The 288358-nt window shown below is 41.6% G+C and overlaps 5 protein-coding genes across 21 annotated transcripts; 1 reads left to right on the top strand and 4 right to left on the bottom strand.

Annotated features, from left to right (window-relative positions):
* Positions 1–14110: 14110 nt before the first annotated feature.
* MEP1B (meprin A subunit beta) lies at positions 14111–68869 on the bottom strand. Of its 3 annotated transcripts, none has more exons than XM_039525703.1 (15): positions 68772–68869; positions 47230–47248; positions 47001–47051; positions 46860–46903; positions 45376–45448; positions 44553–44670; positions 34546–34724; positions 31187–31405; positions 28223–28375; positions 26118–26333; positions 21335–21796; positions 19322–19501; positions 18536–18686; positions 15965–16169; positions 14111–14377 (listed from the first exon to the last, which is right to left on the bottom strand). In XM_039525703.1, the coding sequence occupies exons 1-15, from the start codon at positions 68772–68774 to the stop codon at positions 14363–14365; spliced, it is 2088 nt and encodes a 695-aa protein (XP_039381637.1). In that variant the 5' UTR covers positions 68775–68869; the 3' UTR covers positions 14111–14362. The 3 variants fall into 3 exon arrangements, with proteins under 3 accessions (XP_039381637.1, XP_039381635.1, XP_039381636.1); XM_039525701.1 differs by lacking the exon at positions 68772–68869 and adding an exon at positions 49886–49942; XM_039525702.1 differs by lacking the exon at positions 68772–68869 and adding an exon at positions 48337–48475 and having other exon boundaries at positions 14112–14377.
* A 6151-nt stretch (positions 68870–75020) lies between these two features.
* On the bottom strand, positions 75021–85728 carry RNF138 (ring finger protein 138). Of its 8 annotated transcripts, none has more exons than XM_039525912.1 (8): positions 85605–85728; positions 83307–83433; positions 82058–82223; positions 80562–80677; positions 78958–79029; positions 78375–78480; positions 77389–77496; positions 75021–75646 (listed from the first exon to the last, which is right to left on the bottom strand). In XM_039525912.1, exons 1-8 carry the CDS (start codon positions 85681–85683, stop codon positions 75578–75580), a joined length of 843 nt encoding a protein of 280 aa, XP_039381846.1. In that variant the 5' UTR covers positions 85684–85728; the 3' UTR covers positions 75021–75577. The 8 variants fall into 8 exon arrangements, with proteins under 8 accessions (XP_039381846.1, XP_039381851.1, XP_039381853.1 ...); XM_039525917.1 differs by having other exon boundaries at positions 85622–85705; XM_039525919.1 differs by lacking the exon at positions 85605–85728 and adding an exon at positions 84872–85012.
* A 17010-nt stretch (positions 85729–102738) lies between these two features.
* RNF125 (ring finger protein 125) lies at positions 102739–123054 on the bottom strand. The gene is given in 7 exon segments (XM_039523016.1): positions 102739–103248; positions 104561–104666; positions 107481–107571; positions 108106–108200; positions 110467–110620; positions 115904–115949; positions 122973–123054. Coding segments are annotated over 7 exon segments (606 nt in total). The 3' UTR covers positions 102739–103216.
* An 11058-nt stretch (positions 123055–134112) lies between these two features.
* TRAPPC8 (trafficking protein particle complex subunit 8) lies at positions 134113–240916 on the top strand. Of its 8 annotated transcripts, none has more exons than XM_039524642.1 (31): positions 134113–134548; positions 141494–141688; positions 144389–144472; positions 154078–154167; positions 156844–157018; positions 158725–158878; positions 160082–160169; positions 170110–170366; positions 173559–173674; positions 175816–175966; positions 177600–177700; positions 178339–178444; positions 182080–182211; positions 187250–187474; positions 193827–193935; positions 198577–198771; positions 198993–199123; positions 200697–200768; positions 201311–201437; positions 203443–203600; positions 204233–204675; positions 208372–208516; positions 211384–211480; positions 213244–213312; positions 213451–213491; positions 221761–221940; positions 224437–224538; positions 234030–234077; positions 235588–235733; positions 238175–238264; positions 239801–240916. In XM_039524642.1, exons 1-31 carry the CDS (start codon positions 134392–134394, stop codon positions 240033–240035), a joined length of 4419 nt encoding a protein of 1472 aa, XP_039380576.1. In that variant the 5' UTR covers positions 134113–134391; the 3' UTR covers positions 240036–240916. The 8 variants fall into 8 exon arrangements, with proteins under 8 accessions (XP_039380576.1, XP_039380575.1, XP_039380580.1 ...); XM_039524641.1 differs by having other exon boundaries at positions 170107–170366; XM_039524646.1 differs by lacking the exon at positions 144389–144472.
* Positions 240917–257110: 16194 nt separating this feature from the next.
* On the bottom strand, positions 257111–261603 carry CATSPERD (cation channel sperm associated auxiliary subunit delta). Its single transcript, XM_039523015.1, has 2 exons — positions 261594–261603; positions 257111–261005 (listed from the first exon to the last, which is right to left on the bottom strand). The coding sequence occupies exons 1-2, from the start codon at positions 261601–261603 to the stop codon at positions 258562–258564; spliced, it is 2454 nt and encodes an 817-aa protein (XP_039378949.1). The 3' UTR covers positions 257111–258561.
* Between the last annotated feature and the right edge of the window lie 26755 nt (positions 261604–288358).

The raw sequence follows: 288358 nt of genomic DNA, 5'->3' as shown, positions 1-288358 counted from the left end.
TATTGGCCTCCAGGGTATTAGGAGATATCCCAGAATGCTTTTAACTAAATTACTCTTTGTTTTGTTATGCAGCCTCTCTTTGTTTTGTTGTGAACTCGGGGCTCCGGGGCTCCCGGAGCTGCTTATCTAAAAAACAAACACAGCTCCTGTTTGCTGTGATCAATCTGTAACTGACTGTGAACAATCAAATGAGATAAACCCCTGCCTGCCTCATTCACAGGGGTTGAGTGTTTGCTTGACGAGAGAAACTGGGGGGGGGGAGGAGAAAGAGAGTCCGTGCAGCTTATCTGGTCTGCAGGCTGTTTGCAGTTAAGACTAAGGGGTCGGGAAAATTTTCTGATTTTGCAAGGCAGGGAGCTAGTGTCGGCTCCAAAAATCCACTCTCTCTCTCTCTCCCCCACTCCCTGTCACACTATACCCCACCCCCCTCTTTTGAAAAGCACGTTGCTGCCACTTGAACACTGGGATAGCTGCCCATAATGCATCACTCCCAATGGCGCTGCAAATGCTGCAAATGTGGCCACACTGCAGGGCTGGTAGCTGTGAGTGTGGCCACACACCAGCGCTTTCCCTACACATCTGTACAACCAGCGCTGTAACTCCCAGCGCTGCAACTCTCAAGTGTAGCCAAGCCCCCAGACTAACACGGCTACCCCTCTGATACTCTCTAGGAACAGTTTTCCAGCCAGTTATGCACCCATACTAAAGTAGCTCATCTGGGTTGTATTTCCCTAGTTTATTTAGGAGAAGGTCATGCAAAACACTATCAAAAGCCTTACTAAAGTCAAGATATACCACATCTACCACTTATCCCTATCCAAAAGGCCTGTTACGCTGTCAAAGAAAGCTATCAGGTTGGTTTGACGCAATTTGATCTTGACAAATCCTTGCTGACTGTCTTTTAGAAGCTTGCAAACTGATTGCTTAATTATGTGCTCCATTATCTTTCTGGGTACTGAAGTTAAGCTGACTGGTCTGTAATTCCCTGGGTTGTCCTTAGTCCCCTTTTTATAGATGGGCATTATATTTGCCCTTTTCCAGTCCTCTGGAATGCCTGAAAAAGCGCCAGCTGGTCAGCTTCCTTGCTCTGTGGCTATTATTACTTATGATGATCTGGTGAATATATGTAAACCTGAAGACAGAGTTCAGGTAGTGTGAATATATTACTGCCTCCCATCCAAGAAAGGAAACTTCACCTCTGGCACATTTAGGTAGGAGCTAATTTGTGCTCAGCTTAAGTTGTCTTAACTATGAAACAGAAAACATTTTTTTTCCATTCCAACAATTCTAAAGAAATATTCCAACCCTTTGCAGTCACGTTAAGGACTGTGCTCTGCATGAACAATAACTTTATTTATATTTCATTTGGATAACTTGGGGGGGAGGCATTTTCTCATTACACCTTTTTAAAAGTAACTTTCTTACATACTCTTTTCTCAAAAGTATTTTATAGAATAAAGAAAACCAATAAAAGAGGGATAATCTTAGAGGCCGCAAATCAAAGTGTATTCCATTGCTTTTTTGGTCCAGAAATGCAGCTTATTTTCAAAATATTTCTTCTGATTTGCAGCATAGCTTAAAACAGTTGTCTGGTCAACTGTACGTGACTAAGTGCAAGCCTCTTTGAAAACAAAAAACTGTTTGTCATTCTCTTTCATTTCCCTTAAGTAGAAATCCCCTCTCAAAACTCAAAATCCATTCTGTAGTTGGGTTCCTCCTACAGCATGGAAAGCATGGCTTAATCGGGTTATTTTTGGGGTGGGGAGAGTGGGAGGATGGCAGAGGGGAGAGAAAAATCCTAAATGCTGGAAAATTATGCTATTCTGATGTTGAGACTTCATTAAATCCTCTTTTTAGGGGAGGATTTCCTTCATTAAGACATAGTAAAAAGGATAAATCTAATAACCATTTTAAAACCAAGAATCTGATTCTTTGCCCTCTTTTTTCCTAAGCAGCTCTTGTGTCATGAAGACAATTGTCTTCATTCCAGTATTTGTTTAATAGTTAATTTATGTAATTTTCTTTGCATCTGGGTAAAAAATATCTAGGATAATAATTGTGGCTAATAATATCAGAACTGATGAGCAAAGAAATAGCACCATATTCTCAGCTGATGGTGTGGCAAAGATCAAGCAATTCTGCAAAGCTAAACTAAAGTATATTACAAATTGCACTAACAGAGGCTAATGGATAATGAGATTCCATTCTAATGTTGATAATGTGCAACGTAAGTGTTTCCTGTTTCTTAAAGGATATTTTTGACCATTTAAGCAAATCTTTAGCACCAAGCATTTGTGGCCATGAGTATATTAAAAAAGTCATTTTACGTATGCTACTTGGAAGTAATGAGAAAGTTCTCAACAATGGGATATGCATTAGAGGAGACATCAATATCTTATTAATAGGTAAGAGCATGTAGAGTTAATAGTGCATTGATGAGTTCTTTTTATTATCCCCCTCCTCCTCATCATGCTAGTGTTGTTCTGTTATGCAATTTTAGTAAGAAAATAAAAGCCAAACCAGTACAATGACTCGCATCATTTTGTCTTTTACAAAAATGTTTGTTACTATCTTAGGATCAATGTACTTTATTTTGGGGCACATTTTTACAGTCTCTATTTTGTCCCACACTTTCCTGCTTGCTTGACATCTGTTCTATGTTCATAATTTGTGGAGTCATTATGGGCAATAAATGTACAGCCTAATCCTGCACTCCTTTTTCTGGCAAAACACTAGTTGATTTCAAGAATGGTCCATCAAGTTTGTGAAACTAGACTTCTTCTGTTACGCATAGGCATAGTAAAAGTTCAGTTACTGCTTCATTTGCAATTACCAGTTCTTTTAGGTGTTCATAATTAAACTACATTAACTTAGTGATACCAACATGGTACTTGGCAGCTCTTGGTAGAGATAACAACTTTCTTATACATATCAAACTGATCACGTTATTTTGGTAACTTGTCTTTAAAAATGGATTAACATGAAATGATGAGTGTTAAATCCTCCCAGAATCTCTTTAGCAAATGCTTCCTTTTTCTTTAAAAATGGATAACTTACATAGGCAGTTACTGGTGTCATCGAAACGATACTTTGTGTACAGTTTACTGCCAACATTTTAACTAACTCAATGGAAAATAGTAGTCCCATCTTTTCTTGTCTAAAGGGGCCTGTACAGGAGCGGGAAGGAAATACCTTGCAATGTATGAAAGCACATTGTGTGTGCAGCCACTAATGTTCAGACTAGTCATTTAATGGCTCTACTGGGCCTTTTGACCCAATACAATAGCCATCAAACGTCTGTCGTTAGTAAAACAAAATGCTGGGATGGACATTGAATTAATTCTTTGGAACAGTTGTAATGGCAATATGACTTTAAAAAACTCTTAGTTGAATGTTCAGGGAACAGGAAATTCAGGTACATTTCTCTGAAGAATATATAATCGATGACAATTATTCCATGAGGATTCTGAAGCTAGGGAATCTAGTAATCATAAGGGAAAGTCTCTAATCTGGGAGGTTCTATCATAGTATGAAATAGTATGACCATTCCTTCAACATTCTAGCCTTATTGCAATGGACAAAGTTTGTTTTCGTTTTTTCCAGTTCTTCATAAATATTGTACTAAAATAGCTTGATTTTGTAAAATATAAAATAAAAAGCATTTTTACGAAGTCCAAGGTATGTCCTTTACACTCTAACACTTCTGCTTCTAACATCAATATTCTCTTTCTTGTTTCTAATTTGAGTTTGAAATCAACATGACTTTCTTTGCTTGCAATATTTTTTGTACTCTAGCACCATACATGTTAGCCTAGGTCCAGGGAGAGCATTTTGGTAGTTAATTGTTGAGGCATGATTTTGAAACTAGGTGGGACAAAAGGAAGTGCTGATATAAAATATCTGAATTCTAGAATGCAGAGGAGACTTCTCACCCAGATTCTTAAAATGTTAAGGCTTAAATTACTAGTATCTCATTGTAAAGGTCTATTTAAGTGCTTCAACATTCGTTTTTGTGCTGCTTGCAACACGTGGGGTCCAATACAGAAGATCACCATTCCTCGAATAATTAAAAATGCTAGGTCAATGCTCTTGCTTTTATCTAGCCTAAATCATAACTTTTTAACAGCTTTCAAGGTTTAAATTATATTCAAAGTTTAATTTTTCATGGTCTTCATATGAAAACTTTTATTTTGGGGTGGGGGGAGTATAAAATACAAGTCATGGAAGCTGGAAGTAACATATTACTGATATTTGAAGTTGCTTACAGGACTGAGGCTTTGGCTATACTTGCACTTCAAAGTGCTGCCGCGGCAGCGCTTTGAAGCGCTAAGTGTAGTCAAAGCGCCAGCGCTGGGAGAGAGCTCTCCCAGCGCTGTCCGTACTCCACCTCCCTGTGGGGAATAACGTACAGCACTGGGAGCCACGCCCCCAGCGCTGGGGCTTTGACCACACTGGCGCTTTGCAGCGCCGCAATTTGCAGCGCTGGAGAGGGTGTGTTTTCACACCCTGCTGCAGCACTGCAAATTTGCAGGTGTAGCCAAGGCCTTACTGAAGCTTTGGAAGTCCCTCTCTCCCTCCCTCCCCCCCCACCTCTTCTTCTTCCAGGGTTAAATTAAACTTTGCCAGATCTATGTGTCAGATATATCATCTTTTCAACCTGGAAATAAGGTGTACATTTTTAACAGTGAAGGCAATGGAACAATTTATCAGGGATTTGATGGATTCAAGATTGGGAGGTTTTTTCCTAAAAGATCTGCTCTGTGAGTTATTTCGGGGACGTTTCATGGCTTAAGAAGTTATACAGGAAGTCCGACTAGATGTCACAGTGGTCCTTTCTGGCCTTGGAAATTATGTATCTGCATATGATTCTATAGCAGTCATTTAAATATTCTCTTTCTAGAGGTTTCTTAGCTTCACCCATTTTTTGCACAGGAATAGCAGTCCAAAAGAGTCCAACATATGAAGCATTTGTCACCGCAATTAAAATATATGTTACAAACTTTAGCTACAACTGACTTTTAGCTGGCTGCCAAAGCCGGGCCCTTGAAGTCCATGGTTGCAGGCTCGTCTGAAGTGAGAAATGTCAGAGCTAACAAAAGAGGTATTTTAAACAAGTAAATTCCTAGCCCGCTGCCAAATACTCAAAAGTGTAAGCCAATTGCTAGTTTTAAAATCCTGTCATTTGAGTCAACCTAAAAGGTCACATGTCATTCTCTATCCTATTCCCACTACCTCTGTCCAGTTAAACAGATTTGATTTCTGGTGTCTATGAAAGCTGTGACCAGAGGTCCCCCTCCCCCATCGGTGTATTTGCTGTGTGTGTGATTTTTGGGGGGTGGAGCTGGGATGGAGGTTAAGAAGGGAAAGGACCTCAACCCAGTTCATGGCTGTGGGAGGGTAATGTTTCCCAGTCTGCTTCTAATGGCCCTAGGGCTGCTCCAAGCTATCTTGCAGGTGGATGTCTGCAGTTGAGCTGACTCTGTCTGAACAAGTAGCAACTCTCCTGCTCATGAGGAAGAACTGACAGCTCCATAACATGAGGCCAGGGCTGGCTCCAGGGGTTTGGCCGCCCCAAGCAGCCAAAAAATAAAAAAAAAAATTTAAAAAGCCGCGATCGCGATCTGCGGCAATTCAGCGGGAGGTCCTTCGCTCCGAGCGGGAGTGAGGGACTCTCTGCCGAATTGCCGCCGAATAAGTGAAAGTGCCGCCCCTCTCCGGAGTTGCCGCCCCAAGCACCTGCTTGATAAGCTGGTGCCTGGAGCCGGCCCTGCATGAGGCGCTGTGTTTAGTGACCTAATCTCAGATTTGACAGTGATTTATTGTGACCTTACTACTCAATTTCCTCTCTTGTAAAATGGCGAAATGAGCTACCTTACTATCTGCCATAACTACATGTTATGCTGAAAAGTACTGGAGACTGCATGGGTTACAAACCTTGTTGAGATTGATGGGTGTGAATATACACTTCAATTAACATAACTGTAAGAATAAGTTAATCACAAGTCCTTCCCTAAGACAAGACAAAAGGGGAATGTGAGCCCACCCAGCAGCTTTGGACTGACTGGCTGGAGGGGCTTTGTTCAATATTGTTTGGGTAAGGATTGTGGGGGGATGTGAGTGGGCAACCCACAAAGAATCAGAGAGCAAGACAGGAGCAGCTGAAAGCAAGGTGTGTGTTTGGTTTTGTTCAGGAAGAAAGTAAAAGAAGAAAACTACAACAAAGACTGGGAAGAATAACTAACTATAGAAATGTTAATGAAAATAATGGTCACAAATGAACTGCTAATAGCTCCGTCTACAGCCAAGGGCGGTTGAGAAGGAACTGAGGGGGGTTAGTCTGTGCATGCTGGCTAGCCTTGTGGCAGGGCACGAGGAGAGACAGCTCACGTATGGGCCTGATGGATGCTGTTACTGAAGTTGTCCAATCAGCAGCGCAGGAACACAAGCACACCTACAGTGGCGCACCCATAGGGACACTACTCAAAGAAGAATTATTCCTTACATCAGGGATCGGCAACCTTTGGCACGCGGCTCGCCAGGGTAAGCACCCTGGTGGGCCGGGTGGGTTTGTTTACCTGCCGTGTTCGCAGGTTCGGCAGATCGTGGCTCCCACTGGCTGCCATAGGCGGCAGGTTTGTATAATTTTTGGTGAGGCCCAAAATGGTGGTGCCCCCCCCTGCTCCCGCCCTGTAAGCCGATATAAAATGAAGCTACAACGTGTCAGTGCCACAAGATTACAAGGGTCAATTAAAAGTGGAAAGTCAGTAGCAGCACTTGCCTACTTCAGTATACAGTATTATATTTTGTTGCACCTGTTGTGATGAAGTGGGAATGTTCTTAATATTTTCTCTGAATACTGTGTGGGTGCCTCAGTTTCCCCTGCAAGATGCCAACTGAAGGTGTTGGGGACAAAGAGATCAGGTGGCCTCCTTGTCCGGAAAAGACACAGAGGCCAGAGGAGGGAGTGTCAGTTTGGAGCTGGCTGGGGAAATGGGGAGAGACCCAGAACTTGGTTCTGGGCTCCCCACCCCCCAAGATGGACCTGACAGAGGGGTTCTGTTTTCTGTACCAACAGGCTCTGTTTAAACTGTGTTCCCGTCATCTAATAAACCTTCTGTTTTACTGTCTGGCTGAGAGTCACATCTGACTGGAGTTGGGGTGCAGGGACCTCTGGTTGCCCCAGGACCCGCCTGGGCAGACTCACTGTGGAAAGTGCATGATGTGGAAGGGCATGCTGAATGCTCCGAGGTCAGACCCAGGAAGGTGTAAGCTTCTTGCCCTGGAGACAGTATGCTCCGAGAGAGGAGGCTCCCCCAGAGTCCTGACTGGCTTTGTATGGAGTTGTTCCAAAGCATCACAGCATCTCCTTCCACACCGTGCACTTCCCAGAAGTCCGCACAGGCACTGACACTCCCTCCTCTGGCCTTTGTCTCTTTTCCAGGCATTAGGAGGCCAGCCGATCTCTCTGTTCTCCAACACCTTCAGTTGGCACCTTGCAGGAGAGTGGCCCAGGCCATCAGTTACCAGGAGACAGGGTTTCAGCCATTCTCTGTGCAGACAGCTCTCACTGTCCCTCTAGGGCTCTACAACAATCACACCCCCTTATCCCACCATCTAGATCCTTGAGAAATGCAGAGAGGAAACTGAGGCACCCACACAGTATTCAGAGAAAACATTAAGAACATTCCCACTTTGTAACACCTGTATACGACTAGTTATATACTTTAAAGGGGTGTAAAATAGTCAAGTATCATGCTAAACAAAATGATACTCCAAACTGACCACCAAATTTAAGTTGCACGTTTTTCCCCTCAGGTGAGGGCTCTGGGGTTGGGCTGGGGATGAGGGGTTCACAGTGCAGGAGGGTGCTCAGGGCTGGGGTGCTGGCGGCGCAGGGACTGGGGTGGGGCAGGACTGGGGATAAGGAACTTGGGATGCAGACAGGCTGCCCCAGGGCTATGGCCAGAGAGGACTTCCCCCCCCCCCCAGTTACCAGCAGCCGCAAGCTCCAGGGGAGGGACCCCTCCTCCCCCCCGCCCCCGCAGCACACTCACTTTGCACCACAGTCACTGCACATGCTCCTAGGGACTCTCTCAGGTCCAGAAAGTCCACTCGCCTCCCCTGTGGTGGGTACCGGGTGTCACGGAGTCCCTGGGCGATGCTCTGGAACTGCTCCTCACAAAGCCAGTCAGGACTTTGGGGAGCCTCCTCTCCCTTGGAGCAGACTTTTTCAGGGCAAGAAGCTCACACGGCTTCACCTCCTGGGTCTCTCCTTGGAGCATTCAGCATCCTCTGCCCCTCCATGCCCTTCCCACAGTGAGCCCGCCCCAGCGGGGTCCTGTGGAAGCCACAGGGTCCTGCCCCCCCACTTTGCAGTCAGATGTGACTCTCAGCCAGCCAGTAACACAGAGGTTTATTCGATGACAGGAACAGGGTCTAAAACAGAGCTTGTAGGTACAGTGAACTGTACTCTTCGGCCGGGTCCATTCTGGGGGCAGTGAGCCAGACCCCCCCTTGTCTGCACTTCACGCCTGGTCCCCAGCCAGCTCCAGACTCCCAAACCCCCTCCAGCCCCCACTCCTCTCTGCTCAGTTCCTTTCCCGAGCCAGGAGGTCACCTGATCTCTTTGTCTCCAACACCTTCAGCTGGCACCTTTGCAGGGGAGGGGCCCAGGCCATCAGTTGCCCGGAGACACGGTGTCGGCCATTCTCTGTGCAGACAGCATCACACTGGCCCTCTAGGGCTTTACAACAATCACACCCTCTTATCCCACCATCTAGAGCCTTAAGAAATGCATTGGGGAAACTGAGGCACACAGACAGTATTCAGGGAAAACATTAAGCACATTCCCACTTCATAACACCTGTATATGACCAGTTACATACTTTGAAGGGTGTAAAATAATCAAATATTGTGCTAAATACAATGATACTCCAAACTGACCACCAAATTTAAGTTGCATGTTTTTCCCCTCAGGTGAGGGTTCTGGGGTGCTGGGGGTGCAGGCTTTGGGGTGGGGCAGGGCTGAGGATGAGGAACTTGGGGTGCAGACAGGCTGCCACAGGGTTAGGGCCAGAGAGGACTCCCCATCACCACCACTACTGGCAGCAGCAAGCTCCAGGGGAGGGACCCCTCCTCTCCCCCTTACCCCCCACAGCACACTCACTCTGCACCACAGTCACTGCACATGCTCCTAGGGCCCCTCTCAGGTCCAGAAAGCTCACTCACCTCCCCTATGATGGGTACTGGGGTGGGGGGTTGCCATCACAGGTGGCCTTCCATGTTGCTGCCCCTCACCATAACTTCACTGTGGATGGGGGATGGGGCTGCCCCTTGCCCAGCATGGGGCAGGAGTGGGGGCTGGGGCTGGGGCAGGGCGGGAATCATAGGGTCAAACATTCACGGAAGCCCCAGCAGCTGCTAAGGTGAGTGATGTCTGTCTCCTGGCCGGAAGTCCCCTTCGCGTCTCCTCCAGGTAGGGGGAGGGGAGGGCTGCCAAGCACGGCACTGCCCCCTCCACTCCCCTCCCCTTCCTGAGGTGCTACAGCACCAGCAGCTTGCACTGCTGTTATGCTGTAGCCCTTAGGTGGCGGCAGCAGCAGCAGCAGCAAGGGAGAGAGACGCATGCTGCGCGCTCTTTATGCTCAGGCAGGGAAGCTCCGGGGCGGGGAGGGGGGGAAGCTCCAGCCCTGGCGGCGGCAGCGGCGGGGGGGGTGAGAGGCGGGGGGGGGCGCTCCAAGCAGGGGAGAAACCTAGCTCCAAATATTGGTGGAGCAGAGCCCCTGACTGTGAATATTCCTGGGGCTTTAGCCCCAGGAGCCCATATAAGTTGGTGCCCATGCTGGCTGCGGTTCGCTGTTCCAGGCCAATGGGGGCGGCAGGAAGCAGCGCAGGCCGAGGGATGTGTGTAGGATGTTCAAAGAATTGGGTCACTTACACCCCTGTTTATGTAACTGCTGAATTTGGTCCAGAGACTTCTAGAGTAAGCAGGTAAAATTTCTATGGACCTGAATTTGGCTCCAAGGGTATATCTACACTGGAAGCTGGGCGTGTCAGGCTCCTGAAGACACACTCGTGCTAGCTCTCATCAAGCTAGCATGCTAACAAAATATTGTAGCTGCAGTAGTATGGGCAACGGCGGGAGAGGCTAGCAGCCCAGAGTACAAACCTGTCCAGACTAGACCCCATGCATATGTTCTTTGTGTGGCTAGCCCAAGCCTCTGCCTGCACCACTGTGGGTGCCTGGATATGTTTAGTACACTAGCTGGATGTGAGCTGGCATTAGTATGTCTCCTCAAGCTGGGAATCACACCTCCAACTCCAAGTGTAGACATATCCCGAATGTTAATCTCTTGCTTTGCACACACAAGAATGAAATCTGCTTCAGCACATTGTCCACTTGGAATGAGGGTACAAGTCTCGTAAACTGTACACCCTGAAAGGGCTTGGTTGAAACATAGTGCTGGATAATAGCTATCTGAATTGTACATGTTTATTTACATTTAAACAATGCCAGTTAACCAAATCAGTGCTCTGGCTGTATCAGCTGCTCACACAAAAGCCACAATGAGCAGGACAATAGACCTTCAAGATGCTGAAATGGCATTGGAGTTGGTCCAGATTGCTTCCTTCAAGAAGGTGAAGTGGTAGTATTCTAATACAATTAACTTTTATTTTAGAAATTAGATGGAATGACTAGAAAATTTTAAATGGTCTTAAAGGTCTTGGAGAACCAGAAAAAAAAAAAAAAGTAAATAAAGAGAACGTGGATGAGGGGTCAAGCCAAGAAGTGCTTAGTCAATATGGCATCAGATAAAACCAAAACAAACAACAAAAAGCCCTAGCTTCTGTGGAGCAGGTTAATTTTTTTTAATGTTCTCTTGAAGGACGAGCTCCAGACATAAGAAAAGTCATGAACTGAAAGCACTTCAGGACTCCTACTTTTCACCAGTAAAGATTGTACCCAGCCAGGGGAGCTGAAACAATTTGTACAGGGGGGGGGGGAGGGGCTGAGAGCCATCGAACCAAACTGCAAACCCCTGTATATAATGGAAACCATTCCAAGCCAGGGGATTCTGCAGCACTCCAGCACCCCTAGTTCCAGCACCTATGTACTGAGCCAAGTAAGTAATAATCTTAATAAAATATACCCAGTTGTTTTCTTCCTTTTTTAAAGTCATGAGCCAGTGTGGGATGTCTAGTTTACTCATATAGGCCCTGATCTGTACATTAACTGTAACACCTTGATGTGTGTTTACTGACAAAGTATTAATTAACAGCTTGAAATGTGGTCACTTCCTTCCGTCCAAGATTTGTTTTAGCTCATTTAAAAAAGTTAAAGTGTTTCACTAAACGCAATGGACCCAGTGCTAGAACCTCTGTAGGGAAATTTTCATTCTGAGACAACGTGAGTTAGGTCTTTGAGAAGACTATATAAGGCCAGATCTTGATACATCTTCAGTGCTGGTTTTACTAGAAATGGTCATATTGCAATTCAGCTTCATCCCGTCAAATTAGAACTCCAGGGCAAATTCCTGTTGACAGTGAAGACATTCCCAAAATGCAGCACTTTAATCACCCAACCCAGGTATGTGTTTTTAATTCCCCACCCTATTTGTATAGACCAATAGTATCGCAACAGTTGGTTGAGCTCTGAATGGTGTGTTCTGATCATTATCCCTCCCGGTAAAAAAGCAGCTTTAGTCTCCTAATTTTATGCAGTCTCCATTGATTGCTATTTGAAGTCAGCAGAATTTAGTGTATGATTAAGTGTTTGAATTGGGGCCTTGGTCGGCGGAGTACTATATACCTTAAGCTTTCTCGCTCTAATGATAGAGCTAGTCATGTTAGAGTTCGGGTGGCACTTTTATTTACAGGCCTCTTAAGAATAAATTGGATAAGCTTCTGGCTTAAAAAAATATTATATCTGAAGTCCCACGTCTTGTAGTTTGTTTAAAATTATGGAAGGCTGATTGTTTACAACATTCCATTCTTAAATATTTTTAGCCAGAGCTAGATAAAACATATAAAATCATAAGACTTTTTTGTGTGTCTGCTGTTACATAAATCCATGCAACTCTACTCTAAATATTTTAACAGTTGGGGTGTTTTTGACTATTTACATGCAAATTGATCAGTGAGGTGCCTCGGACAAGGGAAGTTTATTTCAAGTCAGATACAGTACGATACAGATATATATTTTTAATCCACCCTGCATATTGCCTCTAATCACCCTTATTAGTTTTGCCTGACTGGTCTCTGTAGTCTTCAGCTCCAACAAAGGCTAACAGAAAATGGCTAAAAATGCTTTAAAAATATTAGCTGTGTTTTCAGACAATGTTGTTGAAATGCCTTGATCACAGAGCCGATGGGGAAATGGTAACTCTTTTACACACAAAAAAATCTAAAGAAATGAAAATTTTTGGATTATGATTTTTGGGTAGAATTTTTCATTTTTCAATTGTTCAGGGCAGTAAGTTCTGTTTTTTAGGAATTTTTTTCAGTTTTCAACATTTTCCATCTTTTTTTGACAAGTTGTATTTGCTATTATGTTAATACTTTTTTTCAAGTACTTGGTATCTAAAATTAATGTGAAATGTGTATTGGTGAATTGCCTACAGATCTGCAAAATCTCTTGGCACATTCTTTGTAGAAAGTTACACCTCTGGGCACTGTACATCCAAATCTACATAATCCAGTAGATCACTAATTTCTAGTGCTCAATCTGATTAGGCCCAGAGATGAAGGATGTCCTAATAGCTGGAGTGCTAGCCTGGAACTGGAGAGACCAAGGTCCAGACCCTCTTCTATCAAAGTCTTCCTGTGTGACTTGGTTTAGTCTATTCATCTCTCTTTGCCTCAGTTTCACATCTATAACATGGGGATAATAATGCTTTCCTACCTCAAGGGGTTGTGAGGATACACTGAGATTGTGAGGTGCCCAGATACTGCCATGGTGGGAGTCATATAAATACCGTAGACACAAGACCTAGTACTGCTGATGTGCTGTGTTGCACTATTACCAATATTGTTTTATTGAACTTCCCTGGATCTCTGTATCCATCTGTCTCTTGCCTTATATTGAGACTGTCTCTACCCCAAGGAGTTTAATCATGTTCTGTGTTTGTACGCCGCGTAGCACATTGGGGTCCTGATCCATGGCTATGGCTTCTAGGTGCTATGGTAATATAAATAAATATAAGAAATTTCAAATGATGTGGAATTTAGCAAAAACATGTTTCTAGAACATCCTGTTTCCTGATGTAGGATATATATTTGATATAATAAAAATAAATAACAGCCTTGTGTAGGATGCAGGTAACTGGCAGAGTAAAATGAAGAATATCTGTCGCTGAAGGACATATGAAAGACAATTTTGATCTAAAAAAAAATTAAACATATTCCAAGAGCTATAGTGAATATGCTGAATAATAGTAATTGTCTGAGCATGTCAGTGTTTAAAATTGATTTAATGAATTACAGGTGATACTATCACCATCATTAACACTCTTTTTGGAAATATAGTTAGAGATGTGTTTTCTGTGAAGCAAGTACTCTGGAACTTGAGTGTTCTAAAAAGTCTGTCCTTTTCCCTTAAAACTGTTCTCACTTTTGACAGATGTGAAGAGGTTAAAGCAGCTCTTCTGAAAGCATTGAGAGCAACTTGCTCACAATATATCCCTGTTCCTCAGCTTGTTCATTCTATAAAGAGTGGAAATAATAAACCTTTTGAATCTAAGGAAGTGTGGCATCTCTTGGACAAGATGCAAAAAGACAGTCAAGTCATGGTGTCAGATAATGTTGTATTTATCATTTAGTGCTTAGCTACTGTTATGTACTCAGGTCTTTGATGCTAGTCTTGTTTTGAATGTTTTGTATAATAAAAATATGCAGCTGCCAGCAACATCTCATGAATCAGTTCATGAAAAGGCATCAGGAGCACTTAGTAAGTGTATATATTTACTTGGATTTGTATGCCGAGTTGAGGTGCCAGCAGCACAATGAGATAGTGTCTCATTGTTGTCTTGGTAAAATGGATAATCTAGTCTGTCTTTGTTCTGTATATCTTCTTCATGTTCAGGGAGACTTAAAGCGAATGTCAGACATCTCACACAATGACATATTTCCATGTACAATGAGTAGAAGCCTTAGGCCTACCAATTTCAGACACTTTATTGGTCTTGTCATAGTATACAGGCTTTATCTAAGAAGATGCTTAATTTTTCATTCTTAACAGATTTTAGCAGGATGGCTAAGATGAACGGTAACTGTAAAATAATTGTGTGGTTGAGGCATCCAGGTGACTTCAAACACTGATCTCTTGGTCATTGGTTTTTATGTCTCAGATTTCATTCATTTTATGTCACAGATGTCTATTCTGTTAAATGAAGAAAATGCATCTTATAACTAAGGGAAATGCCAAAACTTGAATGACTCTAGAAACACAAACAACATTAAACAGTGTAATTTGAGTGCAGATCAAGAGAAGGTAAGAGACAGAAATTTTAGGGGGAAGCAAATCTTTGTTAGTATGCTGTTGGAAGACTTGTACTGCATTATTGCTGGTCTCTACATTTACAGGGTACTCCCGTGCCTTGCTATGGATGCTGGGATTAGCCAGTTCTTCATCCTCGCTGTATTTTGAGGTTTCATCTTGATCAGATTGGAATAAAGAGTTTTCTCAGTTTAAGACTTCATATGTAGAACTCCCTGCCTCAAGAAGACTGCCAGAGACCCTGTTTTATTCAAGATTCAGTGAAGGCCACCTGATTTGGCGATTCTGGTTTTTAAAACTGTTTTAACCTGCTCTCTTCTTTATTGTTAATTATTATTTTTATTATTTTAACACATTATATCAAAAAACATTTATTTGCAAAAGGAACAGCCATTTTGCAGAGATGCTTGTCATCCTGTGCAGTAACCCAGATGTTTTAAGATGATCATTTAATAAAAATAGTAGAAAATGCAGTAGGAGATCAGATGTTTTAAGTTTGGCAATGACTGAGGACAGAGGAGATGAGGACAGTTACCAGTTGGAAATCAGGTTTACACACAGTGAGAGACAGTGAGGGGTGTGTGTGGGTGTGTGTGTGTGTAATATATAATCCTGGCTTCAATGGAGTCAGTGGCAAAACCTCCATTAACTTCAATGAGGTGAGGATTTCACCCATCACGACTCAATGCGTTTTCCTTCACTTTTTAGGTTAACTTTAATTGCTACTTTACACAGGGAGGAGTTGGAATCAAATAACTTTAACGGTGGATATCTGAAAAACATTCTCTTATAATAGAATGGTGTATACTTTCTGGGGAAGCCGTATACACATTTTTTGGATGTGTAATACAGAAAGTCGGCATGTGTGCATGCACACGTGTACATACACAGCCTGTGGCAGCGAGCTGCCCAGCCTGGGTTGACAGACCCAGGCTTGCACTAGCACACTAAAATAGCTGCACAGACAGCGCTTTGAAATTGCAGCTTGGACTCTGGAGCCCACCCCACTCCCTCAGCTAGAGCTTGGGCAGGGAAGTCTGAGCCACAACTTCAAAATGCTGTCTATACCGCTCTTTTCAGCATGCTAGCGTGAGTCTGTCTACACAGGGTGGGACGCTTACCATTGTGGGTGTGTAGGCATACTGATACAGGTTATATAAGCTCCTGGCATTAGCTGCAGGTATCGGATTTAGATAACAATACTATTTAGAGTGGAGGAAAGGAAGTACTTCAGATAAAGGGATTGAAACCTTGCCACCTTGTTTAGTAAGTTCCAGGCTTTTTATTTTATCTTTTTTAAGTATCAAGCCAGAGTGTCCTGGACATCATCTTTTTTCCCTGACATTTGTTCAGCTCCTGTTCATTAAGTTCACTTTTCTTAACTTATCACCTATTCAGCACACAATTCTTTTGCAAAAAGGCCTTGTTTAGAAAATACCCGAGTCTTTTAACTAAAAAGACAATACTTACGTTTTCTAAAATCCAAGCTTCTTTGTTTTTTATAATTTTTTGCTGGTATTTCTTCCTCATGCAACATATGCTTATAATAGTGACAAGCAGCATAATGACAAACATAGCAATCGTCGCAGAAACAGCTATTATCATATTTTCTTTAGTTGAGCCTCTCTTCTCACACTTTTTTCCCATATACCACCAGTCATCACCTGCGGGACATCTATAAAATAAGAGCAACACCTATTCAACAGCTAACAAAAATTAAAGAAAGATACAGTTCTGTAAACTGTAGGTTCGTTATTAGCATACATGAAACCTTCCTGATGCAATCTAACTCTGAATTAAAGTTGCTCTGTGGGGTATTCCCCTCTGTATATACACACTATTTGAGCTGCCACCTTGCTGCTGTTGCCCTTTGCTCTCCTGTTCCAGATGGAGCCACTCTAGTTGACAGCCTTCTAGGGAAAGTCTAAAGGCCAGACTGGTTGATCATTCTGATTACTTTAGCCGTTGTCTTGGTTGTATGTGGCCCTATTTTTAAAAAAAAAAACACCACTGAAAGGGCACCACCTATGAGGAGAATTCAGTGTCCTTGGACCTCTCCACCCTCTGGCTGCTTTTTAGCTCTTCTTTTCCCCCTTGAACTGACGGCATTCCTGGTAATACAAAATTAATTTTCTACTCCTGGAAACTGGTGCTACTACCAGCAGAGCTGTTATTCAGTTTGCCTGCGTTACTGTTAATTCATCATACTGACCTGCTTCAGTTCTGCCCCCCTGCCATGCTCATCTCCTCTCTGTTGCACTTCTGTTTCCTTCAGCCAATCACTTCAAAAGAGTGTGTGGATGGGAGCAGAGGGTTATCCAGGGCCGGCTCCAGACCCTACCGCGCCAAGCGCATGCTTGGGGTGGCGTGCCGCGGCTCCAGTGGATCTCCCGCAGGCACGTCTGCAGGAGGTCCACCGGAGCTGCAGGACCAGCGACCGCCAGAGCGCCCCCCTGCGGTGTGCTGCCATGCTTGGGGCGGCGCAATTCCTAGAGCCGCCCCTGGGGTTATCAACAAAAGCAGCTCAACCAACCCACCTGGTGGAACCATCCAGATGCCTTACTCTGTCCTTACAATTCAAAAGAACTCAATTATCATGTTCGAGCAACCCTCTTCTTCTGCACCCTCACCTCTCCCTCATTATCAATTAATCTCATCTATCAATTTTTAAACTGGAAGACAATCAGGACAGGAACTATGGTCCAGATTCTCAGGTCTGACCAAGTAGTGTTTGGCACAAGAGCTGGGGCCAAGGAAGCAAAGTACCCCAATTCTTTGGCTGGCCCAACTGAAAATGCTTCAGTCATGTCCCCTTTCCTTGTCCAGGCCTCCTCACTCAGTAGCTGGGTGGGATGTTGGTGTAGGGCTGCCACCTGGGGATTTTCCTTATGCTCAGGCAATGACAAAAGAAATTGGTAAGACTCAAACAGAGCTGGACAAATCCCACCAAAAAGTAGAAATTGCTTTCTGTTCTAAAGAACTACTTCCTTCTCCTTAGCCAGGGCTGCTATTGTCCCCAGGAGATATAAGTTCCGGCACATGGAGCAGGTGCTCCTGAGGTCGTTATTGAAAAATATTACTGTAAATTTATAATACTACTGAGTTTACAACTGCCACTTTCCTTCTAATCCATAAGCCTGGCAGCCCTGTAGACTGCAGTTTGTGGCTGTCTGGCCCCTTTAAACTCCCTGTCTATTAAATTATAGCCACAGTTCTAGAAAAGGATCCACTTGCATAGAAACTATGCGCTTACATGAAGTGCATTGACTTCAGTGAGATTTTGCATGATCAGGGCTTAAATTAAAAGCTTGATGCATTTGGCCTTCAGAATTCTGCCTCACAGAAGTCCCAAGGTGTGCATGCTCAGGCATGACATTGCTGTACTACTAACCAACCGAAAGGATGATGATACTGAGCTCTGGAACAATGTTAACCAATGAGATTGAATATGTAAATGAATCCATCTTGCTTAGCTGTAATAAATTCCACAAATGCTGCTATTCACTTCCTTGAAGGCAAAAACCTAGTTTAGTCAGCAAACTTCATGTCCTCTTTAGTTTCAAAGGCAAACTGTTACACTTTTGAAATTCAGAGCCATAATCAGGACCACCTAATATTTCTGAAGAAACTGTTCAGAATGTAACAATACATGTGTTGACTTCTTGTTTCAAAAATATCAGTTCCCTTGAGATTACATTTAACTTCTCTTTCATCTCCATTAATATTTAACTCTCAGATTAGGATGAGATAATACTTAATTATGACAACACATTAACAAATATTAAAAATAAATATTAATTAAAATAAATTAAAAACAGAATACTTTAAAATAGGAAAAGGCTGAGACTGGGAAAAGCTGTGTTGCCCAAACTGGTCACAAACCTAGTCACCTGGATTTGTGATGTTGGAAATTCACCGTATTAAAACCTGCCAGTCTTCTCCAAGGATACCAAGTTTAGTTTATTTTCTTGAATGATAAACTCTACTACATTTTTTTTTCTGATCACAAAATTAATCTTGGAATTGAATTAAGTCAGTTACCTGCACACTGGTTTTTCATCTACGACAATGGAGATACCACCATTTACACAGAAATTTGGAGTTGCTGTCACTGGTACTGTTGTGGGACTGGTGGTGGTATTGGAGATGGCGATTGCAAAGTTTTGTTGAGTTGATATCAGATGTGAGATATCTAAAGAAAAAAAAGAGCACGAGGTTTTCATGCCATACTATTTTTTAATAGACCAGCTATAAGACTTTTCCATTACCCTGTTTTTTTAAACTCTCTGATTTTCTGCAAATGGACACATTTCCCTACATTAAAATGAGAATACATAACAAACACAAGTTTGCACTACTGATGAATTCTAAAAGTGAATAGCAATAATACACTGGCTGTGACACAACCTAAGCAATTTTCAGCTGTTATAAATAAATAACTGGTATTTTCACCTTTCAGCAGCATGAAATGCCTCTGCCATGTTTTGCAGTTTACATTCAGAAACAGACAAGAGACCAGAAGTGGTCTAGCTAAGAAATTTTGCATAGGAATAGCATCACATATTGTATAATTAGATTTTTAACCTAGTAATGAGCTAGGTAGAAGATTATACAGTAAATATAGCTATCCATACATTTAGTCAAGCACATGATTAACTTTAAACACATGAGTAGGCCCACTGATTCCCAGGCTACTCACGCATAAAATTAATCATGTGCATATATGTTTGTAGGAGTGGAGCCTTATGTAGTACTAAAAACATCATACTGCATGCTTACTGCATTATAAAGAGTAACTTTATATAGCTACCATCAATGCTTACATACCTTCCATTGTTAAAAGAATGTAAACACCATCTTCTTTGATGAAGTTGAGGCTTCTAAGCCTTTCATGAGTTAGAAATCCACTAGTTCCACGTCCTGGCCCTCTCATGAATTGAGTCCCATTAGCGAAATTAGCAGGCGATCCCACTTTGTCTGGCCTGTCCCAAAAATAAGATGACGAATCTGCAAGGGGGGAAAAAAAGTGTGTGTGTCCTGAATATTTAAACAAGAAGTTACTCAAAACTCAGATAAGGAGTTATATTGGTTGTAGGCTTATGTACATTACTGTCTCTCTCCCCTCCACACTTCCCGGGCCTGAGAATCAACTCAAGTGTGATGTGTCCCTCAGGAGGCTATATCAAGAAAGTCTTCCAGTGGTTTGTTAAATAGATTTTTATCTTGCGATGGGAGCAGAGGAACATGCGGCCTATTCTGCGTGTCATCCAAAAAAAAACCTGTTGTGAAATCTTTTTTGGAATAAAGTTGGAATAAAAATTGGTAACACAGGATTAGTTTTTAAAATGCACTAGTTTGGTGGTTCTCAAAGTATTTGTTGGTAGTCTGTGGAGAACTAGCTGGTCACAAGTTGCTCCTCCAGATATGCCAGCTTGACATCACAAGGCAGAGATCAAACACCTGTGAAAGTAGCTGGCAACGTAAAGGAGCCAGCCTAGCTGCCTCTGTTTGGGGCTTCCACTACCTAGAAGGCGAAGAATCAAGAGCTGCCCTCAGGGATTGGAGATGTAAGCAGGATACGAATGACCAAGAGAAAAAAGAAGGAAAGTGAGTTGCATGTGCCTGGGTGCAAAGAACCAAGAGAGCTGAACAGTATGCCCAGCTGTGTAGGGTAGAAGGGAATGAAGTGGCAAGGACCAGAATGTATAGGGCAAGAAGATGATTATCAGCAGGAAATCTTGTGTAGTATTTTAATTTATTAAAAGGGGATCCCATCCTGTCACATACTTTCCCCATTAGGAAGTTTAATGTGTGTGTGCGCATCACAGAACATTTGTACTTAAAAAAATATATATTGTGACTTTTAGACAATTTTTAATGCCTTTCAGACCCTAGCATTGCTAAAATCTGGGAATCCACACAGCTAGATGTGTTTCCATGCAAAGCAAGAACTTAAAGACTGTGATACTAGTAGCTGTCTTTTATAGCAAAATCCTTACTACACTAATATATAGAAAGTGTCTTAGGCCTATATCCAATGTACATTATTATAAAATCCTATAATTTACCTCCCCATAGAAATTCTTACTCTCTTCTGTTTTCAGTTTTTACCTTTTCATTGAATTTTCTCTTTTTAAAATGACTCTGAGCTGTCACCATTTCTTCTCTTCTCTTCCCTCTCCCCCCCTCTAGCTGCAGGTTATTGAATCTGAATTATTAGTCCTTTGTCCACTTGAAGATTAGGTTTGACACCAATGCTCCCTTCATCATGGATTCTGGTTAATGATGGCACTTTTGTCTTGTATTAAATCATGCCTAAGAGCTGGTCACCTCTGCATTTCTATTTTCAAGAGGGCTGGAAGGCCACGTTCTCAAAGGCAGATGTAAAGGCTATTGCATTGATCATATGAAAGGAATCTTCAGAGTGGATGCCATTCCTGCTGCTCAAGCATGCTGTCTTTAAAAAAAACACACACACACACACACACACACACACACACACACACACACACACACACACACACACACACACACACACACACACACACACACACACACACAAAATGTATATGTAATATAATATATAAAGGATGCCACCCAAGGCCCCTGCTCAACCCTATTATCCTGCTCTGGGACACACAATTCCCCTATGTCACTGCTTCCTTCCATTGCATCAAATTCCCTACTAATGTAAATAGGTGAAACTCCGTTGAAGACAATGGAGCTGTACCCACTTGTACCAAGAGAGAATTTGACCCATTGTCTTTTTGTTCTGTTCTTACAAAAGCAAGACAATGTGTTGGGTAAACAGGACAGTGTAGTCATCAGTTTTTAACTAACCTGTTAATACAGATAGATCTGTTGTTACACTTCTTTGATTTGACATGCTTTGACGAATATCAGGATTTTGATCCAACAGCATCATAGTAGCTTGTTGCCATTCACAAGGCCACTGCAGATGATCATCATTTACTCCAGAGATTAAGTGCAAATATATCGCTAAGTTAAATGGGTTGCTACTGGTACCATTCACATACAAGCCAACCTGAAAAGCATATCCTTTACTAGAGTAAAAAGGTGGACTATATATTTTTCTCCCTGCAGGACTTGTATTGAGGAGATGTGTGAAATTTCTTATATGCCAGACATGATGGGGACACTGTGTTTCTGAAAGGTTAATGTCATCAATTGAGAGGCCTCCATTTGATGAACCATTTCCTTTTACACCTTCAAATACAATCCTGAATTTCCTTGTGGCCTTCAAAGGAACATGGTAAAGCTGCCAATAATCCAGAGGTGAACCTGAAAGAGAGAGCAAAGAGAGCAGTCAAATACTGTACAGTATTCAGGACCTGTTACAACATTACACAAAAAATTATTAATTCCACTAGAGTTGAGGTTGTGTCAATATCTCTCTTCTAAATGCTGCTTTTCATGAAATTTAAATATGCATGCAGGAGCACATTCTTTTCCCTTCTAATTTTCTAACGTATGTTTAGTTCTTTACTGAATTTAATAATGGAAAAAAGTTATTGTTCTAAGAGATTTCTTGATTATATATTTTCCAAAGAATTTGGCAGTGAGTTAATCCAAATGTTGTGATAACTGGACATGCACAAAATACTACCTAGTATCTCTGTAACAAACCCCTCCTAAACAAAACAATCCACCTCTCACCTCTACCACCACCAAAACACAGCCCATGCACATGAACAGTTACATATCTCAAGAACAGAAAAGGATGGATTGATTTTAAATAGATCTATTTAAATTACCGATTTTAGTCATGATGTAAACCAGCAAGCAAGAAACCTTGATTTAAATACATTTTATTTGTGTTTTGCCTTTGTACCATTTAGTTATTTTCTTAAAGAAAGACTGATTCTCGTTAGTTGGTAACCATTAAAACATGTTGATTTGCAACTAAATATAACTTTTGCACTAAATTTGGTCTTCTTTTTGCTAACCAGGAGACTACGCTGTCTGAACATATTTATTTAAGTAGTTATATCGCTTAATGTATACGTAGTCAGATTCTTAATTTTTACATTTCTATATTAGAAAATGGTGAATGATGCATTTCTTGTTTACTAGATTAATTTTTACTTGTGATTTGTGTCAAGCTCTATTTGTATGGAAATTCAAATCAATTAAAATGCACAAGACCAGCATTTTAATTTTTTTAATTAAATAAAAAATAGCTGTGTGTACCTTAAATATTCTAGATGCATAAGGAAAAAAAGTTTATCAAACATTTTGTATTGAAAACTACCTGATTTATTAAGCAAAGGAAATATTATTTGTATTTAGTGAATTGAATGGATTATTTCCTATCACCATGTTCTCCAGGATTTTGGAACTAGCAGATCTCATCCTCTCACACCTATTTTCTTGGTTGCCAACTGCTTTCTTAACTTTGAATTAATTAATCATTGAACTGAACTAGTTGAATAAACTGAAATGCAGAAAATATTCTCTGCAGCTGCAGAAGAGACAACTGCTTACAAAATCTGGTTTAACATGTCAACAAACTCTGGTTCCAGGTGCTTAGCCAGTGACTTCCACCAGTTCAGTGGTTTGACTTCCTTTAAAACTTGGCAGCAAATGTGTACTGCTTAAGGGTTTTTTGTTGTTGTTGTTGTTTGTTGGTTTTGTATTTAGTTTAAATGATTAATAGATAATAAATTTAGGCCTTAACATAGGTTTTCAATTTCAAATTTAATTTTAAACAGCTTTATTTTAAAAAAAACCCTATACTTAATTTACATTTTTTAAAAAATCTGATTTAAATATATATATTTTTTAATTTATTGACTTATCCACCCTGTACTGCAACCAAATATCCATGAGATAGATTTCAAGAAGTAGGCTGAAGTATAGAGAGAGTAAACTTTCTGTCAGGATAGGTTTAGTGAGAGTTAGGGATTCCCTTTAAATTAACCTGAGGTCTAAACAGGCCCTGAGAAGCCCTAATACCAGTTTGTATGAGAGGAATCTGATAGTGTATAGGGATGCCAAAAGCACCAGAGCAACCAGCAGGTGAGGTTCATGGGGCAGTCAAGCATGCAGGAAAGAAAGGTGTAGAGGACTTGATATTTGCTACAGGGAAGACCTTGCAAGCAAACAGGTCTAATTAGACATAGGCTATGTGTACACTATGCAGACTATACCCACAAAACCATGTCAGCATAACTATGCTGGCATAACCCTTTAGTCACAGCCTCCCTAAATGATTGATAGCTACTATTCTTTCCTCAACATGGCTGCATCTACATGCGGGGAGAGGGGTGTTAGATCAGCATAGCTATGTCCATGGTGTTTTTCACACCCTTGGTCAACATAGCTATATTGACTAACTTTTAAGTGTAGAACAAACCTTAGTTGCAAAGGGGAACAAGTCTATTTATTATTATTTAGTATTTATTATTCTTCAGTCTAAAAGAGTGAGTATAGAGATAACTGGGTACTCTATGTATAATTATTATGCATTTACCTTTTCTAATGGGATCTGCTCTGACTTATTAACAATGACAAAAGATCTTGTGCCTGATCCAAAACCTGATGAATCATTGAAAAAACTTCTGTAGATTTCAATGCATTTTAATTAGTCCTTATATGGGGAATACACTATTGTAGACTGGTCCTGTAAACCTGGAGATTGGTGGGATTTTTATCAGTTTTAAAGTTTATTATATGTTCAAAAAAAAGGGAGGAAAGAAACTTGCATATAGAGTAAATTTTTCAAAGTACCCAAATGACTAAGCCCTGTTGATTTCCAATAGGAGTTAGGTGTCTAAGTCACTTAAACCTATTTACAGTTGAAAGCTCACAGAATATATCATGCTACGTGTCAAATGCAAATTGTGATATGTTATTCACATACTTCTGTGACGTGAGTCCAAACACTGTTAAATAAATGTATGGAAATATTTTTTTCCAACTTGATAAGATCCCTCAGACCCAGGGCACTCGGCTAATCTTTTAAATTCACTCCAACTTTTCCACTTTTGTAATATTAATATCTTAACTATTAACATTAATTTGCTCTGCGACTTTTTATGTTGTCTAAGACACATCTACCTGCTGTGACATTGCACCTCATAAGACTTTATGGAAATATGCTTATGAATGTATATGTGACATAACTGGAATATGTTTTATGCTACATATGCCATGTAACATATCTATGTAAAGGTTATGATCTCCTGAATCTATTCATCCTATTTGTATGCATGTGTCATTGTAGTATTCGAAATTATGAATATTGGCTGTGTACTTGCTTGATTTCTAAGTAGCCTTAGTAAAGCATTTCGGCAGCTTCTTGAGAAAGGAATGTGCAAGTTAAGTGCCCAATCAAGAAGCACTTAATGGACAATGGATCTTGGAAGGCTCCAATCCACATAAGAAGTCTACTTGCGGATGTTCAAGGCAGCAGGTGAACTGTGACTTGCCCATGTGACTCCAAAACTCCATCTTGGAGCTGGACTTTGCATAGGAGAGAGGAGGGAGTCTCCACCCACAAGAGAGAGTCTATTTAAACCCCTGGGAGACCCTCCATTTTGTCTTTAGCTGCTCAAGAGATAGCCTCTCCACCCTCAAGGATACCTGAGAGAAACTGGAACAAAGGACAGTAACTACAGGGGGTGTGAGTGATTGCTGGACCCAGACTAGAAGGAGGCTAGTCTGTAAAAGGAAGCTTACTGGAACACCTCTGAGGGTAAGTTTTATCTGTATTCAGTTTGCTTACTGTATTAGACATAGAGTTGCATATTCTACTTTATTTTTCTTGGTAATTCACTTTGTTCTGTCTGTTACTACTTGGAACCACTTAAATCCTACTTTCTGTATTTAATAAAATCACTTTTTAGTTATTAATTAACCCAGGGTATGTATTCATATCTAGGGTGGGGAGGGGGCAATCAGCTGTGCATATCTCTCTATCAGTGTTATAGAGGGTGAACAATTTATGAGTTTACCCTGTATAAGCTTTGTACAGGGTAACATGGATTTATTTAGAGTTTAGACCCTATTGGGAGCTGAGCATCTGAGTGTTAAAGACAGGAACACTTCTTAACCTGCTTTCAATTAAGCCTACAGCTGTTAGGGGACATGCTTCAGACTTGGGTCTGGGTTTGCAGCAGGCTAGCGGGTCTGGCTCAAACCAGGCAGGGCACTGACGTCCCAAGCTGCCAGGGCAGGAAAGCAGGGGCAGAAGTAGTCTTGGCACATCAGTTGGCAGTTCCCAAGGGGTTTCTGTGATCCAGCCCGTCACACCTGCAATTTTAGATCAGCTACCATGAATGCTTGTGGATCTTTAGCTATGTTAGGTGAGAGAACCTTATTGATAAGTGCAAGTCAGTTGTCGTAACTGACTATATTACTGGAAAATGACGGACTGAGGTTGCATCACATATTATATCCTCAGCTAATAGAATCACTGCAATAACAAGAGAGAAGAAAGCCAATAATGAAACTACAGAGGACAGGAGTTAAAAGAAGAACAATGATAAAGGAAAAATGCCACTTCACTATACTATGCTTTTCCCTCCCAGCAGTCTGTTAAGCATATTGAATGTATATCCAACCAGAAGGCACACATTTAAAAAGCAACTTTATTTCATACCTTGTATCCTTTCAACGAGCCTTAAAGCACCAGTGGAGCTGGCTGAATCATACTCCCTGACTAAGATATTCAGCGAATCACTTGCATGACCACTGTTGTAATAATAGAATTGTAAGCACTGAAATCCTCTTTTGGGATATAGAATTCGGCTCTCCAGAGTAGCTGTGTTTCCCATGCTGCCAGCACTGGTATTAAAATGCATGAAGTACCCAGTATCTGTCAAAAGTGCACGAGAAATGCAAAAGAAAAAGAAAGTACAGTTTTCTGGTTACATTTTTATTAATATTATTTACCATTACATTGTGATAATGCCTAGGGCACTCAGCGTGTTAGGCCCGGTATAAATGTAGTAAATGATGGTCCCTACCTCAAAGGCCTTAGAGTCTCTGGGGATACAGTATCGGAGTAAAGAGAATTTTTCTCTTTTGCTGGCTATTTTCCCCATTTGCCTGACTCTTAGTATCCATGTTCCAAAGCATAGGTGTTTCTGGTCTAGCCATTTAGGGACATAGGACTCAGGAGTAGATTTACCATGAAACAAACCGTTCAGTAGCATGGGGCCCCTGATGACAGGGGGCCCCCAAAATGCAGGACAAATCTCATCTGACAATCTTCCCCCGTGTCCTGGCAGGTGGTGCAGCAGGGCTCAGGCAGGCAGGCCGCCTGCATGCTGTGGCCCATGGCCCCATGCTGCTCCCAGAAGCAGCTGGCTGCTGGCATGTCTCTATGCACCCCTGGTGGGGCGGGGGGAGGCAGCTCCACGTGCTGCCTCTGCCCTGGGCAGCACACGGAAACCTGCTGCCCTCCTCCCCCCAAGGGGCACACAGAGATGTGCCAGCAGCAGGGCTAAGGCGGCTCCCTGCCTGCTCTGCCTCCCTCCATCCACGCCGTGCTGCTCCCAGAAGTGGACAGCCTGTCCCTGTGGCGCCCCAAGTGCCAACTCTGTAGCTCCCATTGGCCGGGAACTGCACCTGCGGGTAGCGACGCGTGGAGACCCCCTGTCACCCCTGCCTAGGAGCCACTGCCAGAGAAGTGTGTGTGCCAGTCACTTTGGGAGCCGCGCCACCCAAGGTAAGCACTGCCCCCTCCTGTACCCCAGCCCTCTGCCCCAGCCCAGAGCTCACACCCAAACTTCCTCCCAGAGCCTGCACCCCTCTCCCCCTCCCACACCACAATCCTCTGCCCCAGCCCAACCCCAGCACCCAAACTCCCTCCCAGAGCCCAACTCCCACACCTCCTCCTTCACCCTAACCCCCTGCCCCAATCAAGATGCCTCACTTTATTTTCATTTACTTCCCATTACTCATAGGAGGAGGATGAAGAAAAAAGAATGAAAAGGCGGGGGAGGGGAGATAAGAAAGAATGTTCTTTTTCTTGGCTGGGTCCTGAGGGGGGCGGGGGGGAGGCCTGAAAGTGAAACTGTGCATAGGGCCCCACTAATTCTAAATCCGTCACTGATAGGACTGCAAGGGGGCCTCCTGATCTCTGAGTCTAATCCCCTGCTATCTCAGGCAACCCCGTCATAGAATCCCATTAATAAACTATCAAGCTCTATCTTAAAATTAGTCAAGTTGTTTGCCCCAATGACTCCTTTCCAGATGGCCCATTATTTGCTTGCATACACTACCTGGTGTGTTGGCTGATGCTGTTGAACCAAAACTCATGATGATTGTTTTGGCAGGCTCAAAACAATCAGTTTTTATTTCCAATGAACTGTTTACCCAGCACAAATAATATATATTTTCAAATCCCAACCCTTTCCAAAATTTCTACTGAGCAGTTAAACACAAACAAGAATTTATGGTAATAGCAGAAATATTTTTCATATATCTGAACTACCATGGTTTGCAAATCTTTTTTTAAGCCAATTAATGCATCTTGTATAGTTCTCTTGTTTTATTACTATACCAAAGGCCAGAAAGCAGAGGAAAGATATTATAACTTTCAACCTTCATTAATATCTACAGCAAAAATAACACGTGTTCCTGATAATTTTATGCTGCTTGGTTAAAAATTCATCCTCAGGTCCACTCTGGAGAAGATCAAAGTCACAATTCTGCCCTAGCAGAAAACATTTTCAAAAGATAAGAATTCCTTGACATTACCTTTGCAGTGTCCCATATTGGTATGATCAGTGTGTGGGCCAGCAGATACCTGAGACACACGTTGCCAGTCACTGTTATCTTCTGAACTTTGAATCATGCCACACACATTTTCAAGTTCAAAACTGCATGTGTCCATAAAACTTAGTGAGGAGGCTGCAAGATACAAAAGGAAGTGGTACATCTGAATTCTAGTCTTCCGAAGCTGGTGTCAGAGAGAATACTAAGACATTAGGCTCCTATGGAATCCTATGCATCCACCAATCTCATCAAAGTCAATATGAGTTGCATGTTTAGCACTTCACATGAGTGGGCCTGTAATTAGCTGTGACATACTGGAGTGGGACTGACTAATGCAAAGTTTGGGTTCTTTTTCAGCAATCGTGAACATCAAGTGACTCCATCATACTTGAGAGATCCATTAATCATCTTCTGCATCTCTTAAGTGTTGTGTTGATATTGTGCAATAGACAGTTGTTTATAAAAATGATAGCCCAGATCCTCCAGTCCTTACTCAATCAAAATGACAATGGACTCTCCTTCCCCTTCAGACCTCCATCTCCTCCAGTTATCCCAGGCATGGCCACTGGCTTTACCAAAATTTCCCTGATGACTTTGTTAGACTACAAATTTTGGAATATCAGTTGAATGTAACACTAAAGAGCAGTCAGGAGGACATGATTTAGCTGGAATTTTAAAAAAATGTAACACACAAACCTGTTTGCATTTGAAACCTATGATTGCATCAGCCCATGGAAATTTTGAAAGTTTTGTCTGTCTCATATAAAAATAAACTAAAAGCATACTGAGTGAATGCACAACATGTAGTTTAATACAGGGAAAGTACAGGCCAGATTTAGGTCTCTGTCTAAGCTAAGAGGCAGCAAAGAATCCTGTGGCACCTTATAGACTAACAGATGTTTTGTAGCATGAGCTTTCGTGGGTGAACACCCACTTCTTCGGATGCAAGCAGTGGAAATTTCCAGGGGCAGGTGTGTATATATAAGCAAGCAAGAAGCAAGCTAGAGATAACGAGGTTAGATCAATCAGGGAGGATGGGGCCCTGTTCCAGCAGCTGAGGTGTGAAAACCAAGGGAGGAGAAACTGGTTCTGTAATTGGCAAGCCATTCACAGTCTTTGTTTAGTCCTAAACTGATGGTGTTAAATTTGCAGATGAACTGGAGCTCAGCAGTTTCTCTCTGGAGTCTGGTCCTAAAGTTTTTTTGCTGGAGGATGGCCACCTTAAAATCTGCTATTGTGTGGCCAGGGAGGTTGAAGTGTTCTCCTACAGGTTTTTGTATATTGCCATTCCTAATGTCTGATTTGTGTCCATTTATCCTTTTCCTTAGAGACTGTCCAGTTTGGCCGATGTACACAGCAGAGGGGCATTGCTGGCATATGATGGCATATATTACATTGGTGGACGTGCAGGTGAATGAACCGGTGATGGTGTGGCTGATCTGGTTAGGTCCTGTGATGGTGTTGCTGGTGTAGATATGTGGGCAGAGTTGGCATCGAGGTTTGTTGCATGGGTTGGTTCCTGAGCTAGAGTTACTATGGTGCGGTGTGCAGTTGCTGGTGAGAATTTCCACTGCTTGCATCCGAAGAAGTGGGTGTTCACCCACAAAAGCTCATGCTACAAAACATCTGTTAGTCTATAAGGTGCCACAGGATTCTTTGCTGCTTCTACAGAACCAGACTAACACGGCTACCCCTCTGATACTTAAGCTAAGAGGGAGACTGGTTGAAATCCTGGCCCTGATTAAATCAATAGCAAAACACACATTGACTTCAATAGGCCTGTGATTTCTCCCACTGTGTGGATGTGAATGGAGATAAGCATAAGAATATAGAATGGCACATATGTAGTGAGGAAATAATAAAATGTGGGGGAAAGACAAAGAAAGTGGTTGTATACAATTTACAAAAGGGGAAACAGTCAGAGTTGCAAGAGATAAGGGGAGGACGCAGCTATGACCCCAATTCAACAAAGCATTTAAGGACACCCTTAAATTTTAAGCACATATGTAAGTCCCACGGACCTCAAGTGCTTTATGTGCCTAAAGTGTGTTGCTGAACTGGGACCTAAGCAAGCAAAGGGATTTTTACTAGGAGCTTGTAGAATTTTAATACTCATACTTATTGTAAAATGTTTTTTGAAACAATAATAGATTTTTAAAAAACATAATGTCTAATGATGCTTGATTTGCTTATTGTTGAAGTGAGATTACCAAAAAAGTTATGATCTGCATGCCAGTGTATACTTATCTGAACTGGTTTAGCCAATCACAATTACAGATTTTTAATCCCCTTTGATAATGGAACCATATACTATAATTCTCCCTCCCTTGTTTTCATTCCTCTTCTTGAATTACCTGGCCTACGTGAAGAGGTACTGGTCTCACACTGTCACCATACTGTATCTAGACTGGATTTGGAAGGACTTTAAAAAAACAACATATTTTCTTCAGAGAACCCCCCCCACCGTGTAATTTGATGACACACACCCTGTGTCTCCCAAATTGTGATAGGTAAGGGTACAGCCAGTGCAGATATAATAGAGACAGCAGAGATGTGAATTTTTCTACAGTGTCTACCACAACTGCAGGGGAATCAGAAAACTTTGTACAGTAAAGCATGTCTTAAAGCAACCACCCAAGGGATGAACACAAATCAGCTGCCTAATAAAAGTGTTCTTTAACTACCTAGTAAAAGTGTTCTTTAACTAAAGATCAAATAAAATTTCATTGGAAGCTTTGCATTGCCTTCTACACTGCAGGACTCCTGAAGGCATGGTCTGTTATTTCTAACTGTCTTAATTGTACTGATATTTCTGGTGCTCTTAACACACCCACTTTTCTAAACCGTTAGCTTCTCTTTTACCTGTGCTGGGTAAATTTTTCTTGATTTCTTCCATATAATGGACAGAAAAAGCAACAATGATTCAAGAGAACTTGAAAAACTTACTGCAATTGTATAGGCGATTTAGCTTCTGGAGATCATAATCACTGAAATCCATTCGTTGCCCAATCACATCCATGAATTCTGGTATGTTAGTTACTATGGTTGGTTCAGTTCCATTCATGAATGCCGTTTTACTATAGTGCATCACAGAAGTGTAATCATAAGGAACGTTCAGGGCGCTTGATGTTTTATCATCGTATGTATTGAAATTGTGTTCTTTACCTAATGAAGAAAATGAAGGGAGAGAGAACTGATCAATCAGGATATAAAAGTTACCTAAAATACATATATGTACAATCTGCTTTTATATTAAGAAAACTGTGTAATTTAAGAGTTCAAGGACTGAGTTATAGATTTTTAAGGGCAAAAGGGAGAACTATGATTTTTCAGTCTGCCCTGCTGCATAACACTGACCATAGAATTTTACTGCATGATTCCTGCATCAAACCCACAACTTCTCATTAAACTATAGCATATCTTTTGGACCGCCAGTCTTGATTTCAAGACTTCAGGTGACGAAGACTCCACCACAATCCTAAGTTGTTTCAATGATTATTTTCCATCACTGTAAAAAAAAACACCCACCTTATTTCTGGTCTGAAATGTTTGTAGCTTCAGCTTCTGACCATTGAAACTTTTGACTTTAGATGGTTTAATATAAAACATCTGGTAACTCCTAGTTCGCAAGTTGCACCAATAGCATACGCACAGGATGTCTGTTCTGTTTTCAGTTTGCAATGTGTGAACACATGATGGTAGTTTGCTGTGAACTGATGGAATAGCATTCTTGGGGCAGAGATACATGGTCCTTTGCTTCAGAGCAGGGGAGGAATTGGGATACATTATTGCAGGCATAACTGGGGCTGGCTCTTCAACTGGCTGGCATCAAGGTCCTGGATCCCCAATAGATCCTGCCTCTTAGGGGACAGCTCCTCTCTAACATAGGCACTGACTGCATGGGTGCTCTGGGGCTGAAGCACCCATGGGAAAAAAATAGTGGATGCTCAGTACCCACAGATGGTCCTGCTGATGTGCTCCTCCCCTTCTCCCTCCCCTCCCATGGCTCCCGCGATCAGCAGTAGCATGCAGGAGGCGCTGGTGGGAGATGGGAAGAGTGTGGCCTTGGGGGAAGGGGTGGAGTGGGGGAGGGGTCTGGGGCCGAGCAGGGGTCAAGCACCCCCTGGGGAACTCAGAAAGTCAGCGCCTTTGTTCTCTAGTATCCTCCCACTCATCCTCTAGTGGACCTTGCTGATTGTCCTCAGTGTGAGGGGAGAGTGCAGCCAGCAGGCTCCATGTGGTGTCTTGGATGGGTAGTGCTATAATTATGTAGGACCTGTGGCTCCGGAACCACAAGCGGCTCTTCAGAAGTTAATATGCAGCTCCTTGTATAGGCACCAACTCTTAAGCTGGAGCTACAGGCACCAACTTTCCAATGTGCCAGGGGGGTGCTCTCTGCTCAACCCCTGCCCCCACTCCACCCCTTCCCACCCCCTCCCCTGAGCTGTCCGTGCCCTCGCTACTCCCCTCCTGCATACCACAAAACAGCTGATTGGGAGGGACTGCTGGTGGGAGGGAGGGGCTGGGAATGGGGGGAGCAAATGGGGAGCTTCTGACATATTACTGTGGCTCTTTGGCAATGTATACTGGTAAATTCTGGCTCCTTTTCAGGCTCAGGATGGCCACCCAAATGTAGGATCTTGTTCAATTCACCATAAAATGGACAGGTTGCATTGTTTCCTTTTGTCCCTCATTTCTGGCACTGGTTGGCATCCTGGTTGTGGCTCCTCTCAGACATCTGCTTAGCAATGTACACAAAAAGGTCTTTCTTCCAGTGGCTGGCCACAAGAGCTTCCTGCACTGACACTTCTCCCCAGATGGCAATGAGATCCAGTGTTTCAGCATAGTTGCAAGCAGCTGTGTGAGACATGTTGTGGGACAGCTGGAGTGCTATCATGGTTGCATTGCAAGAATGCTGATACACTCAGATCAAGGAGTAAACGGGCAAATTCCGACTCCACACCAGCTATCAAAGGAGATGTCCTGGGAACTGAACACCAGAGCAGGGGCAGGCACACAGGTGAATGGACAAGTCCATAATGGTAAACCTGTAAAGTCACTGTGATATAGCTGTTGGAAGCATGGAAAAAGCGGTGCACAGCAATTACATCCACAAAAATAGTAGACTGCACTAATTCAATTTGCAGCAAACCTAGTCTAGTTGGCAAGAGTACTCCAGAGTTCACAGCAAATGTGGAGTTAGTGCACAATGATTGAGTGCATCATGTATGCAACTGTTTTCAAACCAGTCTAACTCAGTTTGATCCACTTTAAACACCACCCCTGCTATAAGCCCTTTGTGTGATAAATTCGAGTCCTCCTCTATCAGAAATCTTCTCCCCATGTAGGTACTTAGATTGTCATCAGCTTACCTCTTAACTTTCCTTTTTGTTAACCTAAATAGGCTGAGCTTCTTTTCTTTTCTCTCTCATTGTAAGGCAAAAAATAATTAAATACAGATCCAAAAAACAGATATAAATTAAGTCATTCTCTACAATATATTCTTACATCTGCAGCTCCTGGCTGATCATCCATAAATAAGATGTATTTGATCTAATAATTATGTCTTTTAGTGTTGAATTTTGTAGGTGTTCTTGAGTTAGGAAGGAACGAGTTCATATCTAGTACCATGACCTTCATGTTGCCTGACAAACAGATCATAATGAGCCAAAGAAATAGAGACCAATAAGATTCCTGAGAGGGCCTCAGTTGTGGAAGAAGCTTCTAACCTTGCCTGTAATAGTCCAAGATTGTTGAACTCACATGCTACATGACTCATATTTTTACCGAGGTGACTGTTTAAGGGGGTTAGAACCCTTAGTGGGGAAAAAGTCCCACAGGTTGGGGGGTATCAGCGAGTTGTAGTTTTGCTGGGATTTTCTGTGGTTTGCTCCTGGTTTTGATTTGGTTGCAGTGGGTTTTTGTTTGTTTTTTAAATAATGTCAAAAGCTTCTAGCGAAGTAGGTGGATTCATTTATTGTAATTTACAGTGGTGCCAATTCTTTTACTGTGCTCCTAAGTGCTCTCTTACTCTGGGTATTGCACCTGGCACAATGAGGCCCCAATCCTGCATTGAGGCCTCCAGGAAATGCCTTGATACAGATGATGATAATAATAATTGAGGTCTATTGGCCTCATTATATGTCCCTTAACATTTATCTCTTTGGTGTGGGTAGTTGTTAAAATAAATAAATTGAGGTGAAGGAATTATATTTTTAAAATCCTAGTGTAGCTATATGAGATGTTACACAGATTAGTCTTCTCCATTGACTTAAGTGAAAAGAACGCCAATGAAAATGATTTACCAGACTGAATTCTGTTCCGCATTATGGAGACATAATCATCCCGGTCAGATCGTGATTGCTCATGCCAGAATCCAAGTGCATGAAGGAACTCGTGTTGAATAGTCCCAATCCTGTCGCAGTTGGCTCCAATTGAGAGTTGCTGCTTCCCTTGTTGGCGGTTCCCTACAGAGGACCAGCAACTAATAATAAAATAAAATGAAGGACAGGTCTGAGAAATACATAACTGATGTCCTCCAGTAATCTTTTTAATCAGTCTGTTCTGACAGATACAGTTAAAATGTAAGAGTTACAAAGTTTTATGAAATAATGTGTTTGATACACAGAGAATGCATTTCTTTTTTTCTATAACTTATTCTGGTTTAATATATCTGGAGTTAGTTCTTCAGACTTGTCCCTTCCTCTAATATTCAGTTTAGTGGTTTTCACTATGTTTGTCTGTCTGGAACTTGTTTTATTTCTATTGGCTTATTTCTTTAACAGGAAAATGTCACAATACTAATGACAAAGGATTGATGAGATTTTCATTGATACTGCAAAAAACCCAGAAATGAGGAGCCACATAAAATTTTGCCAGAAAGGTGATTCCCCTGGAAAATTTTAAGCGACAACATTCAGGCCATCTAATTAATTTTTTAATTAAGGATTCCCCCCCCCCTTAGTGAAATTAGTTGCTTTGGGAAGATGCTGGCATTGGCAGCCCTGAAGAATGAAGCCATCTGTATAGCCTTAAAAATAGGGAGACAAGTTGAGTCAGGTAATATCTTTTATTAGACCAACTTCTGTTGGTGAGAGAGACAGACTTTTTGGTTCTGAAGGAACTCAAATATGAAATTGTAGAACTAATTGTGGTATGTAACCTAGCACTTAAATCAGCTTCTGTACCAGGTGACTGGAGGATAGCTAATGCAATACCAATTTTTTTTAAAAGGCTCCAGAGGCACTCCTGGCAATTACAGGCTGGTAAGCCTAACTTCAGTGCCAGGCAAATTGGTTGAAACTGTAGTAAAGAACAGAATTGTGTTCAACATATTGTGTTCCACACAGCTTTTATAAAGGGGAATCATGCCTCACCAATTTATTAGAATTCTTTGAAGGAGTCAACAAACATGTGGACAAGGGCGATCCAGTGGATATAGTATACTTGGACTTTCAGAAAGCCTTTGACAAGGTCCCTCACAGAAGGGAAACTAAACAGTTTTATGCAAACTAAACAGTCTGGGATAAGAGGGTAGGTCCTTTCATGGATCAGTAATGGATTAAAACATAGGAAACAAAAGGTAGGAATAAATGGTCAAATGGATGTAGCATGCTACCTACCTCTCTTAGAATGGAGAGAGGTAGGTAGAATGTTTGCTAGGGTTCTGTACTGGAACCAGTGCTGGTCGATGTATTCATAAATGATCTGGAAAAAAGGGGGAAATAGCAATGTAGCAAAGTCTGCAGATGATACAAAATTACTGAAGATAGTCCAAAGCTGACAATGAAGAATTGCAAAGGAATCTCACAAAACTGTGTAACTGAGCAACAAAATGCCAGATGAAATTCAATGTTGATAAATGCAATGTGATGCATACTGGAAAACAATAATCCCAACTTCACATGCAAAATGATGGGGTCTACATTAGCTGTTACTACTCAAGAAAGAGATCTTGGAGTCATTGTGGATAGTTTGTGCAGCATCTGTCAAAAAAAGCTAACAATGTTGGGAGCCATTAGGAAAGGAATAGCTAATAAGACAGAAAATATCATAGTGCCACAATATACATTCACGGTATGCCCACACCTTGAATACTACATGAAGTTCCGGTCTCTGCATCTAAAAAATGTTGTGAGAAATGGAAAAGGTACAGAGAAGGCCAACAAAAATGATCAGGTGTCTGTAACAGCTTCCATAGGAGGAGAGATTAAAAAGACTGGGACTGTTCATCTTAGAAAAGAGAAGACAAAGGGGGGATATGACAGAGGTCTATAAAATAATGGATGGGGTGGAAAAAGTGAATAAGGAAGTGTTATTTACCCCTTCACATTACTCAAGAACCCAATAAAATTAATAGGCAGCAGGCTTAAAACAAGCAAAAGGAAGTACTTCTTCATACAGCACACAGTCTACCCAGGGCCCACAACATTTTAGTACCTGAGGCGGGGAGCTCAAATGATGCCCCCAAACCCTCTCACTTGGGCCAAAACTTTGAAAGGTCTCAATTCTGCCTTCTTCCTGTTCTACTCCTCTCATGGTACTGCTCTGCTACCTACTCCAATAAAGGAGAATAACAACTTAAAATGCCTTGTTCAAAATTTTTAAGTAACACTTAACTTTCAAATGCCTGAACAGTAAATGTAACTTTTTTTGTCTGCATAGTAAACACTGGCATTTTTATCTGTTTGAATAATCAAAGTGGTGCTCTCTGTGCCTTATTGGTTGCAAAGATTTGAACTGCTTCCTGAAGGTCCACAGCCTGAGCCAGCTCATGCTCTATTGAGATGGTTGCAAGGCCGAACAGCCTCTCCTGTGTCATTGTAGAGCGTAGATGTTTTTATTAACTTCAGCTTGGAGAAGCTGCATTCTCCACTGGCAACTGTTACAGGAAGTGTTAGAAGTATGCACAGAGCAACAAAAGCATTTGGAAAGAGGGTGGTCACCTTATTTGTGCACATATATTCCAGAACAGCCTTTGGAGTTGATCCTGCTGAAATGTATCTTGAAAGGGCTTTCAGTTCATCACTTAAATCACTCGCATCAATATCGCGCATGTCATCATGTGTCAACACTGTCTCTATGCCTTGCATTGCTGGTGTAGGTCTTCTTCAGGTATAGTCAGGAGTTTTGGAATATCATACAGCATCTCAAATATACTGCTGTGTTCCTGGAGCTGCATGAAACATTCATTAACTGACTGTATTGCACAATCTAGCACCTGGTTAAAGAATTCAACTTTGAATTGTTGTTTGCGGTCTCGTATGGGATTATTCCGTGCCTCATAATCAAAATGTCGTCTTCTTCAGTAACTCTTGTATTCTTGAATGGGTGGGGAAATAGCTTCAGTGTGAAGTTCCTCTGCCAACTTCTCTGCACTCTTTAGAATGTTTTGAAATCCCTCATCTGACCAGTAAGACTGTAGGTATGACTTTGCTTTGTCCAGTTGTTCCATTGCTCCAGATATATCAAGGTCCACACCCTGGAGTCTCTTGCTTACAACATTTATTTCAAACAGTATGTCATGCCACAACACTAAGCCACACAGAAATTTGAATTTATGTATGTTTCTGGTGATTCCATTTCCCTCTGCCACTGTTCTCCCATGAACAGTTCCTGTCATAGCATTATCCTCCATAATGGAAACTATGGCATCATCTATCATCCCAATTTGGTGTTTGATGGGCTTTATCGCCTCCATTCGACTTTCCCATCGTGTGGCACTCAGTGGTTTCAGTGTCAGAGAGGATGTTCCCAGATGTTGCTTCAAAATTTGCCGTCGATGAGTTGATGCAGAGAAAAACATAGATGCTTTGAATTACATTAAAAAATTCAGCACCCTCACTAGAAGCTGATGCTGCATCACTGACCACCAAGTTCAATAAATGAGAACTGCATGGGACAAAAAAAGCTCAAGGGTTGAACTCTCAGATCCATGTCTGCACTCCTCTGTTCTTTCCTCTCATGTTGGCACCATTATTGTAGCCCTGACCTCTCATGTTAGCTATCACAATTCCCATATCTTCCAGCTTTTTAAGAAGCACATCTGTCATAGCAGCTCCTGTAGTATCATCAATGTCAATAAATTCTAGAAAATGCTCTCTGACAGTCACCACTGAAGGGACATTTCCACTAGGTTCTGTTGTTGTTACAAAACGCACCATTTAAGTCATTTGTTCCATATGGCTGATGTCAGGTGTGCAGTCCAGAATAACAGAGTAATATCTTGCTGACTTCAGATCTGCCACAATCTTCGGTTTGACTTTTGTTGCCAGTAACTGTATGATCTCATTTTGAATTGTTTTTCCAAGGTAGTGGTGTGTGTACATTTCTTGGGTGGTGACTCTTCTTTGATGCTCCTGGAGTACAGCATCAAACTCAGCCATCAGCTCCACAATTTTAAGGAAGTTTCCATTGTTTGGCACATACAACTGATCTGAAGTGCCACGCAGTGCTAGGTTTTGGGTAGCAAGCATTCTCACAATGGCAATGAGCCTTTGCAGAACATTTTGCCAGTAAAGAGACTCTGTTGCAATCTTCTCTTGATGCTGATCATCTATGGTGGCCTTTAACCTTAGTCTCATCTCAAGCTCTTTCCACCTATGGAATGCTCTCTGGTGATTTGTTGCCTTCTCATGGCATGCCAGATGTCTAGCCAGATTTTTCCAGTCCTTTGTTCCTGTAGAACCCAATGAAGCTGGAACATTAGACTGGAAGAGTTTGCAACAAAAACAGTATACAGCATTCTGGGTTTTTTAGTACATAAGCCACGGCCTCTCCACTTTGTCACTATTGGGAATTTCACACCAGTAAAATGTTGGATGGAAACTTCTATTTTCATTGTCTTTGGGGAACATGAAGTTTTTCACTTGCTGTGGCCCTTGCAGTACAAGGAAGTCCCTCAGGTTACTGCTCAAGTGGGTCCACAGTCCTGGATCATCTAGACGTAAGGAACTAAACTCAGCAGCAGCTGTTTCTTGCGCCTCCACCACACTCTTCTCTGATCTACACTTTTCTTCAGGAATGTGCATGATTACATCCATTTGAGATAGAGATATGAATGCTGCAGTAGCTGCCAGGTCACCTGCACTCTGACGAACTGGAAGATCAGGCATCTTCTCACCACTCACCTCCTCACTGGGGCTGGAAGGCTCAATGTGAACATTTGTGTCTATGTATCTCAGGAGAGCTCCTTCCTGCTTAGATAGAAAAGCTTCCCTTGCTTTCTTTTTTCTTCTGAATGCTGCCCCAGAGGGGTGTTTTCTTCTTTCACTCATGACTGCTGTTCTATGCCAGCTATAGTGGCTCTCAACACTCAGTTGAAGGGGACAAATAAGCAGGCTGGTAGCAGGGCCTGAGTGAGGGACGATATCATCATCTTAAGGGCCTAACTGGCTCCTACTTCTTCAATTGACTGCCTGTTCTCCTCAGGTGGGTTCAGGGAAGCAGCAGGAAACAGGAAGCTCCCTGAGAAGCTGGTGTTAATCAATTTAGGCTCCTGGGGGTGCTAGAGAGGTACATAAGAGGCTCCTCCTCCTCTCTCTCTCTCTCTCTCCGCAGCTCCTGCTGCTTTCTGTTATTTCCTCCCACCTTTTCTCCTGCCTGCCCGTTATGTCTCTTGTGCCTGTCTTCCTCCAGCACAGCACTCCACCATCTCTGTGCATCTAGAGCAGAGAGACTACATATGCACCAGCAACAGCCACAATTTTCTACACTCTGGGTCCTAGTGGCACCCCCTGCACACAGTCTGGCACCTGAGGCAGGCACCACAGTTCGCCTCATGGTAAGGCCAGCCCTGAGTCTACCTGTGGAACTTGGCACCATTAGGTTAAAAAAATAATTAGATAAGTTCCTGGAGGAAAAGTCCATCTTGACTAAATGACCCCTATGCTCTGGGTGTCCTTAAGCCTCCAATTGCCAGATGCTGTGACTGGATGACAGGGGCTCACTTGATAACTGGCCTGTTCCTTCCATTCCCTCTGGGGCACCTGGCATTGGCCACTGTTGGAAGACAGGATGCTGGGGTAGATGGACCATTGGTCTGAGCCAGTATGGCCAGTCTTATGAGCTTACGCAGAGCTGTTCTTCAGGTCAGCAGTAGTCCAGCTTCCTGGCAATGTGCCGCAACCTTTACCTAAAGAGAGCAGGTAGTTCCTCAGTCATCGAGTTCTTGATTTCTGTTGTGACGTTGCTAACAGGAGTGTGAAGTGTAACGATCCTTTGTGATGTGGAGACATTTCCATTAAGAACTGACTGAGACCATAAACTCATTTCACACACCACAGCAATCAGATGGTAACAATTTTATTTTGTTACTGATGTCATTTGAATTTAAAAAGACAACCTAGACATTAAAATACTCCATATCCCATTATTAATCTTCTAAAACACCTACTTCCCCACCTCTCAATGCATCTTTTATAGCGGCAAGCAAATCAGATACATGTATGTAAAGGAGAAGGTGATTTATCAAATCTTTTCTGGGGTGATAAAGTTTTATGGATCTGTCTGTCATCCCCATGAATTTTACGCTGCTGCCCAAACTACACCCTTTAGACTAGGGTTATTTAATCTACAGACATAGGAGAATTGACTGTAACAATCAAAGTTATGTAAGACAGAGTGAAAAGTGATCAGTTCTTGCCTTTTTTACCCCGTCCTATAACAACAAAACATGGGCACACAGGGAAACAAAAGGGTAGTAAGGATGGAACCAATTTGAAAAAGTACTTGTTGAAACTTGCTAGCCAAGAGGCTATACAGTCATATACTTTAGCTGCATTTTTTAAAGTTTATGACTATTAATAACTTTTACTGATAAGCTAGTCAAGATGATAAGGGTAATGAAACTAACTGTGTAAGCATATAGGGAAGGGATTTCTCCTTAAGCACGGCATTGTATAACTAGCAGTGAAGGCTAGATACATTACCAGACTAGATGGGCCAATGCTTTTGTCTGCTATGGCAAATTCACCTCTAACAGAGGTACAAAAAGGAACATAATGATGATTGGACGTCTAACATAGTGAATGCCAGTGAAAATGAGGTAGGATCTGAGTCTAAAATAGGGAAAGAACAACTCAAAAATTACTTAGACAAGTTAGATGTCTTCAAATCACCAGGGCCTGATGAAATACATCCTAGAATACTCAAGGAGCTGACTGAGGAGATATCTGAGCCATTAGCAATTATCTTTGAAAAGTCATGGAAGACAGGAGACATTCCAGAAGACTGGAAAAGGGCAAATATAGTGCTCATCTATAAAAAGGGAAATAAGGACAACACTGGGAATTATAGACCAGTCAGCTTAACTTCTGTACCCAGAAAGATAATGGAGCAAATAATTAAACAATCAATTTGCAAACACCTAGAAGATAATAACAGGATAAATAACAGTCAGAATGGATTTCTCAAGAACAAATTTTGTCAAACCAACCTGATCGCTTTCTTTGACAGAGTAACAAGCCTTGTGGATGGGGGGAAGCAGTAGATGTGGTATATCTTAACTTTAGTAAAGCTTTTGATACTGTCTTGCATGACTATCTCATAAACAAACTAGAGAAATACAACCTAGATGGAGCTACTATAAGGTGGGTGCATAACTGGTTGGAAAATCATTCCCAGAGAGTAGTTATTAGTGGTTCACAGTTATGCTGGAAGGGCATAATGAGTGAGGTACTGCAGGGATCGGTTCTGGATCCTGTTCTGTTCAATATCTTCATCAATGATTTAAATAATGGCATAGAGAGCACACTTATAAAGTTTGAGGATGATACCAAGCTAGGAGGGGTTGCAAGTGCTTTGGAGAATAGGACTAAAATTCAAAATGATCTGGACAAACTGGAGAAATGGTCTGAAGGAAATAGGATGAAATTCAATAAGAACAAATGTAAAGTACTCCATTTAGGAAGGAACAATTAGTTGCACACATACAAAATGGGAAATGACTGCCTAGGAAGGAGTACTGTGGAAAGAGATCTGGGGGTCATAGTGGATCACAAGCTAAAGAGGAGTCAACAGTGTAACGCTGTTGCAAAAAAAGAAACCATCATTCTGGGATGTATTAGCAGGAGTATTGTAAGCAAGACATGAGAAATAATACTCTGCGCTGATTAGGCCTCAATTGGAGTATTGTGTCCAGTTCTGGGCACCACGTTTCAGGAAAGATGTGGACAAATTGGAGAAAGTCCAGAAAAGAGCAACAAAAATGACTAAAAGTCTAGAAAACATGACCTATGAAGGAAGATTGAAAAAATTGGGTTTGTTTAGTCTGGAGAAGAGAGGACTGAGAGGGGACATGATAACAGTTTTCAAGTACATAAAAGGTTGTTACAAGGAGGAGGGAGAAAAATTGTTCTTAACCTCTGAGGATAGGACAAGAAGCAATGGGCTTAAATTGCAGCAAGGGCAGTTTAGGTTGGACATTAGGAAAAACTTCCTAACTGTCAGAGTAGTTAAGAACTGGAATAAATGGCCAAGGGAGGTTGTGGAATCTCCATCATTGGAGATTTTTAAGAGCAGGTTGAACAAACACCTGTCAGGGTGGTCTAGATAATACTTAGTTCTGCCTTGAGTGCAAGGGACTAGATTAGATGACCTCTTGAGGTCCCTTCCAATTCTATGATTCTATGATAATAATGAGATTTATTAAACACCATTGGCTAAATCTTACAATTCTTACTGTTGAAGTCAGTGGGAGTTCAGAAGTCTAGGATTTAGCCCTATATGGTCTTTTTGATCTGGCTGCTAAAACACCTGGATTTATTAGCATGGAAAATTCATAGGTCTAGGACCATAGATTCATAGGTTAGGTTCAGCCTTTCAATGCCTAATGTTTAGATGTTCTGCCAGCTAGTGGAGTCCAAAACCCTGAGTTAGGTGTCCAGGCTCCCAGTCCCTATATAATGCATGAGGAGAGTCAGGTGCCAAGAATAGGATCCACCAAAGCCCAGTATTGTACTGAGTGGGGAGCCGCCTAAGCTAACAAGTAGAAAATGAAGAGGAGAGGAGTAGATGGCCTAAGCCCCACTCCTCAAAAGGAAGTAGACATCTAAAATAATGCCTGTTCCACTTTGTATCAGTAGTCATTAGAACAGGGCCTGGAACTTGGATCTCATACATCCCAGGTGGGATGAGTAGTTCCAAGAGTCATTATTGTCTCTCTGGCCCAATGCCTTAAGTATTTCATACAAGGTGGAAGAGATTCAACAGGAGAAACTGAGAGACAGGCATCCCTGAATACTTTTTAGTGCAGTGGTTAGGGCAGTCACCTGTCAGGTGGGAGACCTGACTTCAGATTCCTGCTCCACATCAGACAGAGGTGGGATTTGAACCTGACTCTCCCCTCTCCTGGGTGCATGTGCTAACCATTGGGCTAAAAGTTACAAGGAGATGGCACTACCACCACTAATAGCATTTCATGTGAAGCCCGATCTACTAGTCATGCTCTCAATATGCCTGCTGGAATGGGCCCCACAAGCAAGATAGATGGGGCAATGCCTAGTTTGAAGATCTTACTGGGGCATGGATGTGAGCTGGGTATGAGGACTGAGGTGGCTGTGGGCTTGTCCAGTGGCTGAAATTTAGGTAACTACAGGGTTAGGTGGCAGCTGAGTGGAGGTTTTGAGGCTCTATATTTTGGAGTTACATGCCTAAATCCCTTTGTGGTTCTAGCCCATAGCATTCAGATCACACTTGCACCTTGGTGGTTTACAATTAGTACACAGGTCTATAAAGTAAAATATTTATAGTGACAAATAGCCTGGGGCTGACTTTGTATCATTTTCCAGGCTCAGGTGGGAGTCAAAACAACCCTGCTATGTCACTATCCATATGTAATTCCCTTTATTATGGTTGGAAAAATTGCAGTCCTGCAGTCTAGGCTATGGCATTTCCACTGTGGGGATTTTTTTTTATAAGGCAAATTTAGTATGAGAATATGAGAATAGAACGTCATATGCCCAAAGGCCAAACAAGAAAAAATGATTTGATCAAATAGCTTGATTTACCATGAAAGGTAAGGTATCATGTCTGTTAAGGATTCAGTTCTGTACTCAGTTGCATCGGTACAACTTCCATTGGGTCCTAGAGTGTTTGTTTGCAAACAAGTATAATAAGGGAAAACTTAATCTTTACCAAGTTCATACCAGGTTTTGGACTATTATAGTTTCCAATGTGTAAAATCTGAGAATGACTAGGTTGAGATAAGGAATTATATTCAGTTCCCAGTTTTTGGAGAACATACTAATTAGTGCACATAAAAACTGGCCATATAGCCAAATGGAATGAGAATTTGTCACATTTTTGCTCTTACCCACTGCCCTTGAATACTGATATATAATTTTTTTCTCCTTCCCAAGGTTTGAAGTCAATACAGGTTTTTAGGCGATACCGTTCAAATGCTTTGAGGATAAGTCCTTTAGCATTAATTTCTGTAAGGGAAACAAATAGCATTGTTATAAATATAAAGCCAAATCCTGAGGTCCTTGCTGAGCTTTTATAGACCTCACTCTGACAATCTGCTATTAAAATCTTGGAGTTTTGACAGATTAAGGATTGAGCAAAAATTCAGTAAAGGCCTAAGAATATAGACTGCTGGAAAATTGGATTCTACCTTTGTTTTGTTTAAACATAATACAATATGTTTCATGGGTGATTTTCATGTATACGATATAAGATGATGAGTACATAATGCTTGATCCTGACAGTTGCTGAGTGCTCTCAACTGCTACTGACTTCAGTGGAGTTTATAGGACCAAGGATTGACTAAAAACCTCAGATTCACCCAGAGCAAGTAAAGGGTTATAAACACCTCAGTGGCATTGTTCAGATCCTTGAATGCTAGCAATACATCTGGGTCATCTCCTATAGGAAACTTACTTGGCTTAAATTGGTTAATCTTTCCCTTCATCTATTCATATCCAAACTTTTGGTCACTCTGAACCGTGCAAATGGAAAGGTGAAATTCCCTAAATTAAAAAGATCCCCAGTAACTTTTTCTTTCTTTTTACTTAATGCAGTGTCATACCTTAGGCAGATCACTTTAAAAACAAACTTGTATTTAAAACTAGTTCAACTTTTCAACCAAAGCAGACACTATTATATTTATTTATTTATTTCAAAGGCAAATACAGTACCCAGGCTATCCTCAAGGACATATGGGATGGTGAGGGGCCACCGATAGTTGTCACCAATAATGGAGTTTCGTTCCTGTATTTGAGAAGAAAAATAAATGTAAAGAGTTCAGTAAGGGATGACATAGGAGTAGGTAGTAAAAAGAAAATTTAGTAGCTCTAACCTGCAAATAAGAAATATGTCACTTATGAATCTGTGTGAGTAGTTGAGAAATAAGCCTAGGAGCACAAATGCTGAGGAAGCTGGCTCAGTGGTGTAGGCTTCAGGTTTGAAATACTAGAGACCATAGGTACCGACTCTGAGTGCTCGCACCCATGGAAAAAAATGGTGGGTACTGAGCACCCACTGGCAGCCCCCTTATCAGTGCCTCCTACTCCCCCCAGCACCTCCTGTTCATCGTCATCAGCTGTTCCACGGTGTACAAGTGGCACTGTGAGGATGGAGGAGTGAGGTCGGGGTGTGCTCGGGGGATGGAGCAGAATGGGGCAAGGCAGGGGCGAGAAGATGCAGGGTGGGGATGAGATCTTGGGGGAAGGGGTGGAGTGGGGGTGAGGCCTATTAGAACATTAGAAAGTCGGCAGCTATTCTAGAGACTTCCCAGGACCAGAGTTTCAAATCCCAGCAGGGTCAGCTAAATCCTAAATTCCTTGCTGTTTATGAGGGTCTATCTTTCAGTACATCATTATAATATAAAGTCCTATCTACTCTGCCTGAACATTAACAATCCCATGACTCTTTTCATAAGTGTAGGAATTTGTTCCAGTGGCCTTGACTAAAACTTTCCTTACTGTCACTGATGTACCATGTGCAGATTGATTTCCATCCTCCATCCCAGAAATAATTCAGTAGTGGCTAATAATCATCTGCTCCCATTGAATTAGATGGCAAAATTGCTATTGACTTCAAAGGAATTAGGCTAAAGTAGATTGTCAGGCATTCCCACTGGGATTCTTTGAGATATAATGCATTATATAATGCAGTGATTTTTTTGAGGTGAATAGGGATACTAGAGGGATGTTCTAAGATGAGATGCTAATCAAGGATCTAAACTTGAATGAGGAGCCAACTCACATGAGGAGGAAAGGTATGCAGGGAAGAGTCTGAGGTTTCATATGCTGACAAATATTGTGCAGAATTGCAGATAAACTAAGGATATCTCAAGCACACCTGTCTGCATGTGATTAATGCCAATACTCTTAAAACTACAAGTCTAAATCACAGTAAGGGAAATAAGAAGTTTATTACATTGATCTAATGGCTGAACTGATTTTTATTCTAGTTAATGCTTCTGTAAATGTACATGACTTGTTCATTATCTGTGACATTTTGTACAAATACATTCCCAAATTATTTCAATTTATTGTTACATAAACAACATTTATGGCTAGTTCAAGCTGGATGGGCTGAGCATGTTCAGATCAGCCGTGCTTTATATTACATAAGTCAATGACACATTTCTGGTTTTATATTTTATGTTTGAACTCACCCCATCAAGTTTGATGTCTCCCTCAAAAAGGTTCAGTCCTAAAGCTAAAAAGTAACAGTTGATTAACATTCAGACATTGTACTGATCTCTCACTGTTACAATGAAACTTTCAAAATATGAAAAAGAAAATTAAAAAATAACCTTCATTGATGTCCAAGATATCTTGATCACTTCCACCATCTACATCTACTTCTGAAAAACAAGAGACAAGTGAGATAGGACATTAGTCTTTGCTATTATCTTTACGAAGTGTGAAAATTAATGTAATAACAATAATAGTAATTATAAATCTGTCCCTGCTGTGTATATGAGCAGCTGTTTTTGTTGGCTGCCTTCAGTGCACTCATATAGAACTCTAAACAGAACTCACCAAATGACTCTGGAGTAGGCTAGCGAGGGAGAAAAAAAGAGAAATATTATCAGGATACACAAAATGAAATCCTATGAACATTATTCTTTTAATAATATTGCAGATCCAGCTTGAGCTCAACTAACAGCATTTATTCCTGGCACTTTGAGTATGCTTTAATAGGCTACAGTCAAGTTGCACTGGGAACCATTTGGCTGTTTGTGTGTGTGCATGCACTCAGATGTTCCAGTACAGAGTATAGACTAGATAAGCCAAGAGATCCTTTCCAGCCCAATCTTCCCTGATTCTATAATGTCAATAGCCTTCCATTAAGTACTAAAGTTTTATGGCATTTATGTGATACCATCTCATAAATCTACCTTTTAAAAAAATTTTATTCCATAGTACAATGTCTAACAGATACACGTATACCATGGGAATGATACCAAAGAATTTTTACAGACTCCATGTACTTTTGAAAAATCCGATCTTGTAAACTCTTACACATGTAGCCCTCACTTATATGGGTAAAGACTACCCACACACAAGTAAGGGTTGGCAGGCTCCAACCCAGCTTGCATAGAATACATAGTTGTCATCCTGTTCATTTTCCTAGGCTTATTTAATTTTCTTTTACATGGAGGCTGAGCCAACGTCTATTGAAGTCAGTAGGAGACTTTCTAGTGTCTTCAATGGGCTTTAGATCAGGCTCTTAAGTGGCCAAATCAGAGCAGTTTCACTGAGAGGAGTAAAGGAGTGCAAGGTGAGGATGAATGTAAGGAAATTTAAAAAAACAAAACAAAAAAACCCCCTACTAATAAGAAATGTTCCATGTATTGGTTTAGAGGCCAGAGACTGGTAATGAAAGAATATACCGTAATTTGCAGCTGGACTGAATACACAGCGGAGCCAATTTATTTCCAAACAGCAAAAAAGTCTCATAATTCAATTAATGGTGATCTGGTTTGGAAGTAATTAATAATTACCTTGATAGTTAATCTGACTAAAATTAATCCCCCAAGAATGATTTAATTAATATTGTCAATTTCATGATGGTTTATCCAAAAATTTAAATGTTTCTATAAACATAAATTTAAAAAAAAAAGCTTTATCCAAAGTGCTGAATACCTTTAGTGCCATTAATGAAAGGTAAAGCATTTCTGTGGTCGCTATGATTACAATCACAATGCCTCCAGGCTTCAAAATCCATCATGCAAACAACACATACATCACAAAGCTAATTTTTTTCCAGTCCCTGGACAAGATTTTCCAGCGGCATCAAAACTTTCATAAGTAGAAACATAAAACAATTTAATTGATTCCAACCTATACGCTCCTGGGGAGTAAGAAAAAGCATGAGTGTGAGATTATTCAAATACCAAATTATTTCTAATTCCTCATGTAATTAAATTCAGCCCAGGTCAGTAGTGTCTGAAAACTGTCACCAACTGATGGCTTCAATGTTGAAGGAGTTGGTGATTTCCTGCTAGATAGGGTTTAATCCTTACTCGTGGCTATGGAATCCAACAAGTCCCAGTGAGATTACTTATTTTAGTGGGAATACTTGTGCGTGTCAAGATTACTCAGGGGAGCACCAGCTGCAGGATCCAGCTGCAGGTGTCCATAGCCTCAAAGCCAACACGATTTACCAGAATGCCAGCACCTACTATTTTAGGAATAGCTACAATTTTGTACATTTATAACAAATTCACAATTAAGAATAACAGTGCCAGCTAACACTAATTAAGGGTGTGTCAAGGAGAAATCCGATTAGTCCACTGAATTACTATTTTAAAATCTAAACGGAAGAAATTTCCTCTTTTCTGAATAATTTACCCCGTTTGTGGTTTATTCAGCCTAACTATGAGAAACACTTTGAGGCATGTGAATGATGTTATCTACATTAAAATGTAAGGTGGCCATATTCTGCCACCTTAACTCATATTAAGTGATACATTGCTCCATGAGGTGTCCCAGAGATACCGATATGAGAAAAGGTACCAGATCCTGGCAAAGTAATAACAGTGTAATCAAACTCCACTTCCATTCACACAGTGTTTGTCTGACCCACAGATTCAGACTATTGTGTGCTCCAAATTCTTGCAAATCACACTGGGTCTTATTCACAGAAGTGGGAAAATACTGCATTTCTCTGTAAAAACATAAGACAGTATACAATTTCAAAGTTGCTATTGTTGTACGTTGTCATAAAATAGCTCACCACAGGTTGGGGAAGCTGCTAGTACAGCCAAAGAAAAACGTGTCCAGCTTGACTAAGAGGGCATTCACTTCATTGACATATTTATTATATTAAACAAAATACTTGATATGACTATCTGTATTCCAAATAGTAGAATAGATGTTAGCACTTACCCTTGTCCCAGTGCTAGACTATGTATGCAGCCAAAATTGCTATAGAAAAATCAGTGGTAGTTCTGCCTGAGTAAGGAGTGTAGGATCAGGCCCTCTAGATATAGAGCTGGACTGATTATAAGTAGCAGCAATAAGAAATCTACTCAGAAAACAAAATGTTCTGTGTTCCTCCTTGATGTTCTTAACAATTGGAGAGAAACTGTCATTTGCAGGAACTATATGCATCAGTTTTTCTTTTTTTTCCACAAGCTTGTCATGACATATATTACACTTCAAAATGTAAAGATTGTCTTTGTTTTCTTACCAGACCACAGCCAACCTGAAGAAGACACCAAGTCAGGAGCAAAGGCATAGACAACATACCCATCTTGCTTTACTCTGCGAAAGGTTATGGACTCAATTTCAGAGCAACTTTCTAATTAACAACGTAAATGTAATACTTCAGAACCTTTGCCCTGGTATCTGTAGCTAGTTGCTTTGTATCTTTATCTTAAATTGTCCAATGAGTAAAGTCTATTTTTTTATCAGATTTATTACCACCATACAGATAATTAATGCGTATTTTACAAGTAACTTTTCCTTATGAAAAATAAGAGTAATAATACTTAGCATTTCATTTTGGAAACTAATCGCAAGACTCTTGTGAGGCAGAGAAATTATTATTAATATACCTATTTTACAGAAAGGGAAACTGAGAGAGAAAGTTTGTGACTTTCCTAAGGCCATATAGGAGGACTTGTCAGAGCCAATACTCGAATTTGAGACCATGCTTCTCTATATAATGCCTTTCTCTAACTTGAAGTACTGCATTTGTCAGTAAGTTGGATCATGGTATCCTGCTGGATCATTTACAAGTTTCCTCAGATTGAATTTATTCATTTTGTCATTACCATTTTGTTATCCTTGGTCACAGTTCTACTTCTGTCTAGATTTTGTTTAGTATCTTGCAAGCCTCAGTTAAGCCTTCTACTATTTCGCATATAAAGAGGTCACCATTTACCAACACAAATGATTACCACAAATGTTCCTTATACTTAGAATAAAAGGTACCTACATTTGGTAAAATTAGGTAACCATGAGTTTAATGTGCTGCATCTGATCAAGATTCCTCAACAATGTAATGATTACAATTTTTCTGTATTAGACATTAGCTTTATATATCTACTGTCCCAATTTTGGATAGTGGGATCTCAAAGCTGAACAAACTTGAATTAATAAAATGTCCCATAAATTTGAGTATCAGCACTGCTGAAGAAGAACTGGCTGACGGTAGATAATGGGGACAATGGAATATTTTCTAGCTGTTCAGGTACATGATGCTTTTCTCGTATCTTTGGGAATAATTATGGAGTTAGTCTCTATTGTTTCATATGTGGGTACCAAATTGACAGTCCTGAGGATTGTCATTCTCTCTCTACAAATAGTGATCTTGTCAGGTGTCACCTAGTCAATGCTCTTTGGAAGCTGTGAGGTTACTATGTTGTCTCTCTCTGGAATCTTCTGAGGGTTTTTTTATGTGGATTTAGTACATTGCAATCCTTTTTGTGGGTTGTCTGGTTGGAATTATACTCTGATTATAATAAAATCTAAGTGCTTTGTTGAGATATGTGACGGGGCAAGGCCAGAAGGCTATAGGAAAATAGTGAGGAACAGGTATGTTAGCCCCAGGCTAAACAAATCCCTGGTACCATGGTAACCAAATGGCAGTTACTCCAGGTTAATCAAGACACCTGAGGCCAATCAAGATCCTTCTAGAAAGCAGTGGAGATAGCTAGGTTGATTGGCTTCAGGTGTCCCAATCAAGGGCAGGGCCGGATTAACCTTTTGTGGGCCTGGTGCCAAACATATTTGTGGGCCCCCATGGAGACAATGGAGCATGGCGCAGGGAGGTCAGTCCCCAGAGTGAGGGGCCAGCCAGAGGAAATGGGGCATGGCAGGGCAGGGGCAGCCCTGCCCCATTCAACGTGAGGGCACTATTTACAAACCAGCAGGTGCCAAATGCACAGTGGCCTGGCCAGCCCTGTGCTGCCAGCATGCCCCTTCCCCTCTGGGGCAGGCCCATGCCACACCACACAGCCCCCCCTGCCTGACACCCCCCGACTGCCTATGGCCAGAGGCCCCCTGGACCCACTATTCCCAGCACCCCCCCCAGAGCCACCCACAAATGCACAGCGCCCTGCACCACACCGCCCCTGCCCACAGCCGCACCACAACTGCCCAGCACCCCGCACTCCTTAGTGCCCCAAAACACACAGATCTTCCCTGCCCCTTCACAGCCCAGCACCCCCCACGCTTCCCACAGACCCACTCCCCCACACCCTGCCTGCCAGCCACTCTCACCAGCCTTTCTGGGAGGCGACTGTGTCTGCCAGGCTGAGCCGGCAGCGCAGCCAGGGCTGGTCCCAGGGCCGGGAATCACTCGGCCCCTTGGGAGTGGTGCAATCAGCCAGGCCAAGGACTGCCCCAGAGTGGCTCCCTCAAGACGCACTTGCCTGGAGGGACCCAGCCAAGCCCTCCGCACTGTCTCCGCCCCATACCTAGCTGAGACTGGCCAGGCTTCTGCACCAGTCCAAGACGGCTCAGCTCCGGGGAGACAGGTGGGGCCCCACACGTGGTGGGAAGCAGAGACTGCCCAGAGCCAGAGGTGGGTGGTGCCAGGGGGTGGAGAGGAGCCCTTGGCCAGCCAGGAGGCAGGCCAAAAGGAGCAAGTGGGGGGGGGGGAGCCAGCAGGGTCTCGGGGCACAGTGCAAGCGGAGCAGGCTGGGGCCCCTTCTCAGCATGGGCCCAGCTCCATGGAGCCACTGGAGCCATTGTAAACCTGGCACTGGGAACTAGTTAAAAGCCTCCCAGTTAGTCAGTGAGGCGCACATTTCAGGAGCTGTAGGAGAAACTGGGCAGTATAAACCCTATCAGGCACAAGGAAGGAGGGCCTGAGGGAAGGGTGAAGTAGATATTGAGGAAGTGGGGGCTGCTGTGGGGAAGTGGCCCAGGGAATTGTACTCATCCTGTTTCAAAAGGTCAGCTACCAATAGCTGCTACTATTAGGGTCCCAGGACTCAGGGCTAGCTTTAGGCCAATTCCCCACGATTCCCTGGAATTGGGCACCATGCCCGCACCTAAGAGGACCCCGCGCCTTAGGCGCCTTTTTAATTTTTAATTTTTTTTTACATACCCAGGGGCAGTCCGGGTCTTCGGTGGCACTTCGGCAGCAGGGGGTCCTTCACTCACTCCAGGTCTTCGGCGGCATTTTGGCGGTGTGGGGTCCAGAACGAGTGAAGGACCCCTCGCCGCCAAAGTGCCGCTGAAGACCTGGACCGCCGCCAGGTATTCGAATTGGACCCCGCAGTTCCTAAAGCTGGCCATGCCTGGACTGGAGCCTGGAGTGGAGGGCGGGCCTGGGCTCCACCCTCACCCCTTCTCCCCCACTCTCCCTGATTAATCACAGAGACTGTGAGACAACCAGGACCGGCTCCAGGCACCAGCTCAGCAAGCAGGTGCTTGGGATGGCCAAGGGGAAGGGGCAGCATGTCGGGTTCTTCGGCAGCAATTTGGCGGTCCCTGTCAGAGGGAAGGACCTGCCGCTGAATTGCCGCAGAAGAAGAAAGTGGCGAATTGCCGCCGATCGTGACTGCAGCTTTTTTTTCCCCGCTGCTTGTGGTGGCAAAAACCCTGGAGCCGGCCCTGGAGACAACAGAGACTGTGTGAGGGAGGGTTGCCTCTTCCCACCTCCCTTGCTGGCTTATGATGAAAATGGCTCAGTAGGCTGTGACCCTTGCCTCTAGAGAGAGAAGGGCCTATGTGGAGGGCCACAGTGAGCCTCTGAGGCTAGCGAAAATCTGCCTGGAAGAGCGGGACCCACTGAGACAAGGTCAGGGGTTTGTCACAGATAGTAATGTTGATAATCTTGCATGAGCCCTTGGCTAAGGCCTTGTCTACACTACAAAATTGTTGACTTTTTAAAGTCAACTTTTTAAAGTTGGCGCTTTTTAAAGACACCATAATAGAGGCCCAACTTCAATGTATACCCCAAATTAAGAAACACAGTAAAAGAACTAAAAAAGAGCCACCGTGGCTTAACAACCATGTAAAAGAAGCAGTGAGAGATAAAAATACTTCCTTTAAAAAGTGGAAGTCAAATCCTAGTGAGGCAAATAGAAAGGAGCATAAACACTGCCAAATTAAGTGCAAGAGTGTAATAAGAAAAGCCAAAGAGGAGTTTGAAGAATAGCTAGCCAAAAACTCCAAAATGTTTTTTAAGTACATCAGAAGCAGGAAGCCTGCTAAACAACCAGCAAGGCCCCTTGATGATCGAGATACAAAAGGAGCGCTTAAAGATGATAAAGTCATTGCGGAGAAACTAAATGGATTCTTTGCTTCAGTCTTCACGGCTGAGGATATTAGGGAGATTCCCAAACCTGAGCTGGCTTTTGTAGGTGACAAATCTGAGGAACTGTCACAGATTGAAGTGTCACTAGAGAAGGTTTTGGAATTAATTGATAAACTCAACATTAACAAGTCACTGGGACCAGATGGCATTCACCCAAGAGTTCTGAAAGAACTCAAATGTGAAGTTGCAGAACTATTAACTAAGGTTTGTAACCTGTCCTTTAAATCGGCTTCGGTACCCAATTACTGGAAGTTAGCTAATGTAACGCCAATATTTAAAAAGGGCTCTAGAGGTGATCCCGGCAATTACAGACCGGTAAGTCTAACGTCAGTACCGGGCAAATTAGTTGAAACAGAAATATTGTCAGACACATAGAAAAACATAAACTGTTGAGCAATAGTCAACATGGTTTCTGTAAAGGGAAATCGTGTCTTACTCATCTATTAGAGTTCTTTGAAGGGGTCAACAAACATGTGGACAAGGGAGATCCAGTGGACATAGTGTACTTAGATTTCCAGAAAGCCTTTGACAAGGTCCCTCACCAAAGGCTGTTATGTAAATTAAGCTGTCATGGGATAAAAGGGAAGGTCCTTTCATGGATTGAGAACTGGTTAAAAGACAGGGAACAAAGGGTAGGAATTAATGGTATATTCTCCGAATGGAGAGGGGTAACTAGTGGTGTTCCCCAAGGGTCAGTCCTAGGACCAATCCTATTCAATTTATTAATAAATGATCTGGAGAAAGGGGTAAACAGTGAGGTGGCAAAGTTTGCAGATGATACTAAACTGCTCAAGATAATTAAGATCAAAGCAGACTGTGAAAAACTTCAAAAAGATCTCACAAAACTAAGTGATTGGGCAACAAAATGGCAAATGAAATTTAATGTGGATAAATATAAAGTAATGCACATTGGAAAAAATAACCCCAACTATACATACAATATGATGGGGGCTAATTTAGCTACAATGAGTCAGGAAAAAGATCTTGGAGTCATTGTGGCTAGTTCTCTGAAGATGTCCATGCAGTGTGCAGAGGCGGTCAAAAAAGCAAACAGGATGTTAGGAATCATTAAAAAGGGGATAGAGAATAAGACTGAGAATATATTATTGCCCTTATATAAATCCATGGTACGCCCACATCTCGAATACTGTGTACAGATGTGGTCTCCTCACCTCAAAAAAGATATTCTAGCACTAGAAAAGGTTCAGAAAAGGGCAACTAAAATGATCAGGGGTTTGGAGAGGGTCCCATATGAGGAAAGATTAAAGAGGCTAGGACTCTTCAGCTTGGAAAAGAGGAGACTAAGGGGGGATGTGATAGAGATATATAAAATCGTGAGTGATGTGGAGAAAGTAAATAAGGAAAAGTTATTTATTTGTTCCCATAATACAAGAACTAGGGGCTACCAAATGAAATTAATGGGCAGCAGGTTTAAAACAAATAAAAGGAAGCTCTTCTTCACACAGCGCACAGTCAACTTGTGGAACTCCTTGCCTGAGGAGGTTGTGAAGGCTAGGACTATAACAGCATTTAAAAGAGAACTGGATAAATTCATGGAGGTTAAGGCCATTAATGGCAATTAGCCAGGATGGGTAAGGAATGGTGTCCCTAGCCTCTGTTTGTCAGAGGGTGTAGATGGATGGCAGGAGAGAGATCACTTGATCATTACCTGTTAGGTTCACTCCAGTGGCATTGGCCACTGTCGGAAGACAGGATACTGGGCTAAATGGACCTTTGGTCTGACCCAGTACGGCCATTCTTATGTATGTTCTTATGTCCCGAGTCCCATCTTCAGCCGAGGACGGTTGAGAAGAATTGAGGGGGGTGTGGGATGCGCGCTCTCAGGCAGACCTTAATGATGCTGCGAGACAGCCGCTGAGCTCATGCGTTCTGACCAGGCACTTCTACCAAAGATCTCCGATCAACGGCGCCGGGATGCACAGTCACCTGGAGTGGAACACCCACAGGGACAGCACTCGAAAAAGGATAGTATACATACAGACATGAGTCAATCTTGAGATTCAGATTCATAGCAGAGATGGAGAGCTTTGTAGATGAAAAGAGATCTTTCAGAAATAGTCCATAGGCTATAGTCCAATGTTTGTATTCAGGGTGGTCCAGCCAGAACTGAGATCTCAGTCCTTATGGCTTAGGCTTCCCCTACATGAAACCTCAAGAAAATCTAAAATGACAGGATCAGGATCCAAGGGTCTTTTATATAGTGTTCTAGCAGCCACTTGACCATAAAGTCCTGGGTGAACTTTTGATGTAACCTTCTGTTTCCTAAGCACCACCAGTAATTAGTTACACAAATTAACATAGGGCAATTTATCCTTTCGGCAGCCTATCACAAACATCAATAGCTATAGTGACAGGCAGGAACTGTCTGTTTACATGGCTATCATTTAAGATACACACAATTAGTATCACTTCTAACAACATAGGTTTGCATTTCAAAGTTCTAGTCTATCTAGCATTGAATGGCCCTAATTACCATTCACATACTTTCTAACATGCTTTAAAGGTTGGCTCTGGGTTATTTAGCCTGCAAGCTGCTTAACACTTTCTGGTCATGCGTCACAACTACAGTTAAGAAAATATCCCCATGGTCACAGCTGCCTGCTTTGAACTTCATAATATCTGTGAAGCAAAGGGGGAAAAGTTTCTGCAGGACTGGAGCGTGGAGGTGGATCGGCTGTCCAATGATTTTGAGCAGCCAGATACCAGGGCTATAAGAAGAGCTCAAAGGGGAACTATTTGGGTCAGGGAGGCTTTGAAGGAACATTTTAACAATGAACCACAGTAATGTGTGTATGCTGTACCTGGCACTCTTTTTTTGCACCGTGCTATGAACCTTGTAATGAGTGCTGTATGTGTGCTAATATAACAGTGCAAATGCAACTATTGCTGTTATCTTTGGGTGTTATCCACAGCCACCATATGTTGGGGACTAATAAAGATGTATTAAGTTTCCATAAATAGACTTTTATTCCACACTCATGCAAACATACCTACTTAAAGCTTAAATAAGTATCATGCATACAGGAAAGGTAACTTTAAAAAGAGAGGAACATGGAATTCACAAACACATACACCAAGCTAGTCTCTCACAGCTGGGTGTAGGTGCGGCTGTAATAGTGTATACTCTCCTGCAGGGTGGAGTGGCTGGTGTACTGCTGTGGCCTCGGAAGACACGTGGAATGTGGGGTGGGGGAAAGTGTAGGAAGGTCCTGGAATGCAGTTATCTATGGGTTGCAGGGGGAGGTGAGAACGGATGTGTTCAGCATGAAGTTCCATCAGGGACTGCAGAATGTCTGTTTGCTCCATGAGCAGTATTATCATCTCTTGCCACCCATGTCTCCTGTCCTCGTTATCCCTCTGCATTTTGCCATTGATTGTCACCAGGGGTGGCTCTAGACATTTTGCCGCCCCAAGCAGGGCGGCATGCCGTGGGAGGCGCTCTGCCGGTCGCCGGTCCCGCGGCTCTGGTGGACCTCCCGCAGGCGTGCCTGCGGAGGGTCTGCTGGTCCCGCGGCTCCACCGAAGCCGTGCAGGACCAGCGGACCCTCCGCAGGCACGCCTGTGAGAGGTCCACCGGAGCCGCGGGACTGGCGACCGGCAGAGCACCCTCCCCCCCAGCATGCTGCCCCAAGCACGTGCTTGGCGTGCCGGGGTCTGGAGCCGCCCCTGATTGTCACCCTCCAAGCTCTCTGCTTGCAAGCCAATGCACCAGAGGCTTGCATGACATCCTGGAACATGTCTTCCCTTATCCTCTTCTTTCTCCTCCTTATCTGGCCAAGCCACTCTGCCAGTGTGGATGGAGAGACCCTCAAGGCCACATTTGCAGTAGCTAAAGAAACAATGGATAGAGGTACTATTGTGAGTGCATTCACTCCCCATGATCCACATAAGTTACAAGCACAACATTCTCATTCCCCTTGGGATGCATAGAGCAGGGGCTCTCAACCTTTTTCTTTCAGAGGCCCCCCAACATGCTATAAAAATTCCACAGCCCACCTGTGCCACAACAACTGTTTTTCTGTATATAAAAGGCAGGGCCAGTGTTAGGGGATATCAAGCAGGGCAATTGTCCATGGCCCCATGCCACAGGAGGCCCCATGCCAAAGGAGGCCCCATAATGCTAAATTGCTTTGACTTGGGCTTGGGCTTGAGCCCCACTGCGGTGAGGCTCCAGCTTCAGCTTTCTACCCTGGGTTCCAGTGAGTCTAATGCTGACCCTACTTGGTGGACCCCCTGAAACCTGGTTGCGGCCCATATTGGGCCCTGGATCCCCAGTTGAGACCTGCTGGCATAGAGCATGGTGGCAGTCCCAGCCATGAAGCATACAGCTGGAGGGGAGAGAGGGAGTTGGGACAATAAGATGGGGGGTAGCACTTGGGCATCAGTACAAGAGGCTGGGGCAATTAAACACGACTGCTCAGAAATAAAAAACAGGTCCTGGCTCACCATGCCCCTGGTCGCCTGTCCCCCATACTCCTCCTCCTCTTCCTTGTCCAGTGGCCTCATCCTCAGGTGGTGGCCTGTGACTCCAGCTCCCCCAAAGTATCCCTGGGGCACTTGGCAGTAGAGGTGAGGTCACTGCCAAGGATGGCATGCAGCTCCTTGTAGAAGTGGCATATCTGCAAACTGACTGTTTGCATCCCTTGCCTTCTGGTATGCCTGCTGCAGCTCCTTGATTTCCATGTGGCGCGGCTGCGTATCCCTGTCATAGCTAGGGTTATCACCCAGCCAGTATTTGACTGGCCTGGCTGGGATTTTTAAGGATTTGCCAGTTGCCAGAAAAATAATTTAATCCAGGGTTTTTTTTTCCATGGGTCTAAAGACTTGCATTATTATCACAATACACTGGGATATGTAATGTTAAAAGTTTTTGTGTCCAGCTAAAGATGCTGCAGTGTTCCTACTTCCACCACTGAAGGGATACTGGATCAAAACTGTTGAAAATACAGCAGCTGTCTGCCCACAAAATGCAAGGGAATCACATATGTGCGAGAGAGGGTTTGAGTTAAGAGTGAGGGGACATGCAATGTTATCTTATCTATATGTGTTATTTCTCTAGATACTATAAGAGGCTGTTGAAGCGGTGCGGGAGGGGGGCTGGAGATTTGCAAAGTTGCCCTGTGTATGGATTGCTGTGGGCTTGCCTTGTGGGGAGGGGGTGCCGGGTTTTTGCATTTCAAAGGTGGTAACCCTAGTTGTAGCCCTTCTCCCCCATGCCCAGAACAATCTGGCTATTGATCTTGAAGTTCCTACAGTTGGATTGGAGCTGTGACTGCATGGTCTCCTCTCCCCACAGACCCAGGAGATCCACTACCTCCAGTGTACTCCAGGCAGGAGCACTTTTGCTGCATGGGGAAAGTATGGTCAACTGGGCAGTTGTTATGTTAGCTCTTCATTCCAAGCTCTTCATTCCAGGAAATGGAATTTCAAAAATTCCCAGGGCTTTAAAAAGGGAGAGGCGAGTACCTGTGTACCTGGCTGCTGGGCAGCAGAGTTCAAAAGGGTGACGAGGGCAGTCACTGTAGGCCATTGTGGGATGCTGTAAGTAATGCAGCATCCATACTGACACCACATCGCCCTAACTATGTTAACCTAACACTATGCCTCTTGCCAAGATGGATTTATTAGGTCAGCATAACGGGTGAGTTACAGCAGCGGGCGGAACATTGTAGGGTAGATGCTTACACAATTAGGTCACTGTAAGCTGCCTTCCGTTGACTAACTCTGTAATGGTGACTAGGCCTTTGTAATGTCAGCTCCTGAGTTTAAACAGCTGATATTGGGTGTGACTCTGGAGACATATTTCCCTTCCCACTCAAACTTCCCATACATACACCTGTATGAGACAACCCCTTTCTATACACTCTCTCTCTCTCTCTCTCTGGCTGGCTACCAGAGACATCTAGCAGTCAGGGAAGACCAACTTCCCTCAAGAAACAAAGGGGATCCATTCCCCAACAGCCTTACCAGCAAAGAGAACCCATCCCCAACCATTCTACAGCTAGAGACAGTAGGATGTCTTGTTTATCACCACTACTGCAAGCAGATACTGCATGACAGCCCACCTGTCATGTCTGCAGCTACTGTAAGGAGCAGCCCCCAGGTAGGTGAGCAACCTTAAAAAGAGTCCATAATGTGGTGGGAAGGGAGAAGAAGAGATACTGAGCCATATGGAAGGAAGGAATCATATTTAGTAGAGTATGTAGCATTTCCATGTATTCCATATAGTTGGTTTTCCCCAATTATTTATCCCAAATCAAGTTAATCAATGCTGGGTTTGACATTGCACCCAGCCAGTCTGCATATGTAGGACATGCTTCAGACTTCCATCTTCTCAGCAGGACGTATTTTGCCGCTATCAACACAATAGCAAACACCATCCCCATAATACAGGCAGCTTCTTGGTGTGCCACTTGGGCAGACTGCCAAGCTAGGCCCTCAACAGAGACAAAACTAAACACGACTAAAGCTATAAGCCAGCTAATTAAACAAATCCCTCACTAAGAAACAGCTGAGTAGTTATACACAATTACCTACCAGATGTCGAGTGCTATTATTGCTTATAATAATTTACTACATTTATACCTCTTCTTTTCTCCAAAAAAGTGCTCTCCTTTTTTATTGCCCTCTCTCAGCAGCCCTGAGGTCTATCAAGCACAGATCTTAGAGGAAAAGAAAACAACCAATTTTCCCTTTTCCAGTACTCCTCCTTGATAGAATAGGCTGGATAGTTTGGCAGAGAAATAACCAGGGCAGCCAATAACTCTCATCAATCAGTTACTTCCACTTTAACTCAATTAAACCGTTGTATTCAAGGAACTAGTAAATGTGACCATGAAAGAGAAAATGAAAATAGAGGCACATGTGAACACTTATGTGCATACCTAAATTATCATAACAAAACCAGTCACATCATAGGGAACTAAATAAAAAAACAATATATTAATTACAAAATTTCAGGACACTGAGTGAAAGATCTTAGAGCACCACTAACTCTGGCCCCCATGAAGAGTGTACATGAATTAATTAATGTTTAGATTCAGGTCTGGCAGGTGGCCCATTCAGGAGAAGGAAAACTGATTTCAAAAATAACAAGAATGTGAGGCCTGGCCAGCTGGTTCATAAAAGTTGTGCCAATCACACATGCTCTATGAGTCTGCACCACCGACCCCAGCAAACAGGACAAAATGAAGCAAGCATTAAGGTGATGAGTAAATACTTAATGTTCCTACTGGACTTTGAAGACAAAAATGATGATATTTAAATTCTAAGTGTTATAATGGGTTCTATTATATGATCACACATCTGGGCAATGAGCTCTGAAACTAACTTGCTTCGTGACTTCAGGCACGTCACTTAACCCTTATCTCCTTTAAAATGTGAATAGAATAATAGTCACCTAATTCATAGGATATACAGCACTATGTGCCAAACTATGTTTTTAAGGCAATGGTCCACATTGGGATAATCCTTCCCTGAATTCCATGGTTGACATCACCTGAAATCTAACCTTAGATTTAAAAAAAAATAACTTTAAGGTAGAAGTAATACCATATACACTTTAAAAGTATCTCTGTTGGAAGGATGGAAACAAGTTCTGCCTCTGAAATGTGAGTATGAGGAACTGGATGAGTGCACTGTGAGTGGAACTGAAAGTGAATTTGTTATAGTGGTGATTACACTGAGTGGTAAAGCATGTGCACTGTCATCATTGTGGTGGTTGATGTTGATTTAATCAGTGACTTCCTTGAATTTTAGTGATTGCATTGGTAAGAAATATATTTGAGCAAACTTAATTGTAAACTAAAAAAGAGGTGTGTGTGTGTGTGTGTGTGTGTGTGTGTGTGTGTGCACGCGCACGCACGCATGCACTCGCACGCTACTGGTTTGTGGCTAATGTAGCAGGATAAGATATAGTTTTAAACATAAATCACAAGCACATAAACTGAGGATTCTTAAAGTAATATTGAAGAGGCATTAACAAAAGACATCTTGGTATTCCCATATATATCTAATGTATTTTAGACTGTACAAAACAGTGCTATTCAATCTGCAATTCAATTTTTCCCCCTATGATGAGAGAGGTGTTAACAGACCACTTCACCTTAAGTAATCCTTTGAAATTTGTGTAAACTACTTTTGCTAAACAATCTTTTCCACCTTGTATGTAACTGTGACACTCAGTACACTTCCCAGACCTAAAGAAGATCTCTGTATAAACTCAAAAGTTTGTCTCTCTTACCAACAGAAGTTGGTCCTATATAAGATATTACCTCACCCGCCTTGTCTCTCATTTAATCTGACAGTCTGAGACTTCCTCAATCATAAGACAGCCAAAAGTAGCCTGGACCCTTTCTTTGCTCATGCCAGGAACTCAGTGGAATGTAATAGTACAACTTAACACAATGGAAAATACACTATCCCCCCACTGATCTGCAGGTGGTGTCCATAAATAGGGTTCAGAGTCATTGGCTTGAGGAGGAGATTCTTGTTGGGGTCTGTCGAGGCCATGAACATCTTCAGTTTTCCCAGTCTGTAGTACTTGTACATTTGAAAAAATAATTACATTAACTAAAAGCTTAGGACATTTATCTTAGTTCTTCTCCTTGCAATTTGTTCTCTTGGATAGGAGTGACAACTTGAATGAGGGCAAAACTGCTTAATGAGTCCTGGGCAGCTATGAGAGATGCTGCAAACTCTGATCCTTTGCCAGCCAATTAGATGCCTCTTTTTTTTTTTCATAAGCCCAAATGCTCTCCCCCCTTTACCAAGACAAGAAGAGAGGAGTAAAACCCAGCAGAAAGTGGAGAGTGATATAGGCCTATTCTAGTAACCCTTCAATCTCACTCTGCACATTCACATCCCCACAGTTGCAGAGGGAGGGGGGGGCCATGTTGGGAGAGCAACGTAAGCTCTTCTCGGTAGGGACCATCACTTTGATGTATGTTTGTACAGCACCAAACACTCTCGGGCCCGGACCTCTAGGTGATATGGTAGCACGAACAATTATTAATAATGTTGAGGCTATTATCCTTTCAACAAACTGAGGATTTCCCTACAGCAGGTGATGTTGACTCTGTCAGGGTTCCTGCTCCATCATATACCCACATCATCTTGGAAGATTTTCTGAATCAGCTGCTATACAAGACATAAAAATGTCTATATCCACAATACAAGACATAAATATGGGTGGGGAAGAGTGGACAAAGTCAGGGGGAGGAAGGAAAAACAGAAAACCTCAAAGGACAAAGATGGAAATATAATCAGAGACGGAAGGGCAAAAAATATTTAAAGAACTTGAAGCTATTTGGGGAGATAAAGAACAAGAAAGGGGCTGGACTTATGGATGAGGAATAATACTCTACAGATGGGGAAAGAGACAGTAACAGGGGAATACAGGATAAATGTGGGAGGGGAACAGATAAGCAGGAGGAAATGGCAAAATGTTGCTCGCATTGTTTGCAAATACTGTCACCATAAACTACAGAAATTTAATCCCCAAATGTAACTTGAGCTAACTACTGAGAGCTGTGAAATGACTGAAAGTGAAAGAGCCAGCTTTGCCTTGATTTTGACCTATCTTTTTTTGTTTGTAGCTATTCTGGATATAAGGACAGATGCACGGGTAGTTTTGTGAGAGGAATGTTGCTTAAAGGACAAGGGTGATGGCTGATTGTGCATTGACTGTTGGATGGGGCCAAGTGATTAGGATGCCAGCTTGAAATGTGCGAGGCCAGGGTTCATGTTCTGCTCTACCACAGGCTTCCGGAAAGGAAAAACGTAGTCACTTAGGCCCAGATCTTCAAAGGTTTTAAGCACCGCTGTGAGCCACAAAACCCCCGCTTGACTGCCACCCCTTTTGGCACCTAAAGTCACTCTGTGACTTCAGTTTTTCAGGGTAAAAGTTCCCTAGGTCTCTACTTTTCTGCCTCTGAGCAAGCACACCACTGTTGGCCTCTAGGCATCCTGATGCCTATCTCATACCTAAGCCCCAGCACAGTCCATGAATTGGGGGAAGATAAGCATTCCTCTGCCTAACTCACCTGCAGATTGTGATTTGATAGGTGTGGTCAGAGCAAACATGGTAACACGTTATGAGTCAGGGTTATCAAGAACTAATGCAATCAGCCTTCAGTTTTCTCCCACTGCTCAGCCATAGTTAAATGGGCACAGAGCACAAGCTTGGGCCTGCGGCATTTCATTCCCCATCATCCTCCCCGCCCCAAATTCTCTTTCTCTTTCAATCACACATACATACATGTTACCTTTAGGAATGACTGTAAAAAATGCTTTTTCATATGTTTTGATAATTATTTCAAATGATTTTTTTTCAACTGGAATTGGGCCCATTTCTGACATACTTTTATACTAATATATTTTTTTTTTAAGTAAAGCTCATCTGTTGGGCAGATTTTGCACTGTGGTGTAGTACAGCTGCTTTAGGCTCCTCTGCTGGCACAAAGTGGATGCTGGCCACCAAGGTTATTCCAATAAAGGGCATCTCTCAAAGGTACAGATCCAACGTAACAGCTGTTCTGCCACTGCTGGCCCAGCTGCCAGAGTAGGAGCCATGGCTTGAGAAAAGGGGAAAAGGCTTGTGCCCCAGAAATCCCTGGCTGCTATATCAGTCCCTTGGCACTATTGGCAGGCAGTGCACAGCCAGTCCCGCTTCAAAAGAGTGCCAATGTGAGCAGGTGCTATAGCTTTGGGCTCCCCAAGGGAAGGATTCTCCTTCTGATCTCAGATTTTCTCCCTGCACCACGTATGTACTCAGGCTGTGAACTATCCAGAGGATTTCTCCTTAACAAATAAGCTATGTGTGGCTGAGGTGTTTGCAGTTTATAAGGAAAGAAATCTAAATTCAACACAATTCAGCTATGCCCACTTCTCTTCACTACTGTATAATGTAATTATCCTCACATGCTCCCTTGTGGTTCTTATTTGTACATCATCATTTTAATTTTAAAGGTGACCTCCAAAGGGTGGGGAAAAGTTGGATTTGTACCTCTTTTTTCCCCCCCCCTTAATGTTTAAATTTGGCCTGACATGGTTTTTTAATTTCTTTATTTTCTGTTTCAGTTAATGGGAGTTGAGCAGTCTGCCTCTTCCATGTTGGAGCCTTTAGTGAACACACAGCTATTAATCTCTTTGCCAAACATAATAAAGTAAATAGAGAAATCTGGATGTGTCAGCCTTTAACTAATAGCAAATCAGTAACACAATTAATGTAGACTTGGAACAGTTACAATAAATCTATTACTGCAGATCCCTTTTAGAGGTGAAATATTTCAGTAGAGATGTCCCACCCAGGAATAGGATAACTGCTCAATGAATTATAATCTCTAAATGGAACAAATATAAAAACATTTAATTCAAAGGTGAAACTTTTCCATGCACTTTGTTTTTGGATTTAGACAACTAAAAATACTTAGTGCCTTGTTGTGGTTTAATGATAGACAAGGAAAGTTTTTTCAGAGGGGAAAAAAGGCCTGGATAAAAAGACTTTACAAAAGATTTTCTAAGACTTACACAAAAAAAAAATGCAGTTACCCTCTTGGATGCCAGAACAGAAGTAAAGTTTGTGTTGAAAAGACCCATCTAATTGACCTTCTTGCTAATTTACATTTTTTATCGACACCTACAGAAATAAAAAGCCTAGTGTCAGACTCCCGGCCTTCCTTGATGTATTTGTGTGGCCTGTATGGCACATTCAAATTCTGCTGAAATTAAGCTGTCATTTAAAAAAAATTCTAGCTATCATTGCAAAGAAAACTTTGCTAATGTAAACCAAGTGTTACTGATGCAGTGCTCACTTCATGAATCTGCAATCAGTCTCAAGCAAGAACTGAGAGGTGTAAACTCTCCTGTCCATAACACTATAGTAGTGGTGTTGACTCTTAAGGCTAGTGATGATATTTTTAATGTAAATGTAGCTATTTAACTGCTGATCACTTTAGCAGTAGAGAAGTGAGAGTGAAGTCTATGGGTGTGGGGAATGGGGATTTGCTGTGGGGAAGGAAATGTGGAGGCCGGGGGGGAAGGAAGACACATGAAAACAAACATGAGAAACAGAAGATAGGAAACAAAGGACATAAATAAGGATCCTAATGGGGAGTATGCCCATTTAGTGATGTTGAATGTGACTAACAAATAACCAAAGATTAATAGATACATAAAGGCAATATTCCATTCTTGATCTTTGTGCAAACCTCCCATTAATATTCATGGAACATAAGAATGGCCATACTGGGTCAGACCAAAGGTCTAGCTAGCCCAGTAGCCTGTCTTCTGACAGTGGCCAATGCCAGGTGCCCCAGAGGGAATGAACAGAACAGGTAATCATCAAGTGATCCATACCGTCGTCCATTCTCAGCTTCTGGCAAATAGAGGCTAGGGACACCATCCCTGCCCATTCTGGGTAATAACGACTGATGGACCCACCCTCCATTAATTTATCTAGTTCTTTTTTGACCCCTGCTATAGTCTTGGCCTTCACAACATCCTCTGGCAAGAAGTTCCACAAGTTGACTGTGCACTGTGTAAAAAAATACTTACTTTTGTTGTTTTAAACCTGCTGCCTATTAATTTCATTTGGTGGTCCCTAGTTCTTGTGTTATGAGGAGTAAATAACACTTCCTTATTTTCTTTCTCCACACCAGTCATGATTTTATACACCGCTATAATATCCCCCCTTAGTCGTCTCTTTTCCAAGATGAAAAGTCCCAGATTTATTAAGCTCACCTCATACGCAGCCATTCCATACCTCTAATAATTTTTGTTGCCCTTTTCTGAACCTTTTCCAAGTCCAATGTATCTTTTTTGAGATGGGGTGACCACATCTGCAGTATTCAAGATGTGGGCGTACCGTGGATTTATATAGAGGCAATATATTTTCTGTTTTATTATCTAACCCAGGGGTCAGCAACCTTTCAGAAGTGGTGTGCTGAGTCTTCATTTATTCACTTTAATTTAAGGTTTTGCGTGCTGATAATACATTTTAATGTTTTTTAGAAGATCTCTCTCTATAAGTCTATATATTATATAACTAAATTAGTGTTGTATTGTAAAATAAACAAGGTTTTCAAAATGCTTCATTTAAAATTAAAAATGTTGATCTTACACCGCTGGCCTGCTCAGCTCGCTGCTGGTCTGGTGTTCTGTTCATCTAGGCCGGCAGCGGGCTGAGTGGGGCCCCCAGGGGTTCCATCCGCTGGCTCCTGCCAGCCAGGATCCCGGCTGCCAGACCTGCTCAGTCTGCTGCCAGTCTGGGGTCCCAGCCCTGCCCACATACAGTGGGTACCTACCTTCTCCCTGGTTCTGGCCCATTCTCTTCCTCTCTCTGCACTGAGCTGAGGGTGGGAGTGCACTGAGCACAGGGCTGGGGGTGAAGGGTCTGGCCAAGAGCTAGAATGAGGGAGGGGGCTCAGGGTTGGGGCAGGAGGTTTGGGTGTGGGGCACTTACCTGGGCAGCTCCCATTTGATGCGAGGGGTGCAGGGTGGGAATGTGGGGTGTATGTGTGTAGGCGCTCCCGTTTGGTGCTCGGGGAACGTGGGGGCTGCAAGAGTCAGGATGTGGGAGGTGCATGGGATGGGGAGCTGGGTATATGAGGGGGTGCAACAGTCAGAGCAGAGGGCTGGGGGCATGTGAGGGGGTGCATGTGTCAGGGTGGTGAAGGGCTGGGTAAGTGTGGGGTGCAAGAGTCAGGGCTGGGGTCGTGTGTGTGTGTGTGTGTGTGTGTGTGTGTGTGTGTGTGTGAAGGAGTCAAGCAGAGGGCTGGGTGTGTATGGGGGGGGGTCAAGGCTCAGGGCAGGGGTCGGGGGGGGCTCAGGACATGGGCCAGGGGGGGCAGTGAAGGGCTGTGGGACTCATGGCAGGGGGCTGGGTGTGTGTGACGGGGGTCAGGGCAGAGGGCTGGGCGGTGTAGGGGGTGATCAGGGCAGGGGGCTGAAGGGGATATACCCCTATTCCACCCACCCACCCCTTCCCCAAGGCCCTGCCCCCGCTTCTTCTCTGCCTCTGCCAGGAGCAGCAAGCGCGCTGACTCTGCTCCTTCCTGACCCCCTCCCTCATAAGGGCCATCAGATGATCCACCGGCAGGGAGGGAGGGACAAAGAGGCAGAGGAGGGGCAGGAACCCAGCATACTACGGGAAGAGGCAGGGAAGCTGGCAGGACCAAGCTTCTGGCCATAGGCATGCGCAGCACATTTCATTAGGGTGTTCACCCAGGGAGCCCTGCCCCCATCCACTCCCTCCTACTTCCTGCCCCCGACTGCCCCCCCTCAGAACCCCCAACCCCCCCTACTCCTTGTCCCCTCACTACCCTCTCCTGGGACCCCACCCCCCTATCTAAGCCTCCCTGCTCCTTGTCCCCTGACTGCCCCCCTAGGACACTACCCCCTACCTGTCCCCTGACTGCCCTGACCCTTATCCACACCCCCGCCCCCAGACAGACCCCCAGGACTCCCATGCCTATCCAACCACTCCCTGCCCTCTGACAGAACCCCCCAGAACGCCTGACTCATCCAACCCCCAGCTCCTTGTCCCCTGACTATCTCCTCCAGAGACACCCCACCCTAACTGCCCCCAGGACCCTCCTTGCTCCCTGCCCCGACAGACCCCGGGACTCCCATGCCCCATCCAACCTCCCCGCTCCGACTGCTTCCTCCAGAGACCCCCACCCCTAACCACCACCACCACCCCGGGATCCCACCCCCATCCAACCCACCCTGCTCCCTGTCTGCCCCCACCCTTATCCAGCCCCCCCAGCCCCAGACCCCTTACCATGAGGCTCCTAGCAGCACGTTCTGCTCCGCGCAGAGCCAGACATGCTGCCCCGCAGGAGCGGGCAGCACTGCCCCTCAGAGGGCTGCGTGCGCAGTGACATGGCTTCAAGAGAGGGGGGAAGGTGGGAGAAGGACCAGCAGCTTGCTGCGCTCGGTCGGGTGCTCCGGCCTGGGAGCGTGGACCCCCGGCTTGCCGCACCGGGAAAGTAGGGCCATTTGCCCACCCCTGCATCAGGGTGTGCCTGAGCACACCCCGTGCGCACACCTATGCTTTTGCCCCCTGCCCCCCACAGGCGGGGGAGCGGAGGGCAGAGAAGAGTGGGCCGGACTGGGCAGGATTTTTAATGGCACACTGCTGCCTGCTGGAGTCCCGGGACTCTGGCAGGTAGCAGTGTGCCATTAAAAATTGGCTTGCGTGCCATAGGTTGCCGACCCCTGCTCTAACCCTTTCTTAATGATGCCTAACAGTCTGTTTGCTTTTTTGACTGCCACTGCACATTGAGTGGATGTTTTCAGAAAACTATTCACAATGACTCCAAGATTTCTTTCTTGAGTAGTAACCGCTAATTTAAACCCCATCATTTTATATGTATAGTTGTGATTATGCTTTCCAATGTGCATTACTTTGCATTTATCCACATTTAATTTCCTCTGCCATTTTGTTGCCGTCACCCAGTTTTGAGAGATCCTTTTGCAGCTCTTCGCAGTCTGCCTGGGATTTAACTATCTTGAGTAGTTTTGTATCATCTGCAAATTTTGCCACTTCACTGTTTACCCCTTTCTCTATATCACTTATGAATATGTTGAATAGGACTGGTCCCAGTACAGACCTCTGGGGGACACCACTATTTACCTCTCTCCATTCTGAAAACTGGTTATTTATTCCTACCTTTATCCCTTTGTTTCCTATCTTTTAACCAGTTACCAATCCATGAGAGAACCTTCCCTCTTATACCATGACAGCTTACTTTGCTTAAGAGCCTTTGCTGAGGGGCCTTGTCAAAGGCTTTCTGAAAATCTACACTATATCCACTGGATCACCCTTGTCCACATGCTTGTTGACTCCCTCAAAGAATTCTAGTAGAGTGATAAGGCATGATTTCCCTTTACAAAAACCATGTTGACTATTTCCCAACAAATTATGTTCATCTATGGGTCTTTAAAAAGGTTTCCATGCAGCTGGCAAGGATTTCACTTTTTATGCTGTACCTTTTAATTTCTGTTTAACTAATCTCATTTTTGTGTAGTTCCCCTTTCTGAAATTAAATGGTAGTGTTGGGCCGCTGTGGTGTTTTCCCCACCACAGGGATATTAAATTTAATTATATCATGGTCACTATTACCAAGCAGTCCAGCTATATTCACCTCTTGGACCCAATCCTGTGCTCCACTTAGGACTAGGAATTGCCTCTCCTCTTGTGGGTTCCAGGTCTAGCCACTCCAAGAAGCAGTCATTTAAGATGTCAAGAAACTTTATCTCTGCATCCCTTCCTGAGGTGATATGTACCCAGTCAATATGGGGATAGTTGAAACCCCCCATTATTATTAAGTTTTTTAAGTCTCTCTAATCTCCCTGAGCATTTCACAGTCACTATCACCATCCTGGTCAGGTGGTCTGTAATATATCTCTACTGCTATAAAGATGATGTGCCATGGATTGAGGTGAGTATGGTATCCAAAATTTATATTCTTGACAATTAAAAATAGAATTAGACCCGCTCCTGAAAATGGGTTAGACACCCCCAAGTCTAGCAGGATAGAGAAAAATTAATATTTATCCAGATTAAACTTTTTTACTAGTCCTTACTGATGAATGTGTCCACAAAAATGTGAAAGTGGCCATCTAAAGGAGAACTGGTGATGGTAAATGTTCTGAGTTGCTTAAGGCTTTAATTTTGAAAAATAAAAGGTGAGAGTTGGCCTTTCCCACTATAAGGATGTATTTTTGAGGTAGCTCAAGAAAGGGTATAGCCCTGCTTTCTCTAATGAACTTCAGAAGATAAAGAAATCCTAATATCCATGATTTAAATGTCAATCACACATTTGTAGTAGGCAGCTGCACATTTTAACAATATTTAAGGCCTGTCTTCACAAGCAGTCTCACAACAAAGGGGGCGCTCGGGGTTGTCGCGTATATATGTTTTCAAATGAACGTACATCATCAGGGCCCTCCTGAGGACTGACACAAATATCAAGAATGCACTTGAACAAATTCTGAATGGGCAGAGGGATAGACTAGTGTAAAAGGTCTTTTCCAGTTGTAAGATCCTGTGAAAAGGTGTACGGGCTTTGATTAGATATGTATATAGCTGTACTTACCTGTTATACAAATCTGGCATATGTAGAACCTAAAAAACATCCAGAAGGTAAACTCCAGCAGGTCCAGAAAATTGCATGATGGCTGCAATACTCCTCCAAATCCTCCTGACCATTGGTAAAACATTCCAGGAGAGAGTGTATTTAGCAATCTGATAGTACCCGTGGCACAGGAAAGGAGAGTTTAGCTATGTAACAATAAAGGAATTATTCTCTATCACTGCTTTTTAATTCTAGAAAAGTTTAAATATATTTATTTTGTATGTTCTATGATTAACAGATTTTTTTTTTTAAACCTGTAATGTTGCGTAAAGAAACCTTTGGCAAAACAGACAAGTTACTTGCAGGTATCCTGGGACTGTCCATAAATTAATTTTGGTTGTTAGGACTTCTACTAGTTAAAATATAGTAAAAAGACTGAAGTTAATTATTCATTTCTGGCCCAGTTCAACAAAACACTGATGCATATGTTTAAGTCCCATGGTCTTCAGTAAGAATTAAGCATGTATGCTTTCCGTGTTTTGTGGCAAAAAGGAAGTTGATGGAATTTCTAGTATCAGAGTTTTATAACCAGGTTTGGGCCATGCCATGTCAACCTACTTGAAAAAAGCAGAAAGAGCTGTAGGTTGGATGACTGGCTTAAAATGGAAACTGTATAGTAACAAAACCCACACCAGTAGACTTGGCTGTATTAGTATTAAATAAAATATGCAATCTATTATCCTTGATTTCTTAGTTCCATTTTGGTGAGCCAAATTTTTGCTTGAGCAAAAAACAGCACAAAATAAGGGAATTTACAATAGAAAATACTTATGATGATGGATTATTTCTGTAGAGTTTCATTGGGCATGTGTATTTAGGAGAAGTGATGTACAACACGAGGAGGAGGAGGAGGAGGAAGTAGTATTTTCCAACTCAAAGATATTGGTGAGAGTTACCTGGGTGAGAAGGGCATGGTCCAGCAATGCAAATCAACCACAACTTCTTCACATATCTTCCCTTATAAAATGTTGCCTTGTTTAAGTAGATATATGGCTTGTCAACACACACCCAGTTACTCCTGATCAACTCCATCTGTAAACAAGCCCTTAAGCTATCTCTTCAGCAACCAGATTTGCCATCTTCGCTAATGACTGCAAGGCCATTCATACCCCTCCCTTCAATACATTCTGCTTTTCCCAGTGATGACTCGAGGGACAGCTGTAGTTGAATCTGCAATTAGACTTGGAAGCATGTACCTCTTTGCACTGCCCAAACCAGTCTTGTGCTTCTAGCCCCAAAGTTGAATGAAGAACATAAGGCCTCGGTCACTATATTGATAGTGACCAGCTCAGAACGGCTCATACGGTCAAACCACTATTAATTAGCTCACAGGACAGGTTACTAGTAATGTGCATGCTTAAATATTTATCATCATTTAAACTGTGATGCCATCAGAAGTAGGTATAGAATTCCTGAATTAGAATCTCAAAGGATGAATAATTCCCAACCTTATGACAAGATCCTCCTTGTTAGAGAGTGAAGACACAGAGAAAATAAAGTGTTTTAATAGAAAACGAAGAAAGTACAATTCAAGCATCAGACACCTGTCAACATCAGTACATTAGAATGTGTTAATAAAACAGTTTCTGAACAGCACACTTCCAATAAAATGTGTACATTTTTAGTGCAATCATCACCCATATACAGCCTCCTCATGGGTACATTTGAGATGAAGAGTAGGAAAGAGAATGACAACAGCAGAATAATATCTGACCAAACAGCTTATTTTCTTGTCATTCATCTGTTATCTAAAAAAATGTAGTTGGAGGCTGTCTCACCATAGTAAAAATATAAAACTTATACAAGGAAGATTTGCCAATATAAAGTTTACCATATGCAAAATAGGGAAAACATCCCAGGCATTAAGGATTTTTATACTGCCTTTAAATACACAAAAAATAGAATGCAGTAAATGAAAATTACTGTTCAAAAGATTAAATTCCTTGTAACATACTGCAAAAGGATGTTATTTTTAAAATATGAATTCAAGTCTCAAAACATTTAAACTCTACTAAAATTTTATTTCAACAATGTGAATTATTAATTATTGCTGTAACAGTAGAAGTATGTGTGTCTTTGAGTTATGTTTTAAAAAACTAAGTAATTTAAACTAGAGTTCTCAAGACATGTTCAGGTAGCTGAAATGACTTGTTCAGAGTCAATCAGGTGTTGATCTCAGAATATTCTGTATTGGCTCTAGGCATTTATTGCCATCTCCACCATATCAGAATTTTGTTGACTCCAAGAACAAATGTATTCATAATTGAACTTTGAATAAACAAATTCTATAAGTGTTCACAGTAGAAAAGTTGCATGTTCTGAGCTTTTATTTTTTTAAAACATTACAAACTTCTTAGCAGCAGAATACCTTGAAATTTAATCCCCCTCCCTCACATTAAGATATTGTAAACAGGCTAGAACTTTAGGGGATCTGTGAAATAGCCCATTCGGCTACATTTTTTGGCCATTTAAACCAGCAGGAGAGATACTATACTATCTGTTTACACTTTCAAATAAAGAATAAACATTTCAAATATTTTGTATATATCCAGCATTATAGCTCTATATACCGCCCTCTTCCCCTGCCTCCACACTGTAGATTCTGGTCTTTACATACATTCCAATCTGGATAGATCTGGAATATGAAGCACTTAAGGAAAATGCACTGCATTCTCCAGATTAACTTTGTTTGGAAATAACCTCCCCCTAAAAGGTATGTGATGCTTTCCAAAGGCACAAATGAGTTAGGCACCTGAATGCCATTTGTACTGTTGCTTGTGCTTAGATAATACCATTATTCAGATCACTAGCTGCACAGCAAAATTATTGGATATTCTCTTTTTTAGATACACAACACTCATGTACAATAATGACAGTTAGGGATATGGGTTAAGGGAAAAATATTGTGTCCCAACTGACTACACCTCAACCCCGATATAAACACAACCCAATATAACACGAATTCAGATATAATGCAGTAAAGCAGTGCTCCGGGGGGAGATGAGGCTGTGCACTCTGGCGGATCAAAGCAAGTTTGATATAACGTGGTTTCAACTATAATGCTGTAAGACTTTTTGGCTCCCGAGAACAGCATTATATTGGAGTAGAGGTGTATTTGGAAACATCCTATTTCTCCCAGCCTTGGGAATTCTCCATACACCTGATAAAGCCATTTCTTAAGGGACATGCAAGGGAACAAAACAGGGCTTTTTGGTTCTTATATATAAAGGTCCAAACTTAAAAATAAAAGTTTGTGTTTTTAAAATTGTGGGAATATCAAGTCTTGCCTTCCCTGTTTTTGTTGGAGGTCATCTTGGAGGGAGAACTAGAATAGGAGCTTTTGCAGCCCTTAGTGTAAGGTATGGAGGTAGTGAATCTTCTCAGCAAGATTTTTTTTCTTCTCAACTGCTTATTCAGATTTACAACACGTATTAAAGTTTTAAACAACGACTGACAAAACATATCAATGCCTTGATACCAATTATGTCCTAATCCTACCAGTTTTCAAGTTTAATGTCGTCCCTATTTTTCATGGTAGACACAACCTGGATTTCTAATGTAACTAACCAGAAAAATTATGTATAAAGGCAAAACACTTTGGCCTTTTTATCAAAAAGACTTTTTTTCTTTGCATGTTATCTTTATATCATTCACAAGGCACTCTGTCAAGTGACACAAAGAACTTCCTCTCCCCACCAGTTTGCAGGGTGCGTGGGAAGAGCTCAGTCTCTCTCCCCAGGAAGCAAGATGTCCTATTTTAGTGATACATCAGAGAAATAACATAGAAATAATTTCCCTCAGGCCATGATATAGCATTCCTTCTTAGTGATGTAAGTGAAGCCAATCTGCTCTAAAATGCTGCACTATTGAAAACAACTATTTCAACTTTACAAATTGGCCAGTCTCACTTTTATTATTAGAAATTATGGTAGTAAAAATATCACTTCAGCTTTAAACAAAAGTTACACACAAATATTCTCCCGAGGATATAATTTTGCAAATGAAACCCTGACTATAAAAAGCAAAGTGCAAAACAACATCTTTGCATCTGATTCCCACCCCCCTCCCCAAATTTGGCATTAACAAAAATATAACTGCAAGATCAACAAAACCATGAAAATATACACAGAAATCAAAAGACACCAGTGAATAGCTCCAGCAAGGTCCCTACTTAAAGGGAAAGAACTCTACTCAGTAAAATGACTTAACACCTTTCCAATAGCTGTACAATCAATTATGTAGAATTAAGAAATCTAGTAATAAAATTTAACTCCATTTTTTTCTAATCAAAAAGCATTTTAAAAACTCTTGTTCTTGGAAAAAAGATATTTAACCTGAAGAAAGAAAAAACATACTGAATTCCATTTATTAATATACATTTCAGATTACTGATTGGATTCATGTAGCTTTTCCCTCAGAGTGCAGTAAGATGCAGAGGACCTACACTTTAAATATTCACATGACAAGATTCTTCAACAGCATTTTGGTACTGGGTTTCTTCATCAAGCTGAAGATTCTAAACACAATAAGACATTTGATCAAAAACTGAGAAATGCTGTACAGGCTTATCAAACTATTCAACTCCATCCTGTTCTTTGTATTATTTGTTGCCCACATATGGTACTGTAAATGGCACCTAGATAGCGAATCTATTGTGTTACAATATATGCATCAAGAACAGGATGAATAAAAATCAGTGAATTTAAAAAGAAAATTTATTTAAATTGGATTTTTGAGGGGTTTTTTTGAGGAAAAAAACATTTTATGTAAACAGTTTTAATTAAGATACATTATAGCTCAAAGATCTCATCATGGAATAGGGATTATAAATTCTATAGTATGAGACAATAAATTCATGTAATGTTAAAGAAAAAAAGTTTTGTAAATGAGTTCCAATAGTTCATGGATTAGGGACCCAATCTTATGGTGTTCCAGGGGCTTCTGTATAGATTATTTAGCTTAATCTTTCTATCTACCCAATGGGACTCAGTGCTCAGTATAGAAGAAACCATCAGAGATGCTTAGTTTTGCAGTTCTCAAACTGTGGACTGTGTCTCCAGAGATAACATGCTGCTTAACAGCAAAAATGTTTTTAAATAAATAAATACATCGAGGTGAGAACTAACAGACCTCAACCCTATTGTCCCTCTGTAAATTTGTGTACACAGAGTCAGTCCCTTACCTCTCTCTAAAAGTGCAAAGTTTCAAAAAGTTCAATGAATAGAAGATTGTTGGGGGCAGAATAGATCTGGACAAGGAGAAGAAGTCTGGAGATAAATGTGAGAAGGGAGGGACAAGCAACAGAAACAAAAGTGAAACTATTTGAGCAGCGTATTCCTGGAGTCTTGAGGTCTTTCTGAGTGTAGCCTTCATTGATTTGAGATCTACCATACCATTCTCTCACTAGAAGGGAAAAACCTATAATAGCAGCAGGCCATTTAAAAAAAAAAAAAAATAAAAAAAAAAAAAGAGACCCAGTTTGGGTCTCATCTGAGTTGTGAAGAATATGTATTAAGGTTATAACAACCAACAAGAATGCACTTGTATGTAGAAATCCATGATTAAATTGAGTCTTCCTGATTTAAATCAATTTGATTTAAATCAATCCACCCTGATCAAGAAGGTTGGCTAAAACACTCAGTACTATATCTTACACAGATACCAAAGAGAGATGAAAGCAGGAGGAGTAGAACTCCTCAGCTGAATGAACCCAATCCATCTCCTCTCCCTGATTTTATTGTGGACTAGTTAGCTAGGGAGAGGGATTCTCTAGCATATAATTCCTATGAGAGGGTTTTCAGTCAGCCAATATACCTCTAGGACATCAAAGGTGCACCCTAAAACCGTATTTCCAAGGCCTGATTGTTCTCTTTTGGTTGGCAAAGCAACAGACACCATAAAGGTGGCAGTCTGGAGTCTGTCACACTTCCCTAGGGAATACGGGTAGTCTTGGGCAGCTGTGCAAGGCTGAAATTAGCTTTATGCAACAACCTTGTCTACACTAGATGGGTGTTCAGCATGATTTAACAGCATCTGTTGCCAATACCCACTGTCAATGGCGGTTACTGTTTATAGTGTAGACAACAGTTTAGAAGTGGCAGAACTACTGCTAAGTAGCAGGTTCCACAGCAGCTAAGCATGTAAAAGTTGCAAATCTTCTGTGGGCTCTGCAGCCACAGAGGCTAATTTAGTACTTTCCTTCAGAGAAAAAAAGTTTCCCATTTCTTTGAAGAGCAAGAAAAAAGAAAAAATGCTTACCACAAATTCTCCATAGTCAAACTGGTGTCTTAGATTTAGATGGCTAACAAGATTTCTAGTAACCTGACTGGGATCTGCCCATGGAAGAGACACACAAATTGGACAAATCTAAATTTGAAAAATTATTTAAAAAAAGTATTAGTCAATAAGACGACATTATATTGTTTGTGTATTCTATGTAAAATCTTAATCTGATACTTATCCACTTCAAAAGTGTATGTAAAACTCTTGTGTAACATTCAAAATGTTAATGTACTACTTACAATTTTCCAGAACAATATGACTAACATTTGAGACTGTCAACTTGAAGTTTAGTCTGATTTTAAAAGAAGTTGTAGTAACAAATTACTTTTATCTGCCTGTAAGTCCTTCTGCCAATTTGCCTTTTAAATAAAAATTTCCTGTATTTAAAAAAAAAAAAAAAAAGTTATTCTCCCTTCTGCTCCACTGATAGTTGTGTGCAAGACCCACACAAACAGGGTGCAAGAGGAAACTATACAGAGGAAACAGTGAAACTGACTACACACAGAGTAAAATAAAAATATCTTTCCCTCTTTATCTTTTGGTTTTACAAATGTTAGGTTTCATATGTAATAAATAGTAAGTTACAAGACAAATAAGATTTTTAAATTGACAATGTTTCTATAAGTAACAGCAGTTCTAGTTAAGGGACCAGAAAATAAAAGCATCCAGCTCAAAAAACAAAACAGTTTACATTTCAACTCAACACAGCAACTGAAACTAATATGACAAAGAAAACACAAATACCTTATGACTGAAGTGAAGTAAGAAAAGTTATAGTTAATAGGGAAATGTTTTTGAATGAAAACCCCTTCAACTTAACTACAGTGTCATCAATGCAATTCTTTTCTTAGAGCATAATGCTTGTTTGGAACTGTAAGAGCCCATAGAATTTAACTATTACTCTAAATAACTAAAATAAGGGAAGTTTAAGGTGCTTACATTGAAAAAATATATATACTTACTACAGGAACTATCTGATAAAGGTGTCTATTGTTACAATGATCCAGTAGGTGTTGCCGGGTAAAGTTGGTTTCCTGACACAGGGGGCATTTGAATGTGGGATGTGCACTGGAAATGGAAGTTATACAGTATTATATGGATCTATTAAAACAGAATTTAAGAGATATCAGAGAGATATAACAGAACATCTGTGGACGTTGTCATAGCCTTTTTTGTTAGTAGTCAAAATAAAGGAATTCTGATGCCATTTTGCTAAATTGTAAATTTCAAGCAAAACTGTGTATTTGTGTGTCAATATGTATTCTATTACGTTAGGGAGTTTAGACAATTCTTTTATCTTTTTTATTGAGGCTATACAATGCATCCTGGAGATTCTTCAAGTAAGAAGAAGCAACAAGAACACCAGATTCTAACTGATAAACTTGCACGTACATGAATCCAAGGATTTTTTTTTTTTTTTTTTTTAAAGAAGTTTGTCAGACTCTCGTAAGAAGTTTGAATTGTCGTCTCCCTACTGGAAATATATCTAGAACTAAATATGGACAACTTAAATCACTTTTACAATATTGAAGTGAAGAAGCCTACCTTGCATCTCCCTGAAGTGTCTGAAGATTAGCCATCTCTCCATTATCAAATGCAGATGTATCACTCCTATTACTTTATATGAAGTGTTAAATAAAGTATACAAGTTTAATTTGTGTTTTAAAAAACAAACAAACTATATTTTTGGTGTCTAGTTATTCAAAGAAAAAAATCCATTGAATCCCATTAATTGTAAACTGATCATATAGGTAGAACATATAGTGAGCATATATAACATAACAAATAATTAAATATCACCCCTGCTCAGAACTTTTCTTTTGCACCAAGATGTTATTTTTCACTTGGTTAGCATGATGAACTTTAATAGAATGCAAAGTAATTTAGTATGAAAATAGGGTTTAGTATATGCTTATCCATTCAACAGCAAGACTGAATTTTTGGGGCAGGGAGAGGAATGGGAAGTGGACAAATAGCTCCAATGGCAGTATGGACTGTGTAAACAGAAGATAGGGGCTGTTTTCTAAAAGGAATTAGACAGCTGTTTGCTCAGGATGATACTTTACAAACAGTAGTTAAAAGCATTAATCCTCCATAATTTGAAACTGTAGAAAGGAGTTTCTGCAGTTTGGGCATACTAGGTACTTCATACAGTGTGTTATAAGCAAGAATGCTACTTTCTTTAAATGCAGGTTTTGACCATGTATCTTTAACTAAGCAAGGCCAAATTGCTCGACTGTGCATGTCTTATAGTGTTAGACATGGGAATTCTGAATGTGTAATTTGGTGTGCAGTAACATGACAACTTCCAGAATATTTTTCCAGCTCAACCACTTCAGAGCAGTATGGCGTGATAGTTATGTGGAAGTGGACTCAAATATGGGCATTTTCCATATTCCTCGTTCTTTACCACAGATTCATTTGAAACTCAAATGGATTTCCCCCCCCCCTCCCCCCACTGGTCGAACTACTGAAAATAGATGTGATAAAAGGTATGCAGTATGTGTAAGTATCTATTAAACTAAATGTGAATTCTGAATGCCTGGCTTTGTTTTTACTCCGGTATTGGCAAAACAGGTTCTTTAGCCTTATGGCTTGCAACTGAGAGAGGGTAAATGGCATCTGGTTATATAATTTACAAACCAACATGTAAAGATGCCAGAGGGCTATTATTCACTTTCAAGATTAACTCAAGATGAGTCAAATCTGAAGACAAAATCCTAAACAGAAGACAGCAACATTTTGAAACAAAAGGAGGTTAGTGACCATCTAGCCATTTAAATAGTAATAAGAATAAGGGAAAAATAAAACTTCTCTAAACGCAAGAGCAATCAGACCTCCTATAAAGCAACTTACTCAATTGCTGTTAAAAGCAAAAACCACACAACACACAGCACAACAGTTGGAGGTACAACCTTTAGGGAAGGCTTCTGGAAGTTATTCCAAAACATGCTGTAGAGCACTTTTCTAAATGCCACAGATTGAAGAATAAAAGAACAGGATCTAAAGGGTGTTTCTAGAGAAATATTCATTTTTGAAGCACAAGAACTTAGACAATACTGTTTACAAAAAGAAGAATGTGCCCTAGAAAAACTATTTCCCTTTCACAAAAAAAGGGATCTGAGTCATACATGAAATACACTAATTACCTGTTCCCTGTTGAATCTTGGGAAATCTGAAAGTTTGGAACAATAGAAGGAACACCATATTCATCCTGATACTTCTTACATGTTTTATAATGGTGTCTCATGCGAGAAAACCTAACCTGTAAATGAAATTTCAAGCCATTTAGATATTACAGTGTAACTAGAACATCTGGGAAAAGAATTACGGTACTTCTGCCAACAGATAAAATAATGCATGTAAGAAAGGAGAACAGAACCCTGTATAACAATATATTAAATTCCTCTTCTAATGCAACAACTACATTCTGTATCCACTCCATCTATGCATTGAACACTTAATGTATTAGGCATTATATTCAATTCTTGATACAAAAGGAAAAGGCACTATGGGGTACTCATTTGTTTTAAATACACCCTTCCCCTTCAGGAATAATGTATTACTTTGTGATCCTAGCCCTCTTGCCATTTATGCAGTCAGTTATACCTCAAACTAAGATTTTCAGGGATTCCTATTGTCAAGCAGGAGTATTGGTTCCCTTGAGCACAATGAAGAGGTTCACAGAAGGAGTGAGAGCAGGACAGCTACAGATAGAAACACGTCCAAAGGTTCTAAGAATACATCTTTCACAGCTAGTATGCTCAAATTACGTATGTAAGCCACTTTGTTATTTCCAGTCTACCAGTTTGCAACTGAGTGTAAATGGCATTTGGTTTTACAGTTTATAAGCCTGAATGTTTAAATGATTCTCTCACCTTATTTCATTTTAAGCAGAGATCATGAGTAACGAAGCACCAAACTCTGTACTAATGGAGGATCTCACACAAGCCTCTGAGACCCAAGAGTGAGGAAGGGTAATATTAAGACTTCTTGGATTCAAATGCTTCATAAACAAAATCTATTGGGTGAAATCCTGACTCCATTTAAGGTAAGACTCCTATTGACCTCAATGGGGGCCAGGATTCCACCCATAGTGTTCTGAACATTAGTGATCTCTTTACCAAAGGGAAAGCAGAGAGATTAAATAATATGGTAGTGTTTACTGGCATTTGTATTGCTGTTTGCATTTTTTATTTTTGTGCTCTTCTGCTGTAAATTTGAGCACTTTAAAAAAAATATATATAGCACATTATGAGCTCTTTATTTTCTAGTTGTTCCCCATTTCTCATTGTCATCGTTATTCATGGTCTCTTGGCCTGTTTTAGAGTTTTCATTCATTCCTCTCAGTTATTCTAACTTATGGAACACTATCAGTTTGGCATTTTAAAAAAAAGAAAGTTAAATCTTTCTTGAAAAGCAACTTTATTTCAGCAGCCACTTTGCTCTGATTTCAAACTTTGTTTCATAGCTAAGGACCAACTTCTACTTCAGATGCATGTGTATGCACACCTGCCTCACTTGGTGCTCGATGCTGCAAATCTTTAACTACTGGGTATTAATGACACATAGCAGCATGAAGGATCAGGTCCCAAGGAAGGAAAGTTTATTTACTTGTAATAAATAACTTTTATGTTTACTCCACCTGTTTTTCACAGCATCTACAACACCCAGAAAGCTTCTTCATGTTGTTTTCAACATCTAGAGCCCTTTTGGGACATGATCTTTCTTTTTTAGTCACAGTTCCACGGCATAGAGGACAATGTGTTCCACTTTCTCTGATTGCTGTCAGGAAACATTTCCTGCAGAAGCTAATTCAAAGTTAACACAAACACAAATTAGTAAAAAAGAAAAAAAAGTTGGATAGGTCAATATTTTCTGCTTTAGCACCAAGGATAGTTGAGTAGCTATATTCTTATTTATTATAAAAATAGTAGAGTCAGGCCTTGAACCAGCAATAAGTTCTGCAGGATAAGGATCACTGGCTGAAGTCTGTATCTACAAGTCTTCATAAAAACAATATAGATCAAAAGAGGTAAAGTTATTATAGAAGCATACTACTGATCTCAAGTTATGGGATGTTTGGCAATTCATTTTATACAGAAATTGTACTTTCTAATTCCAGTAAACCTGAGTTGTATAACTTGAATGATTAATGAGATACTGAACATATGACATTGATCAGATGCTCATGTTTATTTCTAGACCAATAGTAATATAGCCCAATACTGCAGCCATTCACTCACCAACTGCTCCCATAAATTCCAATGTGTTGGTTTTTGCAGTCCCCCTTACCTTCCATATATAAACAGCATTCTTTTAAGTGTCTGTGTTGATTTTAAAAGGAACACTTTTGGGGTGGTTTTGGCAAATTTCTGGTTTGTAATTAAACATTTATCAGAAGTAACATACACTTTTTGCAGCATTGTGAATGACAGCTAGAAAATGAAACTGATTACACTCTTTCCATTTTCCAGTCTGAGAGAATAGCCAATGGATAAGAAGTTAAGTAACCATTCAATAAGATTTGTAAAATTATTTCACTTCTAAATATGTAAGATAACATTAGTAATACAGGCAAGGGATTTTTAAAAAAAAAAATATTTTTCACCTGATGCTTCTTTCATTACAAATGAAATGAGGATGATAAAAACTCTGAAACACCTCCATACACAAGCTAAATTCAGCATTGGATAGAGGTTTATTATCAGCACAGTGGACTGGAAAAGCTTTAAAAGGTCTGTAAAGTTTTACTGTATGTATCATACTGCACTAGAGGCTGCTCCCAGGGCAAGTGTTGGAAAGCTGGGGAAAGAAACAAGAGGAATAACAGCTTCTCAGGAGGCTAGAGGACAAGCACTCAGAGGGGAAGGTCAGGGGCAACAGATACCTACACGTGTTGGCAGGTTACTGTCCTCACAGGCGTTTTGAACACCTCCTGGCATACGGGACAGTAAAAATCCTCTTCATTTAAACAAATAGTGGCAGGTTCCTCGGCCATGGCAGTGAGTCTTGACCGCTCTGTGGGAGGAAGAGAGGAAATCACTCAGGTAAGGAGACTTAGGTCTTAACCGATTTCCCCCTTGTGGGGATAAAGGGCTGGTGGGGGAACAGGCCCGTGCCCTCTGGTTGGCAGCGTCCCTCGCCAGCTTACTTGGAGGGGGCGCTGATGCGGGCGGCTGGGGCAGAGCGTGCTCCGACTAACCAGGGCCAGCGCGGCAGGAAGGCGGCGGTGGCCAATGGGGAAGGGGGCTGGCAGGGCGGTCCCTGTCGCAGCGAGGGCCCTGGCACCGAGAGGGGATCGGTCTCTCCCCTCCCCGGTCTGTTTCCGTCTCTCTACCGGGCACGAATGGCAGCAGGAAGCGCCCTCCCCCCTCCGGGGCCGAGAGCGCGGCCCGCGGTACCTGGCGGGGGCCCCCTGGGCGGGGCCGCCGCTCCAGCGTCTCAGGGTCGCTCAGCCGCAGCCCCCGCCGGACTCCATGCTGCAGCCGCAGCCGCTGTCCCGGGGCGGGTTTCCATGGCGATTACCTGCGGCTGGGCCCGGCGGGATTGTTATGAAACAAGCGCCCCCTCCCCCCGCCGTGGCCTGCTGGGTGGCCCTTGCGGGACGGGCCCCTTCCCGCCGCCACCCCGCTAGTGCAGAGCCCCCGGGAGCCCGCCACGCGCCCTGCCGCGCCCGCCTTCCCACCCCTGTGCTCGAGCCCCTTCGCCGGTGTCAGGCCCTGAGCTTCCCCTTTGCGTCGGCCAAGGAGCGGCCCAGCCTGTGACAGCAGTTCCGGGGCCCTGGGCGCCCGTCCCGTTCAGGCCCCAGCCAGCCCCGCCGCTCGCACCGAACGCCTCTCCCGCTCGGGGCGAGCAGCCCCCGCGTCCCGTGGGAGTGACCTGCGTTGGTTCGCACGGGGGCCAGCCCAGCCTGGCAGCAGAGGTGCCCGCAGCTCCCTCCCTCTTTTGTTTTCTGCTGCGTGGCTTTTCGAGCATTGTCCTTCCTGAGGGATTTGTCCATTGCCCCGGGTCAAGCAAAGTGGGCGGAGTGGGCAGCAACTGTACTTCTTCAATGGGGAATTAGCTCTGATTTCAGCTTCTATTGTAGCTGCATTGGTGCAAACCCCTAGGGGTATGGCGGTGCTCAGGTGTTGGGTGCGAAATTGACTTGAGCTCTTTTGTAATGGTTAATCGGGACACTCTCCAAATATTTGCCCCAGCAACCAGATATTTGTCCTAAGTTAACTCAAGAAAAAAAAAAAACTAGCAGAGACAACCCCCAGAATTGGTACCTTCTGTGCACTGGGGGTTGGCACTGGGGCAGCTACACTGAGGTGGCTGAAATTGAAACTTAATTCCTAGCATAGACTGGACATTGATGCTGAGATCTCAGAACTCTCAATTCTGATGAGAGGGAACAAGCGATGTTCGCTGTACAGCAATAATATGCAAGATAATGTGGCAGTTGTAGGAGTACCTAATAGGGGAATTACAGCTGCTGGCCTGTGCTGAGCAGATTGCTTCAGGGCCGCCCAGAGGATTCCGGGGACCTGGGGTCTTGGGCGGCAGGGGGCCCCCGCTTCGGCGGTAATTCGGGGGCGGGGGGCCCTTCCACTCCGGGACCCACCGCCGAAATGCCCCGGAGACCCGCGGCGGGGACCCCCTGCCGCCGAATTACCGCTGAAGACCGGGCTGCACGTCGGCGGCGGGTCCCGCTTCGGCAGTAATTCGCCAGCAGGGGGGGGTCCTTCCGCCCCGGAGCGGAAGGACCCCCCGCCGCCGAAGACCGGGAGAGGACGCTGCTCCAGGGGCCCCCAAAAAAACTCTCGTAGGGGCCGGGGCAAATTGCCCCTCTTGCCCCCCCCCGGCGGCCCTGCACACGCACACACACACTCTGACAATACAAATAAATTACACACGTATACAAGGGAGAGAGCGTTTTTTTTCTTCCAGCGGGCAGCAACAGTGGGATTTAGGGAGATCGTCATAGACATCAGAGTCCACCAAACCTCATTTCTTCCCCCAAACCTAACAGCCAGGGAGATCATGAATGAAAAGTCCTCGCTGCCCAGAGTGCGGGGGCAGGACAGGGGACATTCCTTTATTTTCTAGCCAGGGGCCCGCCCGCCAGACACCCCCACCTTCCCCTCCCTCGGACCCACAGATGGTGAGCAATGATTTCTATCCCACACGGTCTCCCTGCCCCTTACCTAATTCCTTCACGTACTCGTCAAAGCCGTCGCCGGAGATGAGGCTCCTCCACCAGCCTACAAAACCGTCTATGCTCATGGTGCCGGCTCGCTAGGTGGTGTCCGCGTCCCGCAGGAGGTGGAGGCTGGAGGACGGTGGGTGGGGGGCAGACGCGTTTTTATCCAGATGCCCCTGAACATGCGCTGCGGCAGAGAACCAATGGGGACCGACAACGTCAGGGGTTCCTACTCCCGGCCCTCACCCCCTTCGCTCGTCAGCCCCCGGCCGGGAGAACAGCGCGGGGTGAGGTTCACGCCGCCGCCGCCCGCCAGGACAGTGCCTGCCCGGGGGCGCCAGGCGAGGTGTTGCCCAGTCAGCGCCTGCAAGCAGACACTTGCTGCTGTTCCGCTGTGAGTGCAGCGAGCGGGAGAGACGAGGTTGCATTTCTGCCGCCTGGCCAAAGGCAAGTGCTCTGGGTACTGGAGCCCGAAAGAAAAGTGCACGTGCTCCGCGTTTTGCAGCGCAGCTCCCCAACCCCAGGGCCGCCCAGAGGATTCCTGGGGTCTTCGGCAGCGTGGGGGCCCTTCCGTTCCAGGACCCGCCGCCGAATTACCGCCGAAGACCGGGCTGCACTTCGGCGGGTCCCACTTCGGCGGTAATTCGCCAGTGGGGGGGTCCTTCCGCCCCAGAGGGGAAGGACCCCCTGCTGGCGAAGACCGGGAGTGGAAGAAGCTCCTGGGCTTGGCCCAGCAAGAGTTTTCCGGGACCCCCGGAGCGAGTGAAGGACCCCACTCCAGGGGCCCCAAAAAACTCTCATGGGGGGGCCCCAGAGCAAATTGCCCCTCTTGCCCCCCGCCCCCGGGTGGCCCTGAATTGCTTAGCAGGAAACTGGCTGTGTCTGCAGGAAGAAAATGATGGGATTGTTGACCAGCATGGTTTGGGACATAAGAATGGCCCTACTGGGTCAGACCAAAGGTCCATCTGGGCCAGTATCCTGTCTTCCAACAGTGGCGAGTGCCAGGTCCTCCAGAGGGAATGACCAGAACAGGTAATCATCAAGTGATCTTATCTGCTGTCGCTGATTCCCAGTTTCTGGTAAACAGAGGCTAGGCACATGTTTTCTGACCATCCTGGCTAATAGCCACTGATGGACCTATCCTCCATAAATTTATCAAGTTCTTTTTTTTTAATCTAGTTATGGTCTTGGCCTTCAAAACATCCTCTGGCAAGGAGTTCCACAGATTGACTGTGCATTGTGTGAAGAAATACTTAAATATAAGAATGGCCATACTGGGGCAAACAAATGGTCCGTCTAGCCCAGTATCTGGCCAATGCCAGGTGTTTCAGAGGGAATGAACTGAACAGGCAATCATCAAGTGATCCATCCCGTGTCCTCCACTTCCAGCTTCTGGCAGAAATGTCCACAGAGCTGCCTTTTTCAAAGTGTCCAACCATCATTCCCAGTTGCTGTGCTTTCCAGTTACATTTGCAGCAGTGTGTTCTGGGGAAATCAGGCTAGTTACCTTAGAGTGTGACAGTGTCTGTTGCCAGACAGAGGGGCTGTGTATTCACTTGATGAGTACACTGTGCAGGGTTAGGCTAATCATCAGTAGGAGAATTCTCCTGATGTGGAGGAGTCTTTTTGCAGTAAGAATCATGGGTCCAGGCAGTCAGTCTTTGGCACTTCACAGCGGTGTTGGTAGTCAGCAGGACTTAATAAGGGCCTTTCCAGCATGAAGCCAAAGCAGTCTTTTGTTGGTGGACCTTTACATTGATCCAGTCTCCTGGTTCCAAGGAGTGGCAGGGCTGCTAGGGTCTTTGGGTAGCGCTTCTTTACCTGTGAGAAAAGAAACCTAACACATTTCATTAGTGCTTGGCAGTGTTTTGCAGATCTCATAGCTGCTTGGGCACATTCAAGCCCCCCCTCCCCCTTTTTCTTGGTTGTTAGCCAAGTCTTAGCTGTGAGCAGTGTCCTTGAACGGAGTCAGTGTCTCATCTTTGGATTGAGCTTGCTAGCTAAAGTTTTTTTCAGTTAACTCGTTCTTTTTCCTTTTCTCCTTTTTGGCTTTTTTTAACCTACAAAGGAAACTTTCACTTTTTACTTATACACCTTTTTTTAACAATGAACACATACACATTGCCGTTATACAGTACATTAGTCTTATTATTTAATGTATGCCACATATACCCTTCCACTAAAATAACCTTATTACAGAGCTTTGGAACAACAAACCAGGACAAGCACGCCCACTTTGATGAGTTCATTCAATACAACCTCTAGTCCAATAGCTTCCCACCATCCCCAGCCCTCTGGCTAGAAATCTGAGGTAGCCAGAAGGATCCCATGTACAATATGGGGAGTGGGTTAACTTTTCATGTCCTTGCTTCCAAAGACTGTTGGTATGCAAATTTTAATAACAATTTTCAATTAAAAGTTCTGGCCAATGAAGTTTCTTTTTCTTACTTAAGGAAATGTATTAGAATTTTTTTTCTGATGTATCCAAACACTTTGTATTCTAAGTTGAACAAAACAAGTATATGCATTCCAATCCAACCCTTCCGCTTGATTCCAAACCAGACCATCCCATGAAAATATTAAACACAACAATTCTGGCCACGAGACAAACACTGCAAGACAGAACATAGAACACAAAACATAATTTCTACTGTGCCAGCAAATGCATGGTACGTTGAATGCTGTTCAGCTGGCATCAGTTTTCTTTGATTATCTGAAAGACAAAAACAGAGGTCTACCCTTTCTGGGCAGTCAATCATTACTTAAAATATACAAATACCCTTGTTGATTTTAGGCAAAACAGGGGAATTACCCCATATTTTCTTGTATGTGTTTCATAGGCAGCCCAGGTTTCAGTGGCTTCTACCTTATCAGTTAGATAATTTGCATTAATACAGATGCTTTCTGGCTTGCTTTTTTTTTAACTCCTGCTTTTAAACACTGAAAGAAAACATCACCACTTATAGTGCCCTTAGAGCCTAATAAAATTTCAATTACATAGCACTGTATACATTCTTCAGCTAATTCAACAAAATTGTTTATAGCCAAATGATTGCAATCTGTAAATAAATTCAGGCAAAGAAATTATTAAACATTTTAAAGACACCAAGAACTTTTCTTTTTAGCATGTTTACAAGGTTCAACTGCTGTTCCCTCCAGCAACTACAGAGTTAACTTCTCACTCTCCCTTAAATCACTTGCTTCTCTCCCTTAAATCACTTGCTTCTCTCCCTTAAATCACTTGCTTGTCTCCCAACAGCCACTTATCAATTCAAATCACCATTCCAAATATCCTCCTGAGTATTTGAAATCCCCATGCTTATACTTACTTACTCCTTCCTTCCACTGCACCCTCAAAAGTTTCCAACCTGTTTTCCAATCTCTCTGTCTGTTGCCTGCCCGCCTGGGCCTGATCCTGCTTTTCTCGCTGAACCGTCCCTTCCATGGGCACCAACTTGCCCACCCTCCTAGCTAAACTAGTAGTGGAACTTCTCAACTAGCCCCCACCCTTCTGGTCTTTTCCCTAAAACATTTTTACTCACAAGACTACCCGAGTCCTCCCTTGTGAGGCTTGCCACCTGGGCAAAAATACATGGCCATTGGGTAAAGGCCATTTACTTAACATATAATCCAAAGGGCTATCCTTAGAGGGTTTATCCAGAGACCCACCCATCTATCTGCTGACACTCAACCCGAAAAGAGAATTACTCAGAGATCAGTGGGCATTACGGTCTAATCCAGGTTTTCCTACTTCTATTACACTGTCCGTTACAGGGGACGGGACAGAAGGATCTCAATACAACCTCAGAGCTTCATCGCACACAATGGCTTCCACCCTGAGAAATTACGAACGAGAAGTTCAGTTCCGCCCACACACCTAACGCCCAAATGAACAGAGCAGAAAAACAGTAACCGGTTAAACAGAACAGAACCAGAACCAGATAGTGCACCAAAACCAGATAGTGTTTCCTTATCCTATTAGGGCTCACCTTTAATCATGCAATCCTTAACATATAACACCAACAGTACCAAACAAAGCAAACATAAAATAACAAGGGTAAAACAGATAGATGGTGTAAATTCTGCAGGGCTCCCCCATTCTCAATTGCTCACCAAACTGTGACAAATTTCTGTTACCAGTCTATCCCTCATGTCAGGTGATCAGGCTGACACTGCAGGACGTTGGGGGAAGATAAAGAAAACACACCATATAACCAAATTTTAAAGCTTCTGTCATAGGTTTATTCCCCACTTTGAACTTTAGCGTCCACAAGATGGGGACCTGCATGGGCTCCTCTAAACTTAAATCCTAGTTTAGATCTGGTACACTGCCACCAGCTAGAAATGCCAGTGTCTAGCACACTCCCTGTTCCCCCAAACTTTCCCTAGGAAACACAGATCCCAACTTCCTTGGATCTTAACACAAAGGGAAATAGCCCATTCCCCCCACCTCCCCCTCCCTTAGCCGTCGGGAGAGATCACCTTGATTCAAACTCCTTGAATCAAAACAAAGAGGGATTCCCTTTCCCCCCTCCCTCCTCCTCTTCCCCTGAGATTCCAAACAAAGGAAGAAATTAATCAGGTTCTAAAAAGAAAAGGATTTTATTAAAAGAAAGAAAGAAGGTAGACTATCTCTGTAACACCAGGATGGAAATGTTACAGGGTATAACTTATGAAACTAGAGAGCTAGCATCAGGACAAATACAGCAACCAAAAAATAAAATAAAATAGGGTTCCAGCAAACACACATTTGCAAATACAGAAATTAATTATAAGACTAAACCGCCTTTCTAATACTCACTATACTGAATAGAAGAAAATACTTCAGGGAACTTGGAGATATGTCTGGCCCCTCTTAGATCCAAAGAGAGAACAAAACCCCAAACAAAGAACACAGACAAAGACTTCCCTCCACAGAGATTTGAAATTATCTTGTCCCCTGATTGGTCCTCTGGTCAGGTGTCCATCAGGTTACTGAGCTTGTTAACCCTTTAAAGGTAAAAGAGACCTTAACCCTTAACTATCTGTTTATGACAGCTTCATTTAAAATAATAAAACTACAATGAAGAGTGTTGGGAACGCTCCCACATAATTCAGGAAAAATATGAATGCCCCAAGCCTTAAGCCACTTTAATACTCACACATGTCCAGACTGGCCACGTCTGTGTATAACGTTCAGAGAAGGGGAATAGGTGGACGGGAGATTATCCTGTATACAGCTTGTTCAGAATTTCCAACATGCTTCCGCTCTTGGGAGGGCTGTTCTTTTACACCCTGGAATCTCCTGCGCTGTCTTTTTCAGAGATTCCAGTCCAGGTCAGCTGCCTGTGGCTTCTCCAGTGTCACCAAGCCACACCGGCTCCGGGGTCGCAAAGGCACACTGTTGGATCTCACTGGACAGTTAAGCTTTGCAAATGTAATCTCAGTTCTGTAACTTGTATTGCCTTTGGTTTGCCTCTGTCTATATTTTTTTTCCACAGCCAGCTGGGGCTGAAAGCAGTTTTTCTTTGTACCTAGCATAGTCTGCGTTGATTTTTGACCTTGAATGCAGAGCAACTTTTTCTTTATCTGTGGGCCAAGCTGAATTTCAAATTAACCCGTTCCTAGACAAATTGCTCACACTGTGTCAGAGGCTCTTCTTTGGTGATTAAAAGTTCCTCTGAGATGTATGATCTTACCTAGATTGAAGGTACCTTCTAATGGGCATTGTTTAGATGGATTTTCACACGTGTGAAGATTTCAATTCTCTAAATACCTGCAGGTTTTAGGACCATAATGTACGTACATGTAATATGCTGGGGTACCCTTAGGGGGTGAGGTAGAATGTTTAGACTATCCCTCCCCCATTTTCCACACACACACGGGGGGGGGGGTGCCCTGTCCGCGCTAGCGGCTCATAAACTAAGGATCTTTCCCTACAGGGTACTCACACAGGAGAGACTAACGAGGATGACCATGACTCTCCTACACCTCCCTTCAGCAAAGAGCGTCGGCTAGTTTCTGGGAGACGGCGCCGCTTACTCTGATTGCGTCCAGTGAGATGATCAGACTGTCAGTAGCCCACATGGAAAGGAAAGGGGAGGGAAGATAGGTTCACACACTCCTAGACCCAGGTAGCTTCCTCGCCGGACGATGCCAGGCCGAGTCAGCCCACCGTGGGTCGGATCTCCTAAAGATCCACTAGTTACCGGGCTTGCGTTAGAGTAGTCCTGGTCACGAGCTTTCACTTAACAGGGTACTCTGGGTGTCTTCCAGTAACAGTCACTCACACTGGTATACACACACACACACCAAGGCCTTTATTTCCTATTACCACGATGCATCTTATCTTGCTGCACAGTCAATAAGTTCAGATGGCATGAGCCCAACAGAGTCAGATGTCCCCACGGACAGTCTTCCTCCCAGTGCAGCTCTGGGGCATATGATGGGGGATTTTTACAAGAGCTCTCTATACAAACTAGAATGCATTCTAAGGGCATACACCCTGCCCTGCCTGCCCCGTACTCTAGGGATACGGAGACACTGGGCATCCCCAGGTCCTAACAGGCAAAAGTCCACACCACTGGACTGTTCCTACCTTATCCATCCACGGGACTGGTTCCTCACCGTCGCCCGCAACTGCTTCTCCACTACTCGAGCGCATTGCACCGTTGTGTCCTCTAAGGTCGGCCCCGGTAAAGGCACCTGTGTGCGCTGGGCGTCGGCTGTGACCGTCGTCCTCCGGTCGTCGGAGGAGTCCGGGCAAGGCTAAATTTCAGCCTCGAGCCCACCCAGGGATGCCAAAACTGTTGCCTGCCCAAAGGGCCCGAGGGGGCAACAGCAGGGTTCGTTGCCCGGTGTGCGTCGTACTAATTAACACACCAGGGTGGAGAAGCAAACCAAGTTTATTTGAGCTCAAAAAAAGGTGCAAGGGAGAAATAACAATCTCAAATCCTGCGCACCCGCACGCAGGCGGGGTCCCAGTATTTATACCCCCTTTGTTTTTCTTTATCTGTACTTTCCCACTGTGTGGGCATTTTCTCATGCATATAACCTTGATTACAGCATCTGCTTTTCGCCTATCTTATCTAGTATTGGCTGCATCTAGTGCCAACCGGCCTTGCTGACTGCTAGCAGTCAGCACATAGCACAGGAGGTTACAAAAGTTTAGTAAGGCTAACAAAAGCACTTCACATAGAGGTACTTTGGTTCACATAGGCCCAGAGCCATCCTCCCGAGTTACCTAGATTTATACCTAGTGACACCAACAAGAGCCTTGGGGCTAAGGACGCAGACCTGACCTGCCTTCAGGTAAGGGCCTAGATCAGAGAGAGGACGCCTAGAGTAGCAGCAGGGAGGAGTTGGGATGGAGAGTAGGACCCTGATGGAGGAGAAACTCCCAGGGGAGGGAAGAAGTCAGCAAACAGCTGCCACTGGGTCACAGACAGAGAAGTCTGGAGGCAGAGAAGCATTGCTGTTAGGTCAAGACATTAATAGAAAATAGATGGCAATTCCCCTGTATTAGAGGTGAAAAGAAGAAGAGGAGGTAGAGGTAGGTGTGTATTTTTGTATGCATTAAAGACTTTTCAACCTGAAGTTATCTCACACACATTAGCAGAAGAGTTAAAGTCAAAAGACAGACTAAAAAACTCAATTTGAATACACACACACACACACACAAACAGGATTTCAGCTAATCTCATGATTTGGAAAGGGAAACACTCACTCATGAGTTTTGATCTCTACAGGTTGATAATACTCAAATAATAATATTCACAGTATGCATTTACTGATATAACTATAGTGGTATAATTATGCTGGTAAATTTCCCTGTGTAGGCAAGCCCTCAGACATTAAGCAGATTCTGTAGTGACCTACCCGAATTTGGGTCTTGGTGGTTAACAAAAAAAACAAGCAAACCCTTAGTTCCCCTTTTAAAGATAAATAGGCCTCATTTGTAGAGATTAGATGACTTTAAAATAAAGCACAGTGCCCTTATTTGAGGCCCTTATTGAAAAAAAGGAGGATGGGAGGAAATGTTGCCCTTGACTTCTACTCTGCCGCCACTTTGAAGCTGACAGCTGGCTACTCTCCACAGTGAATGTATAGAAGGGGTTGCCAGGCAGGGGAACCCCCACCCCTCTTTCTAAATCCATGGGTCTTCAGGTGGGAGAAATGCAATCTGAAACCCTAAACCTTTTAGGACCACTTAGGCTCCTAGCAACCAACCAACCGGAGCTCTATACTGCATCAGCCAGTGGTGGTTGCAACAGGTAGCCTTATGCTACTTTCTGGTGCAGTGAGGGCTACCCAAATACACAGAATAATACCCTAAATATTGGTGGCCCTGCCTGACTGATCTTGCATGTCTGGAGGGTAAGAGCCTTGGCTCAAGATCGAAGCCTGCAGTCCAGTGGTTCTCAAACTTTTGTACTGGTGACCCCTTTCACATAGCAAGCCACTGAGTGCGACCCTCCCTTATAAATTAAAAACATCTTTTTATATATTTAACATTATTATAAATGTTGGAGGCAAAGCAGGGTTTGGGATGGAGGCTGACAGCTCGCGAACCCCCAGGTAATAACCTGGTGACCCCCTCAGTGGTCCTGGCCCCCAGTTTGAGAACCCCTGCTGTAGCCCCTTATTCAAAGACTCACACTGGGCCTGTAGTTTCTGGGGTGGGAGAAGGTAAATCTGTTGGAGGAAATTGAGCTGGAGCTGAGGTCCACCCTTCAGGATCAGATCAGGGAATTTTGGGTATGGAGTCCTGATTCAGGCCTAACTCCAGTTACTATTAATATTGTTATGCAGAAAGATGCTAATAATACACCTGATGGCAATCTTTGATCCAGAGACTATCAAAGACCTGGTTAAAGCTGTTGGGTGTGCTAAACACCATTCTTTCAGGCTTAGTGGGAGGAGCAGTAAAATCCCTTTTATGTTACTTAAGAGCTGGAAACAATGGTTACTGCCCAAAGTGATGGGCCACATGGTGAGGCCTTGTCAGAGTTTGCTGATTGAAAATGCAGGCAGGGGTTAAGGGTTTGATCCAGAGTTTGTGTCTGTTTTGTAGGAGAGACAAAGTGGGTGAGATATTATCATTTACTTAACCAACTTCTGTTGGTGAGAGGGACAAGCTTTGGAGCCACACACAGCTTTTCTTCCTGTCTGGGAAAGGTATTCCTAGTGTTACAACTAAATGCAAGGTGGAACAGATTGTTTAGCATAAGTAGTTAGCATATATTCTAATCTAAGGAACCATTCAAAATAGACAAAGAGTCCTGTGGCACCTTATAGACTAACAGACGTATTGGAGCATAAGGTTTTGTGAGTCAGGACTCTTTGTCGCTTTTTACAGATCCAGACTAACATGGCTACCCCTCTGATTCAAAATAGAGTGGCCTGTTAACACCTTTGCAGCCACAGGACAAGAGGCGGTTAGTGGGTTACAGATTGTTGTAATAAGCCATAAATCCAGTGTCTCTATTCAGTCCATGATTTTTAGAGTCTGGCAGAGTAATGAATTTAAGATCCCAGGCTCATCTTTTAAAGTCTCGTGCAGGTTTCCTTTGAGGATGAGAACTGATAGATCAGACACAGAGTGATTGCTTTGTGAAAAGTGTTCACCCACAGGTGATAAGGTGTTTTTGTCTTTTATCATTTTCCTGTGTGAGTTCATTCGAGAGCGCAAAAAACAACAAAGAGCAGGGGCTGCTCTAGACATTTCGCCGCCCCAAGCACAGCGGCATGCCGCAGGGCGCGCTCTGCTGCTCGCCGGTCCTGTGGCTCCAGTGGACCTCCTGCAGGCGTGCCTGTGGAGAGTCCGCTGGTTCCGCGGCTTCGGTGGAGCAGGCATGCCGCCGAAGGCACCCTGCCTGCCACGCGACCGGCAGAGCGCCCCCCGCGGCATGTCGCCCCAAGCACGCGCTTGGCGTGCTGGGGCCTGGAGCCGCCCCTGACAAAGAGTCCTGTGGCACCTTATAGACTAACAGACGTATTTGAGCACCCACAAAAGCTTATGCTCCAATACATCTGTTAGTCTATAAGGTGCCACAGGACTCTTTATTGCTTTTTACAGATCCAGACTAACACAGCTACCCCTCTGACATGGGCAGAAGGTTTGTAGAAATTTTGGTGGTGCCCAGAACCCACCCCTGCCAAAACTCTGCCCCCCAAAACTCTGCCCCCCACCTGCCCAAGGCTCTGGGAGGGAGTTTGGATGGGGGAGGAGGTCTGTGGTGCAGGAGGGGTGCAGGCACTGGGAGGGAGTTTGGGGGAGGGAGGGGGTGCAGGGGTGGGGCTGGGTTTGGGGTGGGGATGAGAGGTTTGGGGTGTAGGAGGGGGCTCAGGGCTATGGCAGAGGGGTGGGGTGAGGGCTGTGGGGTGGGGCTGGGGCTGAGGGGTTCATGATGCAGGAGGGGGCTCAGGGTTGGGGCAGACGGTTAGGGTGCGGGGGGATGAGGGCTCTGTTTGGGGCTGAGGATGAGGGGTTTGGGGTGTGGGAGGGGCTCAGGGCAAGGGTAGGGATGTAGGGGGTGAGGGCTCTGTCTGGGGCTGGAGATAAGGGGTTTGTGGTGTTGGAGGGGGCTCAGGGCTGGGGAAGAGGGTTGGGGTGTGTGTGGGGGGATGAGGGCTTTCAGAGTCTTGTTTCAAAGGTGCTAGATTAGAACGTGGAAGAGTATTATTTAATTGTTGAGTTTCAATCCATGGTATACATTCTCATGCTTGGTACCATTTAGTTAGTTACTATGTGACATGCTGTCATGTCTGTGTGTGAGGTTTCCTGGTTCTTTGTTCCCATTAGTGTGACCATGTCAGTGAGATGAGAAGTGGAATGTTCCACAACTGTGGGGACCTGATGAGCAGGGCTGGCTCCAGACCCCAGCGCGCCAAGCAGGTGCGTGGGGCGGCCCTTTCCCGGGGGGGGCGGCATTTGGCTCCGGCGGACCTTCTGCAGTCATGCCTGCAGGAGGTCCACCGGAGCCCGGGACGAGCGGACCTGCTGCAGGCATGACTGCGGCGGGTCCCCTCTTCCCGCGGCTCCAGTTGAGCTCCCGCAGGCATGACTGCGGGAGCTCCACCAGAGCCGCGGGACCACCGCATCCGCCGCAGACACTTCTGCCCCGGCCGCGGGACCGGGGAAGGGCGGCGCAGCGCGCCGCCCTGCTTGGGGCGCTCTAATTTATAGAGCCGCCCCTGCTGATGAGCCCATTAGGAAGAGGCTACACTGAACCCAGACTTGTGACTTCTCCTTCCTCTGGATAGGATGAAGTTAATTTTTGTGGATGGTGGAGCAGGCAGCTTGGCCCGAACATCCAGAGCCAATCTGCAGTCCTGACAGCCGCATGGGGGAGATCAACAACGTTTCTCCCTGCTGGAAAGGAGGCAGCCCAAAGCGTGGACCTTCAGTAAGAGAAAGGACAAGCAGAATACCAAGGCCAGGCTCTGAAGGAGAAGAGCCATGTCCCAGACCCAGGGGGAGATGAAAACTCTTTCCAAAGATCTGTGAAACCAGAGAGAGAAACCCTGATTGATGAGGTCTAGACTGCATGGATGCAGTGTGTGGGGAGATGTATGAGGGCCGGTTTACATGGTGAGATTGACCAGATAGCTGTCCTGGAATAGCTCCCTGTGTGGACATTCTTATTTTGAAATAAGAGTGCCTTTTTCTGGTTTAGTTTAGCCCAGTTTGCACTACTATTCCAAAACAAGAGTGTCCACATGAAGAGTTACTCTGGAATAGCAAGAGGACTTCAAATTCACATCTGACCTTATTCCAGAATAATTTCCCTATGTAGACAAGCCCCCCTGAGAGTGAAGATTGTTCTGGTCTCCTGAGTTTCAGAATCTACATTGTGGATCCCCCAGGTATTGCCTTTTTTTCTGGACACCTGCTGTTCCACTGGAATGTAGATGTATCCAGAGACCTCAGGGCCAGAAACAAGAGCAAAGATGCTTCCTGAGTGTCTCTGTCCATTGGACGTACAGTTAATGACTTCTGAGAGCGGATTAAAGATTTTGTGTGTGTCACATATCCTAGGTGGGGAGTTGGGGGAGCTAAAGAAGATGGAGAGCTCAGCCTAATTCCCAGTCAAACAGGTGTCTGCATCACACAAATAACCACAGATGGGCCTAACTGTCCCCCTTATTATAAGCCTCAATAAAGATATTAAGGGCTGAATGGCCCAGAGGGGCTGAACTCTCTTCTTGTTCCTACAGGTTCCTTTCAGGCCGTGCTGAGATACATTGGCCAGGAGTCAGTGGGAAGACTCTCCCAGCTGTTGCCCAAGCTGTGCCCACTCTAGGGATATGTGGGGTTTCAGTCTCTATGGGCTGCTGATTTCTGCTCTTTTACCCTCCCCCCACAATGCCAAAGCAGCTTTCTCTGTTTTCTGACCTGACATGAAGATGCTGGTAGCAGCGAGCCTGGCAGCATCTCTAGGGTATGTCTTCACTGCAGAGTTATCTCGGGTAATTGGTGCCTGAGACTAAGTGCTTGGCTCCCAAAAGTGAGCAACCACACTGCAAAGCCCTACTTGAGTTGCTGTGTCCCCACTAGTGGTGCACTCATCTATATATGCCACTAGGACTTCTGGGAGTGTATCCCATGGTTCTTTGTACTGCAGTAAGATGAGTGGCTCTATGGTTCTTTCTTATTGAATTGTGGGAGAACCTGTCTGTCCTGGGCACTGTGGGGAATGATGGGAAGGCACTGGAGAACTGTCAGTACTTTAGTTGTTCAGCCTGTGTCCTCATTGCAAAGTGGGAAGGTTACCAGCCTGAGTGAAAGCCTCTCTCCGGCTTTAGCCTATAGCTCCAGCTACATTAGCTAGTTCAGGCTGAAAGCACCACCAGACTTGCTCAGAGGTTTTTGTGTGGGGACAAAAGGATTAAGGTAACACCCCGTTGGAACCTGTGCTAACTCTGCAGTGAAGACATACCCCCAGAGAACGTGTGCTAGCCTTCCCTATCACTAAAGAGAAAAAATGGTTCCTTAGCTGGAGCCTTCCCATGCAGAACTGACCACAGGATCTGCATGTAATTGCAGCTCAGTGCGTCCCTACGTGTTTGTGTGCTGGTGAAAGTGCAGGCTGGACACAGCTGTACAGTGTAAAGGGAGCCCAGGCTGGTGGGTCGGGGGCTCAGTGGTACCCCAGTTCCAGTTGGCACCCTGGGGGGAACCTGTCACAAACAGCTCTTTATTCCAGCTCAGAAGCATTTGTGCAAGCCAATGAGGTTAATTCTTTCCTGTTTGAATTATATATGGGAACTAGGCAGGGAAGTTCATTGCCTCCTTTACTCTGAAAACAGTTCCATGGCCAATGTGAAGAGGATAGGACTAGTGAATTTATCTCAAAAATAAAACTTGCAGGAATACATCATAAAAAAACACTGATGACATAGTTATTTTTATCTAACCTGAACATTTCTCTAAAATTAGTGTCCAAAGCAGGCCTGCACAACTCGTAAAGCAGCAAGGGCCACATTACTCCAAAGAAAACAGCTAAGGGCCGAAACCCCCTGGCCCCGCGGAAACACCCCCCTCAGCACCTCCTGGGCCCACGGAAACACCCCACCCCAGCACCGCCCAGCCCTGCAGAAACAAACCCTCCTTCCCCAGCGCCGCCCCACCAAAACAGCTGTGGGCCAAAAAGGAAGGTTGGGAGTGGGGAGGTGATACTTGATTTTAAATCAACCAGGGGATCCCAGCTGAAGAGGTGGCTGGGAGCCCTCAGGGGCAAATTAAAGGGCCCGGGGCTCTGGCAGCTGGGGGAACCCAGAGCTTTGGGGGGCTGGGACAGGGATTTAAAGGGCCCAGAGCTCCTGCCGCTGAGGGGGGCCTGAGCCCTTTAAATCCCAGCCCCAGCCCATCCGCTGGAGCCGCGGCCGGGATTCAAAGGGCTCTGGGCTGCCCGCAGCCACGGGGAGTCCTGAGCCCTTTAAATCCCAGCTGCGGCCAGGATTCAAAGGGTCTGGGCTGCCCGCGGCTCACTGTGCGGCTCACGTGGGGATTCTAAATCCCGCGCACACGGCGCTCTGCGGGCAGCCCAGAGCCCTTTGAATCCCGTCCGTGGCTGAAATTTAAAGGGCTCTGGGCGGGGAGCCCAGCTGCGGCCGGGATTCAAAGGGCTCTAGGCTGCCCACAGAGCGCCGTGTGCGCGGGATTTAGAATCCCCCCCGGGCCGCACAGTGAGCCTCCGCAGGCCGCATGTTGTGCAGGCCTGTTCTAAAGAAATCTTTGGTCTGGTTTAAAGTGAATTATGCCAGATTTGAAATGCTAGTTATAAATTTGCCCAGTTAAGAGAACCTATCCCTCCATAAAACATTGGGGTAGAAATAGGCAACAAATTCTATAAAATACTGGCAAATTCAACTCTCAAACAGCCTATAAGAGCTATATGATTTAAATGTCAAACTGCTGTTTCAGCAAATGAAAAGAGATTTGGGGTGTGGGGAAAGTATACAATGTATTGTTTAGGAAAAATAGTCAAAATGACTATTCTGCCAAGGATATCTTTCTTGTTTCAAAATATTCCTATAATCATCCTAGACAAAACTCTAGCAGGAATAGAGACTCTTTGAATTTATATGTAATAATAATAATAAAAAAAAACAGTGAGTGCAGATACTTTGTACAGACCCACTAAAGAGGGTGGACCAGCTGTTCCAAATATATGGTACTGTCGACCCAAAACATTAGTGGATTGGGGTGCTCTAATTCAGCCAAACACTGGGTCTTTACTGAGTAAGAAAATGGTGGCAGTGTAAATATTGCTAGGTTACCAGTTTAATAAAAAAATCACACCCTTCAGCAATTTATATACATCCTTTAGCAAAGATTACTCTGTGTTTAGGATAGAACTCGAAATGCAATATTTTTCACCACCAATGAAACCCAGTGCAAATAATCTAGATATTAAATCAAATCACAAATCAGAGTTTTAAAGGTTCTGTGAGCCACGTAATACATATGGCTGGCCAGCTGTTCATTGAAGAAACTTTTTTCTAACTTCTTAGAAATCAAAACTAACTTTAACTCACCTGCTCTCTCAAAGTACAAGTATTTTCAAGGTAGGCATTATGTTTATCAACATTATAGAAAAGCTGTTTCATAGAGAAACTTTAGTAGACGTGCTGGCTTCTGGTGGATTTGGGGGAAAAAAGAAACTAATTTATGTCTGTCTTTGCAGTCAACAATCCTAACAAATAAGTGTCCATATATGACATGGTGGGGGAAAAGATTTGGATGACAGATTGATTTGGAAAAGATGAGCAACCTCAGTTTGTATTACGGTAAATAAAAATGTCTTTATGATACTCTTTCAATGGTACCTCACATCTGTCAGGTTAAAAAATATATAGAGAGATTTTCATGCATATATGGAGGATATGTCCAGTTAGAGAGTATTGGGATGTGATTAGTAACTAAATATTACAAATTGTTGGATATTTATTACCAAATGACCCTCTACTAATCCTTCTGGGCTTCCTAACAGAAGTGTTCAGACTCAAAGAAATGAAGAATTAATCTGTCATCTGCTAGTAGCTGCTAGACTGCTGATAGCTTCTCATTGGAAAAAAAGAAAAATAGCCCAAAATTAGAGGAATCATTCCAAAAACTATGGGAGTTTGTTATAGATTGATGCATGTTGTGTATTCAGCAAAATAGACAAGGACAAACAGATACTTAGATATGTGGTTACTGTTTAGCCAATACTCTTACAAAGTACTGAAAAAATTCCAGCATACCTATCCAATGGTTTTGAATATTAATGTTTGATGTACACAGCTGGTTTGATAAATATGAGCAGTCAGTATTTTCACTCAGTTTAATAAAATCACCAGAAACATAACTTGGGTGTTGTAAAGAGGCTGACTCTGTAATATGCTAACACAGCTAAATAGAGATTTCATTATTATAATTACGTACTGCATGTTTCCTCAGACAAAATGATTGTAATGATTAGTGTTTTATTTCTGATGATTGCATGGCAGTGATTTGACTCCTGAGTTCTGTTCCCAGCTCTGCTACTACCTTTTCGGGGAAAATTTGAAGCCTTTTTTTATTTTTGCATTGATGCAGCTTCCCTGATGCTACTAGTTATAGCAGCTGCAGTGTAGACAGGACAGTTTTTACACACTTTGTTTTGAGGATTGGAAAAGGGGTGAATCTTACAAATCCTGTTCATATCCAGCACAGGTTGAAAGTCATCGTGGCCTTGTGGTTAAAGCACATGACTGGGAGTCAGGGAGATCTGTGGTATTTCAGGCTCTGCTACAGCTTTCTTGTGTTGCTTTAAGCAAGACACTTAACTTCTCTTGTGCTTCAGTTTCCACATCTATAAATAGGGAATAATTTTTACCTACTTCGTAGGGATGTTAGGAAGCTAAATTAATTACTGTTGGTAAAGAGGGTTAGGTACTATAGAAAGCCAAATATGATAAAAAGAAAGTGTTGGTCCATTTGAACTTTATTCAGTAGACTGCAGTAATTATTGATTAGCAGCTTCTGGAAGTGCTGTTGACCTCAAAGATGTAAACTACAGGGAGGTTTATGTGAAGGTGTTCATGTTGTTAATGTTATTGTAAATCTTAATCCTTTAATAAAGCTGTGACCTTGATGTTGACAGTTAGTATGCCATAGAGCAATATATAGTGTGGCACAAACCTTATAAATCTCATATCATTTTTGCCACTGACATAGACAACATGTAAAAAAAATCAGACAGCAGAGGTTTATGAAGAACGTTTATTTGAAGCCAAGCTTTTTAAATCAGACTTTTTTTTTTTAATGAAATCAACAATGAAAATGTGTAGAATTACACACAGAAGTTTGTGTGCTTACTTCTGTGTTGGAGGTACGTTTTGAAAGAATGCTATAGCCCTATCTTCTGGTCACTTTAGAGTAGGGGTGGCCAAACGTACTGACCCTCGGAGCCACATACGACAAACTTCAGAAGTTTGAAAGCCGGGGTGCGATTGCTGGGGCTCCTGCCCCACGGGAGGCACCCGCTGATGTCTTGAGCCCCGGCAGGCATGCCCCTCAGGGCTGAAGCCCCGGGACCCCATCCCTGCTGGGCAGAGAAGACACTAACCCCACCACCCTGGTGCAGGCCAGAAGCACTGAGTGCCCTTCCCCTCCCCCCCCCACCCCAGTCTGATAGGCTACAGAACCCAGAAAAGGCTGTGCCTTGTTTGCTGTCTGTCCCAAGCATTGCAACATCATCAGGAGTATCATGGAGACTCTGTCTTGCTCATGGAATGGGCAATCACAAGCTGCTCTCTGCTCCAGTCATTGCTTTTCCTTTGTATAAAGGTAAAGGTGTTTGTCAGTGAGGAATAAGGTAGTACAGGCAGACAGTGACTATTGCATTTTAGGTGTTCAAAACCAGCAATATGTCAGTGTGATCTTTTACAGTTTCTGTGATGGAGTTGGAATTTAATTTAAAAACAAAACTATTTTTTAAGTCAACCTGTTTAGGTCTAAAATCTGACAATGTCCCGGTAACTGTAAAAACTGAATTTGAATGAACAATGTAATCTGTTGAACATCTATCTCACTCTTTTCAGTAGAATTATGTGCTGTTTGGATGATTCACTTGCACATATTCTAAAAATGACTGGTGTAGAACGTTTTCAGTAAGGACTTCTTCTACTATGTTTATATCCTGGAATAAGAAAATAAAAAGATATTTAGGCATGCAGATAAAAACAAATACCGCTTTAACAAGCTACTTCTATTCTTGAGAGCTTGCTTAGACCATGACCCAGCTAAACATTGATTTCAATGGAACTATATGCATGCTTAAAGTTAAGCACATACATAAGTAGTTTGCAGGATTGGGGACTTATTTTATACTAAATTTTAAGCTGTGGGAGAAATCTTTACTATGAAACTAATTTAATTATAAAAGGAAGAATTCCAAAGGAGATAGACAAGTAAAATACGATATGCAAACACCAGTAACTCCTATGTTATTTATTACAGGCCCCAGACATAGAGATGCATATTATGTAATTACATATACAAATAACAAAATGTTGTGTATCTCAGCACTCTACTGCAAACAAGATAAAAAAAAATACATGAGCCATCAATAAAATATTACCCAACCCAGGTGTATTACTCTTATAAGCATTTAGTATAGATTAACATTTTATTGATGGCACATGCAGGGGTGGCTCTAGACCCCAGCGCGCCAAGCAGGCGCGTGGGGCGGCCGTTTCCCGGGGGGGCGGCATTTGGCTCCACGCAGGCATGACTGCGGCGGGTCCCCTCTTCCCGCGGCTCCGGTTGAGCTCCCGCAGGCATGACTGCGGCAGGTCCGCTCGTCCCGGGCTCCAGTGGACCTGCCGCAGGCATGCCGGCAGGAGCTCAACCGGAGCCGCGGGAAGAGGGGACCCGCCGCGGGACCGGGGAAGGGCGGCGCAGCGCTCCGCGCTGCTTGGGGCAGCCTACTTTCTAGAGCCGCCCCTGGGCACATGTAGTTCTCTCAAGTCTGGCACCTCTTCCTCAGGGGTCTGCCCTCACTTTAGAAAGTATTAGATTCATCTCTTTTTTCAGGATGGTGTCTGGATGGACGTCAGTCAGGGTGATAAAGGAAACCACTGAAAAATGTTTTTGGAATTTTTAATAGTGTTGTGACTCTAAATTATAGTCTAAATTTTATTGAGTTAGGAGAGTGTAAGTAGCTGTTCTTTAATAGCTCAATCCATTGAAGCCAGTGGAGTAAGTTGAGGAACAGAGAGAGGTTAATATTTGCCAAAAGTCACACCATAACTTAGTAGCAGGGGAACAGAATCCATGTCTCCCAACTCTGCCTTGTATCTGTTACATCTTTGTAACCTCACAACACGCCCTAAGATGACATTCTGGGAATCTAATGCATACCCTCACATGACATACTGATTGTCAGAGGTACAGAGGGAGATATGTAAAGAAGTCAGGATAGTAGCTTATAAAAATGATTATTTACTCACTATGTAGTAAATGGTAGAATGTGTGTCTGAGTTGAAGATGCCTTATAAAATTCCTGCTAAAACAGCTTGGATCGCCACCAGGTATTAAATGACAAATTGGACAGTACTATAAATATTGGAAAATATTGGAAAAACTATAAATATTGAGTTTTCATTACAAAGATGTTGCAGAAGGAAATATCAGTGTTAAGGGGAGAGTGAAATATCTGGAACAGGAATAGCTAAATAGCATTCTTTGAGTGACATAAATATATTTACCGCCAGACACAATACACCCGCAGTCCAGCAGTAAAATTAGGTTAATCCCAGTTGCGTGTTTTCTGTTCAGTAGATACCCATGGAGATGTCTGTCTGCCCTCATCTCATGCTTAACTCCTTCCCTGGTACTGGCTAACCCAAGACTGTAAAATGAAATGTTATTTGTTGTGCTCCCAACCTATGTGCCACATGATTTACTCTTCCACTGAAAATAATGGGGCTCCCACCTACATATGTGGTGGTTTACTGTGCTACTTAAAACAAAAATGCCTTCATTGTTTTGGAAGGAGATTTTAGTTCCTTCATAATTTTTGGTCCTCTGCAATATAGCTAACCATTGTAATTGTTGCAACATTTACTTCAAATAATATCATAAAAATATTAGTACACACTTAAAACAGCATTTGAATAACATGCGCATAGCAAAGTGTAAAAGGCTAACTTATTGATTGATACTTTTAGAGCTAAATCCTGCTCTGTGCTCTTCTGGTATGAAAGAGGAGGTAGAAACAGCAGACCAGAATCTCTCCATGAACCTCAACTGAGCACTCTCAGAAACAGATATCTAATGTGCCAACCCACACAATACATCCCATGGAGGGTGGATGGTCTAGTTATTACTTAGTCCTGCCTTGAGTGTAGGGGACTGGACTAGATGACCTACTGAGGTCCCTTCCAGTCCTACCCTTCTAGGGGTTTCAAGATTAAGGGGACAGGCCAGTCTTCTAGCTGCAACCACTGCCCTATGGAGTGTTCCCCCAACCTGCCCTGGAGAACCCTTTGCTATGTAGCAGGATTCTAGTAGCAAATTATGCAATAAACAGTGTCTATGCTCTTGCTGTACCAGTTAGAGTCACATTTATAACTCACGTTGCTATGACATCAGTGTGACAGAGACATTTCTTGACTCTTTTTGGGGTTTGTTCTATAATCTAAACACTATTTAAATTAAACTATAGTTTGTATATTTGTGTGAGGTTTTCAAGGAAGGTGTTAGACCATTTTAATGAAATGCTGTGTAATGTATATTATTTACTGGTCTATAAGGGATAAACTTGTTTAATTGCGGAGTAAGACCTTTTAACATAAGAGGGTTAACTAAGTTTTAAGGGCCTTATTCTGCCCCATAACTGCACACAGCTACTGCTTATGCATTTGCTCTAAGTACTATAAACAAACATATTTATGCTAAAAAATATAACATTTTTGTTTGGCTATTACCAGGTTGGCTTCTGTATGTGCTGAACAATCAGTGGACTTGAACAAATAAATGCTGAACCTAATTTAAAACCACACAACTAAAATTTGGCAAAATATGGTCTGCTAGGGTAGTAACTCTTAATAGTGAACCCAATCTTTAACTGTAACCTTATTTATTCTTCCCTTAATTTGTACTCTCAGTACTAGACACCAGGGGTGGGTAAATTATGGCCCGGGTGCCAGATCCGGCCCTTTAGACATTTTAATCTGGCCCTTGAGCTCCCAACGGGGAATGGGGTCCAGGGCTTGCCCTGCTCTGCACGCGCCGGGGCTCCGCGCAGCTCCCAGAAGCAGCGGCATGTCCCTACTCTGGCTTCTACACATAGGGGCAGCCAGAGGGCTCCGCATGCTGCCCCTGCCCCAAGCACTGCCCCTGCAGCTCCCATTGGCCGGGAACCGTGAGCATTCATGGCCCGCCATATGATTTGCATACCCAGATGTGGCCCTCAGGCCAAAAAGTTTACCCACCCTGATGTACACAAACCTACCAAAATGTTAACATCAATATGATAGTAGTTAAGCAGATTGAGAACTAACCTTCACCATAAGGTAGAAGAGTGTGTCGTCCTTTGTTTTGTTAGTGATGAGGGATGGTTGTGTCATATATCAGTCATTCAATTTGTTAACTTTTTGACTTGGCATCCCTCAGGATCAGGTCTTAAGCAAATTCAACTCCAGTGAAGTCAATGGGATTCGTGCACAGAACTTGTCAAGATCAGGCCTATATAGACATCTTGATCCTATAATGTGATCCCCATAGTCAGACCCTTATGTCTCATGGAGCCCTAGGCTTGGGGCCATTCTTTGTATTTTTGTTTGTACAACTGGAATAATTTGTCCTTGTCCTGTGAATCCTTTGTAGCTCTTATGAATCATTGGAGTAGTTCTCAAATAATGATCCATAGATCGTTTTGTGCTTGGCAAGAGGACTATTAAGATAGACAGAAAATACTGCACAGAAAGTGGAGTCTGTGAGGTTAGGCACTGATGTTGGGTCCATGGAGAGAAATGATGAATACAGAATTTTAAAAGTGGAAAAATTACTGAATCTAGTAAAGATGTTGGTGGCATGGCATTTTGAAAATGCATGCTATTAGTCCAAAGGGCTAACTATAAACTCTCCTTTGGAGCCATCATGACATATTGAGTATTTCTAGCGTAGAACTTCTGATACCATTTTCTAGCACCTGTGCTAGCTAGGGTGGAATTATTGGTACAGATTGGGTACAGGCCACTTATTTTTTTAATTACTGTGTCATCCAAGCCAAGTTTGTAATTAACGCTTTTTTTTTTGCCTGTAGTCATGTCTACTAGTGTCTGCAGCCAAACAGAATCAGTCAGTTTAATATGTAAGTTCAATAAAATACACATTTGCACATATAACTGACTGCAAGATAGTTACCACTGCTCTCCTTTCTGTTCTATGATAAGTGAGACAATGGTCCATTAGATCATCTTCATGCAACTCACACTGGCAAAATGGACAGGCATATCTGGGAATTACAAAGATGGTATGATTATGAATGACTTTCTTTGTTTATAAAAAAACATGAGTAGATTTTGTTTTCCAAAAAGTAATGAGGATTTTAATTACCGTAAATATTTTAAAATGCTGATTCTTAGCTTTATGCTACACAATGGTTGAAGTTTTTCAAAGAAAGAATATGATTTTAAAAAAGGCCTTTTTTCAAAAATAAAAATGTTAATGAAAAAGCTGTTGACTTGAATTTTTTTATTTTTGCAGTGTCAAGTTTCATATTGGTTTTTTATTGAAAACATTCTCAAAATCATTATTACTGGGTTTCAATATACAAAAAACTGATGACCTTTTTGATAAAAAAGTGACAAATTGTGAAAAAAATGAAAATGGCTACATGTCAAACCCTGTGAAATGGAAACAACTTCCAAATTTTGACCTTTTTCTTTTTTTAATTGACTAGCTGTACTTCATACTATTTTATCCCAACACCTATACATAGTAAACTCAACAGCACAGTGGTTAAATTATGATCATCAAAGGGCTGTACCTTGTTACTGTGTCTCCAAGCTCTTGTAGAGGTCCATATTTTTCTATATATTGCTGACAAGTCCTTAAATGAACTCTCATTTTACTCAGACATACCTAGGCATGTTAAAAAGCGATATTCGTTAGCCCAACAGACATGTCATACACCCAGTGGTCTTGTTCACTTAGCATAGCTTATTATCTTTGCCATTCCGAGGCCAGGTTTACATTATCTGCACTACAGTAGCATAGCTATGATGCTGTAGCTATCCTGCTATAACCCTGTAGTGTAGATGCAGACTACGGCGATGGGAGGGTTTTTTCCCTTCCCTTGGATTTTTCACCCCACTGAGTACCATAGCTGTATCAACCTATTGTAAACCAAGCCTGAAAACTTAGAGGCCAGTTTGCTTAAGAGCTATTTTCATTAGAGTGGTAGCACTTTAATTAAGGATATACCATAATTTCTTTTATTAGCCCAACTTCTCAGGAGTTACAAGATCTTGCTGACTGAGCACATTATTTTAATACATTACCTAACAAAAAACTGCGTGTTTTGAGTGTAAAATTAATTAGAACTAGATATCTAGCAGATTGGGGCTTTTGTTCTGGTTTTCAGACTAACACTTTAGATTGTGAAATGAACTGTTGGAGATAGTGGGCCCTACCCCCCGGGTTTTATGCAGGTAAAAAGACCTATTTGATCACATTCTGCTCTGTGCAAATCTTGACAAATCACTGGTGCAAATCTTGACTGACTCCACTAAAATCAACGACACTTTTACTAGACTGAGGGCCAAATCCTAGTCCTGACAAAGTCAGTAGCAAAACTCTCATTGCTTCATTGGGGCTGGGATTTGGGTCTTACACTGAGGTAACTGAGATCTGGCCCATTCACTTTACTTCAGGACTGTGGTACGGTAAATCTTGTGAACTGGGCCCTTTAAGTATTTTCTACAAAGAAAAACAACAAGAGCCTTGTACTCCTTGACATATCAATGACATTTTAGTTGCCTCTAATATGTCTCAAATAAAAAAAATACAAAAATGCACATGTAATAATATTAAGGCACTGCCTTAAACTATCCATTACCAGTGAAATATAGTTTTCTGAAATACAAAACACAAGGCAAAAATAAAAATTAAAAGTCACACTATTATCATATAACATTCCTGATATGTTTCTCATGCTGTTTGTAATCTGTCTAACTAATCAGATAACAACAGCCCTTCCTAAATTCATCCCTTCCTTTTGGCATATATGTTCATCTTACAGCTGATATAGAAGAATTAGGTTTTATTTTGCAGCTTACAAAAGGAAGTAAGACACTGTGAGAAAGAAGCATGAGGAAGGAGATGCTGTTCTGGCCTGTACTTAAAATCAAAACAGGGTGGGGTATTCATTATGCAGAATGAAAAGGGGACAAGTAAGCAGTGAAAAGTTGTGAACAAAGTGAAAAAATGTTTTGGTTTTGTATAAACTTTCAAATTAATGTATGAGTAAGTACCAATCAATTGTCTTCCTTGTCCAGACCTGCTAATTCACTCTCTTGCACTGCCTTGCAAAGTTAGAAACGATGGTCCTAATTCTCTACAGCTTTGCAATTTGTGTAGTGATTTACACATGTGCACAATGGTAGCATTTTACAAGCAAATTTGCACAGGTGTAAATAATAACACAAACACCTTGCCTAAATTAAGAAAAAAGGTGTGTGTTCCCCCTGTTATTAGCTCAATTGAGGTAGTTTAACTTGATGGGAAAACACCAGTAACTCTAATGTAGATGCCATTTAGTTTGATTCTAGCAGGTTGTTATAGCGTAGGGTCTTGCAGCTGAGCTAACTCAATTTAAAAAAAGCACTTTTCCCCCTAGTCTAAACAAGGCCACAGTCTAAGGTAGTGGAGACTCAACCCTGGCAAATCTGGACCTGGGATAAGTCGGTCTAATCGGTCTGAGTTTATTTTAGAGTTTGTTTATATGAGGAAATTGACTGGCATCACTACAGCAAAATATTCTGCTTGCCCTGAGGCCAGGTCTCTGCTAAAAAATTAGGTCAACCCAGCTACATTGTTGAGGGGTGTGAAAATCCACACCCCAGAGTGACATAGTTCAAGGGACCTGAGCCCCCGTGTTCACAGCACTAGGTCAATGGCAAAACATTTCCATTGACCTAGCTACCGTCTCTTGGGCAGGTGGATTAATGACAGCGCTGGGAGAACCCCTCTCATTGCTGCAGTGTATGGCTACTCTGACACCAACTGCAGTGTGCTGCTGTAGCAGTTTAACTGTAGACACAGCCTAGAAAAGAGGCCTTAATCTTATCACTTCTTGTGCACAGAATATCTTTAGAGTTAATGAGTAATGAATGTTAGGCTTGCAAACCTGTGTGTCACACTCTGTGCAGTTTTAGTATAGACTTTTCATCTTCTTGGCAATATCAGTAGCTGGAATTCCTTCCGAAGGAAGATAAGCCCGGCAATAAGGACATGTCCATGTATTATTCCTTAAACTTGTAACAATACAGGAGTGACAGAATCTGCATAAAGAAATTAAAACAAATATAACACTTTCCATTAAAGTAGTGCAAATAAATCATAATTATGGTAACATTCTAGTTGGGTATGTGTATATATCTCATCACTAATATAATATGGCATGATGATCAGTTTCTATTGCAGTTCTAGTCAGTTAATAGATGTATTGTATGCTCGCAGCATCCTACTTATAGCTTTGTTGATAAAGTAATGTACAGGTCATTGGAGATTCTACAATAGGAAAATTTTTATCCATAATGTTCCATTAGTACAGCAACACTGATGGTAGCAAGGGTGACTCCTGGAGGTACAGGCAGTAAAAATGCCACATTTTAGCATGTTGCCCCTGGACCTGATCAGCCAATGTCCCACATATTAATGCTGCCCCTGGCAGGAATAATTTGCCTGGGGGTTGGTAAAATGTCATGGCCCTGGTCTGAATATAAACCCACAATAACCCTGCTTTTTAGCATCACTGTGCACTTGTGTGTTCACTACAAGTATTTAAGGGTTGTGTATTTGGCTTCAAAACAATAAGCTGTAGGTTTGTTTGGCAGATTTCTCCTACACTTGATATTGTGAATAGAAGTAAATTATGGCAGAAGCTGTAATACTTTTGAAGGAATGAGAGTAGGGGAGGTTTATTCAGACAGTAGAATCTAGGCTAAAATAAGAATAGTTAAGGGTGCAGGATAACAAGGGGTTAACTTGTCTGCTACCCTTTTTAACATCTATATAAATTACTTAAAAACTGGACAGGAAGATAATGCTTAGGTTACTTTATGTAAATGAAGTGGCTATAAGGTCACAAATACACAATGAACTATGGAGGCAATTAGATGCTTTTGAATTTCAAGTGATAAATCATAGTACATCTAAGAGTAAGGTATTCAGTAGAAAGAGAACAAATGCAAGAGGGATATAGGGGTGGATTGGGGTGTGAGGAAGGTTTGAGGGCTAATTTGAATTTTGGGAGGGTGGGCCTAAGTCCACCTAGACAAGAGGCCCACCTCCTCAATTGAGTGAGGGGCCAAAGAGCCCAGAAAACAAAGATTCCATGGGACAACAAATGATAAAACACAAATAGGAGTGAGGGTCAAAAGTTCAAAACAAGGGTACCAGATGGGGACAACAAGCAGAGAACCCTAGACAGCGTCCACTGCTTCATAAAGGAGTCATGGATGCTGCCTAGAGACACTCTGCCAAGAGCAGTGAAATGACAAGGGAATGGAAGTAGGCCCTACAGTTGCAAAGAACCTCTCTGTTGAGTGTCCTCCTCCTTGATTGAAGTATGGCCATCATAGTCAGTGCGAGGCTGACTAGGAAGTCACATGACTTCTTGGGGTCATAGATAGGGAGTGCATAGCAGAATAGATGTGGAATAAAGTGCAAACAGAAACTCAGCAGGAGGTTCTGGCGGAGCCAAAAGAGGGGCTACAATCTCACATATTGAAGGTGGACATGCACAGGTGCCAGGGGCATTAGTTGCCATTATCCCTGGCGGACCTAGCGGGGAGTAAAGATTGGCTCACTGGGGTTCCTCATCTTTGCAAGGCGACAGAACATACATCACTGTAGAACATAAGGCTATGGATATGCCCTGTTTGGAGCAGGAGTGTGTAGTTATGGTTTTTGGCTAGTGTTTGCAGACAGAGCAGCTGGATATGGTCCAGCCTGCTTGGCTGGTGCACCGTAGGTAGTGGGAGGGATCTGAGGGCACAGCCCTTAATTTGAGCCCTGATCACCCAGGAATAGGGGCTGGTGGGGGAATACCCTCTTTCAGGACCTGTTCAAGAGAGAAAAAATGGATTCACAACATATCAGGCACTTCAGTTATATCAGGATTGTGTTTATCCCAATATTAAACTGGAGCCTACAAACTGGGAAAGTTGGAAAGAAAGTGGTATAAGGATCTGGAAGAATTATCTAGTCAGACACCAGTCCTATTGGAAATGTGATAGAATTGGCTTTGGAGGTGTCTTTTAAGGCAGAATATTAATATAAATTGGTATAGAGGTGTGGTGTTGTGGCGTATCAGAGGGGTAGGCATGTTAGTCTGTATCCACAAAAACAATGAGGAGTCTGGTGGCACCTTAAAGACTAAAAGGGATTTATTTGGGCATAAGCTTTCATGGGTAAAAAAACCCACGTCTTCAGATGCATGGGGTGAAAATTAATGATACAGGCATAAATATACTGGCACATGCAGAGAAGGGAGTTACCTTATAACCTTAAGAGGTTTATAAGGCCCGGCTTGACAAAGCCCTGGCTGGGATGATTTAGTTGGTGTTGGTCCTGCTTTGAGCAGGGTGTTGGACTAGATGACCTCCTGAGGTCTCTTCCAACCCTAATCTTCTATGATTAGAAGTGGAGAACCAGTGTTGACAAGGCCAATTCAGTCAGGGTGGATGTGGTTCACTCCCAATAACTGATGAGGAGGTGTCAATACCAAAAGAGGGAAAATTGCTTTTGTAGTGAGCCAGCCATTTCCAGTCCCTATTCAAGCCCAAATTAATGGTGTTAAGTTTGCAAATTAATTGTAGCTCTGCAGTTTCTCTCTGAAGTCTGCTTTTGAAGGGTTTTTTTGTTGAAGGATGGCTGCTTTTAAATCTTTTATTGAATGTACCGAGAGATTGAAGTGTCCTGGCTTTTGTATGTTACCATTCCTGATGTCTGATTTGTGTCCATTTATTCTTTCACGTAGAGACTGCCGGTTTGGCCAATGTACATGGCAGAGGGGCACTGCTGACACATATGGCATATATCATATTAGTAGATGTGCAGGTGAATGAGCCCCTGATGGTGTGGCTGATGTGGTTGGGTCCTCTGGTGGTGTCGCTAGAGTCGATATGGGGACAGAGTAGGCAACGGGGTTTGTTAGAGGTATTGGTTCTGGGTTAGTGTTTCTGTGGTGTGGTGTGTAGTTACTGGTGAGTATTTGCTTCAGGTTGGGGGGCTATCTGTAAGCGAGGACTGGCCTGCCTCCCAAGGTCTGTGAAAGTGAGGGATCGTTTTCCAGGATAGGTTGTAGATTGCTGATGATGTGCTGGAGAGGTTTTTGCTGGGGGTTGTATGTGATGGACAGTGGTGTTCTGTTATTTTCCTGGTTGGACCTGTCCTGTAGTAGGTGACTTCTGGGTACCCATCTTGCTCTGTCAATCTGTTCCCTCACTTCCCCAGGTGGGTACTGTAGTTTTAAGAATGCTTGATAAAGCTCTTGTAGGTGTTTGTCTCTGTCTGAGGGATTGGAGCAAATGCAGTTGTATCTTAGGGCTTGTCTGTAGACAATGGATTGTGTGATGTGGATGGAAGCTGGAGACATGTAGCTAAGTATAGCAGTCAGTAGGTTTCCAGTATAGGGTTGAATTTATGTGACCATCACTTATTTGCACTGTAGTGTCCAGGAAGTGGATCTCCTGTGTGGACTGATCCAGGCTGAGGATGATGGTGGGGTAGAAATTGTTGAAATACAGGTGGAATTCTTCAAAGGCCTCCTTCCCGTGGGTCCATATGATGATGATGTCATCAATCTAGCGCAAGTAGAGGAGGGGCACAAGGGGACGAGAGCTGAGGAAGCGTTGTTCTAAGTCAGCCATAAAAATGTTGGCATACTGTGGAGCCATGAGGGTACCCATAGCAGTGCCAATGACTTGAAGGTATAAGTTGTCCCCAAATCTGAAATGGTTGTGGGTGAGGACAAAGTCACAAAGCTCAGCCACCAGGTGTGCCGGGGCCTCGTCAGGGATACTGTTCTTGACAGCTTGTAGTCCATCCTTGTGCGGAATATTGGTAAAGAGCTTCTACATCCATGGTGGCCAGGATGGTGTTTTCAGGAAGATCACCAATGCATTGTAGTTTCCTCAGGAAGTCCGTGATGTCTCAAAGATAGCTGGGAGTGCTGATAGTCTGAGGAGAGAATCCAAATAGCCAGATAATCCTGCTGTAAGAGTGCCAAAGCCTGAGATGATGGGGCATCCAGGATTTCCAGGTTTATGGAGATTTGTTCCTGTGCTAGCGCATGGAGTTTCTTGAGCAGATGGTGTAGTTTCTTTTGGTGGTACTCGGAGGTAAGTGGCCTGTAGAATGTGGTGGTGGAGAGTTGCCTGGCAGCCTCCTCTTCATAATCTGACATGTTCATGATGACCACAGCACCTCCTTTGTCAGGTCTTTTGATTATGTCAGAGTTGTTTCTGGGGCTGTGGATGGTGTTGCGTTCTGTACGGCTGAGGTTATGGGGCAAGTGATGCTGTTCACAATTTCAGCCTGTGAACGTCTGCGGAATTTTGAGCACGCACCCCCTGCTGTGCCGGCTCTAGCATTTTTGCCAAAGCAAAAAAAAAAGCTGCTCGGACTCCCGCCCGAACTGACGAAGCACTGCACTTTGGAGACCAATGATCTAATGCATTTTCTTGCTATTACTTACAATTTCTGTAATTTTAGATGTATCATTTCAGGATCTTTTTAGGAGATGTTTTTTCCTGCCCTGGTCTCTCCCTCTGTCTGAGAAGGCATAGACAAAGAGAGCACAAACACACGCCCCCTCCCCCTCCGATTTGAAAGTATCTTCTTTCCCCATTGGGCCTTCTGGTCAGGTGCCAACTAGGTTAATTGAACTGATTAACCCCTTTCAGGTAAGTGATTCTGTACCTCTGGCCAAGAGGGATTTTATATTACTGCATACATAAAGGTTGTTACCCTTCCCTTTATATTTATGACAGCTGTATTGCAGAGTTACCAAATAAAAGTCTTAAGCAGAGCTTCTTAAAAAAAATTGTGGGGGGATAGGGACTGCCCTAGTTATGTTAAATAAGGATTGAAAATAGCAGGCAGTCTGGACTAAGTTGTCATCTCATTAAAGTGAGTAGGAGACTTACTACTAACATGAGAGACATCAGGATTTGGTTTGTTAAGATTAGTGGTTATCAATAATGTGATGGGATGAAATTGGGACTCTGGAAATTACACTGTGAAGCTTTCAACAGCAGGCGCGCAAAAACTGTTATCAGATTTCTCTGTGGACATGCTTGACAAATGGCAGACTGCCAGAGAGAGTGTCCATGATTCTCGGAGATCATGCTGTGATCATGCTAAAAGCTTTTATGATGTTTTGTCTAGGCTTGCTGTAATGAGAGCTGAAGCAATAAACCTTGATATTTTCACTTCGTTTTTACCTTAATTTTTCCATTTTCTCCTCCTTCAGTGTGTCCAACAAGCCAAAAATGCAGTGAGGAAACAGCCTGCATATTGCACAAAATGGGCAACGAATATAGCTTCCTCAAACATACCTTTTTGATCCAGAATGTGCTAAACCATCACTCGCAGGTCCAGATGCTGTATTTCAGCCAATACTTAGTTCAGATAAATATATATTTTTTAAACTAGTGATCTAGGTGTGCCTCTGTTAGGAGACAAACTTATCTAGGGAGTCAATGAACCTGTAGTCAATAATCCAAAGCAGCATGGTTATTGGCAGAGTAAGTATCCCATTACAAGCTGGAAAAAAAATTGTGTTTCATGTTATCTGAAGTTTATATTTCCCTAGTAAAAAGATTATCATAGCAATCTAATCAATGGGTCTGCAGTATGTAAATTAACCACGTGAAAATTGGCTGAGAATAATGAGTTTTTCATAATTGTCCTTTACTCAAACTATATATTTAAAAAGGTCTAAGGACCTAGCTGCATTAAAAAAACCCACCCCATTTGACTATGAATGCAGGAAAATTGTATTATATTTTTTTCTTTCTTGCCAGGTGCAGTAACACTGGTCCTGAGGATTTGGACCTACAGCTCCAAATGTTGCTAACAGTGCTGGAGCTCAGCTGGTGTTAGCAACACTGGGAAATCTTTGGAAAATGTCCAAAATGTAGACACCCCCATGTAGGCTAAAACAATTCTGTAACACAGTTGTAGTGGTTCTGAATCTCCACTGCCTTGCCCCTTGTATAGTAATTTACACCTTCTCAGACTGATGGTGGCATTTTGCACTTATAGTGCAAACAACTACACAAAGCACAAGTGTTAGGCCTGAATAAAGACATAGCAGACAAAACAGGTATGCCAACCTGACCGAAGTCAGGCTAACAGAGGTTTCTGGGTAATCTCAGAGTGGAAAAATTCTGAGAAGTAGCATGTTTCACAAAGCCCTAGGAAAAAGTGAGATAAGTGAGGGGCTGCATTCCTGGCATAGTACCAGCTGTGCTGTGTTAGGAACAGTTCATTTGAAGAACTGATAAAAAACCCCAGCCTCCCAGCGTCCTTACTCTTACTCCCTGGTTTAGTTTTTGGTTTGTTTTTAACTCCCTTACATTCCTAACTTTTGGTGCTTGTTAAGATATTATTAACAATTTAATGCTGTAAACATAGGGAACCAGGCATGCGTGTATATTAAAGGTGTCTAGTTTCTAGTTGTTAGAAAAGAGTGGGTGGGTTGCTCAAGTGAATGATCTATGACGTAATAAAACTGTCTATATAGGCTAATACTAAGATGTAAAGAGCCAGCTGGTTCTCTCTGGAGACGAGCTGCTCTCTATTGATGCGTGCACTTGTCAATAAAGAGCTTTTGATTGGACCTTGCTGGTGTTGCCTGTCTCTCTGCGGTCAGACAACGAACTTCGCTGTCGGGGTTCGAGTCTCTGACACAAGGGAGTGGTACATCAGGCCTAACAGGTTTTCTATCCAAGAATAAACCATGTTCTAACATGATTTGACCTCAGCCATGTTTCACAGCCAGGTTTTAATCTGGATTATTTTTGTATTTTAGACAGGGTTTAAAAGGTGTTTCTGTTTCTCTAATAAACGGAATAGTCTTCTATAAACATCCAAGATCATGGTTCAGGTGAGTTGTCGGGGGCCTGCCCCTATTAATGTCACATGGCATAAAGCTGGATTGCTCTTTGTCCACCCTACCTATCAAATCACCATTGGGGAAGGGTGATATAGCATATCAGGACCGATGGAAACACAAGAATTTATTGTATACAGATAATATTCTGTTACTGGGCAGACTTCTTCCCTCTACTGACTAACCAGGAAACAATTTGGATACATTTCAGGCTATAACATAAACTACTTTACAGTTGAAGTCTCCTACCATTAAAACAGTTTGTCATTCAGTTTTATTTGCTCAATACAAATGTAAATACATAAATACCACAAAACAGCCAGGATGGGGGTAGAAGAAATAAGCTCTGAGCTTCTCAGGATGTTGTTCTTAAATCTTGTTGAGGGCCCTATTCCTCTGCTCTCCAAATACAGCTTCTGGATGATTGATTGAAATCTTGTGCAAGAACTTGTCTCTCAGGGGCACATGGGGAGGAATTGTAGGAAGGTATTGGGAGGACAGTGGCATAAAATGAGTAGACTTGGCCTGCGTAGTGTGATGAGTTGTGCTAATTTGAGCTTTAGCCTGTACCCCCTACTAGGCCAGCCAACTTGAATTAAAAGCAGCACCAGGTTGAAATTAAGGGGTTTTCTTTTTGGCCAGAACTTGATTTAGGGGCAGGACTTGAGTTCTAACTTGAGTTAACTTTGCAATGAAGACAAGACCTAAAAATACTCATCTGAAGTCTAAAGACATTGGGCCAAACAGGTCTGTGATATAACTCTACTGAAGTTAATAGTTACCATGGTCACTTATGCTCTCTCTCCACCTTTTCCCCCCAAGGACTGATGAGGTTTTGGGTTTTTTAGGATTGTCCATTAATCGCAGTTAACTCACACGATTAACTCAAAAAAATTAATCACAATTAAATATATTTGGATGTTTTTCTACATTTTCAAATACATTGATTTCTGTTACAACGCAGAACACAAAGTGTACAGTGCTCACTTTATATTATTATTATTACAAATATTTACACTGTAAAAAAGATAAACAAAAGAAATAGTATTTTTCAATTCACCTTATACAAATACTGTAGTACAATCTCTTTATTGTGAACATGTAACTTACAAATGTTGATTTTTTTTATTTGTTACATAACTGCACTCAAAAACAAAACAATGTAAAATTTGAGACTACAAGTCCACTCAATCCTATTGCTGCCTTCTTATTTATAATGTCACCAGAAAGTGAGAACAGGTGTTTGCATGACACTTTTATAGCTGGCTTTGCAAGGTATTTACATGCCAGATATGCTAAACAGTCGGATGCCCCTTCAAGCTTCGGCCACCATTCCAAAGGACATGCTTCCATGCAGATGATGCTCATTTAAAAAATAATGAATTAATTAAATTTGGGACTGAGCTCCTTGGGGGAGAATTGTATGTCCCCTGCTCTGTTTTACCTGCATTCTGCCATATATTTCATGCTATAACAGACTTGGACGATGAACCAGCACATGTTCGTTTTAAGAACATTTTCACAGCAGATTTGACAAAACGCAAAGAAAGTACCAATGTGAGATTTCTAAAAACAGCTATAGCACTTGACCCAAGGTTTAAGAATCTGAAGTGCTATCCAAAATCTGAGATGGACGAGGTGTGGAGAATGCTTTCAGAAGTCTTAAAAGAGCAACATTCCAATGTGGAAACTACAGGACCTGAATCACCAAAAAAAACCCAAAAACAAAAACAAAAAAACCCCACAACCTTCTGCTGGTGGCATCTGACTCAGATGATGAAAATGAACATACATCAGTCCACTCTGCTTTAGATAATTATCAAGCAGAACCCATCATCAGCATGGACACATGTCCTCTGGAATGGTGATTGAAGCATAAAGGGACACATGAATCTTTAGCACATCTGGCACATAAATATCTTGCGACACTGGCTACAACATTGCCATGCAAATGCCTATTCTTACTTTCAGGTGACATTGTAAACAAGTGGGCAGCATTACCTGCTGCAAATTGTAACCAAACTTGTTTTGTCTGAGCTATTGGCTGAAGTAGGACTGAGTGGACTTGTAGGCTCTAAAGTTTTACATTGTTTTATTTTTGAATGCAGTTATTTTTTGTACATAATTCTACATTTGTAAGTTCAAGTTTAATGATAGAGATTGCACTACAGTACTTGTATTAGGTGAATTGAAAAATACTATTTCTTTTGTTTATCTTTTTTACAGTGCAAATATTTGTAATAAAAATAATATAAAGTGAGCACTGTACACGTTGTATTGTGTTGTAACTGAAATCAATATTTGAGCATGTAGAAAACATCCAAAAATATTTAAATAAACGATATTCAATTGTTTAACAGCATGATTTTTAATTGCTTGACAGCCCTCGTTTTTTTGTTTGTTTTGACAGTGGTTCTGTTTAGTTTAGGGTTTTTTTAAAGGGGAGAAAGTTGGGGGATAAATGGAATGAAGTGTTTTTTTTTAAACTACTTCACCCAGTTCTATTTTTATTTAGCAGGCTGGCCGCTAAGAAAGTTGCCAACTTTCTAATTGCACAAAACCGAACATGCTTACCGTGCCCCTTCTCTGAGCACTGCTCCCGCTCACTCACTCTCGCTCTCCTTCACCCTCACTCACTTTCATCGGGCTGCGGCAGGGGGCTGGGGTGCAGGAGGGGGTGAGGGCTTTGGCTGTGGGGTGCAGGCTCTGGGGTGAGGCCAGAAATGAAGAGGGTGAGAGCTCTGGAAGGGGGTGAGGGCTCTGGGGTGAAGCTGAGGATGAGGAGTTTGGGGGGCAGGAGGGGACTCCGGGCTGGGGCAGGGAGTTGGGGTGTGGGGTGCAGGCTCTGGGAAGGAGTTTGGGTTCAGGAGAGCTCTCGGGGTGGGCAGGGGGTTGGGGTGTGGGAGGCGATGCAGGCTCTGGCCAGGTGGCGCTTACCTTAGGAAGGCGCCCTGCCTGCCCTGGCTCTGCATGGCTCCCTGAAGCGGCAGCATGTCCCAGCTGCTCCTAGGTGGAGGACCCACAGGCACGGCCCCCACAGCTCCCATTGGCTGTGGTTCCCAGCCTAGAGGCTGCAGGGACATGCCACTGCTTCTGGGAGCCACACGGAGCCAGGGCAGGCAGGGAGCCTGCCTTAGCCCTGCTGTGCCGCCAACTGGACTTTTAATGGCCCAGTCAGCAGTGCTGATTGGAGCCTCCAGGGTCCCTTTTCGACTGGGCATTCCGGTCCAAAACTGGACACCTGGCAACACTACCCTATGCGTTACTATAAAAAACTTGATTAATAATAATGAATAACTGCAAATGTAATTTAAAAGTGACAACTACAAATATTATAGCAAACATATAGTAAGTAGTTATTTATATGTTAAACAAACAATGCACCCAACATAAAACAATGAGGAGCAGTTACACAAAACCAAATTAAATGTTACAAGTGGCCAATCACTAGGGCCATAAAAATCAGACCAATCCCCACCCTCTTCCACTTAGCTCCTGACCCATCTAAAAGAAGTATGCTGTCTTGAACAGTCCATTTACTTCAAAAGGACTACTCCACTGCATAAGTATTTGCAGGATCAGGCAGCCCCTGACATCTTACTTTGAATTATACAGAGAATGAAGTCTTGTAAATGCCATATATGTCTTATCTGTAATTTTTACTAGTGGTTTTCCTTTAAAGAGGAAATGTTTGGCCATAGGTTGTTAGGTTTTTATTACTTGACTACTTCATTCATATTATTTGTTTTTGAGCTATTTCATAGAGCTTTTTCTGGGTTTGTATTTCTTGCTCTGCTTTAAAAACTCACCCATGGCCAAATATTACATCTTTAGTCAAAAAATTTGAGTCTTATCCTTCAGCCCTTCCTCTCTTGTGTTACTAGTATAGTGGAAATTCACCTGAGCAAAGACTCTTGCATTAGACTCCAAATCTTTTTTTTTTCTGTGCTTCCCATTTAAATTATTGAATCAAAAGGAAACTTCCCTTGGGGTTCCAAACACAAGCACGGTTTAAACAAAGCTTTTTCTTACCAACTTTGGCAGAATAAATAAGTATTTGTGCAGACTGGCACGATTTCCTAGTTTCAAGATCAGCTCTTTCTTGGCTGGCTCAAGTGTAAAAATCCTACTAGTGGCATTTGTGTGCTTGGCACAGCCAGGAGAGGCAAATACACACAGCAACTTTTTGGCTGTGTCTACAGCAGGAATCTTTTGGGCCCATAATTTCCAACAAGTAGCATTAACAGAGGCTTTAAAACAGACATGGCTCAGGCATTTTTACCACTATACTATCTGACACTGATGTGACATGCTGTTAAAAATGCCTCAACTTCTTTGAACCTGGTTTACACTACCCACATTCTCCCCCCAGTACCAACTCTAGTGAAGCTGCACACATTGAAAATTACAGGTCAGAAAAATCCTAGTATAAATAGGCCCAAAACAAGCTAACACACCAGGTTGCTGATCACACAACTGCTAGACATTGAAACTGAATAGAAACCGTAGCATGTGCCTGGGTTACTGATTGATGACAAATTCCCTGGAGATTTTTTTCTACCAAAAATGTTAATAGGCTGTGGAATAACAATGATAAAAAAAAATAACAATAATCCTTCCCACTTTTAAAACCCCTTTCCAACCAAAGCTCTCAAACCCCTTTGGAAATAGTAAGTTGCTAGTGTAGCCTGGGTACAGAAGACTGGTTCTCCAACCCCAGCCTCACTTGTTAACCTGATCTCCAGCTTACTTGCCTTAAAGTCCCAGGTTAACCAGCTCTTGTGTGTGGGGTTTTAAATCGTGTTAGAGACACGTCTTTGTTTTAATCTTTGGTGCTGCTGAAAAACAGAATATTGGTTTTGATCCTAAACTGGCCCAATTCTCCTTCCTAAAAAAACCCCAGTTTGTTTACACTCTTTGGGGCCAAGTTTGTCCCTGGTGTAACACCATTAGATTCAACTGAGTTACGCCAAGACCTGCTCCTTTCTTTGCAATCTTTCAAGTAGAAGAAGCCGGGCTTCAGCAGAAAACCAACAAGGGGTGTGGTGGTGGTGGTGGTTCCGTGGGAGGAAGCATGGGCGCCAACTTATATGGGCTCCTGGGGCTTTAGCCCCAGGAATATTCACAGTCAGGGGCTCTGCTCCAGCAAAATTTGGAGCTAGGTTTCTCCCCTGCTCTGGGCTGCCGGCAGCCTCCGGGAGCCCAGAGCCTTTTAAATCCCAGCCGCGGCCGGGAATCAGAGGGCTCTGGGCTGCCAGCTGCGGCGGGGACCTCAGGCATGACTGCGGGAGGTCCGCCGGAGCGAAATGCCGCCCCACGCGCCTGCTTGGCGCGCTGGGGTCTGGAGCCGGCCCTGGCTGCTACTATTACTCCAGATTGAATCCTCTTTCTCTCTCACTTCCCACCTTCAACCAGATATGTCATTCACTCCACTTGTTCTTAGCTTAATCTGAAATCATGAGCTTCTCCTCTGATTGTCCTATCTATAATAACGCTAGTCCAACTCTTACTCCTTATGCCACCAACCTTCATATGGTAGCTCCATTCATACATTATTCCATCCACATCCTCTCTGTGAGTCAGTAATTCCATGTTCCTTATCTTAGGCTCCTGGACTTTCTGTTCATCCTCACTTACTATAGTGAAATCAGCAGCATCTGGTGTTGTGCTAATTCCCTGGTTACCCTGATCAGTTTGAAGTAGAGCTGAGCAAATTATTTTTAACTGATTCATTTAATTAATTTTGTCTCTGTTTCTGTGTGAGAATGCGTGTCTGCAATACATTTTCCATGCCCCCTCTCCAGTGCATGTCACAATGCGAAATTTTCCTTGAAAATGGGGGTCTGTGGCAGCTGCTAGCTGGGGATTCCTGGCAGCATGCTCCACAGGATTGCTGTGTGGATTGCTCTGGTCTTCTCTGGACCCGCTGGAATCTGTATGTGTGTCAAGGCATCTGGGAGTTCTGGGGACAGAATCATTGCTCATTCAAAGAATGTGACAACTCTACCTTCAGTTGAATAATTCTAGGTTTTCCTTTCCCAGAACGTGCTCCATTTCTAAAGGGAGCCGCAATCCGGGTGACTTGAGTGAAATGGTAGGTGTACAGCTGTTTGGCAACTGGAATTTTCATTCTGTGGAGGAGTCCAACACTTCGAAAAACAATGACGTTTGTTGTGAAATGGAATGAAAAGCAGAAATTTCACAACTTCCCACAAAACAAAATGTTCAAAAAACCTTTTTTGATAAAAGAGTTTTGTTTCAGTATGGACTCATTTTTAATTTTTGTAATTTTATTTGTTGTATGTTTTGTATTTCATATTATAATTTACAATGTATTATAAAATAAATTTCAAAACAAAAGGTCATTTCAAAACATAAAATCAAAATGTGCCCTTCCAAAAAAATTTTTAAAACTAAATTTGATCAAAATTGGCATATTCCTGTGGAATATTTTGATTTTTTGACAAATCATTTTCCGAAAGAAAAATGTTCTGTTAGAAAATTTCTGACCTGATCTAGGTAGGTGCATACTTTATAACTTTAAAAAAAAAATTAGAGAAATACTTGAGACATTGGCCCTGATAGGTTTGGCTGCGCTGCAGCTAGCATATGACACAAGGAATGGGGGAAGAAGTCCTTATATGCCATATTTTTGCTTCTTCGATCTGGGAACCAGAACTGCCAGAGCTTGGTTTGATCCTCTAGCACAAGACAGAATTATTTGGACTGCTCCATTACCAGTGGTAATGGCCTCCCAAAGGTATTTATGCTGGCTGGAAGGGGATGGAGCCTGGAATGCTCTGGCTGTACTCCTCTTCATTCACACCTCACTTCCCTCTCCCAGCTATGGACTGTATCCATATAGATGACCTACAGTAATAACAAGTATCCAGGAATGGTATATTAAGATAATTCACTTCTGGAGTAACTAGGATCAGAATTTAGCCCTATGAGCTTAACAAAACAAGTGGAAAATCAGGACGGAAATATGTTACAGAATTAAAAAAGACTTTTTGTGTACAGGAAAAAGACTTGACAGTAAACAGTAAGCAAAGTGTAATAGTTCTAATTAAACAAAGTTGTAACCTGCTTTATAGTGTCTTACCAGCTGATTTACAATCTTTTGGATCACCTAGGAGGAGACATCCTCTGCCTGTCTACTGAGAAAATTTGTGGAAATCCCACTGGCTAGCTCCCCCACACTCCTTTAGGAAGTAGTAGAGGTAATAGGACTATTAATTCTCCAACCTTTTAAAAGGCTATTTGGACTGTTCCAGTTTTCCCCAAACACTCCTGTCAAAAGTCAGAGTACTTTCTTCCAGTTACCTTCCAACTTCAGTGTCCAACCTTTAATGGATCCTGGGGATCAGTCCCCAATATAAAGGTGCATAGAATGTGTCTCTGTTGTATTTAAGATGTCATTAAGCCATTCTACATGTTCCACAGCAGCCAGCTGACACTCTCCTTGATCATCATGAATTTAAAGTGTTTTTATAGTTCTACAGAAGTGCGCATTATACAGGCACAGATGGGCATTTCAAGGGCTAGTAATTCAATTATGATTCAGAAATATTTGTATATTGGCAAAGTTAATTGGTTTCCTCTTTGGCAACAATTTTAAGATTCTTGCTCAGTATTACTGATTGTTGTGAATTGTCTTTTTAAGGGAATGTTGGATCATGACATTGGTAGGAAAAAGCATCTCTTGAATACTGTTTTTTGCTGGCACGGATATATTTATGGTACTTTGGGGAGTTTAAATGTTATTTTTCCAGCAGCACTGCAAATTCACATAGTTAAAATCTGAGTGGCAAAAATGGTAAGTTCATACTGTAACTTTTCAAATCTGATAGAATGCAATATAAACAGGTTTCCTAGTTTATCTTGTTTATTTGTTCTTTTAATTTTTTTGTTTGGCATGTGGTACAGTAGATGTATGCTGTCTATTATACCATTGCTACTGTTATGCTGTATTAAAGTTTAAGATGGCATTTCTGTTGCCTGTTTTCAGTCACTTACAATGTACTAAAATACCTTTTGCACTTGTGAGCCAAGGAATTAATTCCTTAAAATGTTTAGTAAAATTCTGTTTGGACTTATTTGAATGTGGTTAAAAAAAAAGCTATGTCAGTGCAATGTTAAAGCTGAGATTTTAATCATGCAGAAGACAGGAAATTCTAGATTAACTTTACTCCCCTGAGCAATATCTGGAGAGAAATAAAGAACTCAGATTCCATTTTTTCAAGACATTTTTAATATTAATAGCCTGAAAAATAATTATTGTAATGTTTTTGTACCAGGTAATGTTTTGTTTGTGTGACTATAATCTAAGAAAATAATTCTTAGTGAGCTAGAGAGATCTACGTAGAATAGACTCTACTCTTATTCAGGGCCTCACAGAGGTTTTTGAATGCCTGGGGCAAAATCTGAAACTAAGGCCTGCCACCCTTCAAAACAAACAAACCAACTGATCATAATGGTCCCTTCTGACCTTAAAGTCTATGATTCTATGATTCTAATCCACTCCCTCAAACACCAAGGGTGCAAAAACACTAAAGGGAGGACCTGAGGAGGATGAGGGTTTTGGGGAACAAGTCCACCTCAAATTCCCCCTGCAGCGGCAACTACTGTCCTGCAGAGTTGGGCCCAGCTCTCTACTTTGGGTGTTGGACCTGGTGTACATGCTCAGAGTACCATATCTGAGTGGCACCGTCTGCGACCCCGTGCACCAGGTGGCAGCATCACTCAAATTAGGCCGAGCAGCCATAATGGAGAGATGGTAGGACCAAACCTGAGTGGTGCTGCAACCATCCCTACCTGTTTTGGTTGGCCTCTCAAATGGGGGCCTGGAGAAAACTGCCCCTTTTCCCCCCACCTTTTGGTGGCCCTGCTCTTATGTGGTTGCTAAAGAGAAGTGCATCTGCTGTTTATTTTTTCTAAAAGTAAATTGTTTATATGTTCTGATAAGCAGAACTAGCAATACCATCTGCAATAATAACAGCTGGAAACCCCCAATAATGTTAACCTTCTTTTTATATAAGAAAAGAAAATGATCAAATTTACTATTAAAATACATTTAAAAGTTGCTCTAACCAAGTATTCCAGCACATTGCCATTTAACTCCAAAAATATTACTAAAATATTAACTTAATAACAAATATTTATACATTCAATATTTCAGGGGATTTAACATGGCTAGCATGGATAACAGAAGTATTGTCAGAATCTTTTGGTTTTTTCCATTGACTCTGGGAACAAAAACCTAGGTGCTATAAGAGGTGGTATAATCTGGTTTTAAATCAGAATTGTAATCTATATGATCTTATTAATTTCATGCAACTTGAGCAAATGACTGTCTGTACCAAATAGGGTTGCAGTGTGCATAACTTGGTTGTAAGAGTGCTAGGCTGGAACTGATAATCACATCAGGATTTTACATATCCATGCTCTCTCCTTCCTAGGTTTTCGTGTTCCTGCTGCAAAAATATTGTTCTTAAAACTCACCCCTGCTATAATGGTTACAAAAAAATGCCTCTTGATAATAGTTGGACAAGTTGGTTAGTTAAGATTTGTGCACATGGCTACTCTGCTAAAAACCCTATTATATTTTATCCTTTCCACTCCCGCACCTGCTTGTTTGTGCCATCCACCTCTTATGTCCTATCTTTTCATCCAAAAACTCTTTGGTGCAAAGACTGTAATTTAGTATTTTTAAACTGACTCAGATTTTTTAAACCATAAGCTTCACATTGTGTGTATATTCAGGAATTAGAGCTGTTGGCAATCCGGATGCCAATAGTCAATAGCACCATCTACTGTAGAAACAGTAATTGGAATTTAAGAGCATCGGGGATAAAATCAATGGGAGTTTGCCACTGACTGCAGTGGAGCCAGATGTATAAAACAAAAACACAGCTATGGGATCTCAAGAGCTCCCTAGTTCCTGACTACAGCTGCATGAAGGTGACAAAATTTGTTTGCAGAATGGTCTTGTACTATATTACATAGAATTTGTTTGTGTGACCACTTTTCTTAGTCAAGACAACCCCTCTGTGATTGTGCACTTCCAGGAGCTTGAAATGAACCAAAGCTCAACTTCGGCTTTCAGGATCCCAGGCAATAGGGAAATTTCCAAGCACCTGGTGTAACCACTAACATGTATATGTATAAATTGGCTTCTGCTCATATGTGAATAATTGCAAATGAACCTATTGGGTTCATTTGCAGATCCTAATGTTTGCAAGTTTGATTAAGTTTATTTTATTTTTCTCTGCAATCAACATTTCCAACAGGAAGTGCAACATTCTGGAGCTGTGGAAGAACTTCTTCAAGGGCATCAGGCCCCAGCACACTCCCCATTGCCTAGCTGCATGAGCTGGGAAAAGAATCACAACACTTCTAGGGTCAGAGTCAATTCCAGGAGCAAGAGTCTGCTGGGCGATTGCTGGGAGCAAAAGTGGCATAAAGAGTGAGGTGTCTTAAGACACGATGATGTCAGTATCTTGCTTTTTACAATTTGAACTTTGGACATTATTTTCTGTCTGCTGGTTGGTTGTTTGCTTTGATCTCCCACAACCCTCTCTCTCATTCTTTGGGCTGCCAGCCTCACTCTCTCTTCCTTCTGCTTCATTTATTCTCTCAAGCTTCCTCCCTCAATGTCCCACTTCCCCTTTCTTTTTTTCCTCCTCCTTCCTGCCATTTTTCTCACCCCCATCTCTTCCCTAATAATAATAAATAAAAAATTTAAATGATTCAGAGCCATTATTTTTTATAGCTAGGCTGTGGAACTATGTTAACTTATTACTATTACCCTCATCCTACCTTTTTATCCTTTCCTCCTACCATTTATCACACCCACTTGTAAACTGTAAGCTCTTCAAAGCAGAGATTGTTTCTTTGTACAATGGAGCTACAATCCTGACTGAGGCTTTTGGGTGCTACCATAATACAAATAATTAATAATAATAGCATGTGTCCTATCCAGTGCCCCTCTGGCCTTGTAAATAAAAGTGGTTTTATCTGAATCCTTTTTGACTGCACCATGTTAAGGGATGGTGAATCTGGGATACAATACCCTGAAGCAAATCTGTGCATTGAAGATTGGGCTATCTGATTTCCATTAGAAAGGCAGACAAGTGAATGCTTGAAACAAAAACTCCAGAGCATAATAAAGCCCATGTCTCATTGTAAGACAAGCCCAGGGTCGAGGAGAGGAGGGGAAGCCGGTACAAATTACCGGGGCCCTGGCTTTGTCGGCCCTGTTTAGCCGGTCGGCCCTTGCTGAGGGGCCAGAAAAAAAAAATTTCACTGGGGCCTGAACCTGCTCTCAGTGGCCCTGGACATGCCAGAAGACCACACCACAGAGGTGAAAATTTGGGTGTCTGGGATAAGATCAGGGCTTATATTGAAATAAGTATTCCAGAAAAATTGTTCCAGAATAACTATTTCAGTACATTTCCAAGTGTAGACAAGCCCTAAATCTTTGCAGGATCTGAGCCTTACAGCCTGATCCAAGCCCAGTGAAGTCAAAGAGTATTTTTCCATTGTCTTAAATGGGCTTTGGACCAGGTCCATCAGTCTTGCAAGATGCTGAGCACTCTAGCCCCATCATCTTGCAGGAGTGAGCTCTTAATACATAATACAATAATGTCATAGTTTTTCTTAATGTTCCAATTTACCTAAGAACTATAGTAGTCCTTCACCCAGAGGAGAAGGTGCAGAATTGAGTTGAGGCAGGAGGTGGAGTTGCAGTGAAACCTGGAGTGCGGGAAAAGGTTCAGAGAACATTGAAGGGGACTTGAATTTGTTGGGGAAGACAATTAGATACTCTGTACTGGTAATTCATAAAGTTGAGTTTTATTTGATTTTTCTATTAAGACACACCTCATAAAAAAATTAACATTCTCTTGGCTTTTTTCAAAATCTTATTTATGAATAATGCAGAATAAATACTGCAAAAATAAGATGAGTCTAAAAAAGGTAAAAAAATAAGCCTTGTGCAGAATGTGATGCATTGTTCTGTATTACAATAAAATTAAATTAATACTTCAATATAATATTAGATAATTATGTGGTGCTCAATATATACCACCTTGGACTGCTCATGCAAAGCCTGTAGTAAGCCTAACCGGAGCTCCTGGCATTCCATGGATCTGTGGCCATAGAATTTTTTACACAGTTCACTCACTATGGAATCTCCAGTATCTGGGATTTCATTTTGTTTTTAAATTATGTTTCTAGCTCTTATGGTTAAAAAGGCTTGGTCTATACTAAAAACTTGTATCAGCATAGCTTTGTAGGTTAGGGGTGTGAAATAAATCACACCCCTGACTGATACAGCTATGACAACAAAACTCCCAGTGTAGATGCAGCTGTGCCAACAGAGGAATGCTTCTGTTGACATGGCTAACATTGTTTGGGAATGCATCCGAAGAAGTGAGCTGTAGCTCACGAAAGCTCATGCTTAAATAAATTTGTTAGTCTTTAAGGTGCCACAAGTACTCCTGTTTTTTTTGCGGATACAGACTAACACGGCTGCTACTCTGAAACCCATTGTTTGGGAAGGTGATGTTCTTGCACTGTCTGAAAAACTCCTTCTATAGGGTGTTTTTATCTGCATCTATGCTGGGGCTATGCTGGCATAGGCTGTATAGTGTAGACACAGCCATAGAAAACATCCAGAATATGAATCAAATGTAAACCAATGCAGTGTCCTCTACCTGTGTGTTTAGAGAGCTTGAAACAATAGTTCTGAGAGGTGTGAGAGGTTATTCATTTCAATCAGGCTCCTGTGGATACCACGCTTCCATGGCTGTAGAATATGGTAGTTTCTCACGATTTAATGGAATTCAGCATTTCTGCCATGGAATTCACTAATTTGCTACAGTCAGGTGTCAGACATTTTGTTTTCTATCTCCTTGCCCTGCCGGGTCCTGCTCACAGCTGCCTCTTGCTTGCAGCTATCCCCACAGTCACAGTGAGAGTAAATTGGCTAAAGTGTATGTTCCCTGCACTATTCCATGGAAGTAGACACAAGAAGTTTGCCACCCGGAGATCGAGAACTGGAGTCCAGCTTCCAGCCAGGTAGGGGAGAAGAAAGAAGTGTAGGCTGTGTAGTGATAATGTACAAACCAGGTAGCCTGGAAAACAGCACAACTGTTGAGCTTTGGGGAACCAGGGAGATAAATGCTGTAGCTGGTTACAAGAACCGAGGCTCAAGAAGTGGAGTAATGCTGCCTGGTGAGCAGAAAAAAAATCCCATCCTCAAAAATAACCATGGTTGGAAAAACCAGCAAAGAGTCCTGTGGCACCTTATAGACTAACAGACATATTGGAGCATGAGCTTTCGTGGGTGAATACCCACTTCGTCGGATGCATGGTTGGAAACAATCACCAAAAATACTGATGTCAATGAGTGTTTTCACCTATGAGCCACAGCTGTGTGTTTTTGAGGGACTACGGGTGAGGGAAGATGGAAACAAAGGAACACTGCTGTGGAAAGTAAGGTTGCTGCTGTGAAATTTAGGCATGGTCTCAGGGGCGCCAGAATGGGGGGCAACAGGGGGCTATGGCCCCCCTCACTTTTTACTGGCTGTAAGGGCGAACAATGGGGGAAGGGAGAGTGGAGGAAGAGGAGCAAGCGGGGGATGAGGTCTTGGTGGGAGAGGCGGTGTGGGAACGGGGCCCTGGGGGGAGAGGTGGTTCAAAGACAGAAGCTTGGGGAGAAGGGGCAGCGTGAGGGCAGGCCCTCAGGGGAATGGGCAGTGCGGGGACAGGGCCTTGGAGGGAAGGGGCAGGGCAGTGGGGCCACGGTTCGGCTGCTGTTGGCCCCCTGACATTTAGGGACCTTCTGCCACTCCTGCCTGATCTGTACTTAAAACTTGGATTGAAATAGCTACAGAAGCCAAGGAAGTGAAAAATCCACACCTCTGATCATTATAGCTATGCCAACCAGTGTAGCTGTAGCTAGATTGGAATGCTTCCGTCAGCCTAACTACCATCACTCAGTAAAGTGGAGTTCCTACAGTGATGGAAAAACCCCTTCTGTTGCTGTAGTCTGCGTTTACACTACGGGGTTACACTGGCATAGCTTTGCCGCTGTAGGGTCCATAGTGTAGACATGGCCTTTGGAAGCTGAGATTCTCATGTAATCGCATGACTCCAGTAGTGGGGTTTATGAAAAACATGAAATATCATATGACTTGCAATAAAATCATGAGAGTTGGCAACACCACCATGGGGTACCGCTCTCCCCACAAAGAAGAAAACCTCCTTCCCCTGTGAGTCTTTGTTTCTGAAGCTCTTAATAAAGACAGGTGAGTAACAGAAGTTTTGGTTCTCTGGCAATTCAGGTCAAACAGAAAACAATTTTTAATTATTTTCCCCCCTCCCCCAGCAAATTGAAAAGTTTTTAAAAAAATGTTTCCGGTTGACTGAAAAGTTTTGTTTAGATGTTGACCATTTAAAAACATTTTTGATTTAAAAAAAAATAAAATTAAAGGAAATTTTGAACCAAAGTTGTTTTGAACCAAAGTATCAAAATGTTTAGATTTTGAGGTTTTTCTAACTGAAACCAGTTGACGAAAGCAACACAAATTTTCAAGATGTTGAATGTACATTATTTGCCAAATGTACATTATTTGCCAAAAAAGCATCAGCTGAATATTTTCACTTAGTTCTAGCGGTCAGCATTGTGGGTCACAGTGCTTAATTTTGCATTGTGCCCTCTGGAGACAATCATCTCTGCTGTGTTCTGTTTGGTTCAGTGTGGTGTTCTCTGAAAGCCATATACTCTGGGATTTCCTGGTTTGCTCTCGGTGTGCTGTCCCCTGGGGGCTGGATACTGTGTGACGCTTGGCAAAGCATGAATCATGTTGGGGTTGTATGCGTCTCAGGAATTATGTTCCTTGGCACAGGAACTGTACACAACTGGCTGTTTGCCTGGGACCTGGGGTCAGTGCTAGTTTTACAGTGGTGCCAGTGGTGCCATGGAGCCAGGCTATACTCAGAAGGGGGCTTGGCCTGCTCTGCTTGCACTGTGCCCTGAGACCCCAGGAGCCTGCTGGCTCTCCTCCCTCTGACCACTTGCTCCTCTCAGCCTGCCCGCTGGCCAGCTGAGGGCTCCTCTCCACCCTTTGGCCACACCCACTGGCTTCTCTCTGCCTCCTGGCTGGACCCCAGTACATCTCCGGCTCTGGTCAGTCTCTGCTTCCTATCACCTGTGGGGCCCCACCCGTCTCCCTGGAGCTGAGCCACCTGGCATAGGTGCAGAAGCCTGGCCAGTCTCAGCCAGTCTGTGGAGGACGACAGCGTGAGGGGCTTGGCTGGGTCCCTTAGGCAAGTGGGTCCTGAGGGAGGCTGGCCAGAGCAGTCCCTGTCCTGGCTGATCGTGCTACTCCTGAGGGGCAGGAGCAATTCCCCACCCCGGGACCAACCCTGGCCCCTGGCTGCACTGGTGGTGCAGCCTGGCAGATAGTCACCTTGCAGAGGGCTGGTGTGTGCCGGGAGGCAGGGCGTTGGGGAATGGGTCTCCGGAGGGCCTGAGTGGGGGTGCTGGGCTGTGAGAGGGCGGGAAAGATCTCTGTGTGTTGGGGTACTAGGAAATGGGGGCTTTGTGTGGGATGCTTGGCAATTGCGGTTGGGCTGTGAGCAGAGGGGTGCTAGGCAGAGGTGGTGGTGTGCAAGACGCTGTGCATTTGTGGCGGGTTCTGGGGTGGCTCTAGCCATAGGGAATCATGGGTGTTCTGGTGTTGGGCAGCGGGTGTGGTGCGGCATGGCCCACCCCTGAGGGAAAGGGGCATACTGGCAGCACAGGGCCGGGTGGGCCATTGTGTATCTGGCAACTGCTGATCTGGAAATAGTGCCCTCGCACTGGGCTGCACCTCACTACGGAGACCAACCTCCCCATGTTATGCTCCACTGCCCCCATGGGAGCCCACAAATAAGTTTGGCACCGGGCCTACAAAGGGTTAAGCCAGCCCTGCATAGAGTCCCCTGGGTGGTTGAAGGCTGCAGGGCCAGCTTTAGTAAGTGCGGGGCCCAATCTGAATACCCGGCAGCAGTCCAGGTCTTCGGTGGCACTTCGGTGAGTCCTTCACTCGCGCTGGGTCTTCTGCGGCACTGAAGGACCCGCTGCTGAAATGCCACCGAAGACCCGGAGTGAGTGAAGGACCTGCCACCAAAGACCCTGACCGCCACCGGCTGAGTAAAAAAATTAAAAAGGAGCCTAAGTTAGGTGCTCTTCGTATGGGCACAGGGCCCGATTCGGGGGAATTGGCCTAAAGCTGGCCCTGGAGGGCTGTGCCTTTGGCTGAACGTGATGCTCCCCAGCAGTTTGTTGTCTGCACATTTGGCGGGGCAGGTGCCCCCTGGCACGTTAGAAGCTGTGCATTTGGGTGGGCACGGTGCCCGCCCCGGCCGGTTGGGGCTGGACACGGTGCATCTGGGGCCGAGCGCTGTGTAAGGAGGTAACGCGCCCTCAGGGGTCGATGGGGGACGGGGCGCTCCCTGCCGGGGTGACAGAGGAGGGCGCGCACGAGCACTCAGCCGCCCTCGCGCTGGCAGCCCGAGAACGAACGCGCGCAGCGTCTGACTGTGACGCGTGACCCCACAGCGGCGAGAAGTCTCGCTTTGGGCGCGGGGCCGTCACCGTTCCACTTCTGACCCCGGCGTTCGCTCAGCTGACGGCCCCGCCCCTACCTTCCACCCATCACGTGAGCGGCCGCGGAGGCTGCCGGGATCGGGCTGTAGTCTCGGTTCGGGCTCAATATGGCGGCTCTGGGCGAGCGCTGAGGAGCCGGCGGGGTAGATTTGGTGGCGCTGGGAGTGCGTGCGGCCCTGTCCCGGCCGGAGCGCGTTAGCCGGTTCGCGGCTGAGGGAGGCGGCGGCGGGAGAACGGCTGCGGAGCGGCGCGGGGCCTGCGGCGGGGAGATGGCCCAGTGCGTGCAGTCGGTGCAGGAGTTCATCCAGGACTCGTTCGTGCCCTTGGTGGCCGCGCTGTGCAGCGAGGAGGCGGAGAGACTCACCCGCAAGAACAACCTGGGCTTCTCCGAGCTGGTGAAGCCCTTCTGCCGCCTCACCTCGGAAGGTCTGTGCCGGCAGCGGGTGGGACGAGGCTTGTTTACATGGCAGTCGCCGGGGCGGGGCAGAGGAGCTGTCACTTGCACCCACCATAGGGCTGGGGAGGGAGGGTATTGGGGCGTCCTGCTGCCGCGGGCCGGGCCCGTCAAGCCGCCGGGGCCAGGAGATACAAGACCCTCTCAGCCCTGGGCCCGAGCGGTTGTCGGGGAACAGATGCAGATGGGGGCAGGTGTCACGCCGGGGGAAGGGGCGATTCCCAGTCGGTGGTGGAAGGAGGAGAGCTCCTGGATGTGGGCTTGCTCCGGGGCGTAGCAGTACCCACAGCTTAGAAGTGATTCTCTTTTCGGGGTGGGGTATTAACCCGTGAAGTTCTTTGTTTTCAATACCAGTGTAGTGAAATCTCGCTTGGTCGGGTTTTTCCCCAGAACGTTTGACATCCCACTTACTGCAGTACGTGCCTGCAAACTTCTGGCAAGGCCCGTTTTAAAGGAACAGTGATTTTAAATTGAATGTCTTTTTAAAGTTCAGCTCATGAGGAGAATTACAGGTAGTTCTGCAGCATTTAATATTGGTTTGTTGTCTAATCAGCATCAACTGAACTGAGTTTTATATCAGTTTCTTATGGTGGGAAAAAATTACAGAAGTTCAAGCAAGTCCAGTTCCTCAAAATACTTCTTGAATTGCATCTGAGTTACTTTATAAAGCGTTTCAGTGGATTCTATCAACTTGAAATCTAAAGAATTTAAAAGTTAAAAGTAGTTCCATGTGTTACACCTGCCCTGAATTCACCTGCCAATCTTTGTGTTTGCAACCATATTTTTCAGCTTTCAAAAATATTTTTTCTCTCTTTTTGTTGCAATATGGAAAAACTCTCAAACTACAGAGGAATCTGGTTGATTGGAAGATGACAGACAAAATGTGCTTAGTAAATACAATGCACAAAATAGATTTTTTTTATTGTCCTTTAGTTGTAGCCATTTTAGGTGTTGTAATAGTAGTAGGTTAAAAAGTGAGCCCTTTTTTAAGGAGAGTAGCAGCAAAAGTAGGCCACTTCCAACCCACTGCTATCATTTGAATTTCTCACAATTGCCAATAGGCAAAATTGAAAGTCAAACTCGTATGAGATAAATTTACATTTAATCTTTCTGGACTGGAACAGACCTCACGAGATCATCTAGTCTAGCTCCCCCGTGCTGAGGCAGACATAAGTAAACCTAGACCATTCCTGGCAGGGGTTTATCTAACCTGTTTTTAAAATCTCTAAGATGGGAATTCCAGAACCTCCCTTGGAACCCTATTCTAGTATTTAACTGTCCACATGGTTAGGTTAGATAGAGGGAAGAACTTTCTAACTCTCCCTTGCTGCAGATTAGGCTGATATTCTTGTCCTATCTTCAGTGGACATGGAGAACAATTAATGGTTATCCTCTTTATAATAGCCCTTAACATAGGCTACATCTATACTTGGAGTTGGGGGCTGTGATTCTTAGTTCGGGTAGACGTGCTTGTGCTAGTTCTTGAGCTGTCATACTAAAAATAGTAGTGTAGCCGAAGTGGCAATTGCGAGCAGCAAGGAGGGCCAGCATTGTATGCAAAGGTCCAGATGGATTTGTACTCAGGGTGACTAGCCTGTGTCATTGCCTGCCACTGCCCATTCTACACTACTGTTTTTAGCACGCTAGCTAGATGAGAGCTAGCATGAGTATATCTAGTCGAGCTGAGAATCCTACCCCCAGCTCCAAATGTAGATGGAGCTATAGTTGAAGATAATCAGGTTTTCCCTCAGTCTTTTTTTCTCTAGACTAAACATGCCCAGCTTTTTAACTTTTCCTCATAGGTCAGGTTTCCTAAACCTTTTATCATTTTTCATTGCTGTCTTTTGGACTCTCTCCAGTTTGTCTGCATCTTTCTTAAAGTGTTATGCACAAAACCAGACACAGGACTGTGTGGGACAGTTACCTCTTGTGTTTTAAATATGACAGGAAAGTTGCAGGAAAAGTTGTAGTGGACAACTAGGGAAAAATTTTGCTATAGGGGAATTTTCTTCCCAATGTCTGTCTGGTTACATTTGTCAGAGGCAGAAATATTTGATTTCTTAACTTTTCCATCCTGTTAATAGATCCCAGGATATTAGCCTTTTTGACGATAGCATCACAGGGTTGGCTTATAGTCAACTTGTAATGCCCTATAGCCCCTAGCTCTTTTCCAGCAGTACTATTTTTGCCTTGCCAACTATTCTCCATTTTGTATCTATTTGATTTTTTTCTTCTTAAGTGTAGTACTTTGTACATTTTTGAATTTCATCTTGTTGATTTTTAGACCAATTCTCCAATTTCAGTTATTTTGAATTCTAATCCTGTCCTCCTTAAGTGCTTGCAACTCCTCCCAACTTGGTATCATCTGCAGATTTTATAAACATACTTTCCATTCCGTTATCCAAGTCATTGATGAAATTGTTGAATAATAGTAGACCCAGGACAGACTGCTTCAAGACTAGATACATCCTCCCAGTTTGACAACGAAACATTGATAGCTACTGTTTTGCATACAGTCTTTCAACCAGTTATACATCCACTTTACAATAATTTAATCTAGATCACATTTCCCTAGTTTGCTTATGAGAATGTCACGTAGGCCTGTGTCAAAAGGCTTACTAAAATGAAGATGTATCACGTCTACTGCTTCCCTCATCCAGTAGGCCAGTCAAAGAAGGAAGCAGTGCTGGTTTGACATGATTTGGTTCTCTCTTGTACCAGTTGAAAATGTTCCATATTTTTCTAAATGACAGCTATTAACTTATTCTGTAGTCAGTGATGTAAAGATGCTGTGTTTGTGACTTCAGTCACTACCTGCTACTTTTGTTGGTGTCCATATAAACAGCTCTGTTTACTCCATGGCAGGGTGGAACTAAATCCCAAAGCAATGTTAATTTATTTTTATCCGAGTGAAATATCTTCAATCCTCCGTCCAAACACATACAACCATGGTTGAAGACTTATTTGATGACTTTTGAGGATAATTTTTTTCCACTGTTTTCTCCAGGCACCTTGGCTCCATTGTCCAGACTGCCTGGTTCCAAACGTCCTGTGTGTGTCAGGGAAGTGAAGAGCTTGTAGCCACTTCCAGTGGCTTGGCTGTCTGGGCTTTGGTTGCTGTATCTTAATTCAGGAGACCGCACTCTTTGGCTGCAAGTTGACTCCTGCTTTAGTTGCATGGAAAATACAGGGAATACACACTATAGTTAACTCCCTGTTGTGGGGAAAGCTGAAGAGCAAGAGGCAGCTATAAATCAGGGAGCAGAAAATGTAATATCAGGTACTTAGCTGTGGCCAAATGAAGAGTTCTGTCTATGCTATGGCATAGCTATGCCACCTGTATCTATGCTACCCTCTTGGTCCTAGCTTAGGTGGCTGTCCTGAGCCATTGCCTCAATGTTAACACTGCTAGTTTGAGCCCCAGCACCAGCCTGTCTGCTCTTGCTGAGAGGCTTGTTCCCAGCTGCAGTGTAGACACACCCTTATTGGCAGTTAAACTGATGCTGCCAATTTGTAGCTCGATTCTTTTTAAGATTAATTTATTTACTGAAAAAGTGTATTCCTACTTTACAAGGGCTTGCCTAGAATAGCCCACAATAGCTATTCCTCAGTAGCTACCTGTGTGAACATTCTTATTCTGATTAGTTTAAAACTGCACAAAGGCACTCTTAGTGAGGAATATGAGTGTCAACGTGGGGAGTTAATGTGGAGTAGCTGTTGTGCTTTGGATTCACACTATAGCTTATTTTGCAATAGCTTTCCCCTGTGGACAAGCCTTTATATAATAAAAACATATGAATTGCCATACTGAACCAGATTAGTTGTTCTTCTAGTGCCATATTCTGTTTCTGACATCAGCCAGTACTAGATGCTTTGGAGAAAGTTGCAGGAAACCTTGTAGTGGACAACTAGGGAATAATTTTGCTATAGGGGAAGTTTCTTCCTAGTGTCCATCAGATTAGCACTTGTCAGAGGCAGGAAGAATTAATCCCTTAACTTTTTGTATCCAGTGTAATTTATACTCTTGTTTATATAAATGTCTGTTCCTCTTTTTGAATCTTGCAAAGCTATTGGTTTCAGTGATGATTTGTGGAACTCATGAGCACAAGTTAAGTATTCATTGTCTTAAAAAAAAAAAGTTTTCTTTACTCACGTTTAAATTTGTCACCTTTTGAATTTCATCAAATAACCCATTTTATTATGGAAAAGAGTAAATAACTGTAGGAGTCCTCAGATTATTTTTGGTATCTGATTCAATATTTTGTATACTTCTTTCGTGTTGCTTCATAATTGTTTCCTAACTGAACAGTTGCAGTTTCTTCAGTCTTCCTTTGGAAGCCTTTTCATACTTCTGATTGTTGCTGGTGCCTGTTGCTGAACCCCTGATTTCTGCTGTATCTTTTTTTGAGCAAGAGTAACCCAGAGCTGAATATAGTATTTCAGGAATTAATATGAAAGTTATTAGCTATATCATGCCATGTGTCATCTCAGTTTATGGGTTGTTGACCACTGCTAAATTCTGAGCAGAAGTTTTAATTGATCTTTTATTTTTATTTAATTTAATTGACCTCTGATTATTGCCTGATAATCAAAAAGTCACCTAGAACAGTAACATCTTAGATAGTAAATTCTTTGGAGCAGGTAGCTATCATCATGTTATCTGTTTGTACTGTGCGTAGCACAATGGGATTCTGATCCATGGCTGGGGCCTCTAGCATGGCTCTACTTATATGTTTTATGGTACTAATTTCATCTTATAAGACTTATTCTGCATAAACTGCCAAATTAGAGAGGGAAATCTAAAAGGGAATCTTAAATCTCTCTGTTTCATTATTTTGAGTTTCTGGTATTTTGGCACAAGAGCTCTCTTTCTTTGTATATGTATAAAGCTGTTTCACAGTGAGGGCCAATCACTGTTTGAGATTCTTGAGGTGCTACTGCAATACAAATAACTTTTATACAAAGAAATTTAGTTTTGGTTAAATAATGGATCTTGGTTTTAAATAAAAAAACTAATGGGAAACTGATGAATATGCCATGGTTTGTCACAGCATTTGCAAGAAATCTATTCCTGTCAAGAATCATTTGAAAAAAATCCAGACTTTATCAAACTATATGATTAAAAAATGATTGGTATTATTTTTGACACTGGCAGTTTGTCATCTTAGTATTTTTGATACACTGTTGAGTGGAACTTCTTGGCAGTTTGCTATGCTTATCTCTTTTTAAAATCCAGCTAAGACAGCCAAGTTTCTGGGCTTTGGTTAAATGACATCTAATTAGGTCATAAAGACATTCAAAATTAACATTACTTTTTTCATAGTTAATCTTCATTGAAGGTAAGCTAATTAATTGTCTATCCTGTTGTCAAGGTATTGCAGCATGTCTGGTACATAACAGGAGACAGTAATTAGAGGCTGTGAGAGTTTGTAGGCATAACAGAAGTGTGATAGTCTTATCTCTGAATTATTTTGTTCCGGTTTGTGAAAATAATTTTGTGAAACAACTCTCTGGATAGTCACCTTTGATGGCTTGCTATTAAAGCTTCCACTGAAATAATTGAGAGCTCCATAACAAGTCTCTGGGAGCCTTTTTGGTTAGCTTTTATTGAGGATTCTTTTGTAACTTGTTGGCTTCCGTGTAGCTATTGTGCTCGCTCATTACAACTGACGTGCATATACCCAATGTTTTCTTTGAGTTGTGGGAGTAAAATGAATTGAGGTAGCTGAATCCAGCTTGTCTGTTGCTCTGCTCATCATTACAATACCTAACCCCTAGGTGGCCTGCTCCTCAGTGGAATTTTTAGCCTCAAGCTTGGTGCCTAGCTTTTCCATATAATGCCCGGGGAGAACCAAGTGCCTGATTAAGGAATTTTCAGAAGATGGACAGTTGAATGGGGAGCTTCTTGAGCTAGCCAGGAGTAATGCTGAGGAGCGGCTGATTTGGTGCACCTGGCTGATGGGCCTGAGATAGGTGACTCCTTCCACTTGGGATCCTCAACTGTGAACCCTCTCCTAGAGTTAGGTTCTAAAGCCAGGTCAACTGATCCAGTATTCCATGTCCTTGCAGCTGAAACCATATGTCTGTCTTCTACTTATGCTTGATTCCACTCTTGTGTTTGCCCTACATTTTTATGTGCCCTCCTGTGTCTTTTGTGCAGGTACTCTGCTGCTTTTCCATCTATCGATGGCCTGCATCTGGGCTTCCTGAAGTGGGGGCTGGGTGGCAACAGTGTTAGGCATATTTAGAGCACACTTTTGAGATTGGGTCCTCTAGTGAGGTGGTGGTTTCTCTGTTTAGTTTGAGAATCCAACTTTGGGGCCACCAGAGCTTTGGCTTGTTAAGTGTGGGGTGGTATAAGTGCTAGTATCAGACTGGTGGGGGCTTAAGCATCTATGGATTTAGATAGTAGCTGAACAGTGGCTTTGAAAATGTCAGTGGTGCCTAAATGGTGGACTGAGCCAACTAAAGAGTCAGACATGGGTCTAAGTCCATTTAAGGACTGGGGTCCTAGCCTATATATTTTCATTTAATACTTTGGTATTAAAGACTATCTTATTCCAGCATGAAACTAGGGTGGCATTGAGAAAATTATCATAGGGGTAGCCGTGTTAGTCTGGATCTGTAAAAGCAGCAAAGAATCCTGTGGCACCTTATAGACTAATAGACGTTTTGCAGCATGAGCTTTCGTGGGTGAATACCCACTTCGTCGGATGCAAGTCTCGAAAGCTCATGCTGCAAAACATCTGTTAGTCTATAAGGTGCCACAGGATTCTTTATTGAGAAAATTGTAATTTAACCCAAGAACAATCTTTTTAGTTATGTAAGTTCTCTTTAAATGTTGATACATCCAGAACTAAAATACAGGCGCTGCAATAGAATACACAGTTTAACACAATCGTTTTCTTTTCTTTTAGTTCACATGAGAGATCCTAACAACCAGCTTCACGTAATTAAAAACTTGAAAATTGCTGTCAACAATATTATTACCCACTCACCTCAGCCAGGAGGCATTCGGAAGCTTCTACATGATGTTGTATCTGTCAGTCAACCAGCAGAAGGATTAGTAACTAATGTGATTACTGCAGGAGATTATGATCTCAACATAAGTGGTATGTAACAAGATTTATTCTGTGTATTTTTTAAATATATTTTCCACTGTATCTTAAATTGGAGTTTTCTACATTTTCAAAACATTTGCAGTTTATTTTTACTTAATATAGTTTCCTTGAAGATTGAGTACTACTGCTAAATTTTTAATAGTGATGCTCATTTAAAGTACTTCAGTAGTACACATTAAAATTTTTACTCAATAACTTGTTTCATCATATGTAACTTGATTCCAAATGTTAATGTAATGCTAAAAACACTTGTTGATCAGATTTATTATTAAATCTGGATTGTTAATTGTGACAAGGAAAAGTTTGATCTATGTAAAAAAATCCTCCAATTATTTTGGGCAAATACTCCTCCAACAGATTTTATTGCCACCTTTCAAGTTTATAAAGCTGCCATTCAGATTTACGTTCTGAAATCAAATATTTAAGGCATTATGCACTGTTGTATTATAGAAAATTATTTTTTACCGAGTGTAAATGTAAACATATAGTGTACTTGATCTGGGGCATCTAAATCTGTGAAAACAAGCCCATAACACTGCCACCATAGTACTGTCATATTTTGAAGCTGTACCTAACTTTTTTTTTTTTTCTTTCTTTCTATACTCATCCTCACTAGATTGGCAATACTGGAAGTTGCCAACACCAGGCTCTTAAAATCATGATTTTAAAAATAAACTTTGGGAAGTGGTGGGAAGATTTGCTTGCCTTCTTGTTTTTTGAGCCTTTAAGATCGACACATTTAAATTCTTCCCTGCAGCTTTGATGGTTAGAAACAGTTTTAAATGAAAGTTAAACTTTTTATATCATTGCCCGAAACTTCAGGAACTGAAGAATTAAGGAAAATACCAGATATCATGAGATATGATTGACAATTCTGAACTCCTCCAAGTTAAGGCCATAATCCAAGAAAGCATTTGCTTAACTGAAGCATGTTAGTATGAATATCCTGTTGAACTACTTGTGTGCTTAAAAAGTTCAGCATACACTGAAGTCCTTTGCTAGATTTAGGACCTAGTGAGCCATTAATAGTTTCTGATATCTGCTTGTTACTCTGTGAGGATTAGTAGCTTTTATTGTAGTGTGTTTTGTTAGAATATCTGAAAATCAGCATTAATGTTGTAGGGCATCTTTCGGTTTTAAAGAACTAAACCCTGTAACATGACATGAAATTTTGGTGATTAATTTATTAAATTTCAGTGTTCAGGGATAGTTTCTTGCAGAAACAATTAGTTTGTAAAGCCACTTTCACAGTTTCCATGTCTCTAGCTGCCTATGAAAGATGTTGCTTAAGTCTTCCTTACATAGTGAAAATCTTCAGAAATATGGAGATTTAGATGCATATGGAATTCCTATCTTGCATGTACCATAGTGCATTATTCATGAGGAAGTCTCCCATAATCTTCTTCCAAACATTGCATTTTTTCAGGTTGAGTATATTTGATTGCAACATTGGAATATCTGTTTTTCCTGTAATGCTGTAAATGCTGGGTCCAGTTATCTACAATTTTGAATACCTGTTTCATAACTAAGAAAAGCGCGCACACACTTAGGCAGAAACAAACTGTGTCTGTTCTTTCTGTTAAAACTTAATTTCTTGTTTCTAATCATCCTTGTCAGGAAGCCCCCTGACAATATATAGGGAGAGCCATATATTCTGGATGCATGAATCTGCCTCCCCTAGAATACTATCTTTAAACTGAATTTTCTTAGTTTTCTGTGCTTTTGTACTCTTCTGTTTTAGGGCATTCTGGGGAACTAGCAGTATGCTGCCAGGATATATCTGTTCTTGTCCTTTGTCTATTTATATCTGTTCTTGCTGGCCAATGTAAATCTGCTGCATTATGTTAGGGCATGACAGACTCCCTGGTCTCTATGCTGAAAGCTGTTAAGAAAAGTGTTCAGAGTGGTGTTCCACCACCTTCTCCTTCAACAAGTAATATGAATGTTGTTTTTTTAATATTGTTGTGAGTTTAATTGCAAACCTGTGAGAGCCTGTGAAGCTGCTTCTCATGGCCATAGTAACTATTTTTGGTGTGATAACCGTAAAGTGCTTTAGCCTTTTTTCTTAATTAAGTCACTGTTCTTATTTGTGGTAGATGAAACTGTTCTTTATCAGTTTACCACAAGGTATCAGTCTGAAATTTCAGTTACGTGATGTTTTTAAAATCCTTTTTATTAATAGCAAAGAACAAGGAAACGACCATCAGCTGCAGTACAGCTTAAAAATTAAGAAACTTTATCCTGGAGAACTGTGATGCATTATACAATTTAGCTGACTTGTAACTAGTTCTGTTCATTACTCTTACTTAATCCCTTTTCTGTTACAGCTGTCGTCTTCGTAATCGGAGAAATTTGGCAAAGGTTAAGGTTATAGTCTCTCTCTCTCTCTTTGGAAAAACTGACAAATAGAAATGTTTAATCCTTTTAATGAATGGTTCTGATTCTTCATGTGCAAACCTCAGTGTCCATTGAAATCAATGGGAGTTTGAGGTTCACAAGAAACAAAGATTTCTGATAGCATATGGTGAAATGTCTAACTTGTAGCATGAAATACAGGAGACAAATTGTTTCAGGCCCTGGTGGCAGATGTGGTACTGTACTTTAGTCTTTCACATTACCAAAACCTAAGAGCAGATAGTATATTTGCACCTGACAATGGTTAGCTTAATAATACCATGTTTTCTCTATCAGATCGCTCAGTTAAAGCTAGTGTTCCTTGGTACAATAATTGGAAAGACACACTGATGGAACTGAACACATCCACGTTTTATTCAGGTATTTTTTTTGTGATTGGTGCGGGTTTGCCAAATTGCCCTTTATCTATTCCTTTTCCGTGTGCCTCGTCCACCTTTCCTTACCATCCTGCTGTAGCTGTTTGGCACTTTCTTTGGCATAGATGTGTGTATTCCTCATTTTTTTTCCAAAAATAAAAATTGTTGGTGATGGTTGTATGACTTTTCTTCTATTATCATCCACATTTCTACTCTTGCTTCTAATTAACGAATTATTTGTGGTCATTCCATAGGGTCAAACTAAGTGCAGAGTGGACAGATTTCTCATACACAAAAGTTGTTTCTCCCCCCCCCCCCCCCCCTTGTTTGGCCACATGGAATTGTACATTGTCAGACTGTTCTAGTATTTCAAATGAAAATACTTCCCTCTTTTATTCTTCTCAATTATTCTATGTGAATAGTAGTATTGCTCATTTTATAACCTTAATACTAATATTGATATACAGTAAAAGTTCCTTTATCTTATTGAAGTTTTCTGTGTGGATTTGATTCATTCCCAAGAGGAGAAAACTTTATAAGAGCTCTTCTGTCTTAGTTAATAATTGTTGTTGCAAAGAAATGAGGTGGCTTTTACTTAGTTTGCTAATTTATAACATGACATGCCGTTATAACTAAGGCTAAGGTTTTTGTCATGGATATTTTTAGTAAAAGTCATGGACAGGTCATTGGCAATAAAGAAAAAGTCATGGAAGCCTGTGACTTGTCCATGACTTTTACTAAAAATATCCCTGACAAAATGGGGAGCCCAGCTGCAGGGTCTCCCCACAGCCTGCAGAGTTTGGGCAGCTGTGGGGTACCCTTCCAAGCTCTGGGGTCCCCCACCGCCTTTGGGGGCTTGGAGCTCTGGGGTACCTACATCCATCCAAGCTGGCCGGGAGCTTTGTAAGTGGCTTGGAACTCCGGGGGCCCAGCTGCCCTCGGTGGCTCAGAGCTTTGGAGTACCCCTACGGTGGTTCCCCGGTCTCCCACGGCAGCCAGGAGCTCTAGGGGGCCCCCACCATCCACAGTGGCCAGGAGCTGCAGGGGAGCCCCACTGCCCAAGGTGGCCAGGAGCTATGGCCACACGGCTTGTGGTGGCCGGAGCTTCAGGGGGCAGGATCGCCACCCCAGGACGTTGCAGCTCCTGGCCGACATGGCTAAATTCATGAAGGTCACTGAAAGTCTCGGATTCCATGTAAAAATCGTAGCCTTCATTATAATTTATAAAAATAACTAGGTCTGTGATCTTAAATATTTAGCTTCAAGATTGTACACAATGAAGTTACACCTGCAATTAAAAAAATCAGGTTTGCTATTGAAGTTTCCTTTTCAGAGGGTGCTAAATGCCTTCTCCTGAATGTGCCAGAACATCAGGTATATGTAGTTTTTGATATATGCACTTTCCTTTTACTCTATGAGCAAACTGTATGTAAGACTTGGATAAATTAAACTCTCATTTCTTTGGCTTCTAATAGAAAGTAAATGACTTATTTCCATATGGAAAATGTTTGCTGTTGAGCAGTATTTGCTACCTTAATTAAATTTTCAGGTGTGCTTGTTACTGGTACTCTAAACCTCATGCACTCTAGTGAGGATTGGACAGGGCTGGTGCTGCATTTTTAAATGCAACACTGGGCAGTATTGCGTACATCTAGACAGATGCAATGCCTGTTTTTTTCCTAAAACCATGGTGTTATAAACAGATAGTTAAGGGTTAATGCCTCTTTTACCTGCAAAGGGTTAAGAAGTTCACCTAGCCTAGCTGACACCTGACCGGAGGAACCAATGGGGGAACAAGATGTTTCAAAAGGAAGGAGGGAAGTTTTCTTTGTTTAAAGTCAGTTTCAGTTTCAACGGAGTGGAAAAGATCAAAGAACCAGCCTTTTATCAGAGTAGTAAGTTTTAGAAAGGAATAAATAGGTTTATGGTTTTTTTTTTGGTTTTTTTTTGGTAACTTGTCTTTGTGCAGTTAGGGGAGTAATCAAATTTGGGTATTCTTGTGTGTGCTAAGGTTTTGCCCAGGGGAACATCCTGTGTTTTAAATCTGTGAGATCAGCGTATATTCTGTCTCCCAGAGGTGTTTTTTTAACCTTTCTTTTCTTTAATTAAAAGCCTTCTTTTTAAGAACCTGATGGATTTTTTTCTCCTGTTTTTTAGATCCAAGGGAATTGGATCTGGACTCACCAGAGATTAGTGAGGGGGAAGAAGTAATTCTTCCTTGTTTTAAGATCCAAGGGATTTGGATCAGTGTTCACCAGGGACTTGACTCTCAAGGCTACCCAGGGAGGGGAAGGTTTTGGGGGGGAAGACAGAGTTTTCCAGATAACTCAGAAATCTGGATGGTGGCAGCGAGACCAGATCTAAGCAGGTAGTTAAGCTTGGAGGTGTTCGTGCAGGTTCCCACATCTGTACCCTAACGTTCAGAGTGGGGGTGAGACCTATGACACATGGCTAGAGTTCTACATAAAATCAGTTAAAAAAATCAATAACTTCCTTGCAGTATTTGGTTTTAAAGAGAGATTTGTAGTATTTACTACTCCAGTTATCATGGCTTTGTAAATGCTTTTTGATGCTCAGCGCTCTGTGTATTAGTGCATACAGTATATTGTGTTTAAACAGCTGGAATATCCTTGCTTTGTCCACTGTTTCCTGGGGCAGTGGGTGAGAACTTAGTAATGGATGGCAATGTCCCAATCTGAGATGCTGTCAAGTATCTTCCCTTTCCATTATGCTTGTGACACCAGTACCTGCTACACTGTACTTGAGAACTGAAGGCTCTTGAAACTCAATTTCAAAGTACAATTTGAAATGAAATGTGATGCACAGACTCTTGTCCTTTGTCTATTTATACCTGAGTTGGTTTGTATACTACAAAGCTATTTTGGAATTGTGGAATATATCTCTGTATATATATGATGCATATACGAAGTATGGAAAGGAAACGAGTTATGCAAGAACCAGCATTTCCTCATCCTTTCTTTTAACAACAAACTATGTTTAACCTGAGGTGAAGATCTAAAATACACAATATTATCTGGCTTCATATACCAGTTTTTCCTCAAACCATAAACTGTGTCTAGATTTTAATAAGAAATCTGTATATTACAGATGGCTGCTTAAATTACATGTACATGGTTTTCTACATTGTGGTACAATCTGAAGGTTCCCAATTTAAATATGTACAACAAGTTGGTATAAGGCATATTGTTAGACTTCAGGCTAAACATAGTAGCTTGAAATTAGTATGTTAACAATTTTTTTGTAATAAAAAATTACCTTAATTGGTTGAGGTGGCATAAAGGTACGTGAATATAATGTTCATTTGAAAGGTTGATAAAATGCTTTACAAGTTGTTCATTATATACAGTTTCTTATCACTTTTGTTCCAGGCCCCAAGGAGGAGGGTGGGTGGGTTGAAGAGAGAAGGAGGTAGAGTATGGCTGTATTGTCAATAACATTACACAAGTTACTTTTTGGGAGCTGAAGAATGATGGAAGGACTGTTCTGCACTGCACTGCCATTTGAAAGTAAAGGAGGGGAATTCTAGGTAGACTGAACATATTGTACTTAATTGTATATAACTCAAATTACCATAGAAATATACGTATCTTCCTTTATACCCAGTGATGAAAAAACCACATAGTTCAGCTGTTTTTTGTATTAAATTGTGAGACAATGCTGCAGCCTCATTAAAACTTTCTAATTCTTTTGGTTATTTACCCAGTAAGTAATCATCTATTTATCAGGACTGGTGATCAGTCAACGTGACAACCTTTTGATTCTCCGACTGATTCATATGAGAACCTTGGATGTAGCTACATATGAAATCTGTATTTATCTCTGTGCTCCTGCCACCTCTAGTAAAACTGAGAAACTAGTATCAAGTGCATAAGTCAGAATAGAGTTGTATTCATCTTGGCAATTAAGTTAAGATTCCTTTATTGACTCAACTTAGGCAAATGCCTTGCAAAATTATCACTCTTCCATGAAGTTGATAAAACTTGAACCAGTTACAGCACCATACGTCTTTACAGAGCTTGGTCCCAATCCTGCAGTTGACAGCATATAGCAATCAACCTAAGTTGTGCCCCCTGTAGTCAATAGGACTCTGCACAACAGTTCATCTATGCACTGTCAATTATAGGATCAGGGCTTTAGTCTTACTATGTCAGTGGCCTTGGGCCTTCCAGGAATTTCATTAATTTTTGGTAGATGTGCCAAAACCATATTGCTGGAAGGATATGAATACAATTGAAATTTTTTTAAAAGGCCACCTAGGCTGGCTAGAAGAATGTAATTCTAGAGTAAGGTTTTATTGTTTGTTAGCGTACTGAATACACTAGTGATCTTCCTGGTCTCCCGTTCACCAATGGTGGCAAACACTAATAACAAAATGTAAGCACAGAGGCATGGGCTTATTTGCTAGGGACCTGGGCAACACTCAATCTGCTTTTTAAAAATTCACATTTAGATTATCAATATCTGATATACTACATATGTATTTGTGTTAAGAATATAGGAATTACCATACTGGGTCAGACCAGTGGTAGATATAGCCCAATATCCTGTTTTCCGACTATGGCCAGTACAGATGTTTTGTTGGGGAGTGAACAGAACAGAGCAATTTTGAGTAGTCCATCCCATTATCCAGTCCTGACTTCTGGCAGTCAGAGGTTTAGGGACACCCAGAGCATGGGGTTGTGTCTCTGACCATCTTGGGTAATAGTCATTGATGGACCTATCCTCCATGAATTTATCTAATTGTTTTTTGAACTCAGTTATATTCTTGGCCTTCACATCATCCCCTGGCATAAAGTTCCACAGGTGGACTGTATGTTGTGGAAAGAAGTACTTCTTTGTTTGTTTTTAACCCTGCTGCCTTTTAGTTTAGTTGGATGACCCCAAGTTCTTGTGTAATGTGAAAGGATCGATAACACTTCCTTATTTACTTTCTCTGTACCATCCATGATTTTATAGACCTTGATCATATGTCCCCTTAATTTTCTCTTTTGTAAAAATGAATAGTCCCAATCTTTAATCTATCATGGAAGATGTTCCATACCCCTAATCATTTTTGTTGCTCTTCTCTCCATCTCTTACAACTCTAATATATCTTTTTTGGGATGGGGTGAGTTGAACTGCATGCAGTATTCAAGGTGTGGGCGAGTCATGGATTTATGTAGCGACATATTATTTTCTGTTTCAGTGATCCCATTCCTAATGGCTTCTAACATTGTTAGCTTTTTTGACTGCTGATGCACATTGAGTTGATATTTTCAAAGAACTGTCCCTGATGACTCCAAGATCTTTCTTGAGTGGTAACAGCTAATTTAGACCCCATCATTTTGTGTGGATAGTTGGGATTATTTTTTCCAAGCGCATTACTTTGCACTCATCAATGTTGAATTTTATCTGCCATTGTGCTATCTTTGCTGTCAGCTTTGGACTTAACTATCTTGAATAATTTGGTATTTTCTGCAAATTTTGTCACCTCACTGTTTGCCCCTTTTTCCAGATTATTTATGAATATGGTGAACAGTACTGGTCCTAGTACAGATTGTTGGGGGATTCTGCTATATACTTTTCTCCACTGTCAAAACTGACAATTTATTCCTACCCTTTAGTTTTCTATCTTTTAAGCAGTTATTGATCCATAAGATGATCTTTCCACCTATTCTGTGGCTGCTTAAGACCTTTTGCTTAAGACTTTTTGGTAAGGGACCTTGTCAAAGGCTTTCTGAAAGTCTAAGTACACTATATTCACCGGGTCACCCTTGTGCACTGCTTGTCGACACCCTCAAAGAAATAGATTGGTGAGACATAATTTCTGTTTACAAAAAGCTTGATATCCCTCAAATATCATGTTTAACTTTGCATTCCTGTTTCAACCAGTTTGCCTGGTACTGAAATTAGGCTTACTAGCCTGTAATTGCCAGGATTGCCTTGGGAGCCTTTTTGATGTTAAATTAGCTATTCTCCAGTTATCATGTACAGAGGCTGATTTTAAGAGATTGGTTACATACCACAGTTAGTAGTTCTTCAATTTCATATTTGAGTTCCTTCAGAACTCTTAGGTAAATACCATCTGGTCCTGGTGACTTATTACTGTTTAGTTTTATTAATTTGTTCCAGCACCTCCTCTATTGATACCTCAATCTGGGACAGTTCCTTAGATTTATCAGCTAACAAGAAGGGCATGGGTGTGGGGATCTCTCCAACATCCTCAACAGTGAAGACCGAAGCTAAATGAATTCTTTGCATCTCTGCAAGGGTCTTGTCTTCCTTGAGAGCTCCTTTTAACATCTTGATTTTTTTTTTCCAGTGGCTCCAGTTGACTGCTTGGCAGTTTTCCTGCTTCTGATGTAGTGGGTTTTTTTTAAGTTGCTGTTAGTTTTTGTCTTTAGCTAGGTGCTCTTCAAATTCTTTCTTGGCCTGCTTAATTATAGTTTTACACTTGACTTGGCAGACTTTATGCTGCTTTCTATTTTCATCACTAGGATCTGACTTCCAATTTCTAAAGGAGGCCTCTAACTGCCTCTTTTACTTTGCTGGTCAACCATGGTGGCACTTTTTTGGTTCTTACTGTTTTTTATTTGGAGTATACGGTTAGTTTAAGCCTCTGTTATGCTGTTTTCAGATAGTCTTCATGCAGTTTGCAGGCATTTCTTCCTTGTGAGTGTTCCTTTTAATTTCCATTAAACTAGCTTCCTCATTTTTGGGTGGTTCCTTTTTTGAAGATAAAATGCACTGTGGTGGATTTCTTTGGTATTTCCCCCCCGACAAGAAGTATTACATTTAATTACCTTATGATGACTATACTAAGTGGTTCAGCTGTATTCACTTGTTGGACCAGATCCTGTGCCCCACCTAGAACTTACAAGAATTGCCTCTTCTTTTCTGGGTTCCAGGACTAGTTGCTCCAAGAAGCAGTCACTAATGGTGTCTAGAAAGTTTATCTCTACATTCCTTCCTGAGGTGATAGATACCCAGTCAACTGATTTTGGAATATATGAGGTCTTCCATTATAATAGCTTTTTCTGTCTTTATAGCCTTTGTAATCTTGCTAAACTTTTCAGTCACCATCCTGGTCAGGAGGTTGGTAGTATATTCTTACTGCTCTACTTTGGTTGTTTAAGCATGGAATTTCTATTCCATAGAGATTCTATGGTACAGTTTAAGTCTCAAGATTTTTATTTTAATTGACTCTTGATTTCCTTGGCGCATGGTGCTACTCTCCCACCAGCAAGACATGTTGTCATTCCTCTATATTTTGTCCCTTGATATTACCGCACCCGGTTGATTTTCCTCATTCCACCAAGTTTCTACAATGCTGCTTGTATTTAATGCCAAGCACTCTAGTTTACCCATCTTAGTATTTAGGCTTCTGGCATTAGTATATAACCCTTTGTACCTTTTGTCAATATTGAGTTGCCTGCCGTCATGTGTTGTATTTAAATAAGACTTTTTAACACTTGACTGTTCCTCACTAGCTCCTACCTGCATGCTACCACCTTCTTTCCTATCCTGTTTCCTGACATAACATAGTGAAAAGAACTTCAGCTATATTGATATCACTGGAAAAGCTAATGGATCATGGACATCTCAGCATACACTTATTGGAAGTGGGGAGAAAGAAGCTTGCAGAATAACTTATTCACTGTGAGGAAATAAGATTCTCTGTGCACCTCTATGGCAGATATAATGTTATCTATGAAATACTAGTAATATTTACAAAGAAAACATAACAGCCATACCGGATCAGGCCAATGGTTCGTCTAGCCTAGGCTCCTGTCTCTGACAGTGCCCAGTACCAAAGCTTCAGGTGGAGGGTGCAGAATAGAGCAACTGGAATGATTCACCCTCTCTTCCCCTTCTGGCAGTCAGAGGTTTAAGAGTGTCCCAAGCATGGAATTGCACCTCTGGCCATCTTGGCCAATAGCCATTGATGGACCTATCCTCTGAACTTTTATAGGTCTTTTTTAACCCAGTTATATTTCAAGTGATCACAACATCCCATGGCAATGAGAAAAAATATTTATCCTGTTTTGAATCACTGTTCACTAAAATAAGTATGATTTTGTTTCCTATGGGCTTTTTCATATTTGACTTCAAGTCACTTTAGAGAAAGTGTTCTCAATTAAAGTACTGGTAATTTGTTTGAGATTTAATAACTGTTGAAAAATTGATCTGGTATTCTGGTATTGAATATGACTCTTTAGTTCCTTTTAACTTTTCATTTATGGAATTTAGGAAATTCATTTTTACTACTTGTAGGTATTTGTTAGATTATTATCCTTGTTTAAATTCTATCTCCATGGAAATAAACGTGGTGGTTCTTTTTGTACATAAGGCATGGGTTCTCAATCTGGGATTTGTGAACAAGTCCAGGGAAGTGGCAACCATCCTTTCATCTATGCCTAGATATGAGTGGGGAAAGTCCCTACATTTGTGTGTGATTATATGAGGTGGAAAAGTTTGAGAAACACTGAAGTAAAGGATTCACTTTGTCATTGTCTTTGTATAAAGTCCTACCTAATATGTGAAATTGGGAGTATTCCAAAACTTTATAAATTACTGGAACCATACACTTGAAGCTGTAGCTGGAAATGAGATTTTTCTCTGTTCTAGCCAACTTAACTAAAATGTAACAATTTTTCTATTTTCTTGATCTTTCACTGTCAATGTATTTCCTTACTCCTGGGTCAGCTTTGTTTTTTTCTGACTTATAAATTGCAATTTTTGTTTCTTTGCTCTGGTTTCCCTTTTAGAATTTATTGTACTGCATAATAATGTCAGAAATAGATTACCACTATACTGCTCCACATTTTCAGCCATGTAGAAATATTTACTCCCCACTCCTGGGAGACAAGCAAGTATTATTCTTGCAGTAAAATGTGGAAACTGAACCAAAGAGATTAATTGACATGTTCAACAGCTCACAGTCAATGGTAGAGCTAGATTTAGAATTCAAGAATTCTTGGCTTCTGGGTCCAGGCTCTGTGAACTAGGCTGTCTCTTTGTAGAAGTTTTGAGGGATACCTAAATTGCAGTCACAATATTTGGAAAGACTTTAGACAAGGATTCAGTAATCCTAGTTCCCCTCTATATATATATATTCCAAAATCAGTTTGGTTTCCAATTCTATGGAAGATGGCTATAGCAGATGTACTACATTCTAATTTAGGCACATCTCTTGTGCTAAGGGAATCAGAGTCTTGACTATAAGTGATGCTGAAGAGGGGTTATTGTAGTCTTGGCTGAGTCCACATGACCCGAAAATGTGGAAGATGTTAATGTTTAAAAATACTTCAAAAAAGTGGTGAGGATGCAGATTAAACCCACTTTCTCTCAACGCCCAGGACCCCTGTTCTAAGGTTGACAACCTAACTGGAAAAAGTCTCTGCAATCTTAATTTTTGCTTCTTCAATAAATTAAATGAGATCTAGAGTTAAATATGGTTTACAAACAAATCAGAAGAGGACAGTTGCATATTCCTATCTAGCCCTCTATTAATTGTTAGAATTTGCCAAGTTATGTTGTTTCATTCTTCCTCTATATTTTCCAGTTTCATTAAGACTTTTATAAACTTTGTTTGTTTGTATCTTTCAGCTACTACTCCGTGGTTTGAGGCTTACAGAGAGAGCTTTCTTCAGTCCATGCCTGCATCAGATCATGAATTCCTAAACCACTATGTAGCATGTATCCTTTGAGTCTTAAATATGGACTCTGGCTTTCTAAAATTAAATGAGTCAGAATTTTATAGCTGACTCTTCATTGCGAAACATAGTATATAAGGAATTTGGGGGTTTTGAGTGTAACTTTAAAGCTATTGATATTGCCACTATGCTTTTACTTCTGTATAAATTCCTCTTCCTCAGTCCCTCTAGCGCATATAATTACACACACTTGCTAAAGGAAGAAAATGTCTGCATTACGTAGGAGAGTTATAAATTTATTACTGTAAATAAGTGCTCTTGGTCTATATAACCAGATAATCAAATCGGTTACTCACGGTACAAAAGATGAGTCTTGGTCCACTCTCAAGTCGGAATAGCTAGGTCAGATGCACTCTGCTCTTCTCACCCCACAGCTGAGGAAGGCGAGAGTTCTGAGATTTCTGTTGGAGTTATCCCTGAGCCCTGCTTCACAATTCTGTTGTCATATAAAATTCTGGTGATAGGTATCTGAAGCCACAGTCCCTCACACTGGTAAGGACAAGGAGTGTTTTTTGGATTATTTTGTTTTTTTCCAGTTCCAGAGCTCCCTGCTGCTACAACAGTGGGTTTTGACTCTGCTACTCTATCTTGATCCAGTTTCTAGTTTTGAGTCTCTCTCCTCAGTGAAAACTAGTAAACTGTTGTGTTTTATAAACAGCAGCAGTGATATTGATCTGATTGCGTCCATATCACTGTTGCTTGCAGGGTTCTGAACAGCAGCAGTAAAAACTAGCAATGCTGGCCATTTTCATTATGTAGCTGGAAGACAGTACTGCATAAGGTAACTTAACACTTGTTAGTTGTTATAGTTCAGTTAACCTTCCAACTTTCTTGTCTAGCTTATTGTGAAGTTGATGACTTTTTTGTCTAAGTTTTGTACTCTTCCTGGATGACACCTTTTTTCATGTCCTCCAAATACTAATGTACAAATACAACTAACCTAATTAGTATAGCACTAAACTTTCCTCTTGACATACTGTTACAAATATCTCCTTTCTTTCCCCTAGCTATATGCTTTTAAGTAAGATTGCCAATATATCTTCATAGAACTGAGACGCTACAAAAGTTTAGGGTATTACCCCACTGTCCAGTTTGATTTTATGTTGAGCTGTTAAACAGATTTCATACTTCATGGGATAAACTCCAAAATCTTTTCCATCTTTACTTTTGGTTTGAATGGGAGTTAACAGGATGCACACTGAGGATTCTATGATGATTTCTAATATCACTTAAAAAAAGTCTGTAGGTGGTTTTAAAAAGTCTGCACCAGTTCTAGCAAAGAGGTTTTAATTACTGTAGAAATTATTCTTTAGTATGTGTCTGTGACAAAAGGCAAGAAGTTCAAAGCTGTAGTAGTGTTGCATGATTCTTTAAAAATGCCACAAACAAAATCTTGTTTTTTCTCAAACTGCCTCACATAGAAGGCAGTGGTATTGATAATACTGTGTGCCATCTTTAACTTGGACTTTATGATTATTGTATAGGCTTTGTTTAAACTTGAAAGTTCCGATATTCTGTTTGAATTTGCCAGTGAAATGCTGGATTAATAATATTGGAAACTGAGCACATATTTTCAAAATTAAGAGTAGAAAGTTAGGCTCCTAAAACACAGTACTTCTGAAAATCAGATGATATGTTTAGGCAACTAAATTTAGGGAACTTTTTAAAAAATAGTTCAGGATTCCTGGGCATGTTTACTAAGACTAGCATTGGGGCACTCTTGGGCAATCTTTTTTTTAAAACTAACCAAACTTCTCTCTTCCTTTCTCATTCCTACCTCTAAGACAAAGTATGTATTTCTTTGGACTATCGTTCAGTTATTACTGTGTCATGCAGGTGGACAAACACATGTTCACCTTAATCACTTACTGTTAGCTTTACTTGTGAACTGGTTCTTTCCCCCAAAATACCAGTGATTAGGTCATTTTCTTTATGTAGTTATATTAATAAGTGGCACCTGCGTGCCATTACAAAAAGTCATGAGTTCAACAAGTTTAAATTAAGCTCCTACCAATTCCCCCCTGTCCCACCCCCTTTTATAATGATAGAATCTTAGAACTGGAAGGGACCTTGAGAAGTCATCTAGTCAGTTCCCTGCATTCATGGCAGGAATAAGTATTATCTAGTACAGAGGTAGGCAACCTATGGCATGGATGCCGAAGGTGGCATGCAAGCTGATTTTCAGTGGCACTCATGCTGCCCGGGTCCTGGCCACTTGTCTGGGGGGGCTCTGCATTTTAATTTAATTTTAAATGAAGCTGCTTAAACATTCTGAAACCTTATTGACTTTACATACAACAATAGTTTAGTTGTATATTATAGACTTACAGAAAGAGACCTTCTAAAAAGGTTAATGTATTACTGGCACACAAAACCTTAGAGTGAATAAATGAAGACACGGCACACCACTTCTGAAAGGTTGCCGACCCCGATCTAGTATTATAATGTACCATTGATTCAGCTGACTTTTTTTAAAAGTTATAAATATCCTCTTTTTTTTAATTGCTTGGCCAAAAAAAAACACTTTTGCAGCAATCAAAAATGGAGAATTATATAGCCATTAATATAGATGTAACCTTAAACGTAGTGAAGCAAGCAGGCTATGATACCATGAATTGATGGTATTTGTGATAAGATAATATCCTTAATGTGAATTCAGGTATGCTTGTAGTTTCTTCTGGTGAGCCTGAACCTGTGGAGCAATTTCTGAAGCTGTCACAAGAGCAGCATAGAATTCAGCACAGCAGTGAATATGCATATCCAAAATGGTTTATACCAAACACACTCAAATATTATGTATTGCTACATGATGTAAGTGCAGGAGAGGAACAAAGGTGGGTTTTTGTCTTTTACCTTATGATTTTACTGAACATTCTGAAAAGCTTGTTTTGCTGAAATGCTGACTCTGGAAATTAACGTGTGTCAATGTGTGCGCACACACAAAAAAAATCAGTTGCCTCTTTTAATATAATTGACCATTATGGAAACTGGTCCAGGCAGATTTACTTATTAAATGTGTTTTCTCAAACTTCTTTTTGTATGTGCATGTGAAATACACAAAGAACTAATTCCAGTTTTATGAAGTAGGCAATATCTAGTGTCTTTAATTTCTGTCTAAAGTGAATTATCTTAATCATCTGCATCTTGTATTGCAACCCGTTTTAATTGATGCTAACGTATATTGAGGGGGAGGTAATTTGTTTTTTCCAAACAAATTTTTTTTATCTCTGTAGATTGCTAGATTAGACTGTAAATATCTTGGGCATATTGGGCATCACAGACTTGAATACCACTTATCCTATTATATATTATTTCTAGCATGTTTAAGAAAGGAAAAATGTCTAGTTAGTTAGAACGGTGTCTCAAATTTAGAGTGATTAAAGGTGTTGGCGACAATGGTGCTAGGAAATAAGGAGACATTACCATTGTTAGGGTGGTATGAGCCTATCTCTATCCTCTTATTTTTCAGCTATGCATCCCTAAATGCTTTAACATAAACAAATTGTTTCATGTGGTAATCCAGCGGGTTACTATAATACATTTGGTAGTTTTCTCCTAATTTTTTCTACAGGTTAATAGAAATGTCATCATTAGGATACTGTTATCTTAATCCTATCAGTTTATCCCTTCCTTCATACTTTTTTCTCCTCTGCTTGTTTTAGTCTTACCGTCATATTTCTTTCGTTTCTGATCTCTTCTCTAGCTTCTAACTTTTCTTGTTGCCTTCCTTTCTCCCACCCCCTTCTTAGTAGAGAATAAGCAGATACTACCAAATAGTAGCAGTTACATCTACTCAGTTTCCCTTTGCCAGGGGCGGCTCTAGGCACCAGCAAAACAAGCTGGTGCCTAGGGCGGCAAAATCTAGGGGGCGTCCCCTGCGGCCGTGGGGGGCGGAAGGCTGGTCCGGCGGACCTGCCGCAGTCATGCCTGCGGGAGGTCCACCGGAGCCCCGGGAGGACAGGACGTGCCGCAGGCATGACTGCGGAGGGGGCGCTCGTCCTGCGGCTCGGCTGGACCTCCCGCAGGCATGACTGCGGCAGCTCAAGCGGAGCCGCCACACCCGCCAACTGTCCGCAGCCGCGGGAGGTCCAGCCGAGCCGTGCGGGACCAGCGGTCCCTCTGCAGTCATGCCCGCGGGAGGTCCGCTGCTCCCGCGGCTCCGGGCGCCTCCCGCGCATGACTGCTTGGGGCAGCCAAAAACGTAGAGCCGCCCCTGCCCTTTGCACACCTTCCAGGGGTAAAGTGTTTCTGCACTGGAGTTCTGCTATGTTGGCTTCCACTCTGTCTTTGCTGCAAACAGCTATACAAAGTGTGCCTGGAAAAATAGCAGACACAGCTGTTGGGAAGAATTTTGTAGATGCTGATGTGAGATTTGCAAGCAATTTGTGGCAGAAATAGAGTAGAAAACTTGCAAACTACACTTCTGTTTTACAACTTTTGTCTGACAGGAAATCTGTGAAGACTGTTTTTAAGAAAGTGCTTCAAGAAAGCTACTTCCAGTTTGAGACAAACTGACTATATTTGAGTTGTTCCATTTCAGAGCTGACTCAGTATATGAAGAAATGAAACAGAGATATGGAACTCAGGGTTGCTATTTACTTAAAATAAATTCTCGAGGATCTAACAGGGGAGCAGATGAACAAATACCAGATCCTTGGAGTCAGTATCTCCAGAAAAACAGTATCCAAAACCAGGTATGTGTTCAAAAATGTTTGAAACCCACACTGTAATGACTATTGTAATCATGTTGGCTAACTTTGTTTCTGCAATTTTGTCATGGCTCTGTATTAACAGTGCTATTCCTGTGGAATTGTGCAATGAAGGATCATTCACCAAGGTATTCCCAAACACAGTAGCATAAGATTGATTTCCTCCCTCCCCCACACTATTTTTGTTTCTGAGGGCACTAGGTCAAGCAAAAGTCCTCTAAATGAAGATTATGTACCACTTAAATATATAAAATCAATTATTGGAATAGTGGAATCCTTGAGCACCCAGAGAAATAACTTCTGTGCTTTGTGAATTTCTCCAGTTATTCTTGCCCTCCAGCTAGTTAACAGCGTAAGCGCTTTACACATGCTTGTTTTCTCGAAGCTTCCTCAGGCTAACTTTCTTCCCCTCAGTTGAAGATTTGAAAGTGTTTTAGGAAATGAGTGAACAAAAAGAGGCCAAGAGGAAACAAGTAAGTGCTTCTTTAGTGGTGAGGTATTGCAACCAGTCTGATAGGGTCTATCTGCCTTTGTCAGGACTTTTAATAGCGGTGCATGTCAGTCTCTGAAGTATTTAGCATCCTCTTCATCACAAGTCTGTTGAGAAGCAGATCTCTACAGCCAAAGAACCTCTGATGCAGAGGGATCCCTGCACTGAAAACAGCTCCTCTCCTTTGGGGATGTGACACCTCTTTCCCTGCTCTATTTTCACTGATAAAAAGTCTTTGACTAAAGTGTATTGCGGAGTCTCTCCCCCATTCCTGCTAAATATATGGTGGCACCTGAAATTTAATGGAATTGTTGTCAAAGCCACTCTGCCACTGAAGGCTGAAATTGTTTCTCCTCCTCTGCTCTATTTACATCTCTAAAATATCTGATTTTCTAATGAGCTAACTTGGAGTGGTCCAGCAGTCATGAATTTGGACCTTTTCTGAACCTCTCATCTGCCCCTGATTCTCTGACTTTTGTTTCACACTTCCAGGCAATTTCTTAAAGCTTTAAGAGTTAGCTGTTGAAAAGCTAACTTGTAAGAGGAGCATCCATTTAAAATACGGTTTGACACTGCTTCCTAAAATGTAATATCTGAATAATCAAACTTCTGTGGGAAGACTTGACAGGAATTGCTAATGATTTGCAAACAGCTTTTTAAAAACTGGCTGTGCTAATGCTCTTTGTTTTTCCTGGTAGGAATCTTATGATGATGGTCCATATACTGTAATTTCAAATAAGAATGCTGACCAGTTAATATCAGATGGCTTAGATAATGACATCCAAGGTATTTTTGTAACTTTAATTTTTGTTCAAAATGTAATGTTAATGTAGGCAAGTACATGTAAAGTAAAATATAAATGTCATTTGTCTTGTCTCAGTATAAAACAAACAATGTTAAGTTGCACAAGGAATGGGATGGTAAAGAATATGAAGAATGTATTATGCCTTTATATTCATTGGTGGTGTGGCCTCATCTGGACTACTGCATGCCTTACTGGTCACCCCATCTCAAAAAGAACATTGCAGGTCTAGAGGGATGTCAGAAGTGTGGTGAATGACATTGGAAAAAACTCACATCAGAAGAGTGAAAAGTTTGGGATTGTTTACCTTAGAAAGGAGACCAGTAAGAAGGGACATGAAATTGTATATAATAATGCATAGTCTGGAAAAGATAAGTTGAGAACTTCTGCTCTCCTTGTCACAACAAGGGGGCATTCGTGAAATTAAAAGGTGAGAAATTTAAAGTCGATAAAGTACTTTTTTCATACAATATGAAATTAAACTGGAACACACTGTTTCAGGAAGTTGTGAAGCTCAAGAACAAGATTCAAATAAGGATTAGTGACTTACATGGAAATCAAGAATGTTCAGAATTATCGATAACAATTTGTGGAAGGGATAGTAAACCTCATGCATCAGGATTTTAGACATTTTCTAAGTACTAGAAATCAGGATGGGACCTAATGGGATGCGAGAGGCAGTTTACTTTGCATAGTCATAAAGTTTAAGACCAGAAGCGTCACCAGATCATCTTGTCACATGTCCTGTGTATCACAGGACACCAGTGCCACCCAGCATCGCCCACTGTGAACCCAACAACCAAAATTAGACTGAACCAAAGTCCATCAGTACTGAGGGCCCCCTCAATGGCAGGGAAATGATTGAGATATACCCAGATCAGTGCTTCTCTACCCATGGGCTGCTTGTAGGCCAGTTAGCACACAGCTGTGGCCCAGCTGTTTGCTTAAAAAAAATTCAAAGATTCCCAGACTGATTGCTTCACTTCTGAGTCCCTGCAGGGGCCGGGCCGGGGTGGCTGAGGGAGGTGGCGCCAAGGAGTCCTGCTTGAGCACTCCCTGCCAGCAGGAAAGGCGAATCAGCCCCCTGTGGCAGGGGAGGAGCTCAGGTGGCAATCAGCCAGCAGGCTACTGCTTCCTCCCTCCATGCTCTGCAGGAATGTACTAAGAGTGCTGCTGTCAAGGGGAGTGCTGCCTCCTTGCTTCTGGGCATCTGCGCCTGGAGAAATGCGGGAGGGAGACACGACAGGGATGGGGGACATATGCCTCCCCACTAGCCACAGATATGTCACCTCTTGAGGGGATGAGCATGCTCTGGGCTGCAGTGCATCCTGGACTGCTGCTGCAGCAGATAGCCCCCGCCTGCCTGTCCCCTGCTGGCCATGTCTGGACCCAGAGCGCACAGCCAGAGCAGGAGACTGCCCTGTAAGTCATTACTTTAAAATGTGTACCATTATTTGTAAGCAACAGCTGGTGCCGAGTCGAAATGTCTGGTGGCTTCCCAGCTGGAGTCCCCCATGGCTTGGTGGGTGGAATCATCCCTGCCCCAACTGTCTGGGAGCAGGTGTGGAGAGACCTGTTCCCAACCGGGGAGCCACAGCAGGCAGGGTGGGGAGGAGCCCTCTCCCCCCTCCTGTGCAATCTCTGCTACAGGGCTCTAATGCCTTTTGAAACAGCGACCCTCTCTGACCTGGACAGCGCTCCAGCGTTGAGCCCACCGTGGGGCTGAGTGTATGCTCCTTGTGCACTGAGCTGGGCTTAGAGCAACCCCCTCTAACCCAGCTGCACCCCCCACCCCCAATAGTTACTACTGCTAGCCAGAGGTCAGTGCCCACTCACCCACACACAGGGACAGCAGCAAAGCAGCCTCCAGCAGGGCTCTGCCCCCACCTCAGAGGCGCTCAGGGCACAGAGCTGCTGTGTGCCACATGCCATGCAAGCTGCCCCTGCACTACAGCACAGCAGTCCTGAGGATGACACACTGTTGACACTGCAGCTGTTTTGTGGGTCCAGTTCAGGCTAGGCTTAAAGTGAGCAGAGTCGCAAGGGGTCACAGTCCTGGCAAAAAAATAATTTAAAAATGGAGTGGGGTCAGTGCACTTTAAGCACTGCCCTACCAAGTACATGAACATTTATTTCAGTTTATTATCATAGACAGCCCATCCGCCCACCCTCATGTGCTTTTTCCAGGCCACTTTAAGCACTGTGCTCAGGGATTCACAATTACCTCGCAGTCATCAACAGCCCAGAACAAGCCCGACTATTGTACAGTAACTGGTTGATTCATCCCCCCACCTCCTCTCCCAAGTATTATATATCATGGGCACTGGTATTGTGTATTATGTGAATGTGGCCCACATAGCACCATAGGTGTTGGAGCTAAAGGTGGCAGCGCCCCCTGGATTGAAGTGATTTCCATCATATATGGGGTTTACAGTTTGGTTCAATGGCTCTTAGCACCCCCACTATACAAATTGTTCCAGCACCCTTCTAACACATAGAGAGCCGCATGTGCAGCCCACAATGGTAAATGGGTTGAGAACCACTGATCCAGATAATCCTGGCAAATGCCCCGCATCCACAAGCTGCAGAGAGAGCCAAAACTCTCCAAGGTCGCTGCTAATCTGAGCTTGGGTAAAATTCCTTCCTGACCCCACGTACATCAGTCAGCTTAAACCCAGACTATGTGAACAAGAACCAGAGAGAGAGAGAATGCTCAATGCCACCTCAGAGCCCAGGCCCTCCCTGGCCAGTGTCCCATCTCCACCATAGCCATCCTTGATCCTTTCTGACCCCTCAGGTGGCTGGCTGAAAGCCTGAAGCATGAGCTTGGGGAACATAAAACCTAAACTGGAAGTGAGTCCCAGGGCTGCTGAGCCCTGCTCCTTGTTATACAATCACATTCATAATCACAGATCTGCCTATTATGGGTTTCTTGCATCTTTTTTTGAAACATCTGATGTCATTCACTGTTGAAGACAGGATGTTGGAGTAGATTAAACCCTCAGAGTTGATCCAGTAGAGCAATTCCTATCTCAGCTTCTAAATGTTACATTAATTTTCTGTAGTTCAGAATATTTTTTGAGTATTTTTGCTATTAGTGCATGCCCTTGAGGTATGTGTTGTGCTACAGTCTGGAACCTTCTGGCAGACGCTGATCATTGAGGGGCTATCTAGACTCCTCCAATCATGGAGCATTCCTAGTGAGGTTATATAAAGAGGCATGTCCTCCACGAACCCTCTTTCATCCATTAACCTTGTAACACACTGGAATTTCTCTAGTATGTCATCTTGTTGGCAGTTTCCTTTTTTTAGAGCAGGCTTCTTGTAAATAGCTGGATTAGAGTAGGAGCTAATAACAAAACTAAACAGCCTTGTTCTATTGGAAGGTAGCTGGAAGTAGACTTTTTTTTTGTGTAACTTCGATTGTAGGAGCTGCTCTAATATTGTGATTAACTCGGGGGAAAAAATAATCTGGATGCCCACCTAAGAACAACTTCCCAGTCTTAGACCTCTTGTGTCTGATGCTTGGGTGAAGGACACTTATCTATATGATGTTCCAACTTCCTTAAATTCTTCAACCAGGTCCAGAAGAGTTGGGGAACTGTGTTCCAATCCATACTTATGGACAAATCCCTTAAAGCTTCTAATGCAGATTCAGGATCATAACAAGCTTCAGGGCCTTGCTGAAATACTAATTTCTGGATGTCTCTGAATCTGGTGCCAAGAAGGAGTGGATGGTTTAGTTGGTATCACAGCTTTTTTTTTTCTCTTGATGTTGAGAGACTGAGAAGAGAGCAGAATACACAATCATTTCCTGGAGTCCCATGCTTCCAAGAAATCCTAAAATTTCAGTGCCAGAGTTTGATCTTTGCCGGATAAAGGGCAAGGCCTGTCAATCCCTGTTGAAGTTTTATCTACCACAAGGGAAGGATAGAGACACCAGTGATTTCCAAGATGTTAGTCTACTGTGGTGGATTAATTCTCAGTATTTGCAGAAGGGTTACTTGTGGATTGCTACCCCTTCTTCTGTAGTTTAGGTGATGGACTGGAGCACTCATCTAAACCAGCTAACCACTCATAAATGTTAGCTCTTTAGAGGCTTGGTACTGTTCTTAAATCTCCCAAGAGTGGAGCTTTTTTACTGATCATACATAGAGAAATGATGGTTACACAGCTGAAATTGGAGGGATTTTGAGTAGACTTTAAATTAAAAAAAAAAAAAAAAACCAAAAAAAAAAAACCCCCAAAAAAACAAAACACAACTCCCCATCCTCCAACAAACCACCTCAACCCACATGCTTCACCAGCCTCCACGCTGGAAAAGAAGTGCTACTCTAGATTCTGAGATATGATGATCTTACATAATTTTATCTGAAATGATCAATTGCTTGGGGCAGCTAGTGAACAGGAGCAGCAAACCGGGAAGTTTTGCAAGGGAGTTCTCAAAGTCAAATAAGTGTAACCACGTGACACTGGGGGTGAGTTTGTTTGTGTGCCTGCAGTGTACTTGCTTGATGTTTATAGTGTGGTCTGTTCTGGGGACTGTGTGCTGGGCCAAGCGTCCTGCTAGGCTAGGTTGAGAGTTTAATAACGAGGCTTTAGCCTGCTCTTTTCAATGCAAGCAACTCATGGTCCCCAGAGGTAGAGTATGGTCTCAAGAACCCAGAATGCTGAACTGGAGGAGCTAAGGTAGATGGAGAGGTACATATGTGAAACTTTCAGGGACGCGGTAAAGTGGTCCCACCTCTTTGTTAATTGAGGAAGATGGAAGTCTTGAGGAAGGAGCCCTAAAGGTGGAGGGAAATGATCTCATAGTTGGGACCCTCCTTCCAGATGATGTCATGGTATCTGCTTGCACTGAGGATACCCCTCTAGGGGAGGAGACCTCGGTTATTAGGACGAGACAGGTAAGAGTATTGAGGGATTCATTATTAGAAATATGGATAGTTGTGTTTGTGATAACTGGGAGAACCGCATGGTGAACTGCCTGCTGGGTGTGGAGGTTGCTTCTTGAGAAATCTAGGTAGACTATGGAGAGTGCTAGGGAGGAGATGGTGGTTGTGGCACATGTAGGTACCAGTGACATAGGAAGAGGTAGGAGAGAGATCCTGGAGGCCAAATTTAGGTTAAGTAAGAAATTGTAGTCCAGGACCTCCATGGTGGTGGTCTCTGAAATGCTTCCAATTCCATTCGTAGAGGCCGTTAGACAGGGAGAACTGTAGAGTCTCAATGTGTGGATGAGACCAATGGTGTTGGGAGGAAGGATTTAGGTTTATTAGAACTGGTGAACCTTTTGGGAAAGGGGGAACATGTACAGGAGGGATGGACTCCATCTAAACCAAAATGGAACTAGATGGCTGGCAGGTAAAATTTAAAAGGTTGTATTGGAGTTTTTAACAAGAGTTTCCCCTAACCTAATGGGGAAAGCTGACGTGTGGAAAAGCACAGAGTTTGGACAGAGACATTCCTTAGGGAGAATTTATTAAAGGGGGTACTCTGTATCCTAGTAAAGAAGAGAGGATAGAAGTTGACAAAACAAGAGTCTCATTCAATTAGATCACATGAAGCCAGACAACTAAATATTAACAGATTTTTATAAGTGCTTGTATACCAATGTGAGAAGTCTAAATACTAAGCTGGGTGAACTCAAGTGCCTGGTATTAAATGAAGGTATCAATATAATAAGCGTCACAGAAACTTGGTGGAATGATGATAATCAATGGAACATAATACCAGGATACAAAATCTATAGGCATGACAGAGTAGGTCATGCTGGTGGGGGATTGGCACTAGGTGAAAGAAAGCAGTCAAATATAGTAAAAATCTGAAATGACTTTAAACTGTATTATAGAGTCTCTGTGGATAGATATTCCATACTTGAATAATAAAAAATATAGCAGTAGGAATATACTACCTACCCCCTTACCAGGATGGTGATGGTAATTGTGAAATGCTCAGGTAGAGAAGCGGCTACAAAAATAGACACACCAATAATAATAGGGATATCAACTATCTCCGTATTGACCAGGAACATGTCATCTCAGGACAGGATGCAAAGATAAAATTTCTGGACACCATAAATGACTGCTTCTTGGAGAAATTAATCCTGGAACTCACAAGGGAAGAGGCAATTCTTGAGCTAGTCTTAAGTGGCACACAAGATCTTGTCCACGAGGTGATTTAGCTGAACCGCTTAGTAATAGCAATCATAATGTAATTAAATTTAACATCCTTATAGGGGGGAAAGTGCCAAAGAAACCCACCACAGTATAATTTAACTTCAAAAAGTGGAACTAGAAAAAATGAGGAAGCTAGTTAAACAAAATTAAAAGTAACAGTCACAAGGTTGAAATGCCTGCAAATTGCCTGGGGACTATTTAAAAACACCATAACACAGGCTCAGACTAAACGTATACCCCAAATTAACAAAAACAAACAAAAGGACCAAAAAAATGCCACTATGGCCAAACAGAGTACAAGAGGTGCTTGGAGACCCAAAAAAAAAAAAGGCATCTTTTAAAAATTGGAGTCAAATCCTAGTGAAGAAAATAGAAAGCATAAATTCTGCCAGGTCAAGTGTAAAAGTTTTTAATTAAGCTGACTAAAAAATAATTTGAAGAGCAACTACCAAACACCACACACTCTAATATCAAAAAAATTAAGTACATCAGAAGCAGGAAGCCTGCCAAACAATCACTGGAGCCACTGAATGATCAAGGTGCTAAAGGAACACTTAAAGAAAACAAGATTATTGGAGAGAAGCTAAAATAATTCTTTGCATAAATCTTCACTGCAGAGGACATGAAGGAGATTCACATACCCTCAATTTTGTCATCTAAACAGAATGGCTTGGAATTGTCCCACACTGAGATGTCAGTAAAGGAGGTTTTGGAACAAATTGATACATTAAAACAGTCATAAGTCACCAGGACCACATGGCATTTACCCGAGTTCTGAAGGAACTCAAATATGAAATTGCAGAACTACTAACTGTGGTATGTAACTTATCACTTAAATCAGCTTCTGTACCAGATGATTGGAGGATGGCTAATGTAACAGCGATTTAAAAAAATGTCTCTAGAGCCTGTCCTGGCAATTGTAGGCCGATAAACCTAATTTCTGTACCAGGCAAATTGGTTCAAACTATAGTAAGGAACAGAATTATCAGACACATAGAGGAATACATGTATGAAAACATGTACAGCACAGTCCAATACAATGGCTCAGTCTCTGAGGCTTTCCAAATTCATAGCGGAGTTAAGGAACTCTGTCCCAACTCTGTTTGAGATCTTCTCCCTGCTACTGAAACAAGCTTTTGGTTCCTCAACTGAGGAGATCTACGTGCACACAAGATCAGATGGAAAATTGTTCGGTCTTGCAAGTCTCAGATCTAAAACAAAGACTCAAGAGGCCCTTATCCAACACCTTCTCTTTGCGAATGACGCAGCAGTGACAACCCACACAGGAGCTCATCTTCAAAGCTTAATGGACAGTTTTTCCAAAGCTTGCCAAGAGTTTAGGCTTACTATAAGCCTAAAAAAGACTAACATAATGTGCCAAGGAGTTGAGGAAGCACCCTCTATCAAGATCAACAACTATGGACTTGAAATGGTGAATGCGTTCACATACCTGGGATCCACTATCACAGTCAGCCTTTCACTTGAAATGGAACTCAACATCCGCTTTGGAAAAATCACCACAACAATGTTTAGACTGAACAAGAGGGTATGGCAAAACAACAAATTGACAGAACACACAAAGATCTGTCTATCGTGCATGTGTTATCAGCACACTTTTGTATGGGAGCGAGACATGGACCTTATATTCTCATCAGGAAAAGAGGCTCAACAGCTTTCATATGTGTTGCCTTTGTCAAATCTTTGGAATCTCCTGGAGGGACAGGGTCACCAACACCGAGGTGCTCAAACAGGCCAGTATACCCAGCATGCAAACACTCCTCAAACAGAGATGCCTCCGCTGGCTTGGGCATGTGTGCTGCATGAGTGATGGGCGCATCCCAAAAGATTTCCTCTCTGGCAAATTGGCATCTGGAAAAAGACCCAAAGGATGCCCAAAATTGTGTTTCAAGGCTGTCTGCAAGTGAGACCTCAAAGAAACGGACATGGATGTGGACAAATGGGAAGATTACACAAGACTGCAGCCTTTGGAAACAAGAGTTTAACAAAGATCGCCGGAGTTATGAGAGGAAACAGTCTAGCTAAGCAGTGGAGAAAAGAGCTCGCAGAAGGCAGAGCTCAAAGGCTTGAAACATTGCCTTTAAATGTGACAGATGTAGCAGAAATTGTGGGTCTCTTCAGCTGAATAAATTCTTTAGCTCTCAGGGGCACATACCCATGGTCTCTCGAGACTAAAGGATGCCTACTGCTAGATGAATACGATGTGTTTACTCTTCCCCAACCTAACTTTTACAAGGAAAACATGCCTCACCAAACTACTAAAATTCTGAGGGAGTCAAAAAGCATGTGGACAAGAATGATCTAGTCAGTATAATGTACCCGGATACTTTGAAAGTCTTTGAGAAGGTCCCTCACCAAAGGCTTTTGGAAGTAAGCAGTCATGGGATAAGGGACTGAAAAGTGAGGTGGAAACATTTGCGGATGATAGAAAATTACTCAAGATAGTTAATTCCAAAGCTGATAGCAAAGCATTACAAAGGGATTGTCATGAGACTGGGTGACACAATGGCAGATGAAATTCAATGATAAATGCAAAGTGATGCAGATTGGAAACATAATCCCAAGTATCCGCACAAAATGAGGTCTAAATTAGCTGTTACCATTCAAGAAAGAGAACTTGGTGTCATTGGGGATAGTTCTCTGAAAACATCTGTTCAGTGGCGGTCAAAAAAGTTAATGACGTTGGGAACCATTAAGAAAGAGATAAATAAGACAGAAAATATCATAATGCCACTATATAAATCCATGGCTCACCTACACCTTGAATAATATGTGCAGTTCAGTCTCCCCATCTCCAAAAAAGACATTAGAATTGAAAAAGGTACAGAGAAGGGCAACAAAATGATTAGGGGTATGGAGTGGCTTCAGTGTGAGGAGAGATTAAAGATAGGGACTTCTCAGCATAGAAGAGAGATGACTAAAGGACCATGTGGTATAGGCAACCAAAGGGGCATATGATAGAGGCCTATAAAATCATGAATAGTATGGAGAAAGTAAATGAGGAAGTTTACTCTTATTTACTCCTTCACATTGCACAAGAACTAGGGATTATGCAATGAAATTAATAGGCAGCAGGTTTAAAATAACCCAACATAATGCACAGTCAACCTGTGGGACTTATTTCTAGGAGATGTTGTGAAGGCCAAGAGTATATAACTGAGTTTAAAAAAAGAATTAGATAAGTTCACGGAGGTTAGGTCCATCAATGACTATTAGCCAAGATGGTCAGGCATGCAACCCAAGGATGTCCCTAAACTTCTGAAAGCTGGGACTAGATTACAGGGGATGGATCATTCGATAATTGATCTGTTCTGATCATTTCTTCTGAAGCATCTGACACTGACCACTGTCAGAAGACAGGATACTGGGCTAGATGGTCTGACCCAGGGTGGACATTATGTTCTTAAATCACTTTGCTCCTCCTCTCCCATCATGGCGATAGCTTTCAAGAGGGTTCTAGGTCTTGGTGCAATGTGCTTTATTGATAATCTGGTCAATCCACAATTTTAGGAGAACAGCTTTCATTTACAAGTTGGCACAACTAATTACTTGAATAACTAATCATACACATGCATTTAACAAAGCTTTGGATAGGGGAAGTTAGAGTAAGCATATGTGTAACAGGCTATAACATAAGCTTGTAAAGATTACTTAAAATATAAATTTTTGTTTTCAGGAAATAACTGAATGCACAACTAGTGAAATAGAACCTTTTATTTTTCAGTAGATGGTTTATCAAATAACTTTAAGGCTCACCCTCTTCAACTGGATCATCTAAGTGATACTAGTAGCAGTTTTGATGGCACTGATTACATAAAGACTACTTCATCACTGCATGAATCAAAGAAGACAAGTTCTGGGACTCCTCATGGTGCATGTTTAACGCTCACAGATCATGATCGAATTAGACAATTCATACAGGAGTTCACGTTTAGGGGGCTTTTGCCACATATAGAGAAAACAATTCGACAGCTTAATGATCAGGTAAGTCGCTCAGTAAAACAATTTTTGCCTACTTAATAAATGTGGTGCTCTGAATCTTCGTAGCATGGATCTGAATATCCAAAAGACTCTTTATCTAAAATAGGGTTATGTCCCTCCATATCTATTAATAATTTAAATTTTTTTTCAATTATTCAGTCTTATGTCCCCCATCAAATTTGATTTATTAGTGGTTGATGTGTAACTAAAACATGACTATGAAAACACATTGCTTTTACAGTAATGTCAGTGTTTGGTACCTGCATGTTTGAAAGAATAATAAAAGTAGGCTTTTAACTATTTAACAGACTATTGGAAGTTATAGGTTAAAAGTCTTTTTAACCTAAAGAGTTAATCTGATTTTTGGATTGTGCCGTGCATCACATGGACACTATTTCCCCTTATCCAACTTGAAGTGAAACGAAGTCCTGTAAATTTTAACCGTGACTCAACTTGTGGCATGATGTAAAATCATGCCAAAACAGCTATTTGTACACCAGCAACTGTGGTGATAGCATAGCTGTAATATAATTTAGTTACTTTAGCAAAGCCAGTAACTTCTCTACTATCAAGGGCATATGCCTCAGCCGTGAGGTACTTTAAGACACTGAGGTATTTTTTTCCTCAGCCTTGAGATACTTTGACTTCTTCTCAATACAAACGAATGCTCAATAGCGATGATGACCAAAAACCATTTACTTTCATCTGTGACTGGCCAGAATATTGTGCTTTGATCTGGTCAGAGGTTTCCAGGCTTCCTTTCAACTCTTACTTAGTAGTGATTCCACCTCTCTCAGAAATAGAGGACATGTACAACTTACAAAGTGCAGCAGCTTTCTTGCTTATTAAGTTAAATTATAATAACCACATTTTTCAAGTGTTTGCTCTCTTCTCCTGATATTCAAATGTCTCCATGGGATTGGATCTAGCTACTTGAGAAGTTGCTTCTCCCTCAGCATCCATTACTTCCTATGATAGCACACGGGAAGTGTTGAACAACAGGAGGAAGCTCACATGCAGGAGGCAGAACTTCCACAGGAGCTGAGCCTAGAAAGTTACTCTCAGAAATCAGTGACTAGATCTCACTGCCTTGAGAACCAAATGCACACCTCCTCTTTAGAATTTTCTCTCAAGGAGCAAAGATATTATGGTGTTGAAGACCATATGAATACCAAATAGATTAAGGTCTGTACGCACAGTAATCAAGTTACTTACGTTGCTTCCTGGGAAGGAAGAAAGGGTTGCATTTTTGTTTTTTAGATTCTTGGGAGTCCCTTACATCCTGTGATAAGGACCACAAGTACTTGAAGATTCCTCCCATATAACCTAGGATATTGTTACATGAGCACAAACTACTTCACAAGTAGCTAAAAGCATCTGTGCCATAATGCATTTGCACAAGGAGTTGGAGTGTACAATCTTACCTTTGTAACTCCTGGTGTCTCAATGCTAAACCATGCTATTGTATTGTTCTTTAAGTTTAATTTCTTTAGAAATATTGCTCATCTCCAGACCCCTCTTTTGCACTCCGTAACCCTTTAAGTCCTGTGATTAAGCTCAAGAGTTAGTTCATGATGCACAGAATTACCTCACTGCACATTATGTGGTGGGGACCTATGGCAGGTTTAGCGGAGAAGGTGTGTTGCCCCCGTTAAGGGCAACTAGAGAGCCAACGTGTTACCTGCAACATGGAGGCAGCCCTATTCCAGGTCAGCGTGGGGGCACTGACCAATCCCCGGGGGCGCTATTTGTGCCCATGTCTGGGCAATGAAAGCCATCTTTCACTGGGACAGGCTGAGCAGCACCCCCCATTCCCAACCGTTACAGTAGCTGAAATACAGGGTTTTCATCATGATCTTCAGAGGGCGTTAAGGTAGTCGCTCCTTTCTCGGGGAATGAGGAAGGAATCTTTCTCCTCATCACCAGATTGGCCAAGGTAAAGTGGGATTTTTTTTGCGTTCCCCACAGTGGGTTGGGGCTTGAAGGGGGCAAAGAGCAAAAGGAGGTGTAGGTGGTTGTGATGTCTCGCAACTTCTTATGTAAGCATGGGGCAGGTGTCCAGTGCAGGTATTCCATAGAGAATGGATATGATAATCAGATAAAATGGATTGGAAAAAGTTTTAAAGAAGGTATTCTTTAAACCTGTGGAAATGGTGGTGGTGGAGAGTTCGGGGTTCCTCTGACTAGTACAGCTGAGAGTTAGCCCCCCATCATTCGAGGGGATGTGGGGGCAAGATCTCAGCAGTGGGTTTGTTGTGGACCAGGAGGGGTGAGGAGCAGGGATGCCAGCCCAGTGTATATGTAAACGATTATGGAATTACCTGCATTGTACAATTTTTATCTCTAGACATTTAGGAATAAAGTTGCAGCCTAATTAAACCACATCCAATGTCTCCAGTCCTCCTTCCAGCATTGCCAGACAAAGGCATACATTTAAAAAAGTGTATTTTATTTGTAAGACAAAATAGACATAAACTTTTTAAGGCTGTTGAAAGGAACTGTGATGCCCTTCACTTTGCATAAAAGAAACAAGCAAACTAAACCTTTCCCCCAATTTAGAAAAGGTTGAAACTTTTGTGGAAAACTTCCTGCTGGTGCAGCTCCACATGTGGGAGTACTAGTCTGGAAAAGGCAGCTGCAACCACCTGCATTTAACCCTGTTCAAAGCAGGGCTGACCAATAAACACGGCGTGTATAGAATCACTGGTTGCTGTGAGAGCCTTGTATGCTGTACAATGATGGGAAACTTTTACCTGAGAGCCTAGTATAGTCAAGACCTAACCTGAAATCTAGCGTAACCCAGATATGAACATATCCTCTCAACCTATGTTTGGGACTAAACATGATGATAAAAGAACTATATATTGTAATCAAGCATAGATGACAAATAGTTGAACTGATCGAATTCTTTGAAATTTTCTAAATCTGAGTACATTTATGAAATAAACTATACTGCTGAAAGCTCTTTTATATTGGTATAATTACATCCATGCAAGAGGTGTACTACTTTAACTATATCAGTTTTTGTACCACCTTGCACGTTTAAACTATGTACACAAGCCTAAACAAATCTTCAGCATTCTGGATGTTTGTGGGTTGTACTGACAATTTTTACTGTTTCTATTAAAGGAATTCAGACTTTATGTTGCAGTTAATTCAGTAACATCATTGTTTTGTTGTAATTTTCTCTTCCAGTTAATATCCAGGAAAGGTTTGAGTCGATCACTATTTTCTGCAACAAAAAAATGGTTTAGTGGCAGTAAAGTTCCAGAGAAAAGCATAAATGAGCTGAAAAATACATCTGGCTTATTGTAAGTAAAGCTATTAATCTTCCATTTGTAAGTTTTACTGAAAATACTAAACATTTTGATTTGGGGAAGCTCCCTAAGTATAAGTTATGTCTTCAGAATGGTCTTAGTTTAAAGCTGACTTGACCAAAATGTTGATAACATGAATGTACTGTAGATAGCTTTCATTAGCAAAATTTAGCAAAATTGCTGATATTTACTAAAAATTTATGAACTTGGGCAAAACAAAGCATAGCAGAATTTAATTTGGTCTTAAACTTTTTTCCTAACCTGAGTTAAAACAGAGGGTGAGAGAAGTTTTGTTTTTGAACAAATCAGGTTTACTAATGCAGCCTTTACACTTCCCTTATTTCAAATGTTTTTATAGAAAAATTTCCATGGACAAGGAGGGGGGAACACATCTTAAGAGAAATTAGATTAGCCATGGCCTTGTCAAAAAGTTGCACTGGTTTAACTTAAATCAGTTTTTAAATTGTTTTAGTTAAAATGGTGTAAACCCATTTGTGGACATAGGACACTTACACTAAAATAACTATGCCATTTTATCTTAAACCTGTTCCTAATCAACATGGAAGCTAAACCAAAATAAGCCTGGCTTGGACTGAAATGAATGTCCACACAGCCTGTTTTTGGACTTAAGAGATATAAGGTAAACCAGAGCAACTTTTTTTGAGCACTATAACATGAAACTAATGCATGAGGGCAGATAATCCTTGCAAGCAGAAACACCTGTCCTTAGCCACAGAGTTTGAAGTTGTTACTGGATGCCAACTAGCCAAGGTATAAAAAGAGAGAACCCAGTGCCAGGCTGGGTTCGCTACTTTCTCCCAGATTTTCTCATCTTAATTGTCCCTCCCCAAAATGTATTGGTCTCTCTAACACGCTCACACTGGGGCTTGCAAGTTTTACCAGAGGACCAAACATATTAGCCATAGTCAGTGAGTTAAGAGAGGTGTAAAGCCTTGCTGTCCAGTAATGTCTGTGGCCTGAAACTGGGAAAGGAGCTGTGAGTATACCGGAATTCTTACCACCGTGCTGTGTGTGGATGCTGCTCAGGGCTGCTCTTTCATATGCCTCTATTCGTAGTAGATTGGCACTGGTTTAAAAACTGGCATGGCCAAATGCATTTTTTTTCCTAACTGGCTATTGGTTTAGCTTGGGCCTGTAAACTTACTGATGCAGTCTAAACTAGTATAAGCCAGGGTTTAAACTGTGAGAGTGAGAATGGTGTTAGGCACAGCGCAGAAGAGAGACTGGACTCTCTGATGATGTCACCTCTTTGAGCTTTGGTCAGCAGCTGGAGTGGTAAATGTATTTAGTTTTCATGGTACCCCCATAGTTAGGGCAGATGTAGGGGATGAAAGGCTATGGAGTCACTGGTGTGCAACCTTACTACTTTAGCTGGACAGTGGGGAGTTAAAGGGAGCTGCCATTCCCTTTATTGTTGCTGGGCCAGAATAAAGCCATTTTGTATTACAGCACTAATGTATCTTGGTGACTAATTGCAGTTGCAGCTACTTAACATTTTGCATTGTTTGGGCCAACTTCATAATATAAAAGAAACTTCCTTGGCCTGGCTGTTGACCTAAGTTGTGTCTGCTCTACAAGTGCTACAGTAGCACTTCTGCAGCATATAAACTTGCTACTGAAATGGAAAAGGTTTTTCTGTTGCTGTAGTAAATCTATCCCCTTGAGAGGTGGTAGTTAGTCTAACAGAATTCTTCCATCAACCTAGGTGCTTCTACAAGTGGGAATTAGGTTGACCTAACTTTTGAACAGAGTGCAACATTTTTCACAGCCCAGAGTGGCATAGCTAGGTCAGTCTAAGTTTCAGGTGTAGACCAGGCCCTTTCAGCTGGTGAATGATGGGTTTGAAGGAAGTCTCATACAGTCCACAGCCAGAAGGATGGTGGCTTCACTGTTTGAGTAGGTGTACTAAAATGAGCAAACATGGAACTAATATAAACATTCAGCCAACTCGTTCCTCCTAGGTTGCAGTTGAGTGGCAGGGAATGACTCTTCCTTTAATGTTTCAGTTTTTCTTTTTATGCTGGCATCTATCTTGTTTGTTTGTGTCTTGAAAATTGGCACATAAAATGTAAATGTATTTTTGTTACAAATTGTTTGCTTTTGTGTATTTATAGGTATCCCCCAGAAGCACCAGAACTTCAAATCAGGAAAATGGCAGACTTGTGTTTCTTGGTCCAACACTATGAACTGGCATATAGCTGCTATCATACAGCAAAGAAAGACTTTTTGAATGATCAAGCAATGCTTTATGCAGCTGGAGCACTGGTAGGTATATTACAGCAATCTAACCATTCTGTGCATTGTTTATAGTAATCTGTTTAACATTAACACTTCTTCTAGATAATATACAGCAAAAAGAAACTGCAATTTAAAAAAAAAATCTTATTGGCTCCAAATATGAAAACATAGCCAAGTTTTTTGTGGATGCCAATAGCTAACAAAATCACATCACACTCCTTAATATTTGTCATAGTTCTGTGTAGAGAATAGTTACTGTTGCTACTTAAATGTATAGGAAAAAACTTGAAACACTTTTGAGGGAGAACCTCCTTTTGGTATAGGTTAAATTTAAATAGTTCTCTTATCGTAATGTGCAGAGTAGTTCTTTTAATTATTTTGAAACAGATAAAGAAGTTCAAATATTGTATTTTTTACTTTGATTGTAAGATTTCAAATTGACAGAATACTTAGTTATCTGGAGCTTTTAGTAAATATATTATTACTATCAGTGTGTTAGTATATCAAATATACTGGCATTTCCTATTAAGACTATTGAGGGTTTACTTTATTAATGCCTATATAAATCCCTTAGGCAATTTCTGTTACTGCCTTTTAGCTTCATGCATAAATTCATGCTACAGTAGGAGAATACAGACCTAAATATTTAGTAACTAAACATTTTTCTTTGTGCTCACACTTGTGTTTTTTTTTTAAAGCTGTTGCCTCATTTTCGTCACTAATTTCCAGCAAGCATAAGTGTTTAATAGGTTTGGGGGAGGGAAAACTCAGTGGTTTGAGCATTGGCCTGCTAAACCCAGGGTTGTGAGTTCAATCCTTGAGGGGGCCACTTAGGGATCTGGGGCAAAAATCAGTACTTGGTCCTGCTAGTGAAGGCAGGAGGCTGGATTCGATGACCTTTCAAGGTCCCTTCCAGTTCTAGGAGATTGGTATATCTCCAATTATTATTATTATACTCGTAGCATGCGTACATACATATAATAAGTTGTACTTGAAAAGTTCATTTAGATAACCTCAAACATTTCAGTAATATAAAATAGCTTAAATTTACATGGCACCTTTCTTTCAACTGCAAGGGTTCCAAACTGTTAAAAGTGTATATTTATAAACATGGAAATGAACACATTTTGGGAGGGGTGCAAGGTGGGAGCTAAAACAACTGGAATTTTAGAGGATGTGGTTGTGTAAGAAGAACCTAAAATCTCCAATTTTGTGTTTACAAAAACCCAAAGACTTAAGTACCACAAATGGAGAGCCGCTGTATTGTGGGAAAGACTGCATCTCCAGTAGGATAGTGACACTTAGACCTATGCTACAGCAGTGACTCAGTGCTGACTTGGAGGGAAGTATACTGTCTGCGGAATCATCAGCCCCATTTCTTGCAGCATCTAAATCTTTGGAGGTTTCCCAGAGTAGTAAGAAGGATTGTGCCTGTTCAGTTTATAACTCTTTAGAGATCACAGCCCAAAGTGGTATGGCGGGTGGCAAATAAACCAGCAAATGAAGTTCACTGCCACCTTACTGTAAAGTAGGGTGTTATTGTTTAAACATCCAGTCTCCTAAAACCTGTGAGTCAGTTCAGGTAAAAATTCTTTATGGCTGATGTTCGAAAATATCATTTTGGCAGCATTAAATTACATTATTTTTTTTTATCTTGCAGGAAATGGCAGCAGTATCAGCTTTTCTTCAGCCTGGGGCGCCTAGACCGTACCCTGCTCATTATATGGATACAGCAATTCAAACATATAGGGATATCTGCAAGTAGGTGGTGGCTTACCTTCCATTTCATCCAGTGAATGATGCTATTCAGTACTATGGCCTAAGTTTGCTTTCACTACACAGTAGTGCAAATTTAACATCACTTGCCCACCCTGTGTTCTAATAGATATATAACAACTACACCAAGGAAGTAAAACTGTGATTGTTAATCTATTTACCACTATGATTATGGGGTGAAGGAACACTTTGTTCTTGGCAAAATACAAGTTATTGGCAGAGATGTAATTAAGACTTGTGCCTCTGGTTCTTAGACTAGTATTCAGTCCACTAGACCACTTCGTTGCTTTGCAAAAGTTTATTTTAAGAATTTTACAGGGATGTTTTCCTAAAGAAAAAGTATTGTAACAGCTTTGATTTAAAAGCATGTGGAGTTCTCATTCAGGAATATATATTTTTATCAATATTATCTAGATTAAAACATTTTTTTATCACGGAATTATTTTATCAGATTAAAATAGTATAAGAAACAGATACATGCATTCATACATATAACAAAATAATATATGCTAGTCAGGTACTACACAGCTAGATTTAAAGGTGTCAGGCAGATTTAAAGGTTTTCTACAATTTACTCCAAAATTTTTGTTATAATGCACGTAATTAATTTCTTGTCCTCTTAGGAACATGGTGCTGGCTGAGAGATGTGTGCTGCTTAGTGCTGAAATTTTAAAAAGCCAGAGCAAATATTCAGACGCTGCTGCTCTTCTGATACGATTAACCAGTGAGGTAGAGGAAACTTAATCTTTCTGTTTTCCCTACAGTAAATGGCTTTAAATAATAGTGCTAATTTTTAAAACCAAATAGATGTCTTGTACATGGGTTCCTTTCAAAGGTGGAGATTTCCAGGGCCAGAAGCTAGCTGGAATAAAGTTTGAGTGTTAGGATATAGCTCAATTTGCCCCTGTAAACCAAGGAAAGTCATTTTTATATGCTTTTTTGCAACTTGTTACATAAATGTACCTAGTTTACCCTGTGTTCAATCTTCCTCTTTCACTTGAAGTGATGTACATTATTTTTATTTAAAAAAAAAAAAAAAGCCGTACATTTGTTAGTCCCTATCTTCATAATCTATTCCTTATGCTTGACCTCTCTGTTAGTACTTGAGAGGGATTAGACTTTAAAAAGCAGCACTATAAAAAGTTAGCATGTTATTCGCAAGCCATCTGTCTTCATGTTGTATGTGGGTGACACGGTGTTCAGCAGAGGCTATAAAACGAAAGAAATAAAGGTTCTGTTTCAATTGGGGTATCTTCAATAATTACTGGTTAGGGTCATTTTAGCTAAGTATTCACTGTCACTTTCAGTTCTGATAAGTCTTTCTCTTAGCTGTAGAAGCTTGATAAACTGTAAGATGGGAAGTAGTCTACCTCACTGTGCACGTGGCAAGATAAAGAAGTACAAAGGTGGTGTACAGTTCACACTTGTGCTTGCCTGCTGATTCTTGGTTGTAAGTTAGAGAAACTTGTTGGCTGCCAATGACCCCAAAAGTGTTGTGGCATCCTTGCCATGCTCACTAACATAGCTTTGACAGCAAGGTAGAGGTTTGACATAGAAGACACTATGACTATGCTGCTATATTGTCTCTTCCCCACAACCCCTGAACTAGGGTGACTAGATGTCCCGGTATTATTGGGACTGTCCTGATATTAGGAGCTTTGCGTTATAGGCAAATATCTCCCCTCCTCCCCCTGGAAAAAGGTGTCCTGATTTTTTCATACTTGCTATCTGGATACCTGGGTTGATTTACCTGTGGCTGGCTATGCTGTCCTCATGGCCAGGTTGCACCGGCAGTGTGGCATGAAATGGCCATACCACACACTGGCATTTTGATTGTACGTACTTTTCAGTTCAGACTTTGGCCAAGTTTTTCTAAATTTGTCCATAGTGCTTATTTAACAACAAATTGTGTTGGTAATTCTGTATTTCCTTAATAGCTAATAGAACATCTATTCATTCATACCTCTTGATTTTTTTTTACTATCCTAACTTAAATAATGGGGAAGATGTAATGACAAATAGACATTGAAATTTGCATAAGGAAATTGAGTGCTGCTGACTGTGCTGAAGGTTTTATTGTCTGTCTTTCATATCATGAATGATAGTCTTGGATGTTTTTAGTTGCACAAGATCTCTGTGGTGCATGTAGTTACTCTAGTTATGACAAAGCCTAGTGACAGCCCAGAAAAATATTTTTAAAAAGTAGACTTGTGTATCTAATGTAATGTCCATGTGTATTTTAAAATAATGAGGTAGAGAATTACTCCATTTAGTAATAGCCTCATTGATTTTAATATATCTGGTGGTCAGAATCGTTTTGTAATTCCAGAATCACTAATCTTTCTGGGATTGGTTGGTTTTGCCACACAAATTATCTGTTTGACTCCATTTCATGCATCAAGTTAGGTGAAATTCAGTTAATGTAATTGTGTGCTCTTGGGTATATGATTTATGACTGTACTCACAATATGCAATGGGTGCTGTTTATCAGAGATCTGCTTTTCTTGCTAGCTTTAAAAACAATGATAACTCAGGTGTCAAAATGAAGTGGATTAAACAGATGGGTTGGGAAACTTACTGCCAACTTTTTCAGATAAATTCAGTGCCATAATTGCACCTTATATTTCTATACTTGTTCTTATGTTAAAATAAAATGTATTAAAGCTGACGTTCTTGTTTTTAATTTTTCTGGGGGAAAAAATGGCAGCAGCTCACTTGGATGGGAATGGTAAGTGTTAGAAATTTCTGCCTGAGTAGCTGAAGGCTTTGGGAGTGTTGAAATAAACATGTTTTGTCAATCCTTTGTATATCACTCTGTTTCAGTATTTTCTAGGTCACTGATAAAGTAACAGGCTGTATATAAGGTAGAATTACCCATGCTAGTGGATTTGTGTAGTTTTGAAGAGGGTCTCTAAAGCATAGCTGTACTCACCCTGAAATAACTTTTGTAAACATGAGGCTCAGATGAAGAGAACAATTTTAGTATTTCTTAATAAAACAGTTTTTCATGTGTATAATTTAAATCTATTTAACAGTTGTAACATCTATAACAAATATAGGGATAAAAATAACTCCGTTATATCTATATAAGGAAGGCTTCTCAACTTCCTTATTTATTATAGGTAGCATTCTTTGGCCGTTGATCCAGTTCCATTTTGATTCCTTCTGTAAGTATTTGTGATGGGGCCACATCCACTGTTGTATACAGTTATTCCTTGGCTCTGGAAGCAAGGACAGTACTAATAAAAAGAGATCTGCTTGCTGTTTTGGATTACAGTAAATTTTTATTTTACTTCGAGTGGGATTCAGGAATTAGGTCTGCCAGTGGTTCTCTTGAAGAATACAGGGAGTCCTCGAACTTACGACACAATTTGTTCCTCAGAATTGCGTTGTAAGTCAAAACTGCTTTTCCCATAGGAATTGATGGTATGAAGGGGGAATTGGTTCCTGAACCAAGGCTTGATGCGCTATTTTCACCACAATAGTCCAGATTTTTGTACTAAATGAATTATAGATGACTAATGTTGCAACATCAGTGTATTTACTGTACACAGTATTTTGTAAACAGCATTCAAATAAACATGTAAACTCTCATATGCTACTCAGAATGCCAGCAACACATCCTCAGGAAGCCGGGGAGAAGGGCACACATGCTGCGCCTCAGCCTATTACTGTTCAAGCTTTCTGATTGGTTCCCAGCCCCGGGCTCAGCCAATCAAAAACAAGTAGCAACCAAACCCAGCAACAAGCTACCCTGTTGCCTCGAAGCCAATCAGAAGCAACCCCTTCCAGCTCCATATCATTATAATGCAACCAGGAAGTGATTTCAAGTGAACTTTATGCAAATCAAGCATGTGGTGAAACGGGGAATCAATTGAAAAGTGTCGTAATTGGCGTCCGATGTAAGTGGCGTCCGACGCAAGTCCGAGGACACTCTGTATTTGATTATGTCATAAGATTGAGAAAACCAATAGGTTAAAATATTCATGGCTCCACCTTGTACACTCCTGTTCTGCAAGTAAAATACAGAAAACAATGATCAGGTATACTATTTTTTTCATAATGGGCTTTCTTCAAAACTGTGTGCGCCCGCATAGCTGTGTAGGACAGGGAACCTGATCACATTGTAAATGCTTGCAGGAGGGATCAAAATGCAGCTGGATCAACAGACTGGAATATGTTGCCTATGATAAGTCTTCCACTGAGCAGTAATGTGATTTTTATTTTTGTACTGTTTAAAAGTCGTCTTCAGCTGAGCCTTATCTCTTAAGAGTTTGTATTAGTGAGTATAGCTACACTTTGTTATTAGTGGTTTCATTTGTATATTTCAAATTTGAGATTAATGATTTTTTCCCCTTAAATAGGATTCTGATCTTCGCAGTGCACTTCTGTTGGAGCAGGCTGCACATTGCTTTATAAACATGAAAAGTCCTATGGTTAGAAAGTTTGCCTTTCATATGATATTGGCTGGCCATAGGTATAGCAAAGCAGGACAGGTAAGTGTATTTCATATTCTGAAAAAATATGGACTGTAGGTTGTATTTAATCTGAACTGTGTTAAAAACAGCAAATTCCATGTCATGCTTTTGGGTAAAGATAACTTGTGACTTTGTAGTCCACTGTGGATATTATTCTGTATCAGAAAAATCATATAATATTGATTACATTGCCCTCGGCCTGTGCTGCTTCCCGCAGCCCCCATTGGCCTGGAGCGGCGAACTGCAGCAAGTGGGAGCCGCGATCGGCCAAACCTGTGGACACGGCAGGTAAACAAACTGTCCCAGACTGCCAGGAGCTTTCCCTGAACAAGTGGCAGCCCGATTTTGAGAAGCACTGGCCTATATGACCGTTTTTGGATGACCTTAATGAAACCCACAGCTTTTCTATTTCTCTAATCAGTGTGACTCCAGCTTGCTTGGGCTTTGCATTTTCTAGGATCTGACTCTTCAATTGAGGTTTGCTGCTCCACACCTAATGGCAGATAGGCCCTCCAGCTGCACAGTATACCAACTACTACAGTACTAAACGGACAACAGCATGGCTTGTTAGGATTCCTCCATACACCAGTACAATTTCCCCTCCCTAAATATATTAAAAGATCAGTCCCATTATTTCAGTCCAAACTATCATAGTTAAAATGTCAGGTAAATGGGGTTATTAGTGTCATTTTTGCATGACTTTATGCAATCATACTTGTTATGTGCAATATTATCTATAGTTCTTAGTTTTTAGTGCACCAGCTCGAAGTTTACTTTAAATCAACATTTTAAAGATGCCAACTTGAAAAATCACATTTGTTTGAGGATAGCTATAACTGAAAGCCAATGGAAAAATACTCCCCCCCCCCCCCATACTTTATTCACTTTATGTACTTAACACTGTATAAACAGTGTGCATTTTGGTTGCTGTTCAGTTGCTCTTTCAGCAATTTAGGTGGAGGTGCTCTTGAGCCCCCTCTTGTACTCTCTCTAGCAGGGGAAAAAAACCTTTATAAACTTCAATAGGTGAGTAGAAAAACCCCTTCTTAAAAATAATCAGTTCCAGGGCAAACTATTTAAAGATGTGCTATCAAACTTGATTTATTTTAAACTGATTAGTATTACAAGGTTAAGTTGACCTTGTCTCTTGAACAGATTTTGGAATAAGCTTAAAATATTGGTTGATTCGCTCTGTACAATAGCGTCATCCTCTTTTGGGACTTCTGTTATGGAAAGGTAGGGTTCAGTTTGTGACTAGGACTTCATAGGAGCCCCTCCAGCAGAGGTTGTTATCTAAAGAGCTGCTAATTCTCTAAATTGGTAGAGCTGCTGGAAGGCCATTGGTGGTCTTTCTGTGGGGATTGTGTTCACCTTTTTATTGCTAGGGATCAGTTCCCACAGTTCTACTGGAAGAAGGTGGTAAAATTTGGGAGTCAATCTAGCTCAGCACATAGTTGTTTAGTTTTTTCCAAAGGGTGTATAGTGGCTGTATTTTTCTGTTGGTCTGTAGATGGAGCTGCAGGTCTAAATTTGTGCTCTGACATGTATTGGTATTTCAAGATTTTTACATTTTATATATTCAAGTATGTATGCTTAACCTAACTTTATTTGCAGTGTAATGGAAACCAGCCCAGCCTGAAACCATTTATTTTTGGCTGATTGCTGTATGTGCTATCAGAGCTAATGAAACTGCATCATTTGGACTTCCATGTCATTTACAATAGCCAGCAAAATGTACTTATTGTAATCAACTTTACAAGAAGTTGTGTCAGATGCTTGGACTGCAAATAAAAGCCCAAAATAATCAGAACTCCATATCTGTTTTGCAAATTGAATAAAACTGTCATTTCTCTAAGATCAGAATTTATACAAAATAGTGAAGGACAACTAAACCAATAAAATTTGGAGTGACCGTTTCATTAGTGTTGTAGTGGCTCCAGTGACATTGACATTGAATTTTGCAGTAGCTTTATTTCTGCTCTTACTGGTATAAATCTGAAGTCACTCCACTGAACTGAAAGCAAGTGTGGGATAAGAGTCAGCCCCTAGTGTTAATGGTAGTGTCATGTTTTGTAGTGACCTCCCCAGGAACTCTGAGCCTAATGGAAGTATCACAGCTTTCATGTCTGTAAAGTAAAACATTAAAAAACTTTTTAATTTTTAAATCCCATTTGTGGTACTGGCCTGTTAGGTGTAAAGCAGGGTGTTATAATGTGTTGATGCAGCCAAGAAATGGCCACAAATTGATAATCACTACTTTAAAGACGTGTTCATGATTTAAGATCATTAGAGACATTGATCAGTTGTTTTTTGTTATCTACTCTGAATCTTAATTGGCAGTTGAATCAGTCCTAAAGAATAGGTCCATAGTATGTGGGATTTCCTGACTTTGATGTGGGATCATGCCGAAGCTGGAAGTCTGCTGTATGGTGACAGAAATTAATGGCTTACAATACTAATAATTTTTCCAGTTTTTTCATTGTCCCTTTTTAGTTAACATAAGATATCCCAGAATTATGCCCTGGGGAGAATTTCAGAAAGGTTGGTTAGCTTATTGGAGTGCTGAATTCCACCAATAGTCTTGTTAGTTAAGGGTGTTACAATTTAGTTTACCTCAGTTTATATTTTAGCTTTGTAGTTCATCTTTAAGGCTCATATTCTCTCTTTTACATCCCCGTGTATCTAGGCATGTATTTTAGGGCACTTGAAAAATTTTCTTGCATACAGAAGCTTGAGAGACCTGGGTTGAATTCCTGCTTTGGCATAGACTTCCTTTGTGACTGTGGGCAAGTTACTGGGAACTGGTCTACATCAGGGGAGGATCGATCTAAGTTAAGCAACTTCAGCTACGTGAATAACATAACGGAAGTCGATGTACTTAGATTGACTTACCGTGGTGTCTTCACTGCAGTGAGTCGACTGCTGCTGCTCCCCCATCGACTCTGCCTGTGCCTCTCACTGAGCTGGAATACGGGAGTCGACAGGAGAGTGCTCAGGGTCGATTTATTGCGTCTAGACTAGACACAATAAATTGATCCCTGCTGGATCGATCCCTGCCCGCCGAGCCGGTGGGTAGTGTAGACGTACCCTAGAAAATAGTAATACTGGTGTAGCTAAGTCTGTTAGAGATATGAAAAAAATTACACAGCTGGCAAAAGCTGTAGTGTAGATGCCATTATACCAGCAAAAAAGTCCTTTGGTCATTCTATCTTATTTGGTTTGGTATATAAGCTGCGTCTCCACTAGGGGGGTTGCCAATATAGCTTTAACAGGTGTATATCTATACTGTTTAAGTGCAGACAAGGCCTTAGGCCCTCTGAGCCTCATTTCCCACCTGTAAAATGGAGATAATACGTCACAGGGTATTGAGAGGATAAATACATTAGTTGTGAGGCACTTAGCGTCATAAAAGAGAAGAGAGACATTTGACCTTTAGGCATATGTATACTCCTGGAGTATATGTTTCAGTATTTTAGCACTTCCGAGTGCATGCATGCTTCAAGATAGTAGCCATTACTGGATATTTTAAAATTTATTGCATTAGAGTTTAGATGTAATAGTGAGTACTGCTGTGCTAATTTAGATGGAAAAGGCCAGAGGCGTTACTATAAACCAGTCATTGTTAAGTGAGTTACTATAAACCAGAACATTGTTAAGTGAATTCCAGGGTTTGGTACACAGAGACTTCAGTCTGCTTTAATACCGTGGCAAAAACATAATTAAAAATCTTTTAAACATTTTATTAAAGATCTAGTAAGGAAGGAGAATCAGTTCAAGCATTTGAAATGTAAAGTATTAAATAAGGCTTTCATTTTAACAGCATCCCTTGTTCTCTTTCCTTTTCACTGGACAGGGTTTTTAAAGGAAAACACCCCCTTGTTTGACAGTCTCTTAGATGCTACTAAAGGTGGCAATAACTGTCCTTTGGGGGAGCGGGGGGAGAAGTTAATTGAGATGAGCTGCTGTGTTGAAGTCCTTTAATCCCAGGAGGTTTTGGGGATTTAGCTGGGCTGGTGAAGTCATCTGGCTCTCTGGTCTGGTCTAGTCAGGACACTTCTCAGGATCAGGGGTGGCTCTAGGATTTCCGCTGCCCCAAGCACGGCGGCACGCTGCAGGGGGCGCTCTGGCGGTCGCCGGTCCCGCGGCTCCCGCAGACGTGCCTGCGGAGGGTCCGGTGGTCCCGCAGCTCCGGTGGACCTCCTGCAGGCATGCCTGTGGATGCTCCACCGGAGCCGCGGGACCAGCGGACCGTCCGCAGGCATGCCTGCGGGAGGTCCACCAGAGCTGCCTGCCGCCCTCCCGCGGGACGCCGCCCCAAGCGCGCGCTTGGCATGCTGGGGTCTGGAGCCGGCCCTGCTCAGGATCAGAATGATGGAAGTCTGGGGTCCCAGGAATTAGTGGGGATGGCAGCCATCATAGCGATGTTGCTATAGTAGCCTCCATCTGTTCTCCTCTGATCTTTTTGTTCTTTCGAGAATTCTTCTCTCCTTCCCCGCCCCCCCCAATCATCTTTTTTGGGGGGAGCGATGGGTGGAATACCCCATCCCCTCAATTTTTTTCCGATAATTAGGCTTGATATCCAACACACCAATTTTAGTTTTTTAACTTTTGGCTCTACGTCATCTGTCTAACAAACATAATTTCAGCAGTCCTTGGATTATACCAATATGGCCTTTTTGGTTTAGACTAATCCAGTTTCTCTGTCTGGTTTTCTTGCATCTTTTCCCATTCACATTTGTTATTATACATTATTGTGACATGTTATGAATTTACACTCACTTTTTACAGTTTGTAGGCTCAGTTGTCACAACAGTACTGTTGTTATAGCAACAATCTTTCCATTCACCTCTGGGTTAATGCTGACTGGATAGTGTGTTGTACCCCCTTGCTTGCATTGCTCTCCCACCCTCAATAACAATTAAAAAAAAATGTTGAACTAAAATCTTCATTGATGTAAATGATTTCTCTATTTGACTCTGTTTGCTAACGTTAAAATTGAATTGGTTCAATCACACAGTAATATTTGAGGAACAGTTTCAATTTCATTTTCTTGCAGAAGAAACATGCCCTGCGTTGCTATTGTCAAGCCATGCAAGTTTACAAAGGGAAAGGTTGGTCTCTTGCAGAGGATCATATTAACTTCACAATTGGTCGTCAGTCTTTTACACTTCGTCAGCTTGATAATGCTGTGTCTGCCTTCCGGCATATTTTGATCAATGACAGCAAACAACCTGCTGCTCAACAAGGGACCTTCCTCAGAGAATACCTTTATGTTTACAAGGTAAGATGTAAATTTTTTTATTCTTAAAGATTAGCTTAAAATTCTGTTAACTAATAATCATTTTACATAAAAACAGAATTCATTGACTTAGCACTTAGAATATCTTTTCAATTCTAATGTAGTTCTTCAGTTTCCAAGCTGAATTTTACTACGTATTTGAATAATTAAAATACTATATTTCTTTTCACTGCACCGATCTTATGCCTATTATAGCAGGGGTTCTAAACTTTTTTTGTTCTGAGGTTCTCCCCCTCCCCCCCCCCCCCACATGCAACAAAAACTCCACGGCCCACCTGTGCCACAACTACTGCTTTTCTGCATACTTAAAAGCCAGGGCCGGCGTTGGGGGATAGCAAGCAGGCAGTTGCCTGGGGCCCCATGCCACAGAGGCCCCCACAAAGCTACATTGCTCAGGCTTCGACTGTGTCAGCCAGGTCAACATGAGAAATGGAAATATTGGCTTCTGCAGCTAACTCAGTCGTCCTCCCCTTCATTTTCCTTTTTGTTTGTAATCTGGAAAAGAAAAACAAGCTTTCCTGCTTTTCCAGCTCCCAAACGATTTCTCAATTTGAAATGAATTAGTCCAAAGAAAGAAAATATTCTTTCTACACCAGCAGAAGAAGCTACTGCTGTTAAAAGTGAGATTATCACTTCAACAGTCTCTGATCCAAGTACTTAAATTACTTCCACCAGTTCACTGGTGTGACTTTCTTTAAAACATCATTAGCAAACACATATTTCTTGAATGCTTCACCCTTAGCTCTGAAGTTCATTATCGTTGGCATTATGGAGGTATGGTTGCTGAATGTCCATATCCTCACCAACTCCTCTTATTCAGCAGTTAAGGTTTGACCCTGGTAACGAGTATTGAGAATATTTGCAAGAAAATGAGCTGGAGATAGTGCTTGCCCTGTTCGTTTTTTAATGCTTGTAATTTAACTCTGTCATTGCATATTTCTCTTTTTAAGATCTCTCTCAGTTCCTTCCAAATTTCAACAGCATCAGCAATAAAACAGCTATTTCCCTTTATTTTGTTCAAAGCTACAGAAATAGGCTTCCGGGTACTCCGCATGTGTTCAACATTTCTCTTAAGCCCAATGTTGAGAACATTGCCATCTATTTTTTTCACTATTTTGTTCACACACCGTCATCAGATTAGTTCTTGATATAGTGCTCAAAACAGTCGGCTACTGAGTTCCATCGCACATCTTGTGGGAGAGTTAGCTTGGTTCCTCCCACTTTTTTCAGAGCAGCTGCTGCAAAGTGGTTGTTATGGAAGTATTTTGCAATTTCAACAAGATTATTTCTTTATTTCTGGAACACTGAAGTCTTTGGCTAGGAGGGGCATCAAATGTGCACTGCAACCGTATTTTATTCGCTTGGGACTCTCTTCTAAATTTCTTCTCATCTTGGATACATCTTCAGCATTGTCTGTGACCAAGCTGCATACTAGACATTTGAATTTTTTTTCCACAGTTTGTTATAGATTTTACTGCTGCTACTTCTAAGCATTCTGTGGTGTGTGCATTTCCTGATGTATCAGTTGTTTAAGGAAAGCATTCCCTTCTTTTGTTGTTACACAAGCACATACAACTGGATCATTGTGGAGAAGACTCAGGGTAACAATTTTACCCTCTAGACCTTTTGCACACTGCTCAATTTCTTTCATACACTTTATCCAGCAATTTGCCTGCGACATCTGCTCTGTTGGATGGACTGTATCCTGGTCTTAATGACTGAACCATGTTAATAAAGTGTGGGTTCTCAGTCATACAGAAAAGAAAGTTTGTTGCATAAACAAACTGGGCAATTTTTTCATCAATTACCTCTTTTTGTACTCTGCTAGTTCTTATCACAAACTTATCTATGGTTGTTTCTGGATGATAGAGATTTTTTTTCTTTTTGCTGCAGGTGATGTACTGTGGCTATGTGACATACATGATATGACTGAAACACTATCATTGACTGATAACTCTGAAACTATAGAAAATGATGGTGATCTTGAAGTCTTCAGAATCCTGTATGTTGAGGATGGATTCTCCTAAACAAAAGTCAATGCAGTTATTTAATTATTATTACCATACTGCTCATTTACTATTACTCATTGCATTCACTGACACTCAGTACTACTTTAAAGGTGAAATTGTAAAAGGAAGATCTGGCTATTTCAATTATTTATTTATTTATTTTTATCACAACCGCATTTAAAATGATAGTACCATAGAGGAACAACTATATTTTTGCCTCAAACATGAGAATTCAAGAATAGTCGAGAAGGAAGACAAGCAGTCCTTAAGAAAGAAGTATGAAATAAGAGTTTACCAACCTGAAGATCCTGCATGTTCAGACACGTTCCTTTCATCATCTTCAACACAGCTTCCTCCTGAGAAGGAACATTTCTCATGAAGTTGTTTTATTCGGGCAACCAGGCCTTGCATTTCTTTGTTACACTGTTTGCCTTTTGCACGCATGCCTGTCTTATCCACAGATAAAGCAACTTCATTAAAATATTCCCAAACTGGGTCTCTTTATGGCCTGCTGCCATTATAGGTTTTCCCTTCTAGTGAGAGAATGGTATGGAAGATCTCAAATCAATGAAGGCTACACTCAGAAAGACCTCAAGACTTCTGGAATATGCTGGTCAAACAGTTTCACTTTTGTTTCTGTTGCCTGTCCCTCCCTTCTCACATTTGTCTCCAGACTTCTTCTCCTTGTCCAGATCTATTCCGCCCCCAACAATCTTCTATTTATTGAACTTTTTGAAACTTTGCACTTTTAGAGAGATGTAAGGGACCAACTCTGTGTACACAAATTTACAGAGGGACAATAGGGTTGAGGTCTGTTATTTCTGATCTCAATATTTATTTTTAAAAACATTTTTGCTGTTAACAAGCCTGTTATCTCTGGAGACACAAATCCTCAGTTTGAGAACTGCAAAAGTAAGCATCTCTGATGGTTGCTTCTAGACTGAGCACTGAGTCCCATTAATCTAAGTAATCTATACAGAAGCCCCAGGAACCCCATAAGATTGGGTCCCTAATCCATGAACTTATTGGAACTCATTTACAAAACTTTTCTTAAACATTACATGAATTTATTGTCTCATACTGTAGAATTTATAATCCCCATTCCATGATGAGATATCTTTGAGCTATAAAGTATCTTAATTAAAACTATCTTTAGGTTTTTTCCTCAAAAAGCATTTTATCAAAAAATCTGAATTTTTTTATTTTGCTTTTTTAAATCATTTATTTTTATCCACCTTGGTAACCATTAAAGTTAATTGGCAACCTTACTTAACTCTTATTCCATCAAATTTTAAAAAAGTACCTGACAAGTTATAAAAGTATTACCAATGTGTACCCTTGGGTATTTCAAACATCTGTCAGAGAGGGTAGCGAAGAGAATTCATGGCAGTGAATAGGTTTTTATCTGCAAATCTACTTAGCATTGTTCACTTCTAATTCACGGCAATATGTTTAAAAGAATGCTCCTACTGCAGAAAATCACCATGGATTAAATTAATGTATGCGGAAACAAACCCTCCTTCCCCAGTGCCGCCCCACTGAAACAGTGGTATTGAACCTTGGTAATATGTTATAGCGGGCCCCTAAGGTAGTATAATTAAGGTAAAAGAAAAATGTCTTTTTACTAGAAGTAGAATAAGATCTCCCCCTCACTTTGTAATCAATTGCCTAGTTGAATGAATGAGGTTTGAATGAGGAAGGCATGGAAGACAGGCACCTCCAGACAGCTGCAACCCTTGGAGAGGGGATGGGAGCCAGACCAGATCAGTAGAAAAGGTCAGCCACTGATTTGCTGCTCGCCTCCTCAGCTCCCCCCTCACCTGCCGCTTGCCTACCTCACCCCCCTGCGGGCCGCACAGTGAGTCCACGCGGGCTGCATGGGGCCCCCGGGCCGCATGTTGTGCAGGCCTGCTTTAGGGGAATCCAGACTCGAATTTCCAGCCAGCAATGGGTTAAAGTAATTCTAAGATGATGTATTGAATCTACTTGATAGCAGGGTGTACCTGACTCTGAAACATAGTACACCATATACTCCTGGGGGAATTCTGTGCTATTGCGCATGTGCAGAATTCATGTCTGGCCACAGAATTTTTTTCCCACTCAAAATACATTCTGCCCCAAGAAGTGCTGCAGTTCCACCTTTTGCCCACCAGAGGACACTGTAGCGCCAGAAGAGCCTGCAGCCAGCAGCATTCATGCTGCTGGCTGTTCTGGCACGACAGCGGCCTTTGGTCCGCAAAAGGCGGAACTGCAGCACTTCCCATTAACCTAAGTAATCTAGGAGTCCCATTAACCTAAGTAATCCCTGCCCCTGCAGAATGTATTTTCTTTGGGGAAAAATAATATTGTGCACAATTGCCTAGAATTCCCCCAGGAGCAGAAGTTCATCACAGCACCCTGCTTGCAAAGACAGGGTAGAATGGACAGAGTGGGACACACCGGCCTGCTAGTGGCGGGGGGTGGGGTGGGTACAAACTCCAGTTCAGAATGGCTAGTGAGGGGGATATGTTGGGGTGTGGGCTCAGGAGCTAGAGGGGGTGACAGCATTAAGCCAGGAGCTGAATGGGAGTAGTGCTGCAGGGCCACATGGGGGCAGGGATACATGGGGGGTTGGGGCAGATATGCCTGACTGAATGGGAGAGGCTTGGGGTCAGCCAGGGTCTGCATGGGGGAGGCTCCCCAAATCCCTAACAATCCCTCCTACTCTCCCCCCAAACCCTCCACCCTGTTCTATACTTCTCCTACACATACCCAACAACCACAAAGTTCACTCAAGGCTCCTTCGTTACCCTTGACTCCCCCAAGCCTTTGCACTGCTTCTGACAAGTGCAGGAAATACGTTTCAGTATTATAGTTTAAATGAATTACTCAAAGTTCTGTATTAATATGCCTTGTAAGAAATAAACAAACATTCTCCAAAAAATTACCAGAATCTTTTTTTGTGTCTGTATTGTTACAGACATACTTGCTGAAAGGTATTTTGAAATAAATTACCAAAATATTTGAAACTGGCATGATTATATTGGGTTATTTTAACAAATAAAATATGCAGAATTTTCAAATATTGTGCGTAGAATTTTAAATTTTTTGGTGCCGAATTCCCCCAGGAGTAACCATAGAACGAATGCACAGTGCACACAGTACCACTTTCTGCACACAAATTAAATGTCAACTTGAAAAGCTTATTTAAAAATAACATATCAAATAGTTAACAAATTGCATATGTAGACATTAGTATTAGAAATGAACACTTTATACCATAAATATTTTAAAAATAGTATCTTCTTTACCCAGAATCCTGAATTAATGAATTCTTTGTAACCATTGACCTAAAATCCTCCAAAAAAGCACAGAGGAGAGAAGCTGATGTCCACATGTTTTGCTTATAATTGCTTTTGAATTTCCAGCTATATTATTGCAGTAAGCTTACAAATATTAAGTTAATATATGAAAGCTTTGCAGATTCAAAATCATTAATATACCTGGAGACTTAATTAGGAATGGTTCCACCTTAACCTGGATTTTAGAAATATATCATACATACATACATGGTTCTGTTTTTCCAAAACATCTCTGCACTATAGCAACCTATTTTGAAGGAGCCTTCTTAGAGGGCTGTTAGATATTTACTCTTGTCCCTATTACCTGTGTAGAGAAGATTAAATTCAGTGACCTGGATCTTGGTGTCTTTGCGTATGATTAGGATTTAGTAGTTTGTATGCGACAACAAACTTTTCTTTGTTTAGTAGGAAAGATTAATTTGAGAGAGTCTCTTAATTTAAAATATAAAAAAGGAGGGAAAGTACAATAGATTCTTTATTTTAATTAGCAATAATTGGGTATGTGAGCTTACATCTCACAAATAGAGTACAGTATAAAGATGGGTATCATTAAAGTTACTCAGTAATATAGAACCAATGTACTTTGTTACTAAATATTGAAACAAAGGACAGAACTTTACAACTTAATGTGTTCATTGGAAGCCTGTTGACAAAGTTAAGATTAAAGTGGTGAATTAAAATGCTGATTCTTTTATTTACAAATCTTTTCATACATTCCCCACTCTTAAAATAGGGAGCTATGTCCACTCCTTTCATTTCACTGTTTAATTTTTGAGTTTTGAAAACTATTTTGGCAGTTTAAAGTTTGTGCAAAGAAATGGATAAAGCATAGCATAGATGCAGTAGATCTAAATTTTTGCTTTTTGTCAATGTGTAGCAACTGAACTTGTAAGTTGGTCTCCAGTTTTTGAACACTGATTGTAAAAAGCATATTTATGTAGGGACAATGCATTTAAGAGAAAAAATCCCCTCTTCTCATTCCAGAATGTAACTCAGCTGTCACCCGATGGCCCTTTACCACAGCTTCCTTTACCATATATTAACAATTCTGCAACACGAGTATTCTTTGGACATGATCGACGACCAGCAGAAGGTTAGTGAATTTTCAGTGATAGTTTGATACAGCTGTTTTATGATGGACCAAGAGAGATATGAATAAGGTAACCTACAAGAAACTTCAGTGTTTCTTCAGCCTAATCAGCCTTTTTCTTTTCCATTCTTTGTCATCTCAGCTTTATATATCTCATAAGTTAGTTTCGTAGGTCAAATGTATTTCTCTTGTTGCTGATTACTAAATTATATTAAATTTTCCTCAAAATCAGGGGAGAATCTTGGGTTTGAAATGCTTTCACCCCCTAAGTTAAGACCTTATCCTTGAGGTACAATCAGTACCCATTTCTAGGGCCTTACCAAATTTACAGTCCGTTTTGATCAATTTCATGGTTAGGCGGTTTTAAAATTGGTTAATTTTACATTTTCAGGTGTTCATATCTGAAATTTCATGGGGAGCCCAACCCAAAAGGTACCCAGAAGTGGGTCTGATCTTCCCCCAGCTGCCATGCAAGGGAAGGACAAGTCCTGTCTCACCTCAGCCCAGCAGGGACTCTCAGCTAGGAGCTCCCTGGCTGGGGCGCTTCCAGTAGCTGGGGGATATCAGACCCATCTCCCCAAGTCTCCTCCAGCTGCAGGAATCTCCAGTGCTGGGCAGGGAGCTACCTGCAGCAGGGAGAGGCACTCGGAGGTGGGTGTGATCTCTCTCATAACCCCAGGGCTGTGCAAGGGAAGGACAAGTCCTATCCCTTCCCAGCCCAGCAGGGACTTGCAGCTAGGAGCCCCCCCTTAGCTGGGGCACTGCCAGCAGCCAATGGGAGATCAGATTTCATGGGGAAAGGCTTATTTTATGGTTTGAGACACATTTTTCACAGCTGTGGAATTGGAAGGGCCCTACCAATTACCCTCTATTTTGATTGTTTCTAGTAGCTTGGGAGTAGCTACTGGGTATTCCAATGTGAGTCCATACAAACATCATGAAATGGGTCCTTAAATAATTACACCTTATGGAAACTTGAACATATGTTTTTTAAAAGGATATTTAGAAATAAAATAAGTTTTGTTACTAATACTTAATCATCTGCTCCTTATTCTCCAGTATGCCACAACTATTTCCAAACCAAATAGTTATGTCAGGAGCAGAAGGTTCTGTTGTCATCAGAAGCAGAATTGGCAGCTGGGGAATTTGAATTTGTATTTGAGATTTGTATTTCTTTGAGGGCCTTTGTACATTCTGACTCCTGTCTTCAGCTATTCAGTATTATGTATTAATGTAAAGGGGTAACTAGAGTTATTTCTAAAATGTGTCAAGGAATTCATAAAGGGTAGGTGCACCTTTTTTTTTTAAATGGAATGCAAATAAATCAGTATACATTAATAGGATGCCTGAAGCATATTTCTCCAGTTCTGTATCCATAATCCTTAAGATATTGGTCCTCTTAGCTCTGATCGCTCAGTCTGTGGGTTCCCTCCTGGGTCCCTTTAAAGTTCTATCTTAGGATCCCCCTTTGCCATCTTATATTCATAGAGCACTTAGATCCTTAACCTTACTGATGAATGTGGGCACAGCAGACAGTTACAGGTGATTGTAAGAAATTCCAGAAGGGGTAACCTGCTAAATTAGTTTGTTGGTGTACTCTCGGTCTCCCCAGCTGATGACTTCAAGCTTCTGATTGGCTGGAGTGATGCACCTAGAGTTCATGGGAACTAAAAATTCCCACTGTTTCTTAGACCTCCAGTCAAATCAACCCAGTTAAGTGGCTCTTTTCAGTGACACCAACAAAAGAGATCTCTGGCTGACCCCTTGTATCGTCCTTTTTAATTTCCAAAAGGGCAGGCTGATCTTTCAATGTCCCTCTGAGGCAGTCTGAACACTTCTACATCTGTCTAGTGCCAGGCTTGTTAGTCTCAGCCAGTGAAATGCTGATCCACCATGATCTGTAATCTTCCGTTCACTGACAGTATGGAACAGTTGACCAATGTGGGGAGGCTCTTGAGTGTGCGAGAGAACTTTCAAAGGAGCTGGACTTGGACTGTACAGGGCTGTCATTCAGTAGGCAAGAACAGCTATGGATCTAGAAGTTTCAGAAATAATTTGACTTTGCTTTTCTTCAATAAGTTCTGCACATACAATCATACATACAAAAGAAGTCCTGGGCTGGATTTTTTTATACATATTGCATATAAAACCTGGCTCTTCTGGGAAGGATTTTCAAAAGTGTCTGAATGACAGTGCAAGTCCCACTGAAACAGTAGCCTTTAACTAGTTGAGCACGTCTACATGCCTTGTCTATACTAGACTTTTAAAACACATTAGCCACGTGTTAACTAACAGTGGTAACATCACACTTTAAATCATAATCTAGACACGGTCAACAGGCCCGTGCAGTTTATATATTTGGCACTTAAAGGTGCCATTACTGAAACTTTTTTGCCAACCACCACACTGTTACACCAAAAACTGAAGAAAGTTTGAAAGATAAACAAATGCATAATGTCCAAATACTTTTCACTCTTTAGTGTACATAACTTTCAAAAGTTAGTAAGTTATGTACATATACTAAAGGAGAACATTATTTCCCGTCACTTGAGGGAATTTTAAAGTTTAAATGTTAGGAAACCTCCATTTAACTAGTTCTAGAGGATTTTCTTTCAGAATTGACTTATTGGCATAAAATTTACAGAAGAAAAAAGAGATTTGCCTAGCCTTCTACACAGTGGTATAAATTATTTTACTTGATTCTTTTTTGTAAATAAGTGAAACATGCTTTATGTACTAGCAACAAAGAATCCTGTGGCACCTTATAGAATAACAGACGTTTTGCAGCATGAGCTTTCGTGGGTGAATACCCACTTCTTCGGATGCAAGAATGTCTTGCATCCGAAGAAGTGGGTATTCACCCACGAAAGCTCATGCTACAAAACGTCTGTTAGTCTATAAGGTGCCACAGGATTCTTTGTTGCTTTTACAGATCCAGACTAACACGGCTACCCCTCTGATGCTTTATGTACTGTTTTTGTCTGAACAAAATGTGATGTATTTATAGTAGAGTAGTAATAACTAAACTTTACTGTGTATTTATGATCCTTGGAGGAACTATGTTAAGTAGGCTAGGAAAAGAGCACACAGGGACACATTGAAAAAGATGTGTGTGATTGTTCTTTCTTAAATGGCTTGGATCCATATAAAGTCTTAATGAAAACAACTTTAACTGAGGAAATGTGTAAAAGAAACTGTCTTGATGCTCTTATATATGCTGTGTGGTAGTGTGCAGGTGAAATAGTAGTCATGTTAAAGAATAAATTAGCCTGAAAAATAAGAGAATGTAGGGAGATCCAAAAAAGGTCTATTTTGCAGTAATGTAGAGGAGTGTTAACTTGAGCATGATTTTTATGAATAATTGAATGATCTGTACTAAGTTCTGAGCAAAGATAGAAATATTTATATTTGACAGTTAATAGCAATGATCAAATTATTTTAGTTAACAATGTAATCACATTTTGGATTAGGTGTTATGTAGCATTCTGAACTTTTAAAAATATTAAAATTCAGTTATACAAAATTTTATAACCAGAGTATCTTCTTTGTAACAGGATTTATTACAAGCCCATTTTTAGATGCATATAATGAGTAAGAGTATGTGCTGGTCTAGATTGGCATCGGGTGTTTTATTCTGAGAGCCAGTTCGCTTTAGTAAATTTCCAAGAGGTATGGGTTGGAAGGTACAACACTTGCCAAGGATGACCCTCAGATCTGCTATTGGAGTATGTCCCAAATGTTCTGAAAGTGTTTTCTCCACCCTCTGCTGTTTGTGGTTGAAGGCCTACACATTAATGTATAAATCTTCCGTGTCCTCCCACCCCCATTAGGTCGTCACCAAACCAACACAATACTTCCTTGTGTTTCTTACATGTTTTATTGCCCAATGGAATTCTTATATCGGTCATTGGCATTTGAGTTAGCTCCAGTTAAAATGATTTGGGTAGTCAGAATATCAGAGCTATTGATTCAGGCCCAAGCAACTGTTGCTGCACTGGTTACATGCTTCAACTTGTGAAGATTTTCTTCACAACCATAACAGATTTCACTTTTTAAAAGTAAAAGCAAAGACTTTGAACAGTTGAGAGGTCTGCCTGCACTGTACACTTTGGGAAACACTGATCATAATCTTCAACTGATTCTGTTTATCTGTGTGCCAAATAGCCATAATACTTACCTGCCTCCTCAGGTAAAATGTCTGATGTGTTTTGAGATTCTCAGATAAAATGCTGAGTGCACATTAATATATCTTTTTCTGTTTTTTAGTGTAGACTTTTAGTCTGTTTTTAGTTTATAAACTGAACTTTTGGTGTTGTAAATTACAGTTTAGTTTTTATTCCACTTGCACACTTAAGTGTGTATATTTAAAAAAGATTGTGTGAAACTCTTGAAGATTATCTGCACCTACATTTTAAAATCAAATGGCTTGAGAAAATGTGAATATATTTTGTGAGTGTATTGTACTTCACAAGTGCACGTGAGTAAAGTATCTCACATGACCCACTTGGAAGTGTTATCAAATGAATCATATAAAAATTGATTAGGAACCTTGGGCCCCTGGCAAGCTGCCAATACAGCCCTTTATGTTGTAACTGTTGTGCACCACTCTCTTATGCCACTTAATTTTGATTTATTCTCTATTAGGTGAAAAGCAGGCAGCCACACATATAAGTCTTGATCAGGAATATGATTGTGAATCTTCTCACCAATGGAAGGAGCTTGAAGAACAGGTTGTGGCTGTGGTTAACAAAGGAATAATACCATCAAACTTTCAACCGACGCAGTATTGTTTGAACAGCTTTTCAGATAACTCCAAGTTTCCACTTGCTGTAGTAGAAGGTAAATTTATAGCGTATGGATTCTTTAAAAATCAGAAGTCTTTAAATGTAATCTGCAGGAAGTTTTCCATTGCTGTCGTGGAACTAACCAAACTACTTTTTGTGATATGGCTTGTTTGAGGTGAATATTGAGTTTCAGATCATATTAGGAATATATACCCTGTAATCGCTTGTTGAAATACATAGTCCTATGTAAAGTACATAATAGCTTTTTCTTAATAGAACCAGTAACAGTGGAAGTAGCCTTTAGAAACCCATTGAAGGTTCCACTTTTGTTGACTGATTTATCATTGCTTTGGAAATTCCAACCTAAAGATTTCAGTGCAAAGCATAACGGAGCAACAAAAGAGTTGGTGAGTAATTAAGAACATTTAACTGTTGCCGAACTATTTTTTACAATTTAAACAATTTTATTCTTAAACGTACTCTTCTATGGCAGAATATTGAGATGTTGCTTTTATTAAAAAGGCAACATTTGTCAGCAAATACCATGAGTTCCTAGTTATTTTCTGCTGTAATTTTTTTTTGGGTGGGGGGGGGTCTATTAAAAGCTGGCAAATGCTTTTTAACATTTTATACTATTTAATGGTAAATAGTGTAAAAGTTTGAAGCACAGATATTATGTACAGTATTTCTAATCTGATTTTAACAAGATTATTTAAATTACACACCCTTTAAAGTCGCTTGAGTAGTCTGATAGTTGAAGCTTGGCATAACAGCAGCAGGGTGAAACATTTTATGCATTCTTAACCTTTGCATCAATACCTATTTTTTCTTACTACACCTCTACCCCGATATAACGCGACCTGATATAACGCGGTAAAGCAGCACTCCGGGAGGGTGGGGGTGGCTGTGCGCTCAGGCAGATCAAAGTAAGTTTGATATAACGCAGTTTCACCTATAATGCGGTAAGATTTTTTGGCTCCTGAGGACAGCGTTATATCGGGGTAGAGGTGTAATTAGGTAGGATCACTTAATCTGCATATTGATTACAAACATAGCAGATGTGGCCAGTTGATTCCATGTTACATTTGAGTTCGCTTAGATTTTCAGTTCTCATTGGCTTTCTTTTAACATAAATTGTTTCATGTAGTCTTTTATGTAACATGGGTATTTTCTGATACCTTTCATTATTATTTTAGTAGCTTCATAATCAACCCCTTGATATTTAAAATAACCTGTACTTATAATGGCACTTTGGATAATGTCTCTTGTTGGCAGAATTTCCTCTTAAAATGACCCTTGTTGTTGAAAGAGGTCTGTCATAAAGTTTGTTGTTCTGAAATGTTTAATACATTTCTGTCATATCAAGTTGATTTCCTGTGAAAAGGTGTTGTTTAGACCACTTTCTTAATCTTTCAACTAATTACTTTTTTTTACATAATATTGTAGTCCCTCAGTATTAATGATTGATTATTTCTAGCCAACCATAGAAAGAGGCAACTTCATACTTGTGGTTTGGCTAACTTTCTCCTTCAGAAAACTCCCTTTTATTTGCTGTGCCTGGGGTGCAAGCCTATATAACCTTCTGTAATTCTCAATGAAATCCGTATTCAGGGCTGATCATCTCACAACATGTGATGAATCTCACATGCACTGTCATGATATAAACAGAATTGGTCTCTGGAATGCTGTTCATTAATGAAGTGGCTCACTAGGCCTGGAAGGTTGATCTGTGCTTAAAAATTACCTATCTACCTTAAAAGTGGTAATAAAGGGAGTCTGCTGGCGCTGGTCGCATTTCTACAGGTCCCTGTTTACGGTTTCAAATTGTGCATTCTTTTGCTTCTTTGAAGTGCCCTAAAACAACACACTGTTGCCAGAACTAGTATTTGTAGCAATTTAGTTCAGAGGAACATTGTGAATAAGGAAATAAAAACAGTTCTTCAACCAATTGCCTTTTTCCCTCCCTTCCTTCCTTCCTAGGCATGTGGAAATGACATGATAGGAGCTGAAGTAATAGCTGAGTTCTTAATTAATAGCGAAGAGACAAAAATGGTAAGTAGGTAAATGTTTATATTTACACTTTGAATGTACATTATCGTATGTTTAGGTACAATTTATTTCTTAGAAATGAAAGACAAGTTTAGATATTCTATCAGACAGAAGGTAGTTCCATTTGGAATAATTTCCTTTTACGAGAAGTGGGTATTCACCCACAAAAGCTCATGCTGCAAAATGTCTGTTAGTCTATAAGGTGCCACAGGATTCTTTGCTGTTGGTACATCAGTATTATCCTTTGTTTTTAAGATCTCTAACAGGCTAATTCCAGATTATAATTTTTTTCTTTCTGAAGAGATTTTTTTTTCCTATGTGCTTGATGATTTCTCTACTGATGTGCAAATGAACTATTCTGCAAAAATGTAAAAACAAAAATCTTGTAGATATTGAGTTAGTTACAATTAACACTTTTCTGATTTAAAAGTGCATTATTATATAATGTTGCTATGAATTTTTGTAAAAATGGGACATTGAATGTAAAAAATAAGTGGATTTTTTTCTTAGTAGCAACAACAACAAAATTTAACATATCTCCACAGGCAAGACTAAAGCTCTTTCCCCATCAAACAGGGGAGCTACATATTCTGGGAGTCGTTTACAATCTTGGCACTATTCAGGGTACTATGATGATAGATGGGATTGATCCTTCTATTGGATTGCAAGCAGGTAAGGATATGGCATTCCCCTGAGAAATGGCAGAAAATCTTAGTTTGTACCACAGAATAGAACTGAAGTCTGCCAGGTAAACAGTGGCAGCTGGTGGTGGTGGTGGAGGGGGCATGTCTAAAGAAAGAGGGAGAGACTGATAAAGTAAGTGGACACAAGTGGCAAACTGAAGCAGCACATAGAAAGAGGATGGAAGGGAAGTAGAGGTTTACTGTTGCCTAAACTACTTTCCCTTCAGCATTTGTAGACTAGGTTTAAGAAAAAAAACCAGGAAAATTTAAAAATCTAATCTAATTCAAAACAAATTCAGATTTACTATGTTTTGCCTTCTTTAGCCTTTGCAACTTTCTTCTTCTCTAGAGTCCCTCTCCATTTACTTCTCTTCTAGCTGTCTCCTCCTATCTCAATGCCACTTGAGCTTTCATCTTTTCCGCCTGTTTATAATCACCAGCTTTTTTCCCCAGTATTCCTTTGAAAATGTGAACTTCTCAGGCATAGTTTGTTGTCAAGCTATAATTTAATCAGATTTGATATGACATTAAAAATTACTTCAGCCAAGGACTTCTTAAAGATTTCAGTTGTCACCCCTTTTTGCTTTCTTAAAACATGCTATTCCTTTAGATACATACTTTGTATAGAGTAAGCTGGTTAGTGTCTCTTACTCTTTAGTCTTTCAAAACGGCCACATTTAGTGAGCTCTATCTATCATGTTTTACACTCCTTTTTTACTTTGGCCAATGTGGGTGGAGGGTGGGGCATTCTGAACTTGCTTTCATAAAATTTTTAACTTCATTTCAAAATAGGTCTATAACTTTCCTTCTTCCTTCTAAACCATCTTCCAGGAAAGATTTTGTTCTCTAACTTTATACAAAAGTTCAATTAAGATTAGGAGTGAAAAAAAATATTTTGCTATTTATGCCTGTGTGATTGGTCTCAACCCAGTTCCTAGTTAAGAACTGTCAGAAGACCCATCTAATTGGGTTTTCTGACATTTCTGCGAGGATAAGAATTGATTAGGTTAAAAATTGAACTGTCTTGTTTTGGTCCTTCCAAAACAGTTGAGGTATGGCTTCTATACAGGTGCAGATGGCACTGCCAGTGCAATTCCTGTTTCATGCATACTAGTCTCCAAGGGTGCCATTTAATCTGTAATAATTAGGGCTTTACTAAATTCACAGTCCATTTTGGTGAATTTTAGAGTCACAGGATTTTAAAGTCATAAATCTCATGATTTCAGATATTTAAATCTGAAATTCCACTGTGTTGTAACTGTAGGGGTTCTAACCCAAAAGGGGGATGTGGAGGCATCACAAGATTTATTGTAGGGGGGTTGTGGTATTGCCACCCTTACTTCTGCCCTGCGGCTGCCGGCAGTGCTGCCTTCAGAGGTGGGAGCCCAGCTATGAAGGCAGCACCACCGCCAGCAGCAGCGCAGGAGTACGGGTGACATGGTATGATATTGCTTCCCTTATTTCTGTACTGCTGCCTTCAGAGCTGGGCCCTTAGCCAGCAGCCACCACTCTCCGGATGCCCATTGCCACCCTTACTTCTGCACAGCTCCTGGCAGTGCTGCCTTTCAGAACTGGGTGCCTGGCCAGCAGCTGCTGCTTTCCAGCCACCAAGCTCTGAAGGCAGCACCGAAGTAAGGGTGGCAATACTGTGACCCCCTCCTACAATAACCTTGCAACCTCTCGTGACCCCCTTTTGGATCAGCACTCCCAGTTTGAGAAATGCTGATTTTCCCCTGTGAAATCTGTGTAGTATAGGGTAAAAGTACACAGAAGACCAGATTTCATGGTCCATGACGTGTTTTTCATGGCTGTGAATTTGGTAGGGCACTATTAATAATCATTATGTTCACACTTAAAATGAAAATTGTAAATGGTTTTCAAGTATATCTTCTTTTTTAGAAAGCCATGAAATTGAAAGGATTCGAGGCTAAAAAAATAACAGACTATTTTGCTTATGTAACTTCATGGTTTCAAACTGCTGGTTGTTATTTCAGGAAAGTTTGTCTATAATGGGATGTCTGTACGAGGACGACAGGACTTAGAAATTCAGGGCCCTCGACTTAATAATACAAAAGAAGAAAAAACATCCATTAAATATGGACCAGATCGACGTTTGGATCCTATTATAACTGAGGAAATGCCCTTGTTGGAGGTATTTTATATTCTCCCCTGCTAATAACTTGAGCACATAGTCAAATGTTCAGCTGTACCTTTATAAAACAGTAATATTTTTTACTTTTGGTTTAACTTTATTTATAGCATTGCGATCTTTTGACCTAACATCCAAAATGGCAATCTTATAAAGGGGCAGAATGTAGTGGTTTATGTAAGTCATTCTTTTACAGCTGTACCAGTTTTTCCAACTACCAAGTTTGTATCTAATTCAGGTGAAACCTCAGAGAGTTACAGGTATCATCACAAATTTCTGCCCCAGTTGAAGTTTATACACTTCTGCCAGAATTTGAGTTAAGACAACTTTATTAGTAAAAGCTGCAAGAAAAAAAATATATCTGGCAAATTAGCATTTTGGTTTTCCTATCTCCAGTAGCAAAACCTAATTTCCCAAAGTAGGGCCTTATTTCCTGAGTATAAAGGGGGTCAGGGAAAGCAAAAATGAAACAGAAAAATCCCTTAATTTACTAGGGTTCAGTGTGATTCCCTTTACTGTTAAATTTAACATTGACAAATTTAGTTTATAAATACTGTGGTGGCTTCTTCAAGTTATTTTCAGAAATCTGTCACTATTAAATTGTTAACCTTATAAATTTTTCCCCCCCAATGCAGGTATTCTTTATAAATTTTCCTACAGGGCTGCTCTGTGGAGAAATCAGAAAAGCATATGTAGAATTTGTGAATGTGAGCAAGTGTCCTCTTACTGCATTGAAGGTTGTATCAAAACATCCAGAATTTTTTACTTTTGGTGGAAATACTGCTGTTCTAACACCACAGAGTCCATCAGCTTCGGAAAACTGTAGTGCTTATAAGACTGTTGTGACAGATTCTACCTCTGTATGCACAGCACTGATGTCATCAGCTTCTTCTGTAAACTTTGGGCTTGGCACAGGAAGTCAGCCAGAGGTGATACATGTCCCACTTCCTGACTCTGTCCTCCTTCCTGGGGCTTCAATCCAGCTGCCAATGTGGTTACATGGACCAGATGAAGAAGGGGTTCATGAAATAAACTTTTTATTTTACTATGAAAGTATTAAAAAACACTCAAAAATGTGGTAAGATTTTTTTAACTAGCTTTTTCAAACTAAATTAGGTTTTACCTAGTAAACTACTTGACACTAAATGTATTTAGGTATGTTAAATATTTCTGGATTCAAGTGCCCTAAAAATGAAAGTGGTGTCTAATTGGTGTCTAACGTTGCTGTAGTAGTAAAGCAAAGCATAAACATCAGTGGCTATATATATTACACTGAACTCACTGCTTTCTAGATTACCTTTCTGGTTAAATTGTCAAACTGATTGCATGTGTTTTGGACAGAGCAATTTTTCAAAGTATGACACTCATGAATGAAAGAAATCTCCCTGAGTTCTTAGCAAAGGACAATGTACGTGAAGTCAGGCCTTCACCATGGAAGCATATTTAGTTCTTGCTCATGGGTTGTCTTACTTTCCTAGGGGAAGAGAGAGTGGAGTGGTTGCTATTGGATACTGTAAAAGGGAAGCTCTGTCCACATCAGAGCCTCAAGGAAGTTTGCTTTCAGCTCAGAACTTGGCCAGCAGTTCCAACTTATTAATTTCTTCAACCAGTAATCAAAAACAAATAGCCTTTTCACAAAAACAAAATCACAGTAGTCTCTTTTCACTTTCTTACTCAATATATTTGTTTTGCCACTCATCTGAAGAGAAGGTGGTCTTACCATTTGTGATGTTTTTCTTTACCTCTTTTTTTTTTCTTGTTACCATTTACAAAATACCAGCTAATCAGGTTGACATAGGCTAGAAGAGATTTTCACGCTAGAAGAACGACAGGAGACCATGGATGTGGGTTAATTAGGCTGCACCTTTATTTCCTTTTAATAGCTGGGAGTATCTGGAAACAAATTGTACAGTGCAGGGAGGAGGGGGTCAGCTCCCTGCTGTTCAAGATGTAGGGGCACCAAACCCGCTTCCACAGCTCCTATAAGGAGTACTTTCCTTTAAATTCTTTTCCAATCCGTATTACCTGATAACCATATCCCTTCCATATAGAGTTCCTTCATTGGATATCTGCCAGAAGGAGCCACCAACAAAATTATTGGCTGCCTCCCCCACTCCAGATTCGCAAATATCCACAGATTCCTCCTTCCTTTTTTCCCTTTGTAATAGAGGTGAACCACATTTGAATCCAGTGTCCACTCCCAAGCTTCCAAAGAGTGTACAAGCTGCATCAGTTGGTCCCATTACATGCCCTTCCTTATTGTGCCTTGTTCCTATGGTTCTACAGAGAGACTTGTACTGATTCTCAGGTTCAGTCCCTATCCTGGCTAATACAGTTTAGGAGTAGCAGCAGATAGGGGCTGAGTCTTTTGTAAACAGTGTGGTTCTTTAGAATCTATCAGTTCATCAAGCGTCAGTTGTCCAGACCATGGAGGAGTGAGCCTTCAGGAGACACTAGTGAACCAATACATTCACCTAACATTTTAATTTCTTTCTGCTCATAGATCAGAGTGGAGAATTCGGTGTTTTCAATGCCTCTCTTCTTTCTCTGCCTTTCATTTTTTCCCCTTCATAACATATGTCCTGGCTGGTTCTTACAGTTTCAAATCAGTGCAGGGATGTTGTTTGTATTCTTGGCTTGCTGCACCTTCTCAACCTCTAGCTTTACCTAGATTAAGTCACTGCGACTTGGGAGATCTGAGTTCTGTTCCCAGTTGTACCAATACTTCCTATGTGACCTTGGGCAACTTACGTAGTCTTTTTCACAGTTCCCCATCTGCAAAGTGAGAATACTTCACTACCTCAAATGATGTTGAGGATGAATTAATGAGGCTGAGCTACTTGTATATTATAGTGATGTCCATAAAAAGCACCTAGCTACAGTTCAGTTTACCTGTCAAATCTAACAGGAGAAGAGCTCTGTGGAGCTCAAAAGCTTGTCTCTCTCACCAACAGAAGTTGGTCTAATAAAAGATATGACCTCTCCCACCTCGTCTCTCTCAAGTCTAATAGAAGTGAGTTCTGTAAACTGGACTGAAGAACTCTTTGTTGTTTAGCTCCCTATAAATTACCCATCCTACAGGCTTAAGTGGGTTGTGTCCACAGAGCATATACTGTAACTGGATACATACCATCAAATATTGATTGACTTTGCTATGAGCATATTATACTTGTGCTCTGTGAATTTGACAGGCCTCCTGTCATCTTCCAAGTGCAGAGTGTCTCAGTAAAAGGTCTACAGAACTCACTTTCTGGTGTATTGCAGAATACAGGCAGACCTGCTGACCTTCAGAAAATTGGTCAAGTTGTATCTTTTTGTCAAGTACTTGCTAGCTAGAAAAATATAAAGCTCACAATAGTTGACTTGCTCTTGCACTGCTAACAGGATTAGAAATAAGCCTTTTTTTGCTGGAGTAAGCAGTTTAAGATTCTAGATGCGCACAGGTATCAGATGTTTTTGAATGTGTGGTGCCATTTGTAGTCTTTTTGGACTAAAACCACACTTTAAAGTGCTCGCATACTCAGCATATGTGTGTGACTGTAGCTAATTGAAAGTTGTACTTTTCAAAATACAGACTGATATATGGGAACTTTGGGCACTAAAGCAATTAACATATTTTGTTTATCAGCACTGAAGTACTCACTAGATCAGGGGTCGGCAACCTTTCAGAAGTGTCAAGTATCAGAGGGGTAGCCGTGTTAGTCTGGTTCTGTAGAAGCAGCAAAGAATCCTGTGGCACCTTATAGACTAACAGACGTTTTGCAGCATGAACTTTCGTGGGTGAATACCCACTTCTTCGGATGCAAGCAGTGGAAATTTCCAGGGGCAGGTGTGTATATATAAGCAAGTAAGAAGCAAGCTAGAGATAACGAGGTTAGATCAATCAGGGAGGATGGGGCCCTGTTCCAGCAGCTGAGGTGTGAAAACCAAGTTTTCACACCTCAGAACCAGTTTCTCCTCCCTTGGTTTTCATACCTCAGCTGCTGGAACAGGGCCCCATCCTCCCTGATTGATCTAACCTCGTTATCTCTAGCTTGCTTCTTGCTTGCTTGTATATACCTGCCCCTGGAAATTTCCACTGCTTGCATCCGAAGAAGTGGGTATTCACCCACGAAAGCTCATGTTTCAGAAGTGGTGTCCTGAGTCTTCATTTATTTACTCTAATTTAAGGTTTTGCGTGCCAGCAATACATTTTAACATTTTTAGAAGGTCTCTTTCTATAAGTCTATAATACATAACTAAACTATTGTTGTATGTAAAGTAAATAAGGCTTTTAAAATGTTTAAGAAGCTTCATTTAAAATTAAAATGCAGAGCCTCCCAGACTGGTGACCAGGACCTGGGCAGTGTGAATGCCACTGAAAATCAGCTTGTGTGCCGCCTTTGGCATGCATGCCATAAGTTGCCTACCCCTGCACTAGATTACCACTTAAAATTTTGGACCAGCAGCTATAAACTCCTCCCCTTCCCCCCCCCCCCCCATCTGGCTAGATCTGAACCTGTGTCAGTGTTGTAGTTCTTGTATTTACATTCTCCAGAATCTTGAGCCTAATCAGTAGTACAGGTTTTCAAACACCTACAAAGATGTGTCAACTTCCTACATCTTTTATCTTGGTGTGGGAGATGCTATATAGCAAAAGATATCTTCTCAGCGGGAGCTGGAAACAAATTTATGGCCTGATTACATCTGTCTTTAAATGTAAAAGCATAATTGTTAATGAGAATTTCTCTGATAAACCAGTATTGCAATTTAGAACCTGATGCTTTCTTTCTAGTCATAGAGTATTAAGACACACTGCAGTTATTTGTACCAGCCGATCTTTGAATGTTCGAGCTACTGTCTGTAGAAGTAATGCCCTTGAGGATGAAGGCAAAGGGGACAATATGCTGGTGTTTGTGGATGTGGAAAATATCAATACTGTAAGTTTGTTTAGAAAAGGGGATTTTATTTTGTCTTTATACTCTTTTACCAAGGTTTACTCTCATGGCTGCATGTCTGGATATGTTTCTGTAAGCATATGCTTGGTCTGCTGATTGACAAGTTTCTCTTTAACGTGCTAATTAAGACAAACTATTTTGCAAAACAGATTTATTATAAACATGAAGTTCTAAGTGAAACTTGCTCAATAAAATGCATTGAAACAATTTAGGACTCTTCAACTACAAGTGGAATTTCACTAAATCAAAGTTCAGTGTAGACAAGTTCCACTGTAATTCCTCCCTCCCCCCAAATATGCTTTAGGAACTGTGATAGGTGTCAGTTTTTATTTGACTTGAAAGGGTGTACATTGTAAGTTGCATTTGAAGCATTCTTGATGCCCATCAGTTGCAAGCATGGATAACTAGCTCTGAATCGCATATCTAAACCTTTCATTCTATCACACAAGTTTTGTTGCTAGCTGCAAATGAAAAAATTATTCAGTTCAACATTATGAACTTGGAATCTGAGTCTTTGACTCTTGCTTACACCTACTAGCCAAACTCTCAACCTGGTAGGTCCCCCTAATTGAAGTAATGGGTGCTGCTGGTACAGTAGCTTGGCATGATCTGTAGCGCTGGTTCGCAATCTTTCCACACTACACCCAAAACCCCAAATGTATTTTCTTGTTACAAGCCAAGGTTTAGAGATTGGGTCATAAGAAATGGCAGATGGTTTTTTTTGTGTGAGGCTCTGTCGTAGTAGGTCTGTTATATGGGCACTTGTAAGTGTGCTTCTCACTGACCACATAGCATTTAACTCTTGTTCACTGGAACACTGTTTCTGATGCTGTGCTGGTATTAGTTATAAAGAGGGAGGGGGGCAGCAGGTGGAAGGAGTCTGGGATAGCTGCTAGTTTGCTCTGTACCCTTACAGGGTCCTAGGGCTTGCAGTATTTTGCTGCTTTATTCCCCCTCAACCAGCTGAGTACAACCCAGGGTATGAACCAATTGAGGGTTGCATTCTATTCATTGTGAAATCCTGATCTTAGGAGTCAATAAGTGCCTTTTTTGCTTTGTTTTAAAAGATGTACTACCACCAAGATATAAACTATTGTAAACTAATATACAGTATAGTGTTTAAATTCTAACAGTGGGGCGGGGGAGAGGCCCTTTGAGGCCAACTGTGTAATCTGGCAGAGTTCTTCTGGTAATGTGATGTCACCAGTGTAGCCTATAATAGGCTGCCACAGCAGAGCGGGCTGGAAGACAAGAGCGAAGACAAATGTTCAGTAGTTCTCTAACCTGGCTGTGGGAGGGAATTCCACATGTAATGCTAAATTTAGTGAGCTTTTCACTATTATCTTTGGCTCATTAAACCTATTAATATTGTAACTTGAATATTTCTTAATTTGTAGTTATATTTGGGTAGCAATAGAAATTGATACTGTTAGGTAACTTTAAAAAACAGATTAAACATTTATCACAACCTTCCTTTGAAGGAGAGAGAGATTTTTATACTGAAAGTGAGGCAGAAAGGTTAAATGACTTGTCTAAAGGTTTTTAAGAAGTTTGTCGGGTACAACTAGAAACCAGACTCCTTGCTGCCATTTCTGAGTTCAGACCACTAGACCATTCCATTTCACTAGAAATTATTGGCATAGCCTATAGTGGAATTATGCATATTTAAGAGTTTCCATGCTCCAGCAAGGTGAAGCTACAGTGTCTGCACTAAACAGCAGAATAATATAACTGAATCCCTACCGATGAATTTTTAAACAGTTGGGTGCTAGTTGAATCCCTGAACTGAGCCAATATTTCAGTGGTTCTCAAACTTTTGTACTGGTGACCCCTTTCACATAGCAAGCCTCTGAGTGCGACCCCCCCCCTTATAAATTAAAAACACTTTTTTATATATTTAACACCATTATAAATGCTGGAGGCAAAGTGGGGCTTGGGGTGGAGGCTGACAGGTTGCGACGCCCCATGTAATAACCTCGTGACTCCCTGAGGGGTCCCGACCCCCAGTTTGAGTACCCCTGCAATATTTGATATGCACAGGCACATTGTGTTGCTGAGGGCATGTGTAAGGCAGGAATTCTGACATCAGTAGGCTTCCACAGCTTCACATAAAACGTTTTTAATTAGTGTTTTAGATGTAACTGAATTGTGCAGAATGTTTTTATCATTCTTGGAAATGTTAAGAAAAACAGGCGTTATTAGGCAACATGCCCACCTGATTTGGAATATTTACCTAAGTAATTTTAGACAGTGGTATGGATAGAGTCAAAGTGTCCTAGTGGATAGAAAACTAGACTGAGAATCAGAAGGCCCTGGTTCTATTCAAACTCTGCTGCTGTCCTGCTGTGTGAAACTTCACCTCTCCATGCCTCTGTTTCTCTTCCATCCTTTCTCTTGACTGATTATTTAATTTAAAGGCTCTTCAGGGCAGGGACTTTCTTGTTGTCTTTCTCCAATGCCTAGCACAAAGGGACTCCAATCTGTTGTGGCCTCTGGATATACACCTCTACCCCGATATAACGTGACCCAGTATAATATGAATTCTGATATAACGTGGTAAAGCACTGCTCCGGTGTGTGTGTGGGGGGGGGGGCTGTGCGCTCTGGCGGATCAAAGATTGATATAGTATGATTTCACCTATAATGCAGTAAGATTTTTTTTGGCTTCCGAGGACAGTGTTATATCTGGGTAGAGGTGTACCTGTATTACAAATAATATGGATTGGGGCTTTCCCAAAGATGCCAAATCTCCTAGATTTTGAAATAGGGCTCTTCATTTATAGAATAAAAAATTGCTCCTTTTGTCAGTTGGTTTAGATTGGCACAATTAACTTTCTCATTTTTATTTAGAGTGAAGCTGGTGTTAAAGAATTTCATATAGTACAAGTATCAAGTAACAGCAAACACTGGAAGTTACAGAAATCTGTAAATCGCTCTGAAGACAAAGGTTTGTATTTGTATCTGTATCAGGTATAAGTTAGTCACTGTTCTGTTTGGCAAAGAACAGTTAATCTTATGCAAGAAAGCATCAAATTATACTGTTTAAATCTACTTATATGTTCTCTTTTGTCTTTTTTTTTAAAATAAATTTCTTGTAATTCTGTTTTTTACCATTTCAGAAACTAATTTGTCATTATCATTAAGAGACATTTCTGCTCTACCAGTAAACTAAAAATCCATCTGTATAATGAGAGTTCAACCTAACTGTTTGGATTGGTTGACTAGTGGAGTTCACTTCTCAGTTTCTGCCGATTTCCATCTGCCTTGCTTCCTCTGTTATGTTACATCTGTTTATTTTTACAGTGGTAGAATGATACTTAATTTATTTGCAAAAAGAACAGGAGTACTTGTGGCACCTTAGAGACTAACAAATTTATTTGAGCATAAGCTTTCGTGGGCTAAAATTCACTTCATCGGATGCATGAAGCGGAAAATACAGTAGGAAGGTGTGTGTGTGTGTGTGTGTGTGTGTGTGTGTGTACACACACACACACACACACACACACACACACACACACACACACACACACACACACACACACACACACAGTGGGTGTTACCATGCACACTATAACGAGAGGGATCAGTTAAGGTGAGCTATTACCAGCAGGAGAGAGTGTGGTAATCAAAATGGCCCGTTTCCAGCAGTTGACAAGAAGATGTGAGGAACCATAACAGGGGAAAATAAACATGGAGAAATGGTTTTACTTTGTCTAATGAGCCACCCACTCCCAGTCTTTATTCAAGCCTAATTTATTGGTGTCCAATTTGCAAATTAATTCCAATTCAGCAGTCTCTCGTTGGAGTCTGTTTTTGAAGTGTTTTTGTTGTGATATTGTGACTTTTAGATCTGTAATCGAGTGACCAGGGAGATTGAAGTGTTCTCCAACTGGTTTTTTAATGTTATAATTCTTGACGTCTGACTTGTGTCCATTTATTCTTTTATGTAGAGACTGTCCGGTTTGGCCAATGTACATGGCAGAGGGGCATTGCTGGCACATGACATATATCACATTGGTAGATGTGCAGGTGAACGAGCCTCTGAAAGTGTGGCAGATGTGTCCTATGGTGGTGTCCCCTGAATAGATATGTGGACAGTATTTTCCACTGCATGCATCTGATGAAGTGGGTTTTAGCCCAGGAAAGCTTATGCTCAGATTTTAGTCTCTACAAGTACTTCTGTTCTTTTTGCAGATACAGACTAACACAGCTGCTACTCTGAAACTTATTTGGTTATTCGGTTATCTATTTCCAAACACCTGGGCTTCCTGTTGCACTAGAATTGATGGCCAGACCAGTCAGACACTACTATGCTGTAATTGTTTCCTTTCCCATACCTGCTCCTTCTTTCTCTATTTCAACACATTCTACTCCAAGTTAGAAATAATTGGAGGTGCAAATGGGAGTCTTTCATTCACTGACTCATATTATCTGTATACCAGATAATTATAGCAAGATGGATTCCTTGTATATGTTAGCAAATAAGATTTAGAATCCAAGTTAAGTAAATTCTATTATAGTCAGTTTTTGAGACAAGTAACTTGTACAATATTGGTTCAAGAGCAGTTTCTAAATACTTAGTCTCCTATATGCGTCAGGCTTACAGATTGCAAAGACTGGTTTTGGGAGATCCTCAGGTGCTACGGTAGTGGAGACCATATAAGTATTTAGGTCAATGGGAAATAGTTTTTTTCAACATCTTTCTTTCAGATTATAAGCTTGCCAGTAGAGAGAGAGGAAAGCTATGCTTTAAAGCAGTAAGATGCAAAAACTCTGGAGGTAGGTTCACTTAACTTTATTGGACATTGGGTTTGGGTGGGATTTTCAAAAGTGTTTGTAACTTCCGTGAAACTTAAGTGCTCATGTTGTGACTTTGCATGCAGATGAAGTGACACTTCCTCTCTTTCTGTCCTTTAGAAAATTACACATTTGCAGACGTTATCTTTGGAAATGAGCAGGTATGTAAATTGATACAAACTTATCAGTATTATTTCAATGTTAAATACCTGTCTTGTGCATATGACCCAATCAAAGCCTTTATTGCCCAAGAAATACCTCCGTATGGGGCATACAATTATCTTTTGCACTTCATGTTTGTGCTAGTATTTTAAAAACACACATTCTTGTACCCTGAAGTCTTTCTCCTTGCTTCCTCAGTGTACATAGATGTAATAAACAATATGGACATAGACAATATGGGAGCATGATCCAATGGATAGGGTCATGGATAATCTGGAGACCTAGATTCTATTTCTGGCACAGAGCAATTCACTCCACCTCTTTCCCTTCCTACCCTTTGTTTCTTTCTGTTTAGATCATAAGCAGTTCAGTACCTAGGATAGTGAGACCCTAATCTGTTGTGGCCTCTAGATGTTACTGTAATAGAAATAATAAAAATAACTATTAAATTTGTTGATGGTTTTTAACATTTGTTCTGCTCTCACATGTTACTGTAAAACGTATGTAGGGGTGAGGGGAGGAGGGGTTCCACGAGTGTGTCAGTGAATTCCAGATATGCTTGTTGTGTTGCAAGTAGATCTCTTCCCTAATTGCCAGTCCTACAAACCCCACCTATCACCAAAAAGTCAATCTGTGTTTTTTGTCTTGTGCATAATCACTAATAATAAAGACTTCACAGTCAGACATACCTGTGCAACTTTTTGTTTTCAGTGGGGTTGTGTAGGTATATTTGGAAGAATCCATATTCTTTCATAGCCATTGAATGCTTATAGCAGAGGGGAAAGTGGAGCGGGGAGTGGGGGGAGGAACTGTGACTAAAGTAGCCCTCTGACTCTGAATGCAAATGGAGAGTTGGTCTGAGTTAAAGGTGCTAGTTTTAAGTATTTACAAGATGGTATTGTCTGGATGATGATTGGGGCTTGCTATGTTAGGTAAAATACAGAGAAGGTAATGTCTGTCTTCAAAATCACTTTTCAGCATAGACTTATGCTTCAAATGTGACCACTATACCTAAAACAGTTGTGCTTTCTTACATTTTTTTTCACTAGCTTGTATACCTGACACTTCCCCAAGTTGAGATTTCACAGATATTGCTTGTAGATGCAAAAATACCCTGTGTGATTGTGTAACATTGGTTTAATCTTGCTTTAAATGCACAGTATATCTGACCCATTCTGTGTCTGATTTTACTGAGCTAAGAGTGTATCTGATGCCTTCAGTCAAATTAACCATAGACAAGCCTAGTTTGCTCCTATTGAAGTTGGTGGAGGTCTTGATGATGACTCAGTAGAAACAAGATTGAACACTGATACAAAGCTTTAGAGTACCTTTGTGTCAAAACCAGTAACAGTTCATACTGAGACTTCATAGAGCAGTTAATATTTGCATGTGTATATAAAAAAAGATTTGTTTGACTTTGTAGTTGAAAGACAGCACATTCTATAGAAGTAACTGTAAATGTGACTTTAAACTTCAAGATGAGAGCACTGGTAGACAGAGTTGTTCTTTTGTACTTTCAGATGATCACCAGTGGGGATACTCATAAAGCACCTTTGCTTTTTTTCTTTACTTACACATTGTAATACCAGTTAGTAATTTTCTCTGCCTAGCAGATAACACCCAGCTTGATCTGTATCACCTGATCCTGAAGTAGCACTTTCTCTTAGTGTTTGTTAATTTAGTTGATCATCTTTGATTGCATCTGAACACAGACAAAACAAGATGGTCATTCTTATCTTGAAATAAGGGTTAGACAGTTTCTCTGCATTTTAATATTTTCAACTGAACTGTTAAAGAGAAAATTGAGATTTCTCTGTGAAAACATGCTGATATATTTTAAAGTTTTTTATTCTCTTAGGAATGTGGGTAGGCTTGGCTTTCATCTACAGCAAACTGTTCCAGTTCAATGGCATTTTTGTAGGTTTAAATTACTTAATCATAAGACTTAAACTATTAAGACTCTCTGTCTTTCACAATCAAAGAATGTAGGGCTTGCAGTGCATATTCTGGAACAGAATTTTGTGCCATTTACTTGTCATTCACAGCAGGTAAAACACAAGCATCTACTTGTATTTACAATCTTAGATATCAGTTATTCTGCTATAATAAGTAAAAATTAAGTTAACATTTAGTCAGTGCTCAATATATAGATGAGCATTCGTGGAAGACAAGCGCATGCACTTAAATTGTTGCTTTTTAGAAATTTTGGCAAACTAATGCTACTATCCCAGGTATGCTAGAAAGGAAAATGAGTTCAAAACTGCACAAGATACAGATTCTGCATCGCCACTAAGTTTTGTGCAGATCCATGTGACGTTATGTGAACTAACTTACATATTTACCATAGGATCATAAACTTCATCTTATTGTTAATATCCTCTGCCACAAACCGTGCTAAGGATGGGATCTGGAGGTGCATAAAGCTGGGTGATTTGGTGAAGGCTGTAGGTGGGTGCTGGGTAGGAGCTGTCTGGGGGAGAACTTATAACTGTACCACCTAGGAATTCTAGTCATGGAGCAGGACCCCATTGTGCTAGGTGGTTCACCGACAGTCCCTGCCCCTGAAAGTTTACAATCCAAGTACACCTCTACCCTGATATAACGTGACCCAAAATAACACGAATTCGGATATAATGCGGTAAAGCAGCGCTCCGGGGGGGATGGGGCTGCGCACTCCAGTGGATCAAAGCAAGTTCGATATAACGCGGTTTCACCTATAATGCGGTAAGATTTTTTGGCTCCCAAGAACAGCGTTATATCGAGGTAGAGGTGTATATAATAAGAGACAACAGAAGGTTATAGACAAATAGATGGAGTACAAGGAAACAATGAGACAGTATTGTCAGTGATAGTGGTCTGAGTACACTAGCAGTCTAACCATTGTCAAGGTTTTGTTAGTGTATCATGGCAAGGGGAAGATTTTTTCAAAGAGGGATTTGAAGGAGGATAATGAGGTGGTTTTGCACATGTTTATGGGAAGTACCTTGCAAGCATGAGGGGGAGCATGGGAGAAACATGAAGGTTCTTATTTGAAAATTTAGCAAATGGATGATTGGCATCATGGTCCGACTAGTTGACCTTGATAGTGAATGAGATATGATGCATGGAGTGGGGATAAGTTGTGTAGAGCTTTAAAAGTGAAGACAAGCAGCTGTTGGATGTGATAGAGAAAAGGGGAGCCAGTGGAGGGGTGACATGAACAAAGCAACATGCAAGGAGAATTATCTTTGCAGAAGCATTGAATAGATATCTTTGGGACAAGATTGCACTTGTCCAGGCCAGAGAACAGAGTGTTGCTGTGATTGAGATGTGAAATGAGACCCTGGATAGGGATTTTTAGCTGGATGGATGGAGAGGAAAGGCATATCTTAAGTCTTATTTCTCAAGTCTTATCTAGAAGCATAGAATATCAGCGTTGGAAGGGACCTCAGGAGGTCATCTAGTCCAACCCCCTGCTCAAAGCAGGACAAATCCTCAATCCCTTCCCGCCATCCCTAAATGGCCCCCTCAAGGATTGAGCTCATAACTCTGCGTTTAGGAGGCCAATGCTCAAACCACTGAGCTATCCCTCCCCTGCAGAAAGAATTAGCAAGAGTTAGACATAATGTGGAAGTCATGTCCTAGAGAGAGATCAGAGCCTAAGGTGAGGCAAGATTATGTACCTGAGTGACAAGCAGAAGTATTGGGCTAAGGGAGAGGGCAACAGCAGATGGTTGTTGAGGCTGGGGAGTTACTGGGGGAGTTTTGTGACTCTGTCCCGGGGGACACCTGGGAGTGGGGGGAAGTTTAAGGGGGAAATTGTGAAAGAGGGATTTGATGGGGAGTAGTTGGGGGAAAGGGGTATCTGGGAGGTAGCTGTGGAGGGGCTCTTTTGGATGATTTCAGAGGCTGGTGGATGTAAGTGTCGGATAAGCTATCTCGATGCTGGCTGGGGAGAGGGGAGCCTGGGACCAGTTTGGGATCCCAATAATTTTCTGTCACTGCTTTGTTATACCCTTCCAGGCTACTCTCCCCTGGACTCTCTGTGAAGGAGGGGAGGGGAAGGAGGCCACAAGGCAGAGGCTGCTTACTCAACTGGCACTATAGTGGCTTCTTTTGGCCATGAGCCACAATTGCAACTCACTTGCAATATAGCTCACTGCACAGATGTGACAGGGTTGTGTTTAAATGTGTGTGTCACAGATCCATGGCACTTTGTAGCCCTGATGTTGGTATGAGTGGTACTGTTCGAACTTATTTGTAAGGAATTTATGAAAATACAGTAATGTTGGGATATTTTCGCAATCAGAAAAACACAAAATTGCTTTTAGCTAAGTGTTTGTGGAAGGCAGTAGATCTTAATCAGAATGAATTGGTCCAAGTCATTACTTTTAAAAAGGGCATCACTTCCAACATTTTTGTATTCTACATTGTTTTTCTGAGCCTCAAATTCCTAATGGTTGGGCTTGCTCCACGCTGCTCAGCTTAGCAGATCCAATCAGTGGCTGAAGATTTTAACTGTTTGTTCTTGCTGATGATGCCAATTTCCTGTGGACTAGAGCTCTCTTCTGTGTTTGAGACACAGCATGCCACGTGTTCAGGTTTCTTTGTATTTACCTGAATGGCTGAAGTCTCATGAGACAGGGCCAAAAATGCCCAGATGCAAAGCCTTGCTAATTTCCCCCCATTTTAGCACTGATCTGCTCAGTATGCAGGTATTTAGAGTTCTCGGAAAGGTGGCTTTTCTGTCAAATTCTCCTGTGCCTGCCTTGCTATCATGCACCAAATGACACGCTATAAAATTCAGGAGACTGACCATTCCCACCAGGCCGGAACTATGCCTTATCCCAGCATGAGCTTGGGTGGCCGAGTGGCAATAGAATTGCAGGTACATCTGATCACCACAATGGAGTAGGGGGATGAGGAGGTATGAGCAGCAGTAAGATAGTCTCTGTGATATATACTCAATTGTTAGTGTATCTTGTCCATCGTTGGTGCAGGTTTAAATGGTAGTCTTTAATCCAGGCTTTCAGGTATATGAATACAGGTATTAGTTAAGTGTAAAAATCCTGGGCAGTTTCATAAAGTAAGGCCTGCAAAAATGGCAGGGCAGTATTTCTTCTGTCTGTGTTGTTTCAAATTTAGTATAGTCCCTGGGTCTCATCGGTCTCCTTTACAGGAAAACATTCTAGAAAGACCATTCTCCCATAGACCATTACTTCCCCAAGCCCAGGGTTGATCATTCCTCTCCCATGGTGTGAGTAATCTGCCAATACACAATAGTTAACAGCTTTGCACAAGGTAATATAGTTTGGTCATTTTGACAGACCTCTGAAGGGTGGGGATGAAGGAGTAGGAAGACGTACCAAATATTGCCACCACCTCCTTATCCAGTCTTCTCCCAAGGACAGACTCCTTAGCTGCTACTTCATTCTGTGAGATTTGGTTGAAAAAGTTCTGGAGTAAGTGATGGATCCTAGTTATATATACACCGCTACCTCGATATAACACGAATTTGGATATAACGCGGTAAAGCAGTGCTCGGGGGGGGGGGGGGGGGCGTGTACCTAGACCAGGGTATTGTCCATCGTCTCCATCAAAGTTCAAGCCTCAATTTGGGTATCGTTAAGGGCAATGAAAGTGGCTTTCTTGGTTAAATTGATCGGGCCTGCAGAATAACATTCGAGGTGTTATTACCCCATATATAGACTTTGCAGCCTTAATATTTTTAATGGTGTTTTGGTTTTTTTTTAAGTTTGCTATTTTAAACACATAGGAAGTTGTATCCTGATTTAATCATAGGAACCATAGTATTGCTATCACCAAGAGCTCAAAAATGAGTCTGGCCTAAAAAAAAAAATCAGGAGGCCCAATTTTTGGGTTTTTTTTGCTTCTGGTTTCTAAGTTTTCGGTGTGCACTCGGGACACAATTTTAAACTCTTCTCTAACCATGAGGGCTAAATGTTTTTTTAAATGAAAGTTGAGATTTCATATAGTCAGAACTGCAGGATGGGGAAACCTTAAGGAAAACATCAAATGCAACATTTTAGCCATATTGATGCCTTCAAGAGTCATCAGCAAGGCTGGAACCTTTAGCCCTACAGCACAGGCCTGTCTCTCTTGAGCAATGAAGTAACAAATAGCAGTAGTTAGTAGTTTGTCTTCCTCTGTATCAGTGTTTCTCAACTTTTTTTTGACCAGCTTGCTGCCTTCCTTAACTGTGTCACAGAGGTGCATGGACTGGTCATTGAGAAACACAGTTCTATATGGACCAGCCACTAGAGAGGGATGAGACCTAGATTTTACCAGTGGGTTTCACAGCGATTTGCATAAGTGTCTCTGGTCTCAGTTCTGGTGTCTGGCCCCCAGGAAACAATTGCAGTGTCCTGCTCAGCTCCTGCTGCCCAGACACTGAGCCTGCTCATTCATTCTGTGGGGATTATGTATGCACAGTCTAGTCACCACATAGAAGATCTGTGGGGATGGAGCATGTTCATTGCTGATCGAATCTTTGGAGAAATTAGCTGCCAAACTCTAACAAACCTCTAATGAGCATGAGTGAACTGTGATATTCAGGCTTGTAACTTGGCCAGATTTTCCTGGGGATAGCAAACAGCACATCCTTGTCAAAAATCATGCTTTGCTCCAAATCATAGGAGTGCTAGAGCTTCCCATAAAAATGGCTGAAATAATGTAATAAGGGTAAAATATGGGTATGCACGAAAACAAAAGGGGTATTCTTAATTCTGGTTAGCTAACTAGAGTTGGTTAACTTGAGGTAAAAGCCTAGTGAAGACAGGGCAGTTGTAATGTTTACATGAGTTAGCAGGTAGTTAAAGCCTGTTGGGGAATCCCAAACCATAATCAGTTCAATAGGGCAGGCTATCATTTGGAATAGTGGCCACAGCCCCTCATTTTCCCCCTTGGTCATGGGATAGAACTGGACCATCTGCACTGATACAGTCTCGCATGATATTCTTATCAATAAACTAGGCAAATATAACTTAGATGGGGCTACTATAAGGTGGGTGCATAACTGGCTGGATAACTGTACTCAGAGAGTAGTTATTAATGGTTACCAATCCTGCTGGAAAGGTATAACAAGTGGGGTTCCGCAGGGGTCTGTTTTGGGACCGGCTCTGTTCAATATCTTCATCAACGCCTTAGATATTGGCATAGAAAGTACGCTTATTAAGTTTGCAGATGATACCAAAGTGGGAGGGATTGCAACTGCTTTGGAGGATAGGGTCATAATTCAAAATGATCTGGACAAATTGGAGAAATGGTCTGAGGTAAACAGGATGACGTTTAACAAAGACAAATGGAAAGTGCTCCACTTAGGAAGGAACACTCAGTTTCACACATACAGAATGGGAAGAGACTGTCTAGGAAGGAGTACAGCAGAAAGGGATCTAGGGGTTATAGTGGACCACAAGCTAAATATGAGTCAACAATGTGATGCTGTTGCAAAAAAAAGCAAATATGACTCTGGGATGCATTAACAGGTGTGTTGTGAGCAAGACACGAGAAGTCATTCTTCCGCTCTACTCTGCACTGGTTAGGCCTCAGCTGGAGTATTGTGTCCAGTTCTGGGCACCGCATTTCAAGAAAGATGTGGAAAAATTGGAGAGGGTCCAGAGAAGAGTAACAAGAATAATTAAAGGTCTTGAGAACGTGACCTATGAAGCAAGGCTGAAAGAATTGGGTTTGTTTAGTTTGGAAAAGAGAAGACGGAGAGGGGACATGATAGCAGTTTTCAGGTATCTAAAAGGGTGTCATGAGGAGGGAGAAAACTTGTTCACCTTAGCCTCTAAGGATAGAACAAGAAGCAATGGGCTTAAACTGCAGCAAGGGAAGTTTACGTTGGACATTAAGAAAAAGTTCCTAACTGTCAGGGTGGTTAAACATGGGAATAAACTGCCTAGGGAGGTTATGGAATCTCCATCTCTGGAGATATTTAAGAGTAGGTTAGATAAATGTCTATCCGGGATGGTCTAGACAGTATTTGGTCCTGCCATGAGGGCAGGGGACTGGACTCGATGACCTCCTGAGGTCCCTTCCAGTCCTGGAATCTATGGATTCCTCTCTTCTACGCTGGCTTATTTAGAGCTGGTATGGAGTTAACTTCTGTGGCACAGAAGGTGTGCAAAAGCCCACATGCATGACTATTTTGCTTACCAAGGAGTTAGTACCGAGAAGCTCCACAATGGAGGAAATTCCACCTTCATGTAATAAACGGATTCAAGTTTATTCTATGTACTGAAAGCAAAATATGTTGTTTTCTTACAGATAATCAGTTCAGCTAGTCCGTGTGCAGACTTTTTTTTCCGAAGCTTATCCTCTGAATTAAAAAGAACACACACACAATCAAATATGTTTCAAGGAGCTGCAAAACAGTCATTTGATGAGGCAGTCAGATTGATACAAAAATGTAGTGAGGTGGATTTGAATATTGTTGTTCTCTGGAAGGTATGTATGGTCTGTTTTCAGTTATCCATATAATAGCTTGATTATGAAACATGATTAGTAGAAAATAAGAGCCAATGAAATTGTTTACATCCAACATAGTGTTCTTGAGATGTACACCTAATTTTCCAGACAAATGTTAGGTTTTGTTTTCATTAAACTTTTAATTTGTCAGAAAACAGGAAATTAAGTTAATTGAAACCACAGTTGGGACAGTATTGAAAGTTATTACTGTAACAGTGAGTAATCAGGAACCATTTTTTGAAACATGTCTAGGATTAAATGTGATTGGCTTAATACTTCAGAGATCCTGTGCCCTCCATATGTGCCTATGTTTCCTGATGGTGAATGAGGCTTTCTTTTTGCAAAGATAGTAAATCAAGTTCTGACCCCTTTGAACCTTACAGAGCCAGAGTCTTTAACTCTCTGGACACACAGGTAGACTCTCCCATACTTTGCTCACATTCTTAAAGGGTTTATTTGAAGTAATGCTCCCACTCACTTTTTAAAGGGGTGGCTCCAATTACCAAATATAAACATTAAAAATGTATCAACATAACAGATTACGCTAAATCTAAATACTGTGTTTGGCAATATAAAATTCCAGCATTTGTTCAGGAGTTTGCATGCTAACTTTTATATGTTGTTTTCACCTCCACGAAGAACCAGACTTTTTCCACTTCAGTTATTGGAGGAATTGTGGAGGGTGAAAGCCTGCTGTTTTCCTCAGTGAACTAGCCCATACATGCAAGACATGTTAGACAGCAGTAGAACACTGCTCGATTCCTGCTTTAGGGTTTCTCTTCCTAGCTCTGGGGGCAGATTGTGGTTACAAACAGTATAGCTAAATGTAACAATGCCCCCATTAGGGATTGTCTTCAGGGACTGAACCTGACGCCTCTGGATGTAAAAACAACCACCTCTACCATTTGAGCTACAAAAACATGACCTGTTACTACAGAAGCAATAGCAGAGCCATAAAATCCTTTATATGGTCTAGCCGTTTACAGATGACATAGAGCCTACTTACCGTTCGTGTGTAACACAGCACCTTTTCTAGGAGTGTTGTTTTTGAAAGACAAAATAGATGAGACTTGACTTCATTATATTAGACCCCTGAGGTTTAGACCCAGCTCTGTCTCAAGTGAGCTTCTGCAAACTGTTACCCTCTGTACAGTGGGGGAATAGAGTGTCCCTCCCAAGGTAGTAGTAAGAGACCTTGATTCATAATGAGTTGTGAAGAGTTCTTATAGAGGGAGTTGTCTGCACTAAAAAAGTGTTGCCTCTTGTAACTACTGACATGCAGCGGCGTTCCAAATGAAGAGTAATTGCAAAAACAGTAAGATTCAAAATTCCTTTATTTGAAATGAAATAAGTGACTGACTTCCCCTGAAGTTCACGATGTGTTCATCTAAGATCTGACTTCAGTGGGAGTCTTGCACTCCGAGGCTGCAGAATAGGACCTTGGTAAACACAGTGGAAGATACAGGTTCCTCCCACCCATGATAGCAGCTTAGAAGCTGCCAGGAGACTTGCATAAAATCTCCCTTAAAATATGTAATATAACAAATTTGTATGGCTTTGCTGAGTGTGAACAAAGCATCAAGCATTAGACAGCTTTGTGAACTTAAACTGTGCTGAACAATCCTCTGACTCATGCAACAGGGCTGTACTGAATTCTACAATTAAACCAGGAATTTATGCTGCAATGTTAACTAAGCACTAACTCTCTTGGTAATCTTTAGTAGTGTTGAAATAATTCTAAAAATATACCACAATGCCAGAATGGAGCAAAACTGATTTAAATAAGAGTATCTACAATGTATCCTAAGATTTTACATAATTCATCTGAGATTTTGTTTAAAGTGAATTTTATTTTTAATTATGTTGTGAAATTCACTGCATACCTAACTCTTCAGTTCCTGGAATTAGAAACATTAAAGCAACACAGAGTGCTTGGCTACACTTGCAAATTTGCAGCGCTGCAGCAGGGTGTGAAAACACACCCTCTGCAGCGCTGCAAATTGCGGCGCTACAAAGCCCCAGTGTACAGCCCAGCCCCCGCCTGGCGGCCGCGCTCCCAGCGCTGTCCACCCCCCCCAGAGGGCTGGAGTGCGGACAGGCGCTGGGAGCTTTTGGCGCTGGCTGCTGCGACTTACATAAGCGCGCGCTGCGCGCTGCGCGCCAGCGCTGGCGCGCCAGCGCCGAAGTTTAGTAGCCAGAGGACTGTTCTAGATGGAATTTATGAATTAGCTCCTTAGCTTTCTACTGCAAAATAATTGCACTTTATTGGAAGGTGACGCGATTCCTTTATTCATAATTTTGTAAATCTGTTGGTAATGATTATGATGTACTTTGAAATATTTCTAAATAAAAGGTGGTATAAATGTAAGATCATTATCACTTCTAAAGTTTGTATTATAAAAAGTGTTATTTGATAACCTTTTGAGGTTTGCAGCAAATTAAGAAATATTAAGTGTCTATTATCTTTGCATTTAGGCATATGTTGTGGAAGACAACAAGCAGCTTATTTTAGAAGGCCAGCATCATGTTGTTCTTCATACAGTAGGGAAGGAGGCTTTTTCCTTTCCTCAAAAGCAGGTAATCCTAATACTTTTTTGTATTAAAAACCTCTTGCTTTACAAAAGCCTTTCCAAAGTGTTCAGTATGTTTCCAAAATGTGTGTATCTAAATAAATTAATGAGATTACCTTGTAAAGGCTTCTGTAGTATTTATTTTGTAAAGTTCTTGTAAGTATACATCTTGTAAGTTAAATCTGCTAATTTTAGACTAATTTCGGCCACATACTTTCAAGTCTGTTAAATGACACAACTATACAAACAAAATTTTCAATGGAAGACTTACATCTAAGGTCTTAAAGCAGTGATTCTCAACCTGTTTACCCTTTGGGACTGCATATGCAGCTGTCTGTGTTATGTGGGCCACAGCCACACAATATTATATACTACCTGTATGGCCCTGAGAATGTCACATGGACAGCAGTGGTGTGCTGATTGGACCACAAGTGGCCCGCAGTCCACGGGCTGAGAACCACTGTCTTAGAGGTTTTCTGCAGCTGCAGTGTAACACAATAAATGTTGAAGAGAGTTAACGTGTAATATTGGATAAGTGTTTTTAACATATAAAAGTGTAAGCAACAGAGGTGATTGTTTGACAAGACATGAATAAAATTTTAATTTTAGATACTATCGTATGGCATAGTTCTTGATTATACTTTGATATAGGCACTGAGGATTCTCTAAATACATGTTTACATATTAGATCTGAATAATGTCTTGGAAGTTGGTGTACTTCAGTGATCTGCTGATAATGGGAATGCCAAGTACATGGAAGTGTGTCGTTGAATGTGCAAGCTTTTTAGTATGTAGAAGCCTAATTAAACATAATATAGGATATTCAGACAAATCTATTAAGAGCTAAAGTTCAGTGTTTTAACACTTACAGGCTTTACTTAATTTTTTAGTGGCATTAATTGCTGGACCTCAAAATGATTAACAAGTTCATGTTAAAGGAAAAAAGGCAGTAAGCTCATGACTCATGTAGATGAGAAGTAACTGCATAATTGTCTTAAACAAATTACTTCCTGAGTTTTGTTGCAGGATTAAAATTCAACTGGATGAATTACATTCAGAGCTCTTAATACAATATTAAGTTAGTACAATTCTTATGCTAACATGCTGATTTCTCTATTGCCTCTTAATAAAGTATTAAGTATTATACTGTATTGTATTAAGAGGCAATAGAGAAGTCAGCATGTTAGTATAAGAAAGGTACCTGGTAATATAGTAGTAGTGAAACTTGGGTGAGTTCCCTCTGGCACAAAAAACCCCCAATCAACTCGGGATAAAATAAAATAAGTTGATTCCAAAATAAGGATCTTGAGTTTTGCTGCACTAAGGGATTAAATAAAAATGCTTGAATCTTTTGTATTCTGATGTATTTTGTGCACTAGTGTAGCTTTCCCTGTGAAACTTAGCAGAGTTATGAGAATTAATAGAATTATCAGAGGAAATAGCTTGAGAAACTGGCAAATTGAATTGAGAGAGAAATCAATAAAATCTTTCACCGTTGTAATTAAATTTTAAAATATCTGTTCTCACTGATATCACAAAAACAGCTATAGATGAAAATGAATAATTTGGGTCTGCAACAAACCAGTGAGTGTGTGTGTGCGCAGCATTGGTAGTCATAAGAATTAGTAGTGTACAAAACTGTATTAACTCAAAGTGTAATACTGAACACATGAATAGTCCAGTGTATTTGTGAATGTGAAGAAGAATTTAAAACAATGTGCAAGGTAAAGGTAGGTGAGTCTCAGTAACTAAAAGTTAAATAACACTATCCTGCCCGTTTTTGTTTACGTGTTAGCTATCTGTTTTCTAATTGCATCTGAAGGCAGATATGGTTATCTATCTAGATATGTACATAGCCCATGTCAGTGTAGCAGCTGAAGATGTAATGAATTTGTCCTCACAACCCTTCTATGGGATGTATTAACTCCATTTTATAGATTGGAAAATGAGACCTAGAGTAAGTGGCTTGCCTTGTGTCTCATAGCAAGTCTGTGACAGATTTGGAAGTTGAACCCTGGTCTCCCTGGGTTCCAGTCCAGTACCTCACCTGTAAGAGCATCTTTCCTCTGTGGTATCCAAATTCCATTTATGCTTAAGAGGAGCAGGCTTCCAAGTTCTTAACCATTTCATATCAAAAAGCTTGTATTTTTGTCATTAGTGTCTTGTAACTGGTCAGCACTTTTAATCTATCTATTATGTAGATATTTCACTATTTTATCTAAAATTGTACACATTATAACGTCTTTCGTTCTTGTGTAATCCTTATGCATAGATTTTGTGACTACTGAAACAAACCTCTGCCATGCTGAAAAGTAGCTTCGTTTTGAGAAATGCCTGAACCATTTTTTACTGAATCTTACCCCCAAAAAAATTCAGCCCTGAGCAGACATCTGGCATGGAAAACTCTCAAATTTAAGCTACTTTGCCTTAAATTCACACCTGAAACCAATGGCTTACAAGTGTTGGGCAACCTTGACTATAGGCCTCACTGTCTGTAACTGAATAGAAGAGATTACAAGGTAGAACCATGCTGCTCAGGGAGAAATTATTCAGCCATAGTTCTAGGGGGTCTCAGAGGAATTGAGCTACAATAAAGCAGTCATGGTGCCATTTTATTCATGGTTTGTGTTGAGAGTTTCTCAATTACCAATGATGCTAAACTGAGAACATATAATTGCCTTTTCAGTTGCCAGCAGGAGATTATCATCCACAACTGACTGAACCATAGTAATTTTCAAGAAGACTGTAAAACCAAGATGTGACAACATGGAGTCCATAATAATTCCAGCAGAACTCTAAAAAAACTTAGTGTTATCCTGGACCTGATCAAATTCCAGTATGAATAATTGCATATTACCTGACTGATTAAATTGCACTTGCAACATCAAATGGATACATTTCCTTCCCTAAACTTTTGGCCATAAAATTAGGACTTCTAAATCACTCTTCGCTATCCTAGCTAGCACAAGAGTAATAAAATCATATGCTTCAGGGCATAGCCTTTTCCCTGTGGAAATCAAAGATTTTTCCCCTCATATGTACAGTATTTTACCACTGTCTGTGTATGCATTACGAGGAGACAGGATTTTTGCTTTCATATTATACATTAGGTTTTGGTTACTGTTGGATGCAGAATATTGCACTAGATCATATCTTATTTGGCACATCTTAGTCCTAATATTTTGTTCTAATAAGTTATAAATAGAAATTACAACTGACAGTGCTGCTACATCCATGTGCTGTGCTCTGACGCATCTAATGTTGCTAAGCAACATTGCTTTTTAAAAACTTGATTCACGTGCAGTAGTGTAGCAGTCTCTTTAATGAACAGACAGTTTTGAATCTGTTTATCCCCTTGGCTTTCCCCACTCCTCCAAGTCTACACGTGAGAAACTGCTCTTGAGATAAAATTAGAATCAAAGAATGCCAAATGTAGCTTATTCCTTTGAGCAGCCCAAAAAAGAGAGGCGGGGGTGGGAAGAAAAAAAACTAGGCCAGATGTGATTGAGTTCTTAAAGAACTAAGTGATACAATACAGTTTCTAGCAATAATACAAAGTAGAAATTAGAAATAGGAACTTATGAATATAAACTGAGGATTGGGTTTTTATTTATAAAACAGAATCCATTCAAGCAAACTACTAATACAGCCAAACATGTGAATAGAGATGTTATGGTAAAAGCTGTCTGGCCTACAAAATTACAAGCTTCGGCAATAAACCTAGAATGTGTACACACACTTCTTATATATTTTATATATATATATGTGTGTGTGTGTGTGTTCATGCTCTACTGTTGCCTTAGACATCCTAATACTGAACCAGCTATGCCCACTAATACGTAACATTTTTAGACAAATATCCATCTATGAAGATACTTATTATAGGATAGGAATTACTGCAATTCAGTGAAAAATAGGTATTTGTAGGAACCTTCCTTTCCACTGCCTCTAACACTGCCATAGTGGAGCTCTTTTTAGCACTTGGAGTCTTACCTGTTGTCTTCATCTGCAGTGACCAATTAGCTTTAGCTAGCCAAAGCTCAAAATGTGGCTACTCCCAATCTATAATTGCCCGGGCTCACTTTAGTTTTCAACAGCTTCATCCTCCTCCCCCTTTGTTTCCCAACCTACAGTAACCTGAAATCCTTTAATTTTTAATTTTCCACATTCAAGTTCAGCCACTTCTCCATATTATAATATTCCTTACTGTTTGTCTAAGCATTTTTCTCTTGATCACATGGGTAGAAATTCAAGCTAAAGGAATCTCAAGACAAGAAAATAATAGATTGGAAGGGGATTGGGCTGCATAATGTTGCAATTTTAATTAAAAGTAGGGTTCTCAATTGTAGTCAATTCAAGCAATTAATTACAAAATTAACTTGATAAAAAATTAATCAGTTTTAATCACAGTTAATATAATACCAATTTAAAAAATATTTATAATTTAATGTTTTTCTACATTTTCAAATATATTGATTTCAGTTACAACACAGAATACAAAATGTACAGTGCTCACTTTATATTTTTATTACAAATATTGCACTATAAAAAAGATAAACAAAAGAAATATTTTTCAGTTCACCTCATGTAAATACTGTAATGCAGTCTTTTTTTGTGAAAGTGCAACTTACAAATGTAGATTTTTTTTGTAACATAACTTCACTCAAAAACAAACAATGTAAAACTTTAGAGCATGCAAGTCCATTTAATCCTACTTCTTGTTCAGCCAATTGCTAAGACAAACAAATTTGTTTACATTTACGGGAGCTGCCTGTTTCTTATTTACAATGTCACCTGAAAGTGAGAATCGGTATTCACATGGCTCTTTTGTAGCCAGCATTGCAAGATATTTGCATGCCAGATATGCTAAACATTCATACACCCCTTCATGCTTTCACCACCATTCCAGAAGACATGCTTCCATGCTGATGACTGGTTCTGCACAATAACGATCCAAAGGTTTAGCATTTCAAGCCTCTGCCATACACTTAAATACAGGTAGTATCTCAGACTGTGGCCTTGCCTAGGCTTGGATTTAAAGATATTGTTTTTAGCTCTTCACTAAGCTTTAATTCTGCCAGCTTAGCACAAGTTAAAGGTAGTGTCCCTTAACTATAGTAGACTCTTAAAATGTGTCAGCACATGTTAGCTAACATATGCTAATATCACCCCTTTAAATCCAAGTCTAGACAAGACCAAAGCAATTTGGAGCAATTTGGTTAGAGAAGGGAACCTTGGGGCAAAAACTGGTAGCTATGAAGTGGCTATTTGTAAGTTATCAGAGGGAGGAGGTAGCTTGTGCCAGTGAAGCTTCATATATGAGATAGGAAATTAGAGGATAAAATTGGGTATTAATGATGGGGTGTTCAGGCTAAACATAATTTATAAGAAAGAGGATGTTACAAATAGATCAACACTTTTGGTCTATTCTTGCTATAGGAAGAACGGAGGAGATCTCCCCCCTAGTACCCACTTTGAGACAAATACTTTGAGGTTGCCATTTTTATATTGTGGGTATTAGTATACTATTATACCAATATTTATTAGAGGGTTCTTTACAACATGGGCACACCAGTAAAATGGGTTCCTCTGAGTTTGGTTTTTAATAGCTAAAAAAAATGCACTTTTCAGAGCCCAATCGCTCTCATAAACTCTCAGATTCTCCCGATATTTCCAGTTTCTCCAGATCCCTTTATTTTTGTTCTCACTGTCACTTTACAGCACTTAAAATCTGGGCTTTTTCCTTTCCTCTGTAGCTCTTGCTTCCTCTGTCCCACTGTTCAGTCATAGTCAATTGGCTCAAGAGCCTTCTCTTTGCAGCCCTTGCAGCCTTCCTATTTATCTCAATCTTTCAAACTCAGCTAAGAGCATGTATTTTTCTCCTTGGAACTGCATGAGACTTGTGTAAAATTATATTGAGAATTATTTTTGCTAAATACATCAGTTAATTTTAAAAACAAGTATTTTTAACATTATCCGGAAAAGGTGTAAATAGCACATAGACATCGCCAAGTGACTGGGAGGCATTGTCATTGAAATCTATAGACTTGAAGGTGCCCAACACCTCTTGAGATCATGTTCATTGTACAAAAACTTCAAACTGGTTTAAATAGTTGAAGGTGAATGTGTTTTTAAGAAAGCTTCTACCTACTTTTTGGCACCCATCTTGTTGAAAAGCAGCACCTTTTGACACTTATTTGGGAGACCTTTACAAGTGTACCAAGTCTGCTTTAATACTGACTTAACAGTTTAAACGTGGTTTGAACACACTAATTCTTAGACTTGGTATAAGCCAATATTAATGCAGGATGGAGATTCTAGTATGGTTACAAAAAAATATTCTAAAACCACGCTGAAGAAAGCAGCATAAGGTACATGGTCATTAGTAGTACAGGTGAGGGTAAACTCATTTGAAATACAAGCAACAGAGATCAGGTATTAGCAAAGAGCTTTACATTTTTCTCAGTAAAATTAAAAATGTGTTTTTCAGTTAATCTGAAGTTGAATGGTAACCATGTTTCCAATGTTAACTATATGAATCCTTTTTCAGGCCAACATTCATGGATGGGATTTTTCAATTTTTGTGATTCATTTGCCTAACAAAGGGGTTTCTTAGCTTCATCGTTCTGATACAGCAGTTATTCTCACAATTAATAGGAGGAATAGTAGTTTTATATTTGAATGTTCCCATTCCCATTGGTTTTTAGGAGGGTAATTGTGGGAGGTAATATAATTGGTTCCTTTAGTGCTGGCTTGTAATATTGAACAACTCATTTTCAAAAACTAATTTAGAACAAGTCGGATGATCCTGATTGTCCACATCTTTTTTGACTCCCACCATTCATATCATTTATGGTAAAAACCCATTCTGCCTGCCTCTTCACAAGATGCTTACGCACTAGTCTGGAGTGGACAGTTACGATTTAAAGTTCAAAACATTTGTGAGTTTAAGTCAGTAGCCAGAATTTATTTCATCTGGGTATGAATCTGTTTTTATCAAATTTACATGAATGGGATTACATGAGAAAGTTAGTGCTATTAGCAATAGAGTGTATATTTTAGCCATAGTATTTTGTTTTGAAGATTGTTTTTGAGTTTATAGAAAGCGTCTTGTTGTTTTAACAGAATTATTGATATTAGTTCCAAGTATCAGAGGGGTAGCTGTGTTAGTCTGTATCCACAAAAACAATGAGGAGTCCAGTGGCATCTTAAAGACTAACCGATTTATTTGGCCATAAGCTTTCATGAGTAAAAAAAACCCACTTCAGATGTATGGAGTGAAAATTAGATACAGGGATAAATATACTGGCACATGATGAGAAGGGAGTTAACTTACAAGTGGAGAACCAGTGTTGACAAGGCCAATTCAGTCAGGGTGGATGTGGTCCACCCCCAATAATGTTGGCATACTGTGGGGTTATGCGGGTACCCATAGCATTTTTATGGCTGACTTAGAATAGTGCTCTACATTGATGACATCTTCATCATATGGACCCATGGGAAGGAGGCCCTTGAAGAATTCCACCTGGATTTCAACAATTTCCACCCTACCATCAGTCTCAGCCTGAACCAGTCCGCACTTCCTGGACACTACAGTGCAACATTTGGAGGTGTGGCAGGACCCAGGCCAGTCCACTTCCTGGACACTACAGTGCAAATAAGTGATGGTCACATAATCACCACCCTATACCGGAAACCTACTGACTGCTATACTTACCTACATGCCTCCAGTTTCCATCCAGGACACATCACACGATCCACTGTCTACAGCCAAGCCCTAAGATACAACCACATTTGGTCCAATCCCTCAGACAAACACCTACAAGATCTTTATCAAGCATTCTTAAAACTACAATACCCACCTGGGGAAGTGAGGGAACAGATTGACAGAGCAAGATGGGTACCCAGAAGTCACCTACCATAGGACAGGCCCAACAAGGAAAATAACACAACACCACTGGCCATCACGTACAGCCCCCAGTTAAAACAGCTCCAGCACATCATCAGCTATCTACAACCTATCCTGGAAAATGATCCCTAACTCTCACAGACCTGGGAAGACAGGCCAGTCTTCGCTTACAGACAGCCCCCCAACCAGAAACACATACTCACCAGCAGCTACACACCAGACAACAGAAACACTAATCCAGGAACCAATCCCTGTAACAAACCCTGTTGCCTACTCTAGCAACACCATCAGAGGACTCAACCACACCATCAGGGGCTCGTTCACCTGCACATCTTCTAATGTGATATATACCATTATGTGCCAGCAATGCCTCTCTGCCTTGTACAGTGGCCAAACGGGACAGTCTCTACATAAATGGACACAAATCAGACATCAGGAATGGTAACATACAAAAGCCAGTAGGAGACACTTCAATCTCCCTGGACATTCTATAACAGATTTAAAAGTAGCCACCCTTCAACAAAAAAACTTCAAAAACAGACTTCAAAGAGAAACCACAGAGCTACAATTCATTTGCAAACTTAACACCATTAATTTGAGTTTGAATAGGGACTGGGAGTGGCTGGCTCACTACAAAAGCAATTTTCCATCTTGGTATTAACACCTCCTCATCAATTCTTGGGAGTGGACCACATCCACTCTGACTGAATTGGCCTTGTCAACACTGGTTCTCCACTTATAAGGTAACTTCCTTCTCTTTATGTGCCAGTATGTTTATGCCTGTATCTGTAATTTTCACTCCATGCATCTGAAGAAGTGTGGGGAGGGGGTTAACCCACGAAAGTTTATTCCCAAATAAACCTGTTAGTCTTTAATGTGCCACCAGACTCCTCATTATTGATATTATTGGAATTCTATTTAAATTTGTTTCTGAGAACAGAGATTACTTTTTCTTACAAGTTGACAATTGTATGGTTTATGCAGTGTTGTTGTAGCCTTTTTTGTCCCAAGATATTAGAAAGCCAAGGTGGGTGAAGTAATATCTTTTAATTGGGCTAACAGAAGTTGGTCTCGTAAAAGATATTACCTCACCCACCTTGTCTCTTTAATTGTATGGTTTCTTATCTAGATTTTCCTAAACTCTCCAGATTGCTTAAAAAGGAAACTCAGTGAGATGTTAGTGGAGAGCAGCTCTCTGAGTGCTTGTGCTTTGAAAGCCTTTCCTCCCAAATATAAAAACTGTGGGTGGAATCCAGGCCCTATTGAAGTCAATGGGAGTTTTGCCATGACTTCAGCATAGCCAGTATTTCATCCTCTGGTTACAAAGAGAGTTGTCAGCATGATGTCTTATTTAGGAACCAAAAGACTAATCTTAAATCTGGGGTGTTAAATTGTCCAATTTCAATCTGTTGCCAGTCCTTTAGTACCAAGGTAATGTTGCTTTGAACTAAGGGTTTCAAACATGTTAAATTAATCAAATAATGAAATGTAATGATGCCAGACTTAATTTGTCTACATGTTTTTCTGTAACTTATCCTATTGATTTTTGTCTATCTGTTCAGATAAATTTTGATATTTGTTTTTTGTAGGGTTTTAAAAAAATACTCGGGAATTCTGATTGGGAGGACTTGGAACAGGTAACTGACTTTAGGGGGAAAAGCAATTTTTAGGATGTTGATATATGCTATCCAAGATAATATTGAATATTCTCCAATTAGATAAATTTTCTAACCTTCCCTCCCCGCTCTCCATGGAGTCGTATAGTCTCTAAATATAGCCAGTGTTACACATGGTGTCACCTTTCAGCAAGATGGATTCCATTACAGCAGGACCCGAAATGCCAACTGAATTAAAAAGATAGTTTCCAACTATATTCCATTGTTAAGAAGAATATTTTTCTTGCTTCTTGAGCATTTAGGTTGCTGGTCTGAATGCAGCAAATTACCTTTGGTTTAAAGGGCATAATTTTTTTTTTCAAGCATATGCTGTTATCTGATGACCTATGTCTAGTACAACCAGACCTGGGGATGCTACTATAATGCAAATAATTATTTAAATTTCCTGGGTGAAATTCTAACACCATTGAAGTCAGTGGCAAAGCTCCCATTGACTTTAGTGGTGGCTGGGATTTTCCCTGCTATCTTTTATTGACTCAAGTCACAATCTCAATGTGTTTCTCATAGTGTTTTGTCTTCAGTATTTTAAGAAATTGTTGTAATATAAGTTGTTGACACAAGCGTAGCAATAAGCTAAGAATACTGTAACTGTTTCTAAGTGTAGTGCAGAAATGGGATTAATCAATCAACTCCTTGTACTTAGCAGCTGCTGACGTTCATTACTGTGAGTGCATTTTATGGCACTAATTATTGACTCTGCATCAACGGTTCATAAGTGAATGAGGAAAGCTAACCCCTCATCAGTAACTTTTTGATTGGAGTAGATAACAGACTGGATGGTGTTGGACAAGTACCATATCATCTAGCTTCTGGACCAGATGCAGCCAGCATGATGCACTGAAGTTACACCTTTCCACATCATCTAATCTCCTCTGTCCTGGAGGTTGTACTCCACCACCTGCCTTCCCTTGGGCTTTCCACTATTTGGGAGGGGGAAGGTAGCTTTCATTTCTGGAGGAGCTTCCTAGGGTTCCAGCTTTAGAGATGTACTGTATTAGTACATGTTCCCTTTCCACCCAGTGCCACCCACTTTGGGGCTTTTCTGGCTACCTGTAGTTCCTTGGTGGCAACCTCCCCATGATAGACTTCTCACTGTAGCAGCTTAGGTTTTTTGGGAAAACCCAAGATGAAATTGGTGCAGTCTAAACATTGTTCCATTTTTATTTTACCAGTAATACGTTGGTTTTAAAAAGCAGTTTTGAGAGAAGGAAATTTAATAGTCTGCCTGTGATATAGCACCCTCATCATAAGAATTGCACCACTTCCTCACCTAAAACAGTAAGACACAGTAATTGCCTCCTGTAAACATTGTGACAAAATAGTGTAATCTGTTGGAAGCTACAGTTCTTAGGAGAAAATGGTACCTTCAAGTTAACGTCTGTCTGGTTAATCCCTTGTTGTACAGTGTGTGGTGTTAGTGTATTTATAAAAGTATTTTAAATGAAGTTGTCTGAATATTTTTGTGTTCCAGGAATCACCAGAAATGGTTCTCTTAAAGTTTTTTCGACCAGAAAACACTTCACTACCCACAAGACCAACACCAGAACAGCTTTCTAACCTTATCAAGACTAGTCTTCATTATCCAGAGTCCTTTAATCACTCATTTCATCAAAAAAGGTTTGATTAATGTTAGCTTTTAAAATGTTTCAAGATTCCTTTAGGAAACTATTTTTTTCCATTTCTTTAATAAAAATCCTCTTTAGATTGTGCTCTGTGGAAGGATGAAATAAAGGGATAAAATAAAATTGCCATGAACAAGGAAAAATTCAACACAAACACAAGCTATAAACAAAAAAAAATGATTTTTTTGGTAAATGTATTGATAAAATTGCAACACAATAGCATTTTCTAGCAGTTGAAGATTGGACACATGAAATGAAAATGAAGTACAATAGATCAGAGTAGTCAATTACTTTTTATCAAGATCCAAATTTCTTGGTCAAGGTCCAGACTCCAGAGAAAATAATAATAAAAATACAATAATGATAATAAAATTAAAAGGTTTTGGGGTCCATTCAAACGCATCTGAATTTGGCCCACGGTCTGCCTGTCGATTACTCCTGCTATAGATAATTTTGCTTTAAAAATGAATAGGAATGTTAAGTTAGATAACTCATTAAGTAACTAATGAAAGTAATGATGAAGAAATCTATAATATCTTTCACAGCCTGAGAAAATCACTGCATAAACAGTCTTTAAGAAGTGGGTTGAAAGTGAACACTATATGCTGCAAAATGACAATATTTGAATGAACAGATAAAAGAGCTTCTTGCTCTAGTTATTAATATTTAGTTACAATGTCCGTAGCATATCTTAAATTTTCTAAATGTTAACATGGGTTGGGTATAAAGTATGGCAGGAAAAGGATGTTTAACATGGCTGAAATTGGAGACTTAATGTAGTACCAATGAACTAAAGCACTCGTTCAAAAGATTTTTCATTTTGATAATTTGTGTTCCTGTAGCTTCTACTTTGTGGTTATGCATGTCTCATTGAATTGACAGTCTTGTCAGTTTTTTGGTAAGCATTACACTACAAAAACAAACGGAACTAGTCTAGGTTTCAAATTTAGATTGCTTTGAAATTTTTTACAAAACTTGATATTAATGATTTAATTGTTAGCAAAAAAAATTGTTTTGTTTTTAGAATTTATACATTTCTTGTTGTGCTTTGACAACTTAACTACTACATTCTTATACTAGTACAATAGATATTGAAGTGAAACTAAGTAGCATAAGTGGAATGACGTGCAAAAATGGCTGTTTTAATTATGAGAGCCGCCGCTTATTCAAATAGGGGTCTAATTCTGGTCATATTCCAATTTAGGTTATGTGCTTACTACCTAAATTCCCCCTGCAGTGATCAGCTCTTGAAGGCACTCTTTATTTCCTGTCTTAAAGTGTTTACTGCTAAGCAATCCCAGTGATGCATTTCAGTGGTGAAGTGATACCGCTAGTTCGTGGTCCCCAAACTATGGGGCGCAACCCTCTAGGGGATTGCGGAGGAACTTTTGGAGGTGTGGCAGGACCCAGGCCAGTCCTCATAGGGGGGATGGGGAGGGAGCCACCACCCAGTCCCACTCCTTCCCCAGCTCTACTCCAGCCTGCCCCCAGTGGTGATCTCAGCCCTGCCCCAGTCCCCTACTGTGGCGTGGCTGCGGCTCTACACGCAACCCAGCTGCAGCTCTGCTCCTGACCCCGTCCCCAGCCACAGCTCCATTCCTGACCCAGCCTCGACCCCCTTACCCTTCCTGGGGGCTGGGAGGAGCGGACAGGAGTAGGGGGCATGACCCTGAAAAGTTTTGTGTATAAAGGTGCTGTGGGATCCTTCTGGAAGTAGTGTTCTGTATAAAAGCATTAGTGTTAATTAGTGTATTCAGGTAGAATTCTTCAGGATATTAAATACAAAACAATGCCTACATTTTAAAAAACGACATGCAATAAGTTGGACTCGAATGTCCATACTTCTCCAGCTTGAGTTGAGCATTGTACACCGGCCCTGGCTAAAATACCTGTATTTCTTCAGGCCACTAAAGCAAATAGTTTAAATAGCCCCTTTAGTCAATGGTATGCAGAAGGAGATAAAAGTATATGGAGAGAAAGTGTAAAGATATTGCAGCAACTCAAAATTTAGACCAGCATGTTGGGTCAAATGTTCTTTCACATTCTAAATTTATGAATGCACCTTGCTGTATGATTTTTATAGAAAGCTTGCAAAAATCAAGCTACGCTATGAACTATTGCTTTACCAGGTCTCATTTAGACAAACTGAGGAAATAGTTTCAACACTGACTTATAATTTTTTTTCTCTGAGGTCACAATCATAAATATACTTCAATGAATTTCCTTTTTCAGAAGTAAAAAATGATTATCTAACAGCATGTAAGAGCTGATATTAGACTGTAATAATGTCATACAAAATATCGCTACGTATTTTGATGTTTATATGATAAAGAACGTATGAATTTTTTAAAAATAGATTTGTTCCATTTTGTAATTCTCAAGACTGACCAGTAATATGTATAAATCTTGCATCGTAAAACAATTTTTCTCTTGCAGCCTTTGTTTAGTACCTGTCACTCTTCTACTTTCCAATTGTTCTGAGGCTGATGTTGATGTAATAATTGACTTGCGGCATAAAACAACAAGGTAACAAACTTTTAAATGTTAAATTACAACCAGTTTGATATTTAAGAGATCTCAGGAGCAGTAAATATCACAATCTGATTTTATTTTCATCACTTTATCAAGTGTGTATTAAATGTATCAAATATTTAGGATAGGACTTTCATCCTCACTGTGTTCCCATTGATGTCTGTGGGAGTTTTTCATCATCTCAATGGGAGCATAATTAAGTCAATGTGAGTATTTTTCAAAAACCCATATTCATTTGGAAGTAAAACAGAAATTGATTGTATTGCTAAGAGGGCTGGGGGTAATGACTGGATTATAAAGAAAGGTGAGACAATATTTTTTTTTTTTTTGCTGTTTAAATCTCCTTGTTTTGGGGAAATGTTTCCTACAATGAAGGTATCCGCAAAATGAGAGGAACATCAACAACAGATGCTGTTTTCATTAAAAAAAATTAATTTTGTTTGACACAATTTCTCAGCGGTAAAAAGAGTTCTTTTAAAATACTAAAATATAGTTACTTTCATCTAAAATTCTTTTAAAATGTTGTACAGTAAGAGTGCATTGTTTTTAAACTGTGTAGATAATTGCTACGTTTGTTAGAATTACTGTGTAGAAATCATATACTAGGATAAGCAATACAAAATTTGACAAATTACTTCTCATCCTAACAAAAAGTATAACTTCTTTAACAGCACTTATCACAAGTTCTTAGCTTTTATCCACTGCTGCACATGTCTATAGTTTTTACTTGGAAATATAGCAGTTCATCGGTGTTCGAAATTATCAGTAACACTGGGGAAAAATATTTAAAAACAAATAATGAGATTTTTAAAATAAAAGTTGCATAAAAAGAGGCAAACATTAGACACCTTTGATGCACTACCTATAGTAGAGCTGGTTGAATTCTATGTAATAATTTATTCTCTTGGAATATCTTATTCCACTGTGTAAGCGGTTGAATACCAACAAATATTCAAAGTGCCTGATTGTCATCAAACTTGACTTAGTGTAATTAAATAGCTGAATAGTATTCTCAGTAACAGTCCCAAGTAGGCATTCTTAGATGTTTCTCAGAGATGGATTTTGAAAGGCAATAATTGGGACAGATTTAGCAAAACTCAATATAATCAGAATGCATTTGCCCAGTGCCAAGGGGTTGCCCGGTGTATTTAACCAGATGGATATGAAACTCAGCATGCCAGGCTTTTAATACAAATGGACAGATAGAAGATGGTAAGGACAGTAGTCCACCAGGAAATCCCAATTAAACAATTTTGTAAAGGACTAATATATAAATGAGTTAATAGAATTAATGTAGAGCTGAGCACTAGTCAGCTCATCTGGTCACTTTTCAAAAACATCAGACAGCCAAAACAGTAGAGATACAGTGCATTTGCATGCCAGTTAATACAGGAAACACATTACACAGTGAAGTAAAATGTTTTGTAGGACTGTCATTTTGAATGTGTGCATGTTTGGTAGGCACTTAAGCATAAGAGGATCAGAAGTAGATATCTGATTTATTTATTTTTTCTCCTCTCTCTCTTTCAGTCCAGAAGCACTAGAAATCCATGGTTCTTTCACGTGGCTTGGGCAAACACAGTACAAACTTCAGCTTAAAAGCCAAGAGGTCTACAACTTGCAGTTGAAAGCTTGCTTTGTTCGTACAGGAGTCTATAATCTTGGAACTCACAGAGTATTTGCCAAGTTAGCTGACCAAGTTACTTTGTTTGAAACAAGTCAGCAGAATTCCATGCCAGCACTGATCATCATCAATAACATTTGACCACTTACTAAAAGATCATACTAAAAACCAAAAGAATCTGATTTTTCTTATTCTGCGGATTGACATTTATTCCAGTTTTGGAATGTGTTACCCCAACATATAACTTGTTACAAACTATTGTGTAGGAGACAATAGCAAAATATTCAGACTACTTGCCATTTTGTTTCTTAATGCAAAGCACGTTGGACAGAAAATGCATATATCCTTTTTAATGTCTCTTGCATCTCTGGTAATTTATACTCATAACACTGAACTAAAATACTCCTTATAAAACTGTTCGAATTAACTTGTGTATCCCAGGCCCTGTCCAAATAATAATAATAATAAAGCAGCTTGACTGCTGTTACAACTTCCAGCATGATGTTTTAAATATATTTTGTGGCTATATTAAAAGACAGTTCAGAAGACAACCCTTGTTGTCTTTTTTCCTGACTTAAGCCATTATTCGTCAGAAATGCCAGCCTTACTGTGAAGTTTGATAGGTTGTTAAATACAGTTTATGCTGGGGGGGGAGGGGTTGTTTGGTTGTTTTTTTCCCCACTTTTCAGTTTTTAAAATTAGTTTGGGGCTTTGTTATTGTGTCCTCATGTTCTGATAGCCAGTGATCCTTATGGCTTACACACAACTTCACCGAAGATGTTCTGAAAATAATTTTGAAACCAGTTTGACTGTTTTCTCATTCATCTCAGTACAGAATGCACTATTCCACAACCATGAGATTGTCATTTAAATTGTCATTCACTTTATTATGTAACTATAACAATTGAGTTGATCTGTTTTAAAAAAAAATCTACTCAAGTTAATTAAGCTTTTCAAGAAATGTATTATATTTATAACAAATGTACTGTAAATAGAATAAAACATACACCATATTCACTGTATAGACTTCCGTTGCATACTTTTTTCTCGCATCTTATCTACAGCAGTAGCCTGTCAACAAAGATTGCCTTAATTAGAAGCTGTATGCTAGTGTAAATAACGGTGGTGCAATGCATCCACACTAGACAGAGTTCTAGTCAAAAGTTGCAGTTTGACAGAAGGCAACCCTGCTTGGAGTGTCCTCTTGCAGCAGACCACGGTACAAACATGCACCTACCTTTGTTTCCTCTTCTGTTTTACCATGAAAGGATCAGTCTCTATTTTCAATACAAAGTTTCATCTCTGGCCATAATTTATTTCCCTAAAATCCTTGTAGTAAAACCATTATCAGCAAACTTACAGTAAATGTGAAGGTGTATAGAAATCTTCTGCCCCTCTCTCCAGGGACGACATTCAGAGACACCCACCTTGGAGTTCACCAGCACTCGGTTCCCAGTTGTTTCTGCTTTTGTTCCAGGATCCCACTCTCCAGGCCTTTCCCCTTGAGAGTGACCAGTTTCATCACTCACCTATTCAGACACAGTCCAACAGCTCACATCCCTTTTCAGCCTCGTGGTATTGACTCTCTGGCTCAGGTAGATCTGCAGGGTAGGTCATCTGCTGGCTTGTAGCCTTTAGCCCTTCTTATCTTCCCTCCACAGGTTCTCTGGCTAAGGACCATCAGCAAACTAGCCCGTTCGCCGGCCTCTAGCCCAATCCCTCACTTTTCCCAGGGAGGGCTTGCAGAGCTTTCTGCACTTTGCAGATTGTCTCTCAGAAGTGGCTCTCACCAGCCTGTTTTCTTTGCTCCTCCAGTCTGTGGTTTCAGTCAGCCCTGACTAAGGGTACGTCTACACTACGGGATTATTCCGAATTTACATAAACCAGTTTTGTAAAACAGATTGTATAAAGTCGATTGCACACGGCCACACAACGCACAGTAATTCGGCGGTGTGCGTCCATGGTCCGAGGCTAGCGTCGATTTCCGGAGCATTGCACTGTGGGTAGGTATCCTGAAGCTATCCCATAGTTCCTGCAGTCTCCCCCGCCCCTTGGAATTCTGGGTTGAGATCCCAGTGCCTGATGGGGCAAAAATCATTGTTGCGGGTGGTTCTGGTTACAGCCTCACCCCTCACTCCGTGAAAGCAGCAGACAACCGTTTTGCGCCTTTTTTTCCTGGGTGAACTGGGCAGATGCCATAGCACGGCAAGCATGGACCCAGCTCAGCTCAATACCGCAATCGTGGACGTTTTAAACACCTCACACATTCTTGTGCAGTCTATGGTGAACCAGGACCTGCAAAGCCAGGTGAGGAGGAGGCGGCTACGGCAGCGCGGCGATGAGAGTGATGAGGACATGGACACAGAATTCTCTCAAACCGCGGGCCCCTGCGCTTTGGAGATCCTGATGGTAATGGGGCAGGTTCTAGCCATTGAACGCCGATTTTGGGCCCGGGAAACAAGCACAGACTGGTGGGACCGCATTGTGTTGCAGGTGTGAGACGATTCGCAGTGGCTGCGAAACTTTCGCATGAGTAAGGGCACTTTCATGGAACTTTAACTTGCTTTCCCCTGCCCTGAAATGCCATAATACCAAGATGAGAGCAGCCCTCACAGTGGAGAAGCGAGTGCCAATAGCCCTCTGGAAGCTTGCAACGCCAGACAGCTACCGGTCAGTCGGGAATCAATTTGGAGTTGGAAAATCTACTGTGGGGGCTGCTGTGATGCAAGTAGCCAAAGCAATCATTAAGCTGCTGCTACGAAAGGTTGTGACTCTGGGAAACGTGCAGGCCATAGTGGATGGCTTTGCTGCAATGGGATTCCCTAACTGTGGTGGGGCGATAGATGGAACCCATATCCCTATCTTGGCACCGGAGCACCAGGGCACCCAGTACGTAAACCGCAAAGGGTACTTTTCCATGGTGCTGCAAGCACTGGTGGATCACAAGGGATGTTTCACCAACATCCACGTGGGATGGCCAGGGAGGGTTCATGACGCTTGCATCTTCAGAAGCACTACTCTGTTTAAACGGCTGCAGCAAGGGAATTACTTCCCAGAACAGAAAATAACAGTTGGGGATGTTTTAATGCCTGTAGTTATCCTGGGGGACCCAGCCTACCCCTTGATGCCGTGGCTCATGAAGCCATACACAGGCAGCCTGGACAGTGGTCAGGAGCTGTTCAACTACAGGCTGAGCAAGTGCAGAATGGTGGTAGAATGTGCCTTTGGCCATTTAAAGGCGCGCTGGCGCACATTACTGACTCGCTCAGACCTCAGCCAAACCAATGTCCCCTTTGTTATTGCTGCTTGTTGTGTTCTCCACAATCTCTGTGAGAGTAAGGGGGAGACCTTTATGGTGGGGTGGGAGGCTGAGGCAAATCACCTGGCCGCTGATTACGCACAGCCAGACACCAGGGAGATTAGAAGAGCACACCAGGAAGCGGTGCGCATCAGAGAAGCTTTGAAAATGAGCTTCATCACTGGCCAGGGTAGGGTGTGACTGCTGTGTTTGTTGATGAACACCCACCCCCCTTGATTGAATCATTCCCTGTAAGCAACCCACCCTCCCCCTTCGATTACAGCTTGCTTATGGAAATAAAGTCACTATAGTTTAAAAATCACGTATTCTTTATTAATTCATTATAAAAAGAGGGAGAGAACTGAGAAGGTAGCCCGGGTGTGGTTTGGGAGGCGGGATGGAAAAGCCCACTAAAAAAATTTCACAGTAATGGCAGCCTTCTGGTTGGGCTGTCCACGGGGGTGGAGTGGGCGGGTGCACGGAGCCTCCCCCCACGCGTTCTTACATGTCTGGGTGAGGAGGATGTGGAACATGGTGAGGGTGGTTATACAGGGGCTGCAGCGGCACTCTGTGATCCTGCTGCTGTTCCTGAAGCTCCACCAGATGCCGGAGCATGTCAGTTTGATCACGTAGCAGCCCCAGAGTTGCATCCCGCCACCGCTGATCTTCCTGCCGCCACCTCTCATCTCGGGTGTCCCTCCTGTCCTCATGTTCACTGGCATCTTTCCTGTAATTTGATACCACCTCCTTCCACTCATTCAGATGAGCTCTTTCCTTGCGGGTTACTTCCATTATATCCGAGAACATTTCATCTTGTGTCTTTTTTTCTCCGCCTTATCTGAGCTAGCCTTTGGGATAGAGTAGGGAGGCTTGAAAAATTTGCAGCTGCATGAGGGATGGAAAAAAGGGAGAGAAGTATTTAAAAAGATACGTTTTAGAGAACAATGGTTATACTCTTTCACAGTGAACAGCACTATTCACCTTACATAGCACATGTGATTTCACTACAAGGTCGCATTTTTCATCTTAATATTGAGTGCCTGCGGCTCTGGTGTTACAGATCTCACAGACACAGGTCCGGACATCAGAATTCAGCTTGCATGCGGCCATGGTAAGCCACTGTCTTTCGGCTTCAGCAGTGCTTTACCCCTCCCACCACCGCATGGCTGGTACCATGAAAGCTCACCCCTCTTCCCCCCCCCCCCACCCCACACACACTCGCATGGCTGTTGGCTGGGAAGGTCCCTGCTAACCAAACGCGAAAAAGCTCATCGGTATTTCACTCCTCCCCTCCCCCCGCTTGGCTACGTGCAGGAAAGGAATTTTTTTTAAGCTGCAATCCATGAACCCAGTAGGAATATGGCCATCTCTGTCCCCTTAATTAAATTCCTGATTTTCAACCAGGTTCCCCTGAACGATATCACTCTGCTGAGGATAACACAGCGAGAGAAAGAACAGATGTTTCTTGAATGCCAGCAATCACCGGGACCATACGCTGCTATGCTTTGCCATGCAATGATACCCGATTACTTGCTACATGCATGGCGTGGTAAAGTGTCCTACCATGGTGGACGGAACAAGGCTGCCTTGCCCAGAAACCTTCTGCAAAGGCTTTTGGAGTACCTTCAGGAGTGTTTCATGGAGATGTCCCTGGAGGATTTCCGCTCAATCCCCAGACATGTTAACAAACTTTTCTAAGTACCTTTACTGGCTGCGAATGCATCCCAAGTCCTCAGGGCAAATCAATCATTAAAAAACGCTTGCTTAAAAAACAATGTTTGATATTTACAAAGGTACACTCACCAGAGGTCCCTTCCATGGCTTCATTGTCTGGGATAGTTGCTTGGGAGGGCTGGGAGGGTAATTCCGTCTGGGTCAGAAAAAGCTCCTGGCTGTTGAGGCTAACAGAGTGCTGTGTGCTCTCTGCAAGCTGCTCGTCCTCTTCTTCATCGTCATCTTCCCCGTCCGCAGAATCCTCAGCCATGGCTGAGATTACAACCCCCACCTCAGAATCCACGGACGGGGTGGGGTAGTTGTGGCGCAGCCCCCTAAAATTGCATGCAGCTCAGCGTAGAAGCGGCATGTTTTTGGCCCTGCACAGGACCTTCCGTTTGCTTCTTTGGTTTTCTGGTAGGCTTGTCTGAGCTCCTTAACTTTCACTCTGCACTGCACTGAGTCCCTGCTATGGCCTTTTTCCATCATAGCCTTGGAAATTCTTTCAAATACTTTTTCATTTCGTCTTTTGGAACGCAGTTCTGTTAGCACTGAATCCTCTCCCCATATAGCGATCAGATCCAGTACCTCCCGTGTAGTCCACGCTGGAGCCCTTTTTCGATTCTCAGGAGACTGCATTGTTACCTGTGCAGATGAGCTGTGCGTGGTCACCTGTGCTGATGAGCTTTCCACGCTGGGAAAGCAGGAAATGAATTTCAAAAGTTCGCGGGGCTTTTCCTGTGTACCTGGCCAGTGCATCCGAGTTCAGAATGCTGTCCAGAGCGGTCACAGTGGTGCACTGTGGGATACTGCCCGGAGGCCAATACCCTCGATTTGCGGCCACACTAACCCTAATCCGATATGGTAATACCGATATTAGCGCTACTCCTCTCGTTGGGGAGTACAGAAACCAGTTTAAAGAGCCCTTTATATCGATATAAAGGGTCTCGTAGTGTGGACGGGTGCGGTGTTAAATCGGTTTAACACTGCTAAAGTCGGTTTAAAAGCCTAGTGTAGACCAGGCCTAAGCAGGTCTCCTCAGATTTTCCCTGATCTTTTAAAGCCCCAGGTGCTCCCTTGCCTCCCCAGTTGGCTAAACTGGAAGCACATGTTCTTAGATTCTAAGGCCAGAAGGGACCATTGTGATCATCTGGTCTCATCTGTATGACACAAGCCATAGACCTTCCGCAAAATAATTCCTTGGGTATATCTTTTAGAAAAACAGCGCATCTTGATTTAAAAACTTCCAGTGGTGGAGAATCCACCATGGCCCTGGGTACACTGTTTCAATGTTTAATTACTCTCACCATTAAAAGTTTAGGCCTTATTTTCAATCTGAATTTGGCTAGTTTCAACTTTTGGTAGTGGAGAACTGGACATGCTGGACACCAAAGGTCCATCAAGCCTGGTATCGTGTCCTCTGACAGTGGCCAATGGCAGGTGCCCCAAAGGGAATGTACAGACAGGTTATCATCAAGTGATCCATGCCCTGTCACCCAATCCCAGCTTCTGGCAAACAGAGGCTAGGGACAACATTATGCCCATCCTGGCCAATAGGGACCAGCCACTCTGTGACATCAGTACACTGCTCTGAGTCCCCTGGTTCTTGGCACAACTCTATGAATCCAATGGGATGGCAAAGCTCAAGTAGCTGCCATGTGCTAGGGATTTCTGCCCTTACTTGGAATGAAGGTCACGTAGTGGAACATGGAGGGGTTTATGGAAAGGGCCACCAAATGTCAGTCAAGTGGAGCCAAACCAAGTGCAAGAAGGAGGGAGCTGCCATTGGTTGTGGAAGCAGAGTTGGGAAGGAAAGGATCTAAAGGAGGTAAGGGAAAGTCTACACTTCTGCTCTCATATGAGGCTACATCCACCAGTCTTGCAGTAATGAAGGTACCTACATAAATGCAGAAGACATTGGGGGAGGGATAGCTCAGTGGTTTGAGCATTGGCCTGCTAAACCCAGGGTTGTGAGTTCAATCCTTGAAGGAGCTACTTAGGGATCTGGGGCAAAAATTGGTCCTGCTAGTGAAGGCAGGGGGCTGGACTCAATGACCTTTCAAGGTCCCTTCCAGTTCTAGGAGATTAGTATATCTCCAATTATTACCTTTATTACCTTAAGACTCTCCGTCCAACCCCATACATCTAAGTTCCTCTCCAAAGCAGTGTTTTCCACCTTCACGAAAACCTGCTTTCCTGCTTGTCTCCAGGGCTGAAGAGACTGAAAAAGTCTTGGAATCTTTGCATATCATCTGACATCTCTGGTCCTCTGCTTCATCCATGGTCTCTAATTGGGTTACACTAGGTGTGTCATTGTTTTCCTTGTAATTTGTGAGATGGATGCTATCCAGTAGCATCTGGGGCTGGGGAAAAGCCAAGAATATGCTCTAGTTCATTTAAAAAATGGGTAGGGTTTCCTCCCAGCCAATGAGGTGGCTATTGGCATGCTAGCCTTGTTACAGTGCATCTTCAGTCCTCTTATTTTCTCCTGGCACTGTTTACTGAAGTGACTAATACCACATGTGCAACAAGGCATTTGGATAACCAGTCAGAGGCCAGGTGTTTCAAATTAGGGTTTAGCTGTAACTGAATCGTTCTCACTCCATATACTCATAAGTGTGCAGATGTCAGCCTTGGGCCGGTTGGCACAAGATGCTCTTCAGACACATGTTTTGAAATCTGCTTTCTTTAAACGCACTGATTGCAAAGAATTGGCAAGAAATAGGACCTAGTACTATTTTACAGGGTAAGGGGGCTTATGGCAAACTTGACCCTCCTCAGCTGGGTACAGAAACTCTGCTAGACAGGCCACCCATACAGTGACAAATATTAAGCTCTGCAATATTTACTCATAGATCTGATTTATAGGGCTAGGACCTCATCATTAGAGGAGAGAAATTTTTTTCAGTACACCTCTACCCCGATATAACACGACCCGATATAAGGCGGGTTCACATACAGGGCGGTAAAGCTTTGACGCGCTGCTCCGAGCAGCGTATTAAGGGTGCCGGGCCAGGCCCGAGCCAAGGAGTCCGATAAGGGGCAGAGGGTCTTGAGGGCAGTCAAGGGCTCCCCCCCAGGGTCTGGGGGCAGGAGCTGTGGGAGGTCACTTGGGGGCCCCGCAGTCCCAGAGTGGCCTGGGGGATTAGCAGGGGTCTGGGAGCAGCTCGCTCAGCTTACCTTGCTCCGGCCCCAGCTGTATCGGGGGAGGGGGCTTGGGGGAAGGGATCCCCCCGCACTCACCAGCAGCGGCGGAAGCGGAGCACCCCGGCACCAGCCCACTCCACCAGCTCCCAGACGCAGAGCTCCGCTTCCCGTCGCAGGTGAGTATGGGGGGCATCCTTTCCCCAACCTCCCCACACTCACCTGTGGCGGGAAGCGGAGCGACGCAGCCCCAGCCCGCTCCGCTTTCCTTCCCTCGCCCTGGGGAAAGGTCCTGCACTCATCTGCCCAGTGGGAGGTGGAGCGCCGTGGCTGGGAGGTGACGCAGTGGAGTGGGCTGGAGCCTGGCTGCTCCGCTTCCTGCTGCTGCCGGTGAGTGCCTGTCAGAGGGCAGGAGAGGGGTGGACAGGGGTCGGAGCAGTCAGGGGACGGGGGTTGGGTAGGGGGTGGGGTCATGGGGGTGATAGGGACTGGGGTCTCTGGAGGGGGCGGTCAGGGAACAAGGAACAGGGAGGCCAAAGCAAGTTTGATGATAACGCGGTCTCACCTATAACGCGGTGAGATTTTTTGTCTCCTGAGGACTGCGTTATATTGGGATAGAGGTGTATATGACTACATAGTTAAAAGGAAATGTGCTGATTGCTTTTGCTCAGCATAGCTGTATGAAAGGTCCTACTGAGAAGCACTTTTTGCAATATTTTAACCAAAAAGGACAAAAGATTTTAATTCTGAGCTAACTGCTCATGATAACAGCCTTGCTCAAAAGCAATACTTACGTTTCTAGCAGTATGGGATCCCAGTACTTTAGATTATAAAAATTGTTTGCCTCTGTTCTGTGGATGTCCACCAGTGAGGACCCACATGATGATTAAATTATTAAAGTTCAAATGCTAATTTAAATTGAACTTTATCTGCCGGTAAGTTTCACAGTTTATGGCAATACTGTTCATTTTGAGACTGCCATGTTAAGCAGAAGAGTTGCAGCTTTTCATGCTAAGGTTACACAATTGAATAGAAAAGTTATTACAAGATTCAAACTGGGGGCTGGGGAGAATCACCATTGTTCTGGTACCTTAATGAATTGCCAGAGGATGCAATGCGAGTGCAAGTAGCTGCTGACTAAGGCGGTTCTTAAATGTTGGCAGTGCTCATTAGGCACAGATTAGGAAACTATATCTCAGTATAAGCAGTGGGTATTGTTGCAGAGATGGTAACTTTTAGGTTCCGCAGCCGTGCCAGTTGCAGAATAACATCTTTGCCTGTTCATCTGTAAACTCAACCTCTTTTTTGGGCTACCACATTTCTCTTTCTTTGGAATATATGTAAATATCACTACTTTGAGGAATCTTCCATGGTATTTCCCGCCCCACTATGGAAAGATAAATCTAATATGTTCCACGTGCATCCAAGAAGAAACCAGAAGAGGAAGATGATAGCAATGTCCAGGAAGAAATGAAAGGGGATGCAAATACTGTAGTTGGGGAGTACAATGAGTAAATAGCTGGCAACTGCAGAAACTGGCAGCTTATACTAGGGAGGGCTACTGACCATCACTGGTGGGGCTAGCACAGGTATAATATCCCATCTTAAATCATGTTGACTGGAAATTGCTGAAAATTAGAAGTACCTTACAAGTTTCAAGCCAGCTGCTCAGTTTCTGTCCATGGTCTCTGCCTGAGTTTACCTAGTGTCCATGACGTGTTTCTAAACCAGCAGGTTAAGGCCCCCAGAGGGTCAGAAAAGGCAACTGGGATGAGATGGGAAGACCACAAGGTGTTAAAAAATTGCTTACAATGTAAAGCAAAGACTCACTCCTTGCATGCCCATACCCTTCAAGGTCAAGTATTCTCTAAGTCTCGAAACACACAGGTTACATAGGCTTAGCATTGATATTTTATTTTTGTTCTCTTTTATAGTCAAGTGTAAAGGGCTTGTGAAACTTGACGTTGAATATGGAGTCATCAACCTGGAAATGTTGAGGAAACACTGATCTACAACATTTCATAATGCTAGTGGCTACAGGTTCTTATACAGGAGATACTTTATATATATAATTTATTATTATGTATAATCCAGAGAGCATCTGTATGGTCTCAAGTTGCAGTGGGGCAGGTCTAGGTTAGATATTAGAAAAAACTATTTCAGTAGGAGGGTGGTGAAGCACTGGAATGGGTTACCTAGGGAGGTGGTGGAATCTCCTTCCTTAGAGGTTTTTAAGGCCCTGCTTGACAAGGCCCTGGCTGGGATGATTTAGTTGGGGATTGGTCCTGTTTTGAGCAGGGGGTTGTACTAGATGACCTCCTGAGGTCCCTTCCAGCCCTGATATTCTATGATTCTATGTATATAAAACACACTGGCATTTTAAAACAATTTAAGTGCTTATTCATTTTAGTGCGGTAGTATCCACACGCTCGAAGCAGGGTTAGAACCTTGATGTCCTCGATGCTGTTGAAACATGAACAAAGCTTGTCTGCCTCTGAGGTGCTTAGAGTACAAAAAGTACAATTTACACACAAAAACCATTCCAATAGATTCTGAAACGTATTCTGAAGCTGGGGGGAGAAGCCAGGAAAGAGCATCCTGCTTTCTTAATCATCTATTAAACAAATGAGTAGAGCGGACAATTTTTTTTAAATTGTGTATTTGTTTTGAAGATTTTGAAATAGTGGAAAAGAATATTGACAAACAATTGAACGAACAAATGAAATCATGAGTAATGCCACCTACACTGAAAGGTATGTGTCTACCCTGCAGTTAGACACCCCTGTCTGGCCTGTGCCAACTGATTCCGGCTTGCAGGGCTCACGCTGTGGGGCTGTTTAATTGCAGTGTAGACCTCTGGGCTTGGGCTGAAGCCTGTGCTCTAGGACCCTGCAGGTTGGGAGGGTCGCAGAGCGTGGTTGCCAGCCTGAGCCCTAATGTCTACAACACAATTAAACATCCCCTTTGCCTGAGCCCCTTAACCCAAATCAGCTGGCATGGGCCAGCCATGGGTTTTTAATTGCAGTGTAGAAATACCCACAGAGTTTGAGAAGCGAGGTGCCTGAAGATCTGTGTGCATGAATGTGACGGAATATATACCCTATGTTCACACCCTACATACCATTGTAATAATTTTGTACAAGGCATGTCTTGTAAGGCATCATTTGAAAAGTCATAATTAGCTGGTCAGTATTGTCCTGATAAAATATGTGGCAGAATTATAACATTCTCCTGCACGAAGTTATTAACACATGTTCCAAACCCCACAGCCCTGCCCAAACAGAAGTTGGCAAACAGTTCTGTCCTAAATAAAGGAATGTGCGTGCTGCTTAATTTGCATTTAATCAGTATACAGTCATCAAGCGGGAAGGGAAACAAAGATAGCTCTAACAGGTGAAAAAAAGCCAGCAGGGAACATCCTTCCATGTAGACCTTGTTGCCTAGTTCCCGGCTGGACACGTCATTCAAGAGGGGGACTGACACTATAAAAAGGAAGAACAAACAACCCAAGGGTCAGCGCTCTCTTCCCCTGCCCATCACATTCATGGCACTTGAAGGACAAAGGAAGCATTCGTTGAGCTCTGGGGAAGGAGTGCTGACCTATAAGGTTTGGTCAGTAAGACTGCTGAAAGCATGTGGTGAGAAACCTTGCTTGAATCTGATAGTTTAAGTATTAGTGAACGTCTTATCTTTTTTTTTTCTTGTAACCATTTTTTACTCTTCTGCCTCATTACTTGTACTTACTTCAAATTGCTCTGTAGTTAATAAACTGTTTTATCTAATCCAGCATGTTTAAATTGAAGTGTCTGAATAACTATTTGAGATAATAAAATGGCATATTATTCCCTTCAAGGATTAAATATTTGTACTATTTAGGTGAGGGCTGAATAGTACAGGACATGCATTTCTGGGGGAAATCTGAGACTGGGGTGTGTGTTGGGGTCACCCAGCAGTATAACCAAGACTAGTGAGAGCCAGAGTGTACCCCAAGTGTGGCTGGCAGGCTGCAATTACACACAGACACTCAGGGTCTGGCTTGCATGCTCAAAGGCTGTTTGTGAGCGGCCCAGGAGGAGCTGCTTCAGCAAGGCATTGTAAGGCACCCAAGGTTGCAGGGCAGGAGTGACACAGCCCCTCACTGGTATGGATTGCAGCCCAGTATGTCACAATGGATTAATTCTGCATATTCAACAAAACTAAGGTTTTTGGGGGGTGGGTGGGAAGGTGGAGTTGTAGAAAGGTTAAATTACAGTAAGAGTATCTTAAATTAGAAAAAGTCATCTGGTCTCTCAAAAAATACATTGGGCTTTTTTCCTTGGAGATTATATTAAAAGCAATTTTTAACTTGAGACCATGTTTTGGATATCAGCCTGCAGTCAATTTTTACAGCCAAGTTGTAAATGTTCTTGGAATAGATATGATGAAAATAAATAACAAAAATTCCAAGAGGACTTGAAAGTTATATATTAAAGTATTGCTTAATACCTATTTAGTTGTCCTAGTTTTTACTTAATTAGGAAGTCAATATTTGTCACTTTCCTGAGTTAAAACTTCATCTGCATCAGATGCACCTATGTGACTGTGCAGGTGAAATCCTTATCAATTATTAAGTGAGTAAGTCTAGAAATTCTTGCACGCATGCTGTCTAATAATTATACATATGAGTAGCTCTCACCAGATGGAGGAAGGTAACAATTAAGCAGACACTTAAGGCTAGGTTTTGTTTCAGTTACACTGGTGTAAATTGTCAAATTTTTGTGGGTGGTTGGGACCACAGAAATTCCTAAGTAAATATTTCTGAATAATAGGAATCTAGCCAAAGGCCCATATTGATAGACTGCATGGTTTTCGAAGTAGGATTGACATTCACTGGTCTGTAATGCTGAAATGAGAGTAAACAAAATTCCTTGGCCAGTTTCCTCAGAATAGACTAAAACTTGATCAAAGTGAAAATGTATTGAATTTTGAAGTCGGTGCTTTAGTCTAAAATGCACTGTGAAATGGCAAATTCAGAGCTTTCGTGACTTTTGCTGTAAGGTAGCTTTTAAATGGCTCAATTTGCTTATGAAGTGTAAAGGAAATAGCTTTTTCTTTCTAAGACTTAGACATTCTAGTATGAGGGACAAAAGGATTATCTAATTGTAAAGACAAAAAAATCATATTCTGAGATGCGGAAAAATAATTTTGGAGTGTTAAACCACTGCTAATAGTAATCCACTATCCTTGTAATTCTGTATGCTAGGAATCATTCACTTCGAGGGGATTTTCCCCCAATGTGATCTCTTTTTGAAAAACCTACTGTTGCATATAAAATAGGATTGTGGGAACAACTCCCTTAAGTAATTTACACAGGCAACATAAGGGTTTGGTAACAGAATAAGCAAGTTCTGTTTACTCTTTAGAGAGAACCTCTTAGTTCCCTTGTTACAACTGTTTTACGACTAAAAGTTTTTCTTGCCCTATTTATTTTCCCTTGCTTTTAAAATTCTCCAATTATTTTAATTAAAGTTGCCTTAGACTTTCAAATTTGGTACACTTGCTTCACTTAGGGCTTCACTTAGTTAAGTTATGTTTTCTAAGTCCTGAGAACTCCTAATATGGATGCTCTTTCTCTTTCTTGTGTATATATTTTCCAAGAGACAGAGAAACAAAAAACTCCCAAAAGTATTATGATAACCTGCAGTTAAGGTTGAAGGGTAAAAAACCATAAGAATGTTGTAATTATTCCAATAGAAGCATTAGAAACCCAGACATATTTTAAATTTAAAAATGTAATTTTAATAAGGCATGGAAAAACACAAGGCATCTAAACAACCTTAACCAGGGGCAGCTCTAGCCATTTTGCCGCCCCAAGCAAGGCGGCATGCCGCGGGGGGTGCTCTGCCGGTCACCGGTCCCGCGGCTCCGGTGGACCTCCCGCAGACGTGCCTGCGGAGGGTCCGCTGGTCCCACGGCTCCTGCGGTCCACCAGGGCTATCTGCCGCGCGACCGGCAGAGCACCCCCCACGGTATGCCGCCCCAAGCACGTGCTTGGCATGCTGGGGTCTGGAGCCGCCCCTGACCTTAACTATGGCCTGTAGTTATATGGCAAGTGGGGAAAAGCACCTTTTTTTAAAAAAAAAAAAATTAATTTTTGTGTGTCTTTTCAGCTATATCCAATTTGGGTCTTTAAACACTAAAATACCAACATAATTGTATGGTTATTGTATGGTGTCACTATCAGGCAGAGTAAAGATTATTTGGGTGCCTTAAATGTGTATTACCATACCTTAACACATCTGAATTTCATTTAAGATTAACTCTAATGCTGAATTTGTAATTTTTTTGATTTTCTATTCTTGAGAAACAAACTCCCCCCACACCAAAGAAACAGCAACAACCAACCCAAAAAGAAAAAAAAATACTCCACACCAAGCAAACAAAAACAACCCAGCAACCTGGGAAATTCCATGCAAGACACTGGTGAGAATGTTAAGTTTGCACAGTTAAGCTCTCAAAAGTCCAGAAATGCCCAAGTTGAAGTTGAATGCCTAAGCCTAACTTTGCTCTGTGTATGTGCATTACAATACAGTCCTCAATGAATTTCTCAAATACAACATAGCATATGTTTTGTTCTTTTGTGACAGTGCTTATATTATTTTTTAACTTAATGTCATCTTACGTAAGGTACAAAGTTGTTGCTATTATAAACCTAACACTAGAACACAATGGATGTTCATGCTTTTGCTACAATTACTACAGCCTCATATCATAATAACGGTAATTGAATTGTGTACTGATGAAAAAATTCCTTGATTCTTTGGATTCCCCCTTGGGGAGTGGATTTATAATAAAATTCTGTTTCACAGTAGGGAGTGGTGAAAATAGTTTGTCAAAAATAATTATTTAGACTTCACTTTGGTTCAGTTTAGATTATTGGCTTCAGAGACATTTGAAACTAATTTTAGATCCTGGAGAAGATACTTATGGATACTTTATTTTTTATTTGTAGTTTGGCATTGCCTGTTACGTTTGTGTAGTATGGCCGCAATTTCACTTAGCCTTAACCTGCTCCTGTTAAAGTAGATGAGATTTAACAGATATTGGGGCATGCTCTACTTCGCTACCGCTGACCTCAAGAGGTAAGAAAATGGGAGTGCTATGGCAGGTCAGCCAGTCTTGTGCTAAGAAGCATAGGACTCATGAGTGAGAATCCTCCATGGGTAGCATGATATGTTTAGCGAAAAGGTATAACCAAGCGTAACATTTGGTGCAATTGGATGAAAGATTATGGAATCTTCACTGAATATTTTAAGTCTTAAATACACAATAATATGAAACACATTCAACTGAATGTGGGTCAGAATGGCTGCGACGTTAAGTAAAGTTAGTATAACTGAAAATGGATGGAACTAAATGGTCTTCATTATACGGTTACCAATTCCTTTCTGTTTACCTGTAACTTTTACACTGGTCCCAGTAGTTCAGCCAGCTTGTCCAATAATTGCATACTCTCATATCTCCCTCAGAGGAGATTCTTCTTCTTCCTGGCTTTGGAGTATCACATGCAGAGTGAATTGGGATAATATTTCACATATTATTTTGCCATTAGAATTTGTCTAGAAACTGTTGTGTGGTAACCAGGGGGGTTTATACAGCAAATAAGGATTTGGGGGCAAATCCATTGTGGAACTACGACAGTTTACTCCAGCTATTGGTCAGCTCCTTGATCCTTCTCTAAAGAGCTTATGACCTAAACTGATCACAAAACAGGATACTCAGGGAAGATAATCACCCATCGGGAATAGAGGAGAGGTTATGGGTTAGGTGGTGCTCAATATGCAGCATGTTAATTCTTAGTTTGCTTTCAAAGTATGTGGTAGGGGAAAGATTTTTGAGGAAGGAGTTGAAAGAGCAGGAGGTTGCCAGGTATACAGGATCAAAGTGAAGATTCTAGGTATGGGGCAGGTGAGGTACTTGTGGAGGGGAAAAGTAAGAAAAATGGCATGGAGGGAGGCAAAAGTGCAGAGTACATGGCCTGAAGAGAGGAGTGATCGGAAAAATATAAGTTGTAGACAAGGGCAGAGTTGGGAGGAGCCTTGTAAGCAAGAATGAAGGGGTTAAAATTATTAAAAGGATATAAAACTAGTAAAGAGATGTGTCAAGATGGTGGTTGTAGTCAGAGTGGGTGAGGAAAATGAATAGACTGGAGGGGAGCAAGGTGATTATTGAGAAGGTGGTTTCTCTAGCCTAGATGGAGATTATCAAGGGACAATTGTGGGATTTGATAGTAGAGTTGAAAGGTAATGGATGGGTTCTGAAAAATGTACACCAAAAAGATGTAGAATTTAACAATAGTCTGAATGTGAGAGGTAAAGGAAAGAGAGAGCCCAGTAGGGCAAGTCTGAAGAGCAGAATTATATTAATAATAAATTGTTTAAAAATCTGTTTGCCAAAATATCAAACATCCATTTAGCTGTTATCCAGTAGCTGATGCATAATTGCCTCTAGAGTTCCAAGATAACTATTGATTGGTTATTGTTGACTTAAAAGAGATGAAATCTTGGACTTGTAAATAGGTTTGTGCTGGTTATTAAAATAAGCTTGGTTGTACATCATTTAAGGATAATCAAATAATATGTTTGATGAATCTTATGCAATCATTTGATTCTGCCAGTTTATTTAAAGGGATACCTCATAAAATATGTCAACATTTTTTCATCAATCCAGAGAGAGGTTGTATTTTGTGCTTTCATTACCATATTTGCCTTCTGGGAGGGGAGGTCTTCTCCTTAATTCCTGTCCTTAGTGCATCCTATTGATTTAGTTTTGTGACACAATTTTGCTACTTTTTCCGTTTCTGGAGTCCTTTTTTCTTGTGTTTTTTTCCTTGATTACCTTTCCAACAACAGGTGAAAAATCAGACCAACAAAACACCTTCCTTCCTTCCTTCCTTCACTTGCCCACACATGAGTCTCTTCCAGGTTGAAGAGGGGTAGATTTTACAGAAGTGGTAATCATGAGGGAACTCACTTTTAACTATTCATCTTACATTCCAGAGTCACAGAACAAACTATTGCCGTTTTTTTTAAATGGACAAATTTTTATTTTTAAATCTAAAGAACATCCATATAATATGCAGGTTAAAAAAAGCAAAAGTTCTGTCCTTATAAGCATAATGAATCTAAAGCACCTTATTTGAAGAAACTATATTGTTGCTTCACTTGCTCTAGGCCTAATAAATACAAGAAATCCACAAATGAGCCCTCAGTTAACAACAAATAAAAATGAACAATTTTACTACAAAGATGTAAAGACAATTGTCTATAATACTTTTGCTATATTAAAATGTTAATTAACATTAAAATACTTTTTCTATAGTCAAGACAATATGAAATGTGCAGACAAAATCACAGTTTTTCTTAAATGATGAATGTCATGGTTTTTGGTTTGTTTCTGTTGCATGCCACTGTCGTGTTAGCCCATACGTTGTACCCACCAGTAAAGTTTTTTTAAAAAAGTCTATTAATACAGATTTGAAAGGTCCTTGCAAGTGTGTGTGGGGGGTGGGGGAGGGGGTTGAGAGTCTCAATGGTGAAGAGTATGAATTGATTATGGCAGTGGACCACATAAAAGTTTCATGGTACATTCATTAAATAGGTAATACTTGGTTGACCACATGACACAACAGGAAACCATTGGTCTGTCAACTAAAAAAACCTAACTTAATGAACTAACCCAGGGGCCACATTCTGCAACCTTTATTCATGTTAATTCGTATATACTCAGGCTAGTAATCCCATTGAAGCCAAGCGCTATTCAACCTCAACAATGTTTTCAGAATCCATGCAATTCTCTCATATTGGCGAATAATTGTATTTTACTGTTTTGATGGAGAGTTCTTTAGAACCCAATAGAAATGTCAGTATTCTGCCATCCAGCAAATGAAATGGAATGGGATATAAACTAAAATTAATATTGCAAATGGTGGAAGAGGAGGAAAATCACAACAGGAATGTAAAATAGAGGAAACAGAGGAATCTCTTGGATTTCCATTGACATACTGTCCATGGAACAAGCACTAGCCATGTTCCAAGAACATCCTTATTCTTTTTTGAGAAAAGGGTCAGCTGGATTAGAAGATCCAGCTCTTGAATAGGTTAATATAATTGACTCCATTAACAAAAGGTGACACACTTAAAAGCAATATATTAGCAATAAAATAGATTACAGCATGAAAATGAGAAAAAGAATTGGGAAAGATAAATTAGTATGTTAAAACAGATCTAAAGGAATGTCCACCCTTTAAAGATCTAATCACTTGGAGTAAAAACATCACTGCTCCAACATCTCTAAAGTTAGAAAACATATAACAGTTCCTTTTACCATTTCCTCTTTCATACATAGGAATTCTTTATTTTAATCAGCCTGCCTCAATGGGGATTATTTCATAAAAAACTAGCCTATTAGAATTCTTAACACTACCCACATCAATTTCCCTGACCACCATACTAGATTTCTAAATGATTATGCTCAAAATACTTTAACTTTTGGGGATTTTTTCATAAGTGATAGTTTATGTAAGAGGTATCCCATCAAAATTGCAATCAGAATGAGAGTCAGAAAAGCTGTCAGTGTTGTCCACGCATGTATGTAAGACTTTGGGAGGGCACCAGTGACATATACACTGACAGTTGCAGAGAGTTCACAGTAACTATATAATTTGTCCACCACAATGGCTTCAAAGATATAAAAGCCATTATAGTGTGAAAAAATGATCTTGTTCTTTTTATTTTGAGCAAGAATTTGATACTTGGCTGAGGGTGATACTAATTTAGGTCCATCATGATTCTCACAGCTTTCATAGTTCATTCTGCTCCATGCAGTATGTGGATTTGGAGAATCTTGCTTTTGTATCAAAGCAGTCCAATTCTGAGGTTGAGAGATACAATTGGCTTCAGCAGCTGTCAAGAGATAATCATAATTATACATTCCATTGACTTCAAACACAACAAAGTCAGCAGAAACATACTCCACAAATGCATCATTTTCCCACAGTTCAAGGATTGGCAGCCAAGGAGTATCATAATACAGCAGAAGAGGACACCCCAGTTTATCAAACTCGTATAGAACTTCAAGATCACTTTGACCCAACTCTGGTGTGGCAAGAAAATGTGGGTCATATAAATTGTGGCTGATCGTATAAGTGAAATTATCTTGCAGCATGCCTTCGTTAAACAGGCCTTTGCTGCATGCTGTTGTGTTTTTAAAAACTTTAATGTGTTTAGTAGGTGGGCAACCTACGTTGATAAGTGCAGACAAAGGCTGCATATCAGTGCAGCTGGGTCCTTTGTTGGGGATGTCCACAGTAAGGATAGACATCCCGCCAGAGGGGAAGGTGTCACTGAAATGAGGTTCTGCCATGCCAGAGAAGCACTGCTGCAGTAGCTGCATGTGCAAGCTGTACTTGGTGTTCCCGTCATATGTGTACCCATCCTCTGTTATCCGTGCCTGGAACCCTAGCACGTGGGGGTTGCTCACAGTCACCACTGGAAAAGCCCCAGTGCCTGGCTTTGGCACAAACGTGGCACTAAAGTTCAGCTTCTGGTGCATGTCGATATAATGGACCTTGTTGTGGAAATGGCCCTTGAGGATCTCAACTGGGCAGGCTTGCAGAGGTGGCCAAAACTCCATGATCAGCAACTGCATGTTCAAGGTGCATTTCTGGAAGTTATAGGACCAGGAACTATTGGTAGGTACAGGGCTCAACACGGTTAGCATCCCTATTTTGTCGAACATCAGCGCAGCATTGCACAGGCCTTTCTGGCTGCTGTTGCGCTCTCCAACCTGCACCATAGTTGTGGAGACCATGTCTATGCTGCCATGGAAGAGCCGATGGTCCTGGGTCAGGGCTGCAATCTCAGTGTTGCTGATGGCCACGTGACAGAGGCTGCCACCAGGGAAAGAAAGGGAGGTTCTGGAAAACACCTTTGTCTGCACAATCACTGGCTCCACAAGCAAGCCATTACTGGAGGAGATCAGCAGCGTATCTTTGGTCCAGAGGATGGTGAAGCCCCACAGGTAAGGGTGTTGGATACCCTGGACATCAGGGCCCCCTGTGGACGTCAGGTTGAAGCCCATGGAGTTGTGGCTGTACATGTGGCTCATGTTGCTCCCGGTGTATGAGAAATAGGCTCCTCCTCCTTTCCCCTCCCCACCGCTGTGGGTGTGATTGATGAGCAATCCAGTCTGGGAAAGGGAAACAAAACTGTAGACACCAAGCAGCACCCCTTGCAGTTCTGGGCTCAGCTTCAGAGCAGTGAACGTGTGGCCTCCATCCTCTGACCGGAAGATGTGGCTTTTGGAGGCTGAATGCCCAGTCTCATAGGCAAAAATAGTCATACTGATGGCTTGGCAGGCTGGGTCCTGCCCTGGGTAGCAGCAGTGGGTGTTTGAGAGCTTGGTGACCAAGAAATTGATCCCCTGTACTGGGAGCCATTCCTTCTCCCCAGCTATGAAGAAGTAGAGATAGACCCGTCCATTTATCACCATTACTATCTGATCCTTCTTCACAAAGGCTGCAGCACTGACTGAGGCATTTGGGGTCTCTAGCTCAGAAGGGATGGTCAGTGGCAGGAGGCTGGTTTCAAATCCATCTGTGCTGAGGAAAACCTTCTGTCCCAGGTACAGGGCTGGACTGGGGCGTCCCCAAGGGTCACCGTCATTACATGGGTACTGTAGAAGGGAATGTTCAGTGCCGGTGAAACTCAGGACAGTGCCTGACACCTTATCCCGGGCACTAAAGGACCGACGTGAGTACACTAGCCTCTCACTAATGCATGACCAGGAGGTAATTCTTCCCACTGCAAAACACAGCCACAACCAGAGTTCAGCTAGTGAGACTGGCCAGGAGTGAGGCATTTGTTGTGCTGTTATCAGAATATCCCCTCCTACCAACTTAAGCTGGAGGTTGATACCTCATGCTCCTTGTGGACAACAGCTCAAAATGGCTCCTGGCTCTGCTCCCTCCCTGCTGTAAAATAGAAGGAAGTTCCGAGAGGCAGTTGGTGGCTGGGCTGGGCTATGGGTTGTGTGTGGCGGCTGTTCTGAGTGTTTCCTATACAGTCTCTGTCATGTGTAAATGATGTCTGAGGCTCACAGTTTTGTGGTTGAGGTGGAGGGGCTCCTGCAGGTTTTTAAAATTTACCTGCACTCGGCTGCAGACAGCTCAGGCTGAATTTAAACTCTGGTCTTGGGGGTGTTACCCAGAAACACAACAGGTTTGAGAAACAAACTCAGTTTCATGACTTCATATACAATGATGATACATGCATATAAACAGGATAATCATGCTTTAGCAGACTATAGCTTTTCCAATGATACCATAACATGACATACTTTGTACAAGATTTATCACAGTTGTGCAACATTGATAATACATCAGTGGTGATACATCATTGTAAACATGGTCACCTCTCTTTTATACAGTGTCACACCTTTTGAAGCTGATCCCAGTGTGAGACTTTGTCCCTCTGATGTGTGTGTGCCCTAGCAGTGCAGCTCACCAACTGCCATGTTAAGATCCCTCTTTGGACTGAGTGGCTCTTATTGTTAGATTTATTGGGGTATTTCCCCTGTCACTTTTGATTTTATTACTGGATTTTTGCCGATTTTATTACTGGAAATAAAGTGGCTTCATGATGCTCTCTTGGGCTCCTTGAGCCAGCTGTATTAATAGTTGGGGAGGGGAGGGTTACTAGTGAAATATAATTTTAACAACAGTAACATTGAAATATTTTTGAAAGAAAAACTGAAGATTTAGCAGTTGCATCTGGATGTCTGAAATGGCTGTAGGGTTAAGTATCATTGATACCAAACCCCAATCGTAATGTCTGATGAATCAGCATGTATTTTCTAAGGAATTCACGTGGCTTGAAAAAGCCTCACAGAAGAGGAGGTTGAATAATGTTAGCCAACACAATCATGTAACAATATTTATCAAGATCTTCCAGACAATTGGAAGTAAGAGGTGGGGATGAGAAGACACTGTAGCCAGCAATCAAAATTTTATCACATGTGCCACTATATTTGGTGGGTGAGGTTTTTTTCTTTTTCTTTTTAAATAAGTCTCATGATTTTCTAAGCTCTGCCTTCTATTTGATGAAGTTTTGGCTTGATCTAAAATGGCCACCAAGGCCTGCTTCTAGCAACAGGATTGAAGCCAGAGGCCGCCCAGTCCCTTTCACTTCTTGTAGATGACAATGAAGCTATCTTCAGTAAAGACTGCCACTAGCTCTCATGATTTCATTACAAGTAACATGATTGGCTCCAGCAGGTACCAAATCTCACTATGATGTAAGAAGTCCCAGCTCAGGTAAATTTCAGCTCTGACTGAGGGAAAGCCTGCCCCACTTCCCTTCCTTCTGGGGTAGAGCAACCAATCAAGGTTAGTGCAAGAAGGAGGCAGAGCTGTCCCGCCGCCCTCTTAGGAACTGAGGAGTTTTGGGGTACAGGACAGGGGAGAGGGAGCATTTAACACCATTCTTCCAGGAGAGGAGAGGGGAGGATGGAGCAGAAAGACTGTTTTGTATACAGTGGCTGTGTCAGTGTGTGTGTTTTATGGGCTGTTATGTCTTATGTATTGTTATCCTTTTTTGCTGGACTACATAGTTAAAGAGCAAGAGCCTCCTATTATTTTATATAAGTCAAGGGCACACATTTTATTCTTCTAGGAGTCTGCTTGTCTGCTCTTTAGTGCCCCCAAGCTTACCTGAAAAGAGTTTTTCTTTGTTAGACTCTTGCTTTCCTGTTCATTTGTATAGCAAGATGCTTATACTTGTATGAAACAGTTTGTGGACGCAGTCAAGTAGTTAGATGTGATTTTTCACTAAGCTTCATAAAACTGTCTCAAGAGCATCAACATTGTTGCTGTTTTTGTTATTGTCAACAGAGGAAGTAAAGTCTTAAGTCTCCTGTAAAGGCTTGCTCTGGTTCCTCAGACAGATCGCCATGAAACAAATTTTTATGGCTACAGAATCTTTGGACCATAGAGAGAGAGAGCAATTATGCAAATGACTCTGTAGCCTGGTAGTTAGCGCACTGTCCTGGGAGGTGGAAGACCCAGGAACCAGTCCCCCTGCACTAGTAACTTATTTCTCCACAGTGGAACAGCTTCAAAAGGAGAGATTGAGGGATTCCCTACATCAGATTATCCCCTAGCCCAGTGGTTAGGGTCCTCGCCTGAGAATTCGCTGATCCCAGTTCAAAGATCTAGATAATACTTAGTCCTGCCATGAGTGCAGGGGACGGGACTAGATGACCTCTTGAGGTCCCTTTCTTCCCCTCAGGGGAAGGGGGGGACCGGGGAGAATCTGGTGTTGGCCACATCCCAGCTAGGTACCCTAACCACTAGGCTAGAAGTTATGAAGGAAGAAGTCCTGCCCCACCTCAGCATTTAATGTACATTTATCTATAAGGGCTGCAATTTGCATAGTCAGAAGCAGAAGCATAGGTCAGCAACTTTTACTGCTAAAATCGAGGTGTCAGGTGAGGTTAGATGCCTTAAGGGCTCAATGGCAGCTGAGTGGGGGCATTGTGAATCCCAATGGGGCCTGATTCTGGGATTTAGTTGCTTAAAGTGCCAATTAAGTGCCTAGGTCCTTTTGTGAATCCAACCCTTAGTTTTAGAAAAATTGTATTTGTGCATTGATGAAAAGACATGTGGCTGCTCTCTTGCTTGCTTGTTCCAGTTAAGCCAATTCGTTATTCTTCAATAGTGCTAACATCCAGTTAGGGTTGCCAACTTTCGAACTGCAGAAAACTGAACACCTTTGTCCTGCCCCTTCCATGAGGCCCCGCCCATCCCTTCTCAAGGGCCCTGCCTCCCGCTTGCTCCATCCCTCTTCACTCCATCTCTTGCTCTCTCCCAGCCTTGCTCATTCGTTCATTTTCATAGGGCTGGGGCAGGGGGTTGAGGTGCGTGGGGAGGTGAGGGCTCTGGCTGGGGGTGTGGGCTCTGGGGTGGGGCCAGAGATAAAGGGTTTGGGCTGCAGGAGGGGGAATCAGGGTTGGGGCAGGGGTTTGGAGTGTGGGAGGCGGTGTGGATTCTAGGAGGGAATTGAGGTGTGGAAGGAGGCTTAGTGCTAGGGCAGGGGGTTGGGGTGCAGGAGGGAGTTTGGGGTGCAGCATCCGGGCAGTGCTTATGTCAGGCGGCTCCCAGGAAGCAGCCGGCATGTCCCTCGGGCTCCTAGGGGAAGGGGTGGCCATGGCGGCTCAGCGCGCTTCCCCCACCCATAGACGCCACCCCTGCAGCTCACATTGGCTGTGGTTCCTGGCCAATGAAAGCTGCAGAGCCGGCGCTCAGGGTGAGGGCAGCATGCAGAGCCCCCTGGCAGCTCCTAGGCCTAGGAGCCAGAGGGACATGTCTTCGCTTCTTGGGAGCTGAGCAGAGCCGGGTAGGAAACCTGCCAGCCCTGTTGCGCCACCAACAGTTTCTTACTCTAAATACCTCTGTGGTTCTGGAGGTCTGTGTAGTCCAGTGGTGAATGTGTGTTACATTTTCTGTCAAAAAACTGGTCACTCAGCTGTCATCCCCAAGGGCAAAAAAAGGAACCATCTGTTTGCACCAACCAAACTCTGTCCTGGTAAACGAAAGAGAGTGAAAACAGCTCTTGCTCTCTGGAATGTGCTCTGTGGCAAGGTGCCAATGTGGGTGGACTATTATCTGCTACTAGGCGATAAAGACTCCTGTGGCACCTTATAGACTAACAGAAGTATCGGAGCATGAGCTTTCATGGATGAATACCCACTTCGTCAGACGCATGCGAATTCACCCATGAAAGTTCATGCTCCAATACTTCTGTTAGTCTATAAGGTGCCACAGGACTCTTTATAGCTTTTTACAGAACCAGACTAACATGGCTACCCCTCTGATACTATCTGCTACTATTTATTCATGTGACTGTTAAACTCGTATGCTTTCTTTATTTAGCTTATTTCTGTTAAAAAATATACACGCATTGTAAGATCTCAGTAACAAATAAAAGTATGAGCTTTCACTCTCTGATTAAACCATGAAATTAAAGGTTTCATTGTCTTTCTGGTGAAAATTTGGACATGATTTTGCTTCACTGAAATTATTTGAGAAGACTGAAAAGAATGAAAATGCAATCTCTGTCTATGAGAATATTCAAGGGAGTACGACTCACCAAACACGAAGACTTCAGTGGGGCCAGGATTCCACCCAAAATGTATTATTTCCAAAGAAGGTATTGAATTGTAGGCCCAAGGATGCTACTCAAAAGCTATAGTCACAAAGCTTTTCCTCTAATGCAGCCTCCACTATGATAAAGCTCTTCCTGAGACAAAGATTAATCTAGCCCATATATCTAAGATAAAACTTCTCAGATTTGCTATAGCTATGTCAGACACTGATTGCTAGACATTTCTCTTCTCCACTTGCCACTGTGCCAATCAATCTGGAGTTTACCCAGTAGGATTTAGATGAAAGATTATTTCTGAATATTTAAAAAACAGAAGTGTCTGCTATAAATGTCTCTGAGGAAATTCATTGAGAGAAATTCAATTATTTCTCAGATGTACATTGCCAAGTTCTTTGGAATGCTAGCTAGAGTTAAACCTATAATATACATTGCTTCCACTAGAAAACTCAATGTGCTAATATATTTTCCAACTGCTCACTACTTGTGACATCAAATTATTTTCAGGGACGGCAGTATTTCTGGGAGCTATAAATTAGGGTACAAAAGAGGAAAAATCACAGCATTGTTTTCTCCATCTTTTTCTCTTTTTTTCACCATGAAGTAGTGATCAGACTCATACCAGAATGTATACCAAAATTTCTTTCTTGATGAAACATTTAAATAAAGATTTAATTATAATGTGTTTATACAATTTTACAAGAATAAACTCATTGATTTCTAATACATAACTTGGATGTTGAGCTCCCCTTATTGATTAGTATTAGTTGAAACCCCAGTTGAACAACTATAATATGACAAAGAGGCTGATTATAAACTACTGCAATGTTATATTTAAATTCAACTGATGTTAATGATTGTGTGACAGTATCCAATGGGTTTTACTTTTTCAGACTAGAACAGAGGTGTTATCCTCCCACTGCAATCCATTGCCTAGATCCTTTTAGCATATTTCATGCCTGACAAAGTGGGAAAGTTCATCTTTCACCTTTATTATACTGACTAATAAATCTGAGCTGTAGATTTTCCTTTACTGAATGAGCTAATCTAGATACATACTTTAAATGTCGTGTTGAGATAACCTTTCAAACACATGTGAATAGCACGGTAGAGCTGAATAAATCTGAGTGATTGTAAATACTCAGAGAAGCATTAAGTTACACTTACAATACTCTGTTTACTGAAACACATGGCATATGTAATGATTATAACTCATTTGCAGCAAGTCTTTTTAGTTGTATTTAACATGGTTAAAGAAAGAACTCATTTCTTTAAGAAACCGTATGAAGTTGTAGAAAAGGAGCAATACACCTAAACAACGGCATTAACTTATATAACAGATTGAAAACTAGAATGGGCCAGATTCTCAGCTGGTGTAAATTTGCACTGCTGAGAATCGTATCCTGAGTTTCTAACTGGTTTCTGCATTTAGCACTATGACAATTACATTGCTACATAGATAGTTGTATCTTTCAGACACAAATGCCTTCTGAGCTATGGGGGTATTGAAAATAGTAGTATAGGAGACGTTTCTATTTGCTGTTGCCTTCCCATCACTCCCCAATAATAACAACCATTTTAAACCAGGAGAAGTTTCCAGTTTCATGTCAAGTTCACAATTATACAAAACCAGTATTTAAAATAAGTGTTTCCAAATCCAGAACAGCATCTGAATCCCCTCTCAGCACCTCACACGATTAGACCTTCTTTTGCATTTGTTTAATTTGTAATTGATGAACACTGGTAAGCAAAAGCTTTAGCTTTTCTGAGCAACTGGCCTGAATTTGTTTTTGCAGTGTTCTTTCTGAAGGTGTTAAAATTCAAATGAGAAGACTATTAGAAGAGTGGGTTAGTACTCAAAATCGTCTATTTAAAACAGGATGTCTGCACTCCTTGCTCTGGATGACTTTACACACTGATGTATTCTTTGCTGCCCAGTGTGCAGGAGAATATATGCAACAGGATAAGGGCAGAAAAGCAGCTCCGTGATAGAAAAATCCTTCACTGCAGCGCCACCTCCCTCCTTTATGTGGCTGGTAGGCACTAATGGCAGGAGCAGAGGAGCAGCAGTTTTCCTCTCTTAGAACATTTACAATGCAAATATGATAATGAATTACTGCTGTCCTGAAATAGCTGTTGCTCTGCCTCTGTGTCTTGAATAGCCACCAAAAGGGTGTGGGCAGCTGGATGGCATTTGCCAAGCTTCTGGCAAGACATCAGGTGCAGGAAGCCTTAGAGGAAGAGCCTGGGCAGGGTGATAATCTTGAGACAAGGCTTTTGCTCCTGTGGATCTTGGTCCCCCACAACTATAGCAGCCCCGCTGCCAGCTGTTCTCCAACCAAGCTCAGCCTCCAGAGACAAAGATGGACCAGTGGTTCAGAAAAGAACACACATCTTTGGAGGGCTGCACTCCCCTTCCACATGATGGTAAATGGAAAGATCAGAATCTGGACCATAATCTTCATTCAGACCTAGCACTTAAATAGTAAACCCCCATAGCCAGCAAATATATGGCTTTCCTCATGGAGAATGCTCTGAATTAACAGTTTAAAGAAACCACTAGACAGCACTAGGCAATTCCTTTTGTAAAACAGGTCATTAAGCCTGCCTGGTGTGTTTAGCCAGCTACGGATACTTAATGATGATAGTGTTAATTCATCATGATGTTCCCTACTCAGCAGCTGCACAACATGCCTTAACCAATGTACCATTTCCAAAGAGCCTGAAATTCACTTCACGCTTATTGTCCCAAAAGTCCATTCTTGTCTGGCACAATTTCAATATAGTTCTTTGAACTCCCGAGCCTCACATCACATTTTCCTCCTAGAGAGATTACATACAATCCTGGCCCACAATAATACATGAACTTTGCATTTAATATAATAAGTTTGCCGGAGTAAAAAGTGAGTAAGGTCTACAGGATTTGGCACAGTACAATGAGACATGGACTTCCTTCCTCCATCCCTAGCATTTTCCCACTCATCTCTACATTTCTCTTTACATAATTTTTCATTATGTGAGTCAGTGCCTCAAAATAATTCAGTAATATTAATGACAGCTAACTTGTCTATGGTTTTGACTTGCCATTAGCCTATAGTTTCAATCTTTAATCACAAAAGAAGGGTGCCAAAAGAATATTCATTTTTTTATCCAAAGTACAAAATATATGTTGAGGAGGAAGGTGGTTGAGATGAAATTCAGTATAATAAAATCCTGAAAATGCCTCTGTGTGATGAGACTATGCGTCTTTGCTCCGTGATCTGCGTGGAGTTGCAAAGTTATAAGAGAGCACTTTAAAAAAGAAAGAAAGAAAGATAAAAGAAAATCATAATATTCATACAGTTTTGAGGAAATATGGTCATTAGTTCTGCAGGTCTATGGTAAGATGTCTCACTATTAAACTGAACATAACATGCTTGGAAGGATTTTATTTTTATTGGTAAACATCTATTTCACCACACACACACAACCTGAAGAAAAAATGTTTCCATCAATAATTGAAATTTCAGACAGGCAAAGTAAGAAAAATGATGCTTGAGAATTTATTAGAGTTGGATTTAAGATTGTTTACTTGGTATATTTTGACATGTGATATGGAGTTGTGGTTTAATTATTATAAAACTTTAACTTTTTAATCTCAGTATCTACTGTCATAAATTAATATTGTCTGAGCCCACCTTGTCTGATACCACCGTAATTTCCTGCAACTGTGAAAATTAAAATCAAAGTTGGAAAAATGCTTAAATCTCATAATTTTGCACAACTGCAAAAATTTTAATGGTTAAAAACTGAAAAAATGTTTATGCAGAAACATTGATATCTGTTGAAGTTATACAAAAAAATCAAATTCTGCCAAGCCTACATAAAAACCATAAAATAACTTCAGAGGGTTAGCCATGTTACTCTATCAGCAAAAACAATGAGGAGTCCTTGTTGCACCTTAGAGACTAAAATAATTATGTTAGTCTCTAACGTGCCACAAGGACTCCTCGTTGATTTTATAAAATAACTTGAATCTGTCTGTACATGCAACTCTATACCAATGATTCTCAAATGTTTTTTGCTGGGACCCCCTTTGAAAATATTTCAGGCTATGACGGCCCCCCTCCATACCATGCCACCCTTACTTCTGCACTGCTGGTGGTGGCAGCACTGCTTTCAGAACTGGGTGCCTGGTCAGCAGTTGCCATTTTTGCAACCCCCCGTCCCATACAATAGTCTTGTGACTCCCCTCCTTTTGGGTCAGGACCCCCAGTTTGAGAAACACTGCTCTGTATGTTAGCTTATGCATTCATCTCTGCTTGTCTTTACCCTGATTTTTAAAAATACAATAGAAAAAAGAAGGTAGAGTTTATGATAGTCAAGTAATAACTGTATGATAATACCAAATACTGTCAGGAACAATCAAGGAGTGAACGAGCTTTTGACAGTACTTGTAATACACTTAATTATATTTTTTTCATGCTGGCTTTTGTGCACAGGGGTCCATACATCAATGACTCTGTGGTAGGTTAACCAATGGAAGAACCATGTTAAACCCAACCATTGATCTATACGGGGGCTCTGACTTTACAAGGCATGTAACATGGCCAGTGAAGGCTCTTCAATCAATTGTTTACAGCATGTATTAGCACAAAACAAGGCCTCCTTGATTACCATGAAAAATTTGTCTACTCTGTCCAAGGTCTGTGGAATTCTCATCTGGCTTAATGTTATGAGCAGGACTGCTGCTTTACTATCTTAGCACTATAAGCATAGATGCCAACTCCATGGGTGCTCTGGGGCTGAAGTACCCACAGGAAAAAAAAATAGTGGGTGCTCAGCACCCACCAGACACAGCTGTTTGGTGGCGCCACTGATCAGCTGTTTGGTGACTGGCTGGAGGCACTTGTGGGAGGGAGCAGAGTGGGGGCAGGAAGAGGCAGAGTGAGGGAAGGGCCTTGGGGGAAGGGGTTGGCTGAGGGCGGGAAAAATAAAAGTCAGTGCCTGTGACTATAAGGTCACTTTCCATGTGACACACTAACCCAGGAATTAAAATGACTACGCTAAGACATGTCCCTGAGCTCATCTATTTGTTGCATCTTTTTCCCCCCCTAAATCCAAAATAATTTATCATTTTACTTTACATCTGTAAATGATTTGTTCTGCTGGGGTGTCTATCCCCCACAAGGCCTCACTAGGTAAAAAGGGCCAATTAACCAGGCTGCACCTGCAGGAGAGTCCAGGGCTGATAAGGCCCATGGTTGATGAAGCCCAGAGAGGGGAGGTAGTTTGCTTGGCATAAAGAGAGGCAGTTAATAGGAGAAGGCTGTAGCAAAGAACTTTGTAATCATGAGAGAGAGAGAAAAAAAATGTTGGCAACAGACTACTGGGCGCTGTGGTCTAAGCCTGGGATCCTGCCTTGGAATACAGCCTTTGGCAAGAACCCAAGAGGAGGTGAAATAGCCACAGAAGCAGAGGAAGCTCCAAAGGTAGCCTAGAGAGAGGCCAGAAGATAGAAAGACAAGGTAGGAAATAGCCCAGGGAAACAGCAACTAGGTCAGAGCTTAAACAGACCATGGTTGCTGGGCATAGGGCCCCTGGGCTAGAAGCTGGAGTAGTGGTTTGGCCTAGGTTCCCCTGCTAGCTACTGGGGAAGTGACACAGGTGGGGCAGTGGAGCAGAAGGCTGCATGCAGGGGCGGCTCTAGGCACCAGCGGGCCAAGCGCCCGCTTGGGGCGGCATCCTGGGGAGGGCGGAATTTGGGCTCTGGAGCTCTCGCCGGCCTGCTGCCGGCGCGGGTCCAGGGGGGAGACGGCGACCTGCGCCTGCGCCTGCTGCGCGGCGGGTTCCGCCGCCGGCTCCCGCCGCTCGCCGCAGCGCCAGGCCGGCCGGCCCGTCGGCTCCGTGGACCGGCGCGTGGCCGCCGCCGCAGCTCGCGGCAGCTCCCCGCCCTCCCCAGCCGCCCCCCCCCGCGGAGGGGGAGGGGACGGCGGGGGCGCCTGCGCGGGCAGGCTACTTTGGGCAGCGCCCTTTTAGAGCTGGCTGCATGAGACAGTTTTTGTCCAGTAGGGAGTTTGATATTCCAGGAGGGGAGGACTACAGTGATCTGGCCAGAGGCACAAGCTATGAAAAGAGAGTAATTTGACTCCAGAGAGAGAGAGAGACACACACCAAGGGGTAAAAAACTGAAGCTGTCAGAATGTCATGAACTAATCCCCCACCCCCTATGGACCCCAAGGAAACACCACAGTGGTGAGTAGTGAACCCTATGACACTTGTGTAACCTTTAATTATTATGTATTTATATAGTGTTCTTCAGTATCCCATTTAGATGCTGTCCAATGCCAGACAAATTCAGATTTCTGATGCTAAAGGCTCTATTTGGTATATTTAGCATTGGTTAGAAGAGGAAGAAAATGATTCTAAAGATGTGTGAACACATTTTTTCTGTGGATGTAACACCATTGACTTCAGTGGAATTATGCTAACAGAGAATTCAACCTGTGATGACTAGAAAAACCTGCCGTAAAATTCCCCCCTCCCACCCCCTACGCACACACTTCCAGATCACTCCTATATCCAGCAAAGTGTGACCTCTTTAGTGGAAGTGTTGCCTTACAAACATGATATCCCAGAACCAGACAATTATTATTTCTTATGATATCCTCTTACTTCAGGGTGGTGATTCAAAAGTGGTATTTATAAAAGTGACAGTGGTAATTTTATTAAAAAAAAACGAACTATAGGTAGAGGGTAAACAGCAAATTATTCTAGCCATGGGCTAAATCTTGTCTGGAACAGCTGATATCTCTCATTATAACATTTTCTGTTCATCATGTCTGGATAAGTAAGGGAACGGTTTAGAAATCTAGAAATGAGAGAGAGATGACAGATGTTCTTTCTCTTTGATAACCTCTCTAGCTTAACCAATGCTTTTAAAACAGACCACAGCTGTTTATCTTTACTGATTGTTAATTACTAATTGTGTATTCATAATCTTCTTTCCTTGTTTGTTTGAGGGTGGATTTCCCACTGCATCCCTCTCTAGGATTTTCTTTCTGTATCTGAGGGATTTTTTTTTCTCCTTTTAAATCTTTAGAATGGTAACCTCCTGTTGCCTTTCTGCTCTGTGAGGAGGCCAATCAATCTAAATGTAACTAATTAGAATTCAGGTTGGATCTGGTTTCATCAGAGATCTTGATCTGGCACAAAGAAACTTCACTGATGGAAAAATAAGGGATTGAGGAGAGAAGATGAATGAAAGGCCAGTTGCAAATACAACGTACTCATCTCTAGCGAGGGTTTTATTGAAAATAACATTGCTGTTCATCAAAAAATTGAGGTTATGGAAAATGTCCTACCCAATTCTTTTATATGAATGAATTATCCTGGAATCTATGGAAGGGGGAGAAATTTTTGTTTACAGAACTTCCTTACTCAGTTTGACTCCCAATTATCTACTCTACAAATATTCTGAATACCTCTTTAAATCTTCCCCCATTTAAATATTCTTTATCAACTATGTTTGTTAGAACAGTTCTAGTAACTCTAGCATTACCCCAGTACCCGGAATTTATTATGACTACAGTGTGGCAAAGAAAGGGTAAGATACAATTTTTAGATAAAACTTATTTTTCCTGATATCAGAACTACTCAGAAGAAAATTATTGGCACCACCCTTTGAATTCTTGGCATTATGCTGCCAAGTTTATGGGTTGTCTTTGGCAAAACTGAAACTTAAAGAATTTTTTAAAAACCAACACATTTTGACTACAAGGAAGCCAAAATCACTGTTGGGGTTTTTTTTTTTGTTTTTTTTTCTTGCATGGCATACATAACTCATTGGTCTTGACTGTCTAATTTGAGCTGCAATCTCTTCCTATGTTAAAACAAGCTTTCACTGGGGAAAAGGAAAGGGTCTTGAAGTCAGTGCTTAATAGCAAGCTAAACTTATTCTCCCGTATATGATTTATTAGAGCCCTGAGACGAGCATTCCGAGAGAAGAGTGGGTCAGGACTCCTATTTTCCTTAGTGGTAGCAGGCTGCTTGTTTTTCAGGGGGAGGAAAAGACTAGGAAGCGGGTTCTGGGAATTAGCCATCTGTGAATGATGGAGCCGCTCTGTTAAGAGTTGGGGAACGGAAGGCCTGTCCATCCCTCTCCCCATGGCAAACCAAGCTGGGAAAGGAGAGGAGTCTGTGGCTTTTGTAATACAGGTTCCCCTCTCTCAGGTAGCTGTAGGGTGGACAGCATCAGTGAAGGAGTTGGTATCTGCTGGACTGATGATGGCCCGGTGAGGCAAAGCCTGTGGAACATATTGACATGGATGTGGAGAGGTTCTTCTACTTGGCTATATTTTAATCAATTTTTATATTGCAGAAATTCTTGAGATGTCATTTTGGGAATGTTTGTTAATCTTTGTCTTATTGTGTAATATACACCTTGGTTTTAGGAACAATCTCGTATCTCTTATTCTGTGGCATTGCAGAAACATCCTGTCATTTTGTTGTGGGCTGTTGTTGTTGTTGTTGTTCCATACTTCATATTGTCGTAGTGGAGGGTTTTTTTTGTTTGTTTTTTGTTTTGTTTTGTTTTTTCCTGTGACTATAATTATGCATTTCCTTGCTACTATTTATAGTCTGAGAAAATATCAAACACTGATTGGTAGACTTCTGGAAGTGTCTTCTAAAACAAGAAGGTGATTCTTCAAGAAAAATACATGTTAAAAAATTTCTGGAAGGTTCTAAGTACCCAAAGTGTTTTGTTTTTATGGACAGTTACAGAATTTGTGTGTCCATAGATGCAGTGAATTAGGGAGGTGCCTAACTTTCTGAGTTGTCTTGAAAATTCCACTAGGTACCCATTTGCATCTTTAGGCACCTAAATATCTTTGAAAATCTGTCCCTAAACCACTATTCAGACGATGAAAGACTCCCATGGCTTCTCAACTACATGTTTTATCAGTTTTCCCACTGCCATTCCAGCAAAGAAACCAAACAAACACTAAGTGACTTATCTGAATGCAGAATTTGTCCAAAATATGTTAACCCTACTTACATTTTTTTTAAAGATGCTGCTATGAAAGGGTTATTTAATACCCAGGTAGATAAATAACTTAATCTATTTGGTCTATCTTTCCATTACAGAACAAAATTGCATTCTGTGACCCAAAGCAATGATGTCTATGTATGGAAATCCATATCAAAGAGTGTACCAACACAATGTGAAATTGACTATGATAAAATGTAAATATTTCTACTGAGTTTGTGCAGAAACTTGCATGGTGTTTGTTGGTAGATCTAATGTCACATAATTTTGTTTGCAAAGCTGGCAAAATGTTTAGGTGGGGGGGAAACATAAACTGAAAACCTTTTGTTAAATCAGCTTTTCATTTCAAGCTTCATGATGAAAAATACAATCTAAGTTGATTCAAGAAACAAAACTCAAAGCCTCAGTACTCTAACTGGCAGCATCATATAGCTATAATTATATCTGGTATCCTAGCAACTCTATCCTGCAGTTCATGGACAGTCAGGCTGAATTTTGTGACACAAATCTGTGAAAAGCAAGAAGAATAGAAGAGAACACTGATTTCTAAAGGTCAATATTGATGCTCCTTTTGGGTCGAAGTGGTTGGCCAGTATTTGGGGCCTTGCAGGATTTCCTTTTGCTAGGAGGAGAAATGAATGACGAGTCAGGTGTATTTTTACAAAGAATGTACACAAAGTCCTGCTTCCCTGAATACAATAGAAACAAACAGTTTCCTTGCTCAAATTATCAAACCTGCCTTTCCAGTCAGTTCTGTACCCAAGAAGCTCTGTTTCTTGGCTTCCTCCCAGGGTTGTGTTCAGCACTGCCTCTCACTTTCGGCTAAGTTTTCCTTTCTCACACACAGCTTACCAAATAACCCCCTAGCCCAGGGATTTCCCTACTCCCTCCCTCCGAATTTCCCCAACACCTCCCCCAGTTTTTTGAACTAGTTACATACAGTGTTGCCAGTTTAGTGATTGTTTGGAAATTTGAATTGAAATTGAAACATTAGTACACACTTTAAAAGCATATACAGTGTATGATAAAATATGTGTATCTGAAAAAGTATAATAGATTTGAAAAGTATGAACATAGACTAGCTTCCTTGTACAGCTTTTGTTTTTTATGACCATGTCAGTGCATTCATTTCAGGGACATTGGCCAACCTAATAATTTCAAATGATGATTTGTAAGCAAAGTCTAAATGAGCTCTCCCAGACAGCTAGAGATGAGCTAGGGGCTGGGGGAAAAGGCTTCAGGACCAGATTGTATTTACATTCACACCTAATCTACCTAGGTATCCAGCAAACAGAGCTGCATTGCCCAAGTGATAGATTTTTGGTGGGGGTTGGGTTACACATAACTTGAATGTGGGGTGGGGGGGGTAATGTAGTGTTGTTGTTCTGATTGTATGAGTAAAGGGCAGTAGAACTGTACTTAGCCTGTGCTGATTGAGGGCATCAAGAAAGAGGGTGAGGACAGGTGTTTTGCTTGATGGTCTGCCTGAGTCGCAAGTACTATTTGACCTGCCCCTTTCCACTGTTTAAAGACAGAGCTGATTAGGTTCCATAAATAGTCTTTTGCTTTAAGTGACCACTACAGCTGAAATCAGGTCTAAGTGCTTAGACCTGCTGTGAGACAGTGTTTCTGTGGAAGAGATGTCCCAATCTGCATTAGCAGCGAGATTCCCCGACTGAGAGCTCAGCTGAACTCACTGAGAGCTGGGTGGAACCTCAAGAGACCAACTAGCAGAAGTCACAGTGGCAGGTGGCAGCAGAAGGTGATAGCACAGGGCCACTGGCAACAGAGTGGTGGAGTGAATGGTGGCACAACGAACAACACTGGCCAGAGCGAACAGTGAACAGCTGGAGGAATGAGCAAGGTGCCTTCTTGCCCACTGCCTGGGTGGTGAACTCATATGAAAGCACCTCTGAACTCCGAGTCTCCACTGACCAAGGACAACACCGGTGAGTGTTAATGACGATGTTAAGAATGCTGGAGACACAACACAGTTCATGCGAACAAACATGGCTATGGCATCATAGTTTCTATTTAAGCAAAAGATACCACACACTACGAACTGGAGGCCAATGTTAAGTGCATTCTCACTTGTTCATCCTGAAGTTGAACACTGGTTCCAAACAAGACTGGCAAATGCTCACTATCTTTCTGCAAGAAACTCAACTGACTGGCTAGAAGCATGTGGTGCAACAGTGAAAGGCTCAACAGTTGAAAAAATGAAGAACTCTCTCACCACAAAAATTTTTTATACATGGCTGATGAATGCACCAATGCAAATGGGCCTCAAGTATTAAGTCATTGTGTATGTTATCTTGATGTCAGTGGTAGGCCAGTAGATGCATTTCTAGATCTTCATGTTATAGAAGACATATCGGCTGTATCTGTGACAACCCACATCTTAGAGTTAAATGCTTGTCAATTAGACCCCAAATAAATGGCTGCTTGGGCATTTAATGGAGCTGCAAACTTCTCTAGAAGACGTGGTGGAGTACAAGTTTTGCTCAGAGAAAAGTGTATCCCTAATTTCTCCTATACACGCTGCAGAGGCCATCTACTCCAACTAGCGCTAGTACGAGCTGCAGACTCTTCAAACGACATTTAAAAAGCTATAAATTTAATGTCTTCATTATATTTTTTCAGCAAGAGTCTCAAAAGACTGACTATCTTGGAAAATATAAAAGATACACTGGGACTGAAGTTCAAATTAGTCCAACCTTGGAAAACCCTCTAGCTTTCTCATGAGTGATCCTTGGCTGTTGTCTTAAAATTACTCCAGCCATTATTATTGGCTTTGGACAATATCTACCAAGATGGGATGGATCTAAGTAGTGAGGCTGGTGGATTACTTTCTCTACTATGTTCAGAGAAGATTATTGCCATTCTCTCTTTCGTAAGTCTACTGTTGAAACCACTTGAGTCATTAAACAATGCCATCCAGACATCTGCTACAACAGTAGTAGATCTTTTGTCCAGCAATAGAAGCTACATGTAGATCAGTCAGAGAGTTATCAATTGAAAAAGTACTGGAAGAAGCAAAGACTGTCCAGAAGTTGACTAATGAAGGCATTTATATTGAATCCTTAAGTGAAGAGGACAAGAAGTGTTTAAGACAACTGAAAGTACATAGACTTGATTCTTAACCTACAACAGCGACTTACAGATTCTACTCAACCTCTACGTAGCTTTTACAGGTCCCTGTCCTATAAAACACCTCCAGTTGAGTGGAGTGAGGCACTACCAACAATGGGGCTGCCATGTGCTCAGGACAGAATAGAGAATTTGAACACAGTGGAATATCATACAACAAGTCAAATCTTCATTCATTCAAACTTCTTTTTTATCATCACTAGTGGCTTGACCCAATCTTTATGCTATGTTTCCTGGGATGAAAGAAGTATGGAGTTCATCTCTTGCTACTCCCAGTCACAACAGCTACAGCTGAGCGTTCTTTCAGAACACAAAATTCTATTCAATGAGGCAAAAGAAGTCGCCTTCTGCCTGATCATGTGAATGATCTAATGAGCATATCAGTTGAAGGAATGGAAGTACCAGACACATGAGAAGCCACCAAAGATGGCTTCCACCATTCAAAAAGTTCATTAAGAGAGTTGTGCAGAATTATAACAAGAAACCAAGAAGGATGTAGATGTAGTGCTTCATAGAAGGCTTGAGTAGCCAACTTTAATTTGTGTGATTTTTAAAACAGTTAACGCTAATAAAATTGGTCATGAAACATTTTTCAGTTTTTTACTATGGTGCCATAGAGCCCACTTTCACCCTCACTGTCTCACCCCTCATCGGCCCTGCCCCCTGTAAATTCAAACACCCACCCTAATTTCAATTCCTGGGGGAAACGCTGCCCTAGCCCCTGTGTTTGCCACCAGTCCCAGCTAATCCCCTCAGTCCACATAGTCTAGCTTCTGACCAGACCTTACCATGTATCCCACTGCTTTGGCCTGTGGCTGGAAGCAACAAGCCATCACTACATAGTGGCATTTAACTGCTCTCTCCTTTTAGTCTGATCAGAGTGCTTAGCGCACACACCTGATTTAACAAAGCTTTTGCTTGTCTATAGATCCAACACCTACTTGATGGCAGCCTTTAAGTTCAAGACTAACTATAATGTGTATATTCAGGTTCATATTTTAATAGTTTTTTACATATTGGTAAAGAAAGGACTTGAAAAAGGAGCAGTGTAATGGAGGTATTGGCATTTGCCATAAATATGGCATAAAACATGTGTATATTAAATGTAAACTCTTTTTATTGGCGGAATTCCAAGCAGTATCTTGTGGTGGTTTTTAATTTTTACTTCCTGGGATTTATTAGAATACACTTGGGAATTTAGTTTGGTTCTTGTCCTCACTGTGAACATAGAGGTGGATCTTTATCTATGATTGTCAGGCTTTTGCTTCTTGTACATAAGCTGTCTATTGCTGACCAGCTGGGTGGTTCAGACTACTTGCCTAAACTGCCCAAGAGAAATCTGCTGCTTGCCTCGTATTCACACTCCTGCTGGGGCAGGGAAAGGGAGGGATTAAAAAGAAAAAAGTGAGATGCTATTGCATTTTCCTGTGACTTCAGAATTGGCAAAATGCTTCAAAGGGAAGAATATACACTAACGACGTTGCTTGATCTTGAGTAATGGAATTGCTTGGCACCTTCCAGCTCACATAGACATAACTGAAATAATGACTGTACAAATATTAGAAGCCTTATCACTCCAGGCTAGATCCACTACACGAGATAAGGAAGCAGAGCCCTCAGCTGATGTAAATTGTCACAGCTCCATTAGAGTGAATGAAGGATGTGCCCCAGAATATCTTCCTGGGACATCAGGAAATGTGAGTGAGAGTAAACACCACAAGGGTTAGCAATAGAAACAACCACGAGGCACCTGCAATATTTCTCTTTAAAGGCTTTATAGCATTTCACATAGAAAACACAATAAGTAGGTGCCAAGGCACATGAGCCAAGAATTCATTTGTAGCATATAATATCACATTACTGAATGCTGAACAGCATCTGAATAGGGTAGTTGGACTTTTTCCCCCCATATACGCTCCAAGTGGAGCCAAGATGTGTAAGAAAATGAAACCCTATGCTACGTTGATAGGAAAAAGTTACATAATGTCCACAGACATCAAGAAAAATACCCTTTTGTCTAGAAGGAAATAAAATGACGTGGCAAACTCTGGCAAAAATTGCTGTTTTCCTACCTTAGGCCAGATCTGGTGGGGAATTTAAAATTTTTGGTTGCATTTGTAAAACAATTCTTTTTGCTGCCTTCAACCAAATTGTAGTCCACTCCTGTCCACCATGATCATGCCAGGTCTGAGTCAGTAGTTCCTACATGGAGCCCAGGCTATTTACTCTGGACTCCATGCACAGTTGCCCACATTTAAAAAAAAATGGAAAAGGAGAGTTATCCAATGAAGCGGAGGATTTGTGGGCCACTAGCATCTCAGCATTTTCTTGGTGGCTAGATTGGGGGTGACTGTACATCCTAGTGAATTTTTAGAATAGTGCTGTAAACTGTTTAAATACTACTATCCCCATTTTACAGCTGAGGACAGGAGGACAGGAAGGTTAAATAACTTGATTAATCCCACAAAAAGTGTCTGTATCAAAGCCAGGGTTAGAGTGCAGGATGTAGTGTTCTCAATCCCATATCTAGTCCACTGGAGCTCTCTGCCCTGCAGCTATTTAGACATGAGACTGTGTAAACTCTAGTCAAGCTGATCCTCTGGCTGCTCAGCTGAGGAAGCTGGCTCAGCTGCAGGTAGCTGGTGTGGCGAGTAGAGGAAGCAGGGTGTGATGGGCTTAGAGTCACCTTGTCACCAGGGCAGTGTCTTGTGTGTGCTTAGATGGGTTTCTGCTCCCTGACACCAGCAGCCCATTAGCCACTCAAGCACTCGTCTCTGCCCTCTGCCAGCCATTATTTTGTCTTGCAGGCTGTGACCCAGGGTCCCAGTGGGGAGCCAGTTGTGGTCACTCGATTAGGCAGCCAAACCCCCAAAAGCTGGTGGATATTCCAATACTTAGATTCACCAACCCAGCATATAACAGCTTCTTTATTACCTTACTAGTTACTCTGAAGTCCAAACAACACAAATTCCCTTAAAGTGATCCAGCCTCAGGCCTCCATCCAGGTACCCACGTCAAATATGATGAAAACTTCTGTAAATCTTATTTCATCACATAAAAGAGAAGGTTCTACCAATCTCAAAGGATCGGACACTTTAATGAATGAGGTTAATGAATGTTTCAGATCTTCGCCAAATAAACGCTACAGCTGATTCTTATTAACTAAACTAAAATTTATTAAACACAAAAGAGTATGGTTAAAAGATCAATATACATACAGACATGCACTCAATTCATTGAGGTGCAGATTGATTCATAGCTGAGATGGTGAGCTTCGTAGTTGCAAAGAGTTCCTTTAGAATTCAGTTCATAGGTCATAGTCCAATGTTCAAATCTCATATTCAGGGTGTACTAGAATAACTGGGACCTCAGTCTTGTGACTCAAACTTCCCCTGATGAAGTCTAAGCAGTTCTGAGATGACAGAATCAGGACCCAAGGATCTTCTATCCAATTTCATGTCCTCTTTGACAAGATGGGATTTCCTCTGGGAACAAAAGGTAATTAGGATGACTTTGAAGGAGGTTCATCACTGGTACTTAGCTATATGAATTAACTTAAGGCCATTTGCTTTTTCCTCCACCATTCACAGTACATTTCAAAGAGAGCTGAATACCAAAATATCCTGAAATATCCCATGTTACAATTCAGTTAAATGATATCCGAATACAGCATAGACAGGGACTGTTGATTACATTGTGGACCCTACTCGTACATATATAAATACACAAACAGTATCTCCCTAGTCTTTTGAGGGTTATTTATTTTGCAGGATGTTTAACCCTTTCTAGCCATGCGTCACACCGGCTAACAATAGATACACCCCAATCCCTGAATCCCTTTGAACTGTTCCTTTGTAGTGTCCAGCCCCCTCTCCACTGAACACCCACAGAAATAACAGCTCTGCTCTCCCCAAAGGAACAGTACACATCAGCTTGTAAGAGTCAGCTCAGGACCAGCACTTTACATAAAATCACTGCGTTAAGATCTATTTATAGTGAAAACATGGATAAGTCTAGTATACAAGATTCAAGTGATAATGAGTAAGGGTATTGGAAACAAAAGGTTGTATATAAAACAAATTAAAAACGTGCGTTCCAGAAACTGGACTTAACTAACAGGTTAACGTCTTGTTTAAAGTCCTTTGCAGCGTTTTCAACCAAGGTTGGCCGGGACCTCATCTTCATGAATGTAAATACATTGTCTCTTTACTTCCTATGTGCAGGATGAGGCGGTGTCTTCTTCGCCTCCTACCAGTCCTTAATTTGTGCCAGGGCTTAAACCTGCCACCTCTCGTTTCAGCAGTTTGTAGCCCTGGCACCTCTGGGCTTGCTGCATCAGTTATGAATGTAAAAAGATTGCTTGAGCCCCAGCACCTCTTTCAGTACAAATGAAGCACTGACTCCTAGATATACCTCCCGAAGTTCATTGTCTCCCTTCGGACAGGATAACCACACGTAGCTTGGAGGTTTTTTTGAGGGCCGCTTCCTTGTTGACTTTAAATTTCTTTGTAAACATCTGACTGTGTGTAAATGGACATCCATTGTTACTTTACAATGCTTAATTTATGTGCTGATAGAAATCTAGATTTCTGATTGCCTGTCTGGAGGAAAACCTCTTTTCACCTCTGCTGGTGATTAATGCCTTGATATAGCCTTAAACATGTTTTTGGTATGTGTGTGTTTGTATAATTACAGCTCCTTACATAATACCCGTACATACATTTCATTAATATTGTTATGAAATGTCCAATGTGACCCCAGCTTTCATTTAACACCTCGTATGACATTCTTTGCTGAACCAGAATGCATACCGCAGAATCAAGATATTCTTGTAACCTCCTTACCAGTTGGCATTATGGGGTTCTTGGGCACAGATGGTCCAGTAGTTAATGTGCTAGTTTGGGACCAGGCTTCAGTCCCCTGCTCTCCCCCAGGCTTCCCGTGTGACTTTAGGCAATTCACTTGGTCTCTCGGTCAGTTTCCCGCATCTGTAAAATGGGAATGATAGCACTTCTCTACATCTCAAGGATGTTGAGGATAAATACATTTAAAGATTTGTGAGGTGCTCAGACCCTACTGCAAAGGGAGCCACAAGTACCCTAGATGGACAGTTTGTCTCAACTGTAATGTGGTTGGTGGCAAACTGACCAATACTGGGGCCTCACAACACGTAACAATAGAGGGAACTATTCCTATGGTTCTCAGACTCCAAAAGCCAGGGATTTGTAAATAATCTTTGAGATACTGACTGTTCAACCAGTAGATTTTTTTTTTAAGGGCACCAAGTGGATCAAGTGTCCAATTACTCTGGTATTTAGTGCTTTCATTTAAATACACTTAGGTGTACTGATAGTCCATTAGTTTTGTGACTCAAACTTTTGTTTTCAGATCTCCTTGCTAAAGTAGGCACTGTCTATAGTCTTTGGAGTAATTTGCTACCCATGCAATATTCTACCTTTAAAATTTCCTGAATGATTGGCAGTTTCTGAATTCTAAGTGTTGCCTACTTAAAGATGGTTTAATAGAAGGAATGGAAAAATTAAGCTTTTTGTATCTGTTCACATCCTATTCAGCCAGTTGTCTGAGGGCAGATCAAGTAATAGAATGGGAAGAGGCATTGGTGTTTAAGCCTAGCTGAGCAGAGGAAAGGAACATGGTATGAGAGTCAAGCTCAAGAATTAGACTAGGGAGGAGAGCTCTTGTAGAGTGAAATGTGCTGGGTGGAATAAGGAAAGGGTCTAACAATTTATATGGAGGTGCAGAAATCATTGGCTGCTCCACATGATGGCTTCCTGACAACACCTGTTAAGCAATAACTTAAAATCTGTGTAATTTTACTTAAATCATGGAAGACTGTTTATTGGTTGATACAATATAGATATTCCCCCCCCTTTAGTTTGGCTAGTAGAATGCTTTTGCAGGTGGGTGGAGACTACCTAATATTGACCTCCCAAATATATTAGGTCATATTTGTTTTATTTAGACACTTGTATGATGGTCTATGTATATGTTTGTAAAGAGAACATCCCATATGACTAGTAAGCCACCAGGGCCAGAATAAACTAAGTCTGTGAATACATACACCAGTTAGGAAAAGGTTGAAATAACATCATCAATCTCCACAGTAGGAAGAGGGACCCACTTTCTTACCACCTAATTTGTTATAGGTTTGTGATAATTACTGAATTAACATTTGACATTAACTTCATTGAAGTAAAAATTTGGTGGCTTTTGTCATCACTGAATTAAATGAACAGGAACAAGCTTGACAACTGATATATAGTTCTATTTGAAAACAAACGTTTGGCTAGATTGTTTACTAGGGGGAATAAACATCAAGCTTAGAACAGAAATAGATTCAGAAGCCAAAATTGTCATCCTCTACATCTCTATCAACATAATTAGACATCTTTACAGGCAAAAACTAACCAGAATAATCACACAACTACTTGTCATTCATACTGTTAATGGCTCTTTAAGAACTGAGCAGCCATGTTGGAGGCATATGGCTGCTTGTTTAATAAGGGGTAGTTGTTCATGTTCAGTATTTGACTTGCCAGTTATGGCTCTGATCCTGCAACCCTTTACTCATTGTCACTGCTTGGAGGGAGGGCTCAGTTTCTCCTGACCAACCCTCCTTGCTCTCAGTCAGATCAGTTCTTGCACCCTCACCTTCAGTTAAGTCTATCAGTTCTTCACTTTTTGCCTGGTTGTTTTTTCTTGGAGGCAGTCTGGTGCAGGGCTCTCGCCACCTTGCTATCCCAGGCCTTTCTACTTCCCTTTCCTTCTCTGCACTCTCCCCTTTATGGCAGCCCTTGCTTCCTCTATTGGTTGCTGCTGTGGGTGCCTGCCTCCCTGATTGGCAGCTGCATGGGACTATGATAAAGCTGCTCCTTGCAAACAGGAGAGACTCTCCTCCCTCCCCTCCCCATCTATGTTCAGTATGGGATTTGTAGAAAAACTACTGCCCTGAGTGCAGCAAGTCCGAGTTCTTTAAAGCGCTAGTGTAGACAGCGCTCAGAGCTAATCCCCTCGAGGAGTGCTGGGAGAGCTCTCTCCCAATGCTCGCGCCTGCCCACTCTTGCACTTCAAAGCACTGCCACGGGAACGCTTTGAAGTTTCCAGTGTAGACGCACACATGCACATGAGCAGTCCTATTGTCTCACAAATGTAAAGTTAAGCATGGCCTTTATTTTCTTGTTTGTGTGTGACTCTTGTGTTTGAATGGTGCTATTTGTTGGAAATACTGCAATATATACAATGTATTTGAATTTCATTAAGAATATGTAGGCTGTCTACCCTTAATTCGTTTTGTGTGTGTGTGTGACATAGTGTTTAGTTTTAGTGCTTGAAACCATTTAAAAATGGTGATATGATATAAACATTAATTTTCATTCCCTCATACATGAACATTAGAAAGTGTGTTCATAGGACTGGTTTTTCTTTTTTGTGTTGCTTCTATTTCTTCCCATTTGTCCTTTTGAAAATGACTGACTTCATGCTGAAACGCAGTTTGTTCACACAATTTTTTTCTGTTCACCTTTCACTATAGCAAATGATAAAGAGCAACCAAGATTTGTTGAGCTCACTTTAATACTGAATGTGGTTCTTCTTCTTTTTACAGTTTGTTTTTCCTAGGGATTTAGAACAAATGAATAAAAGCAACTTTACTGTATCTGACTTCATTTTGGGGTGTTGTATGTAGGTAGTTTTTCCCCCCTCACAGTACCTGTGGCATCCTTTCAAAATCAGTTCTCTTTTGCAAGTACTTTGGAGGCCAACACGTTTCTCTTGATGCTTTATGACAAGTGAATAATTTAGTGAAAGTGACATGAAAATACACCTCATGGCTTTGCTATGAAATGTGAACAGTTAGGCAGAGTTTTCATGTTTACATAATCCCCTGGCTCTGACTCCACATTAGAACAACACACTGCCCCTGAAGCGCTTCTGTAGTTGTGGACACTGCCAGAATTGCTGCTCTGTGTTGGGAAGGGAACACTAAAGGCTGGAGGAAACAGGAAGTTACCCCTGACTTGCACCAAAGCTCTGAGTGAAAGCCTCCCTTGCAGGGCACAGACCTGGCAGGACTGGAACCAGCTACCAAGTATTAATATCTGGACCTATTGTTGTTGCAACAACGTGTAAACCACTGCCAGTAGCCTCACACGCTTCTCCTTCCTGTCCGCCCTGTGTCTGGAGGGGTGTTAACTGGCCACTTCACCTTGAATGGTCCCTTGAAATATGTTCAGTCACAGTCTGTTCCAACCTTGTATTTAGCAGTGACAGGAGTTTCCCAGCCCCACAGAAGATCTCGATAGCTGGAAAGCTATTCATAGTCTCTCTCCCCCCCCTCCGCGCCCCATATTAGCTAGCCAAGGTGGGGAAGAGAGGCCCCCAAGGTGGGGGAGGTGCAGGCTGAGCCTCCAGGCGCTGAGGCACAGCCCCGCCCAGCGCAGGGAGGCCAGGCACCCCGGCTCTGGCTGGCGGCGCGGCTCTGGCAGGCAGCGAGCCGCAGGGGCTTCTGCCCAGAGGCAGCAGGTTGCAGCCTTGTGCCGAGCGAGTCTGTGAGGCTCCCGCAGCGCCAGCCCGGGGCGGTGTCTCCGCCGTCAGCCCGCGGGCGGGCGAGGCACGTGGAGACAACCGGGGTCTGCGGGGTGTTTGCGGTGGGAGGGGGAGCAGTGGCGGAGTCTGGGCCCGCGCCTGTTAACACTGCATGCGCCTGCCAGCGTCTGCGCCCCACACAACCCATTCCCCGGCCGGCAGCTCCCCGCGGCAGCGGCCCCTTCCTGGCAAAGCTCGGGGGTGGACGTTACACTCCTGAATGCGATCTGCCCTTGTGTCTGACGGGCTCTGCTTTCTATCCCTTCCCTTCCTCCCCTCATCCGATCGCTGGCTCCCCCTCTCAGGCCTACTTGGCGCGGAGCCTGGGCTTGTGGCCAAAAGCCACTTGCAAGGGAAAGAGCCTCCAGGCATCAGCCTGTCTGTAACTCCGACTGCAGCTCCCCCCGCCCCGCCTCTCTTGCAATAAAGTCCTCGGGGGGGGGGGGAGGGGGGAAATCCCCAGGAAAACCCGTTGTTTGTTGTTGTAATGGTCTTAAACATTAGGCGCAACCAGTGTTTTTTGGCAGCCCCAAGGAGAAGGGACGCTCCGGGGGATGAGACCGCTCAGCAGCCTGGGCAGCACTGCCTGCAAAAACAGTGGGAAAAGATAAAGCTGGGGCTACCTGGCCTGGATTCTGTCTATTTTTGGTCCCCATTTCCCAAACCGTTTTATTAAAGAGTACAAGCCTAGCAGCTGCTCCTGCACTAAACAATGCCAGAGCATGAAGCTTCTCCGAGCATGAGCGCTTGCAAAAACTTGGATCTGGCACCCAGACGCCAGAACTAGCCCAAGCTTGCCGGCAGAAACTAGTGCGTAAACTGAGAACAAGTCTTAAAAGCCGCCCCTGACGTCTGCTGGCCCATCATGCTGCAAAACCCCGCTCTGGTTGGCGCGTGGATCCTACTGAATTCACCCAACAATGTGGTCCTTGTCCATGGCATGAGTAGAGAACAGGGGCAGCTGCTCCCATTATACCTCCAAAATTCCAGCCCGTGGTACATCACACACCTGGTACAGCATAAGCGCTACAAAACCCAGCGCCAGCATCTGGATCCAGCTTGATTTTTGGCCGCAAGTCCCAAATGTGCAATGTAAATATGCTTGTTCCTCCTGCAGTGGAAAAGCTGGATCTTGGCGCATCCTGTCCCAGTAGTACACATCCCTGGTGCACCTTGTGGCTAGACAGCAGATGTAGTCATCCCTTTACATCAAATACATCTGTACCCGATGCACTGAGTTTCTATGAAGCCACAGTAATCCAGGTTCCGCATCTTGATCTTTCTAGATAGTGCCATATTTCAGACCATAAACTTGAGATTTGGCAGTGAAAGGAATGTAGCCGGTCAGGACGACCATTCTATATGGCTTTAGCTAATGAACTCCTCATTGGAGATTTTTTTCCCAGGGCAGGCTAGAGTACTTAGGAACACATCTTCCATTGTGGGTTCTCAAACTGGGGGCTGGAACCCCTTCGGGGGTCCCGAGGTTATTACATGGGGGTCATGAGCTGTCAACCTCCACCCCAAACCCCGCTTTGCCTCCAGTATTTATAATGGTGTTAAATATATTAAGGTGTTTTTAATTTATAAGTGAGGGTCGCACTCAGACGCTTGCTATGTGAAAGGGGTCACCAGTAAAATAAATAAAAAATGGAGAGCCACTCCATACCTCTAGTATTCACTTGCCAGGATTTATCGTGGATGTTTATAAGTAAGTGCAGCTACATTTGACTTCTGTTAATACAGTACAATGTAGAGGTTTATGGCAGTAACTAAATAGCTGGATCCAGCAAGAACTAGGTGCCAAAAATGTGTTCGTTCTTACACTAATATTGGAGCCTGAATTTTTGTGCTCAAATAAGAGCAGCAGCAGGTGTTACCTATTTTGATACAATATGAAGCCTTCGGACCAAAAATGGCAGGCTCCAGGTGAGGTATCTTTGCAGTGCTATTGAGCAGGAATTCACTGAGATCTGGAATGGCAGCAGCTGCCTTTCTTCTCTGCTTAGTTGGTAGAGTCTTTGGGTTTACATCAAAACACAAACAAACCACTGGAGCTGGATCCAGTAGGAGCCAAAGGCTGGGTTGATGGAAGTGGAATTTTGAAACTCTTGTGCCAGTTTCCAGATAGAGTTTGGTGGGGTGTTTTTTTGTTTGGGTTTTTTTTTTTTGGTAGTAGGAGCAGCCGCATTCGTCCCCCGTCCTAAGTACAATACACGTTGTGGGAGTAGGGTTAATATTTGGCAGGATCTGAGTTTTGTTTGTGTGTTTCCAGTACTATTGTGGCAGCAGGATGCAGAAAGGTCCAGATATTTTTCAGCGCAAGAAG

Source organism: Mauremys reevesii, linkage group 2, assembly GCF_016161935.1.
Source record: "Mauremys reevesii isolate NIE-2019 linkage group 2, ASM1616193v1, whole genome shotgun sequence".
Taxonomy (NCBI): Eukaryota; Metazoa; Chordata; order Testudines; family Geoemydidae; genus Mauremys; species Mauremys reevesii.
Note: the sequence above shows the minus strand (reverse complement) of the source record. Positions and strands in the feature narration are given on the sequence as shown.

Bases quoted from the DNA above. Each gene is read 5' to 3' on its own strand.
- MEP1B (XM_039525701.1), bottom strand. From the start codon at position 49,942: ATGTTGTCTATGCCTTTGCTCCTGACTTGGTGTCTTCTTCAGGTTGGC. The intron at 19,502-21,334 runs GTTAGTTAAAAA...CCCCCCTTGCAG, and splicing joins AGATCTATCTGTATTAACAG to ATTCGTCATCTTATTTTTGG. The intron at 18,687-19,321 runs GTATGTAAGCAT...TTTTTTCTTTAG, and splicing joins CATTCTTTTAACAATGGAAG to ATATCTCACATCTGATATCA.
- RNF138 (XM_039525911.1), bottom strand. From the start codon at position 84,415: ATGGACAAATCCCTCAGGAAGGACAATGCTCGAAAAGCCACGCAGCAG. The intron at 80,678-82,057 runs GTGGAGTAAACA...TTTCATTTACAG, and splicing joins GTAGATGCTGTGAAAAACAG to GTTAGGTTTTCTCGCATGAG. The intron at 78,481-78,957 runs GTAGGCTTCTTC...TTCCATTTCCAG, and splicing joins ACACTTCAGGGAGATGCAAG to TGCACATCCCACATTCAAAT.
- TRAPPC8 (XM_039524641.1), top strand. From the start codon at position 134,392: ATGGCCCAGTGCGTGCAGTCGGTGCAGGAGTTCATCCAGGACTCGTTC. The intron at 182,212-187,249 runs GTAAGTGTATTT...ATTTTCTTGCAG, and splicing joins GGTATAGCAAAGCAGGACAG to AAGAAACATGCCCTGCGTTG. The intron at 204,676-208,371 runs GTAAGATTTTTT...CTTTCTTTCTAG, and splicing joins AAAAAACACTCAAAAATGTG to TCATAGAGTATTAAGACACA.